At 36.8% G+C, this 243793-nt stretch overlaps 2 protein-coding genes and 1 non-coding gene across 5 annotated transcripts in view; 2 read left to right on the forward strand and 1 right to left on the reverse strand.

Annotated features, from left to right (window-relative positions):
* STRAP (serine/threonine kinase receptor associated protein) overlaps positions 1 to 11086 on the reverse strand; it is a 22018-nt gene extending 10932 nt beyond the window's left edge. Inside the window, exons 1-4 of the mRNA XM_054591393.1 lie at positions 10650 to 11086; positions 9642 to 9777; positions 2107 to 2188; positions 1522 to 1594 (exon numbers count right to left, since the gene is read on the reverse strand). Of these exons, the coding sequence (XP_054447368.1) occupies positions 1522 to 1594; positions 2107 to 2188; positions 9642 to 9777; positions 10650 to 10761 (403 nt within the window). The 5' untranslated portion in view covers positions 10762 to 11086. The remainder of the gene's footprint in view (positions 1 to 1521; positions 1595 to 2106; positions 2189 to 9641; positions 9778 to 10649) is intronic.
* Positions 11087 to 79871: 68785 nt separating this feature from the next.
* Positions 79872 to 234192, forward strand: EPS8 (EGFR pathway substrate 8, signaling adaptor). 3 transcript variants are annotated; one of them, XM_054591395.1, is made up of 22 exons: positions 79983 to 80091; positions 144093 to 144181; positions 171475 to 171554; positions 173431 to 173507; positions 182564 to 182631; positions 183624 to 183785; positions 187775 to 187924; positions 190548 to 190630; positions 191156 to 191292; positions 194103 to 194176; positions 195496 to 195622; positions 197433 to 197521; positions 197894 to 197968; positions 202964 to 203112; positions 205685 to 205868; positions 210003 to 210139; positions 211910 to 212018; positions 212918 to 213061; positions 221829 to 222051; positions 228543 to 228720; positions 230484 to 230613; positions 232923 to 234192. In XM_054591395.1, exons 3-22 carry the CDS (start codon positions 171496 to 171498, stop codon positions 233034 to 233036), a joined length of 2469 nt encoding a protein of 822 aa, XP_054447370.1. In that variant the 5' UTR covers positions 79983 to 80091; positions 144093 to 144181; positions 171475 to 171495; the 3' UTR covers positions 233037 to 234192. The 3 variants fall into 3 exon arrangements, with proteins under 3 accessions (XP_054447372.1, XP_054447370.1, XP_054447371.1); XM_054591396.1 differs by lacking the exons at positions 79983 to 80091; positions 144093 to 144181 and adding an exon at positions 138687 to 139161; XM_054591397.1 differs by lacking the exons at positions 144093 to 144181; positions 171475 to 171554 and having other exon boundaries at positions 79872 to 80091.
* Positions 223244 to 223412, forward strand: LOC129085135 (small Cajal body-specific RNA 1). Its single transcript, XR_008530642.1, has one exon. It is a non-coding gene; the product is annotated as a small Cajal body-specific RNA 1 (non-coding RNA).
* Positions 234193 to 243793: the final 9601 nt, after the last annotated feature.

The following is a 243793-nucleotide window of genomic DNA, read 5'->3' on the forward strand; positions in this document are numbered from 1 at the left end:
ACAATAAAAGCTCAGTTAACCTACTATTTCTATTGCCAGTAGAATGGAAGAACCCCTTTCAAAAAGCAGCTTTGAGAAAGGCAAAGAAGATTAAAAAAATGACCCCCCCATCCTGAATTAACTTGTTAAGTCAGACAGGTACCTTTTGCTACTTTTTGGCATAAAGTTGTCAAAGAGATTAAAGAGAAAAATTCTTCATAATGTAGAATCATCTAGTTTGTTTTCTCACCTTAGAAATGCTTTTAGAAAAGGTACCTTGAGAATAATTGTTTAATTTCCAGGGTAGCTTTGACTTTTTTACAAACTTCCAAATTTCATTTGTGAATAAACAATAAATGCCCATGATACAATATTTAAGATAACAACTAATAAATAACAAATACAACAAAATTCTGTTTATCGTATTTTGGTAGCTTATAAAATATGTTATTATGTGGCCAGGAACACATTAAAATACTACAAAACAGAGGTGAGTATCTGGGCTAGGGAAGAAAAGGTGTTTTATAACTTCTGTATGAGTAGAGAATTCATAAAGGAAATGAAAAGATTTCACTGCCCAAAATTTTTAAATGTGTTTATCATAAACCTTATTAACAAAATTTAAAAGCAAATGACAAATCAGACTACAATAAAGAGCCTTTAAAATCAGTAAGAAAAAGATGAACATCACAACGATAAATGGACAAAGGGCATGAACAGGTAGTAAGTTCACAAATGAAGAAATACATCACAATGGGATTCAACAGTATTTTAACCTCAAATTATTTTTAAAGGTTCACAATACAAAAGAATCATTTTTCTTCTATTAAATTGGCAAAGATAAAATTAGTTATCAGTGTTTGCTAGAATAAATCAGCTACAAATATGTTTTTTATTTTGCTGGAGGGAACTTTGGTAATATCTTTCAATGGCTTTCAAGTGTAGCTCCTTTTATCCCAGCAATTCTATTTCTGTATAGTTACCCTACAGAAACAACTGTGGAAATATATGTAACAATAAGGAGGTTAAGCATAATACTGCTTACATTTAAAATTTGTAAATAGCCCAAATAGGCTATGATAAGAGATTGGTTAATTCACTTATTCATAGGGAGACATTAAAGACTTCTCCTGAATAACTAATATATTCACATGGTTCAAAAAACTAAATATATGTACACACAGAATTCTCACCCTTCTCGCCTAATATAGATAACTATTCTCTCTTACCAGAAGGTAGTAACACTGTTATTTACCTTTAAAGATTAAACTTAACATAAGAAAATTTATCAGTATAAATTTTTGAGCTATAAGAAGGCTACACATGTATATTATAGTAAATAACTCAATATTCAGAAATATATCTGCACAGAAAAAGGGACTGAAAAAATATGAACCAAAAACTAAATACATAAATAACAATTAATACTGGGTAATAGATTACATTTTCATTTTTTCCCCCCCATATGAACATTAATTAATTAGGAAAAATCATTTAAATTAAAAGAAAATAAAACCATAAACACATATAAATTATGCTTACCTGCTTCTGGTTTGTTCAAGTCATATATGCGTAACAGTTTATCCTGTCCCCCAGTTAACAAGTAATTACTATCCTGAAAACACAAACAAGCAAAATGTTACTAGATTAACCATTTTAATGGCTGTATCTCTTTGAAACTTCAACACCAAATAAAATCCACATAAAGCTCACATGTCACATAGAGATACAGGCCAGTAACTTCTGAGAAGATACCATACAGCATTTATCTGTGTCATAGCACCAAAGCCCTTTACACTTAAATTCACTCCATCTTCTCTGACCCGGCTCCCCACCTCCCTTAGTAGCAGTTCTCCGGTGATCTCAAATTTACCCTCTCCCTTCTGAAAGTAGTTGGGAAACATTAACTTGGCATTTCAGATGTTTGTCGCTATTGACGGGGGAGCGATACAAGAGTTCCTGGGCGTTTTAAAAGCCTCCTATATCATTAATCAAGAAAAAGTATAATTTGTATAGCTTAACCTACAATCAAATCAAATATGCACCCAAAATCCCCCCCCAACCAAATATAAACCAAATATACAAATAACAATTTAACTCCTTAAAAAAAATTCCATTTTCTGATACCTGTGTAAAATCTACAGACTTGACGATGTGTTTATGAGCCAAGGTCATCAGTTCATCTCCTGAGACAGCATCCCACACTTTGCTAAAAATGGAAAGTAAAATTAAAAAATAAATATAACAGTAATTTTGATGATTAATTACCAAATAACTTAGGTGAAATGTTACATAAATACATTATAAGTCTCCATATTTCTAATAGCCCTCTACTGCTAAAAGTTCATTTGATAAAATACTTAAATAAGTTTAAAGGAAATTTCTGTGTAAAAGCAATATAACCAATCTAATTGTGACAGCAGAAAAGATCTATAAATTTGAGTAAATGCAATCCATGAACTAACACATCCTTACTTTTATTTTAGCCTATAGCCATAATATTTTAGAAACACTGCAAAGCATTTTAACCAATTTTTAATTTCACCTTTCCAATTTGTTCTCTGTACTCTCATGTATATGCAAAAAAAAAAAGAAATTCTTAAAAAGACTTACAGAATAAAAGGCCCTGATACAGGTTACGTAAAACTTTAAATCAACACAATAGAAAATATTCTCCCCATCTCTTCCTCAAGGTTGACTTTCAAATTCTCAAAGTCCTAGTCCCATTAACTTCCTCCCAAAGTACCAGCCTTTCTTTCATTATATAATGCTAATATTGAGGATTTTTAATCTCTACTGCACGCTTCTCTAATCCATCCCAACCAAAAATATATATGGTTGTGTCTATAAACATGTATTACGTCTGTATATGTCAGGGAATAAAGGTTAAATAATACTTTACAAAAATACTGTAAGGGGTTACTGCCAAATAAAAATGCTTAAAATATGCATACAAGGAAGAGAACTGTGAAAGAGTAAACAGCTACGCTCCATAAAGTCTTCCACTTTATTATAACTGACATTTATTTCCAGGAATAAAGAGAGAAATAAATAGTAGAGAAAAAAAGAAAAGTGAAGAGTATGTTTTCTTCATTTACTCAATAAACACACAATAAATATATCAAGTATGTATTTTATGTCATTCTAGACTTAGTGCTAGGGCACAAAAGGGATAAAAGAAATGATCTGAAGAAAGTTCCTGCCTTAGTAGAGCTTTAGCTGAGGAGAAAGACACCCATTAAATAACACAAATAAATATAATTAAAATTCAAACTTATGTGACTATAAACACAGGGAAAAAAAACACTATTAATTATACCGGAAATTCTGGAAAATCTAATCAACGGAAGCCAACAGTCTCAAAGAGCAAGTAGAAATACACCAGGAAAAAAAAAAAGGAATATTGTAGACAAGCATTAATAGCATGTACAAGGGTAAAACAGATGAATGACCATTCAACAGTAATAAATACTAATGATATAAAATAAATCTTACCTATTACATATTTGAGTCATGGGTGGTTAAATACATACATTCTGGGAGAAATAAAGTCAACTATGAGTAGTAAATTCTCAAGAATTCATTTCTCTCTGCAAAGGAAACCGCCAATCTCTCCCATTTCCAATTCAGTTCTGGCCCAGACCTACTTTCCTGACTCATTTTGTATTGCTTTTCTGATCTGGCCGTTCCAGATTATAAACTATCCCTGAAACAAGCCGTGTATTTTTTCCCTATTTTTTGTAGAAATTGCCCTCAGCTATCCAAAGTTCTACTCATTCTCGGGGCTCATTTCAAATGATGTACTTTTATGAAACTTTTCATTTATCTCGCCTCCAGTAACCATCCCTATCTTTTCTTCCACAAAGCTCAGCTAATACTGGTTATGCGACTAACTTTGCTTTTTTGCTTTTATTTTTAGCATATGTTTACTCTTGATCATAAGGAAATCAGTGACAAGATTTCACAAAGATTAGGATTCCAGACTGGTGGAATGACAGAAGGTGTCAAAAGTGAGGAAAATAACAAATATACCTGAAACTTAGTTATTCACATGAAGCCAAGTCTCAAAGAAACTCTGGGCAATGTCCTTTGAAATATTTTCAAATATATTCAATAATCTTCAAAATCGCCTTAAAATCTTAAGATCCTGCTTAAACCATGTCCATTCACTCATGAAGAAGGAACTGGCATGAGCAAAGCAGCAGCATCCAGGGGGGCAATGCATCTAGTCTTTTTCCTCCTATTTAGTAACACTACTAAACCCGAGGTCGACACTCTGAGAGTATGTTCTAATCACTTGTAATAACTTTGGCATATTTCCATTATCACAGTAAGAGTCTGAAAAAGGGCTTAGAGTCCTCAAAAGAAACTGGGATAACCTGCCTCCTAATGTATTTTTCAATCTTCAGGCAATAAAGTGGTACTAACTAGCTGGCTGCAGAATGCAAATCAAGACAATGAAGCCATCTTCACTAATATCCTTTCACCTGAGGTAGCATTTATTTTACGCACAACCCATGAAGTACTCATCATCTTCCTACACTACTGAATTGATACCTCTTATAGCCTCAGTTTCTTGCACACAGTGCTACCTGTTGGACATTTCGTATTCTGAGAATGGACTTACCACAAGTCTCAAAGGAGGGGCTCCTTAACTTCTTCAAAGCCTGAACAAAACAAACTATTTTGGCGGGGGGGTGGAGGGACGCCTATCTTAACATGCTGACCAAGTCATCAAAAAGGAGATATCACCTTGATTTATTGAGAACATTATTCAGAGAAAAATTAGATCTTTCCATTGACTTTTATTAAAAAAAAATGGTGATCATACACTTTGGTTATGTATAATATAATAGCTTCCCGGGCCCAACCCCAGGTCTACTTAAACGCTCTCTTGGAGACGAGCACAGGAATCTTCTCTGTTTGGCACTCTCTCCAGATGACTTTGATGAGAGGAAAATGGAGGCGCTGAGAGGATCATGGTAAGTAATGTTAACATTAGCTTTGTAAATTAAAAGATAATATATAAAGATGGTGTTTCAGGGATAACGTACTCATGCCCTGACTTGACTGCCCAAATTATCTCAAAATAGCCTTCTAAATTGACCCACAAATAGGCTCTGCTGAATATATTTTCTTCCACAAGAAACAGGCATAAATGTCACCTCTGAGGGGCATGACATTACTGAATTTTCTGAGAAACTAAGAATGAGAAGGGAAAAAAGAAGTTTCTAAGAATGATTTATACCAACTAAAATTAATCGGGGAAGTTGAGGAAGCAAGCTATTCTTTAGCTGGATCAAGCTCCGTAGCAGAAAGGCCCAGACAAGTCACTAGAAGAGGAGAATGCAGACAATGAATGCACACACTCCCACACCTCACAGGCACAGAAAAAATAAGGAGTCAGTCTCCACTACTGTTTATGTAGCACCTACGAGGTAACAGAAACTACGCTAGACTCCAGGGATATAAGTGAAGAAAGATCTCTGCAATTCTTCCCATAACAGCATTTGTCTTACAACCATTTTATAGGTACAAAAAACAAGCATAAGAAACATCCCATGATCAAACTGGAAATACAAAGTATGGCTAGCACGTGAACTCAGCCACACCTAATGCAAAGGCTCACATATTTCCCACTGCATCGTGGTACTTAAATGCCTTAACTGAGGGAGAAAAGTAGTATTCCTCCTTGATATTTGTATCTACTCTAAATTCTCTGAATGAAACCAAAAGGTTTCATGGTCTCAGTCATATAAATTACAAACCATACATATTTTGATCTAGTGGGGGGTGCTGGCAATTATTGTTTCCTTACACATGTAACACTTATACTGCTATTAGGTTTTAGGCAATATTCTAAATATTAGGGGCATATAAACTTACTTACTGTTTACATTCAATATATAAAGTAAGCACTATTACTATTCTCATTTCTACAGATGATGAAACTGAGAAAAAGAGAGGTTAAAGTAAGTTCCCAAGGTCATGTGGCTCTTCAATGATGGAGCCAGAATTTAAGTACAGAATTCAAGTCTAAACTAGCATCCATGCCTTTAATTCCATTTTTTAATATAGATGTAGACTTGCAATGTTAAGAAAGCACAAAAATAACACTGAATACCTATCCAAAGGCATATCTTCAAGTGTATGGTTTTGGCTTTTAACGCTCTGTAAGTGACCTAACCAAAGATAACTGTTCCTCTGGCAGCAAGACGAAATCCTGAATACTCTTCTCAAGATTTTGTTAAGTATCTGAAGTACCATTTTCAAACCTTTTTCTCTCTCCATTTCAGAGTAATTATCACATGAATAGTGCTTTCTATTTAATGTCCTTTATTTCTTTCCTGAGGACTGGCATTACAGTTTGGCCAAATGTACAAACTGAGAATCTTCACAGGTTTTAGAAACAGGCATCCTTCCTAACAATAGTGTGCACAGGTCCCTTAAAGATCAGAGCAAGTCCTGGCCTGGTAGGTCCCTGCATGCCAAGGTTGTAGGTTGGATCCCTGGTGAGGGCACATACAAGAATCAGACAACGAATGCATAAATATGTGAAACAACCAATGGATGTTTCTCCCCCTCCCTTCCCTTCTCTCTAAAAAAAAAAAATCAATTAAAAAATTTAAAAAATAAAAATGATCACAGCAAGACCATCAAGCAGGAGGCAATGAAGTGTTTTGTTCTTGTAATTAACATTGTTAGGGCCAGATAACACAGAATTGAAGTTAATAAAAATGGATCTTTCTGGAACTGCAATTCAAAGAGTTTGTCTCTTTTAGTGCGAATGCTGATAGTGTCTAAATCTTGTCATATTTATATCAATAACTTAATTATACTTCACTTAAAACACCATTTTACTAAATATTAACTTAGCACTACTTGACCAAGACCTAGTTTCTGTAATGGCATTTTTAAAATCCACTTACCAAGTATTTGAAATCTAGAGTTATTAATCCCAATCTTCTATTATAAAATCAATGACATTCATTCCCAATGACAATGTTATGTTCCAGAAGCAAAACCACGATCTGTAATTCATCCGTCGTTTATTCTTCTACTTTAGAAAATTTCCTCAAATTAGTTATTCAGCAAACATTAAGTACTGAATAAGATAGGGATACAAAAAACCCAAGACATGGCCCCTGACCTCAAGAAACAACAACACATAGACCACTTAAGTACTATAAAAATGTCAGAAGGTCTAACACCAGAGATGGTGTGAGCACAAAAGAGGAAACAAGACACCCTCACCTTCCAGCACTCCATCAGTCTTCCTGGTCTGAGCATCCTTTTTATTTCCTATTTTGACCTCCATAATTAACAATCAAAGGAATGTGTCACATTATAAGCATGCATACTAATATCTAAAGCAACATTTGACCTGAAGCTTCTGGCATTAAAAGACTTATATAAAACCAAGCAGTTCCTTATTTTATCAATATTGCATACACTCACAACAGGGCACAGCATGAAGCCTTATTGTGGTTATGAATAACCACATAATATTCACTGAAGACACAGTAAAAAAGTTCAGACAAAAAATGGTCACTTTTCTTATTAATCTCTCAGCATCTCAAATTTAACTCCATGTAAGCAGCTTGATCTCCCTCTCCCTATTTAAAAATTTTAACTTATTTTAAAATTTTATTGGGTTGGGGGAAAAGTCCGTTTAGTTTTTTCTGTAAAATAAAAGACATGTCTTTAATTTTCACCAATAACTTTATTGACTTGGATATTTTGAGTATATTGGCTATCTCCCACGTGGTGTAACACTGATTGTTCTCAATTAGTCTTTTTTTAAAATTTAATCTTTTCAATTAATGTCTTGATTTGATCGCTATCAACTTCAACTGGTCTACCAACTCTGGAGCATCCATGGAGCACTGTCCAGGGAGAAATCTCCAACATGAAACTTCGCAAATCGCTTTTGACACTTTCGATCAGTCACAGCACCTTCTCCATACACTACAAAAATCCTTTTTTGTGTGTGTGTGTTTCAATTTCATTTTTATCTTTCTTGAAATAATGAAGCAATTATTCCAAAAATATTGCATATTTCTTTCCATCTTCAATATTAAAATGACTACACAAAAAATTCTCCAATTTTGGTAATGCACGCAGATATGACAGCTGTCACAATACAAAGCTGATTCAAATGACATTAAAGACAACTAAGTGCTCAATACAGCCATCTTACAGAAAAAACCAAACAAACTTTTTGGCCAACCCAATAACAAGAGTAAAATTCCCTTTGTGGTACAGAAGTCTCTGAGTTTCGACAAATGCACAATCATGTACCCACCACCACAATCAATTTGTCTTTATTTTCCATAATAAACTTGGTATGTTAATTTGCTTAACACAAAGGAGCAACATATTTACATTTGCTCTTCAGTGTGAAATTGGCTTGGGGGGGGCGGGGCGGAAACAAACACAGAACCACTTTTATTCTCCAGACTCTTTTAAGTCTAATAAAGTCTGTTACATGTGCAACAGCTCTTAACATTGCCTTCACTAGTTTAAACATTTAGGTGCCTGCTAAGTCACAAACACAGTTAGGAACTAGAGATGACAAGATTATATAAAATATGATACATGCCGTAAAGAGGAAAGTGAGTTACTTCAAGTCACTCTAATAACATATACAAAAGTCAAAAAATCAAAATAGGTTAAGGTGTATTCTGGCAACAAGGAGTATTACTAGACTGTAGGGCACATGATGTGCAGTGCCTGATGATGCTGATGAACTAGGATGAGGCCAGATTTTAAAATGTCAGTAACTGAAGTCTAACTTCTAGGCCAGTGGTTCTAAGGCAGCACATCAGATTCACTAAGAACAATTTTCGGGAAGAAAAACAAACATGCTTGGCACTACACTGCAGACCAAATCAGAATTTCTTGGATACACACATCTGGATATTTTCAATCGTCCTCGGATTATTCTACTGTACACCCAAGGTCATGAACCACTGAAACAGCAGAGGAAAGACAGGAAGAGTACTAGCTAGAGAAATGACATGACGAAATTTGCTCTTAGGAAGAAAACTGGCAGCACTATGGAAGATGACTAGACCGAGGGAGACCAGTGGCAGGGACCTGAACTAAAGCAGTGGTAGAGGCATAAGAAACACTGCAGTCAAGAAACATTCTGCTGGTACAATCAACAAGATGAAGAAATCTGGATGCCAAGGAAAAATTAAGAACTTTAAAAACTTATAAAATGAAGAGTAATTCAGTCGGGGAGCTTCCAATATGTCTAGAGCCAGTTAACAAAAATTGACAGTGAGACTTCGCTAAAATATTTGGGGTCATCAACTCTCTAGAAAGTCACAGGAGTCTATCTGTCACTCAGGAAGCACATGTGGAGCAGCATTTCTAAACAAGACCACCAACATTCACTATCTGGAGCGCCTGTTAATAATGTGGATTCCTGGGTCCCCATCCAGAAATGCAGAGTAAGTCACTTCAGTTTGAAAATTTTGAGAACCACTGATGAGAAAACAGCAGACAGGACCAGGGTGGAATTTTGGTGAGAACAAACATCATTTGTTGTGTGTGGTACTGAATCAGAATTTTATGAATAACTGGGATTGAAGCTTGATTATTTCAGAACACAACCCACAAACACCTCCAAAGCTGGCCATTTTGGCTATACTTACGCTGTGAAATCTGCAGCTGCTGTAGCTGCTTTGGTGGCATCCTTATTCAATGTTGCACCCCAAACAGCACCCTTATGACCCAAAAAAGTTCCAATCCAGTCTCCTGTATCCCCCTGGCGTAGCATAGGTTTACCATCTAAAAAAATTTAAGAAGATATGTGATTTAGAAGTTCAGATTATTTGAAATCTTAGATTTAAATATAAAATAGTCATGTTCAATAACAAGTGGAAAATTGCATTTTCTATCTTACTATACTCACTGAGATTAAGGAACATCTAGAAATAAATTAACTTACACTTAACTACAGGGTGGGGCAACAGTAGGTTACAAGTTGTTAGTATGCAAAATACCACAGTAATTAGTAAGCAATAATACAAGAATAAACTATGTCTCATACTTTTTTCTTTCAAAAGTAAACCTCCTTTTGTCCTACCCTGTATATATAAGTTAACTAAATAAACTAACTTAATTAACTGAGGAACTGAGCTCTCTAGGAAGCATTGGTAATTCGCTGGGAAGAATACCGAGCTAAATCAAAATCCAGAACTGGGTCTTATTATGGACAAACCTGTTAACCTAAATCTCAATGTCCACTTGAAAAATGGGGCTAATACCACAAAGGAATATCCAATGAAGTAATGGGGGTGACAGGTCTTTGTAAAATAAGATAAGGTATTACTAAGTCTGGCCTAGCTTTTCCATTCCCCAAACCTTAAAAAGATATTTACAGTTTGCCGGGCCGGGCGTCTTGACAAGTGAGCAGTCCCGCTTTTCCAGAAATAGCAATAAAAGTAAAATGAGAAGCCTTAGTTGGAGACAATCCTTGGCCTTGTTAGAGGCGTCAGAGAAGCTTTTCTTGGCTCCAGCGGGGAATCCCAAACACTACTCCGGCCCTGATCTCCAAGGCTGGCATCCTCACAACCCCTTGGGCACGGGGGTGCGTTGGCCTCACTCCCTTTCGGCCCAGTCCTAGCCCCCTGGACACCCGGAGCAGTGGCCCTGCTTACCTTTGCACGCGCTGATTAAGAAATAGCCATAAGGCGTGATACCACTGAAGGCCAAATCAACCACAGGCCGCGTGTGGCCGGAGCAGGTGAGTGGAGTCTGCCTCATGGCCATGGCGGCAGCGAACCCAGCAAGTGGGATGGGGAACCGAGGGTCGTCTTGTTCTTCTCTCCTTAACTGCAGTGCCTCCGGCTCCTTAAGGCCCCCTCCCTGACACTGGGGCTGGGGCTGGGCCGGGAAAAGGAAAAGGAGGCCAATCCCGAGGTCAGGAAAGGTTTAGGGATGGGTCAGGGAGTCTGCGACCGGCGACAGACAGCCGCCGAGGGAGGGAGAGGGAGGGAAGAGGGAGGAAAGTAGGGGAAGGGGAGACGCAGAGAACCGGTGGCCAGGACCCCCACCGTCCACACAGCCACCGGCAGGAAATGACGACTCCAAAGACGCTAAGCGTCCGCTGGAAGTGACGACTAGGTAGGAAGGCGGGCTTGCCCTGTAGAAAAGGAGCGAGTAGGACAGCAGCGCGCAGGCGCGAGTTCAGCGCCCGTAGGGCACGTGACGCCGGCCCGGCGCCGGTTTGATTGGCGCTTGGGGGCGCTCCAGGCTATTCAGCGAAGTCCCTCTTGCTGAGCCCCAGATAGTGTTGCACTGCCTGAGCAGAGTTTGCCTCGTGCTGTTGTTCTGCTCTTCTCAGACCATGTACCTGGTGGATCTTGTGGATTACCTCTGAGTATCTGAACATACAGAGAGTAAAAATCAGAGTTGTTTTCAGTGGCGACCCAAACCAGCAAACAACATCTAAGAACTTTAAATTTTTATTAACAACTATATAGGTAACTCCTCTGGTATTGGTTAAAGTAAGGCCCTCAAGAAAGGAAATTTCCCCAGCCACTCCTTCTGTTATGTAGCATTCCTGTCTTGCTAGTGTTTCAGACATGAGTGTTATGTGGCTTTAAATACAGGTAAATTCAAATTATTTTTCTTATGGGGAGTTCAGAGAACTCTATAGAGGAGTGGTCTAGTTGTATTACTACTCGCATTAATAAAACCTGAGCCCACACTCCCAATATACAGATAATAACTTGTAAGTTACATACATGAACGTAGGAAAATATTAATGCTTGAAGACTCTAAAAACGGAATGATAAATAGAAACTCCAGTATGGTCTTCCTATAGGCAGCACACATCAGGTTTCGTTGCTCCCTGCGTCCACCAGAACTGTTGATTGCTCATACAAAAGCTTTCCTGAGCAGGAAAGATCCTTTCTTTGGGCAAGTTGTTTCTTTCTGTGAATGATAGAATTTCAACCGAAAACAGCAGAAATTTTTGTGATTTATTCACTACTTTATCTCCAAGGGCGTAATATCTTGGCACATACCAATAAATATTCAACCAGCACAAGTGTCTGTATTTCCATATCCACCATCATCTTTTTTGTAATACTGATGTATTGCCTTTCAAGATTCAAGTCTAAAGGCTCCAGTGGGGAGTGCTTCCTCATTTTATTTCCTTAGCATTTTGTTCATTCATTTATAGTACAGCATTTACTATATGTTTTCCGTGTTTTTTCCCTACTATCTCTTTGTGCCAACCTTATCCTGTGATCCAATACACACACCCATACATGTACTCTATACACAAACTTAAATTATGAGCTTCTTAATTGCAATGGTTATGGCTTTGCCATGTTTGTACTCTAGTACCAAAAGAATGGATGGCATTTATTCATGAATAATGAATGCTCAACAAATGCTTGTTTACTGATTACATAAATAACTGCATTACTGATGAAGGCAAAGAAATAAAAGACACAACTCACGTTAAAACAACTGCTTAGTAAAATATTAATAAATGTCCACATATTGCTTATTGTGTGTAGGTAAATCTGTTACTGATAATTACTTTGTCTCTAAAGAATGTATATTTCCTGCTCATTTGAATTCTGACTTCTAAAAATATTATTGTCACAATCAACAGGCTTCAAAGTTGGTTTAATATTAGAAGAAAGATTAATGCAATTAATATGGTTAACCATATTACAAGGTTAAAGGAGAAAAAAGCTGCCAATGTATGTGTAAAAAGTTTTAAATATTATTCAACATTCATTCGTGATAAAAAATTTCTAGAAGTAGAAGAGACTTGAGAGACTATGCTAAAAAAGCATCATACCTAATGATGAAACACTGAAAGCATAGCCTATCAGGTTGGGTATAAGCGAGCAGGCAGGGAGAGGCTTCAGGCAGAAATGCTGGTCTGATACGTCTGAAAGGAGAATGGGAAATAAAGAGATTTGCACAGAAACAGATTCAAAATACGATGCAAGTCTGAAAAAGTCTTGTCCAAACAAGTTCCTTGCATAATTCACATTTCATTGGTGAGAACTGGGACATGTGGCCACACATGGAGCTACAAGGGGATCTGGAAAATAGAGTCTAGCTGGGCATCCATGTGCTCATGAAGACAAGGAGAATAAATCTGAGTGCACCAGAAAGAGGCTCAGACAGCTACCTTTTTTCATTTGCTTTCTTCCCTTTGAGTTATATCCTTTCCACTGCACCCTGTGCCCTTTCTCCACTTTTTTTAAATTTTCTTTTGGGTCAATTCTCTCTCACTGCTTCACATGGAGATTTTTTTTTTTAATATCATTTGTTAATCCAAAAATAAAAGGTTAAAATTAGAGGCAGTGAACATTTGAGATAAAAAAAGAATTGCAATTCTTGGAAGCACTTATTCAGGCGGAAACCCAAATAGTGTTTCTTTTAGGAAGTAAAGACAAGGTTATTTACAACAAAGGGAGGGGAAATAATTATGTGAATAGAAGGAAGTCATTTCCATTCACATTAGTAAGCCAAGGAAGGAATTTCTATAGGTGCAAATAAGCTAAGTTATTCTTCAGGTACACATGGATGCCTTTAATTTTCAGTCTGATAGGATGCACACTTTCCTGTTAGCTTTGCAAACTGTTGTCTGGAATAAACTGTTGCTTTGGCCCAGTTCCAAAGTTGTTTTGCCCATTTCAGACATTCCACAGGTTGAGGAGTAGGAGGGAGATACAAGGCAGTTTCTCTGGGATAAATAAAAGCTCCACTTTTATTTTGAAGTGGCTCCATTTATATCATTTTTCATATATTCATTTTGTTTTTGACTTCAGTTTCTTTCCTTAGCTCTGCCTTTGTATCTTCATTCATTTTCACATTGTTTCTTGTTTTGTCTCTTGTAATAGAGAGTTCATATTTTTACTTTATTTTTACTTTTCTAGAGAAGCTTTCGCTAAACATTTCATTATTTTAGTAATTCTTGTACATTTATTTCTATTATTTAAAAACAATACATTTTTCAGTGCAGAGATCCCATGTCACTAATCTTTAAATGGTGGCATTTCTATTAATTTAGTCTCTTATTTGTGCAAGAACAATGTGTGTCTTTTTTAAAAAATGTTTTTAAAATGTGTTTATTGATTTTAGAGAGATAGGAAGGGGGAGAGAAAGATATGAGAGAGAACCATTGATTCTCTCTCCAAATGCGCCCCGACTGAGGATCAAACCCACAACTTAGGTATGGGCCCTGACTGGGAATTGAACCTTCAAACTTTTGGTGTACGGGATGATGCTCCGACCAACTGAGCCACACCATCCAGGGCTATTCTTTTTGATTCTCCTCCCTTTTTTATTGGAAAGTGTTGTGGTTATATTCTTAGAACTTTAGCTAGAAGAACCCATATTAGTTTATGATTTTGGAATGAGATCAGCTGCTTGTTGGCTGAGAAATCTCAAACTCTATGTTAATGAAGAAAAGGGAGACTTAATCTGAATACTCTTGGTACTGCTTCAAGTGCTTTGAACAAGAAGATCAGCTATCATGGTTTTGTGGGTAGAGGTAGAGATACAGAGACAGGTAGTCTGATTGGACAGAATGAGATTCCCTTCCGCTCACCATCACCTACAGTTTTCTGTGAGGACATACCACATTGTCAGAAAGAATCCACTTAGAGCTGGCACCGTTCTCCCTAAATGATTCATAAAGAACAATTCCAAACTAAAATGATAGTTCTAGTAATATGGAAATGATCAGGAAAAAAGCAAAAAAAGTGTATATCCAGGAATTCAAGAATTATTTTTTCCCAAAAGAATAGATTAAAAGTCACATCAATATGAAGATTATGTCTTCCTCACATGATGCTAGATGTTGTTTTGGCTAGAAAACTAATACTCATGGAAGTGAGTTGCCTTTGTTCTTACAGTAGAAAGCAGCAGTAGCACTCACTGATGAAGAAGTCATACAGAATCAGATCACTTATCATCTTTATCTCATTAAACAGAGCCCACAGAGCCCTGAGAAACTTCCTGCATTCCTCTGGCAAACCCCAGACCAAGGAAAGCTCCATCACCGTCTGGACAAAGTCTGTATAGTTTAACCACACGCAATGATGTGTCTCCTTTCTCGTAGGGGAAGAAGTTAAGATTCCCTAAAAACATAGGTAAGGACTCTAGAGGGTGAAGGTTTGATCAGAGTCTGCAGGAAGAAGGTTAAAGTTTGAGTAAATAAAGATCAGAAACAAGAGGGGACCATCTGAAGGCCCAAATGCTGAGGGCTTTCCCACCTTCTCTTGTGCAGTACACGAAAAAGAATGAACGTGACAGCTCCTAGGTTCTTCTACTTTGTAGTAATTGGAAGTGCTTACTTAACTCTTGTGTAAAAATAGCTGCTTACAAGATTGAACTCTTCTGTAAAAATAACTGTTTAGATGGCCACGATAGATCAAACAGATAGGAAGTCACCAAGAAGCAAACAGTAAAGGAAATCCCTTCTCTCTCTCTCCAGTGTTGCAGCTTTCTTTTGGCGCCTCCTGCTGGAAGAGTGTAATGTGGCCCATCCTGGGGAAGTGAAAAATGTGGCTTGCAGAGGCTGGGCCCCACAGCTGCACAGGAGAGAATGAAAGGGGAGGGGAGCAGAGCTGAATTACAACGCCTGGCCCAAAGATCTTCACTAGGGCAAAGACTGCTCTGTGATCCAAGCTCACGGACACTGTCTAGGGGTTGTTAGGGTCCCTCTCTTCTCCTGTGACCCCTGGGTGGCCTTACCCATTGATGCAGCATTGGCAGCTACTCCCGAGAAGTGGGTAGGAGGGCTGCTGGTTTGGGTGACAGCAGCGTGCGTGCACCCTGAGATGCCTCTGTTTGGTTTGTGCTTTTCACCTGCTTCTAACAGTGGGGCGCGGGTGCACAGAGCGGTGTTATCATCTGAATACACTTGACCTTATTCTGCTTTAGCGTATCTTTGGTTCTTGGCGTTGGACACTCTCCCAAGTTCAGCTACCTGAGGGGCCTCCCTTGCACGAGCCTGGGAAGGCTAACACGTCAGTTCTTTAAGTGTCTTACATGTCAGGCAGTACATTCTTATCCCGTTCTGTTTTCTACAGGAAAAGATGAGACGTGTTCCCTGTTCCCTGAACGTGATGATCTAAATGCTGTCTCTGTTCCCCTTGCCTGCATCCTCTTCCCTGAGAATGGTGTAAGCATTTAAAATGCCCCTAGAACTTACCTCTTACATACTAACACCTGCTGGGTCCCTACGAAGACTCCACCAATGGTCCCTCAAGTTCCAGGAGGACCTTGTGAGACTTCAGTGTGTCAGGAAAGGGACCTGCGCGCGCTGTTAACTGCTGTACCCCAGAGCTCAGCATAGAAAACGTGGGCCCCGGGGTAGTGGAGGAGGCTATCCAATCTGATTGAAAGCCTGGTGTCTACTTTGTGGTGTTTGGAGCCTTCCCTGACTTGTGTGCACTGCCCATCTTCCTGCAGGTAAGGAAATGAGCAAAGGCTATGAATGAGGATGTCCCAGAACAAGAGACCGTGAGCCTGAGGGCCTGGTGTGGGGACATGTCCAAGCCCATTAGCAGTTAAAGGAGAGGCCCTCTCACCATCAGAACACTGGTGTGTGTAGGTGACGGGACCCCGTGTGGACTGTGCCAATGTGGCCTGGCGAGGAATATGGACTGCCTGGGTGAGGGCATCCCTGCAGAGCTGGTGCTGCCGGTGCCGTCAGAGGTCCTGACCTTCAGCCTCGTCTAGCCAGGTCTGGCCTGTCTCCCCTTTTCTCACTGTGAGAGAGGGCCTATCCTGAGTGGCCCCGTGACTCCCATGTGTGTTCCCAAGGTTTAGTCTCAGCATGGGCCTGGATGACAGCCCCTCCCAAGCTTAGCCCCGCTGACACACATGGCCCCTTCATGGTGCTGAGCCTATGTAGGTAGTTTCAGAGTCAGGCATTTCAAGGAGGCTAGACAGACAGCCTCCCACCCATGTGGGAGGCCCCCGTGGACCCCAGAGGCACCACGTTCATACTCCAAACAACTCTTGTGCTGTTTACCGAATGTATGGAATAACACAATCAAATAACAGCTTCTTGGTGTTTTCGTTTTAGGTGCAGCCTACTGATTTCACCCTAAGGAAGCTGGCATTTATTTCTTCACTGCTCCCTATACACTTGGGTTTACAACAAAATTACATTACAGCTTTAGTTAGCTCTGAGTTGAGGACCTCACTCTGAATTTTGAACCTTGTCCCACCATCTCTAAGCTCCCAATGCTGTGGGCAAATGCAATGTCGCCTTAACTCTTGATTTGTGGCGTGAAACCGGATCGTTTCTCTTGCTGGAAGTTTTTAGGGCCTTCTTTTTGTCCCGAGTGTTACGTTTATGAAAATGACCTTTGTGTGGGTTTATTTTCATCCCCGTTGCTAGGTCCCCAGTGGCTCTTTCAATTTGGAAATTCCTGTTCTTTAGTTCCAGGAAATTTTCTTGATTTTAATTTTTACTTCCTCCCTCTGTTTTCTCTGTTCTCGCTGTCTGTGGTAAATATCACTAAGACCATTTGACTTGACTGGCCTCTAAAGACCTTACCTGTTACCTATTTCCTTTTCCTGATATTTCAATTTACTTTCAAGGAGATGCTTCAACTCTGGTTTCCAATTCTTTCACTGAGCTTTTCCTTTCTATTAATATATATTAATAAAATATATTAATTTCCAAGAGTCATTTTTGTTCTCTGAATATCTATTTCTATAGCACTCTAATATTTTTCCATGATCACACTATTTTCTATTTCTTTGAGGAAAACAGGGTCTGTCTGGAAAATCATGGTAAAAATACACACACACACATATCTGTATTTCCTTACAATCACCTTTATATATGAAAGCTGAAACTTGAACACAGAAAAATATTCTGCAAGCAAAGTCAGCAGAAAAATCGTTGATTTGAGAAAACATTTTAAGACATGAAAGTTTAAGTCAATTTGTACTAAGAAAACTCCTTTAAATTGTCAAGAAAAAGACACAAAACTCTACGGAAAAGTGGGTGAGGGCTGCGAGTAGGTGGCCCAATGAACAAATCCACAAGTGGTCAGACTGGAGAAAGGCAGACTCACAAGTTGTCTCGGAAGCAAGAACGGGCTCCCTGTGTCAGGTGCGCTGAGGTAGTGACCTCAAAGGAGACAGCGCAGAGCAGGGTGCGGCAGAAAAACTCTGAGGCTGGAGGCTTTGTGGTGGCTTTGCTCTGGGACACACTGGTCGGGGAGGATGGGGAGGGCGTGGTGGTTGGGGAGCCCAGTAGTACATAAGGAAACCCCCAGGCCCCTCCCACCCTGGGGTGCAGCAGGAGACGAAGGTGTTGGGGCAGCTCCGAGGGGCGGGGCCTGTGCCGTGCTCGGGATGGGGGGTGGGAGACTACTGGAGCTGAGCGAGCCACCTAGGGGCCCAGCTTCCGCCAGGCCGCCACCTCTGTCCACCCACGCACCACTCTGGAGAGGGTTTCCCTGAGCAGGGCAGCAGCTTTGAATGAAAGGAGTTCTGCTGGCTCTCCCTACCGCTCTCTTCTTCCCTGTTTTCTCCCCCACTCACAGAACCGGGGCCACAGGCCCGGGTTCCTGGGCCCTCTCCTGTATCCAGTGTTGTGTGTCTTTCTGGGGCCTCTGCCGCGTGCAGTGTCCCAGGTGCAAGGGGGGCGCCCTGTGCAGGAGCATGCCCTGGAGACGTGGGGATACTCAGAGCGAGGGTTTTCTTGCAGAGCGGACTCCTCCAACACCCACCTGGCCCACGTCAGGGGTGTGGCACAGTCTCTGAGCCTGGGTTCAAATCCCTGTGACCTTGGGGAAGGGTCCAGGTCTCCTTCTGTCACAGAAGCCTTTGGGACAGGCAGCCACGAGGGTAAGTGGGGTCTCCTGGGGTCCCTCCTGCCCTCTCAGGCACAACCCCCGCTGGAGGGGCTCAGGGGCCTGGGTCACTGCCACTCCCTGCTCTTCTGGGCCTCCTTCCAGTCCCTCCCTTGTCGTTCTGCCTGCCTTCCTCCTCTGGGCTCCTCAGCTCTGCAGGTAAACACACGCTCAGTCGAAAACCACAACCCCCGTGTCCCCCACGCACGGCCAAGTGGACACACTCAGAAGTGTGCCCCTAGAGCAGTGGCCAGGTGACAGCATTGCACCTGGGCTCTCCACTCCGAGTCCCATTTCCAGATGTGGGTGCCTCTGGCCTTCCTGCCTCCTGCGTGTCCTGTGGGCCCTGGGAAGGGTAAGGCAGCCCCACAGCAGCCTCATGGAGCAAAGACAACACGGCTCTGCCTCCATGGGCACATCAGGAACGGGGCTGTCTTGACCTGCCGTCAACCTGGGCTCCTCCTGGCTGGAGACCATCAGCTCCTAACTGCCTTCCACCTTCTCCAGGAACAGCCGTGGTTCTTCCTCTCCTCCTCCTTGGGTAGATTCCTTCAGGAAGTCCTCTCTGACTGCTTCCCTGACCTTTCATCACACTATGGATACTCAGCTTAGTAGGGATTGTGCACGGTTTATGTAATGATTTTTCAGCTAACAACATGATGATGTTTACATTTAGAAGACATTTCATCACACACTAAGAAAATTGTGGGGTTTAATTCTCTAAAATTTCAATCAATTTCCTTATAAACATCTTGCATTTATTGGCATCATCCCAACCAGTTCCATTCTAATTAGTCCTTAATCAGTACTTAAAAAGTGTCAGAAATTCCCTTCAGCCTGGAATTTTTTTTTTTTTTTTTTTTTTTTTGCTTTTATTCTGATTTAGAACTTTTACTTTTGTAGATGATACCTACAGGTATTACTTAGCCTAGGTAGTGTTGTTCAAGGCAAAGGAGATGACCACCCTCCTAAGTATACCAGTTCTGCATTGGCAGAGACCTAAGAATTGGGCCAAATTGAATCAAATTCCTCAAAGTCAGAGAGTCGGAGGAGAAGGGGTATTCCTGTGGGGGAAGGAATGCCCTGATGACGTCCCTGTGTGAGAACGAATTTAAATCTTACCCGAAATAATATATTCAGGGATATTAATGAACACTCCTAAGATTTTAGAGGGTAATAGGTCCTCAGGCAAGATTTCAAAAGTTTAGCCCATTTCTCACCACTTTTTGCATATATGGTATTACACACATCAAAGAAACCTGAAATCCTCTTTTAGTTTTCTCTTTGTTCCTTTCTTTCCAAAATCAGTTTGCTTGTCAAAAATTACTCCTCTCTGTGTTTCCCTTCAGTTAGATGATGACTTATTCTCCTGGCATTACACTTTCAATTTACAATAAACAGTACTCAGGGAATGAGTCAAATCTGGTAGACTCAGAGTTGTTTTGCTGCCAGATCAAATGGGCCTTTTGCTTTCAAACACGTGAGGTGCATTTCTAATGTTTAAATGTAAGGGCTCAACATTATAGTCAAGGAGGATTACTATATATCAAAAAAGCACATATTAGCACATTGTAATTTTTCTGATTAAAAAAAGTGTTCTTTATAAACAATTTTACCACACTAAAGCTCAAAGAAGAAAGATTAAAATCATGCATAATTTCCCCACTCAAGGCAAGTATTCCATAAGTGGCTATAAAATTATAAGGGTTTGTACTTAGAGAAGTCTAATATTTCTGCATTTTCATCATTTTCTCTGGTGAAATTTCATTATTTGGAGTTCTATTGCTACTGTTAATGATTTTAAAGACAGTAGCAAAATATATAGTATGTTTTTGTCTTAAACTAAATGTCAACCTATATTTAAAAACAAACCACTTTTGTAAATGAGCATTTTGCTTTCTTTACATTATGTTGGGTTAAATATTTTTCTCAATTTAGGTTAATACTTAGGGCTACAAATGAACCCTGAGGCATAAACTGTAGCCATTTGATTGAATCGATCTTTCTTAGGATAACAGAAACTCCAAATGCTGTTCTGGCGACTCCACAATTTTTCTGTGAGGCCTCAGCAAGTTAATTATCTTCTTTGTGTGCTTAATCCGCTTAGAGTGCAGTCCTCATCACTCCTGCCTGCTATGCCATTCTGTGAGGATGAATGTTTCTCTTTATGCTCTGTGTATAGAAATGGGGTAAAAGAGAGAGAGAATTAAAATAAGAGAACAGGGAACCTAAGTTTTGCATCAAACTAATAAACAGGGGTTCAATCAATGTCTACAGAATTCAAAATGTCTGCCTCAGTTCTTTAGTACATTTTAGAACATGATTTGAATTTTAAAATAAGATTAGAAGTCAATATTCAAATGAAATTGATTGCTTTGCAATTATTTTCCTCATCTATTCGAATGAAATTAAAAGTAACACCATCTGTGCCTATTAATTGCTATTTGGTGTGAGTATAAAGTGAAATTTAAAAATAAATGGAATTGTAGATTTTTTTTCAAAACAGTTCACATTAATTCGTTAAAGAACATTTGTAGAAGACTGACACAGCTTTTACTTAGAGAATAGTGACAAAGTCAGAAAAATGTAGAATTACAATGTATCAAAGAACTGCTTATTTAGTGCTACTGTGTCTCAGGCAGTGTCTTAAGGGTTAGGCATACGGCAATGAACAAACCTACAAACATTCTGCTTTCAGGGAGCTTACATTTTAGTGGGTGCAGACAGAGAGTAAATAAGTAATCAAATAACACATATGGTGTAGAACATGGTGATGAACTCTTGGGGGGAAAATGATGGAATATAGGGAGCGTTATTGATAAAGTCACATTTTAGCAAAGTCCTGTGGGAAATAAAGGAGTATGCCATGTGGATGCCTGAAGGAACATTTCAAAGGAAGCGAAGAGCAAGGAGGCCACCCGAGCTTCGGTGGAGTGATCGTGACTGACATTGTTAGGAAATGCAGTGAGGAAGGTAATGGCAGGGGGTTGGTGCTGGGGGAGGTCATATAGGGCTTGTGAACATGTTGCCAAGCAGGGACCAGGGCCCAGAGCAGGTCTGCCTTGGGCCGGCTGGTCTGTGTGGGTTCTTGACTTTGTTCAGGAAGGATTTCACAATGAGTCCAGGTGATTTTAATAGTATGTATATTAGAGCTGGGGACAGTAAATCAAGGAAGGACTTAGGGTAGAAGAAGCAACAAGGGAAACCCTCGAAAGGGCTGCTGTGGGTCTCTAGAAAGGTCCTAGGAAAGAAATGAGCTTAGGCAGGGCTGCTGTCAGCTCCCTGGCGAGTCGGAGAAAGGGGGGACCTTGGAGACCAGATCACGGGGCAGCCCGGGACCAACTGCTGCTGCCCACTGCTCCCCTGGTTGCATGTCTCATGGGGTCCCTTAAAGTCTAAGAAAAAGAGGTCAGAGAGCATATGTGGGTCCTTCGTTTTGAGGCTTTTTATCTTTCTTTGGCCTGCAGGAATCCTAAGGGAGGTCACAGGGGAGGGTCTTAATGGACTGTTCATTAGCTTTCCAGGTATGCCCTTCAACATGCTGATTCATCAACTCCTGTGTAGGGAGAGGGTCAAGGTTATTTCCTGGTTAGTTTTATTTTTAAAGAACATCAGTGAAGAAGGACCAGGACCGAGGCAGTTCTGCCCCAGGATGTTGTGGAATGTGTAAACCATTTGCCTTAAGTGTCCTTGGTTAGGGAAGATAAAACCTTGTGATTTATTAGTTGACTCTAAATTGTTCAAATTGTTTGGCCTTGTTTAATTATTTTGTTTCAGTTTCCCTTATCCTACTTGTCAAGGAATTCCCTACCTTCTTACTATCCTGCCTCAACTGTTGTAAGGGCTTTGACTATTAGAGTGAGATAAAAGCCAGCTGGAGAGTTTTGAACAAAAGAACGAGATGACCCAATGTTAACACAGGGACACATAAGTTCAGAGGATGTTGTGACGATCCCCAGGACAAAGAATAGAAATTTGTACTGGAGTGGTTAGCAGTGGAGGTGATCCGATTGTAGATATGTTTTGAAGGAAAAACTGACAAAATATGGTGACAGATTGGATGGAGTCTCTGAGAGAATTCAGTTTTGGTGGGTTTTTTTTTTTTTTCATGGAATTATTCACATTTATCACATGCCCATATTAGGTTGTGTAAAATACAACTCCTATTCAGCTTTGACTGGTGTTTGGTCCAGCAACTACCCTGAGGTTGGTTTTTAGCTTTCTAAAACCTACTTACTTAGAATTTTATGTGTTTCTTTGTCATCTGTTTTAACAATTATTTGTCCTGCTAATGTTACATCAAAACTCTGCCATTCCAAAAGAATGCAGCTGAGAACATGGGGATCTAGCTTTTGTCAGAAAAGACAATAGAATGTGAAATCCTTACTCATCAAACTATCTCTGGAAAGCAAATAAACCAATTGTCTTTTTGTGCTATATGCAGCATTATAATAAACATTGAAAGCCTTTCTTTACAAGCTTATTTCTACAATTTTCACTGAAGAGAACATGTTCTAATGCACTCTTCTTGAATCTTAGCAGACTAAGCAACCACAACTGAAAATGCATTCCATCTCTCTCCAACAAGAGACCACCCAGCTACTACAAAAAAAACCCCTCTGAGTACCAAACCATTTTTGTGTTTCTTTCCCTATGAAGTGAATCAGAGGAAAATTTTGTTACCATTTTACTGATCCATAAATAGGCATGGCAGCATGTGAAGGAACCTGTAGTAGTTAGCTAAGGCTGCCATAACAAGGTACCAAAAACTGAGCGCCTTAAAAACAACAGAAATTTATTCTCTCACAGTTCTGGAGGCTAAAACTCCAAAGTCAAGATGTTGGCAAGGGCCAAACTCTCTTTGAATTTTTTAGAGAAGAATCTGTTTCATGTCTTTTTCTTAGCTTCTGGTGTTGTCAGCAATCCTTGGCGTTCCTTGGCTATAAATGTGTCTCTCCAATCTCTGTCTGTGTCTTTATGTGATGTTCTGTCTGTGCATCTTGTGTTTTAGATTACGAGTTTATTATTTATAAAATGATGTAACTCCGAAACAGCCAGATGGAAAGATGCTTAGGGCAAGGTCTGTGGCAAGGGATGCAGAGTTTCCATGCCCCATCCAGGTATGCCACGCTCCCCAGCCCCCCCACGTGTTCACCAGCCTGGAAGCGCCAGGGTCAAGATTTTTGGTCCAAGTAATAATATTTTTAGTTAATGAAAAACTGAGCTGATAATTTTATACTGTGAATTTTATATTATGACATAGCCCCCCAAATTGCTTTAACACCAAGGTCATATATTTCTGCCAACAAAGATTTATTTCCTCTATAAACCCTAATTAATATATGTCACACCCCATGTAACTGGTCAGGACTCCTATAAACTTCAATCAGAAAAAGAACAAGACACCCTTGTTCTGTAATGACTATCAGGCTTCAACACTGTTTCTACCACAGATCCTACCAGATCTTTTGGATCAGTTTTCAAAGCACCGGATCATTCACCGGCCCCTGATACAAATTTGGAAATGAGCCAAGTGGAAGACCATCTCCATCTATTACATTTAATAAAGGTAATTCAAAACTTTGGTGGCCTAATTCAAAAAGTACCATGTCCTAGCTACTTTCTTGAAAGCCAGAGTGAGAGTCTTTCATTACCTATATCAAGAGACAATGCTTGCCAGGGGAGTATTATTTGGCAGACCCTTTCCTGTAAGCAAATCCTGTCTGACCCACCCAGGTATGGCTGGGTCTTGCTAATCCTGTCTCAGCCAGGCCTGCGGCAGCTGTCTAAGGCTTTCCTTCCTCATGGTTGGTTTGGGAGTTCATTTGGGCTTAAACCTGCAGGTGGAGCTGTGCGTGAGCAGAGGCCGCTGCGGGTGGCAAAGGCAAAGGAAGTAAGGCAGGGAATGACTCATCACTCATTCACAGTTGTTCCTGAATATCACAGTTTTAGTTTTTTTAATCCTTACCCAAGGGTGTGTTTATTCATTTTAGAGAGAGAGAAGGAGAAGGGGAGCGACAGACAGACAGACAGACAGACAGACATTGATATGAGAAACATCAACGGTCGCCTCCCGTATCTCTGACCAGAGATCAAACCTGCAACCTAGGTATGTGCTCTGATCAGGACTCGAACCTGCAGGCTTTTGGTGTATGGGAGAACATTCCAACCAACTGAACCACCCAGCCAGGGCCTGAATATCACCTTTTTAAATATTCAAAGGTCAGCACTAGTTTTTTTAAACAAGAGGCCTTGGGACACATTACTGCTACTGCCACTGTCATTTCTGGGCCCTAAGACATGTCATGATTCACTTAAGAAATACTTCCTGAGTCCTTAAATTAATACTGTCCTGGAGCTAAGGATTCAAGGGAAAACATGCGCTTCACTGTCATGATGCTTACATTCTGTTGGGAGAGACAAACAATAAACAAATATCTATGTTAAATAATTCCCCCCAAATGATATGGACTGTGAAGGACATAAACAGGGTGATGTAACTGAGTGTGTGTCGGGGGGGGGGGGGAGGAGTAAGATGTTTAGACTTCTTTAGAATGAGTTAGCAGAGAGGTGACATTTAACATGAGACCTGAAGGATGAGAAAGAAACTGCCACCTTAATAAACATTCATTTAAAGTCCAGTGTGTATTAACCTGGTATTAGGTATTGGGAAAGGTGTACCAAGAGAAAAATATAAAAATGAAGAAGACATGATCCTAGCTCTAGAACCTAATACCTAATAAGGAAGACAGACATATATGTATTAATAACAATAATTCACAACAGAAATATTATAAGAGAGAGGCAAAGAAAATGCCAAAGCAGTGCAGAAAGTGAGAGGCAATTCTCATTTAAGTATGTGAGAAGATTTGAACGATGAGCTTCATGAATGAGGTGACTGCTGAGCTTGGCGATGCTAGAACAATGGCTCATAGTCATCAAGTCCTGTCTATGTTGTAGCCCCTATGCTCATGCGATTTACAGGAATTTTTTTATTTTATTCTGCTAACCCTAAAAGGCAGCTACTGTTAATCATTCTCATTTCACAATAAATATATTAACTGGAACTTGAACTAAGTATGGAACTCATTCTTATACATATGCTAGGTACCTAAGTAAGGTAAGCAGTTGGTTAGTGATTTTTTTCTCTTTGTAATTTATTCTTCTGGTGTTGTCTATTATCTAAGCGACTCTCACTACATAATTCTGACTCAAAGTAACATTCCCAAAGTATAAGCACATAATAAAAACATTTAAAACTATGAAGGAAATGTTATAAACAATGCACAAGTTATTAAAACAAATTACATTACATGTATGTTGGTTTGCTGTTTCTTTTTTTTCCCCTCTCTCTTTTTTGGTGCTGTGCTTCATTTTTCTTTAATAAAAAAATGAAGCAGTAGGTGGTTTGCTGTTTTTTAAACAGAATTTTATTTGGTTCATTCCCCACTGAAATTGATATCATAAAGTAAATGCACATGTGTACACAAGCAGGGAAAGTGAATCACTTTTTAAATTCACTCCCCTGTAAACCCATATAACCACCAAAAGGTTCATGACTTAGGTACTCGGGTATGGCGCTAGTGGATAGAATTGGGACTCTTGCTGGAAACTTAATGCGTGAGCTTTAGGCTCCAGCAAATGCTGCCTTGGGAAAACAAGATGATAGTTTGTATGATTTGTATTTGGAATGAAATAAATTGGCAGATTATCTCCTTTTCTTTTGTCTTTTATGAAATAGTAATATAATTGTGATCCTGGAGATGTAAGAAGTCACAGGTTGATTTATTTGTTATTTTCTGCCTGTGATATATGAGAGCTGATCCTAAAAGTTACATTCTGCTATGTTTTAGGTAGTGATGCTGAGTCAAAGATAAGACTGTATCAAATTTTGAAAATAAGACATTGGGTATTAATACTAAGGGTCTCTGGGTTAAGTTTACTTCGGTGCTGATTGTGACTTTTCCAATCTTTTAAAATTTATGTTCTAGCAGAAATAAATTGAGAAGCATAAACTGAATAACATTGTCTATTTGACTTCTCACTTTTGTATGACTTATTCTTTAAAAACATGTTCCGGAGTTTTAGTTTGCTTGTTTTACTTTCTACCATCTTCAAAATCTGAGCAAAAAAGTTGACACAATATCAGGGGTCCTTACAAACTGCTAAGGGACCTAATTTGATATTGTAATGCATGAAATTATATATATATATGATAAATATTATTACATTATGTATATAGTCATCATATAATACATAGATAGTATACATGAGCATATGATATGCAATACATATATAACACAAATGAATGTATATTATATACTTTATACATAAAATACATTATTATCATAATATATAATTTTTTGATATTGTAATGTATAAAAGCAATATTCTCCTATCTTTAAACATCTGGGGAGAGAGAGATGAAAAGTTGTACTGATTAGAAATGGAGAGACAGATGGGTTGGCATTTGGATTATGAGGATGATCCAGAATTAACCTACAGATAGTTACTTGCTACTTTAGTCCCTGTAGCAGACTGATTTTTTAAAGACAATTTGCAATTGTATCTTTTATGTTCTTCAAGACACTTGCAAATACCCAAAATTTGGAGTATAAGTCCCTTCCCTTTGAACCTGGGCAGGACGTTGGGACTACTTCAAGTAAACTAAGGTCACAAAAATGTCATCCATATCTACTCGTTTTCTTGGAACACTTACTATTGGAGCAATAGCTATGCTCTGAAGGGGCCCAAGATGGCCAAAGAGGGACCCATGTGAAAGGGAACAGAGGCCCCTGGCCACAGCCACAGCTGAGCTCCCAGCTCCGCACCTACCTGTGCCAGGCACGTGAGTGAGCCATACTGAAACTGAACCCTCCAACCCCGAGTCAGGCCACCTCAGCAGACACCACATGAAGCAGAGAGGAGTCATCCAGCTTCTATCCTGCCCAGATTTCAGGTGTGTGAGCACAACAGTTGACTGATGTTGTTTGAAGCCACTATGTTTTGATATGGTTTGTTATGAAGCAATAAATAACTGAGGTAGTGACCTGAGAGTTCTGAAACAGCATAGGGGCAGCACTGGACTTAACCTTGACCAAAAGAACTCCCTCTTAGAGACCGGGCTATGACTCCTTACTTTCAATAAAATTCCATAGTTGAAATTAACCTAAATATATCCTTCAAGGAAGGAATGTAAGACAATGACATCCTCTCTTAACATCATGTTCTGCAAAACAGTTGTTTTGTCAATTGAATAACTAGACAATTTGTGCATGCATTAATTTACAGGTCCTTTGAGTGGGCCACTGACCATGGAGAACATCTTATGACTACCCGGGACCAACCACCGCCAGAAGAGGGTCATGAGACAAGTGACCTCATCCTGATTCCCAAGCCCTACCCCAGGCCCAAGGCCCCTACATACCTCATCCATGGGAACCCCTCCAGGAGCTTGACTTCTCTTTTTCTGGTTGACTCTATTGTGCCCAAACTTTTTTCAATAAACTTTACCTGCTTGATCTTGTACTGAGTTTAGCGATCATTTTTATGATGTTGAGACTCCAGAATCTGGCATTCAAGGTCTGGTAACAGTTACACTGGAACATGAATTTGCAAAAGCACTCTGTTTTTAGTTTCTGAAAGTGGTAGCTTTCAGGGACTTAAGTATTCCCTATGCAGGTAATATTACTGGAATCCCAATATTTTGACAGTATTGGAGTGTTAAAGTATTTGCAGCCATATTTTAGAAACTACACACCCATGGAAAAGATATTGGAAGCTACAGAAGAGGAGAAATAATCTAAATTGAGAGGAATATGTGAGAAAAGAAGAGCTAGATAAAGTCCCAAGGAACCCTGGCATCTGAGGGCTGGGGGAAGAGGAGTCAGTAAAGTTGGCAGAAAAGAAACTATCTGGGAAGGAGCAGAATGAGCTGAGTTTGTAGTAACTAAGATGCCAAGGGAAGAGAGCATTTTAAGGATGAGGCATCTGTCTGAGTTGATCATGTTTTATTTTTGTTAAAAGTTAGAATTAAAGCCCTGGCTGGTGTGGCTCAGTGGGTTGAGCGCTGGCCTGTGAACTGAAAGGTCACTGGTTCAATTCCCAAGGAGGAAATATGCCTGCGTTATGGGCCAGGTCCCCAGTTGGGAGCATACAAGAGGCAGCCAATTGATGTTTCTCTCACACATCAATGTTTCTTTCCCTCTCTTTCTCTCTCCTTTCCCCTCCTTCTAAAAATAAATAAATAAAATCTTTTTAAAAAAGAATTAAAAATAAAGATGTTGAAAGAATATGTTATATGTTATTAGGATCAAGGTAAAATAAAATTAATTTTACATATGGAAAAGATAAAAGACTAGCATATATGCCAGCCTTTTAAAAGTTTATAAGTATAGTTGAGAAATAAACTATATGTATAATAGCACAGCAGTAACACAGAGGAGAATATCAGTAGATTTGCAAATATATGAGAGTTCAAAGAAACTTAAGAATTATCTTAATAAGGTTGTTGGAGGTGGGCTTCAAGTAGTTAGAATGGCAGAGAGCAAGACAAGGATAGAAGGATGGATGTGTACATGAAATGCATATTGCAATTGGAAATAGCAATTGGAGCCAAGTGAGCTCACATCACTAAGTGTCAATAGAATAGGAATAAAGATTTTCAGGGAATTGAAGAGCCTGTGAGACATCGTTTCATGGAAGGTCTTTGAAGACACAGGAGCTTTCTGGTTGAGGAACGAAAGGATTAAGAAAAATCTGAAAAGAATTGAAACCTGAAATTTTACAAAGATATAATCTATAATACCCAAAGGTAATCAGCATTAGTGAAAAATGCATTATTTCTAGGAACTATGTTAAGCATGTTAATATCAAATGTTTATTAATAATTCTGTTGTTAATGAACCATGAGGTTTGAGCAGTACCAGACCAATTATTTGTTCTTTTTTTCATAGCAAAGTATTATATGATCCAAACTTTCTGTATAATCATTCAACCCTTTATTTTAATTTTGCATATGTACGTTTTACAACTTTTTTAGCTAGCACTAATTCTAACTTTCCATTCACATTAACTGTGAAAAAAAATCTGTGAATATCCATTTTTCTAAGTCTAACATTTTCCCATGTGTTCCATTCTTTTTCTAGATGTCGGAACTCATCATTGTCCTTCCTTTTAGCTCAGGACTGGGCTGTGATCCCATGACTTGTCTGGCCAAGGAAACTCCAAATTCATTGGCTGCCTTTCCAAAGACCAACAGATGTTCCTGCTAACATTGTTTGTTAATCTCCTGAGTCAAAAGGCCTCCAATAGTGACGGAATTAACAACATATTAGCTTTCTAAACCACAGCCTATTGCAGAAGAGAAAGTAAACAATTCCAATAATGTTAAGAAACACGTTTTTTGAGTAAAGGCTCATCCATTTACTTTTCTGTAGCTTCTGACATCTAAAGAGATATACTACCATATCAGTAGCAACCAAAGCAGCAGCAAATTCTCAATTTACATTGGTCTTTACAATATATCAATAAACCTGAAAACCACATTGATGGAATGACTCAGATACTAGCTTAATTATTATAGTGATTAATCCATCTCATTTTAATTGAATCTCAGGCGTAACTTTTCAGAGAGCATGCATTTTCCTTTGAAACAATGGTAAGAGAAGCCTTAGATATTTGCTGCCTATAATTAAAAGGACCTTCAGTGTTTGCTAAACTATAGTATTCTATAGTAGATGGTCAGTCAGTTTCTTATTTATGAAATACATATATTTATTTGAGTTTATTTTTAATATTAGAAGCAGTAATATTACTCAAAAGTTTAAAAAAGTAGCAGATAGATGCCAAAGAACAATATATATGGACCCACATCTTCCTGAATAGCTGGAAAATAAAACATATTAATTACCTTTGGCTTGGATTGCCTGAAAGGTCACTCTTACCTGTGATTCATAGCTTTAGGATCTTTATTGGAGATTAATATAGCCATTGACTACAATTTCTTAAAGTGATTCTGCCTTTCCCCTTTTAAAATATAAATGCAGAACCTCGTTGCTAAAGGATATAATCTACTAAACATAATTTTATACTTTATGAGTTTAATAATTTAATACTGCTTTAATGATTCACAATATTAAAAAATTTAAGATCTCTATTTTCAACATTAATTCTAATTGTACAAAATAGCATATGGAATATTTATCATCTCTTTCAAATGATTATTGTGTTACTCTAGGTGATCTGAGAAGCAGATGCCAAGACAGCATTAAACAGGGAAAGATTTTATGGTTGATGGAAATGTCTGCGCTAAAGAAAGTGGGGAGAGAGTCAGAGAAGGCTACCATGATGTAACCACGATGTAAGATCAGATTTGATGTAAATCTAATATCACATGAAGGAGGGAGAAAGAAAAGATTGGGAAGAAAGAAGTTTTGGGTGGGAACTTCATAGTCCACGGAAGGTTCAGCAAAGCTGTTGGTGCGTCCTTGAGCCAAAGTTGGCTGACAAAGGAATCCTTTGTCTTCCTATGCTGATCTGCTTTACTTTTAACCCTGCACTTACTCACTGGCTGGAGGCCACCTGTAAGACACATGTCCTCAGTTCAAACACTGAAGTGAGTGTAAAGTCCAGTGGCTGAGGACCTCGCACTGTCTTTGTCAGGTGTGTTCTCATGGCTGCCACCAAATCAGCATCTCCAGATCTGGCCTCTTTCCTGATTTCTGCTCCTAAATTGTGGCCTGCCTCCCAGAGAGCTCAGTCAAAATGATCTGCTGACACCTCAAATTCAGTGATTCAGTGATTCAGTGCCTTCCAAAATGAATATATTTGTTGTCTTTACCCATATTACCATTCTCCTAAGCACCAAGGGCAATCTTAACTTCTCTCCTTTGCCTTCCAGATCCAAACACCTAACGAATTCTGTTGATCTTGTCTCTGCCCCGTTGGTTCCCTCTGTCCCTTCTGCAGGTTCCCAGTGTTGCTGCTCCAGCTTTGAGCTCATCGCCTTCAGGGTCCGTGGCGCACAGTGGGCCTCCCTGCAGGGGTCCCCGGCCTCCCAGCTCTTCTCTCGGATCCACTCAAAGTGCTGCTGCCAGACTGATCTTGAAGGGAAGCCTTGCTTCTATTATTTCTGCTCTTAAATAAGTAAGTAGGTAAGTAAGTAAGTAATAAAACAAAATCCTCCAATGGCTCGCAATTTCTTATAAAACAAACTCGTATATCCATAACATGTCATTCAAGGGTCTCCAGGATTAAGCTCCAATCTAGCTTTTCAATTTTACCTTCTAAAATCCCTTTTATACACAGCAAAGTCTTCCTGAATTATAGTAGGACCACAATTATGCTCTGAACTTTCCTAACATCATGAAATTTCCTCATAGACTTGCTTTTATTTTCTCAGTCAGTCATGTCTGTGTTGCTTCCAAACTATTCATCACATCCCAGGTCAAATTTTACATCCTCCATGGATCTTTCCCCAAATTCCTTAACTGGAAGGGCTCTGTTTGCTGACATTTGCTCGAGTATAAAATATACCTCTAGTTTATAATGAAATTTGTGTTGTGGGAAATGAGGGTGGGTGCACATTATCAAAAATGTACTGAAACAATTTTTGTGAAGAAAAATGTATTATTTGGTTCATGCAAATACTAAATGCTCTAAGGAAGGCATAAATTCTGGGTATACAGAACTCTTAAACTGTCACCCTGAAAAATAGAAATTACAAACTTCAAAAGAAATGTTTTGGCTCCATGAAATACTGGCATACAACAATAGCTATACAGCAAATTTGCTGGTAATTGGAGATCACATAATACAGAATAGCAAATGCCACTACAGCATTTCAGGGAATACTCTAACTAAACACCAAGCCGCATTATAAAGTAAATGTGGCTGAATTATTGCACAGAAAACTGAAGCACATTTAGGAAAAATATTTTGTTAAGGACCAGAACAAAATATAAAGCACAATATCAAACCTGAACAAATTTCAGTATCATGTTTACATGAGGTGTTTGTTGCATACTAGTACCTAGCAAGAAACAGTAAAGAAAAAAAAAGTAAATACATTAGCTTATATATCATAATATAGCAATACCTTTATTGCATTTAGCTATGGTTTACATTAGTAATAAATTTAAGTATAAAATGTTTGTGGACTAAGTGAATCACTATGTTGGATCAGCCTCTGGACTATAGCTTTTAAATTTTTGCAAGAAAGATGCCAATAGGATGCAAATGCAAAACCTATAATTTTGTTTCTTTCTCGTGAACCCCCACCGTACCATCCCATGCACCTCTTGCTGCCTGCAGCCATTTTATCCTGCTGTTCACGTCTCCCCTGAACTGCACTAGACTCAGGGTCCTTGAGGGTAAGCTGTCTGTGGAGTCAGCTTTATATCTTCACAGTTATGAGCATGTGGATGAATGGAAGAGATGAGATAGACTGAAGAGGCAATCAGAAGAAATAGAAGGAAAAGTAGAAGTTGACCGGACAGACAAGGGAGACAAGGGAATTGTAGACAAAGAGAGGACCATGTGGGAAAGACATCAAAGTGTGAGACGTGTGTTTTGTATGTGGAGGAACTCTGAGAAAAGAAACTGAACTAGTAGAAACTAAACTGTGAGAATTTCACATGTCATGCTAAAGAGTCTGGACAATGGAAATCATTCCAGCAAATGAAAAGATAAGACTTGTGTTCTAGGAAGATCCTTCTGGCAGAGTAAATGTTGGCTGGGAGTGTGGAAGAGGGACAGCTATTGTGACAGTCCAGGCAGGGAGAGGCTGTTACAGCGTTTCTCAATGACTTGATTAGGATTGGTCCTAAAGCCAGAGCATTGGGAATAAAGCAAAGGTGAGGGATCTGGTAAATACCCAGAAGCTTTAAGCAACAGGACTGGGAGGAGATCACAGGCGGTGAAAGAGAGGGAGTCTAGAAAATTCCCAGATCGCTCAGTGGTGGTGCTACCTATGACAGCAGTGCTTTATGAAACATAATGAATTCTGTTTGGGGACCTGAGAAATGGGAAAATAATGGGGCTCATAGAGCCAACTGAAGAAATTTGATTCAAGAGATAGCAAGAGAACCAAGAAGCAGTTGTTCATAATATTGTATTTTGTGTTATATCTTTCCATAACTTGGACCATTACATTTCCCTTCTGATCCTTTTTTCAGGCTTTCAGAATCTCTTAATACTCATGCTGTATGTGGAAGCACCCTCCCAGAATCCTCTATTTTTTTCCCCATCTAGAAGGGCCCCTCGATCTATGTTCCAAGTGTTTTACTGATACTAGAGAGCCCATGCTGTTGCTTTGCCCCAAGTATAAAATTTCAAAGAAGACCTAGTAGTCCACTAGGTCCTTCTACTAGGTCCTTCTAACAGGACATTATTTCACAACCAAGTAATGAAAACATCTCAGATATTTCAGAACCCTCAAAGAGTAATGCTTTTCCTATGCTTTTTTTTGGTATCAAATTGTGAATTAGCCTTTCTGGTAAGTAACAGTATAAAATTTTATCTTATTAAATTTTTAAGTTTCTAGGTCCCAGATTTTTTCACAACCAAAAGATGTTATGCCCTGTAAGACAAACAATGAATTCTACCTTTCCAAAGCAGTATATTAGCTTTCAAAACAAACAGAGAATTATTTCTAAGGGCAGGACTAGACATTTGGATAACAAAAGTAGTTGGTATTAAAAAGTTTTTAAAAAAATCATGTTTAACTATCAAACTCATTCAAAAGCAAATATGCCTCCTTTAAAAAAATAAACTATGATAAACTCACAATCAATATAAAATAGTTCACCGTTGCAAAATTTTCACTTCATTAAAAAAGTATCAATTTATAGGGGGTCAAAAGTAAGTTTTTTACATAAGTAAAAATGTGGAACATCTCACTTCATCCTGTCCCTTACTAGTACAAACTTGAAGAAGGACCTTATGTTGGGAAAATTGGACAGATATATGCAAAAATATGAGAACTAGACCACCTTCTTACACCATACACAAAAATAAACTCAAAATGGATTAAAGGTTTAAATGATAGACTCAAATCCATCAAAATCCTGGAAAAAAACATAGGTAGTAAAATTTCAGACAATGCTCACAGCAACATTTTTTCTGATATATCTCCTCAGGCAATGGAAACAAAAGAAAAATAAACAAATGAGACTACATCAAACTAAAAAAGCTTTTGCACAACAAAGTAATCCATCCAAGAAATGAAAAGACAACCTACTGAATAGGAGAACATATTGTCCAATAATACATTTGATGAGGGGTTAATATCCAAAATTTATAAAGAACTTATAAAACTCAATACCAAAAAAACAAACAATCTAATTTAAAAAATGGGCAAAGGACCTGAATAGACACTTCTCCAAAGAGGACATTCAGATGGCTAATAGGCATATGAATGGATGCTCAATGTCAGAAATCATCAGAGAAATGCAAATTAAAACCACAATGAGATATTACCTCACATCTGTCAGAATGGCTATCATCAACAAATCATACTGTTGGTAAGGATATAGAGAAAAAAGGAACTCTCATACACTGTTGGTGGGAATGCAGATTTGGTGCAGCCTCTATGGAAAACAGTATGGAGTTACCTCAAAAAACTAAAAATGGAACTGCCTTATGACCCAGGGATTTCACTTCTGAGAATATATCTGAAGAAACCCAAAACATTGATTTAAAGAGTATATGCACACTTATGCTCATTGCAGCAGTATTTACAATAGCCAAGATTTGAAAGTAGCCCAAGTGTCCATCAATAGATGGGTAAATAAAAGAGCTGTGGTACATTTACACAATGAAATACTACTTGGCCATAAAAAAGAAGGAAATCTTACCCTTTGCGACAGCATGGATGACCCTGGAGGACATTATGTTAAGGGAAATAAACCAGTCAGAGAAAGATAAGTACCATATGATTTCACTTACATGTGAAATCTGATGAACAAAATAAACTAACAAACAAAATGGGAACAGACTCATAGGTAGAACGAACAGATTGACAGCTGTCAGAGAGGATGGGGGATTGCAGGGCTGGGTGAAAAAGCTGAAGGGATTAAGCAAAAGAAAAGAACAAAAACAAAAATTTATGGACACAGACAACTGCACGGTGATTACCAGAGGGAAACGGGGTGGTGGGAGATAGAAGATGGACTCGGGGGATAAATGGTGCCGAAAGGGACTTCACTTGGGGTGGTGAACGCACAATACAATATTCAGATGATGTGTTATAGAACTGTACACCTGAAACTTGTATAGTTTCATTAGCCAATTTTACCCTAATAAATTCAATACAAATACAAATAAAATAAAATAATTGGCAATTAAAAAAAGGAAAATAAGTATTTTAGTTCATTGTTCAAATGTGTTTCTAATGAAAAGGAACACTTTTCTTTACAAGGTGCCTTTCTGCAATGCTCAAATACCAATTGTAACCCTGCTGAAAACAGCATGTAATGTGCTGAATCCTTCTTCACTGTTAAGGAGTAAATGTTTTTAAATTTCTTTATTGTTTTTCAATTACAGTTGTCCCCATTTTCCCCCCGTTGCTCTCCCCTCCCCTGCCCACCCCCGCTTCCACATTCAATCCTTCCATCCCGTCCCCCGTGTGGTCCTTGTCAATGGGTCCTTTATGCATGTTGTTTGACTTTCCCCTTCCCGTCTATTTCCCCTTATCCCACCCCAACGCCCCCCCGTCACTGTCAGTTTGTTCCTTTTTTTCCTTGTCTCTGGTTTTATTTTTCTCGCTTGTTTGTTTTGATGATTAGGTTCCACTTAGAGGTGAGATCATATGGTAAATACAGATGTTTCAGTTATAATACTTGGGATCCTGAAATGGTCAAGATCATTTATGTATTTAAAAAACCAAAGGGCTAAAATGGTCCACAAACAGAATGTGAGAATCATTTATTTTTAATAGTGACATGAAACCACCTCTGGGCCATGCAAACAAATCTCAAATAAGTACCAACTTTTGATGCATAACTCTTCTTAAAACAGAAAGTGAAGCTTTAAACTATAGGAGAATTTCTAAATTTCAGACAACACATATTTACTTTGGAATGTATCCCAAAACCTTGGAACTGATACTCAAACTATTTATGTTACATAGGACAGAATTTAAGCATTTGAATTCTCAGCACAGAGATCATTTTATATGGACAACAAATAAATTCACAGCTGCCAAATTTTATGATTCAGTCAAGGGACAATTTATTGAAACCTTTTCCATGATCTCAGTATCCTTGGACTTTAGTAACAGCAAGGCTAGGAAGTTGAAGAAACAATAAGCTGAGGAATAATTTAAAATATGAAATTCTACTTTTTAAGAACCAGGATAGTAACTTGAATTCTTTGTGTTCCCATTCTGAGACATGGAGGTAAAGTTTACAGACTTTTATTCTCTTTGTTTTGGTTCCTGGATGATCGTAGGTGTCCACAGGTTAGTTTGGCTGTGCAGTGTTTCAACAGACTATTGCATAGTGCCTTTCTTTGTCCTAGAGGGAGAACATTTTTTTTTTTGCAAATGTTACTGATCACTTTAGCAATGATGGAAGAAATTCCGTATTTCAGAGGCTCATTAGAAAAAAGACTCACAAATATTTAGCACATCATATGTTACAAGCACTATCCTGGGTAATTTCACTTTTACTTAATTGAGATGACTCAATTTATGTCAACTGCAAATCTGAAAAGTGTATTAGTTTTCTACCACTGTATAATAAATTAAACAAATTATCACACATTTGGCAGCTTAAAACACCACCCATTTATTACCTCATTGTCCTCTAGGTCAAAAATCTGGACACCATGTGACGAGGATCTCTGCTCAGTCTCACATACCTAAAATCAAGGTGTCAGCCAGGCTGTGTTCTCATCTGGACTTCGGGGTCCTTTTGCAAGCAGAATCCAACTCCTGTGCCCATAGAAATGAGACTTACATTTCCTTCCTGGTTGTCGGCAGGAAGCTGCTCTCACCTCTTAGATACCGCCTGCATTTTTTGCCACATGGCTCCTCCATCTACTAAGCCAGCCACGGAGAATCTTCTTTGCATTGAATACTCTTCACACTTCAAAATTCTCAGGAAGATCCTAGTCCCCTTTATAAACTCACCTGATTAGGTTAAGACACCTACGGTAATCTCCCTATGAGGTCAACTGATTTGAGATCTCAATGGTATGTGCAAAATCCCTTCACAGCGGCACCTAGAGAAATGTTTGACTTACTAACTAGGAAACTATGTGTATACATTCAGGGATGGGGACAATCTTAGAATTCTGCTTATCAGTCTCACAAGTCAGGAACTAAAGTGTCAGCTAAGCTATGTCATCACCTGGAAGTCTGACTGGGAAAGTATGCCCTTCCAGGCTGATTCAGGTTGTTGTCAAAAGTTATTTCCTTGTATGACTGAGGACCTTCGGTTTTTGTTGGCTGTTGGGTAAGAGCCACTCACTGGTCCCAGAGGTTACCATGCAACCCTCTCCAAGGCACTTCATAACATGTTATAACATAATATAACATGGCTATTTGTTTCCTGAAGGCCAGCAAGGTAGTTTCTTTCTCTAGTCTGCTAAGATAGAATCTTACATTACATGAACTAATCATGGCTTGACATCCCATTACTTTTGTCGTACTTTGTTTAAAAGCAAGCTCCAGTTTCCACCATATACTCAAAGGGAGAAGATTATGAAAAGGTGTGACCGTAGGTGTGTCTGCCCAGAAAGTCTATGCTCAGAACAACTGTGGAAGAAGTTCAGTTCAGATCAGAGCAGTTTTCAGTTTTTCTGAGTTCAGTGAACAGAGTCGGGAGATACGTTGACATCAGAATGTCAATTCAAAAAATTAAGATGGTATCCTATGTTCAAACTTTAGATCTGATATCAAATTATGTTGATTTGAATCCCAAATTTGTCATGAATGAACTGTGCAACTTTACCTCCCCGTGCCTCTGTTTCCTCCCCTGCAAAATGAACATGGTAGTATCTGTCTCAAGGACGCATCCTGTAAAATGAGGCCTGACATGGGAGAGAAGGTGAAGGTATTAAGTACAACTGGTAGTTACAAAATAGCCACAGTGGTAATAAAGTACAGCATAAGGAATATGGTCAATAATATTGTAAAAACTATGTATGGTGCCAGGTGGACACTAGGCGTATTGGGGGAGGGACCATTTTTTAAGTTTTATTAATATCTCACCACTGTGCTATATAATATTGAATGCCAACTGTAATAAAACTTTTTTAAATTTAATAAAGTAAAATGGAACCTGACATAGTAAACATTCAGTAAGCATTAGACATTATTTTATGTTCTTTATTTCTCTCTTAAAGATCTGTATCGCATGTCAGTTATAAACATCAAAATCTATTCTTAAACTTGTGTATTTTTTTGATGTAAATATTTTGGTATATCTTATCTAGTCTTCTCAACTTTAAGGACACCTCTTTACTTCTTTTCAAGGATTTGGTGGAGATATTCCACATTTATTCTTCTGTTTACATATTATGATAATTTTACTTCTACAAACACTTTTTTCATATTTAAAGAAATATTTATAAAATTGAATAGAATGCAACTAGTCTCAGCAGTTTAAACCCGCATGGGGCAGGGTGCTCAGATGTGCTGTAACTGGACTAGTAGCAGCTCTTCGAGGAACTTGTATGACAGGGATCAGATACCCTGGTTGGAAAGCTCTGCCCATGTCACGTGGGGCCAGATGCTGCAAGGAATCCTCATTAAGTCTAAGCTCTCAAGAAGCCTCTGCACTCCAGGGTCAGAGGAGGAGGCATCCCCACTGTTGAAGGGGTCCCGGTGTTACTCCTCGAAGCTCTGCTCCCCAGGGAATTCTGAGTTCATTGTGGGCCCTTGGGAGATGCTGGAGGGCTCCTCCGAGTCTGCACCGAAGCAGGGGCTCCGGGACTAGAGGACGCAAGCCAGTGGCTTCACTGTGCACTCCTACTCCTCTATCTTTGGCCTCCCGAGGGCCCACAAATACTTTTAATTTCCGAACTATTAAAAAGTTTCTTCAGGGAAGTGATTCTTAATATAAAAAACGTTAATTTATTTTCATTATATGTGTCTCGTTCTTTATCTGAGGTTGAGCGGTAGGCTGTGGTTAAGGGATAATCTGGTGAGTGTTGGTGGTTTAAAATATATATATATTTATTAAAATAAATATATATTTATCTATATATTTAGTTTGGCACAGTGGATGAAGAGATGTGTGTGGGAGTGAACACTGATCACATAACCAAACACCCTGGAAATTTACAGTCCATATGTTGAAGGGAAGCTGGATCAGATTTAATGAATTAAATTGAGTAGGCCCAGTTCTGTACTCAGCTGTACACCAAGCTCTATACAGGAACAAAAATGAGATAAGCTTCATTTTCTATTCTGGGGCTTACAGTGTTGCTAAGGAAACAAAGCTCATACATATTAGACAGACATCATATAAGATGGCATAGGATTGCATTAAAATTAGATAAATGACTATACAGGTAGACATGATATAGCAACTCAAAGGAGGGAGATGGGCTTAAGGGAGGACTTGCTAGAGAGGCTTGAGAAAGGTTTGGATTATAAGTAGAATTTGGAGACAGAGAGAGTAATAAAGCACATTAGAGGGTAAGCAATATTTTGAACACCAGTTGGCTATTAAGAACTGATTCTAACCTTTTCCCAAGACAAGGAGAGTAGAGTGAAGGCTTTACATTAGGGAGAGCATGGTAAGGCATTTATGCTATCTAATCTATATGAGGTTATCATCACTCTCATTTTGTCACAGTAGACTGTAGGGTAGTGGGGAACATTTGAAACATGGAAAACAAAATGCCAATATGTGAAGTGACATGATCAATATCAATGTTATACTGCAAGGTGTTTACATAGAATCTAGTTGTCTAGTTTTTTTGGTTGTTTGTTTTAAACAGAAAACCCTACTATGAATTTTTTCAACATTATGCAACACTTTAAAAATTGTGACTAGCCTTACATGTAGTTGCAAATAAATATCAGAGATGACAAGACAGGGTATTAATATCTTATCTAATTAAAAAAATATAATGATCTGTAAAGTTCTTCATCTTGTTTTCCAATTATGTGAGTTGAAAAAGTGCTTTCACTTCTATATTTCCTTTAGATTCCCCCAACAAATCTTTGAATACAAAGCAAGATTTATAGTTGCTACATTCTCCTGTAATAATCTATCCACAAAGTTATAGTTCATTGTATATAATGGAGAATGCATTTTAAGGGGATATTTAAAAATGGCATTAAATCATACAGGCGGTATTATTAGTTGAGAAAGCTAGTAATTGAATGTTATTATCCAATTGTTTACAACCTCATCACTTTTCAGAGTCTCCCACAAACCAGTTTTTTACAATGAGCTATTGAAATAAGTAGAAAGATAGAAATTCTTAAAAGCTGAAGTCTACTTTTCCCAACTATAAATTTTTCATCTAGTAAATAAAAGCTCATCTTGTGCTGATAAAGTCGGGTACTACAGTTCTTTTCAGCTATTTTAGTACATCTTGAAAGTGTTTCCTTTCTAACTGAAATAAGAATTGTCCTCATAAATTCTCCCCGAACTCCTGAAAGCCATAGTGACAGAAAGCCTACAGAGAAGCTAGCTATTCCAGTAGATAGTCCTGGGCTCAGTATGACTGTGCTATTGAAAAAATGGGTTTGATATTCCCTTACTGAAGGTGACAAGTAATGCAGTCTCAAAGAAAAAGAGAAAAAAATAGGTGCAGGAGGTAAGGAATTCAGGCTTATATGTCTTACTGTACCAGAAAAATATACTAATTGTCATTTGAAACCTCTATGTATTTTCAGGTCAAACAAGAGACGGAAGTAGGCCTCCCCCATTGACTTTAAGTGTAGCTGGAGCCTGAAGGTTGCTTCATTTTTTAATATAGGCTGTGCACTACCCCAGGACAACTGGTTAGGAGGACAAGTGGGGTTAACTTCAGCCCTCACTTGGCTTGCCAAGCTGTGTGCCTGTGTGAGAATATATCTGCTTGGATTAGGGGGTGTTTTTTTCCTCATTGACACAAAAGCTATGTATGAACTGGCTTTGGCCCCACTAAGTACCACCCTGTTGGTTCCCAAAGCAAATGCATTAATTGTGCTTGGAGAATCTCAAACCACTGTCATAAATGTTTTCACTCTGTCTATCTTCATTAAAATTGTGCCTTTTTTCCTGTGTGTGAATATCATGTGAAAAAGCAGAAAATTCTCAACTCATATTTAAGACAATTCTCAACTCTCTTCAATAAGGAAGAAAAGAAAAATATTTCAGCTTCATAAAAAAGCTATTATTCATATCCATTGTCCCTTTCTGTGGTGAAATTTAAAAAACGTTCAGTTCTAAGACAAAAAATAATGTCATTAGTCCCTTACAGGGATCCTCATTACCTGGCAACCATTCTGGGTGTGACTTGCAAACTTTTAAATTCTATGGTCAACATTTTTATTCAAATTCAGAAAACTCTCCTTTGTCTTCCCTGCCTTTTAAAATCTCCCTTCCTCCATTTTTCAAAGCTCATAACAGATTCTACTTTATTCAAGAATCATTTCCTTTTTCTCTCTTCTACGGGAATAAAGTCCTCCACCCTACCTATTCATTTGCATAACACACAACTAACTGGGTTGATACAGCCCGAGGTCCAGACCTCAAACCTTGAAGCCAATTAGCTTGGGTGTCGTAGGGGCAGCAGCAGCAGCCAGAGTAGGGAGAGAGATTGGGAGAAGAGGCAAACTTGGTGGCAGCAGCAACATCAGGACAATCCCCTGCAGAGGAGGAGCGGAGGCATTTATCATCAGGAACAACAGTGCTTCAGTCCTTAGGCTCCCAGCAGAGACTACTGCCATCAGTGGTGCCCAAGGGCCAGCACCTAGAATAATCCCATTGCTATTGCCTGGAGAGGGAAGGGAGCTCAGGACAGTGAGGAAGACAACTTTCACCTGGTGAGTGCTCATCCAGAGACTCTTTAAAGTGTCTGCTGTTCTGTTATTCTGTTTCTCATAACTCCTTGATGATTTTGCCTCAGGCTGATGAATGGGGAATCATTGTATACAGCATCACCAACATGCCCAAATTGCCTTTGTCTAACTTTTGCTACTTCTTCAAACTATTTCCTGCTTTTTTTTACTCCATATTGACTTCTATCCCCGTCCTTTTACTCCCTTTTTTATAGCATGATATTATTTTTTTTTCCTAGTACTAGCAACCAAACAGGCCCAAGCATACAATATTGCTCTCTCCACTCTTTTTGGAATATGCCATGATGTTTTCTTTGGTGTTTTTGCTCATAGTCGTCATCCCTCTACCTTAATTAGTTTTCACACTTTCTTGTTATATTATAATCAGACCCCTCCTTTAATGCTTAAGTGAAATGCTAATTCCCTCTTAGAATATTTCCTGAAATGTGATTTTTTACTTCTTCATAGTGTAGGTCTTACTGATTTAGAAGCAATCTGAGGTATGATGAGAGCATTAAAAGCTAAATATATGTATGAGAGCCAGGGTGCCAAAATTCCTGGACAGCAAGTAGGGGGCTAAAGGTTGAAGAGAGACAAAGACTACCTCTATCCTGTTAAAGGTAAGAATATAGAGCAAGTTGGAAACCAGGGCAGAATCCAAGAATTGTAGACAAAATTTTGGATTTAATTAGCGCATTAAGGTCAATGTGAAGGATCAATGGTTGATCCAGGGGGTGAACATGGTGCATAACACATTGGAGAATTTGTTTTGAAGTTCCTGTCTAGGTCTAGCTGAAACTTTCTTGTTTCCCAAAGAATTAGTGCTTGAGAAGTCCTTCTAGAATTTTCAGTTCTTAGTCTGTACTTACAACACTCACCATGCTGTACGTTGAACGTGCTCATCCCCCTTACTACACACTGTGCTTTACTCTTGTTCATTAGATCTACATTGTCTATTGCAATGCTTTTTGGATAGGGATGTCTTTTGAATTACAGTTTTGAAGAGGAGGTTAACTTGTGGAAACTATTAAGAATTCAGTTTTACACATGTTGAGATTACAGACTTGCCTGACATTCAGAGGGAAATATCTGACAATCAGTTGGATGTGAAAGACTCAAGATCCAGAGGGAGTAGATGGATAGATATTATAGTCAGAAAATTTTCATCTAGAGGTGAAAGCCAAAGTAGTATGTGTAAGAGATGAAAAGGTTTGAGTTGAGGGGTGAATATAGGGGATAAACATTTATTTATTCAACCAACATTTATTAATCATTAAGAATGTTCCAAGCACTTAAATATACAAAATTATACAAGTACACTTAAAGGAGTAACAAATAGTATCTACAATCAAGGTTCATTTGTCCTACAGTGATGATTACAGACTAGTGAGGAGATGGTCGTAATATCTATTCAATGGAGAAGGAAATATATTTAAGAAAGCAGATGTGACTCGCTGCGGTCTAAAACGCTTAAAAAATGAAGTCTAAAGAAAGACTGTTTTACTTGCCTATAATGAGAACATTGATCATCTTTGAATATTCTGTTTTCAAGCAGAACTGAGGCAAATCTACATGTTTGTCATATTGATTAAGCGATGACATAGAAAATACACATGCATTCTAGTAAGTCTTGAATTATTATTAGGTACACTTGTTAGGTAAATTCACATACCTGTATGTTTCTTTTTCTTCAAAGGATATTATTTTTCAAATGTGATGATCTGAATAATCTACATGTTTTGACATTCATTGATAAAGATTGGAGTTTAGTGGTCATATTATTCCAAATCTTATTGCTCCAGAATCCAATGTGAGTGAATTGTTTGGAGAAAAGTGTAACAAGGTTATATCTACAGGGTCCCATTTTATTCTCTCTGTATAAAAATGTACTTTTCATCTTCAATGCGGTTTTAGACATCTAAAGAATATTATTAAGTGAGATCATTTCAAGGCAATCACTATTTTATAAGATTTGGATTAAACACTGATGATCAATTTTGTTCAGTGAAGCTTTGTTCCTGCGTTATTTTGTTATTTGTAAGCTACTGCTGACAGCTTACAGTTTCACATTATTTAACACGAGGAGGAAGTTCTTCATTTCAGCAAAAACAAATTCTACAACACTTCACCAGGAAAAAAAAAAGTTGCCTTTCCCATAAATTACTGAGTATTTACAAAGGTGTGGTGTCTACATGCAAAAAGGATTGCAGCGTATTGAGAAAAATACAATGAACCAGTTACAGAGAAGCAACACTGGCCATGTGTTGCTAAGAGATTATGCATCACTGTGGAAAGTACATAACACAGTATCGTACTGTATTGTTCTACAATACATACCTTGCAAACATTAGTTTAACTCTTAACTGTTTTATTCTTTAGCATATAAATTGATAAAGATTCCTTTGAAAGGTATGATTAATCAATGGTTATTTTATTGATATATTAATTATAGACACAAATGAGAAAACTACCCCTGAGGTCTTAATGGAAATAGTCTCAGAGGATCTGAGAGCAATGTTTTCCTTAGGTAAAGGAGAAAATTAAGCTGTTAATTTCTGAACAGCTTCCTCACCTGAATCCTGGTCTGGCGCACTGAAAAATTAATGATAAGTGTTTTTTTACTCCTTTATTGTTACTCATTCTCTTCATCAAATGTTTATTTATGTTAAACATGTGAGTTTAAATATATGATATGTAATATAATTTGTTTTTATGTCTTTTCTTAAATATTCAGTGACACTGATTAGCACATGATTTGACAAATACTCAGAAATTTTGGAAGCATTTCTTATTGGAAGTTCCATTAACTCCATTTTAAAAAAAATTTGAGTAGTAAATATTCAGCATTAACTTTTAATCTGGAATAAATAACACACCATGTGTTTTCACAATTGTACATTGACTAATTTAATGCTCATTGACTAATTGTGTTTTCACAATTGTACATTGACTAATTTAAATGAGGTTAATAGTAAGGTAAATCAAATTCAAATATTTATTAAGTAAGGGACTCATTTAATCAACTAAATGACCCCCTTTTTGCTAGATATTATTCTAGGTGTTGAGCATAGCCCTGTGAGGAACTGTGAAATGTTAGCTCTACTTTCAAGCTAATAAATTAGACTGCTGCTGCGTCATGGATGCTGGCAAAAGACATGAGATTCTTGAGTTAGAGATAAAGGACTTTATTGCTCATAGCACAGCACACAGCATGAGCTTCATGTTTGCTTGTGTCAGTTTCTCATGACCTCAAATTCCACAGGATGCACAGTGCAGCCTACATGGGTGCCTGCACAAGAACTTGGTCGTATTGCAGGAGAGGAACACTGTGCTTGAAGAACTGATCACTTTGTGAGTGAATGGTAACATGCTTCTTTTTTGTCTGGAGAAGGATGTTACCTCTTCCCTCCACAATTGCTTGCTACAAACATAGCCTTGGAAAATGGCTCAGGTAAAGACCAGTGAGGGCCTTGTAATCTTGGCATACCTAGCAAGACGGTGCAGGGAATTTTAGAACCCATTAGCAGATTGCTTCTCCCAATAAAAGATTTTAGATATTCATTCTTACAGAGCTTATATTTTGACATTAGGATTCCTACTGATTTAAGGGATTTCATCCTTGGCTGTTTTACTACTTCTGAACTGCTGTCAAAATTATCTTGCAGCTTATACTGTTCTCTTCCCCATTTTTAGTTTTTATACTCATTGATTCTTTATCTTCCATAGCTATTTATATCTTCTTGGTTAAGTCTCATGCATTAGTCAAATTTTGCCTATATCCCAGACGCCACACTTGTCATAGAAGCTGGACTGAGTCCCTCAAGACATTTTTAGACAATTTCCTCAAGGCTTCATTACTCATTCAGGGTATCTCTCATGCCTGAAGCAATTATCCCACATAGGCCTGAAAATTCAGGTCAGTCAGTATTTTCCAGGCCACTATTTAGCCTGGGTCACCCTGACCTGGCCCACAAAACCCTCAGCCTGTGTCTACCATGTCCAGCTAGCTGTTACACATTTGTGGTAGGAGAGGATTGTTCATTTTCTTTATTTCTTTATTTCTTCCTATCCTCAGCTCTGGTTCTCTATAACATGATTGTGCACTGAAATATTCCTTTGAATGGAGACCAGAATTAGTAAGAGAAAGGTTTACTATGATATAAAAATAAATACATACTTTGAATTATCCCCTGACAAAGCACTTCATCTAAATGCTATTCCGGAGAGTGTTGGGCACAATAGCCAGGTTACTCATAGTACACTATGGTCCTGGTGGTGAAGAAACTAGTTAAGAAGGAGAAAAGAGGGAGAAAGTGTAAGAAACTGTGGCTGTGTGGGTAGGCCTGTATTATATGTTTCAATCAGCAACAGTTAATTTTTGTGTGACTCCATATCTGCATCAGTCTGTACATGACTCATAGTTTAGAGGTGGTTATGTTTTGTAAGTACATCTGTGCATATACACTTATCTATGGCTGAAATAATTCATAGTGTATTAGATCTAAGATATTATCATGGTTTTAGAAAGCTGAATTGGTCACTTCCTTACCAGTTTAATTATGTCATACAGAAATATATGTTCTGTGTGGGAAAGAGAAAACGTTGTATTCACAAAGGATTTTGTATGAGAAAGATACAAATTATTTGAAAGGGACTTAAAATCTGTGACTAAATGAGAGAAGGAAATGACATTTTGAATTCAATGCCCTTGTCAGGATACATTAGAGAAAATTTATGTCACTGACAAGCCAAAGAAAGAGGTATTTGTATGCTACTAACAGTTGGTACAATATGTATGTGGAAATGAATTTAAGTGTGGTGGGGTCGGGGGGGATAGTAAAGAGAAAACTGAAAGAGAAGAAAACTATACAGAGGGAATAAACAACAGAAAAAATTAAATGTTTAGCCATATGTAATGACTTTTAATATTGCATTAGATTCTCAGTGATAGATCTGTGCTGATGCAGTGTCTAGAATTTTAGACCAAGTACTCACATGTACTTTGGATTAAAATCATTACTCCCGATTTGAGCCAAGAGCTTACCTGCATCAGGGCAAAACAGCTATTAGCATCACAGAGTATATAAGAGTGTAAGTTGGTCAGGGAGAAGTTCTACTAGTTTCAGAATAAAATGCCCAAGTTATGAAGGCCCCATGGAGACAATGCTGTGGTCAGAATTGCCAATATTGACTCAATAGATGGTTTTGACAGAGTTTCAAACAAAGAGCCTGACTAAGGGCTATTATGAGTTAACTGAATTAAAGAAAGCTACAAGTGTTTCATAAAGTTTCAGGGTGGGAATCAATTTTTTTAACTGCCTTCTGCAAACCCCAGTTTCTTAAGAAATTACTCTTCTTTTTGAAAAATAAGCCACCTATTGAATTCATTCAAGCCACTGTCTTGCCTATCTATCAGCTGAAGCTAGCTACTCTGGGGATCTGGCTGTGCAGTGTATAGCTTGCAATTAGGAACCTTTAGACCACTGGTAGGGGGAACTCCCTCCCAGAACCTAGAAAAAAAATCAAGAAGGATCAGAAAATTATGAGTCATGTTTGGCACATACCAAAAAGTGCTTTAGGAAGGTAGACTTTGGAGGCCAAGAAATGAGGAAGATTAAGTGAGAGTCAACATATTCCAGCATTGGGGATTATTTGGCTAACATATACTGAGCTCAAGTAGACTTTTAATAAATACTTGATTGATGAACTCATTTATCAAGTCCTCTGTAAGTATTTTATATTCCTCATGAATTTTTGAAGCTAAAACTGTATTTGGTATGTTAATGTCATTATCATTTATGTATTATAACAACGAGCAAACAAGTAAGTAATTTTTGCTGGTAAGACATAAAACCTTTTCCAAATAACAGGGATTTTAAAAAATATTGGAAATGGCCCTGTCATGAAGGGCTTATACCTTAGGAGAGAAGATACGCCCACGAAGCGAGAAGTAGTAAGGCAAGATAGTATCAGATTAGTTCTAAACACATTTGTTTCCCTACTCTCTCCAGATTATGGAAAGACAAAGTTATACCCTGAACTAGGTTCTTTTTTCTCTTTTATTGTCCCATTAGTATCATCAATCCTAAGTGTTGAGTGGGAAAATTTAGATCATTTATAAATTGTCATCACAATTTAACTTAAGAAACACACTGTAAACAATAATTGTGGAGGAGGAACAATTGTGGCAGTAACTGTTGGAGAGTTAGTGTCTGGGCTTCTTACAGAAGGGCAGGACTCATAACTACATGTGTGTGGGGTGGGTGTCACAGGAAGAAGAAAGAGTCTGAGCTGGCCATGTTTCAGGTATGGATGAGTAGCTCTGTCTTGCTGGGAAACACTGGAAAAGAAAAACATGTTGGAGAGATATTGGGAAGTGAGCAGAATGTAAAAGAACAGTAATAGGGATTTATCTAACGTGTAAGCAATGAAAAGCTGATGCAGGTTTCTACATAAGTGTGTAAGTTATACCAAGCAGGTTTTGAGGAGAATTCTGGATTTATGTAGAGGATGGATTGAAGATGTGGAGAGGTAAGAGTGAGCCAGACTACACAGTAGCCCTAACAAGAGCCAGAAATTAATTAACCATCTTATTTAACTAACTCTTTTCCGCTAATGTAATTGAGTGTGTGTGTTTGGGGTAGAGGGCAAGAAAATTTTGCAGAGAGATTTCCTCAGGTCACAAGCTAATCAATAGCAGAAACAGACTAAAACTCAAGTATCCTCACTCACACAGGGGTGTCCAACCTTTTGGCATCTCTGCACCACACTGGAAGAAGCATTGTCTTGGGTCATTCATTAAATACATTGCAACATGTAGTCACCAAAAAAAATAAAATAAAATAAAAAAAATCTCATAATGTTTCAAGTAAATTTATGATTTTGTTTTGGGCCACATTTACAGCCATCCTGAGCTGCATGTGGCCCGTGGGCTGCAGGTTGGAGACCGCTGATAGGACTATTTCTCCTATATCACTGTTGGGCATCTATTGCAATGTCCAGAGCTAACAAAGAAGGCCTCAACTAGATACTGCCATTTGAAGTTGAAATTAAAGACACTTGAGAGGTAATGATAAGTAAGAACTAATGAAGACATGATTGGTGATTGGATAGTGTATTTAATTCCTATTGCTGCTTTAACAAATTACCCAAACTTGATCATTTAGAACTATACAAAGTTATCATCTTTCGATTCTGAAATTCAAACGTCAGCAGTGGTCTCCCCTGGCTTAAAATCATGGAGTTGACAGGGCTGCATTTCTCTTGGAAGCTATAGGGGAAGATCCATTTTCTTGTCTTTTCCCAGTTCTAGAGGCTGTTCACTTTTCTTGGCATGTGGCTCCTTTCCATCTTCAAAGCCAGAATGGCCTGTCGCCTCTATCTGAAGACATAGCACTCCAACACTGACTCTTCTATTTCCCTCTTTAGCCTTTAAAGGTCCTTGTGAAAACAGTGGGCCCCCTGTATAAACCAAGATAATTTCCTGATTAGCAACCCTAATGCCAATTGCAACCCTAATTCCTTCTCGCCATGTAACCTAATGTAGTCACATTTTCTAGGATTAGGACATGCGTGTCTTTGGGGGTTGGAGCAAGGAGGTGTCATTGTTCTGCCTACCATGGATAGATTACACTAATGGAAAGAGAAATGAAGAACAGCTCTAAGGTTTTGAACTTGGGAAACTGCAAAGACAATGACACCAGTGACAAAAATAAGGAAGCTGAGAGGGAAAACTGGTATGTGGGTTACTTACCTTGAGAAATGTTGAGTTTTAATTAACGTGTTATATTTAGACGAAATTTCCCAACAGGCAATTATTGAGAACTCAGTGTTAGAAAAATTGCTATTTGACTAGTGCTAATTATTACTATGGTAAGATCTTTTTAATGTTCTTAATTTTTCTAACTTTAGTATATTCAATAATTTCTGTGGCACAAAGACAAAGTGCATATGGAAGTTTGCTATGACCATAGAAACAAACATTATGATTAATATGTCTTACTATTCCAGAATTTAGTTATTTTACCTTTAAAACAATTTTTCCATGGATACATAGCTTTAAAAACTAGACTCTAATGTATTACACCAGTTTCAGTGGAGTTCTATGCAACCTCAGATGAAAATCCTTCCATGTAGCAGATACAATACTCACAGAGGCAATTTCTTTTGTGAGCCAAAATCATAGCAAGTGGCCATGATTTGAAACATTTTTAGATAATTGCACATATCACTAACAGCACCAATGTGAATTATTCCAAATAACATTCTAGAACCAATACCAAATTTATTTCACCTAGTATTTTTGCTTCACAGGTTTATTCTGTGACCAGTCAAAGCAATGCTGATAGAGTACAAGAAAAACTAGCAAGATACCAAAATTTATATTGCATAGTAATTAAAATATTATTTTATTAACACATAAAAGACAAACAGATTGGGGGAAAGATCAGTAATCCATAAACAGACAAAAATCTATACAGAGAACTTGAAATATAATACGTATCATGAATAATAGTTATTAATCAGTAGGGAAAGTGTTCTGGCACAAGTGGTCATTTAAAGAAAGAGAAAAAAGTATTTCTCTGTGTCACACAAAACAAAAAATAGGCATCAGGTGGATGAAGATCTTTATATGACAGGTGAAACCTTCAAATGTTTAGGAAAAAAAACAGCATAATATGTTTATGTCACTAAAAGCAACTGCCATAAAAATAGATTGTTAAATTTAATGATACAAAAATTTAAAATCTACATCTGACAAAAATGTTATTTCAAAACTTAAAACCCAAAACAAAATTGGAAAATAATTTTGAAATACATATAACTAATAGAAATATAACTTTTCCTGTAATCCAGAATACATGAAAAGTCCCTGGAGTCAGTAGGAATAAGATAACTCAATAGGAAAACAAGCAATGGGTACGGAAAAAATGATAGGAACAACATCCAAAAGGCAAGAAACATGCAAAAAGATGTTCAATCACACCTGAATTCAAGAAAGTACCATGAGATATTATTTCACCACTATCACATTGGCAAAAATTTGAAATGATGATACCAGATAATAGGCTGAGAGGCCTGGCAAGGATGTAAACTGGTACAAATGCTCTGAAAATTAGCTTATACCTTAACCGATCATGACCACTAACCCAGTCTACCTCTAAACAAACATTTGTAAACATGACCATAGAGACATATTCAAGGATTTTTTTCTAGTATTTTTTTTTGTAATAGTAAAAGTGTGGAAACAGCTTGAATTTTCATTACTAGAATAATGGATAAATTAGCGTGCTATTTTAACACAGTGGAATATATACAGAATTTACATGGATAAACTAAGCTTACATGTGTTTACATCGACACATTTTTATATTTTATATACCATGTGTAAAAAGCAAGCTGTGAAAACTATTTTTTATTATACCATTTATATAAAATGTCAAAAACTTCCAAAACATTTGTATATATTTTTTGGATATACACATAAGTAGTAAATGAATCAAAAATATGCATTGGAATGATGGATATCAACTTCATGGTAGCTGTTATTTCTAAGGCAAGGTGGAATTGTGAAGAGCAGGGATTTTAACTTATTTTGTAGGCTTTTGTTTCTTAAAGAACCTGGTGCACAAATAGCAAAACAATGTAATTTTAAATATTGAAGTTATGTAAATGGGTGTCTATGTAATATTTTGATTTCTTCATTCTGTATATTTTCTAGTAGTTTTATTGACATATAATTCACATACCATATTATTTACCAATTTAAATTGTATAATTCAATGGTTTTTAGTATATTCACAGAGTGTGTATATTGCCACATGCATTACTCCAAAAAGAAACCATGTACTCATTAGCAGTCACTCCTCATTTCCTTCTAAACCTCCACAGTCCTAGGCAAGCACTAGTCTACTTTCTGTCTCGAAAGATTGACCTATTCTGGACATTTCATAGAAACTGAATTTTATGTGTGATAATATAAAATGTTCTTTTGTGATTGGCTTCTTACACTTAATGTTTTCAAGGTTCATTCATATTGTAGCACTTCACTTCTTTTTGTGACCAAATATATTCTATTGTTTGGGTATATCGCATTTTGCTTATTCATGCATTAGTTGATAGACATTTGGATTATTGTACACCTTTTTTGGCCATTATGAATGATTCTGCTACGAACATTTGTATACAAGTTCTATTTTTTTAAAGATTTTATTTATTTATTTTTAGAGAGAGAGGGAGGGAGAGGGAGATAGAGGGAGAGAAACATCGATGGGTTGCCTCTCACATGCCCTCAACATGCCCTCAACCCAGGCATGTGCCCTGGCTGGGAACAGAACCAGCAACTTTTTGGTTTGCACGCCAGTGCTCAATCCACTGAGCCACACTAGCCAGGCTGTATACAAGTTCTTATGTGGACATATGTTCATAAGAACATATTTTTTGGACACATATTTGGGACCAAACTGCACAGAACATGAAGCAGGAGCAATATTCATTCAGTGGTAGAGAGAAAAGCTGTTACTAGGTTGTTAATGGAATTACATAAAAATATAAAACTTTTTCACAATTAGAAGGAAGGGAGGTGTAAGAGTGTCAACATCACTGATGAATCATTATCTGTATCTATTTTTACGCAATGAAATACTAGCAAAATAGTAGAATTGGAACATAAGGAAACAGGAAGGCTAGCTGGTGCTTTCCCCTGATAATTAAAAATAAAGAGATAAAATAACTTAAAATAAAGATATTGGAACAGAAACTTCTAGCACAAACAGTCTGTTTAGTTAAACCATACTAAGTTAAAGAGCAAATTTTTGTATCTATTACAGACTGTTGTTATTCAAATTCCTTTAAAAGTCTGATGAAATTTGATTATTAGGTCAAGAATCAGATCAATACCTTCCTCTGCTTCGTGAGTAGAATAACAGCGCCAGAAAATAACATGACGGTGAAAGACGTTGCAGAGAGCCAGGAAGTCATAGTTGATATGAATTGGAAGAATGATCAAACCTTAGTTTCCTGAAATACTTTCATTTCAAGTACAATGCCTTGTTTAAAATGAGAGTGTATTGTTGTTGTTTTTTTTAAATGAGGAAGGTGTATTAGAAAAATGTTCATTATGAGGAAATTCACTAAGTAAGCACTTAAAAATATAGCTATACCTCCTTTAGCAGCCATGTTAAAAACAATAATTAATATATCTATAGTTTAAACGTTTGGACATGTTTTAAGTATCATCAATTTAATTCGTGTAGTACATGAAAAAATCAGTAATAACTGATGAATATAACTTAAGGAAGGAAAAGAAAATATTGTCAAATTTTCTTCTTATGTCCTTTTCTGCCTTCTTCACTGATTTGAATTTTGGTCAGACTTATTTGCAAATGAAAGGAAGAACTCCCCTTTCCCCCAGCTTCAGCCTACATAACATTCACAAAAGAAAGGGCACATGCAAATCCCCTAGGATTAGAGCAGTGCCTATGCATGACAAGAAGATTATTGGCCATTCATTGACTGAGCAAATATTATTGCAGTCTACCATGGGTCAGGCACTCCAGGAGCGCATGGTGTAAAAAAGGAAGTAGATAAGTAAACATCATAACAATACAGAGTGATAAAGTAGAAAGTATAAGTTTCTATAGACTTTTGAGAGAGAAGAGAGAAGTACGTAAGATGAATTCTAGTCATAAAATTCTTCTTAGAATTAATATCATCAAAATGTCCATACTACCCAAAGCAATTTATAGATTCAACGCAATCCCTATTAAGATACCAATGACATATTTCACAGAAATAGAACAGACATTTCAAAAATTCATATGGAACCATAAACGACCCCGAATAGCTGCAGCAATTTGGAGAAAGAAACACAAAGTAGGGATCACAATACCGGACATCAAACTCTACTACAAAGCCACTATACTCAAAACAGTCTGGTACTGGCACAAGAACAGACCCATAGACCAGTGGAACAGAACAGAAAGCCCAGAAATAAGTCCAGGTCTATATGGGCAACTAATATTTGACAAAAGGGGCAGAAGCATAAAATGGAGCATTAATAGCCTCTTCAACAAATCGTGTTGGGAGACCTAGACAGCTACATGAAAAAATTGAAATTGGATCATCAGCTGACACCATACACAAAAATAAACTCAAGATGGATAAAAGACTTAAATATAAGTCGCAACACGATAAAAGCCCTAATGGAGAACATTGGCAGAAAACTCTCAGATATCCCACGCAGCAATTTTTTCACTGATATATCTCCTAAAGCAAGGGACATAAAGGAAAGAATAAACAAGTGGGACCTCATCAAAATAAGAAGCTTCTGCACGGCTAAAGAAAACATCAGCAAAATGAAAAGGGAGCCAACCATATGGGAAAATGTATTCGCTAATGATACATCAGATAGAGGTTTGATCTCCAAAATATATAAAGGATTCACTCGACTCCACTCCAAGAAGACAAACAATCCAATCAAAAAATGGGCAAAGGACCTGGGCAGACGCTTTTCCAAGGAAGAGACACGGAGGGCCCAGAGACATTTGAAAGGATGCTTGGCATCACTAGCCATCAGAGAAATGCAGATCAGAACCACAACGAGGTACCACCTCACACCGGTCAGAATGGCCATCATAAACAGATCAACAAACAACAGGTGCTGGCGAAGCTGTGGAGAAAAGGGAACCCTAGTCCACTGTTGGTGGGAATACAGACTGGTGCAGCCATTGTGGAAAGCAGTGTGGAATTTCCTCAAAAAGCTGAAAATGGAACTGCCTTTTGATCCAGTGATTCCCCTGCTGGGACTATACCCTAAGAATCCCAAAACGCCAATTCCAAAGAACCTGTGCACCCCAATGTTCACAGTACACAATGGAATACTACACAGCAGAAAGAAAAAAAAGAACTACTGAACTTCGCGACAGCATGGACGGAACTGGAGAGCATTATGCTAAGCGAAATAAGCCAGGGGGTGAAAGACAAATACCATATGATCTCACCTATAAGCGGACCCTAACCAACAATACAAAGATGCAAGGAAAATAAGGCCAACAACACTGAAAGGAAAAGAAACAGACAGAGACAAGAGGGCTGGAGGGACGGGGCGGGGGGATGGGGGAAAAGGAAGGGAATGGAAGGGTCGGGGAATGCGTAGCAAGGTCTCATGGACAAAACCAAAGGGGAAGGATTGAGGGAGGGAGGGCGAGGGAGCAGGGGAAGGTGGTGGGGGGAAGGCAGAGACAAATGTATTTGAAAAAAATAAAGAAAATAAATTAAAAAAAAAATTCTTAGGAAGACAAGTCTTAAGCTGGGCCCCAAGAATGAGTTTCAGAAACAGAACCAAGTAAAGAGTTTGGAGAAGTAAATTATACCTAAAGACAAGATCATGTGTCCAGTGGCAAAACAGAGAAGAGTATATTTGAAGAAAAGCTCAAAATAAAGTCTATTTGAACTTGAGGGCCTGTGAGTGGTGGCAGAAGACACACTAGTACTAGGGCTGTATATCAATTGCCTTGTTAGTGCCATGCTAAGGAATTTGAGTTTCTGTTTGAAGACAGTAGGGAGGTACTAAAGATCTGAAAGAAGGGCATTGATATGATTAATGAAATTTAAGGGTCTAGGCCTCAACAGCTTATGACGAACATAAGACTCTTTTTGCTTTCAATGGTCAAATTATATAGACCATAATGACATAGGATGATGATTTTAATTTGGGGCTGATGAGTTTGAGATTCCTATAGGAGGAGCAGAGAGAAATGAGAGCTTACAGGTGTGAAACTCAGCAGGCAGTTTGGGCTAGAAGTAAGGCTATTAGGAGCTGTGATCAGGAAATGTAGAATTACAACAGAAGGCCGGGAGCAACACTGCAGACACCGGCACTACTCAGACAGAAAGAGAACATAAGACTGATGAAGACTGTGAAGAAGCTGTTGAATAAGTAAAATAAAGCCCATGGGGGAAACAAAGCAGTACCAGCAAAACTTTCAAGGAAAAATACAGTCCTCTGACCAATAGCAGTAGGGATTCTGAATAGCTTATCTTTGGAAGGAAAGACACTACCTTCCTTCGCAACGGCCTCCTAAATAGCTGCAAATGCTCATTTTTCTTCATTCTTGTACTTTATTGCTTTGACTGCTCATGCCTAACCTTGCACATTGTTTTTGAACAATAAATGACAAACAATTAATGATGCCTGTAAAACTAGAGAACATAGTTTTCTCACAAATCAAATGCATAACATGGCATTCTTCTCTACAGCAGCATAATTGAAAATAGAAGGAAAACCCATAAGATTGATCTTTTACTGTATCATGAAATCTTTCAATCTTTATAAAATTCAAGCATATCATCCTCATAAAAATAAAAAGTTAGTTGAAGTATACCTTAGGGTGCCTTATGTTGAATTAGCCCTATTTTTAAGTTTTAATTGTTTTTCATCATAATTTATCTGCCAAGTTCCATTGGACTCTATACAGAAAAATTTCCTGTTCTGGTTCACTTTCTTATAACTACACATCAAAACACAATTTAGGAATACTTAACAAATCATAGAATTTAAAAATTGCTTTTTAAAAGAAAATACCTTATTCAATTACAAGTATTTAATGAAAACAAAGGATAAGCAAGAAACATTCCTTACATAGCCATTGTTACTATATTAAATAACATATCAACATTGCTTCAAGGCAAGTATTAATTTGACCAATTCTTTAAGTAGTAAGGAGTTAGCTGGACACTAAACTTGAGTCCTGGTTCTGTTGCTAATATTTTTAGTAATCTTAGGAAAAAATTAGTTAACTTACCTAGGCTTTGTTGTTATTGTCTAAAAAAGTGTGGTAAAAATAACTTTCCCAGTGTATGCTATAAAGTGATACAATAACAACAACAAAAGACTCAGAAGAAAACGGGGTTTTATAATTAGAAATTGTTATTAATCTCAGATCCAAATTAACAGATATTTTCAAATAATTTTAAAGAGAAAAAAGTCAAGTTAGATCTTTCTGATACTTAAAACCCAAACAATAATTTCTAAACAATATATAATATTAGCATAATTTATAAAATATAAGTACCCATTTCAAATATTTTAGATATCAGAGGATGTCGATGTTTTCAGCTAAAGCTTTAATCTAGACTATTTTTAATGACAAAAATTATGGTAGTTTATATCCTCGCTGACACTTACTCACTCTGAGCTCTAGCACCAGGGCCGTAGCTTAAAAAGTGCCAGGAACATACGGGGAGGAACTGAGTTGTCTGGCTTCTAAATTCTCAAAATATTTTGTCCCTTTTAAAAAAAAATAATCACATATGTTTTAAATTTGAATCATTCGTGTACATGATTTATATTGTCTACTAGATTTCAATGTCCCTTTTGTACCACTAGTTACCTTATATCCAGTAGATACTAACTATTGTTGAATAAATTAATGATTAAGTCAGTGTATTTAAATTAAATAAAGATACAAAAAGTAAACATCATAATTTCCAAGGAAGATTGTACCCTTGGTGTTTGTGTGGGTAATTCAACAGAATGACACAATAATGACCATATTTCTGGTAGTTTTATTTCTGTTTTCACTTTTGGACCCCACTATTGAATACTATAATCTAATTTTGACTTCAAGATAGAAGTTACATAAGAAAATTTAAATCCGTTTGTGATCTCAACTAAGATTCCTCTTAGGAAATAGAATAGAGGTCAGCCTAGTTTTATTGGAAATGAACAACCAGATTCCTGCCAGAGTGCTGCCCTAAGCTTCTACTCAGCCCTATTGATTGATCGATTGATTGATTGGTAATCATGAGTAAAACTATTATTTTGTGGGTTATCAAACAATGGTTTCCACAATGACGATTGTGCTAGTGTTATAACAATACAATCCAAGTACAAATGCTTATCCAAGAAAATGAGGGGTGGTTTCCAGTGAGGGACAGAACAGCACATCAGGTATGACATCTCTCTTTAAATTTACTGGGTGATGTTAGTTAAAAACATTATATAACTTTTAAGTGTACAATTATTTAATACATCATCCATATGATGCATTATGTGCTCACTGCCCAATCTCTAGTCTCCTTGTGTCACCATATATTTGACCTCTTTTAGCCCAAGGCACATTTGCCCTGAATGAAGGAAGGAGTGTCCACAGCAGAAGCTTTTGGGGTTGGTTGGGGTGGAGAAAGTCAAAGGGTTTGGGCACCAAATGCTAGGTCTCAAAGGGAAAGAAAAGAACGAAAGATCAATTCTATTTTTAAAGTTTTTCTGAGCACAAGTCATAAGAGAGGGAAATGGGAAAGAAAGAAATTTGTATGGGTCATGTTTATCTTTCATGCTATTCAAAAAGCCTGTCTTTGGAGAAAATAATTTGCAACTTTCTACCTGTGTAAATTTGGATAAACTACTTTCTTATTTCCCTGAGTTTCCACTCCCTAAATTATAAAATGGGGCTAATAATACTTCAACAGAGTTCTTGAAGATTACATGAAATAGTGTGTGTGTGTGTGAGTGTGTGTGTGTAAGTTTCTTAGCATAGTGCCTGGGACATATACAAAAGTGAAGACTGAGGGCCTACCAACTGCTCTGCTTAGGCACTGATAATACAAAGGCAAATAAGATGAAGCTTACATTCTAGGGGAAGAATGAAAAAAAATTGGTTATTGGAAATGATTGGCCAACTTTAGCATAAAAGAATACTCAAAATATAGATTCTTAATATTTGGAAACTTATGTTTAACATGACATATAGACACATGTAAAAGTCTGGCAAATATTTATAAGGGGCAATGCACACTGAATTTTAATACATACTAGGTTTGTTCTGTTTTATTTAGAATTTCCTTTTAAAGCATTTGCATTTCTGGACTGAAGTGGACATAAGGATTTTTTTTAAAGGAGGAAGGGGGAAAATTAAATAGAACACATAAACAAAATGAAAACAGAGGGTTTAAATCCAACAGGGTTAGGAAAAATAGCATAGAATGAAGTCAGTAAGTCTAATGAGGCAGAAAAAAGAAATATTGTATTCTTTGGCAGCTGATCATAAAAGAATGAAACAAAAATAGTCTATTTAAATTATACAAATATTAAACAAACAAATAGCAAACAACCAGTAACAACAAAACAGTACCTGGAGGCTAACTAAGAAGAAATAACGAGGGTAGAAGCTAAAGAATGCTGAACAATAGATAACAGAAAGCATTTTTCATGTTATTTGGGTGAACTTAAAGAAAGATCAAATATATGTGGGATATGCTTGTATCTTACGATGATATCATGTGTTGAAAATCAATAAAAAGATGGGAGAATGACAAAAGAGCATAAATAGTCTCATTGTAGCAATTAGTTGCATTAAGAGAGTGGGAATGATTTTCTATTCACACTCTAATCCCTTCCAAGAGATTATATGTATACATGTCTTAGAAAGGAAAAAAAGCTATGAAATATCATCAATCCAAGGCCATGTCTAAAATACCTTGGTATTATGGATTGGTTAAGAGAAAAATTCTTGTTTTCATTTATGTCAAGACTTAATCATTGCTCATTCAACAAATAGTTATTGAACCAGAGCAGATCAGAAAGCCTGCAGTTGTTTAGAGCTTTCAAAACATCTGGAAAGTTATTCTGCAAGTAGAGTAAAATTCATTAACAAAACAGATGTTTTCCTCTGTGGCAGGAAAACACAACTTTCTTATATGTATTTCATATGGTCCAGATCCAGTTCAGAAATAAGATTCTACCTCTTAAAGGGTCTTGGGACCAGAGTGCTCTCGTAGACTCAGCCAATAAAAACTTGGCCAAGCCCATTAGGTGTTTGAAAGTCAAAATTTTGCAATAACCTTTTTATCTCATTTGTTGTAACACAAGAGAAGAAAGTTATAAGAATCTATGCTGTCTCTTCAGTGCCTCAGTTAAAAAGTTGTAGTTGGATTAAAACCAACTGGTAATCTTTGGCAAGACCTCTGGGATCTAAGAACAAGGAAGGGCAGAAGGTCAATAGAGAGAACAGTGGCCTAAGAGTTGTTCTGGCCTTTCTTCCCAGAAAAAGCAAAGGGAAGCTTCTTCCCTCTGACCATTAGGATGTATTAGAAGCACTAGCAAATTTTTTTAAAAATCTTTATTTTTTTATTTATTTTTAAAAAACTTCATTGACTTTATTGGGGTGACATTGGTTAATAAATTTAAATAGGTTTTAGGTGTACAATTCTGTAATACATCATCTGTCTATTGTATTGTGTGTTCATCACCTGAAGTGCGAGCAGATGAATTTTGTCAATAAGCCAGAAACTGTTGTGCCCCAGGAATATAGGAAATGGGTCCATTCAAAACCTCCTTTAGGGAAAATTTTTCCTTTTACAGGTGATTCTCAGGTACAGATGAATACAGATGAAGTCTCACCATTAGGAGGCATAAATCATGTCCTAGTTGTTTTTAGCCTTTCTAAAAATAGATAAAAAATTTTAATAGAAAGCATTTGCATCAATCATTTGCAAATCAATTGTTTTAAGCTAAAAAGTTCTGTATTATTAACCAATGGAACATTTTCCTGGTTTAAAAACTAGGTTTTCAGCTTTTTTTTTTTTAACCAAGAAAAAAAAAAACAGAAGCAGGGAAAACAAAAAGAAGAAATTACTTTTCTATTGTATCAAATAATGTAAAAATAATTGTTACCAGAGTAAAATGCAGAAACACTTGCTGGATTAAGCTGCTTACAATGGTTTAGAACTGTTAGGGTTGTCAGTATTTGAAAATGTTCCTCGACTATGTAGAGAAGTACTTGGTTAGTGCCCCAGATCAGTGCTGAGTGCTCTAAAATAATTTATAGTTTCAAAAACACAGCCTGTAAAAATAAAGGATGCAAATCATTACTTGGATTCAGTGGTATGGAAATTTCTGCTATTTCTAGAAAAGGATTGCCTGCTGTCACAAAATGTTTTAGGTCTCTTTATAATGAGGTGCTATCATGGTATAGGCTACAGCACAGACAGAGATTTTTTTATTTGTACTCTGTTCGTCTTTGCTTGGTGCACACGCCTGCCAAAATAACTGCTATTATGAACAATGGGATTTGGATTCACATGTGTCAGGGAAAATGAGAATAGAGTAAATTATTGACACTAAGCAGATGTCTTATTTTCAACTTCTGATCAACCTAACTTCTTCTAACCTAATTCACTTATGATATCATCGCCATCTCTGTTTACACTCATTCCTATCCAAAGCTAGCTCATTAGAAGTTTTAGAGCCAATGCCTTTGAACCAGAAACACTTTAATTATCACTTTGCTCCAGGGAATTGTGAGCTAGAAAGGCATCATGCTTTAGAGAGGAAAATAAAGATCTCTCTATGAAGATTATTTGAATTTTTCTAAGAGATAACGCTATTCTGCCATTGCGTGGTGAGGTGCCCAGTAAAGAAATGAGCAAGGAGCTAAGAGGATAGCTTTCTAATTCCTTTTGAGGCATGTTTTCTAAGTATAGCTTTACTTTGTTTGAAGTTGTGATTTTCCAAAGTTGGACATGTACCAATTTTTGTATGTGTGAAAAACCTATCCCAAAGCCAGAAAAGAAATGAGTTCTATATTTTCTGCAGTCAATCTCTCTCCCATTTTAGAGCCCTACAAGTGGATGATTAAAAAATGGCATTGTGTGGTTAGGAAAAGGAGCAACAGAGATAGGAAAGTTGTTCAAAGGTATATAAAAAAAATAGGAATATGTGTAATTGAAGAATGTGTGCCAAGAAAGGGATTTGTGGACTGAGTATGGGGGTAAAATGAGATTCTAGTGTAATTTCTGAGATTAATATGTGTTCATTGCAGCAACTCATAAGAAGAGGAGAAAAGAAATTCAGCATATGAGAAAAAGATACAAGTTTGGGAGAAAAGCTGAGGTGTTTTAAGGGATATTTAGTAGAGAGAGAATTGTAGGAAACAACACTAGTAATTACATTATTTAGGACGTATTGTGAAAGAAACATTACAGTGTTTCTATAACTGCCTGCACCTAAATTATTTTTTTCTGTGGAAAGAGAGGCAGAGTACAAAAGGGAAAAGGTAATGGAGAACAAGAATATGAACCCAGATGACCTTGACTCCTTCTTTCCTAACCCTAGAAAACAAAGCATAAAAATAATAATAGGAAAACTAGACAAATCTAAACAGACAGCAAAAACATTATGTCTCTCATAAGGATGAGAAATGTCACAGACCAAGATGGGAAAAAATAATAAGCTCATGAATTATAAGGAAGCTAGAATAAACAGGCCCTTAGGTTTCTATTTAAATGCCTCTTTAAAAGTGTATTAAATTGTTTTTCCAACTATTTTTATTGAAATCTTCCATCTGGCTGTACTAAGAAAGAATTCAAAGTTGTGGAATAGTAGAATCAGAGCTGAAGGTAACCTGCATGTCTTTTCGTACAACCCCCTCATTTTTCCGTTAGAAATTCAAGAGTGCGATGTAAACAGAATCTATCAAGTCCACATGCTCCAGATTTGTTCCTTAAAAACACAAAACAGCTTCTGTTGCTCTTATGTTTCCTTTTAGCTATGAGTCTATCCCTTTCCCTTCCTAGCTAAGCTCCAAGTGGCAGCAAACCACATTTGCTCTTTCCTCTTTCTCAACCTCTCTTTGCCTCCACAGGCCACAGAGCTGCCACTTGATTGAAATTGCCCTCACTCAAGTTCTCTCACAAAGCACGTTCTGTGTAAACGTGGGCTCCCAGAAGGAGGGCTGGACTTCAAATCTTGCCTTTGTCATTACTTCCTGTAAAATCCTGAGCATGTTCACTTCTTTGTCCCTCATTTTCTTTTTCATAAAGTGAAAATAATAATAATAATAAACCCTACCTCACAAGGTCGTTGTGAAAATTGAATGAGATAAGCCATGTAAACTGCTTAAAACAGTCTCTGGAATGTTATAATCCCTTAATAAAATAAATTTGAGTTCTTAGCTATCATTATCTTTCTTGATGCCTTTGTGGTATTGTTAACCAATTCCTTCCTTCCAAGTCTCCTTCCATAGCTCCCCATTTCTAGCTTTCCCTACTTCCTTTTTTTCACAAGTATCTTCAAGTGTCTCTACTCTGCCAAGACCCTGGGCCTACAATTGTCAGCAACACATCACATGCTTGTTCACGCGGGACTCTTACTCCTAGTTTTTCTCTTATCACTCTATTAGATGCTTTTCAGTTTTCTGTGGAGGCTCCCCTTCTACCCCCCTTCTCTCTCTGCCTCTTCTAGTGTAATCCTTAACTTGTGTTCTTATTCTAATATATTTCCCTGAAGATGAAGGCATCCTGTTATTTCAAACTTGTCTTCTGTCTTGACTTTACTCCTAGGTCTACACTTTCAACTATGTATTAATTGTCTCCACCTGTTACAAAAATACTTTAATCCCAAGATGTCTAACACAGATGATTCCTTCAAGCCAGCATCTACTCACCAAACCTGGTTTTACCTTGTAGTCAATGGTGTAACTACCCATCCTTCTATCCCTAGCAGAACCCTCTTCCTTCATTGACCTCTTCCACATTCAGTCATAAGATAACTCCACTCGCTCCTCAAATGTGGTCTCTCTTTATTCCCACTTTCCTACTTCAGGCCTTCTCTATTTTTCTCTTTGTAGAAGAGTAGACCTCTAAGCTGTCTTCACTTCCTCTCTTCTATTCCACTAGTTTATGCTCACACATTTTCTAAAAAAAAGCTGGTTATTAATTCAATCCTGCATTCACTAACACTCACACAATCGCTCACTCATTTGTTCACTTACTTATTTAATAACATTTAATGAAACCCCCAACGTGCCAAACACAGATCATTTTATTTCCCTCTACATTTCGTTAAAGGTGCCTTGACTCCATTTTATTATTCTTGTGCTTGTGTACATTCTGTGTGTTCCCCACTGCCCCCCCACCCCCGACTTCTCATTCTCCTGACAAACTGTTATATGGTCTTCATAACTCAGCTCAAATTTCTCTTCATTCATGCATTTCACTCAGTCCAGCCCTGGGGAGACAGCAATAAATATGACTGACAAATCCCTGCTCTCACGAAATTTAAATGAGCGAAACAGACACCAAATAATTGAACAAGATGATTTCAGATTGTGAGATAAGTGCTGTGGGGAGAACAAAAAGGAAATGTAAGGCAATACAGAGAGAGTTTGTGCGTGTGTGTTGGGAGGTGCGGTTTTAACCAGTGATTGGTCAGAGAATTCTTTTCTGATGAGGTAACATTTGAGCTGAGACCTGGATGAAGTGCGAGAGTGAGCTGTGGAGATATCTGGAAGAAGAGCATTTCTGGGCAAGGGAATAGCAAGTGCTAAGGCGCTGCGGCGGCAGCGTGCCAGTGTGCTCGAGGAACAGCGAGGGAGTTGGAAGGCAGTCAGTGAAAGGCAGTAGAGCGAGTCTCGGTCATGCCAGCCTGGCATTGCACAGCAGAGTTGGCCGTTCATTTCTCTGTGCTCAGATAGTGCCTAGTATTACCTTGTGCCATATTACAACATGCCATATGGTTGTCACCATTTGTTTCTGTCGAATTATTTATACTGCAAGTCCTCAAAGGTGGGGGCCATTTTATATTTGTCTTTGTATCCTCAGGGCCTATCATTGTTCTTGGCAGGTGCTTGAACCACGGCTGAATGGATGAGTCAGAGGCTCTCAAGATGCTTTCTTATGCTTGAGTCACCTGACTGAGTGTCTACCCTCTCACTACTCTCAATAATCTCCTTTCACCACCTCCTCCTGTAGCACCTGGCATTACTCCTTTACCAGCTTTGGCTACTTCCCTCCTGGACCCTTGATTCACAGCGCTCCTGTGTTGATTTCCAGTGGTGACATTCCATTCTTCCCCAGGTTTCTTACCTGTTGCAGCGCGAAGTGCAGCCTGTGTGGGCAATGACACCAAAGGGCCCTACATATTGGAGCTGAGGGAAGGCTTCTACCAGGAGCACTAATAAATTAAAATAAATGCACGGGGCCGGGGAAGACTATGGGAGGATGTGCAAATGAAGCAGAGAAGGAAAATACCGGCCACTGACTGTGATTATTTAGTAATCTCTCCTTCAGATTGTACTTTAATGTTTTATAAATACTTTAATATTTATTGTCATAACATTTTTTTATGCAAGGGTAGATAAACTTTAGACATTAGCTTATCTTCATGTGAACAAAAGGTCATATATGCATATATTAGAATAACATGGCTTCACAAGATGTAAGTTCCTGAAAGCAGGTGACAGCTATACAATGAGATGCTGTATCTCTTGTTTTCTTTTTAGAGCAAGAAGTTGGAGTTATTTTTTAAAGGGTAACAATCTCACAAGCTGTGAAAACAGGTGACAATCATTAGCAAACCGAAAAGCCTCTACTTGTTGAAGTAAGTGTTATCAAGAATATGAGCAAACTTTAGATATCTTATCATAAACTAACTTTTAGGGCCCTTATGTAAAAAACCCACTTACTCTAATTGTATACATGATTGTAATAATTTGGTTATCTACTTTTTTTTTAAGTCACACCAGAGTAAAAGTAATAAATTATAAGGGCGGGAAAGTGGTAGAGGAAGTCACAGCAACAACATGGATGGAAGTCTGCCTGACTGCGGAGAGGAGGCAGGGAGGCTGCCGAGGCCAACATGGAGTGTTCGAACACTGGTGGCTGCTTAGGACAAGTGATGCAGTTACCCCATGTGGCACTACGAGACAGTTGCATCATGCCTTATTTACAAAAAAATTCAAATTTTTCAAAAAGGTTATTTGTTTTTCAAGTTATACTTGGTGACAAAGCCAGGCTTGGTTTTCTCTTGTTTCACAGCAAATCTGATCTGAACTGATAAGAGGCTACCTATGAACTTCAGTCTAATTTATGTAAATATGTTTTACTGCAGAAATAATGTGCTAATTAATGATCCAGCTGATGGCCTTATGAATATATAGTATAAACATCACGTTCCTTCCAAAACCCTAACATCTAGTTGCATGGGTTTGGGATAAGGGGTGTGCACCTGTATAGTACAGTCATGAATGCACATAATGATAACTATAGTTACTAAGAAATGCTATGCTTAATAAAAAAAAAGTGTGGAAAATGCTTTGAAAGCTTTGCATTTTAAGAAAGTGTTCATTAAAGGAAAGTTGTAGTGTTATTTGGAAAGTGAACAAGCATTTATAATGTACTTTAGAGATTTTTCTGTGTCTGTATGTGTTTCTGTTCCTTAAAGTGAAATTAGACTTGAAACCTGGGGCATATTTTTGCTCTTGCCTTACCATAACTTGGAATTATGCATTGTTATCAGGAAAATTATCTTGAAGGTTGTTGGAGTTTTCTTGAGCACCGGGGATATTTGAGTAAGAAAGTTATTCAGAGATGTGAATTTGTTTTATATAGACTCCTAAATTTGTAATAGAAGGTTTTTTTTTAAACTTTGTTTTCCCTGAGGATTCTGCTGTCAATGAAGAAATAAATTTGGGTGCCAACTTAAGAAAACAAAGTCTGTGTTTGCAATGCCAATGAGCATCCCCCAAAGGAACTGTTAAATAGGCTGAAGGTTACTCTAGCTCAGTAAACTAAAAGACACAAAAGAGCAACTTTAGACATTAGAGATGAAAATTACAAAAATCTAGCTGAGTTCAAGCAGGAGTAAGGAACTTAGAAACACACAAATTTCACAATAGATAATAAAATATTACTGTTTTCGCTGCTACAAAACAATACAGGTTTATAGTTAAAAAGTAACTACTAACTATACTCCCTCTCCCCCTCCTAATAGAAATACTGTTAAAATTTTGGCTTATGTTTCTTGGGCTGTTACTCCTTTTTGCATAAGTAAGTCACACTATCATACATAGTGTTTTGCACTATCTCATTCTTTTCAATTATGAGAAGAAATTTCATTTTATAGTTATACTAAAAATTAAAATTGGTGATTTTTTGAAGGTTTACTTTTCCCACAGTTATTTTTCTCCTTTGATTCTCACCTGCTTTCTCGCTTAGACAATAGTAGAAATACAAAAGCCAAGATTTGATTTGAAAATCTGTAAATAGTGAAATAAGTGCTGTTTTCAAATGGCAAATTTCCAGTTCTGTTTTATGAGCAGTATAATTATTTCAAAAAGATAAAACATATAAATGTCTCTTTTGCATTTTAAAGAGTACTAAGGTGTTACTAGTAAATTAATCAGTAACTCTTATATTCAAAAATTAACTTTCCCTCAATTATACAGAAGCATTAGAATTTCTGGAGAAAATAAACCTTTTAAAAATAAACTTTCACATTTAAAATTAGGAACAGAATACCTGTGGTCCTGCGCGGAAGAACAAGCTTTATCTATGGTGCTCATGGATCACTCAAAGCTCAAGAATAGTTGGCAATGGGGCTTTCTGATCACCTGTGTTCAAGTAAATAAGAGTGTGTGACTAAATCACCTTCACCCAAAATTAGAGCCACAGTTGCCTTGTCCCTCTTCTGTCATTCTGTCTTAACTCTTTCAGCCTTTCCCTGTCAATGGTTAAGTCTCTGCTGTAGGTAATCCAACATTCTTTTCTTCCTGCAGAGGCAAGGGTAGTAGTTAAGATTAAACACCTATGACCCACCTTATGAAACTGCTGTCTGTTAGCCTCCTCATTCCATCCAGCTTCCTGCTCCTCAGATGTAATCACTGTCCTGAATTTTATGATACACATTCTTTTGTTTATATACTCGTTTTTAACAAATATCTATGTGTTACTAAATAATATGTCACTTAGTTTTGCTTACTTCTGGTCTTTGTAAAAGAGGGTGACTTACTGTACATAATCTTCTGTGACCTTCACTCAACTTTAAGTTTCTAAGAGTAAATTATGTAGCTGTTGTTTCCTTGTGCTCATTAATATGGACTATTTCATGATCTGGATATATTAAAATTTATTTTTCAGTTCTAAGTATTTTAAAATTTTCATTATGATTTCTTTTTTGATCCTTTGGTTATTTTGGTAGTCTATTTTTAATTCTCACTCTTTAATCTTTAGAAATTAAGTATAAATAAAGTATACTCTTATTTAAAACTTAAGCAAAATTTAAATCTTTAAAAATCAGTTTGCTATTGATTTTTAAATGTATTGCTTTGTAGGCAGATTGTGGTCTATATCAGGGGTCAGCAAAACCAGCCCGCTATATATTTTTCTATGGCCGGTGAAGAAAGAATGGTTGGCATATTGTCAGTGGTTGAAAAACACAAAAGAAAAATAATATTTTGAGGCATGTGAAAATTATATAATATTCAAATGCAGTGAGCCTAAATAGAGTTGTTTTGGAATACAGTCTCAGCTATTTGTCTGATTACTCTCTGTGCTCCTGCCTGAGGAAAAGACTGTGGAATTGCAAAAGCACATTGTTTATGGTTGTCTTCACAGTACAGTGGCAAAGTAGAGTAGTTGCAACAGAGAACATTGACCTGCAAACCTAATGGGTTTACTACCTGGCCCTTTATAGAAAAAAAGTTTTTCAACCCCTAGTCTAGATAATACAATTTTAAAAAAAGGCATTAAGGTATGCAGGGTAATTTATGAAAATATTTCTTATGGGTTTCATGAGAATATATATTCTCTAATTGTTGTACGCTGATGTTTTATCTCCTACATATTTTATATCTAAATGTCTATATATACCTGGAGTTATCAATAACTTCAATAGGTTGTAATATCCTCACTATCAATTTCTCCTTCTGGATTTATCATTATGTGATGACCCTCTCTATCCTTAAAAATACTTTTTAAAAAACTTTTTAAGACTATGTATTTATTTTTAGAGGGAAGGGAAGGGAAGGGAGAAAGAGGGAAACATCAATGTGTGAGAGAAATAAGGTTTGGCTACCTCTTATACACCCACAAAGCGGGACCAGGCCCGCAACCCAGGCATGTGCCCTGACCAGGAATCAACTGGCAAGGGACCCTTTGGTTCACAGGCTCGCGCTCAACCCACTGAGCCACAGCAGCCAGGGCCTCAATGGTGTTTTTTTATTTTAAAGTCCTTTGTGTGTGATGTCACTATAGTTACACCAATCTTCATTATTATATACCTAATAGATCTTATATTTTCCATGTATTTACATTTGTAAATAGCACATAGCTGATATTTTTTAAAACTACTTTGCCCCTGTCTTTTAACTGGAGAGTTTATTGTCCATTATGTTATGATTACTTACCTATCTGTCTTTACTTTCTATCTTGTACTTCACCCTTTTTTTTTATAGTTTTTTTCCATAAAATATTATTATTATTTTTGTAAGGGATAGAGAAATTGACTGTTATGTTTATTTCTTATTGTTGTTTCCTCCCTCTACTAGTTTAGAATTTCTATGATCCGTGTCTCTTCTTTTAGGACCTTTAAGACGTTGAAGGACAGAAATGTTAGAGCCATGTTCTCTTGAGGCAGGCTCTAACAAATTAATGTTTGAATTCAAGTCCCAACTTCATTCCAGATTAGTTGGATTACTTATGACTCCTGTTTTTGTGTTTATTTTCCTCATAAAATGGAGATTGTCAGAAGATTATTATGAGAATTTAAGTGAGTTAATACATATAAGGTATTTAGACATTGCAAATATCATATGCATAGTTTCTCTTCAAATTTTATGATAAACATTTTTCTAAGGATGTTTAAAATTATTATCTTAACCTCCTCAAAACAAGGACTTCAGAATAGTTTAACTGATCATCCTCCTCCTGATTTATATGTTATTGTCCAATATTTAAATTGTGTTTTTATCCCCAATTTGACATTACTATTTTATACAGGCCAAATTCCTTTAGATTAACCCAAATGTTTATCAGTTTATTTGCTTACCATTTTTTCTTGTATCTTAGTATTTCTTATTGGGTCATTTCCTTGATCTAAAAGTGTGTTTTAGTTATTAATCTTGTGAAAATGGTGAAAAGAAAGTTTTTATTTATTGAAAAATATCTTAATTCCAGTTTTGTTCCAGAAATATAATTGTTTTAGACACAAAATTATAAGTTGACAGTTTTTTTTCCCCCAGCATTTAGATGATATTCCATTGTCTTCCGGCTACCATTATTGCTGTTGAAAATTCTTTGATCTACTTTTTTTCCCTTTGTATTTCAACAAATTTCTTTTTTCCATGCTTTTTAAAAAATTTATAGAGCATGTTTATTCTAGTACAGTTGTCTCAGTTTTTACCCCTTTACCTCCCTCTACCCATCCCACCCCCACCCCCCCGCTCCCACAGTCAATTCCCACTCTGTTGTCCAAAGAACATGGGTCATTCATACATGTTCTTTGTCTAGTCCCTTCTCCTTCTTTCCTCCATTGTCCTCTTTCCCCATCCCCTCTGGTCACTGTCAGTCTGCTCCATGTTTCCGTGCCTGTGGTTTATTTTGTTGGTTAGTTTATTTTGTTGAATAGAGTCCACTTATAGGTGAAATCATATGGTATTTGTCTTTCATCAACTGGCTTATTTCATTTAGCTTAATATTCTCCAGTTCTATCCATGTTGTCACAAAAGGTAGGAGTTCCATCTCTCACTCTTTCTTTCTTTCTTAAATGCAGATTGATTTTATTTCTTTTTTTAAATGTCAAAATTAATTATAAAATATTTAAAAAATTTAAAACCATTATAAAGTATCAGCAATTAAACCAACATGACACCAGCACGGAAATCATCAATTAGATCAATGTAATGTAGTGAGCATTCTAGAGACAAACATATATATCTGTTTAGCAATGTAATATATGATTAAGTTGATATTACAAATCAATGGGTAAAATAGGGCTTATTCGACAAATAAGGTGCATTGACCACTATTACTTGAAATAAAACAAATGTAGAGCCCTATTTCACACATTATACAAGAAATAGTCAGGTGAGTTAAATATCATATGTAGAATCTAAAGAGTTTTAGAAGAAAACAGAACTAATATTTTTCATGACCTGAAGTAAAATATTCAAACCCAGAAGCTATAAAGTAAATATTTACAATATAACTATATTAAACATTTAACTATATAGTAATATAAATATAAAAAAAGTTAAAAGACAAGGAATAGAATAGAAAAGTATTTGCAACACATCTAAAACATGGTTAATAGGATGTTTTTGTTTGTTTGTTTGTTTTTAGGGAAAGAAGTTCTACAAACCTTTAATCAATAAATGGATAAAGAATACCAAAAAGTCATTTAAAGCTTTTAAAAAAAAGAAATAGGCAAGAAATATACTAAAACAGGTTTAGTTTCAACAAATAGTAAAGGAACAATTAAAATAACATCATTGTCACAGTCAGATTAATGAGTATTAAAAATATTGGTAATATCAAGTATTGGCTACTCAGAAAGGAACTGGATATTCATAGAAACTTTTTCTTCATCTTAAAGCAGTCCCTTTAGCATATTTTGCAGTGCTGGTTTGGTGGAGGTGTATTCTTTTAGCCTTCTTTTGTCTGGGAAACTACTTATTTTGCCTTCCATTTTAATTGAGAGCCTTGCTGGGTAGAGCAGTCTTGGTTGCAGGCCTTTGCTTTTCATGACTTGGTTTTTTTCCATGCTTTTAAGATGGACTTTTCCTCTGATGTTTCGCAGTTTCATTACAGTGTATCTTTGTTTGGTTTCCTTTTCATTTCCTTGGTACATGTATATACCAATACTTCCTCTCCTGGTGGATTCATGTGTTATAGTAATCTTGAAACATTGTTAGCTGTAACATAAGGACGTAATATAAACTCTTTATTTCTTGCTTTTACTCCTTTTTTTCTAGTCTCTCATTATGAAATTCAAATTAGATAAACATTAAATCTTTACATTCTATCTTCCATTTCTCTCATCTTCACCACTTTTTCCGCTCTGTCTTGAATTCTAGACATTTTCTTCATATGTAGTTTACATTTTTCTCTTCAGCTGTGTCTAACCCACTGAGTTTTAAGTTTTCAGAAATACATATACCCTTTCCAAAAGTTCTGGTGAATTCCTTTTCATTTTTGCCTAGTTATTTTAGATATCTTTTTTTTATGATTTTATTTTTTATTTCTTTAAACAAGCCATAGCTTTTTGCCTCATAAATCAAAATGTTTATTAAATTTTCTTTTTTTACTATTTATTTATTCTCACTCATATTGATTAATAATCTTATATGTCTTACATATAAGGTTTTTGATTATGAATTCCATTTTGGTTGATGTTAATTTGTGGGAATACAGGGATATTAATTTGAAGTTATTTGTCTCCAGATAGAATTTGCATACATGTACCTCTTTTAGGAGCTAGCGGGGCCCGGAATCTGAGACTTCTCTGATTTCCCTCAGGGGTGATTGGCTAACATATGGAAATTTAAAGATCAGCTTCCTCATCCAGGTGGTTTAAGACTTATTTAAAAAGTTACTGCTCACCACATCAGTTTCAGCGATTTTCTTTTGTTTGCATTTTGGACTCTTAGAGAGCTCTTTCACTTCCTGAGAGTCCAGAAGTGAACACCAAACTATGTTTTATGCAGGATCGAGCTGTTTTGTAGCTGGAGAACTCTTCAGATGATCTAATTCACCTTTCTGTAGATACGAATGCCAACTCTATACAACCATACAAGTCTAGTATAAGAGAAAGAGCTCCTTGCCTGAGGAGACTTTCGGTGGCCTCTTTTTCTATTTTGTTTCATCCTTTTTTAAAGATTTTTGTTAATTCTTCTGTGTGTCTCATGCAGTTTCTTTTATTCTTTTCCCGTCTTTCACTCAATTTACCCTCTTATCTCAGCTATAATCTTGGACTCAACTAAATTATTAACTTATAATTAGCTGCCTCCAACGTATTTGTTGGATGAATGACCACTTCGCACTTATCAAATTCTCTCAAAGATTTAAGGCCTTCTTTTTAAATGCTTTTATACTTAAATAACACTTGGATTTTCTTTCCTTTGTGGGAAACTAATTCTTGAATATTTTAAAAAAACAGAAAAGGAAGATTTTTTCCATGCATAAGCAATGCTGTATATTCATTCATTTATTTTTAATTAAGATTTTATTTTTTTTAGATCAAATATAGGTTCATAGCAAAATTCAGGGCAAGGTACAGAGATTTCCCATATACTCCTGCCCTCCACCCCACACATATAGCCTCTCCCATTATCAACATCCCCCACAAGGCTGGTCCATTGGTTACAATGGATAAACCTACATTGACACATCATAGTCACCCAAAGTCCATGGTTTAGGGTTTACTCTTAGCAGTGTGCATTCTATGGATCTGAACAAGTGTATAATGGTCTGTATCCATCTTTATGGTATCATAGGGAGTATTTTCACTGCCTTAAAAAAGTCCTCTGTGGTCTGCCTATTAATTCTCCTACCGCTATCCCTGGTAACCAATGATTTTTCCCCAAGATTCCAATCATTCTCTTTATTACTTGTTTGACCCAGAGGAGAAACTAATTGCAGGAGTAGGGGAACTGGGTGGGGAGGGGCCACCTTGCCGGGGAGTCCCCAGGCCACCCCCTGCCCCTTTGAAGACCAAGCCATGCCCTCCCAGCACCAGGGCTGACCCATAAGGCAGGAGGCAGGGAGGAGAGGAAGGAGGGGGAGCCCCTGGTCAGAGCTCAGCTCAAAGCTGGGTTTGGGAGCAGGCGGACTGAAGTTGGCAAGGCCCCCTCCTGGGTTCGAAGGGCTCAACTCGCCATAGAGCAAGGCTTGGGAGTAGGGGTGACAAGTAGGGGTAGAGTCATCATACAAAATCATAATAATAAAATAAAACCCATCGCAAAAAATTGCACGACTCAGGTGGAGGGAAGGGGCACCCTCTGCACAGGACACCCTCCCCCGATTTCTCAAGAACAGGAAGAGGAGAGAAATAAATTAAGGGATGCAGCAGCTGCCACCAGCCAAGAGCCTATAACCAGCCACTCCTACACTGGCCAAAAAGTTAGCAAGCTGGGAGTCACGTGGCCTGTCTGTCCACCAGCCAGCGGAGAGCAGGAGCTCCCAGCCCTGTTGCCCTACCCAACCTCTTTCTGGGTGGCCACAGAGGCTCTGGGCAGTGCCTCCTGAGAGGAGCAGCAACAGTCTCCAGAAGAAAAGGCAAGGCCGAGAGGTGGGACGTGAGGGAAACGACTGCTACCTAACTAGCTGGTGCCCAGTTTAATGTCAGTGACGAGAGCAGTTCTAGGTGCGGGGAGAGGGACAGCCAGGGGGCTGTGCTCTCAGACGAAGGCTCTCCCACAGTGACCCGAGCGCTCTGTCTGATATGTGTTTTGCAAATATTTTCTTCCAGTCTGGCTTGTTTGGTATAGATGCAACTACCCCAAATCTAACTACATAGTCCATGTTGGCAACAACTTAACCTTTTTTATTTTTCCCCTGGATATTTTTGTTCATCTTTTAGTTGAATCCATAGATGCAGAACCTGTGAACGATGAGTGGCAACTGCAATTCATTCCTCTTTCCCTCACTAACAGACATTCTTCTTTATGGAAAATGGAATTGTTAATATGAAAAAAAAAATTTGTCAGTTCTTTTAGATCATAAAATTTTCTTTTTTCACAAAGAGGATCCGAGATAAGGGATCTGTAGCGAGAATGCTGAGAAGCAGCAGGTGACGTGTGTACCATCTGGAAACTTGAGGCTTAACCATACAAGCATGGTCTTGAATCTCACCCATGCCACTACTCTTGCAACAACTGGCTTTCTTCAAGCACCTTTCTTTCAAGAAACCCTTTGTGTTATTGGGACCAGAAGTATTCATATTGTAATACTAACGTTACAACCAATAGCCTTCAAGAAGCACCTAGAGAGATCTGACATACGAAAACTAGCACCCAGTTTTATGACCGCTAAGTCTTATCCTCATTATCTCTTTTAATTCTTACAAGAGCTCTTTAAGGCAGGTCTCCTTAGTGCCAGATGACAGGTAAGAAATAGGCTCAGAAAGATAAAGGGACTTGTCCATGGCTCGCTTGGGAGAAACGGGCAGATTCAGGATGGGGACCCTGATCTCTCTGGCTCCACAAGCCATGGTCTTTCCACTTGGCTGTGCTGTGTCTCTTAAAATACAAAGTGCCAGGATAGTATTGGGGTGTCCTTGATATTACTCTTTTCTTTAACACTGTAAACTACTTCAGTGACTACTGGGCTAAATGAGAATGGATCAAAAGATTGTGTTTTTGAAATCCACGGAGTCTTTCATTTTTTTTTTTCTTTCAGTTGACTGATCCACATCCCCCTGAGGTATGAGGTGTTGGAACATGTTTATATAGAATGAGATTCCTTTAAAGAGAAGACATTGTGGGGATTAAGAGGAAGAAAAAAAAAAACAACAACCAGTGATAGTATTAGTTAATTGTGTTTCCCTTTCCTCCTGTAAAGTTCCTGAGGGCAGGGAACTAAGCCTCAGTTATCTTGAAGCATAGCATACCACAGGTGATACAACCTTACAAAATGTTTGTTGAATGAAATTAGCACCTACAATTACACTTGTAACAGATCTATGTTTAGAATGTTCAGAAGGGGATGAGTTTTTCCTCACAGGGGAATTTGAACATTATTACATTTTCTTCCCTCCCTCCCTTCCACATTTGTTGAGAATCTGTTCTATGCCAGACACTGGGAACAGAAAGTTGAGTTAGATGGGATCTCTATATTCTGTCATCAGGGAACTCAGAGAAGTATATCCAAGCACGTAGGTGAAAGGACAGGTTCGTCAGAAAAGTCTCATTGTACATTTGAGTTTCAGAGATGAATTTGAGGCCCAGAATGAGAGTATGAGTTTGAACTGTAGAGCATTCTAGGGAGAAAGATGAATATGTTTGATGTGTGCAGAATGGGCGGGCATGATGGGAGTGGTGGGAAATTCTGCGCTTCCTCACCTACAGAGCCTACAGGATTATTAGGAAGAACTAAATAACCAGTTGTTTTTCATTTTCATAAGTAACAGCACAATAGAGTATTCATTGTACTATATAGTAGGAGAGAATAAAGATACCAAACCTGTTTTAAGAATTGCATGAGCCTTTTCTTCTAATATTATGACTTTCTGAATATAGTCTTTATGTAGTAGAGGAATTCTTGTATTTGGAGAGGATGGATGTATTAGAAGTTCTCCCATAATGGTGAATGCCATGTCCCTATTCAGAGACTAGCAGCGCAGGAGGCCTTCTTCGGGCCAAGGAGCCCGCCGGCTCTGCAGTCCCCTCCTCCCACCCAGCCCCAGGATCCGTCCTACCTTCTCTCTGGGAGGGGCTGGGAGAAGATGGCAGAGCCTTTTGAGGAACCGTTGATCTTTTTACTGTCTCCATAGTGCTATCCTTTTAAGAATGTCATAGAGTTGGAATCATACAGTATATAGTCTTTCAGATTGTAATATGCATGTAAAGTTCTTCCACGTCTTTTCATGACTCTAGCTCATTTCTTTTTAGCTCTGAGTAATATTCCACTCGCTGTGTGTACTGCAGTTATTTACCCATCCACCTCCTGAAGGACAACCTAGTTGTTTCCAAGTTTTGGCAATGATGAATAAAGCTGCTATAAATATCCATGTGCAAGTTTTAGTGTGAACATAAGTATTCAAGTCTTTTGAGAGCACAGTTGTTGACATGTATGAAAAGAGTATGTTTAGTTTTATAACAAACTGCCAAACACTCTAGCAAACTGGCTGTAATATTTTAGTCCCACTAGGAATGTATGAGAATTTCTGTTGCTTGGGATCCTCTCTAGCATTTAGTGTTGTGGTAAGTGATCTGAATTTTGGCCATTTTAATAGGTGTGTAGTTGTTTCTCATTCCTGTTTTAATTTCAATTTCCCATATGACATAAGACATGGAACATTTTTTCTCATGCTTATTTGGCATCTGCATATTTTGTTGGTGAGGAGTCTGTTGGGGTCTTTGGCCCATTTTTAAATTGGGTAATTTTCTTAAAGTTGAGTTTTAAGTGTCTTTTGTACATTTTGGAGAACAGTCCTTTATCAGATGTGTCTTTTGCAAATATTTTCTCCCAGGCTGTGGCTTGTCTCTTTATTCTCTTCACATTGTCTTTCATGGAGTGAAGTTGTTAATTTTAATGAAGTCCAGTTGATCAATTATTTCTTTTATGTATCATGCCTTTGGTATTATATCTAAAAAGTCATCGCCATACCAAAAATATCATACAGAATAATTTCAACACATTAAACATCTCCTGTGCTGTACCTATCACTCAACCCTATACTCCTGGCAACTTTGAATTTTTTTTTTTTTTTTTACTGTCTGTATAGCTTTGTCTTCTCCAGATATCATATAATTATACAGTTTTGTCAGACTGACTTCTTTCACTTAGTGATATGCATTTAAGCTTAATTTATATTTTATTGTAGTTTGATAGTGTTCCTATTGCTCCTCATCCTTGTTAGCATTTGCTATTGTCAGTTTTTAAAAAAAATTTATGCATTCTAATAGGTGTGGAGTAATATCTTATTGTTGCTTTAATTTGTTATTCCTTAATGACATTTGATGTCAAGGATCTTTTTATATTTGATTTTCCACATATATTGAATATATTTTCTTTAGTGAGATATCCGTTTGGAACTTTTGCCCATTTTCTAATAGGGTTGCCTGTTTTCTTACTGTTGAGTCTTAAGAATTCTTTATATCAATGTTTTGCTTTAAACATTTTAGGGCTTGCGATGTCTATAAAGAATGAGATTAATTTTGTGTGGTTCCTGGGGGCAGAATCAGTACCAGCCGTGTAGGTTAAGGGAAGTTGATTTGATGATCACAAATCATATGACATAGGCTTTAGAGTTAAGCAGATCTGGATTTTAATTCTGGCATTAGCATTGGCTTTGGCAAAAGGAATAAAACTTCTGAGCTTCATTTTTCTAATGTACTAAATAGGAATAATAAAGCTTACCATTTTAAGGTTAGAAATAATAGATAAAAGTGCTTAGTTCCTGGCATAAATATTCAATAGTCATGATTATACATAAATTGATAATAATAGAGATTCCCACCATTAGAAAACTTCAAGTGGATGGTGGTGTGGTGGGAATATTGGAGAGAGGGTTCCTACTTAAGATACGGCACTTGACTTAACACCTATTACAACTTATAGCATAATGGCTTTAATTTCCACCTTGGTCTGAAATCTCCTTTCCCCTAACCACTTTTTCTTTGCTTCACAAAGCAATCAGGTTCAATCTATTTTAATCAAGTTTACTTGATAGTCTTTTGTTGACTTCTGGAAGTCAACTGACTTTGAAAAAGTCAACAGGTTGGGGCCGTAGCTATGACAAACGAGGTCTGAAGAGTAATACAGTGTTCACAGATGAACTTCTCATTTAGTGGCTCTATGAGCTACTCAAGGAGGAGGCGAAGGTTGCACGTTTGCCTATGTTACTAGAGGCGCTAACTGAAAGAAGCCTCCACTACAAACCACATCAAGCTCTTGGCAGGAGCCAAGTGAAAAATATTATTTTCAGGCCAGGCATGAGAAGCGGGTCTGGACTTGCTGGTTGGAACTAATAAGGACAGGCAGTTTAGAAACTCCCACGGACGTAACGGAGGTCTTTCGATGCCATGAGTGTACAGCGTTGAGTTGAGGAGACAAAAAATAAGAAAATGACAAAAGAGAGGAGATAGGCTGGAAGGCTCCAGAACGCCAACGAAGATTGGCAGGTGGTTGGGTACTTGAGTTGTGAACCAGAACATTGCCCGGGGCGAACCTCTACCCTACGTCTCCCAGTTGCTAGTCAGTCCAGCCAGGGCACTTCTGGAAACCTGTCTGCAGCCACCAACCTTGGTCCGGCTTTGATCGCAGCCTTGATAACTAGGTGCTTCGATAGTTTTCCTCCGTTCCCCTCCCGCCCACCGGCTCTCACCCGCCTATTTGCCGCTGGCATTCAGGGTCGACCAGATACTCCGCGGCTCGGCTGCAGGCAAGACCCGGAGAGCGGATTTAGCTCCCGGCCGCGCGCGCGCGCGCGCGGACACGCTACTCACAGGGCTACTGGGCATGCGCAGCGCGCGGCCGGCTTTAGCGGCGAGCGGGCGAGCGGGCGGGCAGATCCAGACTTCACTGGCAGCGGCTGGAGGGGCGGTGTCGGCGAGCGCGAGATCCGCGCTGTGCGAGTGCGGGAGATCGCTTCTCTGAAGCTGGGTGCAGGCAGCGGCTCGGCGGCTCGCGGGGGATTGGGAGGGCGCGGTCCAGGTCGGAGGCTTTCCCCTGGCCCCCTCCTGCTTCGCCTGGGCTCGAGGCACCTCCAGGGAAAGCCGCGGCCCCGAAGGCGGATCCGAGGTAAGAGCCCCTCCGCGAAAGGCGCCCGCCAGGATCGGACGGTTTGAACTCTCCTTCGATTTTAAAAATCCGCCTTTGTGTGCTTGGATGGAGCGGTGCCAGGCGCCGCGTCCGCCTTCATTCACTTTCACAGCTTTCAACTGGTGTTCGGAGCCAGGTGTGCGCGTCCGCGCAGCGGGTCCTGGTGCGCTGGGAGCCGGTACCCACCCTCGGGCGCCTGCCCCGAGCCGCCCGTCGCACCCGGGGCTCTGCGATGGGTGAGCAGAGAAGATTCACTGTGTCCCTGTATATTTCCTGGTAACCTGAGCTTCCTCAGATACACCTGCGCTTCTCTGGGCGGTGGGGCGACTGCAGAACGAGTGTTCTTTTCACAGTTGATCTTGGACTTGGGGTTTTCAGAGCTACCCTTCCCACCCCCAAATGCGGAGGGGGTCTTTTCAGATTGACATTTTGGGACAAGGTCTCACCAGCGCCTACCTCCTCAAATTAATACAGCTTATTATATTTGAGCAGTTGTCATTCCTAATTACTGTTGACTTTCCTTTCTTAGCTCTCTCCGCTTCACTCATCATTTTACTTTTGGGAAGATGGCCTTTCTGGTGTCTTCAGTTAATGCCTTTGGAGTGGATTTCCCCACGTCTGTAGACCCTGATCGCTCCTCCTAAGCTCACTCTCTTTTCTTTCCTTTCAAGGACTACCTGTAGGCAGAATCTTTGCACCGATTGTTCTCTTCCTTTGCATTGTATCTCAAATCCTTCTTTTCCCATAGTACTGCTGTAATCTCTTTGGGGGTAGGACACTGTGATATTAGGATTTCAAATGCACACAGATCTAGAGCGGTAGAGCATTAGGAATCAGAATGCTCCTTTATAAAACATGTTTAAAAAAAAGAAAAAGAAACGAAAAAATAAAATCCTTCAATGAAATGCATTATTGCTTTTCTTTTAAAGGTTTCAGTTCTCTCCTCAAATAAGAGGGACAGCTCATATCTTCAGAGTTGAGATAAAACTTGTTCCCAGATGTATGGGAATAGCTTGATTTTGGCTTTGTTATTCTGGGGAGATAGGAGAAAGGATTTCCAGAAGGCTTCTTTATATATGTATTAACAACAAACAACTGTGTTGTGTGTTGCTTCTAATTTATTTCTCTTGAAAGGATGCCATTCTTCTACAGTGACTTGGGTTTTGGAAAGTGTACACTAGTAATTTAGATCATGTGGCCGCTGAAATTAAAGTCAGTGTCATCCTCTCACCTAGGATAGATTTTCTGTTTGACTTGTAGTTTTCTAGACATATTGCTATAGTTTTTAAGTTGCTGGTCTGGAAAATTTTTGGCCATGGGTTCACACTTTTACTTACAATTTGAAAAATGATGCACTTTATAGGCTTGCCATGTAAAGGGTAGATTAGAATGTATCACAAATGTAATGACATTGTATAGAATGGCTTTAGTGCAGAATTCACAGATTAAGACTCTTTAAAATTCCACAAGTTACTCATTTCACAGCAGAACACAAGAAAACTTGCTTTTAATTCCATTATTCTGAGATACCACATTTTATAATATTTGGTACATTCCCTTTGAAATATTTTTTTCTTCCACTCTCCAGTGTCATTCAATATCATTTTATAGTGATTTTCAGTCTTTTGGCAGGGAGCACTTTAAATTAAGTAGTATTCAGGGTAATTTTTTTTTTTTTTTTGCAGAATGGTTTATCCTTGTTCCCAGTCAGAAATCTAATGTCTAATTGTGAACACTTCGCTTGTTTCTGACCAAATGTAAAAATTTCATTTTGTTTTTATTTCTAGCTTTTTTTGGCTTGAGTTTTTTATCTATGCTGATGCTTTTCAGATAGAAGCCCTTTTCTTTTATATAGTATGACATAGGTTTTATGTTCTTTGCTTTTGATGTTTTTATTTGCTAACACTTTAAATCCTAGTCCTACTTTTGCCTACACTCTACAACACACATGTGCACCACTACTTTTTTTCTTCCTCTGCCGACTCCCCTGTTTTCTTCATTTACCTATATTAATTCTGCAGCAGCTCGCTTGAACCATGGTTATATAGGAAAATACAGTATTCAGAATAAAAGATGGTAGTTTTTCTCATGTCTCTCTTCAGATGCTTGGAGTTTTGTTGGATGAGTATTTTAGCACTGATCTGATTTATATAAAGTTCAGGTTAGCTTTTCTGAGTTGTAAAGCATATTTGATAGCCATTTAGGTCATCAGAAAACAAAATAAGTTTATAATAGGTTACAAACTTTCAGGCATTTGTAATGGTATGTAAGGGGAAAAAGTGGAATTTTAGTTTAAAGTATTTCAGCTATAATACACCCCTGCTGGGAATTACTGCATGAAATTGTTTGCAGCTGTTAGTGACTGAAAAATATTTTCTTAAAAAAAAGTCTTGTAACAGAATAGTTGTAAATATTTTAAGTTTAATATATGCAGTGTGAAGTTCTTCAGTGCTTCACTACAATATCTTCAGTGCTTTCTAGATACTTTCTTAAATGAGACTATTAAAAAAATATATATTTAGATCAGTTTTATATTTACAGAAAAAAGTATAAAGTTAACACAGTGATTTCCAATCTATCCCCCTACCCAGTTACCCCTCTTATTAACATCTTATGTTACAGTTAATCAATCAGTATTGGTACATTATTACTAACTGAAATTTATTTTTTATTTAGATTTCCTTAGTTTTTATCTACTGTCCTTTTTCTGTTCTAGGATCCTACCATCTAGGATATTACACTTAGTAGGCAGGTCTCCCTAAGCTCCTCTTGGCTGTGACGGTTTGTTAGACTTTCCTTGTTTTCGATGACCTGCGCAGTTGTGAGGAGTACTGGTCGGGCATCTTTTAGAATGCCTCTTCATTGGAAGTAAAGTTTTTTACATAATCAGACTGAGGTTTTGGGTTTTGTGGAGGAAGATCGTGGAGGTAAAAATGTTATTTTTATTACATCATATAAAGGGTGCATGCTATCAACATGATTTATCACTGTTGATAGTGATCTTAATCATCTGGCCAAGGCAGTGTTTGTTAGGTTTCTGCAGTGAAAATTTACTCTTTTCTTTCTTTTCAGTCTGTATTCTTAAAAGAAAGTCACTGTGCACAGCCCATACTTGAGTGGAGAGTTATGCTTCTTGAGAGTGGAATATCTATATAAAATTATTTGGAATTCTTCTGCATGACAGATTTGTCTCTTCTCCCCATTTATTTATGAACTCAATCATTTACTTACATTTATCGGGATATAAATATATTACACTTTAGGTTATAATCCAATCCTACTTTATTTTATTGCTCTAAATGTTTTAGCTTTGACCATTGGGAGCTTTTTCAGTTGGCGCCATCATATTTTAAAAATCACTTCCACACTTTCTAGCATTGAAAGATGCTCCAGGCTCATTTTGTATATTTCCATTTCCTTCCCCAGTCCTAGATTCAGCCAGAAAGAATCTGGTTCATTTTCTTGGGAAATGGTATTAGAAATCAAGATGTGGTTGCTAAGTGTTCGTGTTGCTCCTTGGGGTGTCATTGCTTCTAGCCTCTCTCATCTGATTCAGCAGGAAATACATGTATGTATACAAATCCATGTGTATACACTTACCTGTACATATTTTTCTGTGTAACTGTGTGTATCATACTAAGCTAAATACGAGTTTATATGGATATCTATTAGTCTACCCAGTCCATTACCACCTATACCATTCGGGCCTTCTCCCCTTGCTTACCTGTAAACTCTGACAGTGAGAAGAAAGCTGGCTCCCACCATTTGCCATCCATTTACTTAATTGGTCAATTCCATTGTATGTGTATAAGAGTATTGAAATGGTTAGCCTGCACTCCCTTTACAGGGAGTAGAAACACTTTATCAATTAGCATGCAGTGCTTATGTGCGGTTCTCTTTGCTTTTAGTCTCACTCCTTTTCCTTCCACCCCCTTTAGTGAGGTTGCTGCAGAAATGTATGATATAGTTTGATCCTTTTGCCACAATCTGCATTCCATCCTGGGATCCTCTGATCTACATTATTTTTTTTAAAAAATTGAATATGTTAGGTTTCACTCAATGACAAGTTCTGTGGATTTTGACAAATGCATAATTTCGTCCATTGTTACAATATCAAAGTATCATACAGTATAATTTCCACATATTAAACATCTCCTGTACTTTACCTATCACTCCCTTAACCCTATATGCATGGCAACCACTGATTTTCTTTACTTTCTTTCTATTTTTGTCTTTTCCATATGTCATGTAATTGGAATCATACAGCCTTGTCAGACTGTCTTTTTTCACTTAGTGATATGCATTTATAGTTCATTTATGTCTTACGTAGTTTGATAAAGTTCCTTTTGTTCCTCACTGTTGTCTGTCAGTTTTTTTTATTTTATGCGTTCTAACAGCTGTGTAGTAATGTCTCATTTGTGCCTTCATTTGCCATTCCTTAATGGCATTTGATATCAGGCACCTTTTCATATTTGATTTTCCATATGTGTATTTTCTTTGGTGAGATGTCTGTTCTGAATTTTTGCCCATTTTCTAATAGGGTTGTCTGTTTTCTTATTGTTGAGTTTTAAAAATTCTTTATATCTTTTTGCTGTAAGCACTCTATTAGATATGTGTTTTGCAAATATTTTCTCCCAGTCTAAATGCAACCATTCTAAGTCTAACGACACAGTGCACATCAGCAACAGCTTAACCTTTTATTTCCTGAGCATTTTTGATCATCTGTTGTTTGAATCCATGGAGGCAGAGCCCATGACTATCGAGGGCCAACTGTAATTTATTTCTCCCTTCCTCGCTAACTTAAAGATTCTTCTTTGTGGAAAATGGAATTGTTAATGCAAAAAATATCTGTCAGTTCTATTAGATGTAGCCATTGGAAATCATAAAGATTTCTTTTTTCACAAAGAGGATCCGAGGTAAGGGATCTGTAGCGTGAACGCTGAGAAGCAGCAGGTGACGTGTGTACCATCTGGAAACTTGAGGCTTAACCATACAAGCATGGTCTTGAATCTCACCCATGCCACTACTCTTGCAACAACTGGCTTTCTTCAAGCACCTTTCTTTCAAGAAACCCTTTGTGTTATTGGGACCAGAAGTATTCATATTGTAATACTAACGTTACAACCAATAGCCTTCAAGAGGCACCTAGAGAGATCTGACATACGAAAACCAGCGTCCAGTTTTATGACCGCTAAGTCTTATCCTCATTATCTCTTTTAATTCTTACAAGAGCTCTTTAAGGCAGGTCTCCTTAGTGCCAGATGACAGGTAAGAAATAGGCTCAGAAAGATAAAGGGACTTGTCCATGGCTCGCCTGGGAGAAACGGGCAGATTCAGGATGGGGACCCTGATCTCTCTGGCTCCACAAGCCATGGTCTTTTCACTTGGCTGTGCTGTGTCTCTTAAAATACAAAGTGCCAGGATAGTATCGGGGTGTCCTTGATATTACTCTTTAACACTGTAAACTACGTCAGTGACTACTGAGCTAAATGAGAATGGATCAAAAGATTGTGTTTTTGAAATCCACGGAGTCTTTCATTTTTTTTTTCTTTCAGTTGACTGATCCACATCCCCCTGAGGTATGAGGTGTTGGAACATGTTTATTCAGAATGAGGTTACTTTAAAGAGAGGAAATTGTGGGGATTAAGAGAAATAAAAACAAGCAATGATAGTATTAGTTAATTGTTTTTCCCTTTCTTCTGGTGAATTATAAGTTTCCTGAGGGCAGGGAACTAAGTCTCCTATTATCTTGAGGCATTGCATACCACATGTGATGCAAACTCACAAAATGTATCCCTTCCTTCCTTCTGAATTTTTTGAGTATCTCTCCTGTTCAGACACTGGGAACAGAAAGCTGAGTTAGATTCTGTCATCAGGGAACCCAGAGAATGGAGGGAAGCAGGTGTTTCAGTAGAGTGTGGCACTAAAGGGAGTATATATTGAACAAACAAATAATGGACTTTGAAATCAGAGAGACCTTATCTAACTTAGTGTTCATATCTAAGAAGTGGAAACTAAAATAGTGCCTACTTGATACAGCTGTTGACGGGTAGGTTTAAAGAAAAAATATTTATAACCCAGCACATAGATGAAAGGAGAGGTTCTCAGTGGCTGAGGGAGTCAGAAAAGCCTTTACTGATTTCACTTATGTGAGGAAGGTAAAAAACAAACAAAAAAATGAATAAACAATAGAGAAACAAGATCAAGAGATATAGAGAACAAATTAATAGGTGCCAGAGGGGCAGGGGGAAAGTTGGGTGGGAAAGATGAGGGATAATTGGCAGTTAAAATATATTCACAGTGATGAAAGGTACAGTACAGTGCATATAGGCAATGATATTATAATTGTATATGAGGTCAAATGGGTCCTATACTTATCAAGGGGTTCACTTTGTAAGTTGTATAAATGCCTAATCACTATGTGGTACACCTTAACCTAACACAATATTGTATATCAACTGTAATTTAAATTTTTAAATTATTTATAAAAGAAAGCCTTTGCTGTAGGACGTGACACTTGTTTTACAGGCTGAATTTTTGAGGCCCAGGCTGACATGTGGATCTGTTTGACCTGTGCAGAATGGATGGACATGATGGGAGTGGTGGAAATCCTTCACTTTCTTACATACAGAGCCTGCAGGATTACGAGAAGGAACTGAATAACGCGTTGTTTTTCATTTTTTAGTAGGAAAGAATAAAGATACCAAACCTGTTTTAAGAATTACATCAGTCTCCTCTTCTATTATTGTATTATGACTTTCTGAATATGGTCCTTATATAGTTGATACATTCTTGTAGTTCTTTTTCAGTCCTGTGATTCTCAAGCGAGTTTCTTAAGGAAAAGGGCTTGTGTGTTTTGGAGTGAAATCAGAGGTCCTGTCTCAAACCATGCTTATATTTAGCAGCATAGCAACATTAGAATGTGACATTGCACAAAGGTATCATCTAGTCTTATATTAACCTGTTCAGAATTCTAAAAACTTTGAACAATTTCTGACCACAGCCCGAAACTTAATACTTGGAGATGTGCTAAAATAAGTTGTTAGTGAATCAATTATGTGCTTGATAAGAGGTCAGAGTTCTATAGTTGAAAAGTTGTGTTGTTGACATAAGGGAAAAAGAAAAAACAGGAAAAAAAAAGAAAAAAAGGAAAAATATTTTAAACTTAGAGGGAACACATTTTAAAAGCTTTTTATTGAAGGTTATTGATATATGAATTTTATTTTAGTTAAAAGATTTTTTAGCACCATTAGACCTGTTAGAATATTTATTATTCTATAAATATATATATTTTACAAAATATAGATATATTTTGATATATATTGATATACTATTGATTTAGTGCAACAACAGAATGTTTCCATTGTCTAAAATTTGTGGTAATTAAACTTTGTAACTTTTTCCTGTTGATTCTAATGTTTCTAATGTTTTGTCATATTGTTTCTATTTTTCTCTAGAAAATAAAATGTTTAAAATAAAGTACAAGTGACAAAACAGTTCTGTAAAGAGAAGTATGTGTGAAACTTGTCACTTTTGAAAAGACATTGAATACAGTGTATTTAGTATTCTACAATAATTTTTGGATTTGAAGTTAAATAGTAATTTTAGACATGAAGAGACAATAAGATGATTTTAATTTTAGACATGAGACAATAGGACAGTTTTAAGTGTGAAGAAAGATATAGTTGTGAAAGAGAGGGAAGATATATTTAAGTGTCACGAATGGAAGAAAATAGAACATTATTATATGTAGGTCCCCCACCCCCGCCAACCCAAACAGTATGCCCCGTTTGTGTTTGTGTGTGTAAATAATCTCCAGTTTCTCTTTCCAGTGTGTTTTCAAAACTTGAACTGTTTTATGACTGTCTTGAGATTTAACTGACTCTTCAATTTAGAAATAATTGATTTAGAAACCCTGTCTTAATGTTGAGTTGTCTTCTTGTTTTATTGTGTTTACCTACATTACCAGAACTTCTGATGTACAGCGTGTATTTTTAGTACTGTGTACTACAACTGGCGCTGAAATTTTTTTACACCTCAGGATCCTTTTAGTCTAGGGACAATATTAATTTTGTTGGTAGTTCTTTTATTTAGCTGTTTTGTGGGGCCTTGTTAGATTCTGAATAATTTAAAAGCAATGGAATTCTTTCTGTGATAAAAATCTAGTCATTGAGTCAAATCTTGTAGCATTATTCACATGATATTCGTGCATGTAAAGGTGTAGAATTAATATATTATGCCTGAAGGATGTATGTTAAAGATGGTGTTTTTAATTATTGAGGAAAATAACTTTAATAAAGATTCTAATGTGCATTAATTTGCAGATCTGCTTAAAGTCTCATCTTCCATTTTAACAGGAATCATCTGTGATAGCCAAATCTGAACGATATATAAAGAATAATATAAAAAATCATCAGTTTTATATTTTATGTTTATTGGTATTTTTTGTCTTTGTAGAATTATAAAATAAAGTATTTGAAGTATCATCTTTTCATGTTATTTTAATTTTCTTATGTTTTTATCAAAATTCTTGAAACAAAAAGTTTAAGCATGATTTCTACTTGGCTGTATTTCACATTTTTCCATAGTATCTTAAGTCTTGCTACTTCCATGGTCTTATGTAGAAAAGAATCTCATAAAAATCTTGAAGCCGATAAGTGATCATGTGGGTTTTCTCTTGATACCCCTTCTTCCTCCTGCTTCTCTGCTCCCTGCTTTACCCCATCCTCCGGCCCCAGAGTCTGACAGCTTTTTCAGTCCTCTGACAACTTTAGTTAAAAATGTATCTTTCCTAACTTTGCTATCTTTCCAGTTACTGTTCTCTTCCTCGCTGCCTGGAGAGACCTCAGTCATGGAGAGTGAAATCGGAATAAAAGAGACATTCATGGTGGTTAGGGACAGTGGAGGTTAAGTTGAGGCGGCCGGAGGGTGTGAAACAAAGGAATGATTGAAGCTTTCTCATCACCTTCGTTTTATTTGGGCACTAAGTAAATTATTTTGGAAGTAGGAAAGCCTCATTATGGAGATAATGAAATCTTGGTTTGTCCAGAGTAAATACATTAGCAGTGATTAATTTTAACAGGAATGCATCGCAACACCATTCAATTTCTGTGCTAATTAGAAAAGATCCACCATGGTTTTGTTTGTATGTTAGAATTTATGCTACTGATTTTCCATTAACATTTTTTTCTGTAGGAGCCCCTTAACAATGTAGGGAATTTTAGAACTCAAATTCAAAATATCTCAAGTGAAGTCATATAATATAAAAAGTAATTTTATGTGGAGTACTCCATGACCTTCTGAAGGGTCTTCAAACAAGACTAAAAGTTACATCTTACCACAAGGCCTCCTCCCCTCCGCCCATATCTGTGACCTATAGTTATTTTCATTTTCTCTCTCTGCCAGGTAGAATATTTGAAGAGTGAAGTCATGTGCTGTCACTGTACTGCAGAATAGAAGACCCAAGAATATAGGATAATTTAACTCAATGGCTACCAATTATATTTTGTGTTATATTTATAGTTTTTAAAGACATTTATGCAATGAAACTAAAAGATTCCGAACTAGTGGGTAAAGTGGTAAAACTAGTTGTGGTAGTATATGGTAGATAACAGAAATAGTTTGGTGGTAATCAAAGTAGAAACACAAATATTTCTCAGGAATCTTTTAAGCCATTTTAATCACTGCTGTGCCATTCATGAGCTATATATGGGGAACTTTGATTATAAATACTGTAAAGAGTAGTGTATTATTTGAGAGAAGTATATATTAAATATTAATAAATAGATACAAAAGAAAAAGTTTGGGCTCTAAACATGGAAATTCTTATTCTTGCAAGATTTAACAGCCAGGTCTTTCCAGCTAATGTTGATTTCTTTAGTGTAATGTGGACATCAGTTGAATTTTAGACATTTGGTGAAACGAGCGCTCGCTCTCCATGGAGGCTGATCTGGTTGCATGTTTGAGGAAGCAGATATGAATTTGAGGAGAAGCATTTTAAATTAGGTTGCTGATCCAAGCCTGCTGAGTTTTTCTCTCATCCAGAGGAGTATAGGAGTCTGTAGATTTTTGCAAGGGGTTGATCTGAGAACATGGCTAAATTTTAAAAAGACCAAAGAGATTAATTTAACTCAACAGTGGTTTGGTTTTTTTTTCCTTCCCTAAAGGAACTGTAAAAAACTTATAGCTGTGATAATTTCAGCTGCCTATTTCCCCCTCTATGTATTACTCTTACTAAATTTTTGCTATTGCTGTCAACCATACCAATGGCTGGAATGGGTAATACTTGGGTAAAATCTTTTTAAAAGAAAAAAATGTAGAAGAGGTATGTGTACACAAATGCATGTGAATACAATAAAATACATGTTGAACTGTCCTCTGTGTGTGAAGGTGTGTTTTATTTGTTATAGCGGTGACACCTTGTTTGATCCATTTTAACTTTATCCAGTGATCCTTCTCGTGATATGAGATAACTGTGTGAGATTAGGGCTTTGTTAAACTGATAGCAGCCCCTTCTGCTTTATGCAGCCCGATCTGATTTCTTGATCTAACAGTCATGGACATAAAAAGCTTTCTTTAATAGAAAATAATTTTTTTAAGTTAGTAAAATTTATCTCTCAATAAAGAAATATTAAATAAGTGCCTATGCAGTACTAGACATATTACTAAATAATGAAGATACTGTAATTAACAAGATAGACAAGATTCCTATCTTTACAAAGTGTACAATGGCAGAAACCTGAATTAAAAAAAGCATAGAAGAAGCATAAATTTTATGTAAACAATCCAAAATGTGTAAAATAAAAAATAACCTTTTGGCCTTTCCCTCCTTTCCTTCCTCCTCCTCTCCCTCCATTCTTTTTAATTCCTAAGGAGTGAAGATATTCACATTTTATATTATATTAATACTTTTTTTACATGTATTGATGGTGTGGATTTTTGTAAGTCAGTTTCCAAATTATGTGTATTTTACAATAATTCCACAAAGGAACATTTGTTATTTATGAACAGCTTTGGGAAAAATTATAGTTTACCAGTATATCCTTTGAAAGATTTTCAGCTGTTGCCCTGACCGATGTGGCTCAGTGGGTTGGGCGTCATCCTGCAAACCAAAGGTCGCCAGTTCGATTCCTGGTCAGGTCACATGCCTGGGTTGCGGGCCAGGTCCCTGGTTGGGGGTGTGCAAGAGGCAACTGATCGATGGTTTTCTCTAACATCAAGGTTTCTCTCCCCTCTCCCAGTCTCTCTAAAAATAAATAAAATCTTTAAAAAAAATGAAATACTTGACTATTAAGGTCAACTTAAGATCACATCAGACTGGAAACTTAGGAATGAAGACCATACTGAAAACCTCAGGCTGTTTGTAAAGTGTTACTGTAGAGATGGGGAAATATCTCTTATCTTGAGTTTGGAATGTGGATAGCTTTAAGACTGCCATATGAAGCAACATCGCGTGTACTTTACTTACAAGAAGGAAAAATGTGGACAACTCCTCCCTTAGTGGACCAAGTGCTTTCTAATGCACCTCTCAGATTACACGCCATTGAAATGATCCCCACAATGTATTTGGCTCGTGTGTTTCTAGTTAGCTACTATGAATGAAAGATTTATAACTATCTATTTCAAAAAACTTCATTTGCATTGCTAAGAACTTGATTGTTTGGAAGCATAATCAGGAATTGCTTTTAAATCATAAGCATGTATGGGTTGGACCATGATTAACACTGAACTAAAAAAAAATTACTCTGCACCAAGAAGGTTTTGAATTAATATTTATTAAATCATTGATTACTTGTTGACTATAGAAGGATAAGTGTGCCTAAGTTTTCCCACATTTTTAGTGATTTGGATCAAATATTTTTGTAGCTATTATGGAAAGCCCTGATAACCTTTCCCTTATCTTGCCTTTTGGGCAGTGTATAACAGAACCACAGGGAGGAAGAAGTCATACAAATTTGCCAGACAGATGATTTGAAGTCTTCGTGACAGCCTTGTGACCTAATTTTCCAAGCTCTGTCTACTTAACTAGAGAGTTAGAGCTGTTTGCTGTTAGCTTAAATAGCACTAGGCTTGTATACAAGTTGGGGAGAGGAGGAGGATGGGGTAGAATATAAATCCATTTCTGCAGTTTTGCCAAATTCATAACATAGAAGCACTTCTGTTTTAAAAGAAAACTTAATTACTTAGTTTATTATTTCCTCATTTTGGCAATTCTTTCTTGTATGTGTCTCAAACAAATAATTACCAGATAATCTGATTAAAAAAATTGATGGCATACTAAAAGTTATTTCTGAAGACTTTTTTTTAAAATACATGCATATATTGGTAAGTGATGGTAGAATCGTTTCTATGCTTTTATTCTGCAGTAAATTAGTTCGTGCATTTCTGGTGGCAGTTCTAGTTTCCAAAACAGATGAGGCTGTTTTTCTCTCATTAAGCAAATATTTATGAATACATGTAGTTGGTTATGTTTACTAAAGTCACATAAGATTTCAGCCTTTGTTATAAATTTGATAAATTGTTACTGCAAAAATGAGAATTTTTAGATACCAGTATAAATCAGTTTTGTTTGGTCATACATTGACTTCTAATTGCCATTTTGCCTCTATATGTGCTAGCTTGACATGGATAGGAACTTTTGCATATAATTCATATTATACGTTGCATTATGTTATACTGAGATTGTTTGCTGCAGTGATGAAACTGATACAGACTTATGTCAGCTAGACTTAAACCACACTCTTTTTTCTAATAAGGACTTGTAATTAGGACACATTATGTGTCTCTTCCTACCCCCAACACTTTCTTACCTCTCCAACATTTCTGGAGGGGGGTCATAAATCCAGTTCTAAAATATTTTATGCATCTCCCTTCAATAGGTAACTGGACCCATGCATATCTTTAATTCCAAACTGCATCAAGTATCTCATTCATTCTCCTTCTCCCTCTGAGAATGATGGAAGTTCTTTGGCCTCATGACTGCCTTCAACTTTTACTTAAATTGAAGTCAGAGAATCATCAATAACAAAAACCAATAACATTGGAAAGTAATTTTAATAAGTTAGGTTTCTGTCTCATACAGTGTATTTTGGAGTCACTTTAAAATGTTATTTTCTCTTACATGCACATGTCTTTGTCAAAGTGTTTATATAGTAAGCTCCTACAGTTCCTGTGTCCCTTCGTGTGGTATTATGCATATCTGGAAACTGTTCTCTCAGTGGCCTCTTGCTGTTGCCTTACTTCTGTCTTGTTCCCAGCTAAGATTCGTGACAAGAATCTTCTGCCTGTTTCTTCTTCCTCACTTGCCTTACATTAGTCAACCTTCTGTAGTCTGTTGCCCGAGGTCATGTCTCTAGGTCATCTGTAATCTTCTGAAAGCCAAACCAAAAGGAAAACATTTAGTTTTTATCTTTCTTGATCTTGCTGTAACATTTACTTGTCAGCTTTTAGAGGACATGGACTGTGTTTGGTTCACTGTTGGATTTTTATCACCTAGAGTTTCTAGTGCTTTGGAGATTGTTTGCTAAATGGATGCATGTTAGTAATGGCCACTTTTTTTTTTTTAAAGAATATTCTCTTCCTTTGGCTCTCATGGTGCTATTCTTTCTTGGTTTGCATCCTATGTTTGTTATCCAGCTGCACTTAGATGTTAATTCAGAAAATCTGCTCTTTAGAGTTGAATAGGTATCTAAAAGGTGTTCCAAAGTGATCTTCTCAAGTAAGTTTTAGCACCATCTGTTGATAAAGTCAATACCTTTGGTGTTTTGCCTCAATTCTTGGTTTTGTTCATAATCTGACCACTCTCAGGTTGAGAAGTTTCTGAATTTTCTACAACTCTCTTCTCAGCCTTCATCTCATTTTGTGTTTTATTATCTTCCACGGTGACTTCAAGCACCCACATTATTTTAAATAAAATATTGACTATCAATTTTTTATCTCCAGCCGATGCTGTTGTACTCCTGAGCTCTAACTCTTTATTTCTGACTGCACCTGAATGTTGCACTTTGTTCCAACATATATGATACTTAGAACGACCTGTACATTGAAAACTGTAAGACATTTATGAAGAAAATTGAAGAAACAGTAAGTGGGAAGAAATGCTGTGTTTTTGAATTAGAAGAATTAATATTGTTAAATGCCCTTATTACCTAAAACAATTTATAGATTCAATGCAGTCTCTATCAAAACTCGGTAACAGCATTTTTCACAGAAATATAAAAAACAATCTTAAAATTTGTATTAAACCACAAAGACCAGAAAAGCCAAAGCAATCCTCAGAAAGAAGAACAAGATAGAGACATTATATTTCCTGATTTCAAACTATTACAAAGCTACAGTAATCAAAAAGTATGATTCTGGCATAAAAACAGACATATTGACCAATGAAACAGAATTGAAAGCCCAGAAATAAGCTCATAAAAATACAGTTAACTAATATTTGACAAGGGAACCAAGAACACTCAATAGGGAACGGATAGTTTCTTCCATACATGGTTGGGAAAACTGCATGGCCTCATGCAAAACGATGAAATTGGACCCTTATCTTATATACCAGTCACAAAAATTAACTTGAAGTGGATTAAAGACTTAAATGAAGATCTGAAAACATAAAGCACCTACAAGAAAATATAAGGGAAAAGCTCCTTGGTAACATTTTTTTTTGGATACGACACCAAAAGTATAAACAACAAAAGTAGAGGTACACAAATGAGGCTCCATCAAACTAAAAAGCTTCCACACAGCAAGGGAAACAGCAAAATGCAAAGCCAACCTAAGTGGTAGTAGAATATATTTTCAAACCATATACCTGATAAGGGGTTAATATCCTATATATAAAGAACTTACACAACTCAATAGGAAAAACAAAACACATAATCTGATTTAAAAAACGGAAAGAGGACTTGAACAGACATTTTTCCAAAGAAGATGTATAAATGGCCAACAGGTACATGAAAAGGTGCTCAGTATCACTAATTATCAAGCAAATGCAAATCAAAGCCACAATGAGATATCACACCACATTTATGAGAATGGCTATCATCAAAAAGACAAGAAGTAGGTGTTGCTGAGGATGTGAAGAAAAGGGCACCCTTGTGCATTGTCAGTTGGAACACTAATTGGGATAGCCATTAGGGAAAACAGTGTGGAGATTCCTCAAAAACATAAACATAGAACTACCCTACAGCTCAGCAATCACACTACTGGATATACTATAAATGAAGAATATGAAATTAGGATCTCAAAGAGATATTTGCATCCCTGTGTTCACTGTAGCATTATTCACATTAGCTAAGACATAGAAATAACTTGAGTGTTTCTTGACAGGTGCATGGATACAGAAAATGTGAGATATATAAATATATAATGGAGTATTATTCAGCCGGTGGAAAGAAAGAAATCCTGCCATTTATGATACCATGGATGCATTGAGGGCATTATGCTGAGTGAAATAAGTCAGACCAAGAGGGACAAATACTGTATGACTTACATGTGGAATCTAAAAATGTCAAACTCCTAGAAACAGCAGAATGGTTGTTGTCAGAGGCTGGGGATCTTAGGGTAATGGGAAGATACTGGTCAAAGCGTACAAACTTCCAGTTATAAGATCAGTAAATTGTAGGGATCTAATATACAGCATTGCAACTAGAGTTAATATGGTATTATACAGGAGTGGACAAGTAGGTTTACAGTTGTGAGTACACAGAACAATTCTTGTATTATTATTTATTATTAAATTATTTATTTGTATTACAACTGTAGACCTACTTTTGCCCACCCCTCTATTATTGAAATTTGCTAAGAGAGTAGATCTTAAATGTTCTTACCACGTATACAAACAAACCAAAAAAAGGTAATTATGTGAGGTGGTGTAGTTAACTCAAGTTATTGTGGTAATCATTTCACAACGTATATGTGTATCAGATTATCACATTGCATACATTAACCAAACGTGATATTATATGTTAATTATATCTCAATAAAACTGGTTAAAAAAGAGAAATGGTATGTTAAAGTCAACATTCTCTGTGTAGAAAGGTTGGCAAATAAAGTTGTTAATAATATTGTTTAAGTGATTAAGTAATACATATCCTATAAAATAATATACAAATATAAATCATTACAATACCATATTTTAAATTTGTAGTAAAATGGAAATAAAAATAATTAGAAACTATTTCCCTTTTAAGAGGTACTCCATTATCTAGAAAATCATTTTTGTGGAAAAGCTGCATGTTCTAACTGAAATGGATTGAAGAATGGATCTATTATATGATTCCTGATTCTGAGAAGTTATTTTTTAACTTATATTTATACCTCACTAGAGGTATACATATAAAATTTTGAAGAGTAGTAACTTTAGAAAAACCCTTCTGTCCAATGCCAAAGTTTAGGTCTGTTTTAATGTGGAGACCCTATAACAGTGTTGACTGAATTGAAGAAAAGCCTTATGCTTGAAATCGTTTTCCCAAACATTGTAAAAAAAATGTTATATTCTCAGGTGAGTTTGCAGAAATTTATTTAACCCTCAATAGAGATGAATTATAGTGAATAACTTTTCTATTTTCAGAGTAGGAGCAAGATCATGAAATCCATCTGAGAACCTAAGAAACATATCCTACCCTTATTGTTGCCAAAATCTCTTGACTAGGATTCCCTCTAGCCTTCCTCATGTGCTTAAACAATCATTTTTTTCCCTCATGAGAAGGGTTTTCATCCCTCTTCCCCTTTACAGATTCAGGGGTAAAAGAACAACTCCTCTTGCCAGAAGAAGATACTTGTCTGTATGATAAAGTGCTTAAGTTGGTTTATGTCATGTCAGCTATCTTGATCTTAAATTATGTTTATGCTCTTTAAGTTTGTGTTTTGTCAATATTGTTTTTGGCATCCTAAACTATTCCCCAAAGTCTTAATGTGCTGATAAATTGATTCCTTTTTCATATCATCAACTAAAGAGATATGACTGAAATTAAACTGAATTAGGATCTGGTGGTAAAATGTTCTAAAATTAAAACAAGGCGGCAAAAAGCACGAGGGACAAAGTTCATTCAGCCATGGTTCATGGGATAGTTTTGCTCTTTCTGGTGACAGAGTGTTATTGTGGATTAGCTTGGGATAGGACTTGCACATTGGTCCCTGTCCAAAAGCTGAGCTCCCTTGTGTTGGTATGGAGTAGATTGAATCCACAGTCCTCTAGAGAGCAGAGCTTTTCCATCCAGAGTGCTAACCTTGTGCTTGTTCTAACCCTCACTTGGCGTTTATGCAAAGCTTGCTCTTCTTATATTCAGTGGCTTATTGCCTGGAATTCAAAAAGAAAGTTATAGATGATACGAGTTTTGTGTTTCCTTTGTCACTTGAATGACTTATATGTAACAGGTATGTTTACCTTATTTCCTATCTAGAGGTTCAAGGAAAAAGGAGGACAGAGTGAAGAGAATTTGGGATGACTTCTTTATGATATCTCATTTGAGTTCATGATTAAATTATATAAAATAGGTTTCCTTCCTTCTGTATTTTGAAATTAGCTCTCACTAATGGCACAAGTAATCTTTACAATGAGTTAGCTTCAGAAATAGTTCAATGCTAGGGAGAGTTTCTAGCCCATTAAAAGAACAGAGCTTTGACCCGCTCTCCTTTAACTACTATATCCAATTTGTGGCCAAATCTGCTAGTTTTATCCAATACACTAAAGTTAGCTCTTGCCTTTTCTCTATCTGTCCCATGTTCACTATGTTCGGGCCATATAACTATTTTCTTAAACTATTACTTCCTAAATGGTCTCTATATTTGCCTCAATATTACTTCAGTTTATTTTAATTACTACTTCCAGTTCAGTTTTGTTAAAGCCGAGCTTAGATCCTGTCAGTCTATTACTTAAAAAATGGCCAACAAAAGAAGATTGAGGCCCTCGATAACCTGGTTACTTCTTTTCACTTTAACTTTAGCCTCACTACTCTTTCCTATAAATTGTTGATTAGCCAAAGCGAAGTACTATACACTTCCCCCACAATACTCCAGTAGTTTCAATTTCTCTGCCTTTAATTTCTCTCCTTCCTTGCTGGCTTTACTTGGAAAGTTTTTAAACCATATCTGCATGTGCAAATCTAACCTATCATTTGGCAAATTTATTTTATGCCACCATGGAATAATCTTTACCTTCTCTGATACCCCCACCCCCTAATATGTTTTCTCAGGATCCTTTGGTACTTATTTCTTATATATATATCCATCCTGCCACCAGGTATTAAGCTTCTGCAAGGGTAAGCTCTATATCTGATTTTTCTTCATCGACAGGCCACAGGGCCTCGAGTGGTGACTTATGTGTGATAGAAGCTCAATATATGTTTGTTAAATAAAAAAATAACTGAGTCTCTGTCTTGTATATTTCATCATGAGTTTTATACCAATAACACCTCGATTCTCAATCTAAAAAGGAAAATTATAATACTACCCACAGTTTTTACTGAGTCTAAACTGAAGTACTCTGACAAAGTTTAATCATAGAGACAATTGGAATGTACTCTGTTATTTAGGATAAGACCTCTGGCAAACACGCCTGTTTTTCAAGTTCTTCTCAGTCTTTTAAATGTGGACTGTGATTACTCCCTTTACACTTCTCACAGGTCTAATAAGTGAGCCATTGTTTTAAAATGTTTTATAACTTACTGCACGGAGGAACTTAATTCTTGAAATAAAAGGCGGATAAAGGTGAGAGTATTTCTATTTCACACTTTCTTTTTCCATCCATCCTGTCAGTAGAGTAGAGTTCTCAGGGTTTGTATAAAACACCAACCTATGAGTAAGACAATGAGATTTTCCTGATATTTTAATTAACTAAACCCTCATGAAAAGGGCCTCAAAGGCATACTTCAGCGTGTTGTTTTTAGCAAGCTCCATGGTAGTTATTGATATTTTAATAGTGTGATTAATGCTATCCATTTTTTCAGGCTTTTTCAAAGTTATTTTGCACATTTAAAAAAATGACTTGGATTCACTGTTTTATTAGGGTGTTATTTTTTAAGTGATTCCTAATCCAGGTTTTTATAATGAATAAAATTCCATTAAAATATAAAAATTACAAATAATTATGGCATTGGAATTATTTTGTGTATTCAGCTGTTGAGGATAAAATAAGTGTAACTGCAAAAAACATTTGAAAAGTGACGAAACAGGGCTTTGGTTACAATACTTGGGATATATCTGTGATATACTCAGTTTATTTCGCTCTGTGCTGAGAGTCTGGTGTATGCTGGTGTTAGACAAAGGACTGAAAACATGGTTACTATTTAGAGATGCTCATTGTTTGAGAGAAATTTAAGAGAATCTTGAATATTTTCATTATTTTATAGACTATTGAAAATCATAAATGTGTTTTGTATGTTAATATCTGAAAATATGTTTTCTTTCCAGATATGATACTTAAGACTTACTGTGGAAATGTTTTATTGTAATTTCTGCCAAAAATAGTGTCTTATACCATATTTGTTTAAACATTTGAATGTTACGTGATATCCATATGCTAGTTTTCTTATTTTACTTAAAATTAAAAAAAATTTCTTAGATATTTCCACAAAAATTCATTTTTAATTTATTTCTTCCCTATTTTATGTATACATCAAGCATGACAATTATTTTAATGAGTCTGTCAATAAAATTCACAGAAGTAGAATTGCTATCTTGTATTAATGATGTAAGAATGGCTTGTAACATTTTCCTGATTATATCTCTTATTTTGTGTTCTTTTTGATAAGCACACATCAATTTATTTTACCAACATTTTTCTGTGGGAAGAAAACGCCTGTCTTTTTTTTTTGAGGTTATTTCATGCAGATTTGGTTAATGGAATATAAAGTGAGTTCTTCTGGGGTGACAAAGAGTTTGGTTTAACTTGGGGGGCATAGGTAAAAGGAAATTGGGAATTTCTTCACAAGGAATTTAAATATCTCATGGAGAGAACTGTTTGCCACTGCAGTGATGAACAACCGTAGTTGTACCTGATTTTTATTTTATTTTTTACGTGCCCAAGTGATTTCAATTTCATCTAGAAAGCGTTAGAAGTATAGTTGGATTAAAATAGCAAATGTCGAAGAAATGGTTTTGATCACTTTAGTGGTTTTTTTCCCTACTGAATCAAAAGATGTGTAAACCTAGAATCTGCAGAGTGCCAGACTTTCTTCTTTTGTCTTTTTTTATTTGTATCATATTTTCCCTGGTATCATCTTTAAGATGACTTCATGAGACATCTGTCAACATTTTTTAATGGCAGCCATCCACCTATAATGGTTAGGAAAAAAGTTTTTTTTCTGTATGGATGTAAGTAGATAGCCAGATCATTACTATGATGGAAAGAGATTATATTTGCTTGATATTAATATATAAAAACTATTTTCCTTCCCTTAAAAAAAACTGTCTCTGGTCATTCTGTGACTTAAAGGATCGAGGACTACACACTAACTCTGTATAACTTTCTGGGCAAATACTACACCCAAACTTCATGTAACTTTCTGGGGAACTGTTACTACCTCTGCTTTTAAAATTCTTTAATCTAGTTGTCTCCATTTTCCCAGGATTATTCAGTCATTAATTATATAATCCTAAACAGTCTTTAAAAAATTGGGTATCTCCAAGACTCCTTCCAACTCTAATATTCTATAAGTCCTTGATTTTAATTTAGGTCTGTCCTCAACTATAGTGGAAGAATAGCGTGATTCTAATTTTTAAGGTAATATTTACCATTTCTCTAAATTACCCAAATCTGAGTAAAAAACTTTATTTGTTAATTAACAGCCAAAAAAGTAGTTAGGTTTTATTCTCTGGGGAAAGATGATTCCACCTTTTTGCACTTGAAATGTTTTTACTTTGGGAAATCTTTTTAGGAAAATACATTTCCGGATAGCTTACAACTGACAAATGGGTATTCTGACAGGTATTCATGCAAGGAGAGCTATAGCCACCAGCCATTTAAATTTCTTTATTATATCAACTATGTTTAGCAGAGAACAAGACATATCCATTTGTAGCAAGTACGTAGAGTTGGGGGATGTAGGTGAGTATGAAACCTTTAAAAATGTGTTGAAAAAGGAGGGCATTTAGTTCACTGTTAGGAAGAAAAGGATCATTTTATAGTAAGCTATAGACATCAGGGTACTTCACACTGATTATGTACGTCCTAAGAACAGATATATTCTCCTACATAACCACAATACCATTTTTAAAAAAGATTTTATTTATGTATTTTCCGAGAGAGGGGACTGGAGGGAGAGAGAGGGAGAGAAACATTGATTGGTTGCCTCTCCCACGCCCCAAACCAGAGACCTGGCCCGCAACCCAGGCATGTGCCCTGACTAGGAATTGAACTGGCAACCTTTTGGTTTGCAGGCCGGTCTTCAATCCACTGAGCCACACCAGCCAGGGCCACTGTACCATGTTTTATACTTTGAAATGTTAGCACTGAGTCTATACTGCTATCAATTCTATAGTCTATTTTCAAATTTCTCAAGTTGAACTAACCTTGGCTTTCATTGCTTTTTTGTTTGTTTGAAATAGGATCTAATCAAGGCAAATGCATTGTGTTGGATTATTCTGTCTCTTCAGGACACGCTTCCTCTGATCTGTACCTGTGCTGTTTAGTATGGTAGTTTTAGCTACTATGCTATACTGTGACTACTTAAATTTAAATAGCTTAAAATTCATTAAACATTTAGTTCTTCAGTCTCATTAGCCACATTTCAAGTGCTCAGCAGTTACGTGGGGCTGGTGGCCATTCTGTTGGACAGCACCGGCATAGAATAGTTCCATCATCACAGAAAGGTCTATGGGACAGATTCAGGACATGTGCCACCTCTTTTTGTCTTTCATAAAAATTACTTTTTGAAGAGTTCAGGCCATTTATCCTGTTGAATGTTCCACACTATGAATTTGTCTTGGTTGTTTCAGAGTGGTTAGATTAAGGCTGTGACAGATTGGTCTTCAGAAGTATAGCTGCACTAATATATTGGCTACATCCCATATCCTTTTTTAAAAAAATATGACCTACAGTTCACTAATTGAGAGGTGGAGTATTTGTTCTCTCCCCTTGGATGTGGGCAAGGACTTGAGACAGGTGACAGTCAAAGTAAGGTAGACGTCATGCTCTGTGACTTATAACTAATTCTTTTTTGGGGGATGCTGACCTTTGGAACCCAGCTCCCACACCATGAGCAAACTCAGGCCCTATGAAGAGGTTACATAGTACCAGCTAAGGTCTCAGTTGACAGCTACCTGTACCAGTGAATGACCATCAGGTGAGTCAGTTCCACCTGAGGCTCTAGATGTAGTGGAGCAGAGATACGCAATCCCAGCTGGAGTCTGTTTGAATTCCTCATGCACAGAAACTGAGAGAGCTAATAAATTACTGTTATTCTTTCAAGCTGCTAAGTTTTGAGAAATTTATACACAACAATAGATAACTAATACACAGATTAAACAATGTTGGCAAGAGTACTATATAAGTGATGGTGTGCTGTCCTATGGTGTCACATTAGGAGGCATGGAATGTCAGTGTGATATTTGATAATATAGGGATTTTAAAGTTCTGCCAATAAGAACCCATAGTTTTCTTGTTTGTTTATTTTGACTGAGATACAAGAATATGGTAACTTTTTCTTTTGTTTTGGTTTGATAATGGTAAATTTACTGAGATTTCCCTGTCCCAAATTTTACTTAAATTTCTTAGTAGAACGTATAATTTAAGGCAAATAAGAAGGAACAAATCACACTTTGAAATTGTGGGGTTGCAAATGTGTTTCTAAAAACTAATGTAAAAAAAGTACTGGGCACCAAATTATTTATATGTTGTATAATCAAACAGTTATAAATATGGTTATTGAAATGGTATTACACTTTTCCCAAAAAATGACTTCATCTCTGTATATTCTGTGGAAACAAAGTAAACATTTTAAAACTTTTTAAGCAAAATCTTTGTGCAAATTCGACATTGGGATTTTCTGAGTATAAAATCACTTTGTGTAAGCCCCTCAATAAAGATTGATTTCTGCTCTTTATTGCTTTAATTGTATTAATGTACAATAGGCCTACCTAGAATATTTAATTGTTGTCTGTTTCTGGTGAAACCCTGTTGCTTAGACTAGGTTGCTAATGTCATCAAGTTGATATTTAAATCCTTTGTGGATGATACAGTTTTTTGTTTTTTTTTAATAGGGAAAATAATTCTGCAAACCTTTAATTGATAAATGGATAAAGAACACCAAGGAGTCATTTAAAGCTGTTTAAAAATAATAGAAATAGGCAAGAAATATACAAAAACAGAGTTAGTTTCAACAAATAGTAAAAGAACAATTAAAATAACATATCATTGTCACAATCAGATTAATAAGAATTAAAAATATTGGTAATATCAAGTATTAGTGACTGTGAAAGGCACTAGGTATTCATAGACTCTTTTTCTTCATCTTCTTCGAGCAGTCCCTTTAGCATATTTTGTAATGCTGGTTTGGTGGAGATGTATTCTTTTAGCTTTCTTTTGTCTGGGAAACTCCTTATTTCACCTGTTACTTGCTCTCAGGCAATATCTAACATTTTCCTCCATGTAACTTTGGATGCAGGAAAAATTGCACATGAGAGTGAAGGGATCAATCAACAATTTAGAAAAGAAAATCAGAATACAACTCTTGCTAAGTAAAATGGCATTGTATCTTTATACAGAGAAGAAATGTGATCACACCTGCTCCAGAATCCTATGAAAATATATGAGCAATGCTATCTAGCTGGGAAAAGAGCAGTCAAAATAAAAATAAGGTCTGGAAAGTTTAAAGTTCTAAGAGGCATGTGGCAATAGGAAGATCTATGTGTTTAACTCTGGGAGGGTGAGATAAACGTGAAAGAATATGGGGCTATTTAAGAAATGGTGCAAAACCGTGGAGTAAAGAGTCCTCGGAAGCACAGGGAGGGACTATTTGGGTAGGCTTGAATGCCGCCAGACAGGAAAGAGGGAGAGGGGAGAGCAAGCTTGTTGAATTTTGAAGTGGAAGTGTGGGTTTAGGTGCTTAGGAAAGGAACTAGTTTAAGGAATTACTGAGTGACAAACCCATAGAATGAGATACCAGTGCTTCAGATGGTTTCAAGATGAATACTTCTAAGTGTGAAAGAGGAAGTACTGGTCTTCCAAGATCCTGAGACAGAGAACATTGGCTGAAAGACTTTGAAAAGGCTTTGAAAGGGTGCTGCATGTGAATGATGTTATCTATGTATACCTTTGATAGGTGTTGTCTATATACAGTTGTTCCCCTGACATCTTTAATCAGCAGGATCAAGCAGACATGGCCTCTGGGCAGCTTTCCAGGTACGTGCACTTCAGGCCGGGTGGTATTTTGGTGGAGAGGTTATTCAGGGAGGGGAACTGCAGTCCCAAAGGCTTAGGCTTCAGAGGGGGGGGCAGCACTCCCTCCCTTCATACCTTGGAGAGGTGGAGTAGAAAGTGACTGAGTGGTAGGAATGCCCATGGAGCTTGATGATTGCCCTGGCCTCACATCACACATCGTATTACATGTTCCTCAGGCAGCCTACATCCCTGCCTCTAACACTTGGGGAAAAAATAAAGGCAATATTGTTGCTCATAGAGATTTTTGGGGGGGTTCTTTCACATATTTCATTCAAAATTTTTCTAAATTTGTTTATACAGTTTGTTAAAATACATGGGGTTGGGTGTTCAGGGAAAGGAGTGATAATTTCCAGTCATGGGAAGAGGGTCTGAGAATTATTTGGATGCCTTTATCCCTGTTAGCATAGACAGCCATTGCTCTCTGTGCCCAGGATCTGAACAACACCTATGCACTTATTTCCCATTTACCACCAAGCCACGCCAACTACTATATCTTCAGATAAACTACTAAATAAAACAAGAGTATGTTATGTGACTCATCCTTCTTGAGTGGTTTCCTCCCGTATTTTAGATTTCTAATGATGTGTGAAGAGATTCAGGATTTCCATTCCTGCTTTCTCCTTTCCTGCCAAGTGCATGACCCCTGCCAACTGCATCATTTCCTTCTTCTGCCTGCAATTTTGCTTTGGATTCTGGGCTCTTTGGGAGTTTATAGAGCAGAATTCATTTACACTCTTTCTCTCATTCTCCCTCCCTCCATTTTTCTTTTTCACAAATGGGACAAGTATCTGAAATGAGGTCAAGCCAACACCTACTGTGACAGAATCTTCCCCTCATCCTCCTGGCAGAGGGAGAGAATTCATACAGTAGAATAATGGCGTGGAACGCTGTATCCACGCAGTGTTCACTGGGATAAAGCTAATGCACAGGTGGAGGCACAACGCAGTGATTCCTTTGCCCAGCTCTGTTGTTCTGCTTGGTCCCAAGCCAGATGGCAACCTGGTGGGTGACCCATTGGCACTAGCCTTTCCCCAGCCCCCTCAGGTCTAGGATAAAATGCCCAGCTGTCCCTTCCCTCACAGGATTTACCATGTGGAAATGGTAAATGCCCTCACTGTTACTTGATATTTACATAATTTTGTTCTAACTTGTAACTCTAGTACCACCAATATGGTTTTATTGGTAGTGTGAAAGCTTCAAGTGCTTCCTAAAATTCAAGAATAGAATCCATTTAACATCAGACTGTTTAAGTATTAAAAGATCTTCTGGAGTGAGCCTGGGAGAGGAAGTGGGAAGCTTTGAACTCGGTCGAACTAATGCAGTTCATGAACTATATATGTAGCTATCTTGATCACTAGAAATACTTCTTCTGAGGTTTGCATTAATTAGTTTTAGTACCTTTTATCTTTTAGCCACATTCTGACATCTGGAAGACAGAAATGAACATCAAGTTCTCCCTCAAGTAGAAATATATCCACTGCATCTGATAGTACTTATGTTTTTGTGCCTAGATTATACTGTAATATTAAGTGTGCCTTATCTGAATAATGGTTATAGATTTTATAACCATTATTGATTTGTTCTCAAGTTTGAAATGTAGTTGGAGGTATATGATGAAATCAAGAAGGAATTCTGAAAAAAGGACACAAAGACCTGGTCATTTTATAGAGCTTCCTCTGTATAGATCCTTCATTTTAATACTAGTGTTGCTTTTCATGATTATGATCCATTGCTAGAAATATTCTTACAGTTGCATTTTATTTAATTTTTGCTTGTTTTTTAAAGACTTTTTTTTTTTAAGTAACAGAGGAAGACCAAGAACTTTATTGACGATGTTTCAGAGACATATAAATGTTTCTTAAACCTAAATAACTTTGGTAGGTTGGAAGGGAAACACTTTTTCCTGATATGCTAGTCTGGAGTCTCTTGTTCACCACTGGATTTGCAGCACAAGGGAATACCCTGATTTCTTAAGGATCCAGTTACAGCCTGAGTCATATTTCTTAAGACACAATCCTATAAATAAATGACAGTTATCCTACAAATGCCTCTTGCACCGTAATGTAAGTGAAACGATCAATTAATATTGTTGATATCATTAGAAAAGTAATGATTATCTTCCCTTCCTCAAAGGACTTTATGAAATGAAATGATATAGTAAATTGAAAAGTATTTTTTAAGATATTAGGTGATCAATAAAGAGACACTATAATTACGATTGTTACTATTATTAGAGTTAACTTATATACTATTACTTTTATCACGACTAACATCACCATTATTACTCTTTTGCTGTTGGAGTATAATTTCTTAGACCATCTTCTCTACTTTCTGACTAACTTACCAGGAAAAGGAAGGGAAATCATGCCAATTGGTAGATCGATAATTAGAGACTGTAAAAATTTTTTCCTTGGAGAATCAATATAACAATCCTGCCTTTGGGCCCCTAAACTTCTTTTCCCCCCCAAATTTCATTGAGGTATAATTGATAAATACAAATTGTACATATTTAATATGTAGACTGTGATGGTTTGATATACATACACTTTGTGAAATGGTCACCACAATTAATGAACACACCTATCACCTCACGTAGTTAGTTTTGTGTGTGTGCGCGCGTGTGAGTGTGGTGAGAACACTTATGATTTCTCCTAGTAAATTTCAAGTGTGCACTCCAGTATTAGTAACCCTAGTCACCATGCTGTACATTGGATCCCTAAAACTTATCTTACAGTTTGAAGTTTGTACCTTTGACCAACATCTCCCCATTTTCCCATTTCCCAGTCCCTGATAATCACCCTTTTACTTGCTGGTTCTCTGAGTTTGAACTTTTTAGATTCCACATAGAAGTCGGATCATACAGTATTTGTCTTGCTCTGTCTAGCTTATGTAACTTCGCATGCTGTCCTCCAAGTTTACTCATACTGCAAGTAGCGAGCTTTTCTTCTTTACGCTCGGTGAATAATATTCCATTGTGTGTGTGTATTTGTATCACATTTTCTTTATCCATTCATCCAATGATGGGTCCTTAGGTTCTTTCCGTATCTTGCTTTGTTAGTAATGTTACAAGGAAAATGAGAGTATGTGTTTATGAGATACTGGTTTTATTTCCTTTGTATATATTCTTAGAAGTGAGATTGCTGGATTATAGGGCAGTTCCATTTTAAATTTCATAAGGAACCTCCATACTGTTTTCCATAATGGCTGTACCAACTTACATTCCCACCAGCAGGGAATAAGGGTTTTCTTTTCCCTACCACCTAGCCAACACCTGTTATCTCTTATTTTTTGGTAATAGCTCTTCTAACAGGTGTAAAGTGGTATGTCATTGTGTATTTGATTCGCATTTCCCTGATGATTAGTGATGTTGAGCATGTTTTCACTTATTTGTTGGCTATTTGTATGTCTTCTTTGGAAAACTGTTTATTCAAGTCCTTTGCTAATTTTAAAAATCTGGTTATTTATCTTTGCTATTGAATTGTGTGTGTTTCTTATGTATTTTGGACATTCATCCCATTATCAAATATACAATTTGCAAAGGTAAATTTCTTTTAATTCCATTGCTGAAGAGTACTTGATCTCTCCTTAAAGGCTCAGTCTTGTTCAGAGGGGCCAGCTCTGCTCTTTGGAGAATTTCGAGAGCCCTGATTCATTAGTTTCTTACTTGATATCAAGCACCATTGCTGCTAGTTCTGTTTTAACTTTGAGCCTCAGTCTGGTAACTGGGTTTCTGTCTTGCTTGTTTGATAAAATCCTCAGTTGCATGCCAGGCCTAGTCACTGATTTCCTGTCCAGAATCCCTTAGTTCTCTTTGATTTCCTAGGTGCAGCTGACCCTCCTCCTCAATACTTCCCATCTCCCCACACTCCAGATGTAAGTCTTGGTTAAGTCTTCATTTTTTCACCAGCAATTTAGTTAACATCTAACATGTTATCTAAACTATGGCATAAGTGGAACTTGGTAGGACCGGTACTAGGGAAATGAGGAGGTATTGGGAGGAAAAGGGGAAAGAGGGGCAACTGACAAAAACATAGCATAAAAATACAAAGAGGCAGGTGCAGTTTTTCATTTTCAAGGTTGGGAATTTTGTAAAGGAAAGAAATCTTGTCCCTTTGTTTACTGCTGTATCTCCAGTGTCTGAAAATGTGCCCAGTATTTAACCCATCCAGTAAATATTTGTCAGATGAATGTTTGGGGGACACACTGAATTAACTAGCTTGCCTGAAGGGTACTTAAATGTGACCTTTTAAGGATTGGGATTATTGTAGCCTTGTTTATTGCTATAGCTCCGTATGTTTTTGCTGAATGAATGAATGAGTGAGTATTGGGATTAGTGGAGTTGAGGCCAGAATGCTGAATTTGATAATGCAGAATCTTGAATGCTAAGCTAAGGATTCGATTCTTACTGGGAGCAGGAAAGAAGCAGAGTTCTGGGTTTTATTGTTTACTTTTACTGTTTAATATAATTAAGAGTTTTGTTTTATAAGTGTACTCTTATTTGAGTGAAGGATTTAGAAAGAAAATCTCCTGATACTAAGGAAAAAAAGGCATTTTTTTTCGTAAGATGGTCCTTTTTGAGTTAATTTAAGTCCGATATCTAAATGGGTAGGTATGTTTTTCAAACATGCTTTTAAAAATGTGCCTGAGTGAATAGTCAACATGTTTATACACATCAACACCAGAAGTGTATTTCCATTCAATAGCATAACTCAATCAAGTGATGAAAGGCATACACTGTTTTCATTCCTTCTGTGTTTTGGCATCCTGTAGTGTTAAGCAATTATTCACTGGGAATCTTTGCACCTGGGCATCAGAGTGAGTATTTCTAGGTATCAGGTTCACCTCTTCATCTACTTTTATCTCTAGACTGTGGCTTGGACCATTTTAGGCCATTAAGGATGTATAGTTTTTAAACACTAATACTCGGGTAAGTGAAACCTATCCAGAGTACAAACCAATTGATCAAATTGAGGAGAAGAGCTTATCTTGATATCATCCACTGAGATGGATTTTGGCTTGAGGTTTTATCCTCACTGAATGCTTTGACTGCATATAGGATCAGATCACTCCCTTGTTTGTGATAAACATAGTTTCATGTAAAAACAGGAAATTTTTTTTGGGGGGGGGCGCTGGTGGTGCATGAATGTCTGCCATAGAGATAGATTGTAAAGTCAGGCTTGCTCACCAAGGACATTGCTTCTGCCAGCTATGGATTAAGACTGGAGTTGGAATTAGGGCAGGGCTGTGGCAGATGCACATTGAGCACCAGAGTGGCAGTTGTGTTGCTACAGGGCGGGAGATCTTTGTTACTCTTGGCTCCCTGCTTTCTCTTTATCATCATCCAAGCACCCAACAGGTTCAGAAAGATACAGTCCAATTCTTCAGGTAGCTGTTTTCAGCAGGAGGAAACGGGAAAGTTGTCATCTGAAATTATGGACATAGAAGGCAAAAAGCAGGAGACTTGAACCTTGAGGTTTCTGAAATGTACACATCCTATGGTAGGAGATTCTTTTCTTAGATGAATTACTAGAGTTGGTCTAGATTTTGTTTCCATTAGGAATTGATTCTTTTTAGGCTTTCTGGTGAATGCCTAAAATTTCCTAACCAATATTGGAAAACTTCATATTTCTGTATTTGATTTTAATGATGAGTAATATGCTATATGTTGTTTTGATGAGGATAATTTGTCTTTCTACCACTTCTACTATTATAATTGTTATTGTCATTATCGCCATTTTTAATCACTAAGTGTTTATTAATTTCTTCCTGTGAGCAAAGCAAGTTCCAGGAAGAGTGGAGAAGATAAATAAATGGAAGATGTGAGATAAGATGATAATTTTCTATTTAGGTCTCAATATATGTCCTGGAAAAATAAAATTAGTATGTATGATTTATTCATTTAACAAATGATTATTGAGCCTGGCACTGTGTCAGTTTTGATAAATAATGTTGAATAAGATGAAGTTTCTGCCTTGAACTAACTGTCCAGAGGAGGTGATAGGCAAGCAAATAAGAATTTCAGTAAATTATAACGTGAATTGTCAATGAAGTGCTGCAGACAGCAAGTGCTATAGGAAAATATTGTATTAAAAGATATATTAAATAACATTCAATAGTGTTAGGAAATAGAATAAAAATATTTTTAATTCTTATTTATTATGCTGGCCTTCAATGAGAAGGCATAACTTAAAGCAGTTAACTTATAAATACATTCTGGTAACAATGAAAAATAATATAGTTCAGGTGCACTACATTCAGCTCTTCCAGAGGAACACAGACTCTATCCTGTGAAATCTGGTTGCATGAAATTTGGTTAATTTCTCTGTAATATTAATTGCTTTAAGATTTGCTTTTGTCAGGAGTTTAACGTTAACATTTGACCAGTGTGTGCAATGCTGATATTCCATGGTATGGATTGTACGGAAGACCATGTGCTTTATGTTCTAGGTTGGCAGGTGTCAAGGTTAGTATTCCATTATGAAATCTGGGAAATCTGATCTGCATTTTTGTTTCTTTTGCTTGGACGATTGATGTATCCACCTCTGCAAGGAGAGAATGGGAATGAAAGAGAAAAAGCTTAAGTCCGTTCTACTGTGAATATTTGGTCCTTAACTGTCATAAAACTTGTTGCAGAATAGAATTTTAAACCAACTTGGGATATATATATTTTTTATATCAGATGAATGAAATGAGAACTTATTTGTTCATACTTCATTTGAGTTGTTCTGTTCCAGGTGAAAAATACCAAGAGAGCTGTGGAATTCCTGTCCCTGGAGATCTTTGAGAGTCGGTGTTCAGACACTTAACCACCTGAAATTGTGTAGGGTTTTGTGTGTGCTACTTTAAAAAGCCAAGATTTATAAAATCCCAGACTTAGAAAACTGGTATTGTTAAGGATGATTCTTCTTCTAATCCTAGCTTCCTTCTGCTAAGTGAATTTATTTGGCAATAAACAAATAATTAAAATTAGTGAGCATTTGCCTTAATAATATTACTTACATAATATCATAAATTTGTATTCGTGAAGCACTTGTCGGTTATCAAAAGGCTGTATTATTCGAGCCTAAGTAGTCTTACAGAGTGGTCAAGGCTGGTATAACGATTATCTTCATTTTGTTGATGAGGAATCTGAAGATGAGTGGTTCTGAGACTTGCCTGTGACTCTGCGATATTTAGTGGCACTGGCCTTTGGTAGCAAATTCTTCGATCTTTTTAGTATGTGTGAAGCCCTAATTATTTTCTTAAGTGAGTGTTTTAAGTAAAAATCAGGTCAGTACAGATTCCGGAGAATTGGATGGCGTCTCTGGGCCATTGATTTCTCCTTCTGCAAGCAGGATGACTGTTGAGGGAGGGAAATATATTTGGGGCTCCTCCCAAGTTATTACGTCATTAGTTGGCACTCTTTTACCGGTGCAACCCTATAGATGGTAATTGGGGGTTCTCAGGTCAGTTCATAAAATTAATTGTGGTTATAAAGTAATCAGACAGATATTATTGGAATTAACTTGCCGCTCATAAAATAATACAGTTTGATATTTTAAAATAGGTTGAGTTTTTAGGAAACAGGGAGCATGTTTTTTCCAGTACTAATCAAGTATTTTCATATAACTGTACTAGCTATATGTAACATCCCCTTCACTTGAGCATTGATCAGTTAGCTTGTGCACTTAAGAAAACCAAAATGAAATCAGTTCATTAACTCCTGAGTTGTTTCATTGGAGCCACAGTTTATATAGATTAAATTTTGAAGTTAATAGGATGAAATGTTTACAGCAAATAACGTCTCTAGAAAGAAAAAGAGGATGTATTATTGAGCATTACTAGGTTAGGCTTCATATGTTGAGATAATTTTACCTTGTAGTCCTGGTTTAGGAAATTTATTTATTTTTTCCTGAACATTTACTGATACCTACATAGTGGCTGTAGAGAATTTGCAGATGTCAGAAAAGGACAAAGAAGGAAATAATTGCTTGTAATCCTCCTGTTTGAAAATATTTTTGGTGAGAGAAGGGTGCAGTCATTTTAGAAGGAGGTATTAGCGCAGCACTAGAATGACTGACAAAACTCAGGAGCATGCAGACAAGCTGGAAGTAGGTGAACATGTGTCAGGGATAGTTGTAGGTGAGTTTACTTAGCTACATTATTTATGGTGGACCCTGAATTCCAGGATAAGAGATTTGTTTCTCTCGAGGTAGAGAATTGCAGAGCTCTTCTAGCCCAGGATTCATGTTTTCCAAGTAAGGAAACCAAACTGAGTTACTCAAATTAGTTAGTGGAGAAGGAATTGGGGCTGGAACCCAGGCTTCTTGATTATCATTCTAATATTGCTTCTATTATTTTATCTCATGTTGTCCTTGTTGTTCTGGGACAGAGGAAAGCAAAGTAAAAACTGTGCTTTTTTAAAAAATTAAATTTACTGGGGTGACATCACTTAATAAAATTATGTGTTTCAAGTGTACAGTTCTATTCCATGATACATCATCTGTATATTGCATTCTGTGTTCACCACCCAAAGTCAAATCTCCTTCTCTCACTATATAAACCCCCTTTTCCCTATACTACCCACCTCCTCCTTTTACTGCTGGTAACCACCATACTGTTCTCTGTGTCCATGAGTTTTAGTTTGTCATTTGTTTGTTTGTTGCTTTCAGTTTTATATTCCACATATGAGTGAAATCATATGGTTCTTGACTTCTTCTGTCTGACTTATTTTGCTTAGCATGAGAGTATCAAGATTCATCCATGTTTTTGCAAATGACGGTATTTTATCTTTTCTTATGGTTGAGCAGTATTCTTGTGTGTGTGTGTGTGTGTGTGTGTGTGTGTGTGTGTGTGTGTCCACATCTTCTTTGTCCAATCATCTATTGAGGGACACTTAGATTGTTTGGTTTCCATGTCTTGGCCACTGTAATGCTGTAATGAGCCCTGGCTGGGTGGCTCAGTTGGTTGGCATGTCATCGCATACACCAAAAGATGGCAGGTTCAATCCTCAGTTAGGGTGTGTACGGGAGGCAACAAATTGATGTTTTTCTCTCTCAAAAAAAAAAATCAATAAACATATCCTCAGGTGAGGATTAAAAATATTAATAATGCTGCAATGAATATGGGGGTACATATATCTTTGTGAATGAAAAGCAATGGTTTCCAAGAGTAAATTTTCAGTGTTAGGAAAAGGATTAGAAAGGGAAGTTATTTGAAAGAGGAAAACCAGTTAAACTAATTTTGATAATTTAGGCATGAAGTGATACAGAGTGAAAGAGATGAAAGACTCAATAACAACTGGAGTTTCAAGCAAGGTGATAAGGAGAAAGGAAGTGCCATTAAAATAAATGAGTGCATTTGGGAAGTAAACTTGTTTTCTGAGGAAGATCAGGTTCAGTTGTGAATAAATTAGGACATCAAGGAGAAATGTTTTATGAGGCAGACGAGGATATGGAACTGATGTTATATAGATGTTAAATTATACTTGGCAAATAATGAGGACTGACTAGTAGGATAGCATGTAATATAGGACCAGTCTCTTCACACACTGCAACTGAGGACAATTTAATTCCGGGAAAGTCTCCTTAAGACTGCTACTTCAAGAAAAAATACTTTATTACATGTCTCACTAAATGAAAGCACTGGTTAATTAACAAGTATGGGCAAATCACCTCAAAAGGTTCTTTATTGGCCTTAATGTGTGATTGTATGGCTGCTGCTTTTTCTTCAGTTAAAGTATTAGTTTGATATGCAACCACATGTAAAAACTATGTGTTACAGAAAGTGGTGTTACTCTTCAGCCGTCACTAGAGTGGCTTTGGGATATCTTATGATATGGTAACATGTGGTTGTAATTCACTTTCGTAATGTTAACTAATTTCATTTGGACAATGTATATGTATATGGGTGAAACCAAATATAACAACCATTGATGTTTCTAAGGGGTGGTGAACTTGAGCTATTACCTATATGGTCTATGAAAATTTTAAAGATAGACCAGTGTCTTTGTTTACCTCCTCTTTGTGGATTTCTAAGGATTTCTTTTAAACATACAGGGTGGGGCAGGGCAAAAATAGGTTTATAGTTCATATGTAAAATAATACAATACTTAATAAATAATAATTCAAGAATAAACTCTGTGTTTCACATACAACTGTAAATCTACTTTCGTCCTACCCTGTATTTATTAACTTTATCCATTATTAACCAGCTTACTTAAATTCTTGGTCCTAGGCGTTCCCATAACCTATGTTCTAGCATTTATTACATTTTGTTGTCATCTGCCTAGGTTTGAATCCAAGCTTTGCTGCTTAGTTACTGTTTGAATTTGCAAGTTATTCAAAATTCTTCATGTTTCAGCTTTCTCATCTCTAAGATAGGACAGTGTTTCTAACCTCTTGGGCTTGTTGTGAGAGTGAAATTATTAAGTATGTCAAGCACTTGAGAAAGAAGCTGGCACATAGCAAGCGCTCAAATATTATTGCTGTTGTCGCTGATCTGCCTTCACTCTCCTGCTCACGGTTTATTCCTTGTAAGCCCTGGACCTAGATTAGTGTCTGCATTTAATAAATTTTTAAGGATTAATTGAATAAGGAAGGTGGCAGAGCAAGATGTCCAGAGTCTCACAGGGTGAAACAGGAGAAGGCCAGCTCTTTTCTTTTACAGGTGCTATTTCCACTCTTACTCAGCTCTACTCTAGGTGGAAACTTCTTTTTCCTTCGTCACTAAGATTTAATTTTACTGATCCCAGTATGGTGTTATACAGAAAACAGTTTGATTTAATCTGAATTGGGAGTAGCTAATAGTTTCCCAGTGGCTTTTACACTTAAACAGTGTGCTAACCAAACATCTCCCTTGTTGACAGTATTCTTGTTGCCATCATAAAGTGAAGGACAGGGCAAGCTTGATAATTTGCAGGCCCAGAACAAAATGAAAAGGCAGATTGGGTGAGGAAGTCAATTTTCTTTCCCCATGGGCTGCCGCTCCAAACTGCAGGCGGTTCACTTCCAAGTGCCTGGATTTGCTTGGTACCCACGTTGAGGGTGGGCAAGAGAACCCCACTGAGTCTCCCACTTAGTGGACTGGGGTGCTGCCAGCTGCACATGGGGATGGCCAGCACCTCCCTGAACTCCTCTCCGTAATGCAGTTACTACAACTGATTTTCCACCCGGGTGGGAAGCCAATGGGAGACGGGACTGCGCGTGAACCAGGGCCCTAAGCCAAGATTCATAGTCCCATTGGACTTCGCATAGGAAGCACAAATTCAAAGATACAGTTATTTAGAATTTCAGGACTGTTACCTTTTCCCTATTATTATTGATACATATAGATATGCTCAACTTAATGGTTTTGGACAGCATCATGCTTCAGCTATTTTCTCCTACTTTTGCTACAAGGTAGCTATTATTTCTGTTTTACATGTCTGGAAACTGAGGCTCAGAGTGGTTGATAAGTACCCTTTCTAAAACCATGCAGCAATTGGCAAAGCTGAGATTTAAACTTAAGAAAGACTGTCTTATTCATTAGCCTGCACAGTTTCCACTGGCCCTAATGAAAATTTTAGTGTCAAACTTACATGACACATAGCTATCAGCTTTCTGGTGTCAGCTTCGTGCCTCAGGAACTTCTTATTTAGGGAAGTAGTGTGTATGTTTCTGAGTGCTCTGTATGTTTTAAGCACTATACAATTTATACTTATTAATAGGGATTAATAGTCTATGCAATAAGCATGTATATCCACAAGTTTGTCCCTCCCCCGCCCCGTGGCAAGTCATTTGTTCACAAGATTTCTATACAGCTCAGATCTCTTTCTTTGAGATGGTTTCCGGCCTCAGCTCTGCTGTCATTTCAGAGCAGTTTCTGTTGGTTATTGTTCTCTGTATTGATGGGTCCCTGTGTGTGAGAGAACATAAGCGGGAAAAATGCAGAACTCTCCAAAGGAAACGACCAACGCTTTTAAAAAGCTCATTAAAAAACACCTTAAGTGACCTTTGAAAAGCTTTGTTGACTAGCAGCCTTCTCTGTTAAGGAATTCAGTGGTTGAGGGTGTGGACTGCAGTCAGACAGAACTGCCTCAAATCCTTACTGTGCTCTATGACCTTGGGACTTAGGACATGTTTTGTAACCTCTTTAAGCCTCAGCATCTTCACCTGTAAAATGGGAGTAATATTAATACTTACTCCCACGTTATTTTAAGGTCACATGAGCTAAGGTACATGCTGTGTTTAGTGTAGTACTTGGCACATAGAATGCTGTCAGTAAGTGCTAGGAAGTATTATAGATTGAAGGCAAGGCTTGGAAGAGTGAACCAGGAGTAGTCTGTGCTGAATTAGGGTGACCTGCAGTATAGAAGGGCTTTCTACAGATGAAGCGGTCATGAAAAGACCACAGTGGAAGTCTCTTCAGGTTCTAGTCCCAGGTTTGGTAGACGCAGCTTCACCACAGGTGCTTAACTCTGGCCTGCTTAATGATTCGATCCAGAAGTCCTTGGAGTGAAGGTTTACATACCCATGTGTGAATTCAACAAACATTTGTTAAGTACCTGGTACTTCCAGGTACTACACAGCTGCTAGTGGTACAGAAAGAAAATGTCTGCCTCTGTCTTTTTGGAGCTCATATTCCAACTATGGACTTATAGGTAAACAAATGACTCATAAAACATGATGTGCTTTAAGTTACATGCAAAATGCTCTAGGGCACCAGATGAGTCGGATGGAAGCATTTTTGACACTTTATCTTCAAGGATAAGAGTTTTCTTACAATAAAAGCATTATCAGTAAGTCTAACCAAGTATTTTTTATTGATTTTTTTAAATTACAGTTTACACTGAGTATTATTTTGTATTCGTTTCAGGTGTACAGCATAGTGGATGGACAGTCATGTACTTTGCAAAGTGCTCTCCCTGATATTTCCAGTACCCACCATACATAGTTGTTACAATATTTTTAACTATATTTCCTATGCTGTGCTCTACATCCCCATGACTATTTTGTAACTAATAATCTGTGCTTTTCAATACCTTTACCTTTTTTTAAAATATTTTATTTTTAGAGAGAGGGGAAGGGAGGGAGTAAGGAAGGGAGAGAGACATTGTGAGAGAAAAACTTCAGTCGGTTGCCTCTTGAATGTGCATCCCAGGCACATGCCCTGACTGGGAATTGAAGCCATGGCCTTTTGGTCTGCGGGATGATGCCCAACTAACTGAGCCACACCAGTCCAGACGTCTTCATTTTTTCACGCAGTCTCCCAACACCCCTCCTCTCTGGCAACCATCAGTCTGTTCGCTGTGAGTTTATTTGTTTTGTTTGTTTATGTATTTTGTTCTTTAGATTCCACTATAAGTGAAATCATATGCTATTTGTTTTTCTCTGACTTGTTTCACTTAGCATAATACCCTTTAGGTCCATCTGTGCTGTCACAAATGATAAAATTTTGTTCTTTCTATTATGGCTGCATAATATTCCATCGTATATATGTATCACAGGTTTTGTTTTTTTTTAAATCCTCACCCGAGGATATGTTTATTAACTTTAGAGAGCAGGGGAGGGGGAGGGAGGGAGTGTAGGAGAGAGAGGGAGTGAGAGACGGAGAGACAGACATGGATATGAGAGAGAAATATTGATTGGTTGCCTGCCATAGGTGCCCTGACCAGGGATTGAATTCACAACCTGGATCTGTGCCTTGACCCAGAATCGATCCTGTAATCTTTTGGTCTATGGGATGACACTCCAACCCACTGAGCCACCCGGCCAGGACTAGCATGGATTCTTTAAACACCTAATGGATAGGTACATATTCAAAATGTATTTTATAAGTTACCCAAATACAGGTCATTTAATATCATGTACTTTTAATATGGGTCTACATTTTAATACCATGGTTACTATGATTATTTATAGGCCTTTGGCTGAATAGACAAGTCCATCTACGTAGAGGAAATAATTGAATATGCCTCTTCTATTACCAAATTGTAAAATGATAGAAACAATTTCCAAAATGCAAAATAAAGTACCTTTGAGGGATTGGAGGTTACATATGGATTCACATTCTAGTTTGTCTTAGAATCTTACTTAATTTGTTTACAACTGCAGTTTTTGCAATAATTAAATCAAATAACATGTTAACATGCCTGTCACAATATTTGATCCTTTATGATGTCTTTTTCCTTTATCTTTTCCAGCCACATAATTTTGAATCTAGACACAAATAGGACAAAAATATAAGTAAAAGGTAACAAGATATATTTATTAAGCTAAAGCAACTATTGCTTTCATACTGTGCTTCAAAATGAAGGCTATTTTACTTTTATTCACTTATTTTTATGCATAGGTTATCTTTCCTATGACTATCATTGGACTGAAGTAGAAATATAAGAATAGGAGCATATTTTCATTTTTGAAGTGAGTTCATTTGTAGAAAAGTTAGTGTATTTAAAGCAGTCTTCAGTTTCTTAGGGAATTTTGTCATATGCACGTGCTGCAAGAATGACAATTGTCTGTGATGTGCCGTGAGTGTGGAGTGGTGAGGAGCACCCCAGGCTGTCTGGAGCCGCCCCTCTCCCTGCCACTAGCGCCGGACTCTGCTGCAGGTGCCCTCCACGTTAACGGCCCTGAGGCCCTGGGGCCCTGATTGCTTGACTTCTCTGTGTCAGTTTGTCCATTTTAAAAAATGGGAATGATATGGCTCTTGACTCTGCTTACCTTTCAGATTACTTGTTCTGAGAAGAAACTTAGGTCATGGATGTGAGTGTTTTATTTAGAAAAATGTAGGGTAGAAGTAATATTGTGAACTGTCACAGTTCACATTAGAATTAACAGTTACATGTAGAAAATCCTTTTTAAGTATGAAAATTTTGAATGTAATTGTAGCTTAATACCACTGGAACAATAGTAAGACAGGGCCATCTTATATATTCTTTCTGAAAAAAACTGGCAAGCACAAAAGAAGTGAAAGAAAGGACAAAGAAGTAATGGAGGAAAGGAAATAAAATAAAACCATTTAGATGATCTTGAAAGCATTGGAGTTTCTAGTATTACAATTTTTTTTAACTTGGAAATTTTTGGAAGAACGATTACTAAGAAATGTAGTTTCCATTAAAAAACCATTTATAGTATTTTTAGTATTTTTCTATCCCTAATTTTATATTCTTACCGTGGAAAAAAACTCGAGTTCTGATTTTTCCTTCTCTAGAATTTTAGTCATACATCTGGGTGCCTTTATGTATGTGATACAAGGCTTAGTAAAACTGAATGAGTGTTTCTTCTAACTCCTTCAGTTTTTTATTTGTCTGGTTGGTTTTCTTTATAACTTTCCTTATTTCTCTTGTTTTTCAACCCATCACATACATATCATCATCTCATCTGTGTTTGGGCTGAGGCCTTTTATTCTTGGTTTCCCAAAATGTATACCTAGGCTTTTTAATAGTGCCAGGACATTATTTAGCAAATGTGGTTACAGTATTGTCTTTTAGTAACTCTGTTTTGAGAGTATTTACCTATATCTTGAAAGAGAAATCCTTGGTAAATTGTAGTAAAATTACTATTTTTATGTACAGATTCCTGTTTAGGTATTATCTGCTTCTAATATGGTGGTCGTTAGTCTGTATGGTGGTTGTTAGATGATTTGGTCATGTTTTGCCTAATGTTGCAGCTGCTGACTGTCTCTGTGTCTTAGTCTAGAGGAACATGTTATATTTTCCTTGCACAATTAACTTATTCATTATTCAGCTCCTGGCTATGTGAGGGGGCTGTGTTCGGGGCCTTTCACAATGATTAGTGACCTGTCCTTTAATCTTCAGAGCTAGCGCAACAGTTTTAATTCTCTGTCAGCCCTTTAACTTCTAATTTATTGCTTGTCTGAGTCATCTGGCAACTACTTCTGTGTTCTCTTTATACAATTACAAATTATATTCTTTTGCATCTTTAAGAAATATCACTTCTTACTTAGTAAACAATTTGCTTATTTAGTTTCACTTACAAGTTATTTCTTTGATTTTCCTTGAAGTAATTGACTCATCTGAAGAAACATAGCTGTAGGAGGTTTTACCAATATTTTTATTTTTTAAGATAGTACATGTAGGATGTAGAAGAAAGGCCTTGGTTTATAGTCTTCACAATCTAACTCTTACAAAATTTTGGGCATGCATCCTCTCTGTGCCTCAGATTTCATAGTTATAAAAAGGTTATAGAGTTACCTATATTATAGGATTGTTAGGATTAAATGAGATAGTGTATAGAAAGTGCCTACTACAGTAAGCAGCACAAATATAGCGGGTCCTTGAATAACGTTATTTTATTATAACTTTGGAAAGATGACTTAGAAACTTAGTTCTTGTTTATGTCAATTAGCCTGTAGTGAAATTGGTTTTGTTTTATGCTGTTTCACTTAAGGTCACAGAACCTATCAGCAATGTTAAGTGAGGACTTACTATATATGCTTACACAATTATTGTCATTACTGATTTCTCCTCCTTCATCTTGTTGTCCTTATTGTTGTCATTATGTGATAAAGGCCAGAGGGAGTTATTTATAGTAACAACAGGTCCCTTGTTGTTTCTGTAGATCACCTTAAGAAATCCTGTATAGTTTATATGTTTTTGATACACCATTCATCTTCATTTAGATGAAAAAAATTCAGGTTTAGAGATAGGTAATCTCTGAGATTACCACCGAGAGATGGAAATGGGTTAATTGGTCACTAATGAGCTGTTTCTGGGAGTAGTGTTACTGTTATGAAATACATGGTTTAACTTCAGACTTAACTGCTCTCAAATAGGCAGTTTTTAATACTATTTACCTTTGCAAAAGCAATGTAAAAAAACTACTTTTCAGTGTGTTTCCATTTTAATGTATATGATGAAAAAATTCTGCCATGAAATCAGGTTTTAAAGAGCAGATATACACAGTGATTCATCACGCACCTTCCTTTGCCTATACACAGGCATACTTTATTTTCCGTCTTTCATTTCAGAGTATTAGTGCAGTGCTGTAGAAGTGAGATAACAGTGTATCCAGTGGCTTCTTGCTGTCAGTTTGGGGATGATCAAAACTACTGATGATTACATAAAACTGAATGAAATCCTTTTATTCAAGAGTATTAGAAAAAATGTTTCTATTCAGAAACTACTCTAGCTCTTTAAATCTATAGCACAAAGTTCACATGAGATGAGAAAGTCCTGAGTGAAACATTGAAAACAGTGAAAAACTTATCTAAAAATTTTATATTCTGAATTTAACTCTTTAGAATAGAGAGTAAACTTTTCCAAGAATACAGAATCCTGTTTAGGAGATTTGATTAAATCAGTTAAAACCGTGGATAACAGTTTTTCCCAGGACATTTTGATTATTCTATCCAAAGAGGATTTTTTTCCACATCATATAAATATACTGTAAGATATATGGTTGACTGATCTTTTTGCCTGAAATGCATGTCTGAAATGAGTAAATGTAATATTTTAAATGTTATACAGAAGTTTGTCATTTGTGAATCCAGCTTTTAAGCAATATTTAACATCTAATAGATTGTTTTGTTTTTTAAGATTTTCTTTTTTTAAAAAAATATTTTCTATTTACATACAGATAATAAATAGAGATTGTTCTTTTCTTTTTAGTTAGTATATGGGAAGTACAATTTTTTTTTAAAATCCTCACCCAAGAATATGTTTATTGCATTTAGAGAGAGGAAGGGAGGAGGTGAGGGGTGAGAGAGAGAGAGAGAAACATTGATCGTTTGCCTCCCATATGTGCCTGGACTGGGGATTGAACCTGCAGCCTAGGTATGTGCCCTGCCCAGGTATTGAACCCACAGCCTTTTTGGTGTATGGGATGATGCTCCAACCGACTGAGCCACCTGGCCAAGGCAAGTACGACTATCATTTTGAGGAGGGATAAAGAAAAGGAGATTGTAGTATAACTTGAGTACATGGTGATTATGGGGAATATGTTATAGAGGCAACAAGAAATGAAGTATTGATGAGCAGTAGTAAGAAACCAACTCACATTGACATAAATTTATAGAGTGCCTAATTGTTAAGTTTGTTATTCTTAGTAAAACAGGAAGCAGACTTGAAGAAGGTTGACTAGAGTAGGCCAAAGTAGTGATAAGGTCCTTGCCCTCAAAAAGTTCTTAGTTTCATTTTCAAATTAGAATTATCTATCATAATGCCTGTTAGTTTCTAACCTCCTTGCAGACACAAGCAGTCAAGACTACTTCAGTGTGTCTCATTAAATATTTTTCAGATTGTCTTCAAGTACTTAGTGCAGTGCTTAGGATATCTATTGGTTAGATTAAGCTGGCAGTATGGAGTCAGGTGCTAAAGGAAAAGGCTGGGCATCTTTTCTTTAGTGCGTAATAGCATCTAACACACTTACCTATAGAGAAATTAGGTTGGTTTTCTCTTCAGAAGCCATATAAGCAAGAAAAGAGTATAGAGTGAAATATTTAAAATATGAGAAAACCCAAGCCAAAACCACCAACCTAGAATTCTGTATCCAGCATAATTATCCCTAAAAACTGAAGGAGAAATACTCTCAGATAAAACACCACCGCCACCACAACTGGGAATTTGTCAGCTGTACACTTGTGTTGAAAGAAATGTTAAAAGAAATATGATTTGTAAATATTCTAGTCTGTGGCTTATCTTTTTATTTTAACTGTGTCTTTTAGCACATTTTTATTGGCTTGAATATTTTGCTAACACAGCTTGATATCAAAATACATTGTGCTTCAGGTATTTCAGGGAAGAATATCTCTGAAATGATCGTTTTCATTTAAGCTTATTCCTAATCTTGGATATGTATTATTCTTTTGTATTCAAAATAGTCACAAAGCATAAACATGGGACTCATATTTTCAAGTAAAAGGTATGTTCTCTTCTCAAGTAGATGTAGTTGTGTTAGGAGTAATGCCTGACCTTTCAAACTGACTTCATGACTCAGCACCCATGACTCAGAAGAATGTTCCCGATTATTGTTGCTTTGTTGTAACATCCTCTAAGATTCTTTGTCCTGAGGAGCAGATTACCTTTCCATTGCATCACGAGTCCATATTATTAAAAGGGCCGCTGCTCTAGTTACTTAAGCTTCATCTCTTGGACTGTTATTAGTTTGGCACAGGACACTGTGTAAATTGTATACATACATACACTCCCAGATCTCTCCCTGGTTTAAAAATGGAATCTATGAATTGGCTTCTGTGTCTGTTTTAAGAGTTATTACCATGGTGATGAATAGCCTGCTTAGTTTTATGGTTGCCATGCTTCTTCCGCGTTAGGTCACCTGTGTTTTCTTACTACCATTTGCTTTCCCTTTGGGTTAATTTTTCCATTCAGTTGAATTTCCATCACTAAAGAGCAAGTAGTTAGAATGCAAAACTAGTAATTAAGTAGAATTAGCTACATCAGTGCTTTTAATCTGTTGATTTTTTTTCCCTTTTAGTGCTAACTAGCATGAGTTTACTCATTTCATGCAGCTTTAAACCTTTCCATTACAATCAGAACTGGTAGGGAATTATTATCATATACTGCAGTTGTAAGATTTTCATTATTTGTTGAAGCATTATGGGATAAGGAGAAGAAGACTAACAAAGGCATCTTGATAAAGGAAATGAGACTTATCCATTCTTGATTTTAATGAGTCACTATTCCAAATACTTTGCTTTACTCTATTTACACAAGCTGAAGCAGCAGTCTTAAAGTTAAACCTTTAAAGATTTAAAATATAACCCAAGGATGATGGGGGATGAACATAAGCAAAACAGTGAATTTAGGGTAATAAAATGAGTTGTTGATTTGGAGATACATACTATATGCCAGGTGGTCAAACTGAATAGAATAGTGGTTTTCTATTTGGGGTCAATGCTCCTGTAGCAAACCCAGCCGTATAAAGTCCTAGATGTTTAGAAATAAAATCAGCCAGGAAAGAAGTCAGAGCCCCAAATGCTAGAGGCCTTGTGAGAAATTCAGTGGTTACTAGTGCATAACCAAAAGCAGATGTAACCAAACAAAATACTAGTATTTCCTAAGTGGAATGATGGTTTAAAGAAGGTAGTGAATTTCAATGAAAAATTACCACTAACTGAATTAAAGCTATTGTTGTCTATTTAATAATTTAAATAGTCATATTAGTTTAAATTAGATTAGTGTCTTCTCTAATTCATAACTCATAATCAAAATGGTTTTACATTTAATTAGTCAGAATTAAGGAGATTTTCTTTCTTTTACTACTATATTATTAATAAAATTATAATTACTATTTCTGCTTCTAGAATGAATATGATTTCACTTTTACCTAAAACAGTACACACTATGTTGTAGACACTCAGTAAATCTTTATGTGGTCATTCTTTCAGGAGACAAAGGGAGAGCAGAATAACTTACATTAAATTAAAAAAAAAGATAAAGCTACAGAATGTTACTTTAGAACCTCTTATTGCCATCTCACTTTTGAGAAGTGCCCACTGTACCCCTCATAGCTCCAGGAAGAAAGCGTTGTGTGTGTATGTGTGTATGTTTGTATATATGTGTACCTGTTCACTCTTCCTGGTCACTCCAGGCTTTTGAAAACCTGGTACTTTTCTAAGACTGTTTTTCACAAACCTGCCTGGCGTGTATCGCTATGGAACTTGTGTTCTAGTTCTTTTACGTGGACTTTGTAACGTACAGTGTCTGCATTTTACTGAGCCAGTGCTGCCTTCTCCAGGTGACTTTTTTTCTTGGAGATTTTCTTCCCTGCCACCTGTGGGGACTGGATTTTATAATCTACAGATGAATACAAAATTCTTAGTCCCATTTCCAAATCCCATCACTCTGTCATCCTTGACAATAATCATTCCTCTTCTTTCTTGCTGTTTTTCCGCTTGTATTCTTTGTTCTTTAACGTGTCTTTTTATGAAAGAAATTCCTAATCCTCTTCCTTTCTCAGGCTCTAATTTCTGTTGTGAAATCTTCAGATAAATCTCCCACAAAACCTTTGTAACTGTACTGGAAGAGAAGTGGCAGTTTGCTTCCTGAAATCTTTCTATTAATTCAGTTTTATGACTGACTCCTCACTGGCTGTCCTATTTAGTGTTCTGATCTTTTGTTTATACTTAAGTATAGTTTTAATAGATGTATGCTGTGTTCAGTGTTTTTACACACACCTGTGTCACTTGTATGCTCTTGGTATGTGTATCTATAGCTGTAATACAGATGAACTTAGAGGGCAAATTCTGTGTCTTATTTTTGAACCAATTAGCATACTCACTTGAGACAAATTTCAACAAATGCTTTAGATACAATGAACTTATAATAATTACTAGTTTATTAACCAAACTTATGAATTTTTAAAATTCATATTTTTCTTATTCATATCTTTTTCTTCATTCATCTCTCTGTTTTTTAATGATGAATCAGAGTTGGGCTGGGTTGTTGTAATGTTGTAGAAATGAGATTTCTACAAGTCTGGTGTCCAAGGTCAGACTGTTGTAAAGAATGAGATTTCTATAAATCTGATGTCCAGTCTGATGTACAAGGTTGGTGCTGAGTAGTGAGTGAGTCACCATATGACTAAGAGTCATTGGTGTATAATTTTTTTGACAAAAATATTTGTGTATTGATTTGAGAAAGAGAGAGAGATGTCAGTTTGTTATTCGACTTATTTGTGCATTCATTGGTTGATTCTTATGTGTGTCCTGACCAGGAATTGAACCTACAACCTTGGTATATTGGGACAGTGCTCTAACTAACTGAACTACCTGGCTGGGGCAGTGTATAATTTTTGATAGGGTAACGAAAGTATGAGAATTAAGCACAATGCAAGTGAAAGTGCTGTGTAAACTATACAATATGTACATGAACACATACTCTCGGAGAGTGATTTCTGGCAATGCACACTTAGTGGTATGAGATAAAGTATGTTGTTGTTATAATTACTTGATGGACTTCATAAATGAGTAGAAACTGGTTTAGAGACCCAGTGGGTAAGTACAAGATATGCTGGCTTATCCTTATTCATTAGCATGGATTTGTGGGCTAGTGGTATCCTGATGGAATGCAGAATAGTGTCTGTCTTGAAGTAAACAAAGTAGATGTTTTAAATGTTCCCTAACAGGATATGTGGGATTGAGTGATTTTTTTTGATAGATGTTGAATTTTATTTCATTGTTAAATGAATGAAAATGACATAAAGTGTACTAAAGACTCACTATTTTCATGCATTGTATGCCATTTTAATTTGGGGGAGAACCTCGAAGATGGATAGGTTTTAAAAATAAAGCAATATCCACTACTTGGAAATACTGAGGTGTATTTCAGTAAACAGACCCCCTTAAAATGTGGAGCTATTTCAAGAGAATTTGTGGGAGTTGTGTACATAGATATGTGTCTTTGTAAAAGACCCATGTAAAAATTTACTTAAAATCCAAATAAGTGACTATTTAATATATACTTATTATACCATACCATCCAAATTTTAAGATAGAATTATAGCTGATTTGAGTTAATTTTTATGTTTAAAGATATAGACAACTTTTGATAAAATTTATTCACATTCAGAAAAACTGGCTTATTCTTTCTGAATCTTAGTCTTCTCTAATGTAGAAGTCAATTAATAGGGAATTTCTGGTAGTATTTGAAACACGTATGTCAAGTGCATAGTTTATCCTGGGGGTATGGGATGAAGATTAGATTTTGACATCAAGTTCTGAAAGTTAGTAGCTGTAGGGATTGACTAATACAGGTCATATTTTGATTTCATATTAAGAGGCCATAGAACTTTTCTGTTATAGCAATAAATACTATAATATTCAGAGTTAATAAGAAACAAAGAAAGAATGACAACAGATGTCCTTTAAATAAATGAAGTGATGCTTTAGTCACTGTATTGGTTATCTTAAAACCTAATTCTGTGTTTACAGTGAAAATTAAGGTGGACCCTGTTTGGGATGGAAGAAGTAGCATTAGATTATTGTGTAAACTTTATCTTCTGAAGTAAAAAATAACCTTAACTTGGGAATTAGTCGAAAAGACATGTTTGGGTTTGGATTAAAGATAATTAGAATAGTTTAGGCAGATATGAGAAGATTACCACATGCATCAGATTTATAAAAAGATCAACAGAAGTATTTTTAATTTAGGGATAATGTCTGATGTTATTATTGAGAGTAGGGAAAGACCTAATCTAGTGCCTTAAAAACAAGTATAGATATAGGTCTATAATGTATTTTCTAAGTTAGAACTTGACACTGAAAATATAAATCCAAGATATATGTTTATTTTGGTCTAGAGGAAAAATATTATGCATATTTATGCCTTATACATACATAATGAAAAATCCACATGAATCCTGTTGATATAAAAGAAAGAAAAGATAAAAATCAGCAATGACATTTTGAAAAAGGTATGGGGAAATGGTTATAAAAGCGAGATCAATATTACTGCTAAAAGATGTGTAAAAGCTTTTCTCTATCAAATTGGAATACGTATTTTAAAACAAATGATATGCAATGTTTTGGTGAGGATGTGGAAGAACAGAAAAGAATTTCACACACTGCTGGTGAGAGTGTAAGTACAATGTTTACGGAGCGTAGGGGAGGAAAAGCTTTCCTCAGACCTTCTTAGGTTCCCTGGTTGGATCTGCAAATTAAACTGCAAAGATAGATTAATAGGAGAAAAATACACATATTTATTTAATAAAAATTTCACATGACACCGTGCAAAAAGAGTTGGACCTGAGTGGGTTTACCTAGGTCTGGTGATGGGTGGACAGGCGAGGGATGTGGTAGGTCAGAGAGCCCGGGTGCAATCAACGGGGGAAACGTCGCAAGGCCTATTCGTTCGAATTCTTCTCAGTGTTCCATTGTCTTTGGAGACAAGGATGCTTCTTTCCTCTTGGCACAGGAAGGGCACCTCTCACATGAGGCTTTTATTTCCCTTAAAAGCTAAGGGAAAGTCATAGTGACCATTCTGCTTGTGCTGTTTTCTTAAACTACTTCACCTGGAAATATTCAAAATGCCAAGGTGCCATAGTTTGGGGGTAATGTGTCTTGAACCTTATTGTTTATTCCCCTGTCTGAAACTCCACCAAGAAGTTTTACAGTGTAGAAACTGAATCAGTAGATTGCCCCTTACATAGCCCATTGAACCAGTCCCTCAATCCTGAATATTTATATGGAAACAAAAGAAAAATGAAGGTTAATGGTTAAAACAAACTTTAAACTTAGTTTTTGAGTCCACAGGGCAGTCAGCTGACAGTATTTCTATATGTTGGACTCAAAGCATCTCAGGTGGCATGAGACAGGCAGTATGGTAGGTTTTTCTGGTTTGTTTTTTGAACGCGTCTGGTGGTGTCAGCAGGTGTGCTGGCCAACTTTCTGAGTGGCCCACATGACAGGCATGAAGGGTGACAACATGAGCTGTGGGGATTTCTCTGAAATTTACATCAAGGTATTCAGCGGCAGCCTGCAGGGATTTGGGAAAGAGGCAGTTGTACAATAATTTTAGTATTTCTGTGTCAGAAATGAGGGAGAAAAATTGGAAGTGTTAGTTTGGAGAATTATAGCTAGCTATTGGAGAAGACTAGATGAATTTAGGGCTTACTCCAGTTTATAGGTAGATAAAACCTTAAAGACAATGACCAAAACTAGAATTTAATATCCACAAGGCTCTGCTAGTTTTCCATTGAAACATAATTTTTGTTTTTATAGTCACTCCCATTTCTATCAAAGGTAATATAAACAAGACTAGTTTGTTTGCAAAATAAGACTAGTCTTACTAACTTGGCCTGATTATTTATATTAGTGTGGCAAAAATAATGATTGACCATATAGGCTCTTTTTTAAAAAATTGATGAGAGAGAGAGAGAGAGAGAGAGAGACAGTGAAACATCGATCTGTTGCTTCCTGTATGCATCCCAAACAGGGATCAAACTCACAATGTAGGCATGTGCTCTGACTGGGAATCAAACACCCAACCTTTTGGTGTATGGGATGACTCTCCACCCAGCTGAGCCACCCAGCCAAGGACTCTTTTTAAGTCAGCTTTACTGAACCTTCTAATTAGGAATCTCAGATTGGATTTGTAAAAGCCTCCTGAGACTAGGGAGCTATGCCAGTGACTTGCTGTCAGACCTTGCCTGTAATACTTGGGTGAATTCTTCTTGTCTTCTTGGTGTTCCCCAAATATCCTGAGGTTTCTGGCTCTTGCAGGAAGAGACTTTCCTTACTCATCTGTTAGGCAGGAGATCAATAAGCAAGATTCCAGGCAGTTTTTGAAGGGGAGCTTTAGATGCATTGGCTCAAAGTTACCTGTAGTTTCTTAAAGATGTCTGGTCCCAGGTATTCTGTGCACATAATTCTCAAATATGACATTCTAGTCAAAGCCTTGTTAACATAATTGGTGTTTAGAATTGTGTTCTATTTCAAGAAGAATAGATTCTTATTGAACTTATACAAATAACTATATTGTCATGAAAATAAGAATATTCACTATGAGTTTATGAATTTTTGGAGGGGTCAGGTAGGAAGAAAAGATAAGTGCTTTAAGTTCTGTTTCTAACAATATAATTTACCAAATTGCTGTCAGTTGTAAGTGGCTGAAGAGAAAAGGAAAAAAAAAGTTTTCTTAAATTTGGAAAACAAAACATTAAAGAACCAACAATGCTTCAAACAAAAGCCATAAAAATTATAATTATCCACATCAGTTCTTTCAGTTCTATGTAATTTATTCTAGTTCTGCTTGACCTTTGGTAGCAGTTTCATGAATCCATCAGCTTCTTCATTAGTTCTGGAAATTCTTAGTCCCGTGGCATGGTCTCCGTGCTGTACAGGTGATGCCATTAGGGAGCATTCTCGCAGTAGCTGACTGTAAACACCTTCAAAGGAGAATCATAGTAAAACTAGTAACTGTCTATGAATAATAATTGACTTAAATATGGCCACGGTTACCATTCTGATATTCATTTGGTGAATTTAGTTATTTCTGTGGCATGTAACAATTTGAGATAATGATTGGACAACGAGGGTATTGACAAATATCTATGAACTTCATACTATTTCTGGAATACCTATATTAATAAGATATATCCATATACATATACTCTATAAAGGTTTATAATTACTATTTATTTGATGGTGCTTCCCATGTAATTGAACATAACAAATAAACATAATTATTTTAACATCTCTCACTTACAAGGTGAGAGACAAATCCTTGGAGGTTTTCCAGGGTCCCTCTGGGACATCTCAGAATTAGTTTGAGGTAAAAATGATTTTATTTAGAATTTGATTTTGGGAATTTTGTCAAAAATATAAAAAAGTTTGGATACTTGACTAAATAGAATCACACATCATTATGAAATAAGGCTTAATTATTTAACCTAAGTAAAACAGATTTTCAAAGCAAATATTGAAGGTTACATAGTTGTGAACAGAACTTTGCTCTTTTAACATTGAGAAGGCTCGATTTTCTTAAGTTATCAAAGAGCTGATAAAGACAATGTGAAGCACAGGAAATTTTTCCAAGATATAATATGTTGGTTTCTGGGATAGATTTCTTAAAAGGTAAAGTCAGAGAAGTAGTGGTATTTTTAAGATACATTTATTACTTAATAAGGCATTGGGCATTGTGCTCTGCTCTTTACATACATTATTTTATTCAGTCTCTATGAAGAAAATACTATTATTTTTATTTCACAGCTAAGCAAACAGACTTAGTGAAGTTACTTGTCCAAAGTCATACATCTGTAAGTAACAGCTCCAGTATTTGAACCTGTTTTGCATTGTGCTGAAGTTCTTTACAACTATATTTTATACCCTATATCAATGATTTGTTTAAGGTCATGCAATTTTAAATTGTAGAACCAAGGAAAAAAAATTAAGGTTTTAGGTTTCAAATCCATGGCTCTTTGGACCGCAACTTGCCATCTCTTGACATAGGTTTATTTAATCTATTTTTCATAGCCACATGTCAGGAATACTAAGGAAATAGGTACCATAGTTAGAATTGTTATTAAAAGGTCTTGGAACTGCAAACCGAAAGATTAAGAATTGGTCTGGAGAATCAATATTTTATTGACTGAAAATACACTTGAAAGTGACCCTTAATGCTTTGCTTAACCCAGGGTAAACCTTCACTGTGTTAACACTTTTCTGTCAAATACCGTATCTAAATTCTGCTGCCTGGGCAAGCTCTAGTTCAGTTATATTCAAAGATGCTAAGTCACTTTTAGAACTGATGTATATTTTCCTGCAATTTAATATCAGTGTATCACTGTGGCATTCAGCTCAGATCATGTTGAAGTGTTGCTGTAACGGCTTTAGTTCTAAGACTGCAGGTCTTCTACATGTCACTGACACAACTTGTCTTACTTAAGTCCCCCCCACCCCCCACATATCTATGGGTAACATACAAGCTTCAAGGATCATTCAATGTGCAAGTTTAATTGCAGGTCTTATTTTCAAATGATGACATAAACTGTATCATTCTAACAACTATTTACACAGCTTTTTTTAAATGGCTACTCTGAAAACAGGCATTGCATTGTGTTTACTGTAAGGCCTCCTGATTTAATTCTTCAAGTCTGCTTGCTCAGTATTAGCTTGTTAAAGTATATAGATCATGATTCTTTTAGTGGATTCAGACTTTGGAATTAAACTTGGACATTTCTCTTGATTTTCTGATAAGATAGTACCTTATCAACATTCACAATTCATTTTCTCTATTTGTCTCCCTCCCTTCCTAGTGCTATAGCACGTGATTATGTTTAGGAGAGTGTTAAGTCTCATTATCTGTCTAATGTGATCATTTCCTGACTGTATTTAGAGTTAAGGTAAAAATGCCCTGGGAAGCGTTGGTACTCTCATATGAAATGCCTTTTTCTTTCCAAATGGCACTTGAGAATCCAGAAGTACTCATGATTTTAATAAGCTAAAATAGTCCAGTCATTTTTTTTTTTTTTTTAGAGTTTAACATTTTGTGGAAAGCATAGATTTTGGGGACAGTGTTGTGTTTAAAAAGTGCTGTTTTATGAGAAACATTTTGTCAGTTCTTTTGATATGCATTCACTGAACCAATTATGTGGAATGCTAACACTATCTTGAGTTAGGTGAAATGAAGAAGCTCTAAGTGAAATCTTAATAATGATGGGAAATATTGGTACTACATGCCAAAAGCTTTCATTTTCTCTGTCTCTCAGAAATCCTTTGTACCTATTGTGTTTCAGCAGAGTCTATATTTAAATAGGGAATTTTCAGCAGAAATTAGAGGCTCTGTCAAAGTGTTTTGTAATTTGTGAGGTGAATTTACAGATATCCTTTTAGCAACTAAGTTTCTCATCATTTATCGTTACGTTGTCTGACTATTTTGTAATTTAATTTTTCTGGAATTTTACCACTTTATGTCAAAAGAATAAAACTGCTAATTACTGTGTTTTAGCCAAAATCTAATTAAATCGGTTTTTTCTTTTTATATTCAAATTTCGAAAATCTTCTGGAATATTAGGTCTGAATGAGATCTTACAAATTTGTCTCATTGATCTCATTTTACAGGTGAGGAAATGGAGGCTGAGGGAGGTTAAGTTACCTGCTCAAGGTTACAGAGCTATTAAGTGGCAGACTTCGTGCGTAAAAACAAGCCTTCGGTTTCCTACTGCTGAGGTCTTTACACTTTACATGTCTTTGGTCATTAGAGTAGGAGTAGAAATGAGAAATCACTTTTTCCTCTTTTTCACCATTTTCTTCAAAATTGTGTTGGCTTTTTGATTGGCATTGCCAAATAAGATTGTGATATATTGGAACTATACAGTAATTCCTAGGTTGAAAATTATATTTAAAATCCATAATCAAGTGTACTTGTGTGGTGTTTCTGTTAGTATATGAGGCATGTCCAGAAAGTATCCAGCCATGCAGTATGAAAAATAGAGACATTTAGTGAAGAAGATACAAGATACAAGAAACATTGTACACAGGACAATGACAACTCAGTCCCCTTCAAAGCAGGCATCTTTGCCTCACACAGGTCTCCCAGCTTCTCTTCCACTGTTCAAAAAACTCTCCAAAATCCTTTGTTAGAAATCGCCATCAGCTTACCCCGTTGTACTTTTCAGAATCTCATCAATGGTCTGAAATCTCTTCCCTTTCAAAGCTGATTTTAGTTTTGGGAAAAGTGAGAAGTCACAGGGCGTCAAATCTGGGCTGTAGCAGGGCTAACTCATCTGGGTGACTTGATGTTGTGCCAAAAACTCTGAAGGAGACAGTGAGGCATGAGTGGGCACCCTGTCGTGATGAAGCTGCCCATCACCAGTTGCCCGTAGCTGCAGCCGTTTTTGTTGTATTGCATCTCTTAACCAACAAAGGACATTGAGGCAGTGCTCCTTATTAATTGTTTGGCCTGGAGGGGCGTACTCATGATGGATGACACCTTCCCAATCAAAAAACACAGTTAATATGGTCTTGTTTTTGCTGCAACTTTGGTGCACCTTCTTTGGATGTGGAGAACCAGGCAACTGCCATTGGGACAACTGGGTCTTCATTTCTGGGTTATAGACACACCCACGATTCATCTCTGCCTGTGGCCTTCTTGAGGAAATCTGGTTCATTGGTAGCAGTTTGAAAATTACTATTTTGTTCACTTATATACACTGTTACATCATTTGGCAGTTCATCAGCAACTATAGCATGATGTTCCTTCTGCTCGGATAGCAGAAGCTGTGGAATGAATTTTGCCATGACATGTTTCATGCCAAGATCCTGCGTCACAATCTTGGACACAGTAGGATTTTTAATCCCCAGATCAGCTTCTTTAAAGTTCTGGCACTGTCACTCACCGGTCTTTCTTGATTGCAGCCCATACACATTCAGCATTCTCAGGCATTTTGCTTGTTGCACATCTTCCAGAATGTGTATCACTTTCAACAGATTCTCTACCATCTTTGAAGCGTTTGTGCCACGCTTTTATTTGTGCTGCACTCATTGCATTGTCCCCGGAAGCCTTCCAAATCATCCGAATAGTTCAAGCTACAGGCAAAATTTGATGCAGATTTGTTGCTCTACTTGTTCAGTCATTTTGAATGTGACATCCACACAGTACACATGCTCACTTAATGGCATCTACTGCCCCCACTGACTAGTACAGTAAAGTCGTCATTGTTCACACACGCACATTCCAGTCCACTCTCCTTGGTTGCCAGGTTACATCAATGTCACATAAACCATTCTCGTTACATTAACAATGACTGGACTTTTTCCGGACAGACCTCATCACATTACCTAAACACTACCTATTTAAAGGAAAATTACTATTTTGTTCACTTATATACACTGTTACATCATTTGGCAGTTCATCTTTGTCAAATCAGTATTTCCCTAACTTACAAGAAACTCAGGCTGTCTGTAGACATGAAGATTTAATTATGATCTTACTCTCCCACTCTTGTGAGAAGAATGAATAACATTGGCTCTGTCATTTTTATTTATTCACCCCAAGAAATGCCCATTTGTATGTTTTTGTTTTCTGTATTTAATTTAGTTTCTGTGACCAAACAATTGTTCCAAACCCATAGTGATTCACTTAATCTTTTTTGTATGAACCAATTAGTTCTTTCTGTTATTTCTATACCATGCATGTTTGCCCTTTGGCATACCTATAATATATTAGTAGTTAGACATGATTCTACCGAAATAGGAACTATAGTTCATCTCCTATTCTTTCTCCATATAAGTTGTTAAAGCACTTGGTTGGTCATTCTACAACAAATTTAGCTAGTTTAGCTTGTATGTAATTGAGGTTTGGCAATATGTAGTTTAAAGTTTCTTCTAGAAACCAGTTTGGGATTCTGTTTTGTTAGTAGTACATTAATTTCTTACTCCTATTTTAAAAAGCTTTTAAAGTTAGAAGAAAAAAGAGTTATTTAGAGAAGAGAAAGCAGATAGTGAATCTTGGGAGAGGAAGGAATGATTCACAAATGAGGAACTGAGGTTGAAGTGTTCAGGGACTGAGAGCAAAGTTCTGCTTATATGTCCAAGATGAATGGATTGCGACATTGCTGATCCATTCTGCTTGGCTGTCAGAACAGTTTATATGAATAACTTAGTGTCAATTTGGATCCAGTAGTCTTAGGTGGTAGGTTTAGCTACAACTTGTCTTACCTGCCAGTATATTTGTGGTTATAAAAGTGTGGAATGTAGGGCAAGCTTACTCATGGAGAAGTGTGTGTGCGTATATGCAATTTCCAGTTTTCTTCAGTAATTACTGGAAAAATCAGTGGTAATCAAATCTACAATGTTCCAGACCTATGATATTTCTTATGGAGACTTCTGTTAACTGCCTTGTCATAGAAAGGTGAGGTAATTAAAAAATACCCATGAGCCTTGGTTAGATTTGTCCCATGTCATTGGTATCCTGAGTGTGCTTATGAAGGATTATGGTTTGAGTCCATGCAGTTTTTTAATGAGTATTCTGGATAATTATTTGTAGTATACCAGTGTGTACCAGATTAGCCTTTTGTGAAACTGTCATTAACATCTTTACCAATGGTTGGGAGCCAAAAGATATATCAGAATTCTGTTACTGTAACAGCAGTGTGTTAAATATACTTCTTAACTTATTAGGAAAATGATTGTCTTCGAAGAATAAAAGGGCCTGTTTCCAAACAGTAACATTTTTGGCATTTAGCAGACCCATGGGCCTAAGAGATACTATCTTCAAAATGAGGGGATTGGGACTGGGATAGCCTTTAACATCCTTTTCATTTCAATGATACATTGAAATGTGGGGTTGGAATTTTGTGATTGTATTTTTCCTTTTGAAAAAGGCTTTCCCTTATGCTACTGAGAATCTCATGAAAGAGATTATATTAGTACTTTCTGCTGCTCCCCCATTGCTTCCAAGGCCATTGGTTTTCTCTTCTCACTCCCTTGGTAATGCTGCCTTTTTCTTTTTTTCCCAATGCTCTTCTGTCTCAGGCAGCCTGGGTTCCCCAGCAAACCTATGCGGAGATGGAAGGAAGTGTGCAGGAAATATACTGGAAAGTTCTCTTGCGACCTGTCCCTGTGGAAGGAAGGGAAGGAAGAAACCCGTATGGGCAGAGGGGAAGTTAGGCTGTGGTGCAGTCTTGCGGAGGTCTGACCCCGTGTGGAGCTCTGAAGCTGAAATGGCTTTTCACCATTGTCCTAGTTGGGGAGAGGGCGCAAGTCTTTGTATTCCCCATGTCCACCCATCTTCGGATGTGGGCTGCTGTGGGAAGGGAGCATGAGCTTGTGTGAGCAGACTCTTCGGCCAAGACCATTCTCAAGAGAGTTAATAGCTGAAGGCTGGCTGCTAGCAGGACTATAGCAACTGGGGAATAAAATCCTTCAGTCCTGAAACGGGGATAGTGGTGGTACATTACCGCCTCCACTCCATATTTTTTGCCCGGGTGCAGGAGATGGTTCAGAATGGTCAGGAGGAAGGGTCCGAAATTCCAGGAATGGGGATTTGCAGGGCATGCTGGTGAGGAACTTGAGAGATGGTAGAGAAAAGTTGGTGTGCAATACGTTCTGAAAGATACTTGAGTTCTGACATTGCTGGTTGCTTTCCTTAAAAGTTTTAAAATTTCTGCCTAGAGTGATGCTGTTCCCTTATTCAGTTACACAAACCTGATGAAAATTCTCAGTGTTCTTTGTAGAGCAGTGTGCATGTGCTTATAGAAATTCTGTTTGTTTTTTGTAAAACCTACTTATTTTTTCAGTTTCCTATTCTTTTTTTAAAAACGATTTTATTTATTTTTAGAGAGGAGGGAGGGGAGGAAGAGAAAGAAAGGGAGAGAAACATCTATGTGAGAAACATCGATTGGTTGCCTCTCTCTTTCTTTTAAAGACTTTATTTATTTATTTTTAAAGAGAGGGAAAGAAACAACACATTGATCAGTTGCCCCTCCCACGCCCCCAACCTCGGATCTGGCCGCAACCCAGGCATGTGCCCTGACTGGGAATCAAACCATCAACCTTTTGGTCCACAGGCCTGAGCTTAGTCTCCTGAGCCACACCATCCTGGGCGATTGGTTGGCTCTTGCATATGCCCCAACCGGGGACTGAACTCACAACCCAGGCATGTGCCCTGACCAGGAATTTTACCAGTTACTTTTTGCTTTGTATGACGACGCCCAACCAACTGAGTCACACTGGTCAGAGCTCAGTTTCCTATTCTTTATAGGTTTCTTTTCCTTCCTCCATCTCCTTAATAGTTATGCTTTTTTTTTGTTTGTTTTTAATGCTTAATCACAGCAAATCATCTCCTCACATATTTTGTGATTCCTGAATTATAAACTCATCTTCAAGGGGGCTGTTCTTTGTTTTGGTTTTGGTTTGGTTAAGTTTTTCTAGCTTGTAGAAATCCCATGTGGCCTTGTTTATGGAGTGTTACTTTAAAATGGTTTTATGTTTGTTTATTCCAGATAGTCCAAGGATATCATTAGCCCAGGCCCTAATTTATTTTAATTTCCTAGCTTGGAGATTCTTGTACAAATAACATTCAAACCTCAAAACCCTTGTGACACAGGCTTAGGGTTTTAATTTCTGGATGTAGCATTTCCCCCTGCCCTCTCTCATCCAGATTCTCAGAGACAAGCTCCCTTGACGTCTTTCTAAGACAATGGTGGAGTTGTTCTGTCCCCCTCACCATTTTTAAACTGTGATTACAGCCCTTTGAAGCCAGCTCCGGTTTTGTGGAAGGATCTCAGCACCATGTTTATACCTTGTGCCCTTAAGGCCTCCTCTGGCCCTGCATGGGCATCAGCAGGGCTGCTGCATAGAGCTGTGCACGGTGTATCCTGTGTTGAAGAAGAGCGGGGCTGGAAATCTAGCTGTCCTGAGAGAGCTCTTTATTCTGCTCACTTCTCCTTGAGAGGGCATCTCCTTACCAATTTCAATTAGCAGTAAGCGCTAAAGAGCCTCCGGTGATCATTCCTGGCAGCCACAGTTGGCAGTATTTGGTTTTGTGCTTACCACTCTGGCCATTGGTTCTAGCTTTGGATTGGCACCAGGGGGTTTTCTTTATAGTAAGTAAAACTATTTAATTTTTACTTATTGATTTTATTGAGAGACAGTGTGTGATTTTGTTGTTCCACTTATATATGCATTCAGTGGTTGCTTCTTGTATGGGCCTGGACCGGAGATTGAATTTCCAACCTTGATGTATCAGGACGACGCTCTAACCAACTGAGCTACCCAGCCAGTTCTGTATTTAATTTTTAAATGTTGTTACACTCTTTTTCATCTTTTCTGTTTATAGGAGAAAGTCTTCATTAGCTTAGTTGACCATATTGCTATATCTGAAATTCCCACAAGTATTAACCTCTAATCCTCAGATTCTGCCTCTTTAAAATGGGAGTAATAATAGTGTCTATCTTTAAAGTGTTAGTTTAGAGCACATAGTAAGTTCTTAATCAGTGTTAGCCATCATTTTTGCACCATTTAAAGCTTTAATTTACCACTTTAGGGAAGAGTTGGAAATGTAGTAGAGGCTGTGTTTACTTACTTAACAAGAAGAGGAAGTCTTAGTTAACTCCCCAGAGAAACCAAAGGAGAAACTTTGTTCAGCCTAGTGTGTTGCTGAAACTGAAGCTTCCAGCCCCACCCTTTCTGTTGATACACCAAAGGTCACTTGGCACCAAGAGTGAACTGAGAGAATGTCCTCTCAGTATTGCCCTGGAGGATTGCTTAGAGGAGTTTTGCCTGGACTGTGGGTAGGTAAGTTTGAGTTTGTGGAATATTTTCTTTGCTAAGGAGGGCTCTCAGAGGCATAATTTTTATAGAGGATATTTGTAGACCTTGAAACACATAGTAGTAATAGTAAGCTCTTTAAAAATCTTTTAAATTCCCATTTGATATTCCAAGTGGATTCTGAGTTTGGGAAAATTGGTACCTCAGGTTACACAGGGTCCTGCCTCTTGCCTCCTGGCTTCTTGTGTATGGAGATGGGGATTTAAAGGATTTCCTTCCCTTAGGTCATAGTGTTTAAGAGAATAATTTTCCCCAAAAAATTATAGCTAAGAAGAAATCTGTTGACTGTTAATAGTTGGGAAAGTACAGACATACCATACTTTCATAACATTATTTTTAAATTAGTATGGTGTGCAAAATACTGTGATTATCCTATAAATATTAACTGCTTTGGATTGTTTATATAATGTTAGTTGTACTATGAAAATTTGCTTATTAACCAAGTTCAGCCTTCTTAGGTTGTTATTGGCTTTGAGTCCACAGACTTAACACTGCCAAATTTCTGTGTAAACATTTTCTTGGACCTAAAATGTAGTGAATATGTGTATTTAAAGTTTGTTTTCTTTTAAACCCATGTATATTAATGGAACTTGTAAACGTTAAATAGTCAATTAATGGGGGTTTTTAAAGAACAGCTCTTTCAAAAAATCCAATTCTATAATTATGATCTTTTAAATATAAAATTTGACCTTAGTGACAAATATATATGATTTTTAATATAGAGAGATCTATTTTTGTAGCTGTTATTGATTTATTTGTTATATTAAGTTTAATTCAGGAAGAGCCTTTTTGTTATTGTTCTGTTGTTAGGAATTGGGTACAAGACTAAGTTTTAGTACTTAGAAACAAACAAGGGCTAATAATATTGTATCACAGTATACTAGATAAAGAACAAAAGTAAATAACTGGTTATATCACTGTTTTGATGCTGGGAAGTATACTGCATTCTTGAGTTCAGGTGCCATGGTTATGACTGTATTGCTTCTTGAAATACATTCTTGAAAATGTTGATTTCTTTCTGGTATGTCTCCTTATTTCTACACAAGGAGAATTATCAGTGTACACAAATTATCACTACCCATGCTGACATCAAATGCAGCTTTCTGGAAGCATAAATGGGTGAGGTGGCTTGAGATGTTGTTGCAGCAAAGCTTTGCGCAACTTTACAGGCCAAATTTAAAGGCAAATGTTAGTATCTTGTTGAGTATAAATTTCATATATGCTCTGGAATGGCTTATCAAATATTTTGCTTTTGACCCACCTTATTGTCACCTAAAGGAGGCTATCCCTGCACCTACTTTACCTGGAGTGCTTTAAAAGAGGTTTATGTTTTTCAGCAGCTAGACTTGGAAACAGTTTATTCAGTTCAAGTAAATTGCATGTAAGAAGAAATGACTATGGAGAGGATAAGATGTTAGACTCATATTCTCTATAAATAATTCCTCAATAAAGTAGAGAAGTAGAGAAGTTTCCTTTTTAGTTTATTTTTCAATGAAATCATGTCATTGATTCATCAAGGTAGGTATGAAGTTTACTTAGGGGAGCTTCTGGGGTTTAAGGAGACAGAAATCAGCTCATTATACTTTGACTTTTATTGTTGTTTCTATGTATTAGGTAGAGCTGCTTTGACTCTGTATCTTGGTTGTGTGACCTAATGTAGTAGGTGTCCTGTAGGGCCTAGAGACACAGCCTCCCCTATCACCACACAAGCTGGGTACTTGAGGTGCGCCCTTTGTGTGGGCTGAGTACACCCTCCTCTTGTAGTTGGGCCTTGGTTGCTGCTGGCAGATCAATGGGAGGGATTTACCCAGGCCAGTCAACTGCAAAGACTGGCTGTGACCACTAACGACCAACCTCTGCCCTCTGTGGAGGATCAGCTGTCCAAGGGCAGGGCGGTGGTGCTCTGACGTGGTTTGTAGCTGTCTACCAGGTGAGTTGGCCCTGGGGTTTCTGGGTGGTACAGGCTAAGGTCAACCTCTACCTTTGTCTTGCCCAGGGCTGCCCTGCTTGAGCTGTAAAGCAATCTGAGATGGCTGCTACTTGTGCTGGCCTTGAAGATTCCCAGGGGAAGCCAAGTTGTGACTCTAATCTGGCTGCCACTAGGGCTGACCAAAGCCAGAGGCAGCTGTTTGAGAGGTTTTAGGAACTGAGGCCAGCCATTCTTATGGAAAAGCAGCTTGGGTAGGCCAGTAAGTTGGGTGGGGTAGTGTCTGGGGATCTCCAGGGCAGGTGACACAGTGTTAGCCAGGTTGATAGAATCTCAGATATGGCACCAGCCTACCAGCTCTGAGGGGAAGGGTTCTGCCAAGGGACAATGGCCTCTGCATGCCCCAATGCCAGACACTTCAGTCTCCCTGTACGCCATGGTGCCCTTCAAACTGCCACCCCAGTGCTGGAGCTCAGAGGGAGCGAGTCTGAGTAGGTGAGTCTATGTGTGTGTTCCCCAGGAGGAACTGCTTGGGGCGGTGGTAGCCTCCTACATCAACTCAATCCCTGCTGGTTTTTGCAGCCAGGAGTTGCAGGGACTTACCTTCCTGGAACTGGAATCCTGGGCTGGGGGGCCTGGCGTGGGTCTGGGACTCCACGCTCCTGAGCTATCCCTCCCGAATTTTTATCCACGTAGGTATGGGTCCAGCCTGTTCAGCATCCATGCCTCTCTGACCAGTCTGGATGGATGTGTTTTCTTCAATTCCATAGTTGTCAGACTTCCACTCAACTCAATTTCTAACTATCCTGAGTGATGGCTGTTCTATATTTTCTCTGTAATTTTGATGTGCTGGTGCGAAGAGGCAAGCCTTGTCTGCCTACATTGCCATTTTGACCGAAAGCCTCTAGTCTTTTAAATAATAGTTTGGCTGAATTGCATAAAAATTTTATGCTGATGATATAATAAAATGGATTATCATGTAGTCTTTTGATCATTTACCTTATAAGATAGTTCTAATATAATTTAAAAAGTATTTTAAATTTTATTATGATAGAGTTAGTTTTGTGTATGTGTTTTTAATTGTTTAATTTGCTATTTAAGCACATAAAATGGACTTTTCAGCTATAAGAAAAATTATACTTTTTATTTTAGTTAAAAGTTGTGGCATTTGTATGCAGAATCTTGTGTATAGAATATATTAACTATATTTAGGATTTGATTAGAAGAAACATGATAGTTTTAATCCTTAATATATTTTTTAAGAATTTTAAAGCAATTTATGAAATAATGTTCTCTGTACTTTGTAATGTAAAATCTGAGCTGAATTGTTATGTCTCTTTCTTAAGCTTGTTGTAGATCTCACATGAACATTTGTCCAAAAAGGCTTTGCTTTTAGGAACATTAGTATACAGTTTCTTGAGTATTAAAAATACATTCTGTTAGTTATTTATGCAATTCAGAACCATTATACTTAATTTTACTAATTATATTGTCTTAATGGTCAGAATTAAATATCTGACTTATTGTTACTACTAGGTTGCATTGCAGCCTTTGTTTTCCCTCACTATTTGTAAGAAAAACACTGTTTCCTCATTTGCAGGTAATTTTTCTTTATTCCACTGTTTTATACAATTTGCCAGACCAAATGACACAGTTAGTATCCATTCAGTAGAGCCCATGAATATCAATCTTGGACACAAAGCCTGGGATTGTAGTTGGAAAAAGGCCTCCTCCTTGCCTCTCCTTCCAAAGACTCTGAATGTAGTCTCTCAAATTTATTCAAAGCCTGGATTTGTGAATGCCGATGGGCTCCCTTCTGCCCATTCATAACTATGTTGCGCTCTTCTTGATAAAAATTGTCAGCAGCTTTCCCATTTCCTTTCATATAAAACTTGAAGTCTGGTATGTAACTTATCATTTGTGGACACGTAGCTTAATTTATGGCCTAAGCTGCTTGATCTTAGCGCTTTACACCTCCCGTTTCCTGCCTTTCTCTGTACTCATACCACAATTAGGAAGTCCCTGTCTAACATCCAGAATTTAACTCATCCTTAAGATCTGCCATTCACCCTCATTAAATTTCTTCTGGTCCTCTATTTCAACATTGAAAGTAATCTATTATGTACCTTTTTGCATTTTCTTAAGGTACTTCCTATTCTGTCTTGTCTTAGTGTTATTTTTTACATGTGTTATAATATTTTACACCTCCTATAAAACGTTGAGTTTAAATGATCCACTGAGTTAAGCCTGTGTCTCTTTTGATGGGTTGACTGTGGTTTCATCTTGTATCTCCCATGTTGCTTTGTATTCAGTAGGTGCTCATTGTAAATATTGGGTGACTGAATAAATGGAATGACGTGATTGTGAGTTCTTGACCTCCAGACATTTCACTGCTCTGTTGGAATGGACCTTTAGGGACACAGAAGCAACTGGAGATCTAATCAAGTACGGCATGGCTGTCTGAATCAGAGCTGTTCTCAGCAGTGAAAGCTGAAGAAACAGTCAAAATGTCCTTAACAAATCTTTTAGATTATGTTTAGTGGCTTAATACTGACAAGGAAAGAATGACTTTTTCTAGGTAAAGGCTTCAGGCTGAATAGGCAGAGTAACACAGGCTTTGTAAATAGTGACTATAGTTCTGAATCAGAACATTTTTCAAAAGTTTATAGTTAGGGAATAAATACTGCCCATTCTGCTATAATGCTTGTTTTGAAAATGAGGATTTATTCCTGCATTATTGATATTAGGGAATAATTTGAGTGTATTGTAAATCTTACATTTATATGTGATTTTATCTGAGTAATAGTAAGTGAACACAGAAAACTCCACCTAGCTGAACCAGGCCACATGGGAATACACAAAATGTACATGCACACACCTCAGGTATCTTCCTGCTACCTCCCTTCACTGCATATTATAAGTCGCAACCACCCATATCTTATTTTATAATTTTCCCTTCAATTTCAGATATTTCTTCTTCCACCATTTCACAATAACTCAAAAGCAGCAACCCTTTGGACAGCCAATCCCACAAGCAAAATTTAGGTCTTTTTCAAGTAAGTTGCCATATTTGTTTTTTAACCATTTAACATATATAAAAGTGTGCTATGGTTTTATTAGATTCTTTTTTTTTCATGTGTTACTTATGGCCATTTTTCCCATAATCTCAGGGGCTTTAATGACATGATTTTTGCATAGCATCGTGATTTTTAGGAATGCGTATGTTGCATTACAACACAACTGACTGTACTAATTGATAACATATAGAGTATAAACTGATCGTTCTTTCTCTCTCTTCATTTCAACCCTCCCTCCCCCCTGGTGAAAGACAGTAAACAGTCCCTGTAAGGAAGAACCCAGTACCACACAGCAAAATGTCAAAGAACCTGTTTAAACAGTGTTGTTAAAAAAGGGAGTGGGACATACATACATTTACCAGTGGAAATAAATAGGCTCAAAAGCAAGTAGAGACGACGTTAATGTAAAAGGCCTGTGGCCCCCTAGGGTAAAAATATATCTTACCTTTAAATAATAATTATGTTTAACATTTTTGGAGCCTTTGCTGTGTACTAGGCACTATGGTAAGTGCTTGACATGGATTATGTTATGTAATTTTTATGAACACTATAAAGTAGGCGTTATTACTGTCTTTATTTTACAGATGAGGAAAAAACAGCTCACAGAGATTAATTTACTTGCCCAAGGTCGATAACTCATAGACATCAATGGCAGGACCAGTTCTTAAATCAAGTCTAACTCCTTTGCTGTAGACCTTAGTGGTCTCTTCGAGTACTTTGTAGATTATGAATAAATAACTTCTAATGTGTTTTTTCCTCTGCACTTAACCGTGTCTGGTTGGCACCACAAGCTGTTTTGACCCCTATAACAGATGAAGACAGATACTCGGACTAAAAATACACAGATGATCAGAGAGAGAGCAATAATAGAAACAGATAACAGACACCTAATTCAGAGTTTTATCCCATATAAAAAGGGAGAAAAATTGTACAATTGGCAATAAAGGAGGTGAGCTGAACTAAAAAAGAGAAGAAGAAATGATTGTCTTGGAAGTTGGGGACAAAAGGTGAATTTATAAGACTGCCACAATTGAAAGGAAGGAGCCTAATGGAGAATGAGCAGGAAGGGCCTCTAACTCTGCGGTACATGGAGCCCAATCAGGGTCTCAGAAAGAAACTCAAATGAGCAGCAATTTCAGTACAGGAATATGGTAAGAGAAACTTGAGGCCATGAGCATAGTAAATTGATTATGCTATGAATCCTGATTTGTAGTAGGCTCAGAAAAAAGAAGAACCCACAGGAAAAAGAGAAGAAAGACACTAGTGAAAGCCTTCAAAAGGCTTTATTTGTATTTATAGTACTATCACTGTTTCTTTAGGTAGTCAGTTACCTCACACATAAACAAGTGTTTAATCAATATTTGTTAAACTGGAGCTTTGATAAATAGTAGAGGGAGTGGTTCTTCAGTTGAGTGTTAAAAGCCAAATATTATACAGATAACAGGATATGTAATGGTGGAATTAATGAGTGTTCGTGAACTTAAAGCAAGGGGTCAGCACACTATGGCTAGTGGGGCTAGTTTTCCTCTCTGAGCCAAGGATGGTTTTTACATTTTTAATAGGTTATTAAAAACAAAAATGAAAACAAAGAATAGCAACAGAGACCATACATGTCCCACAAACCCCAGAGTTTACTGTTTACAGAATGTTGTCAACCCCTGACCTGAAGTATAGCCCATGACACAAAAAAAAATTATACCCCATCTTTTTTTAGGAAATCAGATTCGGTAATAGAAACTGATATTATAGTAGAGTAAATAGAGGGCTACATTTTCTGACATGTACTTTTTCCCCCTCTTTCATGTAGGAAGGAATTGATATTTATTTAGTATGATATTTTGCTAGGGGCTTTGTGTACTTTATAGCCTTGAAAGATTATAACTACTTTACAAAGGAAGAAACTAGGCTCATAGATGCTAAGTAAGCTTACGGTTTCACATTTATTAAGTAGCAGAATTCATGTGTACCTGAGTCTCCCAGAAAGGAGATAAGAAAATAGTAGAGAAACTTTGTAAAAATTGAGTATGACTATTAACAATTGTGGCTTGAAAATATCTGATTAAGTATCAGATGTGGAAATTTGTAATAACTTTAGCTAGTACTTAAAATATAAACAAAACATTTAAATTTTACATGAAAAGAATATGATTAGGTGGAGAACTGTGTAATTTTATTACAGCATTTGCATATGAAGGATGATCTTTGTATAAACTGTATTTAGAGTTGTAAAGAAAATATAAAGAAAAGTTCAAGTCTCATATTAAAAACTTAAAATAATGGTCACCTTAAAGAAGGATAAGGCTTAAAATGTTGTTGGTATAAAGTGCAAAACGGAATAGTGTGTTCTATGTCAATAGAAGTGCACCAGGCAGCAGTGGATTTGTGAAAAGCAGATGTTAAGTAAGTATTGGCCCATACATTTAATTGTAAAATTTTATGGAGATTTCAGGGTACCATGAAAACATGTAATGAGGGATCTAATATAGATTGGTGAGTCAGGGCAGTATTTCTCCAGTTGAGTCATTTAAGCTGAGATCCAGGAGTTAGTCAGGCAAAGACAGAGAGGATGATTATTCCAGATGGAATATGATAGGCCTTGAGGATGGGAAGAGCTTAGCATGTTCAAGGAAATATCTAAAAAGGCCATTGTATCTCCTAGCAACTCTGAGGATAGGGTGTTCATCTGTTTCGCTCATCATTGTATATCCAGTCTCATACATGTAGTACCTGATAACACATAGTAAGCTCTCAGCAAGATCATTGAATTCATAAAGAATGAATGGATCTGACCTTTCGCTCTGCAGTTCATGGTAGAGCTATGAACACAGGGATTGCCTGGGTGAAGGCTACTGCCCTCCGTTCTGAAGCCTGCCTAATTACATTAAGTACTCGCATTGGTCACTATCCCGCCTACTCGAGTCTACCTGCAGCCCAGCTTTCCCAAACCTTAGCTGCTGCTGCCAGGGGGTCTTGAGTGCAGCTGGACCTAGAGACAGTCTGCGCAGAAAAGTCAGGAAAAAGAACTGTAGTCCGCTTTAACGGGATGTGATTCAGAGAAGGAAAGGTGAATTTGCATTATTGCAATGTCAGGAATAAATCTGACATAAAATGAATATAGCCATTTTTCTAAAAATAACCAGCTGAGGGCGGGGATGTTCTGTACTAAAGCGCATGATCCCAGGTTCTCTGGGTGATCACCAGTCACCAAGTACCACGTGAGAATTGGGCTAGAGGTATAATTAAGAAGTTAAATATTCAGATGCTTCCTATTTGTGGGGCTTATTTCTTCATAAGCAAATTTAAACTTCTAAATTAAGATAATTTTTCTTGTAGGTTTGGGTGCATTAAGGAATTCATAAAGTAGAAAGAGAATGGCGACAGGGTTTCATATTTGCCAAGGATATGAAATAAAGTTGTAGTAGAAAATTTTACAGGGTATTTACCATAAAATTGAGGTGAATTTGGGGTTTACAACAATTAAGGAAAGAGAGATGTTAAGTGTAGGTGGGAAACCCAATGGAAATTGGAGACAGAAGGAAAAAAAACCTTTCAGGGTTATTTGTGACTATGAATCTTTAAGTTAAAAATTAATAGCCAGTAAGTAGTAAAAACAACACATGTACAGCTGATTATGCAAGAATTAAGAATTTTGCTTAGTGAAAGTTTCCCTGAAATCTTGTATGTTTATTAGATTGTTTAACAGCTCAGTTAAGAAGTGAAAAATGGAAAGGAATTTTACAAAAATTATTTGAGCCATTTTATAAGTTCTTTCATATTGTCCTTATGTAAAGGAACTTAATCTATTCTAAATCATTTTATATTTTTAAAGTAATTTTCTATATACATAGTCTTATTTTACAGTATACTGTGAGATTGGTGTGTAAAGGTGGAACGAGGGGCCCTACCCCATTTGACTAATAGGGATCAGTGAGAAATGGCTTTTGCAAGAGGCATTTTCCAATAATATTAGAGCTGGGCTCCAAATCAAGAATTGGTAAACACCAGATCGGTGCTCTTTTTTTCCCAAAATGGTTTATTTGATTGCTTTTGTAAAGTAGGAATTGTGTCTCTTGATTTCTATTAAAGTGAAGTATATGACAATTTAGTTCATATTAAAAAGTATATATACACATGTGTATGTTCATATATGCATGTTTACATACACAAAGGATTATAAAGATGGTTTTAATTGATGAGTTTGTGTGTTTGCCCTGGAAATTTTTAGCCTCTGGTACATTATAGACACAGCGGCAATAAGATGTGGCCTTCGTCCTAACAGGTCAGGACTGTGCCTGATGGACTCGCAGATGTTCCTAGTTTTTTCATTCCTTAGTTATTGTTTTGGTAAAATATGCACGCATGACATTCACCATTTTATTCATCTTTAAGTGTATAGTTCAGTGGCATTGTTGTGCAACCATCTCTACCATCCATCTTCATAACTTTTACATTTTCATAACTATACCCAGTAAACAATAAATGCCCATTTCCCCCTTCCCAAGTCCCTGGAAATTACCATTTTACTTTCTGTCTCTGTAAATTTGATTACTCTAGGTAGGCATGCAGTGGAATCATACAGTATTTGCCCTTTTGTGACTGGCTTACTTTACTCAACCTGGCTTCAAGCTTCAACCATGTTGTAGTGTGTATCAGAGGATCCTTCCTTTAAAAGTCTGAATAATATTCCATTGTATGTACATAAAACTACATGTTATCCATTCACTCATCAGTGTACACTTGGGTTGCTTCTGCCTTTTGACTATTGTGAATAATGTTGCTTATAACATGGGTGTACACATACCTATTTGAGTCCCTATCTTCAATGCTTTTGGGTATATAGCTAGAAATGGAGTTGCTGAAACACATGGTAATTCTGTTTTTAATTTTTTTGAGAAACTGCCATACCATTTTCCTCAGTGGCCACACCATTAAAGGAGTGTTTTAAATGAAAAAGAAACAAAAACCAACCTTCAATTCTTTTAGTCTCTTGATTTTTTTAAATGAACTCTTCTAAAATAGGATGGATATAGCTGGATTTCTATATAGATTGGATTTCTTACCTAACTAACAACTAAGAAAATGTGGGAGGTGTCCTTATAGGTTATTGGTAGGCGCATTTTAAATTGATTGAATGATCATCCTGTTTTTCCCTGGAGAACTTAGGAGTTTGAAGAAATTAGGGGGTGCCATAGATGAGTCTTAGTTTTTCAAAAAAAATATGTGAAGTGGAATACAATTGGGAAGATTTCCACAGGAATGAAACAGATAAAATTATCTAAAAATTAATTAACTTTCTTTTCTAATGTAGTCTGCCCTCTAGAATGCCCCCATAATTACTTCATTAAAAATTAGTAATGACTGCGGGTTTACCATTTTTATAAAAGTTGAGTCCAAATTCCTTTACATACTCTCCCAGGCCCTTCACAGTCTGGTGTGAAGCTTTTCCTTGCCACATCATCTTTTTTATACCTCGTATTGCAGCCACACCAAATACCTCACTATTCCCTGAGGCTGGTGTCCTTCCACGTACCACGCTTCGCGCATGTCTGGAATGCCCTCTCAACTGCCCTTACATGTACTGATTGGCACCTCCTCTGCGACTTTCAGACCTGGTTCCATAGTTTCCTTTTATGTGAAACCTACCAACAGCTGCTCTAGTTTGATGCTTTCATAGTGCATTGTTCAGATCACAATAGCATTTACTAAATAGCATTGTAATCATCTCTGCATATCTGTCTGACTCAACTGAGTGCTCTTGGAGGAGAGGAACACTGTTTTTGTCATATGCCTTTGTGCAAAGCACAACACCTGGTGGATGCAGACAGAAAAATACTGAATGAGTTTCTTTCTGGTTTTGCTCACTATATAGGACATTGTATTTGCTTCTACTAAATAATCATTCCATAGATAAGCTGAAATTCCTTTCATAATTTCAGTAGTTTTTAACAACTGGATATTTCTTATGACGGGCAAAAGTGCCAAATAGGCTAATTTTATTGTCTTCAGTAGTTTGCCACTGCTCTATACTTCTTTCACTTCTGGCCACATTGACTTCCCGGTTGTCCTCACATTACCTTAAATTCCTCCTATCCTAGCAGAAAGTATCTGATAATTCATACCTAAATGTTAACGACATATTATTCTTCCTAGAAGTTTTTGTAGTGTGAAAGTAGTTCCTAAGGATAAAAATGCTTACATTCAAAAGAATGAATGAATTTCCAGTGGTAGAATTTCATTCATTATGTTGTTCAGGTAAATGATACACTTTTAGGAACCAGGATGACTCTGCCTTGGCCCTCAAATCACACTGGGCGGGCAGGCAGGCTTCCAAGGGCACCTCTGAATCTTCAGCACCTGCAGACTGGTGCTAACCCTGGAAGTATTGTATTTCCTTAGGCTGCTGCTTTAAGGATTTCGCGCTTCCCTTATACTGCTGCTCAGTAGCAGGCAGGTCAGGGTGACAGGGCCTCCTTCAGAGTACATAGTCTGCATCACTGGCTAACTAGCAACTTCTTTTTAAAATATTTAGAACTAGAAATGTGCAGTCATTTAATATTTAAACTAGTTTCTATGAATCAGTTATAGATATGAGTGAACACTTATTACTGACTCGACATGAAATCATGGCTTTTTCTACTGTAAGCAAAATACTGTGAGAGTCAGGTGTTTGAAATCTTTCCAGTCTAGATTACTCAAGAGGAAACAAACAGCAAGATTCAGTTTAATTGCTTGTTATTTTGAAGAAGGAAATGTTATGTGTTTTTTTTCTCTCCCAAGGCCTGTGTCCAGGACAGAATCATTTTGGTGTTTTTATAGTTCTTTGAGATGTTTTCTATGTTTTAAAACTAAAAAACAAGGGAGACTGACATAAATGTATCTGGACAGTGGAATGTTTCAACGTTCATCTAAGTAATTGTTTTTCCTAGATTAAAGGTTTGGTATTATTTGTACCCAAATCCTACTGATACAATAGTTACATTAGAATTAATAAACTAATGTATGAGAAGGATATACATAAATTTTGGCACAAATTTTGTAAATGTTTAGAAGCATACATGAGTACATATATGTAATTATACATGTGTATGTGTCTCTGTGTGCTTAAGTATGTTTAAGTTTTAACAAGCATTCTAATGGGAATGCTAGTGGATCACAAACAGTCATACTGTAGAAACAGAGTTTGGGTTCTTCCATTGGTCTGCTTAGGTTTGAGGCCTTACAGTGTGTGGTATTGGGTAAGGATGGTTCTGTGACTTGGTTTCCTTATCTGTAAAATTAAGATAATGATAGTACCTACATCTTAGAGGAATTGTGATTATCATTTGAATTAATGTATGCCAAGGATGTATAAGAATATTTGGCTCATATAAGTGCTTTGTAAGTGTTATTTACTGTTTTTGTAAATTATTATTAAATATTGGCCATACAGTTAATTCAGAGAGAAAAAAGTGAATTACCTTGAAAAAAAGTGACTGTTTTGAAGCCAAAAATGTTAGTTAATTTTGCAGATTAAAATCATGAAGTTGTTTCTTTATCATTAAGAGATTAAGGTATAAAGAGGGATATGTGTAAATTGTCAGTGATTTATTCACTATAAAATACCTTTGATTATCTATTTCTGATTGTATTTAAAGTTTTCCCTTTCATGACCAGATAATGTATGTTTATGAGATGGTCTCTACTTTGAAACCTGGTAGGCTCAGAGAGATACATGTCTTTTGTCCATTTTTCACTAGACTTCAGTTTTCTCTAATAATTGTTTGAGAGAAATGGCACTCGTTAGACTTCCTTCCAAGAAAACATTGGGTGTTTCAGGAAGTGGTCTTAGTGAGTCAGAGGATACCACTTTTCCTCTGAGTCAGTTCTGAACCTCCTTGATTATAAATAGGCGTACTTTTACCAAAAGCTCTGCTTTTCAGGTCAAATATTAAAATCATTATTGATACATGACTACACCAAGAACAATCCTTTCACTGGTATTTCAGCTTAGTTAACACTGACAGGGTCTTACCTAATTGTAACTGTAGAAATTCTGCTAAGTACATTTTAAAAAATTAATTCATTTCTATATTATTTTCATTTTTACATCAGTTTTGCTTCAGATAAGAGTCCTTTGTGTCAGGTGTCCATTTGTGTCAATTTTAGAGGAAATCTATATTGGTACTATCCACTTTGGTCACTAAAATTCTATGAACTTTCTTTAGCACACACACATAAAACTGTAGCACAACTTAAGCACAGGAATTATTTTGCAGAACACTGCTAGTTTGCCAAATCCTGGAGCTGTGTCAGAGATACAAAAGAATAAGTCAGAGTGATTCTCCATAGCCACATTAAAAAAATGCTAAACATGATAAGTCATTGCTGAATGACTAGATGTTGTTAATGTTGAGTCGGTCAGGGATGACTTTAAAAATGGGTAGGAATTGAGGAATTGATAGATGGAAGATACAAAATTGCAAATACGAAGGATATTTAGGGTAAGAACAGGTGCCTGTCATCAGTCATAAAGGAACTGATATATGTAGAATAATAGATCTTAACTAATCTATGTGTACTTTTGCATATAATCCACCTGACAGTCGTATTTTCATTTTTACAGATGAGTAAAGAGAAGCTTAGAGAGGATTTATCTAAAATCATAGGGAGATGGTAGAGTCAGGATTTATATTCAAAGTGGCCTATGTTCATACCATTTTTTTTCTTTACTATGACACAATACCACAATAAAAACATTGTAATATTGTTTCTAATAGCTCTGTAAAAGACATCCAGTAGGCATTTTCCTTCCTGGCAGAAAGATTATTAATTTTTTATTTTATTTTATTTTTTTTAGGGCTAGGGGAATGGTCTTCGGACGCTAGGAAATTGCCTTAAGGGTAAATTTGCTAAACCCCTCCCCCCCTTAGGGAGCAGCAAATAAGACTTTTTTTTAAAAAGATTTTATTAATTTGTTTTTCGAAAGAGGGGAAGAGAGGGAGAAATAGAAGGAGGGAAACGTCTGTGTGCGAGAGAAACATGGATTGGTTGCTCTTGCATGCACCCCAACCAGGGACCAAACCTGCAACCCCTACACATTCCCTGACTGGGAATCGAATTGGTGACCTCTCGGTTTGTGGGATGACGCCCAACCAACTGAGCCACACCAGTCAGGGTCGCCACTATCTTTTTTCTAGCAGTAGATTATTGTCATTGAGCCTCTGTAAGGCTCTCAAGGTCAGTTGAATATGTTTATGGATAATTTGTGGGTAGTGGTGATTCATGCTGTGAGTACTTTGCCCTGTCTGGAGTCTGTTTTTTCGTCCTGGCACCTACAGTCATTACAAGAGTATGCCACTGTGTTCCATCCTATTTTCTTCACAGCAGGGAAGCAGCCATGTGACTCTTGGCAAAATTGGCCTTTCTTGAAGCGACAACAGTGGCAGTTGAGATTGAGCATCACTCTTGTAAACACTGTCTCATGTCTCAAAAAATTCAAACACTTGTTTCTTTGGAAGTTGGTTGTTTTAGCATCCCTGAGTGAAATAGCTTCAGTTCTTGGGATAGCAGGGAGATTCCTCTTTTTCTTTCCAGCTAACTACTTGGGGTGTGCTACTGTGTGCTTCTATGTGCTATTCCTAGGGATTCTTACTAGCTAAATTGTAAAGAAAGAAAAGTATGAAATCCCTCATGTCACCACACCTTTATTCGTAGGCAGGCTCGGAGTTTATGAGGGTAACTTATACCCAGTCATCAAAGTACTTAAGTAACTTTCCCTCCCCACACATTTCTCCTATGTTTTGTTCTGTCAGGCGGTCTGTATAGGTAAACTTATATGACAGGAAGCAGGTCACTGAGCTAATATGTGGGTCTTTGTCACTGAGCTAATGCTTTAGAGCTGCTGAGAACTCTTGGAAGTACCCTCGTTTCCAGCCTAATAGTACTGATGAGGGACACACTAGTTTAAGTGACCTGTCCGAGGGCACAGAGTTAGGAACAGTACTGGCAAAGCAAGGAAGAGAATTGACTTTGGTGTTCAGGGTTGTTTCTAAACTCAGGACAAATCTAAATCAAGTTGACATCTAGGATATTCCAGGAATGCTTTTTTTCTTAACACTTACAGGAAGCGGGTGGGTTCTGGTAGGATAACAGGCGAGTAGAAGGAGATGTCAGTTTTATGGTGTGAATGGAAGTGACTTGGAAAGACTTTCTGGGGAGTTGAGTTGACACTGCTTCCTCTTTTCCCTAAGGGCTCTTGTTAGAAGCTAGTGATGCTAAATACTTTCTGTTTTTAACTCTTAAACTAGTTAAAATATTTCATACTATGTTTTTCTTGCTTTTAGAGCATAGTTTCATTATGTCTTATTTATTTATTTTTGAGAGAGAGAGAGAGAGAGAGATTGATTGATTTGTTGTTCCACTTATATATGCACTCATTCATTGTTTCTTGTATGTGCCTTGACTAGGGATTGAACCTGCACACTTGGCGTATTGGGACCATACTCTGACCAACTGAGCTACATGGCCAGGGCCTCATTCTGTCTTTTCTTTTTTAAAATATTATTTTTATTTTATTTTTTATATTATTTTTATTGTACCTTTTTCACTACCATTTATCCCCCCATACCCTCTTCCACCTCCCCCTACCCCCTCTCTCCGACAGTCACCACCCTGTTGTCCATGTCTATGATTATTCTGTCTTTTCTTAAGAAGATTTGAAATAAATATCTTAATTTGGTCAAGTAAAAAATAATTTAAGGTCATACTTTTTAATTTGTTAAATAAATATTTACTGAGAACTTAATTCATGTTAGAAGCTATGCTTGGCACTTGGTATTCATTAAAATTATTCAGCCCCTGGCCTCAAGAAACTTAAAATTCGATGTACACATAAAAAAATAGGAAGTTAACGACTGTGATAAATGCATCATAGTGTTAGACTCAAGTGTTATGGGAACATGTGAGAGAGGCATCTATTCTCCTATAGAGAAATCAGGGAGGGCCTCCCAAGACTGAAATCTAAAGTTTGATAGGAGTTGACCAGGGGAAGGTGGCAGAGGTTTTTAGGTGAAAGGATATTTCAGATAGATGATGTCCTTTGAAGGCAAGACTATGAAAAACAATTTAGTATGAGTGATGCATAGTTAGCCTAGGGAGGGGTTAAGGGGGGTGGTGCCTAGGAGGGAGCAGGGGAGGTGGCAAGAAGGCGGAGATGGTGAAAGCAGAAGCTTTGCAGGTATGAAGGGCCAGATCACAAAAGAGTACTTTGCTGTGCAATTGAATTAGGTGTTATCTATGGGTATTATCTTCATCAGGAAACTTTGATAGGATTTAAGTTAAAGAAGAGTAAAAATTAAGTATTAGAAGGGCATAGCATTAGATTGATTCAATTTTTTATCTACAAAAACTTCTGAAATGATTTCAGTTAAGATCATTAAGGGACCAAAAGATCATTTAAAATGATGATACTCTTCATTGATAGATTTTTTTACTGTTTACATAACAAAAGTGTATGGACTTTAAAAACTACTTTAAGAAATAAAACTAAATATAGGAAAACATATTATCAGAAACAATCATGATTCTTTCTTGAAACATAATATATTGGAACTATTAAAAGAAGTTGCTGGGTTTAAGCTATGCTGACAGTTTAGGTGCTTGAGGAAAACTGTCAACTCTTCCCCATCAAACTCAGTAAAATCAAACAAGATTTTGTTAAAAAAAGCAATGTATACTCTTAAGTTGACTCGTTGAAGTTTCTGAGAGAGTATATTTCCCATAGAAGTTGGAGGAAAAGTACCTACTATGTATTATTCTGTTTCATAGAGGTAAAATTGAAAATCTTTAGTTTCATAGTCCTTTTTCTGCTTTTTGATATATGTCTTTCATAATAATTCATACATCCACATCTTTGTAAAAACACGTGTTGCTTCACAGTTGGATATGAGTCAATTCTAGTTTTATTGACTGCCCTTACTCAATTGGAAATCTGTTCCCATAGATAACTATTCTGTAGAAGGCATGAACTTAGCTGAAAAAAGTCAAGGTGATGCCTGCCATTCCCTGTTAGAAATCCGTGATCCGTTTGAAACTCTAAGGTCCATTGTCTTTATTTTGGTACTACTTTTGACTTTTTATCTTGATACTATTTCTAAGAGTCCTGATTATTGTCTGTCTTCATAAAGTTTCAAAATCAAGTTTCTTTTCTTTCTTGTTCATACGTAAAGCTAGATTGTTAGTTCTCTTCTATATAAATGTATTCACGCTCATTTATAATAAATTCATAGCAAAAGAAAGAAATACTTTTAATTCAGTTTAGATGCTTTGTGACCATGTGATTTGGAGTGAAAAAACAACTTTTAATCATTATTTTCTTCTGTGTGGCAAAGTGGTTGGATTTCATTCCCTATCTCCAATTTATTAGCTCTTTGACATCGGGCGTTTTATTAAACTCTGTACCTACTTTAGCTCATCTGTAAAGTGAAGATAATAATGTTTCCTACCTCATGAGGTTGTTGTGACAATTAAAAGGAAATAATACATGTAAAGCACTTAGAATAGAGCCAAACACATAGTGTTATGTAAATGTTAGCTGCTGCTGCTTTGCTGTTTCCTCCTCTTCTCTCTCCTTTCACTACTGTTAGCAATCCTGGTAGTAGCTTGGTACTTAGTGTATTGATTTTAAAAAATCAGTTGGCTTAAAATGGGGACAGTGGTTATGTTAGCTAAATCAAAACCTAATTTATTTAATAAAGAGCTGTAAGTCACTTTGGAGGCTATATAGAAATATTAAAATAAACTTGTTCTTATGAGCAACACATTTATTTATTAAATCAGATCATGCTTCTCCCTCCACTTTTCTACCTCAGTTTAAAGACCATTTTCCTAGGTGCTCGGAGATGGGAACTGTGGGAATGGGAAGAAAGAAATGCAAATGTGGCATTACCAGCTCTTGTGATAATTCCCTCCTCAGATTTCTGCTTCCTTCTGACCTCAAATATCCTACTTACCCAAACAAATCCATCTTACCTTCCCAAACAAAAATCCCCACAATATGATCCAGGAACATGAAGGTTTTTGGTGCTTCTCCCATCCCCTGGCTGATGCAAACACTTTTTTCACTTATTAATTCACTGTAGAGAGTTGTGTTTGCTCTGTTTCAATTCCAGGTGCTCAAGTCCAGGAATATAATTCTTGGCAAAAAAAAATATATTTTTTTTCTTTTTTGGTTTATAAATTGATACTGGCCCAAAAGTAGACATGTTACTATAAAAAACATCCCATTGCTGCCCAAGTGGAATAAGTAGTTCAGTTGTTTTTCTCTCACTTTCCTATTTCTCATCAAATTCAGGTTCTTAAACTTGAACTGTCTAAAGTTACCATTTTATAGACTTTACTGCTTTACTTTTTGGAATTCTTTTATTCTCTTTTATTTTATTTAATTTCAGACTGTTACCTAAAATTGGACAAGAACTGTATTATTGTTCAGCTGTTTTTGCATAAATTTCTGTGGAAAACAGTTTTTGTGCATCCGTCTTGAAACATGAAAGCACTTTGAAAAAAATGTGTAAATTCTCTGTTTCAATGGTTTACTAGTTATGCTAGATTTTAAATGAGGAAATCCTGAAAAAATTTCAGAATGAATCGTTCACTCTCGTACCTTTTAGAAGTTCATTGCGTAGATTTACCTCAGTCTGACTTTATGCCCTTATAACTACCACCTTATCTTCTAGCAATTGACAGAAGTTGTAATATTATATTTATTATTTTACTTATTTCATGTTGGTTCACCCCCCAGATTGTAAGTACCACGAAAGTAAGAACCGTGTCTATTTTGTTAACTGTGTATTCTGCATCTAGAGCTACCCTGTCTAGTATTGTAGCCATTAACCATATGCGGTTTTATACACCTAAGTAGAAACTAACTTAAATTTAATAAAATTAAAATTTCAGTTTCTCAGTGGCATAGCCACACTTCAGGTGTTCAACACTCGTATTGAACAGTGATGATAAAGTAAATTTTCATCATCGAAGGAAGTTATTTACGACAGTGATCATCTAGAGCACTGATGATCACACATTGGTTACACAGTAAATTCTCGTAGAATGAGTGAATGAATGAGTGAGTACTGTTACTGACTGGTGCCAAGTAATACTGAATGAATTTTATTTGAATAATCATCTAAAAAGTTTATTTTGGCTTTTAATTTATCGGTGTTGACATATCCCCAGCCAATTTCAAAATACTCGATTTATCATTAAAGGGAAGTCTACAACACTGGATAAAAGCTTGACTTGTGGTCATGTCTTAGCTGTGTATGTAGGTGTCATGATTAAGTTATCCTCAGTGTCTATAAGTCCAGGATTTCTCATTAAAATGGGGTTAAATAAGTTCTAACAACCTTGTAAGGTAGTAAGAATTAAGATGATGCATGTAAAGCGCTCAGCATAGAGACTGACACATAAAATGTTTAATAAATGAGAAGTATTATTTTTCACAATAGTGAACAGAGATATATGTTGAAATTTACCCAGTTCATGGATAATTTCAGGGTTAAGAGGAACTTTACTACTATTTTTGAGACTGTCCATTGTTATAATTTGGCAGACCTTTTCAAAAGGCAGTACTATCTACAATCAAAGCTTTACATTTACTGTCTTTTAAATATGAAATTTAATAGCTTAAAAAATAGCTTAAGTCAATGCCTTAAACTTAATTTTTCTCTTATTTTTTATGACTGTAAATATCTAACATCCTAAAAAAAGAAGGTTTCACAGTTGCTTTATAGGCAACTTTTAAGACTAAAGCATGGATATCTCTGACTTTTGTTTTGGAGTAGCTCAAAAAGAATTTGTTCCCAACCATATTCATTTAAATAGGCTTCTCTTTGGAAAAATATTCTGAATAATTAAGAAAAAAATTAGTTATTTTTTAGTTATAAGGGTGAATTTCAGGTTTCATTAGGCACATAACTATTGAGATTTTAGAGCTATGATTTAATTTATAGAAAAACAATTAAAGCATTTTCATTAGCAATGATGCTTGATTTAGCTGGGGATATGGCCTCCATTCTAAGTACCTAACTCAATTGTGCATTTAAAGCTATGGTTTAATTTCTAGAAAAAAAATTAAAGCATTTTTCATTAATTATAGTGCCTGATATTGCTGGAGATATTGTCTCACTAATTTTTGTTTCCTTTTCTGGGGTTTGAAAACAGAATTTGTTATTATAATAACAATAGGTAATTAAACATTTACTACCAAAATATCAGCTGACTTTATGTAAGGTAAATTTCCTTCATTTTTTTGTGTTACTTTTACTTGGGCTGTTATGGTACTTTTATTTTTAGTATAAACTTGTACTCACATTTCATAGTCCAGCTTAACCTCTCAAGTTCACATTAAAGGTGACTTGGTTTTTTTCTCCTGAGTTTTTCATTAACAAATACTTGTCAGTGTTTAGACAATGAAAATGTATTACAGAAAAAAATGCAGATTAAACCCATATCTTTATTCTACTCCTTCCAAATAAAAGTTAGTAAAAGGATTTAAAAAGTGCAGTTTGACTCTGGATAGCCCATATGAAAGATTGTAATCTACCTAGAGTCCTGAGAAGCTGAAACCTAAGCTGCTAGAGAGACATATTAAGAGCACCCTGATTTTTACTTCAGAACCTCATGCAGCCTCAACACTGAGGGTGAGGCAGAAAACAGGAGAATTCGATGAGGAGAATATTTAAGTGAGCTTACATCCCAGTTGCCTCCCCACACTCTAGTGAGAATGGAAGTTTATTCTGTGGAGAAGATGAACTCTTGAGTGGGGGATACCACGGTGCAGACAGAGTGGGGAAGAGTAAATGAAGTAGTTACTAAACAGTGAGAAACTTCCAGCCCACTTCTACTCATCAAGATTTTGGTAGTCAGGTACGTTCTCCAGGTATGAATTGGAAGATGTTTCCTTGAAGAATCTGATAAATCTGTACAAAGATTCTCTGGATCCTTATAGTTGGAAGTCTCCTAAAGGGATAGCCCAGCCAGATTGCGTTGCCGTGAAGCCCACCCATCTACACAGACTTTCTGATCAGCCTTCTATTGCTCCATCTTCAGTGTGAGCAGTGACCAATGATCACCAGATATTTGAAGACATTCTGAGGCCAACACAGACCAGTAGAAAAAAGGAAATTGACAGAAATAGAGACAGTGAAGGGAAAAGAAAACTTTAAAATACTATTATTATATTCTCAAGTAGGTAAAAGAATATACAGCAATCAAGAAATAAGAACAGGTATTATAAGAAAAGGAAACAGAAATGCATTCCTAGAATTGAAAATTGAGAGACGACATAAAAATTAAAATGTTTTGAAAATACATTTTATTTTTTTTTAAATAAATATACATTTATTTTGAAAATAAAGTTGAGAAAGCCACTCACAAAATAGAACAAAAATACCAGGAAATGAAAAACAAAAGAGAAAAAATAAAAAATTAGACACTCAGTCCAAGAGGTCCTATTCTGAGCAATGAAATGATTTAGAAAAAGAAAATTTCAGAAAGAATTCAGAAATTATCAAAGAAATAATTCCAGAAAATTTCCTAGATTTTAAGGACAATGATTTTCAAATTTGAAAGGCTGTTGAGTTCCTACTACACTGAATTTTTAAAAAAGACATCTATACCAATATATCGATGAAATTTCAGAACACTAGGGAAAATGAAGATCCCTCAAGTACAGGACTGAAGAAAGTTAAAAAGAAATCTATACAAAAGATTGAGGGACAAAATACACTTCTCAGCAGCAACACCTCAGACAAGAACAATGGCTTCAAACTGGGGCAGATATTTCCAATATAGAATTGGAAATCAAGATGAACTTCTGTGATCATCTATGAAGTCATGTAAAATTATCTTTTTTATATTCTTTCTCAGAAAGTTCCTGAAATGTATGCTCTTCAAAGATAAAAAAGTAAAGTAAGTAAGAAAGAGGGAGACTTGGGATCCAGGAAACAAGGATCTAAGGAGAAAGATGAATGTAATGAGCAGGATAATGTTGAATTTGGATCCACGATGAAACTGTGTAGGAGGCCTAGAGAGCCTATAGTGTCGTCCAATCCCAACGAGACTATAATACAGGGATTGGGAAGAGGTCCCTGCGGAGGATAAAAATGATAGTGTCTAAATGTATTGAAGAGACTTCACTGTGGAGCAGACTAAAGGGATGAAATTAATAAAGGTATATAGGAGACCTAGGGGTTGAGAGTGAGATCATTTTAACTTTAAAAAATACAAAAGGTTGAATAAAAAAAGAAATGTAATCTCAGTATATGTGACTAGCAGTTACACAGATACAGATACAATAAGCCCAAGGCAGATACAATAAGTAAACACCGAATTTTGGTCTAACACAATTAGATATAAATGTAACTTTATGCATTCCTGTTTTATCTCCTTCATCCCTCCTCACTTTCTACCTCTTTAAGTTGTTCTTCAGTAACAGAACTCCTGGTGGTTTCCCAAAGGCACCAAGCTGTCTCCTGCCTTTGCTCTCCTCTCTTCTGGCTTTCTCAGCCCTTTCATCACAGCCTGAAGCCTGAGGGCGTGCACCTTGCATTCTGTCCGCTTCCCACCTTGTACTATAAATGATCCTTTTGATGCCTCTCTTCCCCTCTATAGCTTTCTAAAGAGCTTTCCCTTGACTACATTGGGTCAGTCCTTTGAGGGAGATTTTGTTCTCTACACCCAACCCTCATCTTGCTTCTCTTGAACTTTATACTACACTGCTGATCTTACATTGCCTGGAATATGCTCTTTTCCGAAATATGCTTTTTCTTTTTTTCTAAAAAATGGAAAGATGGGAAGGTTTTCAAGAAAATTTTTGTTTTAGATCTTCTGTGAGTTGGATGAAGTGCCAGGGATTTGTTTCTTTGTAGGAGTACCTACTGAAAATCAGTTGTTTTTTGTAGCCAGTCGTATGTTGATAGTTACTGGAACTGATTTTTTTGTCTTGTTTTGTTGTGAGTTCTTCATTACATTACTTTCTAACAGCACATTAGGATTGCCTCTATTTTTTGAAGGTAAATGAAAGATGGTATTGTGAAAGGAGTACATTTTTATTACTGTCAACAAAATGTTAAATGGCTTAGAATAACAGGAATAAGGAGCAGTTAAGAATGATTTGAGGGTTTCACCTTATTTGCCCAGTCATGAACTTTCCTTGGGCTTATAAAGTTATACATGTTGAACCTGATACATTCTGATACCTAACTCAGCATGCAAAGTATTCTATTAGAGCAAAACACCTGCCCCTATGTACCTTAGGCTGGATCTGTGAAACCATATCTTGCTAAAGTAGAACAAATGAATTGAAATAATGAATAATCCTTGACAAGATATGATACTTCTTGTCCTCATATTAAAATAACCAGTGCTTGAGTAGTATGGCAGACAGGAAGAGAGGATGTTGAGATGTGTAGTATTTTTATTTTAATAAAATATCTGAGAAGGGTAATACGAGAATATATATTATAGTAGGAAGCTTTATTTAGCCTTCGTTTAAACAAAACTGCATTGCCTAAAATAGTTCTGTATATTTTAACAGTTAAGCATTTTACTTGTAACAACCTTAGGGAGAAGTATTTATGATTTAGAAAAGTGGGGTGAAGTCAGTAGAGCAGCTGTTTAAAGGTGACATATCTCACTTTGTAGGCTGTAACCATTTATAAAAATATGTCATACAGTTTGGAAACCATAGATCCGCTTAAGGAACCATGCTGAAAATGCAGAGTGAATCACCCGCAGTATTTTGCTTACTGCTTAAAGTCCTTTGCTCAAGGTAATACAGAGGAAGATAGTTATGTGGCAACAGGGTAGTTAAATATTAAAATGTTAGAGCTCATCTGTGGGTTAGAGCTCTCATTGTACCTGCAAGGTTTTATGATTTACTATTTTTAGAGGCCATTTAATGTCATAATGAAATTCGAATTCAAGAGTTTTTATTTTATTACAGATAATTTTAGAACACGTTTTCCTGTCATTCCACCCAGCTGGGTTACATCAGGCCTGGATAGCTCTTTATCTGTTTACCTTTATGAAATATGTTCAACTGTACTAATTTAGCATTTGGTACTCCTATGGAAAAAGGATATCTGACAATAAAAAATATATCATACAAGATGCTGATTTCCTCAGTGGTTTTGTTTGCATCAGTTAGTGACACAAAGTTTAACTTTGGAAACTTTTCACTAAGGTGCATAGAATAGCAGCAAATAATAACCCTCAAGGCTGATTTTACAAAAGTAGAGATTTTTAAAAAATTTACTGGGCAGTAGGGAGGGGTTGGGGTAGGTGAGATGTTTTTCTCTACTTCTCATTCCTTGAAATGCATTCAACTGAGAACTGAATTGGCAGAAAAAAGTTGAACTTTTATGCTTATCCTGGGAGAAAATGCCAACAGTGATATTCTTCTACCACTTCTGAGAAGCTGTGCTCAACAACTTTTTGCTTCTGTGAGGATCTGAACGTTTTAGGTAATGTTTACTTTTTAAAATTCTCATCATTTTTTGGTGGTGTTAGCCAAGGTTTCTGTTAAGGGCTGGGATCTCTCTCATGCCCTGATCTCTCTCTCTCTCTCTCTCTCTCCCCCCCACCCCCTCTCCCCTAACTTCCTTTCCTCCTTCTTTCTTTCTTTCCTCCTCTGCCCAGCACACAATCGAAGCTTAACTCAGATCTTGTCTGAACCACCTGAAATAGGAGTTTTACAGGGTATGAATAATCAGGAGTTTCTATTTGATGAATCTGAACCCTATTTTTTGTTTTTTCATCTCTTCAGTTAAATTTAAAAAACAATAAATAAATAAGTAGTGGAGAATATGTAAATTTCCCATACAGAAGAATTCAAAATAATTTATGCAGACACTCTCTTCTCAAGGAGGTGGGGCAGAACTCTATATTCCTCAAGTGTGGGCTACATACAATGATTTCCTTTCAAAAAGGCCTGTCTAGTGATGATGATGAGGGAAAAACCTGACAAATGCTGCCTGAGTCAGTGCCCAGGATTAGCATAAACAAATCTGTGTTAGCATCACAGATGCCAGGAGAATGGCACACATTCTGTGGTCTTCCTCTCCAAAACCTGTATCTCCAGTCTAATCAAGAGAAAAACATCAACCAAACTGCTATTGAGAGACATCCTGTAGAACACCAAAATACAGTAGTTAGTACTCCTCCAGAAATTGTCAAGATCATTCTTGCAGGATGAATTGTGTCCCACAAGCAGATGTGTTCAAATCCTACCCGCCCCCGCCCCCCCATATCTGTGAATGTGACCTCATTTGGGTAGGGTCTTTGCAGATAAAGTAAATTTAAGATAAGGTCATGCTGGATTGGGATGGACCCTAATCAACTGACTAGTGTCATTATAAGAAGAAGGAAATTTGGACACATACAGACCCACAGAGGAGACCACTAGAAGACAGAGGCAGTGATTGGAATGATGACTCTACAGCCAAAGAAAGCCAGGGTTACTAGCAACCATCAGAGCTAGAGGAGGCCAGAAAGGGTTCTGTCCACAGTGCCTTCAGCGAGAGCTTAGTTATGACAACACCTTGATATCAGATTTCTAGCTTTCAGAAGTAGGAGAGAATAAATTTATGTTGTTTTAAACCACCTAGTTTGTGATAATTTGTCATAGCAACCCCAGGAAACTAATAGAGTCATCAAAAGGAAGAAGATTCAAGAAATGGTCCCAATTTAGAGGAGTCTAATGAGACAAGAGGACTAAATGTAATGTAGTATTGTGGATAGGATCCTCAGAAATACTAGGTTAAAAAAAAACCCCACAACTGAGCAGTTCTGAGTATTCATGTTAGTTAATAATAACATAGATGTTGGCTTATTAAGTGTGACAACTATATCATGCTAATGTAAGATGTTAAGAATAAGGAAATGGGGTATGGGGTAGAATTTTCTGTAAATCTAAAATGATTGAAAATAAAAAAGTTTATTGCAAAACATTTTCAAAACCCCGAATTTAGCTGCAGTTAAAAAATTCTTTTTTAAAATCATCACCCAAGGATATTTTTTATTATTGATTTAGAGAAAGGAAGGGAGGGAAGGAGGGCGGGAGAGAGACAGACACTTCAATGTGAGAGAGAAGCATAAATAGGTTGCATCCCATAAACACCCTGACGGGAAATCGAACCTGCAACCTTTTGGTGTATGAGGAGATGCTCCAGCCAACTGAATAAACTGGTCAGGGCTAGCTGCAGTTTTAATTAGACCTCAACTGCTTACAGAGGAGTGAATGACAATCTCTTTAAGGTGGTGACCTTAATGAGAAGGTATATGAACCTATTTTGGCTGATCAGTTACATCACAGGGTGCTTTTCAAGCAGAAACTTTCACTGATAAAGTATGTGCCTTTTACACATTATATGAGACTATCTGTAAGTCCACTGTTAATCATGGAAATAATGACATGTAAGAAGGAAAACTCATACATAAATAAATAAATACATAGAGGTTTTAATTAAAATGAAAATGCCTCATATCATGTGTGAAATTTAATGGAAATAGTGCTGAGAAATAGCTCAAGATCTGATTTCCCCACACCCAACCCCAGTGGGACAATTTCTCTTCTCTCTGAGTCATTCTCTTTCTTACCACACTTTTATTGTTGTTCCAGCTAAATTGGAGGCTTATTTGCTTTCCCCCTTTAATATGTATTCAGTGAAAAATGCAAATGATAGCAGCAAATTTAAGGGCATCGCAAGCTGTTTACATAGGGATGAAATGCTCAATTGATCCACTTTTATATTTAGGAACTGTCTCATCTATGATAAAAAATTAATTAAAGTAGTACAAATAAATAACTTATTTAACAAGTGAAAAGTTTTTACCCAAAGCTGGATTCAGCTTACCTGGTACATTTACAACATTCTAATTAAATGTAGTTTTTATTACATAGTATGTATAGACCAGATGATGTTTCTTTCACATTCTTCAGTGAACAGTATGTTAATGAAGCGATAAAGCTGTTTGGCAGAATAGTGGCATTGTTGTTTTTTTAATATCCCTTTCCATAAAGCAGATCCTCTTCTCTTCCATTTTTATACCACCATTTTTAATGCCTTATTTTAAGAAAAATTGTCGAGTGAAGTAAAGAATATTATTGAAACACTCAGAATGAAAAGAACTGAAAACTTCTGGTCAAACTAGCAGCGTAACTTGCTTGAAAGAAAATTTGATATAAGTCAGCCAGGTCAGAGATTAAATCCTGGTTCTAATTCTAGCTTCTTATGTTACCACTTAGGCAAATGACTTATTTGAGGGTATCATCTAGCTCTTTGAGGTAGCGTTAATAACTACCTCAAAATGTTGTTCTAAGCATGGACTGAGGTGAAGTTTCTAAATTACTATATGAAATGGGAACTCATTGAATATTGTTTTTTCCCCCCTCTTTGTTTTTTGCCTATTATTATATCTGATACAAAAAGCAGGTCATTACATGGCACTAGGTGATTTTTAAGTTTCAGAATCACATACAAATGGCACTTAGTCTCTTTAGCTCAATTTCTTCATTTATAAAATGAGAATGAAAAATAGTACTTCAAAACTTAATGGGAACATTGAGAAAGGGATAGAAAACACTTACCACAATAACTTGGTACAGGGTAAATGGTCAATAAATAGCAATTGTTCTTTGTAAAATTAGCACATTCTCTCAAATCAGTATAGTGTTAACAACGTTAGGAACCGATTAGTAGTCATTTCCACGTGGAACATCCGAGCAGAGTGTGCGTGCTGCCGATGTCATCTTAGCAACCAGAGGCAGAGGGAAATACTGCCACAGTGGTGGTAGGGTCTATGCCGCTGTTCTCTGTGATAGGTCTTTGTATGAAATCTGTCACGATACTGAACACGTGATTAGTGCCAAAGTATCTCCTGTTAGTTGGTTATTGAATTTTAGAAACAAGTTATTTTTCTTCAGCTAGTTTAACATTCTGATTTGAACATTTTTATTATTATTACTGTTATAACAGTTGAATGTTTATATTAGCTTTCCAAGTTTATTCATACACAAGAATTTTTTATTTCTAAATATTAAGGCAAATGACAGAAATAGATGGTGACATTTCTGTTGACAGTCCTGGTAAGAGTTATTGAAAAGTGATTATTCTAGAAGACCCTGCAGGAGACAATATGTAATGATTCAGAACATTTAAAGCAGATTCTTTGTCGTTTTATGTTTTAAGCACAATCGTTTGTACACAGTGTCACAATGTATTGCTTAAAAAATGAACCTCAGTTGTCCTTTAGTGAAAGCCTTAAATAATGATAATAATCACCCCCATCTTGGTTATAACTTAGACTGAGAGACATGAATTAAATTAAATTGAAATTGAAGTATACATACTTTAAGATACTTTGTTAAATCCAAACAGACAAACAAGTAAACAAAACCTTAAGTACACAAATATAGTCTGTGATGTTTTCTCAGAGTACAAGTTATTTTTAAGGACAGCTCAATACACAAAGAGCTACTAGTTGTGTTAGCCATATCGGGTAGGTGGTATTCTAACATTGAGTCATGAGTACACATTCATCACTTTGAAAGTGGAGAGCAGATACAAGCAAGAGTAAATAAAAAGTCTAAATTTTATCTGTCTATCTATCTGGATTTTAGGACTTTCTAATACAGATTAACTTGCTTATTTAGCTTATTATAGCCTCATTTATTTCTTCTTACAGTTGTTTTTATACATTCTGCTTACTGTCCTTTTAAAATTTGTGTTGAATATTTTTGATATACTTAGATCTTAATTTTTTTATTTTTATCTTCATAATTGCCAAAAAATATTATTTTCTGTAGAAGAGGAAAATTATAGTAACTCTAACTTATAAAAATTGTTTTCATAAGGAAATTGATGCTCTATTTCAAATCTTTTGGAAGCCTTTGTGACAGTTTTAATATATACTTTCAGCAGAATTAAGTAGATAATTTAGTATAGTTAACTGAACTTGTGAGTCCTTAAACTTTAATATCATAAAGAAAAACTTTGTCTCCTTGGCTTTTAAGTTGTTTTAACTGTTAGTAAAAATTAAAGAGCCTAATTTTTCAGTAAGAGGTGATGATTCTAAATTGTACGGTCCGTATAGGTATAAATTGGATGTATGTTTTAAAAGCCTAAAGGAAAAAAAACAGACATTTGTAATTGTTTCTTTTACAACGTGTATACAGTAATTGCTATATTAAAATATTTGAAAACCTATATATTGCTACATGAATATTGTGACAAGTGAAATTATGATTGCCAAGCAAAAAGTTTCTATATTTAAAATTCACTTTAGCAAATCAACATTTTCTATTCCCTTTTCTAATGCTCTCTTATTCTGGCAGATCACCATTTAAAGAACAAAACACGAACCATGCATTTATTTGACTGCCATGAAGAATTAAATATGAAAAAGATGAGATACTGTGGCTATCACTTTTTATTAAAACCAGCCGCTATGGTTTTAAAGTGCTAAACCAGATCAAAATGAGTACAAACCCTAGAGGCTTTAATCTGAGTGAACCAGCTTGTTTTGAAAGAGAACTTTTTTGTGTTTGTTTTTTAAATTTGTGAGAGACTTGCACATACATCTTTCTTATTTGATCTTTCACTAGCTCTGTGAGCTACGAAGACCAGGAATTATAATTATCTCCATTTTACTGATGAGAAAACTGAGACAGATTTAATTGATTTGCGTAGGCTAGGCTGTGCCAGAAATAGTGTTAGTGTTCCAGCCTTTCAGCTGTGAATACCTGTGTCTGAACCATTAGCTCTGCATTCATAATGTTATAGCAGGTCCTCTGTCCCGGTTAGACTTCTAGAATGTAATAGTCATGTGTCTGTCTGAATTCTGTGGCTTACGAGATCCAATATAAAACACTTAAGAGTTTCGAAAACTGTTATTAAACCATTTATAGCTTGAAATGGGCCATGATGGGAATATTAATACCATGGAAATTAGTAAGCACTACAAATCGGGGTTTCATTCTTTCTCCAAGAAATGATTTACCTGTATACCACTATGTCGAAGTATAAATTGAAGAAGGAAAACAAATGACAATAAAACAGAATAGTGTCATTTTAATACAGATGTAATATAATTTATAAATATAGTACTTATCTAGGGTAGAGGTCATTATTTCTTTGTGCATTAATGTAGAAATTTGTTTCTAAGCTGTATATTAGGAAAGCTTGAGTGTTTATAAATTGTAACATTTTTTTAGATCTAGGTCAAGTTCCAGCTCTTGCAAAAATTTGGGCAGTTGGCATGGCTTTTCCCTTTCCGGAACCTCTAGAAGGTTTCAAATAGAGCTGCATACATTGAGACTTATTTACTGTGTGTTTCACATGCACTAATTTGTCTCCTTAAGAGTACAGTAGATTCTTTGAAGAGTGAGACATGGACTTTCTTTTTTCTTTCTTTGAATATATTTTTAATGAACACCTATTATATGTGTGCTGCTATCCTTTTTTATTTTTTTATCCTCATCTGAGGATGTTTTTATTGATTTTAGAGAGAGAGGAAGGGGGAGGGAGGGAGGAAGAAAGAGACAGAGACAAATATCGATAGGCTGCCTCAAATCCACAACCCAGGCATGTGCCCTGACCAGGAATCAAACCTGTAACCTTTTTGTGTATGGGATGGTACTCTAACCAGTTTAGCTACCCCGTTAGGGCACTGCTGCTATTCTTCTTGCCTGAGAAACACTAGTTATCACACAAAAGTCTGTGCCCTTATGGAGCTTATAGTCTAGTGAAGAGTCAGGAATCAATTCAAACAAATGAAAAATATAACTGTGGAAAGTGCTTTGAAAAATTGTTTATAGTGTTGAGAGTGTCCTATCATGGATTTTTAATCTATTCATGGAGGTCAGTAAAAGCTTCCCTGAGAACATGGTGATTGAACAAATCTGAAGAATGAGAAAGAATTAATTTGAAGGTACTAGGTTTAGGCTATCATTTCTTAATATAGACTTTTTTATGCCTTCCCAATCTGAATTAAGTTACCTAATTATATAAACTCCATATCATTCTGAATTTGAGCTTTAAAGGTATTTTATTTACTGTGTCTGTTTTTTCCACTAGACTCTTGGCCCAAAGCTGTGACTATGTCTGTTTTGTTTACCTTGCTAGAATATGACACATAATAGTCGCTTTGCCAGTATCTTATAAGAAAGCTGGGATATGTCCTACCTACCTCTCATTTATTGAGAAGACATAGTAATATAATATACAGGGTAGGACAAAAGTAGATTTACAGTTGTTTGTATGGAAAATAGTACAAAAATTAATAATAATACAAGAATAAACTTTGTGTTTTGTGTACTTTTAACTGTAAACCTACTCTCCCCCATCTTAATATGAAATTCAGAAAAATAAGACAATACATAAATTATTTAATTTCGTGCCACAGAATGCAGGGAACACCAAGTATCCAGGAGTGAACTGAGATAAATCAGGTGTAGCAGTATGGTCTAGTGGGAAAAGAGGAAAGGCCATTAGATTTGGCAGTAAGGAAGTTTTACTTATTCATCTCATTTAAAGGAAATTTTTTCAGTTTGTGAAACATTAAAAATCATTTCTGAAATTAAATATCTGGTTAATTTTTAAAATTATTTTTCTTATGAAAGGCAAAAAGATATTTAAATAAACACATCTTGTAAATAAGATGTATACACGTGCATATGTATAAGATATTGTCCAGTGTACTTTGGAGGAAGGAAGGGAAGGAAGGAGGGAGGAATAAAAGAAGATTAAATGCAGGAAAAAAGACTGGAAGGAAATTGACAAGACTGTTAAATGATTATCTTTAAATGATAGGACTCAGGGTGATATTTTTTCCCCTTTTATGTATTTTATACTTTTCCATATTAAGTTTTTTAATTGAATTAATCTATATTAGTTTATAATGAAACAGTAAACAGAGTACAATTTCATGAAACCGACAATTGATTATTAGTTTAAGCCTATATACTTAGAGGATTCAGAACTATATTTCAGATTTTTTAACTTGCCTAAATGTTCTAACAATTTTAGTATATCAAAATGTTAAACATCAATTGGATCTTTGTTTATATATCCATTTGTACTTTTTGTGCCTGAGCTCTTTGAGGGTGGAGATACTTATCTTTGTATTTATAGCAACATCCTGGCAGTGACAGATATTTGTTGAATGAATAACTGTGAAACTGAGGTGTCTTGACCCTTTTATTGCCTTCAATCTTTGTACCTTTCATTTTTTAGAACATATGATTGAAAGCCACGATGAATGGTCATATTTCTAATCATCCCAGTGGTTTTGGAATGTATGCCTCTCAAATGAAGTAAGTTGGAAGGTTTATATTTAATTTGTTGGTTTTTAAAAGTTTGATTTGGTTATTTTGTTTATATTTTTAATGAAAATATTAATTTTATTCTTTATGTAGTTCATTCCTCATTAATATATAATGTCTTTATAATGCTAATATATCTTATCATCATGAGTTTGTTGTTTCTGGTAAGAAAAAAATGGTTAAGTAATATCAACTCCAGTGATAGTGATTTAATAGATGACGGTTCTGGTATTTGAAGTTTTATTGCTTTCTTATAGTTGAGTATATACTCTGCTTCAAAGTTTTCAGTTTTCTCTGGAGCATTCTATTAACGTTCTTCATAAAATTTTGGCATTTCAGGAGAGTCAAATGTCATCTAGTCCATTCTATAAAGATATTAGCCATTGTGTAAAACACAAAACGATCAGGCACACAAACAAAACAATCTCTGTGGCTCCAGGTGTAACTTGAAATCACCACCCTGACTGAAGTACCCATTGCCTTACATATTGTGGTTAACACTGTTATTTTATATTGGCCATTGTGATATATAGTTTGCTCTTGATTTTTCAGAACCAGGTTATTCACGTTGTAAAGTTACGCTTCTGTTTTTTTTTTTAACAGTGATTATTGCAGATCTCTTTAGTGTGTTGATCAGTAAAAAATGCCTCGTATGGGGCAGGGGAGGGGGGTATGTCAGGGGCCATCTTTCCTTGTCCATCAATTTTTCAAGCCAGAAAGTTTGGCCACACCCCTTAATTTTTTTCCTTTTTTCTTAGAACAAATACCCATTTAATCATGAATTTATAACAATTTATCCTATTAAAGAACTCTTGTTTCTATCCCTTTCTTCTGTTCCTTCTATTATAGCCCTGTTTATGGCCATTATCTCCTACCTGAATTTTTACAGCATCTTTCTATCTCGCCTTGCCATTAGTTTCAGGAAAGTCGTCTTTTAAAAAAAATTTCTGGATCACATCACTTCCTTGTATAAACATACTTGCTACACCTAGAGAATAAAAATTTAAATGATTACACCCTCTGTTTGCCTTCTGGACTTCCTGAGTCATTCATCTGACTAAGCAGATCACATTCCGCGCGTTTTCCCTCCGACGCCATGCTTGTTCCCGGGCCAGGGCCAGGTGCTTTTTCCGCACGGCGTTCTCCACTTGTCTGAAGAGCTTCTTTCCTTTCTTTTAGACTCTGCTTAAATGTCACCTTGGCTGTAAATCCTTGGGCATCCTGATAAAAAAATTAGCCCTTCTTTGATCCTGCAGGTTACAGCTATTTGTTTTATCCCCATACCACATATTCTTCTGGTTTAGGGCTTAGTAAATGTTCACTGAATAAATGAAAACTAATTAAAAATTTAGATAATATATTATGTTTACTGCATCTAATGTATTAGGAACAGGAGGCCAGAAATAAGGTAAAGTTGATTAAATGTAATGGGAAAGTGTTATTTTGGTTAACTGCCATTTAAATATTTGTGAAAATAGTGAATATTCCATTATAGCTTGAGTCATGGATAGCTTGGTGTAACCAGCTCACTGCTCTGAACTTGACTTGGTATGGCAAACTGAAACTCTTCTAAGATACTTTCAACCTTGGTGAATCTTCTTGGCTACAGTTCTCATTTGGCATCTGAGAGGAGGCTGTGATTTGCACCAGCCTGAGGCCTCGTTTGGGTCGCGTGGTTTATATTCTATTTCCTGACCACTTATCCGAACGTGATCTGTCTCGTCTTGGCAATTCTAGTTAGTGTAAACTCAGTATGTTTGTTTAAAGCACATGGTGATTGGGTATATTGGAATTTTTATTTGCAGTTTTGAATTATTTTTTACGTACTTTGGACTTTAACGCAGCACAATGACTATTTTTATTGCAGTGGCTACGGATCGTCATCCACCTTTTCCCAGATGGACAGAGAACAGAGTTCAAAAACAAGTGCAAAGGCCCTTTATGGTATGTTTATTTCTTTGATACAAGTATAATTCTATTTCTAACCATTTTTTATTTTCACAAATAGAATGTTCAGATTTGTAGTTTGAACCCATGCCTTCTTTTGTATTTTTGGAAGGAAGTAGTGATAGATAAGAATTATTTTTAAAACAGCTTTTACAGAAACTACCAAAGGTATGGGCTCTGCTTGCTGGTGTATTAGAACTACAGATGAAATGCATTCCGGTGCTTTCTAAGGAGCCTTTTGTACGGCACCAATGCTTCAGGTGGATTTTCCCACCTGATTACTTACATTAGTCTTGTCGATCTTCATGACTGATCCAGTTGACTGTGGGATGACAGTTGGCGCTCGTTCTTGAACTTGTCGGATAGTATTATAGCACGACCAATAGCATTTATGTAGCTTCATTCTGCACTGCAGCACAAGCAGGCTTTCTCCCCGATTCTTCTATAACCTCCATTGTTCTTTCTAGATGGTCTCACATTATAAATAATGTGTTTTAAACTTCAGTTATAAAAGTTATTACTAAAAAGAAGCTGAGGACCACATATGTTTAGGAAGGCATTTGATTTTACAGGATCTTTATGGCTTTTTAATATTGCATAACAATAAAGAATCATAATATGATTGTGGTTAAGAGCAAAGGCTCTGGACCCAGGCTTTCTGGGTTCAAATTTATTTATACCATTTATTAGCTGAGTGATCTTGGGCAAGTTATTTTGCCTGTCTCTACCTCATTTTTGCTTATCTGTGTAATGGAGCTACTCATTTTGTTAATAAGAGAATATAATGAGTTACTACATATAAAATGCTTAGAACATGCCTGGCTAGTAAGAAACATTAAATATGTGCTGCTGTTATTATTATTATTATTACTATTATCTGGGAACAAACAGCATTTTCTAAATTTGGAATTTTTTTTTAACATCTAGATCTACAATGCCTTGGCTATGGTAAGAATGAAAAATTCTAAGGTGTTTTTAAAATTCTTTTTCTGCCTATATATGCAGTTACTACACTTTAAGACTCAAATTATACATTGAGAAAATGGAGTTTATACCATACATGGATACATTTTCTTTTGGCTTTGTCAGTCTGGTTTGTGTTGGTTTCAGTTTTGTTGAATACTATATTGTGACATTCTTACTATGGTCTAGTAGTTGTGAATTGTAGATCTAGAAAATGTATTTACCAAATACTTTTTTGTGTGATAAACTGTGCTTAACACAGGGCCAGCGATATATGGTCCCTGACTTAATGGCACTTGTAGTCTAGAGAATGACTTTAAGAACATTGGAAAGGATTTTTTTTTGTAAGAATAAAATAATTAATTTCTTTAGTCTGTCATTTCTAGAGAAATACTTAAGTGAGTCTGTGTGCTAGGCCTTGATCATCATAGCATCTTCTTCCTTGTTCTTTCATTCATTTCAAAGATGACTAGGAGATGGCTGTTGCTTGTACATCATTTTGGTGAGGAGGTAAACTAGTAAATATATTGTCATAATAAAGAGCCAAATAAGCTTGGATGGTAGTGTGCATAAGGTGCACTGGGGAGGTTAGCTTCTTCTACATGGGTCAGGGAGGAGGTAGTCAGGTAGAAGAGTTGAGCCTTGCAGTGAACTGTGAAAGTTAAGTAGTGTTCTCCAGGCATGGCGGGGAGGCAGGGTGAGGGGGGGGCATGGGCAGGAGGGTGCTGTAAACAGCAGCTTGAGCTCTTTTAAAACTCGACTGTAAATTCTGTAATAGTAGATGATTGCTGCCATGTTTACTGCAGGATTCACTAAGCTTTAGCACAGTGACTACTGTGTAATTTCTGCTCAATAAATACTTGTAGAATGAAAATAATGAATTAGTGAGCTACAAATAGTTTGGTGTTAACTGGAGGGTGCAAGGTGTTCATTAGGAAATAAGATTGGAAAAATAAACATGGTCCACATTAGGAAGAATCATACTAATGAACTGGATGTTGATTACAGGGAATGATCAACCACTGACATATTTAATCAGAGGAGTAATAGGTCACATTAGCCTTGGGTTTTTTTAGTAACGGTATTACGGGAAATTAGGTGCATGTGGGTAGAAATAGGTGAATAAGACAACTGTGTAAGAGCCCTAAGACTTTTCTTAAGCAAAAAGAATATTAAACTCACAAATAACACAGGCTGAAAGGTTTGTTTTCAGGGAACTAGGAAAGGAATAAGGGATAAAAAAGTAGGACTCAGCTGTAAATTTTAATGTCATTCACAGCAACTTCATAAAATCATAGGTTCAAGGATTGAAAATCTTTAGCTTTCAGGCAGTAAATTTTTATTTTCCCCTTTTTACATATAAAGCAAACTGAGGCCCCTTATTAAGGTGAGGGGATTTTTCAAAGTCACGTAACTTTAAAAATCTTGGTTGTAAGAAATGACAGTTAATTTTATGTCACATGATAAAAATGAACAGTGGTAAAACAAAGAATAGAGAGAGAGAAAGAGAAAGAGGCAAAATCAAGAAGCATTTATAAGGAAGAAAGAGGACTCAGCAATGTATTGGGCTTACAAATAAGAGGGTTTTAAGTTCCTGGAAGTTGCTGATAATGTTTCTTCCTTCCCTTTGAATGTTCCTCCCAACACACTGTACAAAATGCACACATGCACACCTTTTCTCTAACAGACTCTCAGTGAATGACTGTGTAATGAATGGATAGAAAGATGATGGCAATAGTGAAATGTATGAATGTATTGAACAAACCTTTGCAATAAACAAATTCTAGGTGAAATTTTAACTACATTTAGTTAGCTTTGGGAGTGTTTACTTGAGCCTCCTCGCCTGCATAGTTTTAACTTCCTTTTTATAACGAGAAAGTTTGTGAAGGAGAGATTTGTAATGTAGTTTATTTTGTCACAATGTGTACATTTCTTTTAAAATTTCTCCTTTCACAAGTATTAAACTAGTTGAATAAATCTTTCAGAATTAACTGTCTTTATGGATGGTATATTAACTACATGAGTCTTACAATAATAGCCTCTTTTTTACACACTGACTGCAGGCTAGGTACTGTATCAAGGGTTTCATGCAGCTTGCGTTCTTATGAAAACCCTTTTCAAATCTGACACCATGGTGCCAGAGATGTGATCAGAGAAAGAGCATGGGAATCATGGGTATCGGAGGCCAAGTGATCTGCAGCTGACCCACGGCGCGCTACCGCAGGCTGCCATTTTGAGCAAATGATTTAACCCCTGGGCCCTGGTTTCCTCATCTGTAACATAGAAAACAATAATAATAATAATAATACTGTGATAAGATTATATGAGAAAATACAAGTAATGAGCCTATCATGGCAATGGGGATGGGTTTAGGAGAGTCACTTTTAGTCCTGGGTCCTCAGCTTAAAGAGGGTCCTCAAATTTAATATTTTAATACATCTAAATGATCACAGTGATACTTTGATAGGACCAAGAGTTAATCTTCATGGTATATTTCTAAGCTTATGTTCCACAAATTATTTTTATAAGCCTATAAATGTTTATTGAATGACACAATTATAACAATAAATCTGCTTTCTTTGGATGTGTATTAATGTAATTTATTCAAGGAAAACAGTTAAAATGTGCTAGAGTTTTAATAACCATATTTTGTCATTTCTTCATTATTATTCAAGAAATTTCAAAGCCAGCATGTGGGAGGCTCTGCATCACTAGAGTCTCTGACAACATAGGGACTTTTTGCTTAGGAAGATAAATGTTAATATTTTTCTTCTCCACTTATGATTGTAACATATCATTTAGCTACTGTTATCTGGGAATTAAAAAGTGTGTGTGTGTGTGTGTGTGTGTTTTCCAGCTAGCCTGTTTGTCAAAGTCTTTAAGTACTAAAACTTATAAAAAATTGTTTTAAAGGGAAATATTTATAAATTGTATTAAACATTCCTTCTCATCAGGGTGTAGACACTGTAATGGCTCGTTAATGACTCAGAGGGTCGTAGGTGTGGACACCACCTAGTGTTCTGTGACGTGCTCAAAGGACCACATTCCTTGCCTTTACACAAAATTCAGAATCTATTCACTTTTGAATATTTGGGTCTGCTTCTTCCAGGAGAATGGATTCCAAGTCTGTTGCTTTTCCCTGTTGTTAAGTTGCCTGCTTTTAGCTTTGCTTTTGATATGCATGGGCCGAGAAAATAGATAGAAACCCCTGTTAGTAAATAGATTCTGAGTGAGGAATTCAGTCTTTCTTGCTGGAGCCTATTCATTAATATGCGCAACTTTTAACATGTAGATATTGTGACATGTCTGTCTGTCATTCAGGGGACTTAAATTTAAGTATGGATTCGTGGCTGTGTTTTGAACAGCTGAACTTCCTGCAAAAGTAACTTCCCTTTAAATTAGATATTGCTGAATTTGGAATATAACCATTTACCATAAATAGTCAGCTGTTTAAAGTCATACTTATCCTATCTCCAGAAAAACTCAAGTTTCACAAAATTACCTATTAATAATACTTTGTTGTCATTACCAACATTTACAGTAACTTTGAGATTTGTGTTTTTGGGGAGGCCAAGTAATAATGGATAAATATGATATGTACACTTTAAAGTGTCACTTAGCCTTAAGTTTGAAATTTTTTGTGATGTCAGCAAGTAGGAAACTGTATTTTTGTTTCTCCTGCTTTTCTTTTTTCTTCTCAGGGAGCTACTTACTGATAAGAATGAAGTATAAGTAACCTATAAACTGCACAATTTCTATGATTGACTTGACTATAAATTTCCCTGTATTTTTACAGTGTTTCACTCGCTTTTTTCAGAATATACCACTTTTACTAACAGATATCTACTCCACATTTTTATTTTTGTACCAGTCTTCTTCTCACTCTCCTGATCTTGGTTTGGAGATAGTCTGTTTATCATCAAAACTGAAACCCAAGCAACCAACCTCTTACACATTTAAGTGGCACTGAAGAGTTAAAACTCATTTTTCTTTTCTCTGTCCTTATTATTTACAATATACATTTTACTTATTTTACATGAAAAAACACTTAGTTATATTTTTAAACAATTTTTTTTGTAATTCTTAAGAAGGTAATAGCCCAGACTTCTTCAGAGTCAGGAAGTTGGGCAGCGGTGGCGTCACAGTTCAGCTTCACGGAGTGTGCCAGAGCATGGGACTCAGAAGGATAGGTTAGCGATCTTCCCGACTTATCTGAAATTCTGAAGCTTGTTTTTCTCCTCATGGGAAAAGTTATTTTAACAATTTGAACTGGCAAGTAAAATTCTTATATAATATAATTTTGTAAAATCGACCTTGTTTGTTTTTAACAGTATCTTGGTTCAGATACTAGGTGTGTAAGTAATGAGAGCTTGTCATTACTACTCAGTACTTCTTACTTATTCCCATTAAGCACCTCTCCTTTATGGAAATGATACACGAAGATAATGGGGAAGGGATTTTCCTTCACTGGTGGTTCACAGTTTTTCTAATGTACAATAATAGGAGCTGTAGTCCCTTGTCTTATTTAAATAAATACTTGCTTTTATGTTCATTTTCCCCTTCCTAATTAACAAATCCTTACTTATTAAGCAATTCTTTCTTTTTTCAGAGGAAAATACGTAAAATAAAAATGGTCTGAATATTTGCTGTTTCAAATCTTGCTATAGCTATACAGGCAAAAAGGAATTAAGTTGAAATACTGAGACCTGCATATTGTTATAGTTATCATTGTACTAACTGAAACGTTAAATGCCTGATTTTTTATTAAGGCTTTATTTTTTAGAGCAGTTTTAGGTTCATGGAAATCTTGAGGGGAAGGTACAGAGATTTCCCACATACCCCCATGCATATATATAGCCTCCTCCACTTCTAACCTCCTCCATGAGAGTGGTACATTTGTTACAGTTGATGAACCTATGTTGATATGTATCATGGTCACCCGAAGTCCATCAAAAACTAAATTAATGTTTCTTATCTGGAAGTTCAATGTCAGTTTTTGTTGTAGTATGTCAACTCAGTAATGTTAAAATGATGTGTAAAGAATTTCATCCTTGGTTACTGAATTCACCTAATTTCATATCTTTAGGTTTGTATATTCTGTCTGGTCCATTGGATAGAATCTGTTAGGAAAAATAGCAAAATACAACCAGTTTTACTATACAACCAATTAAAGTTTGTTCCTGGTTCTAATTGATTCAGAGAAACACAGAGACTGAGACTTGCTCTTATTTTGGGAGTTGAGCAGCTTATAACACTAGAAACCCAAAACTCTACTGCTAGATTCATTCAGTTGTTTAATACACTATTTGATTATGATTTACACTATTAATTTGGAAAGAAAACATTTCAATTTAAAGAGATAAGATATCATAGATGAACTGGAATTTGCAGATTCTGAAGCAGTGATTTTCAGCCTTGGCTGCACATACAAATTGCCTGGGGGCTTTTATAAAAGCCAGTACCCAGACTGTGCCCTGACCAATTACATTAGAACCACTAGACAGTGGGACCTCAGCAATATTTTTCAAAGTTTATTCTAATATGAAGCCAGGGTTGAGAAACTTTGTTAGAGAAAGTGATCTATGTCATTAGAAGCCATAGAGACTTTATTCAGTATTTTCACACTGTTTTAAGGCTTTTGGTGAGGATATTCAGCTTAGGAGCATAATTGCAATTTACAACTGTACTTGAGAGGATATGTGATTCTCAAAAAAAAAAAAAAAGGAAAGAAATGTACTATAGTTGCCTTTTAAAAGCCTCTTTTCAAAATTTACTAGTAAAATGTTAACATTAACCTCATTTATTTATTAACTTAAAGCACTAGAGCTACATGTTTAGTTATAAATCCATTTTATGGTATTTCTACACTTTAGGATATTTTTCTCATAAGCCATAATTTTTTTGTTGTTGCTGTGTAACATCAGAAAGCAGATTTTGAATTCCTTAAATGGAACCTTAATTGGGAATATTGGAAATGGCACCATATTTTCTAGGCAATCAGAGTGTTCAGTTAACATCATACTATTTCCAGTAGATAGTCAGTGTCTTCTAGTTCTGTAGAGGATGTTTCTGTGGGGTTAACAAACTATGTGTTAGGAAATTTGGGGGAACAAATTTTTACTACTTCTTAAAGAGAATATTTAATTACAAAAAATAGTATTTTGACCTTCAACTGTTTGGCCATCACTTATCGAAAAGACTTAGTCACGCATTTAAATACCCTAGGGCTGCCATATCATAACGGGGTACACGTGGCAACTATTGCCATTTCTTCTGCTGTCCTGAGTCACAGCAAAGGAAATAGAACTACCTTCAGGTTCTGAGTCTGCCATTGAGGGTTGTCATAGAAGAGGATGAGCCAAGTGATTCTGAAATAGTGATTATTTCTAAAAGTACTTTTGTTAGATATCTCCTTGAGTTACATATTGTATTTCAAAAGTTACAGTGGTTTTCCCCAAAATAGTTACCTATTTGTTAATGTCTCACATTGATTAACCTTTAACTAATGATAATTTTAAAAATCATACTTGTTCGCTTTTTAACATATGTAGAATATAGTTATGTAAGTGAAGGTTTATGTTTTGTCATATTGGAACAGAACGTTTCAGGTGAAACCAGATCTTTCTTTTTGATCACATTATTTTGGTAGGAACAGATGGATCATACTTCTTCAGGTCATCATCCAAACAAAAAAAGAAAGGTAGCAAAAGCTGAATTTTATCGTGTGTGTGTTTTTATTAAGTAACTTTAATGCTGCAAAAACAAAAATAGAATATATTGGAATAATACTAGATGTAATATAAGGTATATGGATATTTTCATCTCAGTTTTAAGGTGAATGTAAATGAAAAGATAATTACTTTTGTATGCATTATTAAACAAAAATTTATTGAAGTTCTTAAGTAACTCTGTGAGTTACCATTCTGAGTCTGTATACATGCTTCATGTTTTGGTACTTGATTTGCTTTTATGCTTGGCAGAACTTTCAATTTCCATTGTAGGAAGGGCTTAAGGTTTTTATATTAACTGGAAGAAACGTATTTATATTTCAAAAAAAAATTGGATATTAGGAAAGCTAAGGAATGTGTGTGTATGTGTGGATGTGCGTGTAAAGGGGATTTCAGTGCTGGAGGGGTCTTGTGGTTTGATCTCGTTTAACCCTTTTATCTTACAATGAGGGTGCTGAGGCCCTGAAGTCTCCTCCTTTGTGAAACAGCCAAGGCTAAAATCACAAATCCTCTGGTTCCCACTTAGAGATTTTTTTTTAAATGTTTTTTATCATATCATTCTGCTTTAGAAGAAATAGGCAACTCTGAATTTACAAATAAGCAACTTGCTTGATTAAAAAGTAACAAGTGCAAAATATTGCCTCCACATACTTTATATTTTATTTTGGTTTTGCAGCATTTTACAGAAGAAAATTAAGGGATTGTTTTTGTTTTTAAAATACTTTGGTACAGTTACTTTCTACCTAACTTCCTTATTTTTTTCTAACAGCTTATATCTACAAGTCTGAGTATCACATTTGTTTGTTCTGTAGATGTGTGGAAATTGTTAAAATTTAATGACAATCAGTGTGATTGATTCATGTTTTGAATCTCCTCTAACACTCTCCATAGTTTGGATATTGTGAAAGGAGATGTTTCTTGCAGTGCCTATTATTTTAATAGTCTAACTCATATAATACAGTATCTATGACAGTATTTATAATTCTGTTTTGTTCTCAGTGTACTAAATGATGAAATTAACAAACCAGTTTGTATCCCTTTTTTCAAGTAGTAGAATCCCTGATTAATAAAACCATTAGACAAAATACCTTTTTTTTCTTACAATCTTAATAATCTTGTTAACCTCTGAGACTGTGAAAATTTATATTAGGTCAAATTGTTCATGCATTTCATTTAAGCTTTCTTGTAGCTTTTTCAATTAATGTGAATAATGAGTGTTTTAAGAGATATGACACAATGGTGACTTGTCAACTACTGTATTTATATGTGAGATAGACTAGTTTAGAGTTGGCCACAAGACCCTGACATATGAACTTCAGCCTGTTGATGGGTAAATAATGTCTTTGTAAACCTCTCTTTCAGAACAAAGGAAGAATTATGCACGTGACAGTATCAGCAGTGTATCAGATATATCCCAATACCGTGTTGAAGTAAGATGCTTTGATGTTTACTAAAACTTAGAATGAATCTTGAAGGGTTCATTTACTACCAATAAAAACTGTGTTTTATTTCATTTCTATGATGTATTCTATACTGTTTCTTTTTTGTTTTATATTGCATATAGGAGTGAAATCATGCTGTTTTTGTCCTTTTCTGGCTGATCTTTTTCACTGAGCATAATAACCTCAAGTGTCACAATGGCAGTATTTCATCATATTTTATGGCGGAGTAGTATTGGATTGTCTGTGTACACATATATATACGCACACGCACGTATAATCTCTCTCTCTAGATATGCAGATATATTACATCTTTATCCATTAATCTGTCTAGAAGAGCAGATTATTTCCATATTTTGGCTCATAAATAATGCTTCAGTAAACATAAGGGTGTGTGTATATATATATATTATTATTATTTTTGAATTAGTGTTTTCATATATTCAGATAAATTCCCAGAAGTGGAACAGCTAGATCATATGGTAGTTCTATTCTTAATTTTTTGAGGAACCTCTGTACTGTTTTACACAGTGGCTACACCAATTTATAATTCCAATGACAGTGTACTAGGGGGGAAGTACTTTTGAAATTGCTTATTTCGTCATCTGTGTATAGTTTTCAAGCTGCCATGTAGAATGCCTCCTATTGTACAACATTCAAATAATGACAATGGAATAAATTGGGATGATTTTAAGAGAATGTTATTTAAACTGTTTAGAATTTGTTTTTATAACATTTTTATATAGTTTAACATTACTCAGTATTAAAAAGATTTAGCTATTTCATGTTTCAAGGCAGCATTTCCTATGTTCAACAAACCTGCTTGACTTTATTATCTCAGTAAAATAAGCATGAAGTTCTAGAATAATCTTTTTGCTCCTCACCCCTTTGCTAGTTGACTTCAATTAGGTTAACTTTCTCTCTTTTGGAAAATGTGTAGTAAGAGACTGTGTATATATTTTTTCTTTTTTGCCAATCATAAGCATTTGACTACCTTTGTTCTGGATCGGAAAGATGCTATGATAACCATTGATGATGGAATAAGGAAGCTGAAATTGCTTGATGCCAAGGGCAAAGTGTGGACTCAAGATATGATTCTTCAAGTGGATGACAGAGCTGTAAGCCTGATTGATTTAGAATCAAAGGCAAGTTTGTAAAATTTATACTATTTTTTAGGAAGGTCCACAAATATTTATGTTTACGGATTGTTTGCAAATGGGTGAAAGTCTGATCAAATAAAATATTTTTGTCAATGATTTAAAAGACTAATTTGTACACCCTAATAAATTAAAAAATAAAACTGCATAGGAAGCACACACACTATGTCAACCACACCAAATGTATTTGCAGGCTGAATTTGCCATGCACGTTGCTTATTTGTGACTCCTGTTTGGAACAGAAAAAGACAAAACAGGAGTTCTTGCCATTAAATCTCCTTCACTTTAGTGAGAAAGATGATAAAACATACAGATAATTATAATAATTATAAAATAAGAGAGAATTCTGAAAGTAGAAAGCTCTGGTCATGTGATTGGAGGAAGGTGCCTGGAAAGTGACCTTGAAGGATTCGACTTTTCTTTTTTTTTTAAAGAGGGAATATAGGAGATTTACATATGCATAAAGCACCAAAAAGTCTTGCTGAACTATGTAGATCTGGTTTTACTGTGGTACCCTAAAATGCAATTTTTTTTTTTTGCCGAATTTTCAATGATGGGGGTGATAAAATCAATTGTTTTCCAAAGCCAACTCCAAATGGAAACATCACCATAATAGAATGAATTTATTAAATATAAGAAGAGACCTGAAATTTTATTGAAAATGTGTTAAATAATATGATTATTAAAATTGGGGGGAGTCAAATTTTAAAAGTTTGGCATTGTGGGCCCAGAATGGTAATTTCTCTTAATCTCTTAGCTATAGGATGGCTTATTTAGTTGCCTTAGCCACATTTGTGAAGTATTAAAAGAAACGCTTGCTTTCAGCTGGATCAGTTAGTAATATCATTCATCTTTTTGTATCCAGCAGAATATGATTCAGGAAAATGTTTTTTAGTTACATTTTATAAATGAATTTAAGGCGAATCTTTAAAAAGCCTCTGTCTTCAATATATGTATAGTAATCATTTAAATTAGTTTCTGTTTTAGTTTTTAAACAAATCTTAAAGCGTTTTACAAAATTACCTTAAAGTTTTATCAGTGAGGATAAAATATAATTTGGGAAACCTCTTTTTCTTTAACATTCTCTTTTGTTTATACCCATTTAAAAACATTTTTTAAAAAAATGTTTTTAATCCTCACCTGAGGACACATTTTATTGATTTATAGAGAGAGAGGGAGGGAAAGAGAGGGGAGAGAGAGAGAGAGAAACATCAATGTGAGAGAGAAACATCAATTGGCTGCCTCCCACACAATCTCTGACCAGGGATTGAACTCTCAAACCCTTGGTGCACAGGAGGATGTTCTAACCACCTGAGCCGCTCAGCCAGAACTATACCTATATTCTTTAATTTGGATTTTTTACTCTGAGAAATGTCCATGTGGCAAAATTTACATTCTTCCTTTAATGTATCCTCATAAATCATGAAAAATTTCCAAGAGAATCTTCTTCTTGAGATTCTCTAAATGGTTTAAGACTTTCTGGAATTAGGTAACCTGATAATTTTATACCGTTCCTCAAGATTAATTTCTTTCATGTTTTAACTGCTTATACAATAAGCAATCCCATGAAGATTAGGTAGGCGATGGTGCATTGTCTCCTCCTGGCACCCAGACTCTCCCACCCAAGGCTGAGAATCAAGCCTTTCAGAATCCCCTTCGCTGCATGGCCTTGGTTGTCGTTTCAACAAGTAATTTGCATGAGACATGGAGAAAGGAAGTGAAGTGGAAGCCACGATCTGCGGACAGTGCCGTGTTAAGACACAGTGGCTTTGCAGCCTGCTTTAGGAGCTCTCCCGTCAGGGTCGGGAAGTTCTCAAACCTCTCTTCGAGCTGCAGCTTCTCCGTACTGCAGTGCCTTGGGCTGACACCATTAGTAACTAACTTTTCCTGATCTCTTGGCCCCATCCTTCCAGGCCTTCACTCCCCAGCAACCACTACAGTCATGGAAGCCCTAATTCCTGTATTACACTCCTTATTTCCATAATTCTTACAGTGGCTCTCATTTCCTGCTCAAATGCAGACTGATCCAGCTTTATTCTAATCTCTATTAATAAACTTCGTATTATTATTTATCAGAAGACACTCCATACATTATATATGCCAAGTCAGAGATAGAGACATACATTATATATACAAAATTATATTATATATGCAAAACCAGAGAAAGAGGCATACATTTTTTTAACCATAAATTATTAGATGGAAGAAGTGAGGAAAAAATACACAGTGCTAAAATAAGGCCCCAATAGGGCATGATACTTCATGACATAGATTAATTACATGCTAGGCCAAGTCATATGCCAGTGAATGAGTGAATTGGGATGAAAGGATCTTGTGCATATTAACTTTTCATCAGCTCCACAGGAGACACCTTTTTTTTTCACACATGCACTGGCAGGTAAGATGTTGGAGCACTTAAAAGAGGACTTTTCTGAGCCCTGTCATCTAATAACATTTGAACTCCTAAGATAAAGAGAATATTATCATCACATTAGAGTGTTCTGATAGGAGTCGGGGTAAAATTTGCCCTTTCATGTCACCCACTGTGCACTGTAGGAGAACACCTGAGTGCTTCTGCAGTCATCGTAGTTCCAAAGAATTATGGAGAAAGGATATTACTATTTAATTTACTTTAGGAAAGAAAGAAAATTTATTATCTCTCTTGTATGGCTTCAAAGTTACACTTTATTTACTTTTATTGAATATATTGGGGTGACATTGGTTAATAAAGTTATATAGGTTTCAGGGGTACAATTCTATAATACATCATCTCTGTATTGTATCGCATGTTCACCACCCAAAGTCAAGTTTCCTTCCATAACCATTTATCCCCCCTTTACCCTTTCCTATCTTCCCCGACCTCTTTCTCTCCGGTAATTACCATACTGTTGTCTTTGAGGTTTTGTTTTGTTTTGCTTAATCCCTTTACCTTTTATACTCAGCCCCTCCCCTAACCCTCCCCCCTGACAGCTGTTTTCATGGAAACTGCACTTCTTGTTTCCCCTCGGCTGGATATCAGGGATTAGTATTTACAATAAGTTTTTGGTGTGATGTATATCTATGGGTGTCCATAATAGAAGCTGTTTTTTATATTCCAGTTATCAGAGATATCGTATTTTATGTACCTAAAATATATCACGATTTCTCCCATCAATTACATCGTGACACCGCGCACAAGTTGTGTAAAGCCATTACTATAAGGATGAGCACCTTAAATATCTCATTAAGTACAGAATTGTAATAGTGAGCAGAACATTCATTTAAGAAGTATTGTATTTAATCTGTTGGTATTCTATTTGCATGATTATTATAGGTTACAGAGTATTTACTTCTATACCACCAAATATTAATACCTTAATCATTTTGAAGAATATATTTCTCATAGAGATCCTTCTGACCCTATTGCTTTACATTTTTGGCTGGATTCTCTCTGTATAGTGAATTTTTGTATTTGATTCACTGAAATAGAGAATGTACAAATGACATATTATTCTTAGCCTACCATTTGTTTGTATGTATGTATGTATGTATGCAGATATGCATATTTGTATTTATGACTACTCTTCAAGTTAAAAAGAAAAATCTGATATTCCATAGCCAGATGGGAAAGAATATCATGTGAGATGGTGAATAATTTTGGAAAGAGCCCTCAGTTTACTATTTTTTTTTTGTTGAAGACATCATCTCTACCTTATAATCTGAGGAAACCAATAATGTTAAATTCAATATTCTGTTTATTAAGAACATAATTACATTTCTCTGCTAAATTTTCTCCATTTTTGTTGCTCTTTCTGCCACCTGCCAGGTAGCCCAGCCTTGTACCTACTCAACATCCATATCTACAAGTGTTTACTAATATTCATTGTCAATATGCTTTATGCACTTTAAAAATTATTTGTACAATGCCTAGAGCTCTTTGTGGAATAGATTTTATATATACAATAAAAAATAAGGCAAATTATATTTTTACTTTATAGAATGAACTGGAGAATTTTCCTTTAAATACAATCCAGCACTGCCAAGCTGTGATGCATTCCTGTAACTATGATTCAATTCTTGCCCTGGTGTGCAAAGAGCCAACTCAGAACAAGCCAGATCTGCATCTTTTTCAGTGTGATGAGATTAAGGTAAAAAGAATACTGAACTTCCTTTTCTTTTAAGCAAATGTTCTGGCAGCTTTGAATTATTTACTTCAGTCATATGGATAGTAGGTCCTAGATTTTTAGTTTCTTACAATTTAGTAAGGAAAACAAATCCTTTAGTATCTTCCTTAAGGGTTTCCAGGCCAAGTAAAGAAAGGGGCGATAGAATGGTATTAAAAAAATAAGATGCATTCTATTTATTTAAAACAATGTAGATAAAGTATTACATTATTCATTGAGTGACTTGGATTTATAATTAAAAATTGATTCTACAGAAATCATGTTTCATGGGCAATAAATAATCACAATATTGTTTTGTTTTACGATAATCACAAAACATATATTATTGCAATGAAGCACTTAGACATTTTCCAGGATATTGATTTAAAGTTCACCATTTTAATTAAGTGACTTGAATAATTGCTCAAGATTTGTAATGCCTAAGAGATAATGTGAAAATAGTTGAGCATAGTTACCAGTAATAACATGCTATATACTGAAGATTTGTATTTCAAAGTACACTATAAATATTCAAGCAATTATAATTTGTGATGCTTTATTGGACATTAAAAGTTATCTTCAACCTTGAATATCTTTATTTCGAAACTGATTTCTCTAAAGGGAAATCATTTTGGGTTGAGTTGATCGGTACCTTACCAAAGCAGTGATTTATCACTGTATATTTTAAAATAGACAGGTAATTTTTATCTTATGAAGAAATGTTGGGAGATTAGCAGAAAGTGTCACTCAATCTTTTCTGTATTTTTGACTCTAAAATATAATGTGATGAACTAAGATCGACTGTAAAAAGTGTATTTAATAATTTTATTCTTATTTCAATTTATGTCAATTTATTCTTATTTCAATTTAAAAATCTTGAAAAGAACTGTGACATTTAGGTAATTTATATATGAAATATTCCATCAGATTTTTGCTTAGTTCCTTTTGAAAGTTGTAAAGTATATTAAGAATTCTGCAAGGTTAGATTTAAATCAGTAAGTATTAAAATGAGTATTTTGTTATGAAAATACAGTGAGAGTTAAATCAGACATTTTAAAAGCAGAGGACTAAGCTAAAAGACATTTTTAAATGTCTTCATTTAAATTAAATCTGGTGTTTTGCCTCAATATTCCAAAAACCCCTCTGGAAACTGAGAGTTATTGTGCTAACTAAAGTTTCTGCATCTCAGTTTTGAGAATAAAGAGCTTGCTTTATTTGAACAGGGATGATGATATTGATGGATTCTAAACTGATTTACTGAATACTGTTTCATCCTCATTAAAAGTTTAAGTACTACTCTGTAGCTACATACATTTACTCATGGGTGCCATATTTCACATATGAGACTTAATTTTTTCTAGCCCCATTGAAAATATAAAGTGAAATATGATCTAGTTCCTTTTATATGGATCGCCTTGCAATGTCACTTTTGAGTTTTAAAGTTTCTTTATAACGGGACTTTCCCGATGTTCCTGCCCAAAGTTGTAATAAAATTTTCTTGAAATAGCCCCTGTAGGAAGCTCAGGGTCCCTAGGCATCTTCAGTTTTAATCTCCCACGTAACAGAAAGCCTTTGACACGATGTTTGGAGAGTCTTCCTGAAACTTCCTGAAACTTCCGACAGGAAGTTCTTACAGTGATAACACAAGTGAGTTGCATTAACACTCTCATTTAACTAGCAAGGTGACCTTGACCGCACCATCATATGAGTATTCCTTAGTTTACTTAATCATAAAAGAAGAACAGATTAGATAATCTTTAAGTGTCCTTCTGCTCTGAAATTTTATGATTACCTGTGCTTTGGTAGAAGAATATAAAATATATATAAATGAAAAATATACATAATTACAGAGAATAAGCAGTAACAAAAATAGGAGATGAATACATCCCAGCAAGAACCTAATATACAATAATAATCATTGGCTATAAATAAACTTCACAGACAGAATAAACCTCTTTGCTGCTAATCTCATCAATTCCCAACAAAACCAAATCAGATTTTCATTTTGGAAAAGTTGTTTGTTTGGAGAATGTTAATTTTTACCTGAAATGACAAAATAAAGTGGTTATCCATTAGGGCACAACCTAGTATTGGGGTTCATTCCATGATTATAGTGGCTTTGTCTTACGCTTAGAGTAATAACTCTGCTGGTACCGAGTGATTTGTTTCCATGGGTGAGTGGATGCCCAGTGGATCCTGAGGATGAGAGAGGGAAGGAATTCCACTCTCTACACACATGTGCTTCTAACTCCTTCATTTCTTCTCAGGAAGCGATATTTACCTAGTTACATTTTCAGCATATGATTATACTTTTACATTTGCAGATCCTTTTACATATTTGCCTTTATGCAGGAATAGCTGTAAACTAAAGAAAGGAATCTAGATTAAACAATATTTTAAAATTCCTTCAGTTTTTAAATCTTGTCATTATGAAGTTCAACATCAAAAAGAGGAAGGGAATGTTTTGAAAGCTGACTAAAAAGAACACTGTTCTTTTTCATCAAGACACTCATTGATTCAGAGGGAACATAATCCCTTTTTCTGTTTTAACCTACATATCAAGACAAGAAAATCTATAACCTCCGTGGTAACTTGTCTTTCATCACAGGCAAACCTGATTACTGAAGATATTGAAAGTGCAATCAGCGACAGTAAAGGAGGGAAGCAGAAGAGGCGGCCTGATGCCCTGAGGTAAAAACATAAAAGAAATTAAGGGGTAGAATTGATTGGCTTTTAAGCCTTTTTTCCTCTAAAGATTTATAAAAATTACTTTCAATGAAGATATAATTTACAGATTACAACCTGTAATCTCAAATCATTTGCCCTCCGAGGTGTGCCAGCGTGCGTGCAGCCGTTTCCCTCCATGTTCCTGGCCTTTCTCTGATGTGGCTTTTGCCACCTGTGTTGTCACAGTCATGAAAGATGAGTGGCGTTTCAAGGAAGGCGGCCTCCGGAATACAACTGGATATTAGGACTGTAGTTGGTTCACGGCCTTTCCAAATCACAGGAGACCCAGAAAAAGGTTGAACCTAGTTGAACCCAGAATTTAAAGTGTTTGTATTTCTTAAATATAATAGGGAATACTTAGGAAATCCCTTTTGTTCTACTCCTTGACATAGTTCTTCTTAACGTTGGAGAACTAAGACCATAAATTGAGAGAATTGATGTTATAGAACTAGAAATGGTAAAAATTGAACTTGTTTTCATTGTTTTTAGGATGATTTCCAAAGCAGATCCTGGTATTCCACCTCCACCCAGAGCTCCCGCCCCAGTGCCCCCTGGGACTGTGACCCAGGTGGATGTGAGAAGTCGGGTGGCAGCCTGGTCTGCATGGGCAGCTGACCAAGGGGACTGTGAGTATTTCTAGGAACTGATACTTAGCGTTTACTTACGATTGTGACATAGTTCTTGCTTTCAAATTCTGATGCTAATTTCTAAGCTGAAACTTGAGGTTAGTTTTATAAATTTAAATCTTAGGTAAAGGAAAGTTAAACTTGAACACTGCAAGATTGTTATATATGAGAGTTCAGACCAATCATGTAATAAATGTGGTGTTAGGATTAGAGTCTTTTTTTAAAAATGTGGTCAAAGGTGGAAAGTTTGACGCAGCTAACAATGAAAAGGATGGTAATAGAATAAATACCAAACAAGAGACTGTGAATGAAGTTTTTTAAACTTAAGATTATACTTCAAATTCTTTCTGTTGTTATTATCTTACTACTGTTTTCTTTTGGACAAATTGGTTGTGGTTACATGGAAAGAGTGGCGGGACAGCGGTAGGGCAGTGGAAAAGGCGTCCTCCATCTGGCTAACCGTGTCCAATAGGCCCTTTTTGTATAAACCGTCACTTTAACTTGACAGGTATTTGTAAAAACAAATAATTATGAGCATAGAACTTACTGTAACTTTTTATATGTCAGAATATTTTACCAAATTTGAAGTTTTTATGACTGGAAAAAGCCTTAAAATATGCACGGTTCAGTCTCTTCATTTTAAGGGTGAATAGATTGTGATTCAGCAAGTTTGAAGTTGATGAAGACTAGAGCTTCATTATTTTGCCTCCTAGTTCAATGAGACTTCCTTAGACACTTATCCTCTACAGAATGAAGCATCATTCACAGGGGATATCTATCAGTACAGACAGGTAGAACTTGATTGCCAAAATGAGTGACATTGGGACTGTATTTTGTGTCTAGTGAGTGAAAAGTTGGGCTCTGGATCAAGACTGGGATCTACCTGTGTGACCTTGGACAGTTTATCTGCCTGCGTTTCAGTGTCACTTATAAATAATACAACGGGGATAACAACTCATGGGTTGCTGTGAATCCGAAACAAATAATGTCTATAACACTAATGCAAAATAGTAAGCATAATTTGTGATTGTGCTCTTTTTCTTACCAAATTGAGATCATTTTATTTTCTGAAATGGTTTTCATTTTATTTAGATTTCTTCTATCCTTAAAGTTATTTTCAGAGGTTTACACATAAGCTAAGCTGCCAAACAGATGAAGGAAAGAAACCTTTGAAGCATTTATTTTTTTAAAATAAAGTTAACAGAATTATTACTTATTTTAACTTTATAACAGTTTCTGGTTTTAGGAATTATATAAATTTCTATTAATCCATTTTGTGTGTAAATTTTGTATGTAAAAAAAAAAAATTATGGGTTCCTGGGCTCATTAGATTTTCTCTAAATTTCTCTGCACAACCTCGCCTATGTGCGATAAGGTTTTCAGAACTAATTTACTCCTATGCCAAACAGAACACAATACTTACTCTGTGAGGTTCTATATGGGTGCAGGCCAGCTTTTAGTTGGAAAGATCCCCCAAAGAAGTACCTCTCTGGACCTTTTGAAGGCTTTGGCTGACTCAGGCTAAACATCTCCTTTGAATCCTTGCAGTTGCTCTTGCCCTGACTACCAAAATAATCTCTGCAGAACAGTGATAGTGGCAGTGGGAGTGGGGTGGCTAGTCAATGCCACTGAAAAACTCCAGGAAATACCCCGTCTCCCCTTTACCTCAGCCTCCCATCTTACCTCACCTCACCTCTCTGGACTTCCGAATAGCCGTATTTCAAGTTCAACTTGCTGCTTTCAGTAGTGTATACTATAGCCAAGATAGTAGCTGCCCATAGGTAAAATAGCAGTTAACTTGCAAGATTTTATACATATAAATTCTAATTATCTTAAAATACTTAATAGCTACTCATTAAGTTCCATTAAGACTTAGGGAGTTCTTTCTTTCTTTTATTTTTATTTTTGACAAGTATTCCTTTTATGGTGGGAGTTGGACCTAAAAGAGACATAGCAATGCAGAATTTTTATTATTTTTTGTAGTTCTGTATATTGAACGTCATGGGTTATGATGATATATCAAGAATTGTATTTCCATTAGTGATGATACATTTTTCCTGCTCCATCCATACATTGTATTTTCATTTAACCTACTGTGAAATGCATGTGCAAGTTTCTGTGTTTAGTGGTAGTTTTAACTTACTCATACCACCCAGGAAGGAGTTCATGATAATGACCTCATGGTTAACATCATTCTTTAGCCAAGTGAGCTAACTTAACATCTCGAATGCTTTTTAAGACATTTATTCTTTAATTTGCAAGTTTCTGTAGATATTTATCCTTTTAAAGCATATGGCTTAAAATTAATGAGCCCAACATTGAGGGTTCTGAGTTTAATGACAACTAGAATGTTAAGAAACACTATTATCAGAACCCCCAAAGCTTATTGTAATCACAGCATTGGAATACATAAAAAGTAGATGCTTTGTTGCATCAGAATTATTTGGCCACTATTTATGAAGTAGGTGCTTAAGCATGGATTTATATTTCTTGGTTTGGAATCGTAGGGTGCTAAGTTAGGGTTGGTTTCATAGGCAGCTGACGGAGGGAAGAGGGAGACTCGAGGGGAAATTACATGGTAGAAAAGCATAAAGGTGGAAAGCAAGGACTTCAGTTCTGCCTAACTACTTCTGTTAGTGGTGGCGAGGATGCACATCATAGGAGAGCAGAGTTTTGATTTTGTATCCAGTGAAGGTATTCCCTTTTGCAAATGGGCCCTTTTCTAATCAATTTTCTAGCCATTGTTTAATTACCTATATTGGTATTACTTAAGCAACAGTTTGAAAGAGTTACGATTCTTCTTATTCTAGTTGAGAAACTGAGGCAATATCATGGGCATGAAGAAACGCCTGAGATGATGGCAGCCCGAATTGACAGAGATGTGGTAAGCACGGCATTCGTATTGAGATCATTGGCTTCGTTTTCAAATAGGAAAAAATATTTACACAGAAAATGAGGTTGATTAAATAAAGATGTTTATGGAAACTATTTTCTCTTTCTAGTGGCAGTTACGCTCTTTGAATTATTTTTCTTCATAACTATTTGTGCCTTTATGGCAATATTAACTAGTAGACTTTATGCAGATCTTTAATGAGCAGTAAATAGAAGAATTAACATTCACTAGTTTACAAAGGAATTTAAATGGAATTATCAGATTTAAGGATTTTTCGGGGTTCTTTTGTAATTTTAAATTCATAATTGAAATATTTTTTAATGTGTCTTAATGGAATTTTTAAAAAATATTTTATAATGCCTGAAAGATAAAAGTTAGGTGGTACTTCTAAGGGTAGATATGTAAATTCTAATTTCTTATGAAGGATAAGGCTATATTTATTTTATTTTTCCATAGTAATTTACTTGCAAAATGGCGATCCCTTGTGATGTAATCATGAAGTATGATGTCAGTATAACTACTTTTTATGCTATACTCATGTTCAATTTGGAAACAAATAGGAATTTGAAGTTTGGAATTTAATTTTTATATCGCATGACTACTTACTATGCTTAAAAGTACATTTAATCCCACTTTCTAGTTTTTAAATTAGAAGAATGTCAAGTTTCACATGTACAAGAGAAAGTCAGCTAAGACTTATAGTATACAAGATAACAAAGATTGATCTGATGATTCCTGAAAGCTTAGTTCATCATTAATTGTATTTTACCACGTAGAACTGTAAGAACACAGTTACTATATATGCCTGTTACTGTACATTATCTAGGTCTTGAATAGGTTATCACAACATTTTGTATACCTTTAATCCCATGACATAATATTGTTGGTGCTTTATTGGTACATTTATTAGAAAAACAGAAATGCTCAGTGCTTTACTAACAAAATGTTTCTTAGAATTATTTTTCCTTAACTTTATGTGGAGAACATTATGAAAGAATTAGAGTAATTGAATATAATTAATGATCTGAAGAGATATTGTTGAATGTTTTCTTTGTGATATTGAAAATAGAGCAAAATTAAGCTAAAGAAAAATGTAGCTTAAAAATGTAAGTAAAGAAAAATGTCAGACTTAGGCCACAGGTGTATTTAGTTCAATTCTTAGAATTGGTGACAAACCTGAAATTTGCATATGGGAAGTGGTTTTTTTTCTTTATTTTTTTAACTTTCTGATTTTTCTTTACTAACTGTGTATAGCCAAGGCAAAAAAAATAGTTGTGTTTTATATTTAATTATTTAATTTCTAATTTCAGCAAATCTTAAACCACATTTTGGATGACATTGAATTTTTTATCACAAAACTCCAAAAAGCAGCGGAAGCATTTGCTGAGCTTTCTAAAAGGAAGAAAATTAAGAAAGGTAAAAGAAAAGGACCAGGAGGTAAGTTGGATGTTTTTTATCTTCTAAAGACCAATCAGAACATCAGTCATAGGCCATTTCTGCCTTTCTGAACTGCTCAGCAAAACTCCATTGACAGTGAACCGAGGATCCTTTTGTTTTTTATTGTATTTTTTTCCATTATCATTTAGTTCCTTTATACCCCCTCCACCTTAGCCCCGGCATAGTCACCACACTGTTGTCCAAGTTTCCTTCTATAGTTTTGGGATAGCACCAGAGATTTAGGCAGAGACTAAGATTCACCCAGAGAATAGTCCATTCTGGTTTGGAGTTGGCTACAGTTAAGAAAGACTCAAGGATTCTTGACCTAAATTACAGAAACTCTGTATTTTACTCTGAGATTCAGGTAATGGCTATGTGTTGGTAGCAATTATAAAATTAATGTCTGATAAAGAATGTCATACCTCTATTCTTGTCATATTCGGATGTATTTTATTGTAAATATTGAACCTCATTGTTTTGTTAAATAAAAGGACTGACTTTTCTCATTAAAATAGATACAGATGTCAATGGATTTGAATTTTTTTTTATCATAACACTCCAAAAGTATATACAAACAATCTTTTAGAGCACTATAGTTCGGCTATTTAAAAATGTCACCAAAATGTATAAAATTATGATTATGGAACAAAATTCTATAGACTGAAATATATTAAAAAGTAGCAAATAAACATCCCTTTCATTTCCCATGACTTCCAGATCTTTCTCTAGCTTATATCTACATTGTAAGCATGTGAGCTGTATACTTGTCCTGCAGATGTGGATATACCTCACCTCTGTTATTCTGAAATTAAGTATTACTGCCTCCTGATGTCTCACACCACTTAGTGCTCCTGTATTCTTTATGAAAGGTATACTGTCCCCTCAGTCACTGGGATTCAACACCGCAGATTCTTCTATGACAATTCTCTACTGCGTAGTCAACATTGACTTTATTTTTTCAGTGTCTCTTTTACCCAGTTTTTCCCTTTTCATTTTCATAACCAGAATATGCTTCAAACTAGCATCAGTTTTTTACTCAGCTTTCTAACCAGTTGTTAAGCCTCCAGTCTTATTCTGTGAAGAGATTTGTCTTAAAGCTCTAGGACAGTCACTTTATTCTACTGCTGAAAAGTACGTTAATTCCATGTTCTCTTCCTTAAGTCCTCACTCACACAGACAGTCAAGGTCATCCACAGTCTAACCTTGATTTGCTTTAGCATTCTTATGCTTCTTTGTTTTAATGTTGTTATTTCATCTACATGCAATTTCCTTTTTCCATATTTTTGCTTATGCTGTTTTTATCCAAGTATGATGTTTTTCTTACCAAATTGCTCTGGAATAAAACTTTTAAATCTCACCTTAAAAGCTACTTTCCCTTTGAAACATCTTTTAGATATATATTTCTCTATCTAAAAGAACCAGGTGCAGTGTCTTTCTAATAGCACTTAGTTGGTACATCCATGTCTGCTATTAGATTTTAAGGGCCTTAATAGTAGGGCTTGTAACTTATACATTTTTATAGTGTTCATAATAATAAGCACAATGACTGACATTTAGAAGGGCTACAATATAAACGTGTGGAATCAAACGAGGAATTGGTGGTACCTAAAGGCAGAGGAATCCATTTCAAATGTCAGCTCATCCTAATTTGTTATAGTCAGACTGAGACATGGTGGAGTAAGTAGATAGCATGATACCTGGTATGATCATCAAACTTTACAGACATAAATGTGTTTTTATTTTGTATTTTTTCATTTTATGTACTTTTTGGCAATTTGCTCTCATCTACCCCTCCTTCTTATTTCTTTAGAGGGTGTTTTAACTCTGCGGGCAAAACCTCCACCTCCTGATGAATTTATTGACTGTTTTCAGAAGTTTAAACATGGATTTAACCTTCTGGTAAGTGAAATTTATACATAATTAATAGAAACAAATGAAAGAGATCAAAGTTTAGCCAAAATGGTCCTGATTAAAGTAAGAGATAAAATTGTTCTCATAGATTTTCTTTTGTATATATGTTTTTATTTGCCTTTAATTAGAACAACAGATTATAAAACATGTACATCTGAGAGACCTGATCAAGAAAGAATGACTCCTTTTTTTAAAAAACTAAATTTTCCTAGTCTGAGTCACCCGTGTTAATTAATATACTAAAAAATGAATCTAGTCGTAAGAACTCATCATCTGAGTCTATGTTGGACATCCTTGAATGTCTGCCTTTCACTCAATTACATCATAGTAATATGTTTGTTTATTTTCTTAATGTTACAGGCCAAACTGAAGTCTCATATTCAGAATCCTAGCGCTGCAGATTTGGTTCATTTTTTATTTACTCCATTAAATATGGTAAGGTGTTATTAATTTAAGAAATTAATGTTTTTCCACCCCAAGTGTCTATTTAGATTAGATAGTTTTTCTATATTACCTTGCTACCTGTGAAATTTGAGAGTTTAAAAGAGCCTTGGAAATCATGTATTTTAAACACCTTACTTTATAGCTGAGCACACTGATGTCTCTGACAGAGCTAGGGAAATGAAAAGAAGTAAAGATTTATTGGATACTAGTGTTTCAGCAGATTCTAGTATAGTATAAATGGCATGAGTAATAGAGACGTTTTTCTCTTTCTCACAAAACAGGCTAGGCACTAGGAGCCTAGTGCTGGATGGATGGCTTTCCTTCACAGTGTTGTTCCAAGACCCAAAGTCTCTCCTTTGAGGTGTTCTTTTATCCCCTGAGCTGTCTCTGATTCATTGGTTCGTTTATCGATTTTATTTAACAAACACTAATTGGCAGCCTGCTGTGTGCTTGGCATTATTAGTAGCTCATCAGGACCAGAACCGATATAAATTCTTACCCTTTTAGAACTGTGTATCAGTATGAAGGGACAAACAGTAAACTAAATAAATTTATAACTAACACAGTTCACAAAAAATAAATGGTGTGTGAAAAAATACAGCAGGGAAGGTGAACAGGGAGTTTCAGGTGTGCATGTGTATGTGTGTTAACAATTTTTGAATAGAGTTGGTTAAGGGAACAACTCACTGAAAAGGTGTCATTTGAGCCAACAAAGTGAGGCATGAGTCATGTGGATTTCTGAAGAAAGAATTCCAGGCAGAGAACAGCTAATGCAAATGCTTTTAGATGTTAACATGTAAGTCTTGTTCTTGGAATAAATAGGTGACTTGAACAGAGTAGGGGAGCATATCTCAATTAGAAGGAGATGAGGTCAGCAAATAGGCAGGCATACCTTGTTTGTCCTTATATGTGATTGTGAAGCCTTTGACACTTTCGGAGGGTCTTCAACAAAAACAGATTGCCCTGGCTGCAATGTTTAGAAATTTGGGGAAAGAAGGGACTGGGGTAGATATTAAAACAACCCAAATGAGAGATTACATTTTTGGACCAAGTAGTATTGGAGATGATGAGAAAAAGTCAGATTCCAGTTATAAATCATAGAAAAAACAAGATCTGATGGTAGATTGGATGTGGTATACAAGAGCCAAGGATGTTGCCAAAGTTTTTGGCCTGAGACTGGAAGGACAGACGGATTAATTGAGATACCTGGGTAAAACGGATTTTTTGAGGAAAATAAGAAACTCAGTTTTAGTCATGTGAAAATTGAGATATATCCAAATGGAAAAACTTGAATTGGTAGTTGAATATTTGAATTTGGAGTTCATGGAGAAATCAGGCCTTCAGATATAAATTTGAGGATCACCTATGTATAGAAAGCATTTAAAGCCATGAAATCAGATGTTGTCACCAAGGGAATGATTATAGATAAAGAATAAGGACTGATGGAACTTACGGCATTTTCAGTGTGAGGGGATTGGGAAGGACCAGCAAAGAAGATTGAGAAGTAACAGTCAGTCAGGAGAAGAAACACAAGTTTATTGTGGTGTTCTGGAAGCCAAATGAAGAAAAATGTTGCCAAGAGGAAGAGTTAAGCCGCTACGTTGGCTATCCATGGCGGAAGCTTATCTCCTTGTCCTGGCGAGAGCTGAGCAGAGTCAAAGAAAGACAGCTTTGTCTTTAAAGGGGTAACTCTGGACTTCAAAAGATAATTTCTGCCATTATCCAGTTGGCCTGAACTTCCTCACAGGGCCACACCTAACACCAAAGGAATACAGTTTCCATCTGTGTGGCTATGTGTGCATCTAAATGCAGAGCCTTCTCCTTCTAGAAGGAAGAAGAGAGTGGATGCTAGGGGACAAATAGCAGTCTCTGGCCTGCACACTGTGTTTTTGGTACAGTGATATGCACATAACACAATATTACCCTCAGAAAACTTCCTTCTCATATATGTACATTTTTGTACAAGGTATAATTCTTGAAGCTAACAAAATGGTGTCCTGGGAACAATTCCCTTTGTGAAGGGCTGGAATGATATCCAAGAAAAGGGAATACTACTTGTGTCTTAGGCCAGGGTCCAAGATACATATCTTCATTTTCTAGAATTTTAACATCCGGGTATGCTCTCTCCTTATACATTGAATGAAGTGGGCACAGTCATGGCCCTCCTTTCCCATTTTACATTTCTTATATTTAGAAATAGTATAGTAGTGGTTTTTCTAAACTGGCCCTGTGTGAACAGCCTCATCCTGCTGGAGAGCTGGGAGAATGAGCTGGAATAATGTCTAAGGGTACATGACGGAAAGTGCTGAAGCCTGGGGAGAGCCTGGCAACAGAGAGCAGACGCGCAGTTGTTGACCTTGCCCGCAGTCGGATCCAGAGGAGGCTGGGCTACAAATCACCTTGTCTGTAATTCTACAAATTTGATTTAGGTCATTTCCCTTTTTGTAAGGAGGACAGGTGAGAGAGAAGAGGAAAAAAGGTAGAACTTTCTTTTAAGAACTTCCAAGAGGACAGAGTTTCCTATTTTGCGGGCTAAGGCAGGGATGTGTGGAGTGACTGGGAGTGGGTCACCCCGTGGAAAGAGCAAACGATTACTTTGTAGAGTGATAAGAGCAGTAGAGTGACAATGGTTAGTATTGCTCTGTGTATTATTTCTATGATTTTTTTAAAAGAGTAGGAATAGTAACTATATGAAGCAGATAAATTTCACTATTTTTTAGTTTAGAGTGCTAGATTGTGGTCATTGAGTTCTTTAATCTTTATCAAAAATGGAGCAAATTCAGCATTTCTCATAGGTTTTACTTGAATAGCAGAGAAAATGGGGAAAAAAGAGAATCCAAGTAATAAAAAGGAATAAATCTCATTCTTCTTTCACCAAGGGTAACCTGAAGGACAGTATGAAATTAATATTGCTTAACAGCCATAGGAAAGTAAGTAACATTATTAGCCTGAATATCAGAACTGGGCAATAAGAAATTAGAAGGTGAAAATCCAAAATGACATCAGTAATTTATGAGTGCTTCCATATGTTGCTGCTGTACATAGAGCATCAGATTTCTACTTCTCTAGTTATTGTTGAATAATTCTTTCTGTATAAACCTTTTTAAAAATTAAGGCCATTCATATGCGAAGAAACTGATGTGAAGAAGCTCATTAACAAAATTTATATATTTTTATTCTATAACACATTGGAGTACAAGGAAGTATTATTTATAAAGCAGTTTTTGCCACCTCCTCTCATTCATTTCACACCTTCACAGATGATAAGTAGATACCTAGTCATTACATAAAGTAGAAGTATAAAATAATGGGTCTGTTTTCCTTAACATAGAAAATTTAGTCATTCTGATTAGGCTCTGTATCTGAAAACATTGATTTATTTATTTTTCCTCAAAAATGACTCCTTATTAATAGATAATACTTCTTATTATTAGAATAATAATATTCTAGAAGTATTATGCCCCCCCCCCCCCCCACCAAGCATAATACTTCTATTGCTTCATTTAATGTTCTGCCTATAGAGCCCCAGGCATTTTACTTGGGGATGGGAAGGAACATTTATTCAGACCTGACCACCAGCCAGACAAAGTGTAGTGACTTTACACCTTGTGAGTCCCTCCCTAGTCTACCCTCAGCATCGGTATGCAAGTGTAGGCACAGCGCACATGCACGCACACGTGCCTGCTCACATTCCTGACAGGGAAGGACGGCCCATAGCCTTTTATTTACCTCCTTTCATTTTATTCCCCCTTCCCTCTGTTAAAACAAAGATTCTCACTTTTTCCTCCTAGTCATCCCTGCGTATTTACTGGAAGTGCTAATAGGGCTTGGAAGTAAGAAATGACTCTGTCAGGCTGTCAAGGTAGATTTTGTTCTTAAATAAGAGCCTACCTCCCTTATCCTTCGGTTTTTCTTTTGTTTGTTTTCATTCATTCCCTTAACACTGTGTCTTCTGCAGTTCAAAGTGAGATAAGTCTTGGTCCAAGTCCTCAAGGGAGGAGAAACTGAATACTAAGCCATAAGTTACAATGTAATTTGTTACTAATAAGCATAAATGATTTTGGGGACACCAAGGTGCATCAGAGTTACACTGTGGAGTTAAGAAGGGCTTCCCAGAAGAGGTGGTAGCTAAGTAGAATTCTTAATGATGGAGGAGGGCCTTCTGGGAAGCACCAGCATGTGCAGACCCTCAGAGGGATCCTCCTGCAAAGCGGTCTCAGAACACCTGGCTGGCTGGAGAGAAAGTGACTTTTGGTCTGGTACCATTCAAAAAAATTCCATTTTTCTTGTGCCATATCTCTGGGAAGGTGAGATTTTTATAAAAGGGCTCTGGTTTCTGCTCTAGGAGATAATTACCGTTCTTTAGTCAGGAAATAGCCCCTGAGAAGTAAATTTGAAGCTGTTTTTGGAGATCCACTTATCATCACTTGGTTTATCAGAGAGTTACACCTGTTTCTGTTAGTCATTAAATTATCCATTTCAAATCAGAACAATTTCCTGGAAGTAAATTCTGTGAAAAAAATACATTCTTTCACCTTTCTCTCTGGATCCTTTTATTTTTGTACATCTTTATAGGCACAGTTACAGACTGTTAACCAGAGCATGTTTCTCTCTGTAGTCTTCTTTTCTGGAACCACATTTTTCAAGTTTGGCATAATAGATTTGCAGTAGAGATACATTTTTTTTTTTTAAATCAGAGTTTATTAAACTATATGACTTCGAATTTTCTGCATAGACATTAGTATTTTCCAAGTAAGGTTCAGTCATAGACAAATTCTGTGAAAGCTGTTAAATTATTAACTCTTTGTTTTAGATTATTAGGCACCAGTGGGCTGGACAAAATGATTTGGCAAGCTGTTTTTTGATTCAGTAGTGCATTGCACAACATCAAAATTTAATTTGAGTACATAAAACCAGTGCATGGCTTTTGAAAACATACAAATAATTATCATCTTCTTGCTAAAAAATAATTTATTGTCATTTTAGGTGGTGCAGGCAACAGGAGGTCCTGAACTAGCCAGTTCAGTACTCAGCCCCCTATTGACTAAGGACACAATTGACTTCTTAAATTATACTGTCAATACCGATGAAAGGCAGCTGTGGATGTCATTGGGAGAAACGTGGATGAAAGCCAGGTAAACATATATGAGTTTAGTATTTAATACCTATCATATTTATTGTTCTTTGTTTATTACATAGATCTAACAACACATTTATTTAACCTTCTATAACCTTCTATGTATGAAGGAATAGGTGTTATAGATGAAAAAGCCTAAACTCATAAAAGGCCAAACGTCTGGTAGAGAAGATAGAAGTGTATGAAATATAATCAATCCTTGATAAATACCAAGGTGACCCATAAGCAAGCTGCTGTTTGTTGGCAAGGTGGAGCAGTCAGGAAGGGGATTTAGAGACGAGGGTAGTTGGCTTTCAAAGAAGAACTGGCATTTAAAATCAACAGATAAAAACATTAGGTAGATATATATGTGTTTCTATGTATACCTGTGTGTGTACATATACTGTCTGCTAGTCACTCTTTCATCCTCTTTGTGCACAGGTACGGTATTATTGCTATTTTACAGATGAGGAAATTGAGACGTAGAAAGGTTAAATAATTTTCCCAAAGCTACACACCTCATAAGTGGCAGAGCTGGGATTTGAACCTAGGCAATCTGGCCCTGTAGTCAGTGTTCATAGTTTTTCTCCTACACTGCCTGTCGGCAGGATGAGTAGGATTTCCACGAATACACAGAGAAAGGGCCTTCACATAGGAGAAGCTCTAGGGAAGGCATGAAGCAGAAGTTCAGGAGACGAGTATGACACTGGGTTTAACTGGAATATAGCCTTTGGGTAATGAGTGAGTGTGGAGAATGGGGAGGAGCAACGGTGCTATATGCGGCTCACAGAAATGGGCCGGGCTGGGGCAGGAAGGCTCTGGACACCACACCGTGGGGTTGGGGCGAGGCTCTGCAGGCTGTGGAGAGCCCATGACTTTGTGAAGCAGAGTGTGACATAAACCCAAATGTTTTAGAAAGGTCACTGTGTTAGTCGAGTCTAGTAAGGACAAGGACAGAAGTGACTAGAGGCAAAGGAGCCCCCTGGGATGGTAATGCCATAGTAGAGGTTAATTGTTTTTATTTTTAAAAAAATTTTATTGTTTATTGGATAATATTGATTAATAAAATTATGTAGGTTTCAAGCGTATGTTCCTGTAATACATCATCTGTATATTGCATAGTGTGTTCACCACCCCAAATCAGATCTGGAACTAGAATTGTTGCAGTGGGAATGGAAAGGAGGAGGGGGCAATTTTAAGAATTGTATCTTATCAATAAAATGATCGTGGAAGACAAATCATTAACAATTGCAGTTAATGTTAAAGTTTGCTGAGCAAAGCAAGTTGTAAGAGTTTTTCTCTTTTCCTTATATGTGAATAAATACTTTTTGCTTTCCTTACTTTTCCAAATCCTTTTATTTCTCGCAATACTTAAGGTGAATCATTCACTATGGTCACTTACAAGCTTGGCTTCCTAGTGCTTTTGTCTGCCTACAAGTAATGACCTCGTTCACATTTTTTCCTTCATTCTTCTGTTGAAACAAACCTACATTTTAAACTTTGGCAACTGCTTTTGTTAGATATAGTTTACACATTGAATGGTTTACCAAGCAGAATACTATATAAAAACAATAACTGAAGTTATTGAGAGTATCAAATTTATTTAAATTACTTATATTAATATATCATACTATTTATATATCATACCATATAAAAACTGATTAAATAGGTTTCTTAAATCTGTTAGATTCATGTGGATTGTGATTTTTATGATAAGCCTAGGTAAGATATTTTAATTTTTATAGTATTAGGAAGTGAATACACTGACTTGAAAACTCCTGAAGATAAAAATAATCATGAAGGTACATAATAATCTAAATACAATGGCTAATTTCATCATAGTAAAAATATAATCTAAAGAATTAAACCATGTAGGAGAGAGAAAACAACATATTTTAGCAGAAATGAAGCTATAACTTCTGCCCTCCTTATGTTCATAGTTCATAAGTGATTAAGAGCCTGTAGAAATACACGTCACTCATAGTCATTAATTAGTGAATGAGTAATGATGATGATTACGGATTAGTCCTAACTTGATTTTACTGATTAAAATGTAGCTGATGCATTTAATTTATGAATTCCGTAATGTTTTATTTTAGGTGATTTCATAAATTAAAAAACCATAAACCTTAAGAACATTCTCTGCTATTTTCTCTTTTGAAAAATATATCTAATATCAGGAGATTTCATAATGATAGGAGGGGAATAAAGTGAAAGATGACAATCTGAAACTACTTTAGGTGGTAGAGAAGTTTATGCTCTAAATACAAAGCATGTTTCCTTCCCAAATTTTTGAAAACCCATATCCATGTTTAAAAGGTGAATTAATGGGGAACTGAGACATTGTGGTGAAAACAGGTAATGAAGCAGAATTCAATTTTCCTTTCATTTTACATGTATTACATATGAGTACAAACATGTTCACTGGATTCCTTTTTTTGGTGGAGGGAGAACAGATTAAGTATGCGTTGTTTCTGTTATTTTATCCATTTGTTTTTGTGTTTCATGGCTAGCCTTACTAAAAATAATCTCGAGCATGAATGCATTTCTTAATTTTATTTTATTTTATTTGTCTCAATATCCTTCTACAGAGCAGAGTGGCCAAAAGAACAGTTTATTCCACCATACGTCCCACGGTTCCGCAACGGGTGGGAGCCCCCAATGCTGAACTTCATGGGAGCTCCAGTGGAACAAGACCTTTATCAGCTGGCTGGGACTGTGGCCAACGTAGCAGAACATCAACACAGACATGAAACAAAAAGATATTCCACAGAGGTAACGTGTTTTTTTTAACATATCCTTTGCAGAAAATGCAAGGATCTGTGCCTTTTCTTGTAATTCTGATTGTGAGTTCTCATTTCATCTGAAGGTTGTTCTAGAATCAGTGATTAAACATTCTGCTGTCCTTCGTTACCTCTCTTTCTCTCGCCTCTTTGTCATTGTTGTGACAGTTGCTGTTTCCCTGTGAAGCCCCCACGTGAGCCCACATTCTGTCCAGCGGCCACCCCCCGCCGCCCCCTGCCCTGTCTGGGCTCCGAGCCCCAGTGATCCTGCCTTCCTGAAGTGTGTACTTTCCCTCCTTGTCAGGGAATTGCCCTGCTGCCACTTGGCTTATTCTTTCTCCCTCTCCCATCATCAGAGCCTCAAGACATTTCTCAGAACCCAGGTTCCTTAAGCCTGCCCCAAGCAGCTCTTTCCTGAGTGGCCCATTTCCTCCCTCCCTCCTTCCTTGCTCCCCCACCCACACACAACTCTTGCGTGCCCCCCCCCCCCGGCCTGGTTTTAAACCTCTAAAGGCAGTCCTATCAGCCTGGTTAGAAAGAAGTCCCAGCTTCAGATGAACATTTACAACACTATTATACTTGATGAGATAAAATTTATTGTATCTTTTGTATAGTTAATAAGCTTCACAGTAAACCTATTTGGGGAGCAAATTAAGAGATTCCTTAAAAATGATTTTTCTATAACTCTTGTTCTGTCAGAAAAGTAAACATTGGTTAATGTTGAACCAAACTGAATAGGATGATCAGAATTGAAGAAGTAAATAAAAGAGATCTAGTTTGGAGAAGAAACAGTAGTTGATGACTAGATCTTTGAAATCCTGGTCATTTTATTTAATCTTTTAGATTAATTTTCTTGGACTCCTTTCAGTATTTATAATGTAGCGAATATGATATCAATGAATGAATTAACAAATCACAGTAAATCTTTACTTTTAAAGAGAAAAAAATTATATAAATTAAATTTCTTAAAATTGTTCCCTTGAACAACAGCTATAATATTATAGAAGATCGGTTAAATTTTGAAACTTTAAAAATAAAGCAAACATACCGCTTTAAATAATTTTTTTCTAATAAAACTTTTTTTTTTTTAAAATAAGAGTATACGTGGATTCCTTAACCAACCTTCCCTCTAATTGAGTAATTCAGAAGATTACATCATAGCTCTGGGCATTGGTTGGCAGGCATATGTCCCTATCTGTAATTTCATAGTTTAGACCTCATCGCTATGAAATTTTTTTCCTCATAGAGGGAAACATTTCTAGAGGAAAAAAAATGTAATCAAACATGAAATTATGATACACTTGCCGTTGCTATAGTTACAGCTGACTATTTTCAAATGATAGAAATTTCCAGCTAACAATCTTCATATCTTAAATAAGAAAATATATCTACTTTATAATTAAGCCTTTGAAATTCACATTTGTGAGTTCTTTTTCAATTTGTTTATTTAAAGAGAGAGTAATATATTTGGGGCTTCCTGTGTAAAAGTTTGTCTACTCTTCACTGAGTAAGTAATTTTAAAAGAAGACTTATTGAGAATCCTTTCTTATAATGAACTACCATTTTCCTGTTGTAAGTTATTTTCCATTTTATGGCTTAAGTACTTTTTCAGAGGTTTAAAAAAAATAAAATTAAAGGTGCTTGCTAAAAGTTCTAGGGAATTTTATACCCTAAGACTTTGTTGGAAAAGAAGCCAAGTAATGGTGATTTAAAATGCATAAAAAATGCAGTCATCCCCAGAAGAGAGATTTTATTGTACTTTATTGCTACTATTATAAATACAATCAGGACAAGACTTGGATGATTCAGGCTTTGTTTGCAATCAAAAGGCACAGCTGAAGTGGAGTGACAGATACGGTGGCAATACTCAGCTTCTTTACTTCCTCTGAACCAGCAGCAATTCTAACCAAGGTTGTGTAGTCATCACAGGTAGTCACCTGGCCTCATTTCTCTCCTCCCTTCTGATGCTCCGAGTCACTTTCAGGACCGGTGATTTCATCCTGGCTGACCTCGCCTTGTGGTGTGAGCTCAGCAAAAGGTGTGGGTGATCCTCACAGTTTCCTGAACTCCTCCCTTTATAACAGCCTTCAATAAAAAATTGTCTAACCATCTAATTCCTCTACCCTCTTCTAGGAAAATGATAAACTGAATTAATTAAGCCATTTGTAATTTTAGTTTAGTATAGTTTTCCATTTTATTGAGGTATAATTGACAAAACATTTTAAGGTAAAATAAAATATCTTTTCATGAAGTATCACTACAAGGTATTGTAGTGACTTGATGTATAGTGAAAGGAGTCCCTGATCTAGTTAATTAACACACTAACATACCCATCACCTCACATAACTATCTTTGTTGCTGCTGAGAACATTTAAGATTTACCCATTTAGCAAATTTTAATTCCACATTACAGTGTTAGAAATTATAGCCACCATGCTTTATATTAGATCCTCAGACCTATACACATAGCTCTCCCTATTTTCCCCAGACCCTGGAAACCACTTTTCTACTTTTTCTATGAGTTTGACTTTTTTTTTTAAAGATTCCACATGTAAGTGATACCATGCAATATTTGTCTTTTTCTTTCTGGCTTATTTTCACTTAACATAATGTCATTAAGGTCCATCCATTCATATTGTTGCAAATGGTAAGATTTCCATATTTCTTATAGCTGAGTAATATTTCCATTGTAGTATTTACAGGGTGGGGCAAAAGTAAGTTTACAGTTGTTTGTATGGAAAATAATATAACAATTAATAAATAATAATACAAGAATAAACTTTATATTTCGTGTACTCACAATCGTAAACCTACTTTTGCCCCATGCTGCATATACTATATGGTACACCAACCACGTCTTCCTTACCTACTCATCTGCTGATGGATACCTAGGCTGTTTCCATATCTTAGCCATTATGAATAATGCGGAAATGAACTCTCCAAGATTCTAATTTTATTTTCTTCAGTAATATATCCAGCAGTGGGACTGCTGAATCGTAGTTTTATTTTTAATTTTATTTGTTTTTCTTCTTGAATAAATTTTTATTGTATTTTTTCCATTACTATTTATCTCCCTTATACCGTCTCCCACCTCCACCCACCCCACACCCCATTGCAATATCCACACTGTGTCCATGTTGGTGAGTCCTTTTTCCTTTTTGCATCCCCCTGTACTTCATTTTATGTAAGGTAATGATACAAAATCTTTAGATGAATGTGTTTTTGTTTCTTTGTTTTCCCCCCATGGCTTTAGAACCATGCTGCTCACTGAGATCCGTAGACATCCGTGTTCCTCATGGTTAGTGCAGTAAGCGAAGTCTGAGTTATATTAGCTGCAGAAGGAAGTGACTGCAGCATTGTCTTCTTCCGGCTTATTGGCTGTTAGGATCAGTGTGTTTCTGCTTTTTTGTGTTTTCCTTAACAGTAAATCTGATAATAGTGCTGCCATTTTAAAAAAAATAGTGTTTCTACAAATTTTTAAAAATAAGAAAAAACTAGAGAGTGGTATAATTTTAATGCACAGAGTTGAAATGATTTTCATGTGATATTTACCTTGCTAGAGTGGTAAAGGACTGTTTCTTAAACATAGAAAGCAAGGGTTAAGGGTTTTATTGGTGTTTTTAAACTGATTTTATTTTATACAAGCTGTTAAAGCCTGCCTAATACTAAAATCACCTATTACTAAAATTCCTAAGGAGTTTATAGGCATACCTCATTTTATTGTGCCTCGCTTTATTGCTCTTCACAGATGTTGCGTTTTTTACAAATTGAAGGCCAGACCAGACACTTCAACAGCAAAAATATTGCTGCTTTCTTTATTGTGATACTGGCCTTCTTGTGGTGGTCTGGGACCAAACCCCTAATATCTCCAAGTTATGCCTATATTGTTTTTATACCTGGATATTCCAGAATTAATATTTAGCCTTTGCTCTAATTAATTTTCTTACTATAAGTTAGTCTTGGACAAAATGTATCCACCTCATTTCATAACTTACTAAGTTAATGGTCAATCACTTGAAAATGAAACTGATCACAGTGTAGTGGAGTGTCCTTATTGATTGATATCAGTGCTGATTCAATTAATTAATGCTGGTGGTTCTTTAATCTCTCCTTCTCTGTCTTTCAGCAATCCAGTGTATCCGAGTATCTTCCACCTCCACCTGATGGGTATGCATTCAATAACATTTACACAAGAGGGTCCCATCAGGACCAAGGAGAAGCCGCTGTTCCTTTTAAGCCAACTCCTAATCGCCATGTGGATAGGTAATATTTCATGGGCATCATTTGGAGCATTGGGGCAGTCTCTGAGTTAGTGCAAATAGAGGTGCTGGTGTCTGCACTGTACACTACTTCTTTAAACTTTCCATCTGTCAGTTGTTTGATAAAGTTTCAGTTGTTGCTTCATAGTACTGGCTTTGATGAACAAAGCCTCCAGTCTGTAATTCTAACTGGAGGACCTCCAGGCTCTAATTCTGAGTGCAACTGCTTTTGGATGACTTTTTCTTTTTAAAAGGATGCTTCTGACAAAATCTGTGAATTAAGAAGAAAGAATTGTTTTGAAATTCTCAAGTAGTTTGTACCAGATGGTCTCTAAGGATTTTTTCCAGCTCTGTAACTCTTTCCATCTTTCCTCTCTCCCAACAAAAACAAACAAGCCTTCCTTTAGATAAGAAATATTTAAACTAAAGATAAACTAAATATTTAAATGGAGTCAATACCTTATATGCCATTTTTACCATTTCATCTTACTGTATTTTGTTCTCAGTTTCCGGTTTTATATTTCCTCAACTTTCCCATATATTCTTCCTCAGAAAATTTGATATAGGCAGACATGGGAAATTGGAATGGGGAAGAAGTAAAGGAATTGGAATAGGGTCACTTTCTTAGCCTTGCTTTCCAGCTGCTACCAGTGAGGTTGACATAGAGGCCACCCCATATACATAAGACAAAGAAAAGATGAAATATCGGTAACAAGGATATGGGAGAATGAGCATTCAGATGAAGTGAGGTAGACCGCTTGCTTTGATACTCTCCTACCTCAGGCCTCTCTCACCACAAGTGTTGCATGCCCTTTACTATTATTTTCTGCCTCATATTAAAGTGGCCACTTTAATAGGGGAAGGGTGACCGAACATCCTTAGTCCCTTTTGCTTTTTATCTTGTGTACGGAAATGTGAGGAAATGTGGGAATATAAATGGAGGAGAATGCTAGGGAGTAAAAATAATAAAAAAACAGTTAAATTTATTTTATTAAAATGAAAAAATATTCTCCATTGATACATATCAGGTTTTATTGTAGTATATGTAAAAGTACTTATATTGTTAAATATATCAATGGTAATATAATGATTAAAGGAAGTATTTGGTTTTTTTAAGAAAGTGTATTTTTGAAATATAGGACCCTTAGACATGTTCTTCCTATTAAAATAAGTTTATAGTGAATTAATGAATGAATGAATTAGGAAGTATTATTGGTTTGTAATTAATCCATACCTCCCCTTGTAGTTTAGATAACTGGATAAAGCTTTCCTAAAAATTAACAGTCACAATTTTTAAGTATATATTTGGTTAATAAATTGAACACACTGCTTGAATTAGTGAAATTAACATATAATTTAAATTACCACTATGGAAACTGTCTTCAGTTTCCTTTAATTTTATGTAAAATGCTAACATTGATCTTTATACTAATTCTTTGATGGTAAGGAAGCTAATTAACAAAGCAATATCTAAAATGTATATTTAGAGGTTAAAGAATTCATAGACTTGCATTCTAGATTTGGCTTAGTACCAACTATCCTTGTGATTTCGCATTATTTATTTTTGCCCTAGCTGTAGTTTGTTCATTTTAATAGTAAGAACTCCAGAGTTGTTTTAGTTTTTACATTCTGTAAAATATAATAAAATTAAACTTCTGTGAAAGTTACTTGTCAGAATGTTTCCTGATAGGAATTGACTTGCCTTAGTGTTTTAGTTCTGTTTTCAGCCTTTCAGAAGAGCTAATAGAAAAATCTTTTTTCTTCCTTTTTATAGAAATTACGATCCACTTGTAACACAACCCAAGAAATACGCCAAATCCAAGTATGACTTTGTGGCAAGGAACAACAGTGAGCTCTCAGTTCTAAAGGATGATATTTTAGAGGTAATAGAATTTTACCTTTATGTACTCTTAATAAAGTGGATTTATTATATTCCTCTTTTGGTTTATACCTAAATCTTTTTCAAAGAAATGTTGAGGTCAAGAAATTATTCTTCAGTGTTACTTTATTTTACCAAGGGTAGAGCATGCTATAGATACCTTCATCTACTTAGGAGGGGAAGCTGCTGTCTCTGTTTGTTGTTGGTCGTTTGTTTCTTGGGCGGAGGCGAGGGGCAGGGAGTGGAAAGAGGCGGGGAGAGGTTGGGTTTGTTGGCTTACTTTGTGCTCTTCCTCCTTCCAGACTTTATTCATTTTGGAATCAAGGTTGCTTATCAGTTCACATGTAGATGTACCATAATATTTTAGTAAGAGAAAACAGTGTCCTTCTGTCTATCCTAGTACCTGGCACAGATATACCCAGCACTGAGTGAACTAATGATTGTGGGAATAATCTACCATGACACCTAAGTATCTTATCTTAGTTTATAACTCAATGTTCATATTCTTAAATTATAATGTGGGATAATCACAGCAGGTTTGGGGGGAGGAAGAAGAAGTTTTTATACTTTTGCTTCTATTCCAAGAATAGAGACAACCTGTAGACCTTTCCAAGTGAGTCACCTTAGTCACCTGTAAGTACTTTAGATATATTGCAAATATATACTTTTGTTAGGTAGCATAGGCCTTGGGTAGATTCATGATAGTGGTCCCATACCTGTGCTATACTAATAATTGCAATACTTAGTGTCATTCCTAGGACTCATTCATCCCACAACATGTTTATGCTAAGTCAACTTAATAGAAGTTAAAAAAGTTTTTTGGTCTAGGAATAAAAATTGAACTTCCTTTATAGATTGGTTTTGGTACAGAAATGACATCTTTATTTTCTTGCTTAATGACAGATCCTTGATGATAGGAAGCAATGGTGGAAAGTTCGAAATGCAAGTGGAGACTCTGGATTTGTGCCAAATAACATTTTGGATATTGTGAGACCTACAGAATCTGGATTAGGGCGTGCTGATCCACCATACACACATACAATACAGGTAATTATGATTTTTGAGCAAAATTTAACAAATTTCAAAATCCATCACTCAACTAGGATTTAAATGCATTTTATGCATTAATCATTTTGAGAGTTAATTGGTTGTACAATTTATACAGTTTTTTTCTAGGATATTTCAGGGGCAAGGTGAGAGGCATAGGGATGAAGTATACATATGTTTTATGGTTTAAATCTTTAGGATATTGCTCAAAATGTTTGCCAGCAAATGACTGTTTTCTCTGAATGCTGTTTTTTTCATTCTACAATGTTTCTGACATTTGAAGAAACAGCGCTTCCGCCTCTGCACTCTTACCCATAGCCCTCCTGTTCATTGGCTGCTTCTTGTTAGATGATAACGCTGAGACGGTGGCCGAAGCATCCAGCAGTTCATCTTCACCAGTCTTTGCCCTCATTCTCGTCAGTGTCCTGCCCCTGACCAGCCTTGAACTTGCACTTACCTCACCTTACACCTGAGTACTTATTTATTTTCCCCTTCCTGATTTTAAGATTAAAATGTGCTTATGATATAGGTTGCATGAATCAGGCTTTCCCTTCTCGATCATTGATTAATTCTTAAGTCCTCTGCACCATTTCCAGAATTTAAGTGGGCCTGGTTCTCTCATTCACCCTAACATCAGAATTCACTTGCTGTTAAAATATGGAGATTTTTGTCTGACAGGATCTCTGTTGAGTCAGATCTGCCAACAGAGACAGACTGGATGGATTATCCACGTGTAGCTTCCAAGCCTGTTCTGGCTTCTCTCTCACATTCCCAGGAAGAATTCTTTTAACCTTCAGAATCTTGAGCAAAAGATTATATCTGACCACATGAACTTGAGTAGAAGCAACAGAGAATGTGCCGTGAAAGAGTTAACGTTCATGCCTAGGCTTAGTAAAATGCAGAAAGTCCAAACCTAGGATTGTGGTCTTGTGCTGTCACGACCATTCATGGAAGCCCTTCTGGCCCCTCATGGCATGCGCTCCCGGTAGGGCCCTGCCTGTATCCACGCTGACTCTGCCTTATGAGAATCCAAGAATCAAACAAATGTTTAAAATAAAGAATTAGTGTGCAATTTATATAGCCTTATAACTTAACGGGACGGCAGTGGAAATTCTGTTTGCTGTGCTTATGTTTTGGCTGGCCTGATGTGCATCTATATTTTGTACTTATTTTATGTTCATTATTTGTCATTAGCTGTTGATGCCAAAGAAGGAGTTTGAGTTATTCAAGGTATGGTGTACTCCATTTCCCATGGATTTTTGAAGTGAATTTTCTAACCTGATATTAGTACCTTTTTCTTTCCTAAGTTCTTACTTTTCTGATTTTGCGATGTGGTTTCCTGATATAATAGAGGCTTCTGTTTGGCTTATAAATGCTAATTCTTCATGTTCTTTCCTATAGAGGTTTTGACTGAATTCCTTAAACAGCATTAAAGAGTGTATGCTTGAAATGAATGCCAAAAACAGTAATAGAGTATAATCCCCTTTGAGCTCTATAGACTGTTTTAATATTTAACTCATGGTGGGCTATAAAAGACACTATTCACAAAGGATATCCCCAGTTGTTGTATGTGAGCACAAGCCAAGAGTTTATATTTTAGGCGTTAAAAACAACTATTTATTTCTACTTGTGCACATAGTTGCTATAAGCAGGCAAACTTTGATAAAATATCTAAAACTTGCAAATAATGTAATCTTTAAGTGTTCTTCCCCATCCCAAGTTTTCCTAAGGAGTTTAACCTCTCTTACTTTCTCATATTTACTATTTAGGCTTGTCTTTTTCTTCAGTTTTGATTTCTGGCTTGAACCGTAGTTCACTGTTCTGTTTAAAGGCTGCTCCTGTTTAAAGTTGAACCATAACTATTAATACATATCCTAGATAGAGTGAATACTTTTTGAGAACATAAAATCTGTCCCTCTTTTTTTGAACAGAGCCTCATCTTATATTTTTGTCAACTTTGGCACAACCAATAAAAGTGCTCACAAACTCCAGGAGTTTGTTTTGCTACTTTATGTAAATAAAAACTGTGGGGATTGCCTGTTTGGGCTGCTCCCTTTAAAACTTTTTAACACTATCTGACTGTCTTCTGAAAATTTCTGGATGCAACTCAGAAGGTACTGATATATGTGGAAATGTGTATAGAAGCTCGGGGGGGGGGGGGGGGCGGGTGTGATGTAGGTTGAGGGCCCGGGTCTTAAAAACAATCTAGTTTTTTAATCACCTCCTGAAAATGTTGGGGCTGAGCCCAACAAAACCACCAGAATCTTGTAAAATTTTAATAAGCAAGCTTGACAATCTGCTCTCTGCTATCTGGCATAAATATTATTGTAAAATGATTTCTGTTCTGGATGCCTGCATAACACCCACATGCACACACACAAAACGATTAGACTACAATGGAGAAGAAAAAAGCATCTTTGGAAATATATGTCAGTCATTTTATATCTCTAAACAGTGTTGCTAGATACCTTTATCCACGACATCTTAACAAAAAGTACTGTCGCTAACTTCAGATTGACAATGAAGATTTATGTAGATTCCAGTGATCCTAATACCCTGGCCTTATAGAACTCCACAGGATTACAAACAAATCAGAGGCAATTCTGTCATATTCATGTTCTCCTCATTTGTGCCGCAGACCTTTATGGGATGCTGGCACCTTACACTCGAGGAAAAGGAAAAGACAGAAAGCCTGGCCCCAAACATTTCCTCCCCGAAACCCTGCTGTCCTTTCTGCTCGTGTATCAGGAACAGTGACCCTCACTCTCCTCAGAATTGGCTGATGTACGTTTTCCCCATTTCTTCCTTTCAGTAATATCGAAATTTAGACAAAATTTAAAGAAGCTTCCTGCAAAACCAGTTTATAACCCTATACCCCTGTGCTGTACTGTACAACGATCCCTTACGATTCATTGCCTAAGCCTCCTTCATGTTCACAGAGAGCAGTGATACCATACTCCACGGTGGGCAGGGCCAGAGGTCGCTGCTCATGCTGGGCGCCTGGCATGGTTTAGGCACTTCACAAATACTAGTTCATTCATTTCCCACCACGACCTTAAGGAGGAGGCACGTTTAGCACCTGAGGAAACTAAGGCACAGAGCAGTGGCTTGCCCACAGCTGTGTGCAGCCGGGACTGGGACTCAGGCCTGTCGGATGCTCCTACAGCCCAGGCTCTGAGGTGCTCAGCGGGTAGGGGAAACGGTTCTCGGGAGAGACTGTCATCTCATTTTGTACAGACATACGTGTTTTCGCTGTGTGAGTGCTTGAAGGGATATTTTCCTAGAATAATTTCACCATGCCTTGTTCAGTGATAAAGGTTGGTCTGATTACTCACCATTCATGAAATTGGATTTTTTGCCTTATGCATCTACTTTTTGGATTTCAGTTACTTAATTTTTTTATAGTTTAGGAAAATAATTCAAATCATGTAATTCACTCAGAGTGTAGACATTTGGTGAATGTTGGGAATAAGGGAATCAGGTGTAAACTATTTCCACAGATGGGGCATCTGTGTCACCCAGTGACTCTGTTTTCTTACCCTTACATTGCCTTCCTGTAAAGAAGTGTACGCAGACAGTGGCAGCTCCTGGGGGAAGGGCCAGGAGCAGCCCTTGCCTGTTGTTCGCACTTTCCCGTTAGAGATTGTCTTTTCATGGCAGGGATGCTAGTACCTGGACCAGTAGTGAATAGGTGTTGAATTGCCACCTGATGTCCCTGAGAATCAGCCTATTTAATATCCTCACCTTTGGAGTGATTTTTAACAGCTTGGTAAAGACAGGCATCCCCACCTAAGGTGTTTCCCCTGTGGCTTTATCAAAGTTATAAAAATAAATGGAGGGAGCTAATACAGAATTTATGAAAGATATGGAACATAAAAAATACTGAATGAAACCACAGGGAAAGGAGGTAAATGCTTAATGAGATTAGGGAGAAGTAAAGGTAAATGACATGTCTTTTTGATAAAAATAGTGTTGTAGAGCATAGCAGGGCTTTGTGGCATTTTAGCTGTGACAGATGGACATCCAGGGTGCTTTGTCCCCACCTGAAATCCACTTGCTACATCAAGTTTCCCATCTTTCTTTTGACTCGATGCCCAGATCTCTAGCTCTGTGACTGTTCATCTGTGAGAATTACCATTGTGCCCATAAAGATTCTCATGCTGTATGCCAAGAGCAGAAACCAGTCCCCCATTATTTCTAATATACTCAAAGGTTTTATTAAAGAAGTCTTACACTTACTATTAATTATTTCGTCTATGTGCTTATTATAGATATTCTGACTCTCTCAAGATGCAAATTCATTATGAATGTCTAGACATTACAGTCCTGTGAAAGCAATAGAAATTTTCCTGTCTTCTCTGTTCCTTAGCAAAAGATACTATGCTACTCTGGGAAAAGCCCCAATCTAGGTATTGGTAGACAAGGCTTCTAGCCCCGGTTCTGCCACTAACTAGTTGTGTGACCTCAAAGAACGTGTTTTATTTCTCTGTTCTCCAGTTTGCTCTGCTGTGAAACGGAAGGGGTCAAGTTTTTGATCCCTACAATTCTGTCTAGATGTAAAACTTTGTTATTTTCTATATACATATATAAAGAGTCCTAAATTAAAAGCGGAACTGTTTTCTACAGGTAACTCCTAAACCACTAGCTCTACTAATGTCGTGTTACGAATATTTTGAATGTTCTTTTTCCAGCTCAATCCAGACATTCAGATACTGCTGGGCAGACAGTGCCCACTGCAGTGAAATGCCTTCATGGTCATTCGGGCAGGCTCACTGATAGTCTTCAGTTATTTAAAAACGTTTCAAAACAAGCTCAGAGTCCTCTATTCATCTATTAATTAGAGGCCTGGTTTTTAGACAAGGGTGGTTAATCGGGTATTGCCTCACACATTAATAGGTAAATTCTATTTATATGTACAGGGATGGGCAAAAGTTGTGAGTACACGAAACAGAGTTTATTCATTTATTTATTAATTATTATTTATTTGTATTATAACTGTAAACCTACTGTTGCCCACACCTGTATATAAATATGTATATAAATTATTGCCTAGCATGCACATGTACAGAATTATAAAATTTCCTGTTTAGACTGCTTACAAATTCAAAACTAAAGCTCCCTACAACCTAGATATATATTTCCTTTTGTGAAATCAGCTTTATAGAAAAACTAGTCCTACATTTACTGTACTCTGTATGTTTTCTTTATCAGCTGTAAGAATAAAATGAACCTATATCTTAATATTTTAAAAACACAATACTCTAATACACAAATAGTTACTGAAATACTCTATACTGTTGACACTGTCCTGTGAGTCTATATAATTAGTTTTCCATGGCTAGATAAGAGTGATGGAAATTAATTATATATTTACAATCTCCTTCACTGGTTGATTTGTGGGCATGTAATTTTACTGTCAAAAGCTAATTTGCTAACATTTTCTGATGTTTGATATGAATTATAATTGATATTATTTTAGTTCCATCTCCCGTGCTAATTTTTTCGTTTGATGTGGTTTGCTCCATTTTCTGAATAGCAATTACTTGGTGAGCTGTCAGAGGTAACCCCTGTTTGTTCCCTCATGGCACTTCTTTTTAATACAATTTTTTGTGTTCAGTCTCTGGACTTAACACCCTCCAAATGTTCCAGCTGTGCCTACTTTTCATTGCAGAGTTCCAAAGAAACCAAATTTAGAAGAAGAATGTGTAGGTTAAATTTTTAAGAACAGTTCGATTTTAATGGCTTTGTTGGGCTTGCTTGCATAATTTCCCCCATGAAGCAGTGTCTTGCATGAATCAGGAGCTTATCTCTAAATAACTTTATTTAATCCTGGAGAATTTTTACTGAGCTTTAGTGGTTGAAGAAAAGTGACTCATTCAGACTTAATTATCAATAGGAATGTAAATTTTCCTTAGAGGTTAGTAATTCTGACTTATTTCAGAGAAACAAAAGACAGATTTTGTTTTAACAGAATTTTATAATATATTTGTGGGAGATAAAAGGCAAGAGTTGGGAAGTGACAGTTGCGGTGAAAACATAGGTCAACACCAAGGTGACCAGTCATCCTGGTTTGCTCTTAACTGAAGGGTTTGTAGGGACATGGGCCTTTGAGTGCTAATACTGAGAGATTGCTGGGCAAACTGGGGAGAATTGGTTAAGATTTCTTTTTTGGCTTTGAAGTTTCCGAGTCCTGGGTGCAGCAGAAGAAAGTACAAGGTGTAGTTCTGCTCCTCAAAACTTACCATAAGGTGAGGGTACATTGGAGTCATCAGTTCTTTACCTTCGATCAAAAGCAGCCAAGAGACAGAAATGCTGAAGGGAAGGGAAGTACGCGGATGACAGACAGGGAACGGGGAGAGGAGGCGGTCGGTGGGGGGGACAGAGAAACGTGAGCTCAGGCGTCAGTACTGATTCTGTTTCCTCACACTGAGAATGACAAACCAGTTTCCAAAGAAGAGCTGACTCGGTTGTCATTTCAGAAGAGGGTGTAATGATTTGAGGAAGGCATCCCCCCGCACCCCGCCTTTGCATTTCAGGGGTTGGAAGCTTGAGGCAGGAAGAGAGGGTCAAAAAAAGGGGAAAATATGCAAGTAAATAAGATGTATGCAAGTAAACATGCAAGTAAAAAAAATTTTCATATGGTTCTTCTATACCTTAATCAAATATACATACGTATGTAATATTTAAGCCTAGGATTCTGTCAGGTCACACTGATAAAGTTGCGCTGTATGACAGTGACAGGCATACGAAAGGAGGCCCAGATGGCCTGGGGAGCCTGTCTGCAGGCCCGATTGTGACAATGAGACACAGCGTATTCAGCTTTTCACAGTATTATTTGATGGATAGCAAAACACTAACTGCTCTTGTTTTTATGAAAGCAGAAAATATGCATTTTATCATGCAGTACAGAGCTAATAGCATTTTTTTTGTTAGTTTAAGCTTTAAAAACAGCAATTTAAACTCTGACATTTTTGAAATCCTGTTGTGAGAATTCACTAGCCCTTCATGTAATTATGTGCAAAGGACTTTCCTGTCAAGGGAACATTGCATATATTTTAATCAGATGACTTTGGTGTGTGCTAAGTATTACATTTTGATGATGTTTGCTGTATTTTGATTGCTTTAAATATTTTATTGGCCCAAATATAGGAACATTGTTTTGTGGGGAATAATCATAATAATAAAATAAACACTTTTATTTAAACTATTAGAAATCTTTCTAGGCCTTGAATGGTGAGGGGTCAGTAATTTCTGCTTCTCTCCCATCCAGCTCCGTTGCTCGCTCCATGAATCTTAACCCTCTGTTCCTTCCCTTCCTGCCTTTCTCTCTCCTTCCCCTTTCCAATACCTAGCAACATTATAAAAGCTTCTCTCCGTTCTTTCATCCTTGCTTTATACCCTTCCCACCTTCTCCACCCACTGGCTGGTGAGTGGTAGCTTTTAAAGAGACAGCAGAAAAGAACCCGGCTCCTTCGCACGCTGGTTTCCACAGGTGTTACTCATTTGCTGTGAGAGCAACTCTGATGATGGTTGGTGTGTTGTTTTTTGAGCACTGATTTACTTAAAAGTGGTATTTGTGTGTGGTGTTTTTTATGTTTTTGATCTCTGTGGAAATTGGGGAGGCCTCATTTAAAATCACCATTGCCTTATATTTGGGCCAATTTAGAAATTAAAAGTAAACAGTACTGTTTTAACCAAAGGACCAGATTAACAAAAGGCCAGCATTTTGCATTTTATCTGCTAATTCTGGATTTAGAACAAATTGTGCGAGTGCAGTGTCTATACTTTACCCAAATTATAAGTCCATCTCTCTGTATCTCTGACTCTACCAAAAAAGAGTGCCTTTTGAGAATTTGGAACTTGTTATAATGCAGTTTTCTATTAGTTAAAATTATTTTGGTTAAAGTTTTAACTTTTGTGTGTAGTTTAAGAGGGAATATGCATAAATACTGTTTTATAATGATTTGCAAGTTATGAAAATTATTGCATATTCTATCATATCCACCTTTTTTAATACAAATCCCCATATGGTCTTTTTTCTAATACATGTTTTTGAGTTTTAGACATCGTTATATAATTAGACCATACCATTACCCTCACCACTGTCCATCCACAAACATTCCCATTTTAACAAGAAAAACATCTCATGTTAATAAATTAGCATTAGGATAATAGCACAAAGGATTATAATGTGAATAAATGAACAACATTTTAAAACTACTTGTTAACTGTAAAGCAAAGTCTTTTTATCAACTAAAATATTGCCCCTCTTTTTAACAAATTACTTAGAAACAAAATTAAACATTTTTCAATATACCATACATTTCAAGTAAGGAATAAATAATATTTAGTGATACTGATATTTAGACTTCAGTGCAATTAGAAGTTTTTATTCATGGAAATTATAAAATAATCAAAAACTTTTTGACCTACCTTAGTTGTGTGTGATTCCACGTTCAAATTTAGTTTTGACATTTGCTACTATTACTAATATTACTATTTCCTATTGGTAATATATCTTTTTTACTCCTTAATTTACATTTCGATTTTGAACAAGTACATAGAGTATTTAAAACATTATTTTTAATGATTCTTATACCATATAGGATCAGAGTTGTGTGTGTGTACACATACATACTTAAATTTGCTATGGATTGCAAGTAAGTGTCAAATAAATAGCCAAAAATGTACTGTCAAAGCATAATTTGTTTTCCTGGGCAAGGTTTATATTTTTACAAATTTAAATGAATTGTTTGTCTTTTTGTAGAAACAAAGGATGGAGTATGGTCCAAGAACCACTGACCCTCCCTCTGCTCCATCTCCTCCTCCAACACCAATTCCTGTTCCTGTCCCCCTTCCACCAACTACTCCAGCACCTGTTCCTGTGTCAAAGGTCCCGGCAAATGTTACCCGCCAGAACAGCAGCTCCAGTGACAGCGGCGGCAGCATTGTGCGAGATAGCCAGAGACACAAACAACTTCCTGTGGACCGTAAGTTTCCCAGGGAGGCAAACCCCCCACCGTCCCCACAAAGGACATTTAGTATTGTCTGCAGACGTGTTTTGGTCACAGTTGGGTAGATGCTACTGGCATCTAATACAATAGGTAGAATTCAGAGAGGCTTAGCAATATCTCACAATGAATAGGACATCCCCCATCCCTCAACAGGATTATATGACCCATAATGTCAGTGGTACTGAAGTTGAAAGGCACTGATTTTGACCAATATGATACATTATAAGCAGTCAGTAAATATTTGCTGATAATATCATCATAGTTTTCTTGCTCCTCTTCTTCATATTTGCCATTCTCACATGTACATACACACAAGCATTCTAACATAATGTGATCACTCTGCCAGTGGGAGGTTCAGACTTGCTCTCCAAATTCATATTTTTTTGTACTGGATTGGCCAAGAAGTCTATTTAGTTTTTCTCATAAAATAAAAAGACAATTTTTTTTTATTTTCACCAATAGCTTCATTGATTTGGATATTTTGACTATATTGGCTATCTCTCATGTAGTATAACATTGATTGTTCTCAGTTAATGTCTTGATTTGATCACTGTCAACTTCAACTGGTCTACCTGACTGTGGAGCATCGTCCAGCAAGAAATCTCCAGCACGAAACTTCACAGACCACTTTTGACACATTTGATCAGTCACAGCACCTTCTCCATACACTGCACAAATTTTTTGCTTTTTTGCCTTTCTTGAAATAATAAGCCATGCTATACTGAAAATGTTGCTTATTTTTTCCATTTTCATTATTAAAATGACTACACAAAAATTCACCAATTTTGATAATTTTTTTTAAATGCAGACTGATATGACAGCTGTCACAATACAATCTAATGAAATTGTTTTGAATGAAGTTAAAGACAACTAAGTGCTACTAGAGCCATCTTACGGAAAAAACCAAACGAACTTTTTGGCCAACCCAATAGTTGAGATTTCAACTTTATTCTTTCATACATCTAAATTAGATTTTTTGTATGAATCGTTTCTATGAAGACCAGATTTAAATAAACAAAAAGAGAAGACACTGTGGCCAACTTTGGATTATCCTTGCTAGTACTGGGAACAACAGTGTAGATAATTTGAAAACTGAAGGTAATTCTAGGATAATATTTATTTTGTTTTACCTTATTGTATACAACTGGTCTATTTAATTTTTAAATTATAGCACTTGATACTAACTGAGCTATCTATGTCCTAGCCTTGTGTCAAAGGCTTGTCATGTGTTGTGATAAGTGTGTTTAGGAAGTGCAACATTAAAACAAAACCCATGAGTCTTTGAAGCCTAGTATGTAAAAGATACACTCCAAGTTATATAACTCATTGACCCAATTTTTAAAAAATCTCTAAATTACATTTTTTGATATTATAAAATTACTTTGCTTTACCTGTACTTAATAGGAAGATATTTCCTCAATATGATAAAAGTATATAAAAAGTGTGTGTGTGTGTGTGTGTGTGTGTGTGTGTGTGTGTGTGTGTGTAAAGGATGTCATTTGTTCAATATGGTCCCTCCTAGGGCTCCGTTCTGGGTTCTTTTCTCCATAAACACACTTTTACTGTAGATCTATTTCCCTTTGCCTCCATACCGTCTGTACTGATGGAAAAGAAACGACTCCCAAATTTGTCTTCATATCAAATCTCATCTGACATATAGGTACATGTATTGAACTATTAACTTTATAGCTGAGATGAATGCTTAAGATTCAAGTTGAAAACCAAATTATTGAATCTTTCACTCTCGTGTTATTCTACTGTTTTTCTCACTTCAGTAAATCCTAGCCACATCTATTCATTTGTGGTCATTTTAAATTAAAATAGAACAAAAGAGAACACTGAAACTATTACTATTTAATTATTCTAGAAATTCTGGTTAAATGCATGAAGCGTAAGCCTGCTTTATGCATCACTCTCTCTCTCACTGGGTAGCCAATTTAAAATCACTTTCTTATCTATGTCTTGACCTTTCAAAAAAAAAAAACTAATGGAAAAATGAAGTTTTGAAAAAACAATTAACTCTGTGCAGCAAAAAGTACTGTGTATGTATCTCTGTGTGTGTGAGAATGTGTATGTTCAGGGTATGCTATTAAATGTAAAAATATATATTTGTGTATTTTTAAAAGATGTTTATATTTTTTCAGACACTAAGGACATACTTTTGTGATGGGAAAGTTCTATAAATGTTTTTATTGATTTCCCTACGGAAGAAAAAAGTTTCCTGTTAGAAATTAGTGTTCTTTCTTCCTTCTTACTGCGAGCTGGTAACATTTCCCTCTTTCACTACGTCAGCACAGTAATCTCCGCCACTGGCACTGTTTCCGGCGTGGGATCGGAGTTCAGAGGCACCCAGCCCCCACATGCACAGTCTGTGGATTGGGACAGTTTGTTCTTTGTCCTTGTCTAAAAAACTAAGAATAACCTAATGGGAAAGAGGCATAGTTAGAATACTTTAAAGATAGAGAACTCTCCTGAGAATTGTGACTCATAATCTTCAAGTGTGTTTTTCATAAGTAAATGAGTGACATTGGTATATAAAATACAGTATCTCTCCCCAAATTAACACATGTACTTGTTTCTTTAAAGTAATAAAATTTTACATTTATTTCTATAAAGATTTTTTTAAAGATACCTCAAAAGTATAGTTTGACATTATATTTTTTATAAAACAAGTTATTCATTGATAGATTTTTACTGAGCACTTTTGGAGAACATTTTATTTTCTGAATGAATGTTGGCACTTCTCAGCTGCCTTTAGAACCAAATACACATGTTATTGATAGCCAGATTTCTCTCCAAATATGCCTATATATCTAGATTTTCTGTTTATTGCCTAGACTTGTGATAAAAATAACATGGGAAGAACTGTACAGTGAATACTCAGTCATAAAAATGTTACCAAATAGCCATGAACAAGGAAAAAAGTCAACATGGCTGTTTTTAAATGTAACAAGTAGCAAGAGCCAGGCTCCTTTCGCTGAAGTGTAACTGTGGTTGCCTATTCAAACGATCTGCTTGGAGCTGAGTCATATAAGCTTTTCAGATTGATTTATTGCAGGATTCAAAAAAGTTTCCCTTCACTTTTGAAGAATATCAGTGCTTTAGTTGTTTTGTATTTCTTCCATTTCCTTTGAAATGTTAGACCTTATTATTTGAGTTTAATCTTTTGTAATCAGAAGTGTCATTTTAGAAAGAGGTGTAAAGTTAGTCTGGTTTGTTGCTCTGTCCTGGAACATTGCAAATGGAAACCAAAAGCCAGGAGCACCTTGCAAGAGGTGTTTGTCCTCCCTGGAAGGTGATTATGCTGTGGATGGCGGATGATCATGCAGTGGCTAAGTCAGTTGATAAGAAAATAAATCTTTTAGTGAAGTGATAATTTTTCTCTTATTCTTTTGAGATGTACTCATATGCTCTATGGCAGTATGATGTAGTGATTTAAGAGTTAACAAATGAAATGCATGTCATATGTTACTTAACTGTGACAATCAGTAATTCCTCTCCCTTTTTCTAGCCTCCTCATTCTTCCCTCCTCTCCCTCTCCCCCTTCTCCCTCCCTCCCTTCCTTTCTCCTATTTTCTTTTGATGACTTCTTCAAAAAGTTTCCTGAATACTTGAAGCATTAAAAAATTAGACTGAAATAACACTATATGATTTTTTTTCACACTTTTGCTTATTTCCTAGGGACACCAAACTCCTTCTAAAATATTCTCCCTGAAGGGGGTGGGGGTGGGAGAGAGCATAGTACAGTTGTCACCAGGATTCCTGTAGTTACCAGTGACTTGGTCATTGTCAAATACCAAGTTAATTAGTTAAGTGGGTTACCGTATCAGGTCTTTGTACTTAATCCTTGAAGGCGATATACAAATAATGTATTGAAGTGTGCATTTTAAATACACAAACACGTTAGTCCCTTTCCTATACTTTTATTCCTTCCTCATTTTTCTCATATAGATATGTTCATATACACATGTTTTTCTTAAGCATAAAATAAGTAGAGGAGAGATATGGTTGGTAAGTCAAACAAAGGTAGTTTCGATGACTTTGGCCATAAAACGACTGAGTCAAAGTCAGAAAAACCAGTTCTACTATATTCTGCTAGTAATTAACCATGATGTTTTGACCCATCTTTTCTCCTCTTTTGGCCTCCATTTTCTTACCTAGTTATTTTAGTTAACAATGTGTTTCAATATCTCTTAGTGAAAAAGTCAGCAGAGTGCCTCATACATTCATTCATTGACTCATTGGTTATTTATTGAATCCCTACCTTGTTCCAGATAAAGGAAATGAAACAGGCAAAACTTTCTTTTCACCCAGGGTGTTTATTTTAATGAAAGGAGATAGATAAGTTAGTAGCAAATATTAGAAGTCACTAAGTGGCCTGTGGAGAATAATAAAGCCTGTGGGAATAGGGAGCACTACTGGGGAGGAGGCTGCAGTTTTAAATCGGGGAAATCTAAAGGGGGGTGGGGCATGAACCACGGGGCTGTGTCGCAGGGGGGTGGGGGCGACATTCCAGACAAAGGCTCTTAAATGTGAAGAGCACCAAAGAAGCCATTGTGAGTGCGAGTGAGGGCCTCAGGGAGAGCGCTGGGGTTGGAGGTCATGGGGGGCCTTTTCCAGGGAGTAATTTGGATCTCCTGGGAGGGTTTGGAGAAGGGTTGCAGTAGCTGACTTATATTTTAAAAGGGTCGTTTCAGCTGTTGTATTGAGAAAGGAATGAAGAGAAGGAAGGGCGCGCACAGCTCCATGAATATTTTGCCACAGAAACTGGAAAACTGAAATTGTCATTAGCGAAGTTGGGAGATGGAGCATAAAAGCCAGCTTCGGGAAGAAGATGAGCAGCACGGATATGGACACGTTATATCTGAGATCTCTAGTAGACACCTAAGGGATAAATACATCGAGTAGACAGTTGGTACATGTGGATCTGAAGTTCTGAGGAACAGCCTGGACTGGAGAAATAATCGTGGTAGTCATTAGCTTTTAACTGCCTTTAAAGCCGTGAGACTGGTCACAGCGGTCATTGGTGGAGTAAGTGCAGGCCGAGGAGAGGTCCCGGGGTGTGCCCTGAAGCACTTTAACCGTACGTGGTTGGAGAGATGAGAATATTAAGGAAAGGATACTGAGAAGGAGAGGCCAGGGAGACAGGAGGAAAATCGGGAGAGAATGGCATCCTGGAGGCCACAAGAAGTGTTTCACGGCAGGATCACCTTCAAATGTTGCCAATAGGTTAAATGAGGCAAGGACTGGGAATTGACCTTTGGAGTTTAGCAAAGTGTAGTGGAGGGAGGGGGCCAAAAGCCTAATTACAACGAATTTAAGAGAAACTTGGAGAACGGGAATTGGTATAGACTGCTTTTCACAGAGTTTTGCTGAAAGGGGAGCAGAGAAATGGGCAGTAGGTGGGACGGGGTATGGGGTCAAGAAAGGGCTTATTTAAAGGTGAGAGAAATAATAACAAAATAATCGCATGTTTGTATGCCGATGAAATGATTCAGTAAAAGAGGAAAATTGATAACATAGGATAAGTAGGGGAGACATTACAGTCAAAGTATTTAAACAGAAAACAGGGTCTAGTGCACCTGCAGAGCCTGCCTGAGGAGCTTGGAAACAATACTAGGAAGGAAGGGAGGGTGTGTGTGTGGGGAAAGTACTGGGAGCTGAGGAGAGCGGTTACGGGAACTTCTGGAGATTCTCTTCTAACTTTACTTCTTTCAGAAATTAGGAAAGTGACATCATCACCATAGGGGAAAGATTGGGGAATAGGTCTTGGAGGTTTGCAGAGAAAGAAGGTATTAAATACTTGTGTAACAGTGGGCAACTGTATGGTCTAGGAGAGGATTTCTCAACCTGAGCCCAAATGGACATTTGGGGCTGGGTAATTTTGTTGCAGGAGATTGACCTGTGCCTTGGAGAGTGGTTTGTGCCTCCCAGGCCTCTAACCACTACAAAATAGTAGTATCCTTCCCCCTCCTACCCTAATTGTGACATCCAAAAGTGTCTCCAGCCATTGCCAGATGTCCCCTGGGGTCAAAACCTCCCCCAGTGGAGACCATGGGCCTAAAAACATGTAGTATGATTGTCAGAGGGCAAAAACAACCCAGCTGAGCTTCATATTCATGAATTTAACATGAGATCATTCAGCATTGTTGTGTTATACTCAGTGTGCAGGTACAGGCACAGAATAAGCAGAGAGTTACATTGAATAAGGACTGGGGTTTTGCCAAGTGAATACAATGAAGAGAAAGAAGAAAAGGTAGGGAGTGGTTTTAATAATTGATCACAGAATGTATACTGAGTGAGGATGAAAGCAAAGAAAGAAGGTTGGAACACTAGTTCCAGTAACCCTTCCATGCCTTCCGCCCCATAAGTCCTCTGGTGTGGAAGGGTTGTTGGCATTGGGGTTCTGGAAAGAGTGACATATGTTAGGAGTTTTCAGAAATAACCTACTCCGTGTTGGTGTGTAGGAAGGAAATCCCAGATGGAGGAGGTGCAGGATGAGCTCATCCACAGGCTGACCATTGGCCGGAGTGCCCAGAAGAAGTTCCACGTGCCACGGCAGAATGTGCCAGTTGTCAACATCACTTACGACTCCACATCAGAGGATGTGAAGACATGGCTACAGTCAAAGGGGTTCAACCCTGTGTAAGTCTCTCTGGGAATACTTTACAGCTTTGTGTATAAACACGCATTGTTTTCAATTTGGTCACTAAGATGTCACAAATGACTCTTAAGAAATGTGGGAGCCCAAGCTGCCTTTGTTTCATGCTCAGGAAATGAATGCAGCTATAAAAAAGAATTGGAAGAAGCAGAAATAACTGTTTTTTGATGGCACCCCATTTTCTAAATGGTGGTGCCCATTCATCATCAGTCCCTTTAGTAAACTGTCAGCAGCTTTGAGGCTGGTAGCTTTCCAATTCCCTTCCCTGGTCACACAGGGTAGGGCTGGTCTTAGCTAGACTCCCCACACCATACATCTAGCAGAATCTTTCCTTCTGCTGCAGGATATAGATTCCAGGCAAATAAAATAGATAATAATACCTATTGTAGAACATAATCTAAAAGGGCTTTTCTTTAGTAAACCTGTGGTAAAATTTCTAATTTACCTATAGTTTTGTTAATAGATTATTTTTTTTAAAGGCTCTTTTCACTTGATTTTATTTGAGTCTTTATACACCTTAATTTTTAATTGATCTAAACTTCACACAAAGGACATTTTTTTCATTGCTTTTAGAGAGAGAGAAGGAGGGGAAGAGAAAAAATGAGAGAAACAGTGATGTGAGAAAGAAACATCAATTGGTTGCCTCTTGTAGGCCCTGCCCCACAACGGGGTACTAAACCCACAACCCAGGCATGTGCCCTGACTGGGAATCGAACCCAAGACCTTTTGGTTCATGGAGCATTGCCTAACCAACTGAGTCACACTGGCCAAGGCAACTTTTAAAACTTTTCTCAATTACAGTTTACATTCAATATTATTTTAATTAGTTTCAGGTATACAGGATGGTGGTTAGACAATCATGTACTTTATGAAGTGTTCCTCGATATTCCCAATTCCCCATTGGCACCACACATAGTTATTACAATATTATTGACTGTATTCACTGTGCTGTACTTTATATCCCCATGACTATGTTGTAACTGCTAATCTGTACTTTTCAATCCCTTAACCTCTTTCACCCAGTCCCCCAACCCCGCTTCCCTCTGCCAACCACCAGTCTGTCTTCTGTGTCTACGAGTCTTTTTGAATTGTTGGTTCGTTTATACTGTTCTTCAGATCTACGTATAAGTGAACTCATTTGTCTTTCCCTGGCTGACTTATTTCACTTAATGTAACACCCCCTAAGTCCATCCACGCAGTAGCAAATGGTGAGATTTCATTCTTTTTTTTTATTGCCATTTATTATTCATACTTTTGATATTTCTTCTTCTTCTTGAAAAAGACCCTTAACATTTCCAGTAACCCTGGTTTGGTGATGGTGATGATGAACTCCTTTCAGCTTACATGTTTTGGTACAATGAACTATTTACTGCATATTCAAGAGAACTTGAATATTACAAACTTGCCCAGCATGACTGAAAAGCGAGATACACTGGTTAGTCAATTACCTGGTTACTAGAAAGTTATCTCTTCTTCCTATAAAACACCACGTTTCAAGGAATTGATCCTAAACAGTAATGATACTAAACCAGATTGGCTCCTTTCTGATACTTCATAATCATCTTATCTGGCCTCAGGGTCATCGTCATCAATGTCCCTTGTCATTGTCCTAACCAAGCACTGTATACATTTTATAAGTTGCAGGGTATGAGACACTTAGGAAACAGGTTAGAGCAGGACCAGAAAATTTTTTTGTAGACAATATTTCAAATGCCTTATTTCTTTTTCCTTCCTGTTTTTGTTCCAGGACTGTCAATAGTCTTGGAGTATTAAATGGTGCACAACTTTTCTCGCTCAATAAAGAAGAACTGAAGACAGTCTGCCCTGAAGGGGCCAGAGTCTTTAACCAAATCACCGTGCAGAAAGCTGCATTAGAGGTAGGACTTGTCAAGCTAAAGTGCTGTTCTGTATTTGTCCAGAGCACAGACTGCAAATTGAAAGCTGTAGAGTCATCTGTTTATGTCCACATTGGTCAATTTCTCTTTCATAGAAAGCTGAATTAAATTTGATTCAGCTTTTGTAATTTGTCACTGGAGACCATCAGTGAGCATTTGGAGGGGGATTTGTTTTAAATGCTCGTGTAACATGAAACTTGGACATATACTTCTGGACATTTAATGAAAACCTAATGTTCTCATTTTATATGCATTAGCTATTTCTGTAGGAATTTTCATTTTGACACAGTAATGGACATTCACCTCTGTGAATAAATGCCTTAAGAGGTTGAACTCTTTTGCCTGTTCTTAATATTTAGTTTGGAGGTTCCAGTAAGTTAAAGGTTATAAGGTCTTAAAACTCTCGTGATGTGTCTTAGACCTGGTTATATAACTAAATACGAGGAGGGACCAAAAAACCCCAGAATTTATTTATAAAAAATTGTGCATTTATTCTTACATGTTTAAATTTCAGTCACTTTCAAAGTATTCTCCATTTGAGGCAATACACCTGTTTGAGACATTTTTTCCACTACTCAAAACAGTTTGTGAACTGGTGGATTTTGATGCCTTTTAGTGCTTCTGCCATGTTTGTTTGTTTGTTTATTTGTTTTGCCTCTTCCACATCAGCAAAATATTTCCCTTTGAGGACTATTTTCATCCAGTGAAACAAACAAACAAAGTTGCCTGGGCGAGATCGGGTGAATAAGGAGAGTGGGATGTGGGGGGTCATGCTGTTTCTGGTCAAAAACTGCTGAACACGCAGTGCAGCGTGGGCAGGTGCGCTCGTAAATCTCCCATCATGAAATGGGCCAATGCATTGAAAGAGTCTCCAAAAAAAAATTCACCGAAGCCAAATGCAGCCTCTCACAATGACACCAGCTGGAACACCGATAAAGATTGGTTCTCAGAACACTTACCTAGCAGGGCAGGCCTGTACTACAGGGACCTGCCTTCCAGAAGATAATTGTGTTTTGGGGAGGTCCCCCCTCTTAATCAGAGGGATAATGTTAGATAGGGATCATAAATATAGAAAGCCCTAAAGAATAATTCTTTAGTCATAGTTGTCTGTAGGAGTGCAGAAGAGTAAATGTTTTCTAGATTGGACATAAGCTTCCAATATCCTACTCTACTTAAAATGGGCTTTTTGCACGGGTAGTAGTTCCCAACCGTTTCATCTTACCGCTGTTAATAGCTTTCATGAACATTATACTTGGACTCAAATGAAAGGATATAGGCTTTGGGGTGAAACTGATACATAATTATCTCTAGCAGGTATATTATATAAACTCAATAGTCAACTCAGAGTAGAATAGCTTCATGCATACAACTCTATAACTATTCTCAGTCAGGAGAAATTTTATTTCCCTTGGAAATTTTCCCTGCGGCTTTCTGCATATTGAATATGAATAAGGGATTATATCTTTTCTGAGACAGTTTTGTTACCATTAAAATACATTCTAATTTTATTGAGTGTATATAAATTACTTCCTAAGGGTATGACGAAAAGTTCTGTATCCCTCACATCTCTGGGCTCCTTTAGTCCAGGTCCCTCACCATTGTCATTGGCCTCACTGCCAGCTGCTCCTGGTCTCTTGCTCCTGTTCCTTTCGCTGTGAATGGAGGCAGAGACTGACAACCTGAGGCTCTTCGTCTTCCTCAGCGCCCTTCCCACCATACCCTTCTCTTGCATCTAGTTCACTTTTTAGATTACTTACCTGTGTTGTACTTCCATTGATGGGAGCAGGACGAGGAGGGTGCACAGGCAGTGTAGGACAGCTTGGGGAGGAGAAAAGGACATGATGTCAGAGGGTCAGGCGTGTGTAGAGGGAAACCTGGTGTGTTCAGAGCCCAGTCTTCCGGCCTGAGTGAGAATCCCCTAAAGAGGGATGAGTATCTTCCCTGAGCTAACGAGCGTTCTTTGATAATTTTCTGTTATTATATTATTGTGCACATATCCTCGTTATCCCAGGGAATCTAGAGCTGCACATGCATTATTGACTTATCTTTATCATGTTCAAATGAAAGGCATGGTGAAAGAATGCCTTAAAACACTATATAAATGGGAAGAAAAATTAATGTGGTATGTTAGTGACACCCAGAAGCATCACAGAAGGGCAACCTTGAGTTTCCCCTCAAGACATATTAGAAGAAAAACGCAAAGGACTTTCAACCTGAGCTTGTCTGATTACGTGACCTACAGTCTTGCACAAACCAGTAACCGCCTTGTCCGAATGGTGTTTATTTTTCAGGATAGCAGTGGCAGCTCCGAATTGCAAGAAATCATGCGGAGACGACAGGAGAAAATCAGTGCTGCTGCTAGTGATTCAGGAGTGGAATCTTTTGATGAGGGAAGCAGTCACTAATTTCTTTCTTTCTTTGTTTTGAAACTCCATTTAAATTTCCGGCATTATTCCAACGTGCTTTGTTTTAAGAAGCCTTGAAGGGAATGTCAGGTTTTTTTTTAATCTCTTGGTATACTTTATTTATCGCCATAAAATAACAGTGCAAACATAAGTAAGTAGAGGACTTGCTTCTGGACCCATTTTTATTAAAACTGAAAAATTTTAAATAGAATTTTTTGACCTTGGGAAACATTTTGTTTACCACAGGTGAGGTTTTCTTTATTGGATTATTTCATCTTCATCTCAGTGTATAAGCCGGCATTTTTTGACAGTGATGAACTTATGTATCTCAGCAGAACAAAAATATTGCCCGTGACTCAAACTCTAAACAGTTCCAGATTTGCCTGTGACTATGGTGTCTGTCATTCAGGGTGTAGTGATGTCAGGCTAGCCTCTGCTTACTTAGGTCTCTTGTTTGACATACTCAATGATAGAATATTTCAATTTATGTAAAGTTCTTAATGCCAACACTTTTTAAAAAATTAAAACATTTAATGAACCGTAAAATACAACGAGGCCTTGGACATGCAAAAGCTAAACCTATGGAGCATTCCCAAGACATTTTGTCATGGCTCTGTTGACTACAATTCCATGTATAGCTTGTATTTTGATTTAGCTTATATTCTGCTTATTACCTATTCTCTGTTCTTATATATGAGAAAGCACAAGTGGAAAAGAGGTCATATATATTCAAAATATGTCACAGGGAATAGCCTGCATTGGTGTGAGTTACAGTATTTTGCTTAATGAAGGTCTCAGTTCTGAATATTGATATTAGCAGTTAAAAGGAAATTGGGGCCATTTTATGTGTTTATCTGTGTCAAGTTTTTCTGGTAATAAGAAACAATTTACACATATGTTAATCCTGTGAAAGATTCTAGATATAGAAAAGAAAGATACTTAACCTTCAACAAATGTTATTTTTGAAAACACGATTTTTGTCATTAAATGTTATATTATTTCTCATATATAAAACAGATGTTATGTAAGAATGTTGTATATTTTAACATAAACCCATTTAGAGAGATTATCTAGATTCATTAATTTTCATAGTGCCTTTTTCACATGAGTCAGCTGGAAAGTCTGCAATAAACAGTACTTGCTGTATGTTAATAAATGGCTTCTGTATCATTGGCAAAGGGGCTCTTTGGTATGTGGACTGGGGCTCAAGGTTGAATGGAATGGGAAAACAGAGGCTCACTCTTTTATTTTCTTAAAACTGATTTTCAGTGTATTTTTGAGTGGGTAGAAACCACTCTAGACTGCTTTCTTCAGTTTCCTTTTTTTTTACCTCTATTTATCTCATCATCTCTTCCTTCTACTGTCTAGTCATAGTTAGTCATAGTAGTAAAAACAAATTCACACAGCACTTACAATCACTAAAGGCTTCACAGAAATGCTTTATTCGATATGTACAATAACTCTGTGAGTTATATTTTATAGACAAGAAAATTCTCCCCAAATCGTGAGGTATATGAGAGTCTCCCATTTTCTATTTCTCAATCTCTCCATAACACCGCCCCTCAGATAAAATGAAACAAACAAGAGAATGATGAATTATTGTAGATCTTTTCCATTTCATAAGTACTGATACACATTTATCACTTAGCCCTTATTGAAAATATCTGAAGATGTAAGGATAAGACAAAAGAAAATAAGAAAAATTAAAATGGGATGCCTGACATTGTGAATTTTCCCTTGTTGCTGTCGGATTCTTTTGTATTCCCATAAATATAATGGTTCTTCGTTTTTTCAGAATACTGCTAAGTTAGTTGGGACGAGTTTGAGTTTTTCTGATTCTGCCTTTAAACTCTGTTAGGTGGCCCAGAGCAGCATTTACATTAGAGCTAATTTTCTCCCGCTGTCAAGGCAAAACCCCTCTGGATACTCAACCTATTGCTTCCTGAATTATGATGTTTTCCACTCTTGCAGGTGATAAGAACTATTCTTGGTCCTGTGTGAGCTCTGAGAATTATTCCTCTAATCCTTTCTGGTGGTTCTTTCCTCAGCCTTGAGCAATTTTCTCCTGCATAAGCATTGACTTACGCGCAGTGTAAGGTCCTGTGGGGCCCTGTGCAGATCTCCAGAGCGCTCTCTTCCTGCAGCTTCCTCCTCTCAACTACTCTGACTACTCTGTGCAAGATCTCTCACTCCCTTCCTGTTCCACTCTCCGAGCTTAGACTCCTCACCTCGAGTCTGCCGATTCCATGTGAGTTCTCCCTGCCTGCCCTGCAGCTTGGAAACCATCTCCAGGCAAAAAGCTGGAGCAGTGATCGCTGTCATTTATTGCCCAGTGTCCACTCTCCTGGAAGCTGTTCTTTCATATATTGTGTGTTTTTCAATTGTTTCACGCTAGGGGTTAAATCCAGTCGCTCTGACTTCATCTGAGCCCAAAGTTGAAGTCACCTTCCTTTTGAATGTCTATTTTTCACTGAATATGGAAATCTAGGTTGTCCCTTTTGATTAGAAAACTTCAAAAGTGTCACTCCATTGATTTTCTTTTTTAGCTTCTCTTGTTGTTGATGGTAAGTTAGTCATCGTTCATGTTTTTTTCCCTCTTGCTTTTCAAGGTTCTTTCCAATAGCTTTTATTTTTAGCAGCTTCTTTATATATTTGGTAAATGTATTTTCTTGGTATTTATTCTCTGTGGGCTTCAGTGGATTTCTGGATTTGTAAGTCATTGTTTTGCCATTATTGGAAGCTCTTATTCCTTCTGGTATTTTTCTCTGCTCCTTTCTCTTTTACTCTCCTTCCACCTCCAATTACATGTATGTTAGGCCACTTGATATCATTTTAAAGATCCTTGAGTCTCTGTTATTTTTTTAACCTTTTTTTCCCCATCTTCAGATTGGAAAAATTTTTATAATATATATTCAGATTCGTCAGCTCTTTTTTCCTTTCCTGTGGTCTGTTTTCTAATATGCTGTTGTTTCAGTCTAGATAAATTTTCCTTACAGTTATTTTTATTTTATCAGTTCTACAATTTACATATTCTTTTATTTAGCTTCCATTTTTTTCTGCTGAGACTTTCTGTCTGTTCACTCATTAAAATAATATTTCTCTTTTATTCTTTGAACAACTCTTAAAAATTTCTGTAACACATAAAGGCTACTGTATAATCTTTACCTGCTAAATCCTGCACTTGGGCCACCTCAGGCTCAGTTTTTATGGATCACTTTTCTTCCTCACTGTGGGCCCTAGTTTTCTCTTTCTTTGCATGTATAATAATTTGTATTACATATTTGATATTGTATATGTGTTTTAGATACTCTAGAATATGTTATCTTCCTTTGAAAGATATTTATTCTTGTTCTAGCAAGCAATTCTATTCTGGTCGGTCACTTTGAATTTGTATACCTTTGGTTTTATGCTTCGTTAGGGTGCGTCATGGTAAACTCAATATGTTTTAAAAGGTCTTACCATCTTGATGGAACTCTGTCTACAAACTCTTCTACACATCTGGTGAGGCTTGATTTTAGGCTTCATCTATACATGTCAAAAACAGTGTATACCGTGGAGTTTTTACCTGTAAGAAATACCTTTTTTTTGGATGAATTCCCAGAATACTTTGTATCTCTGCTGGATGCTTAAGTTGTTTAAAAGTGTTAAACAGATCTCTTCACTTATGGTGGGCTGGATCTCTAATGTCCCCAGCACAGCTACCTCTGGTAGCACTCATCTACTCTCAGCCTTATAGCAGCCACTCTCTGATCAGCACTGGGTAATGTTGCTCCATGTGTGAACTGGGTGGATTCACTTATAAATTTCTGCAGCCACTCCCTGCACAACTGCTTCCACTCTGGTGCCCTTCTTTGGAAAATCCAGCCATTCCCTGTGCCCTGAACTCTGATCTTTACCCTCTCAGTTCAGCAGGGCTAACTTGCTGTGTTTGGATCCAGTTACTGCACTGCATTTGCGAAATTGTCCCCATGCAATGAGCTGTTGACTTTCCTTATCCCAAGGATTATAGTCTTGTGTATATAAAAGGTGAGCAGTGAATTTTATTTCCCCCTCCCCTATTCCTAAAGAAGCACTGGGTCGTGGGAAGCTAAGGTGAGAGACACTCTAATCACTTAAAACTTTTCCTTTTGTACTTTTCTCTAGGAAAATTTGAGATTCACTTGTTTTCTAAAATTTGCAGAGGCTGCATTAGGGGTTGGGCAGGGATCTCACCAGGACGGGCTCTGCTCACTTTCCCTGCGTGCTTGCCGAAGGAGGCTTGCATGAGCATCATTACCAGAAAGTTGGACAGACTTCGCAAAGGGGCGTATGTAAAGCCCGGTGGTTTCTAAGTAGGAGAAGGAGAAGACAACTTTCAATCAGTAAACATTTAGTAAGTGTCTACTTTTAAGAACTGGATATTAAAGAGAATTCTAGATAAAACCTCTGCCCTCAGAGAACATGCAATCGAAAGAATTGTGTAGCTGACCTTATTTTTTCCTAGAGCTGATCTCATCGATCTCCTGAGGCAGAATTACACCCCGAAACCAACACTGCTGATTTCCTAGAGGCTGTGATTTTATCCTTGTGACACTTAGTTTTTCCCAAAGGGCAGGAAACAGTTCTGGGTCAAAGACAGGAATTTCCGTCTGTATTCACATCTCTTTTCCCCACCCATTATCTTGCCATCATCCTGGTGGCGTCCCAATCCGCTGTGGCTGCCGGTCTCTCTGAGACCTGCTCCCTCGCGCACCACGGCACAGCCGCCCGCCTGGGCTCTGCTCCTGTGCATTGGCGGCGTGGAGCACAGGAAAAGCGGAAGCAGCCAGTTGGCTTCAGCTTGGGTTTTCTGAGAAGTGCTCAGTTGCTTTGGTGGAGAAGGTCATAGTTATCAATCTCCTAATACCCAAATGTTCAGGTTTATCTCGTCACATTTGTGAAAGAAAGGTTATAAGATGAAAAGCTAGTAACATTCTGACAAGATAAAAGGGATTAGTAAGAACCACACTAATCAGACTCTATGCTCGGTTGCAGTATGACATGGCTGTGAGGTGCTCTGAGGGAACTGAGGGGCTCACTGAACCTGAATTTCTCTATCAGTTGGGATATTTTAAGAGCTGAGAAGCTGCCTAGAGAGCCTTAGGCATATCACCTTTATTTGGTGCTGGGATGAGGTGGGCAATGAACCAGGGCCCCTGCCAGGCCCAGATGGTCCTGGTCCCAGTGAGTCCCAGGGCCCTTTCCTTCCTGACTGTGGTCCCAGGCACGTGGCCCGATTTCCGCTGCTTCTCAGGGCTGCCCCCGGGAGCCCTCAGGCAGGCAGTCTTGTGCCCCAAACCCGGCTGTGGAGTGGGATGTAATTTCTCCAACTTCAGTCATTTCTATCCCTATAAATGAATGCAGTCTAAAATAATGGAAAAATAAGGAATCACACACACACACACACAGTGAGAAATCAATATCTATAGTCTTTCATAGCTTATCCTATTTTAACATTTCTTACTTGTAATGGTTGCATATGCTGAGACCTTCTGCCATTTCATTTATTTTAAAGAAAGGGAAGCAAGAGCTGAACTCATATGTGCTGACAAGTTTCAAAGATATTCCCACTTTTACTGACAAATTGAAACTCAGACACAAGGCAGTAGCTTAAATAAAGTCACAGAGTTAAGTGAAACAAGTAAAGTTAGACTCACTTCTCTTAAACGCCTATATATTCTACAAATTTTTTCTCTTAGCTATCATAGGTCAGTGTATTAAAAAATTTTTAAGCAGAAAGCATTTTTTAAGCATGAAACTTAATGCAGTACCCTGCCGTATAAATTAGGTAAAATCAGATCTTGTCTCCCTGACGCTGTGAAGAGGAAGCATGGAGCCTCGTTTGAACTCACTGGCCCGGGTCTCACAGGCTGGCTCCTCCAAGGACACCCTTGCCGGTGAATGCGAAGGTAGATCGGGAGCTGATCATTCCTTGGCAACAATTAGACCACGAACTATAGTTCTTGGTCTCAACAGTCGTCTTCATCTTTAGGGAATCTCATCAGATGGCTGACCACCTCTTCAAAGCACCATTTGTTTAGATAAGAAAATTACCTCTGCACATCCTCAGAGTCCCGCATCAATGCTTTGGAGTAAAAATTATATAAAATACTGATAAATTGGGGCAAAAATTAGCTGATCCTGCTCCCAGTTTTCTGTGTGATGGGCCTGAACCAAGAATGGACACACATTTACTGTGAGTTAGCCCGTGGTAAGGCTTATTCAATAAACCAGAATGGCGGGGTCTTCAGCTCCTAGAATTCATGTGGCAAAAGGATCAGTTTGACTTGTGCTAGTGAACGAATGCAAGCAGCAGAGCTACTGGACCACAGGCTAAGACAATGGCCACGGTCTGCTGTCTAGCTTAAAAAACACAGCCCTTTGCAAGGGGAGAAGTTCTAGAGTATTAACAACTTGTAGCAACCCCCTGTCCTGCAGCCAGTAAGTAAAAACACATTTTACGTTAGGGAAATGGCACAGGGAAATTAGTTTATTGCCTCTTCTCTACAACCAGTCTTAGGTGAAGAATTTAGACATTTGGATAATTCATTTCATTTGTCTTGCAGCAATAGAAAAAAAATGAAGTGACTATTCTTATTTCATGCCTCAGTGACGGTGCAATGGATTTACAAAATGCAAATTAAAATAGCGATCTGAAATTACTTGGATGCTTCCCACTTCTTTCAGCATTTGCCAAACTGAGTTTCCCATACCCCCGTCAGATATGTGTGTGGATGAGGCCTCTCTGACCGAGCTGCTGCCTCCAAGTTTGGCTGCACTCAGCATGGCTCGTTGTTACTATTCTGGGGAGCAGGCCTTGGGCATGGCGGGCACTCATGGGGGATCCCGGACCGAGTGGGCACGCTCACTCTGGAGGCGTCTCAGTGCTGCAACGAGGGGAAGGGTCAGGTGGTCTCACCAGGCTGAGAGACAGAGTCAGAGAATTGTACATCATTTCTTTGTGCTGACTCCGTCTGACCCTCAGCTGGAGGTTTACACAACCGGTTCTGCGTTTTACCACAACTGCACAAGGTAGATGTTCCTTTATTTTATTCTTTTGTGGGAACACTTAGGCTAAAAAATAGTAAGTGACTTCTCTAAGGACAACTGCTACCAAGAGCCAGAGCACAGCTGCTGTGAATCAAAAGCCTATACTCTTCAAGGGGGTCACCCTACATCCCCAAACCACCAGGCGCCATGCCAGGGGCTCTACATTTCATCCCTGGCGCAACCCTGTGGAGGAAGCGCTGCTTATTCGCACTTATGCAAAAGGAAACTGGTTCAGAGGGGATTACATGGTGTCCACAAGTGGGGCCTCCCCACGCCAAGCCTCTGCTCTTAACCCTACGCAGTCATTTGTACAAATTAGCTCTTTGTCTTAGAACAAGTAGCCAGCTTGTCAGACAGTTTCAGGGCGACGAGTTTGCACAGACTGCCTGCACAGTTGCAGGTATTTTACTGAATGTGGATCAGGCCCTGGCATTGCTTGCCTGCGAAACCCTGTAACCTGGGTTATGCGTAAGGGACACAGAATGCACACACTGCTGGTGCACTTGACAGTAGAGAGTCAAGGCAGAAAGCCAGGTCTGGGCAACCTAGGGCTCTGATTTAAAAGGTCAGTTCCTGCTTTGGCACCACTTGCTGGGACACCAGAGTCCATACTGGGTCACAGGCTGCACTTCCTTTCTATTCCGAGCTCTGAGACTGTGTGTGTGAGGGGGTGGCGTTTCAGGTGTCACCCTGGAGAAACTGAGCCGCTGCAGCTCAGGGACCAGCTGCAGGGGCTCTTAGGAAATTTCTTCAAGAATTCCAAGATGACGCTTGGAGACTGTGGGAGGTTTGCTTGTACCAGGGAGCCATGCAATAGACTATACTAAGTTATTCCATGTATTGTTTTCAGTCCCTGACACGTTATCTCTTTTACCTCCTTGAAGGCCTATGAGGAGGCTACCATCACTGAGTCCATTTCACAGATGAGACGACTGAGGCACAGTCACGTGCAATCTTGGCTCAAGTCTTCCTCCACCCAGTCCCTCATCTAAATGGCTGTGCTCCGCTCACTGCTGGCCCGGGGCTCTACTGCTGCCCAGGGTCACTGGTTAAGGGAGGATGTGATCTGGTTCAGTTTTGAACATGAAGGAACCGTTCCAAGACCATTCTGTTTTGTACTTGTAGAGGTAGTAATGGCTGCAGTTAACTGTTCCTAGTTGAAACAGCCCTTTGGACTTTGTGGTGTTCTTAAACCTGCACAAAACTATTTTGTGTCAGCTGGCTTTGAACTCCTCTCCCTGCCCTGGAACTCACCATGACACACAAGCCAAAGGCCTGGCTTGCTCAGCATCATCCACATGCCAAGCCTCTTGGCCTCCTGTACATTTGGGTTTTTATTGATGTGAAACCTCTGTGGGGCCTATTGTTCATAGGAATCCAGGACCCTGAGTCAGAGCCAATAACCTTGCATAAGGCTGAAAAATTCTGGTGAGTGGCTTAAGTAATGGCCTTGTTATGGGGTTTGGAAAGGGACAAGAGAGAAGGAGGAGGAGAGCTCTGGCTTGGAGGAAATCCACTTCTGGAGAAGAATGCATGTATTTTAGTAGGAAAGTTTATATATTAAAAGAACCATCTTTGTCCTGGGGCCTTCTCCTGAGTCCTCGTTCGCACTGCGGGTTAACCTTGCTCTGGTCTGTTTCATCTTTAACCTGTCGTCTGGGAATTTTATTGGATAGTCCCGCACCACTGCCCTGACAAACTTCCTCTGTAACTGAGACGGGACAGTTGTAAAGGCGTCCTTTCGCTGCCATGTGAGTTAAGGGCAGGTTGACTGCCATAGCTGACAATGCTAAACTCTCATTGTCAACACGATAGAAATTTGTCACTTGATGGTATCGTGGGCCCAAGCAGGCTGGCATTCCTCCTCTAGGCGGTGGTTCAGGGACCCAGGCCCGTCTTTTTGGCACCACCGTCTCCATCGGGGTTGGAGGGGAGATGACAAAAGGTTGCTCCTGGGTGATTAGCAGGGGCCAGGGCATGGAGTCCCTTCTGCCCACCCTCTTTTTCCCAGAAGTAACTGCAAATGGCTGGGAAATGTAGCCCCAGTAAGCACTGTAACATTTGCAGTAACAGTAAATCCCACAGCTTCTGCTGAGTAACACATGAGTGTCTGTGGAGGCGGGGAAAGAAGTTTTCACTTTGGAGTCAGGCAGGGAAAAAAGCTTCAGAGGGCAGGGCGGAAAGTTTGGTCTTCCACATGGGCCCCCGGGACTAAGGCAGTGGGTGTTTTATGAATGTTTGCCGAAGGCAGGCATGAGTGCACATCGTCAGGATTATTTAATGTGGCTCCGCAGTCTTTCATACTTTAATGTGGCAGAATAGTCTTTCTTGGGCCTTTCAGAAAAAATTCCCCTGCACTTCTCTTGGGCCTGCATTGGATGCTTTCTGTATTTCCATCGCAGCATCTGTAACACTTTGTTGCCCTTTGCTTCACTTCTGGTTTCCCCCCAGGGGTGGTACGTCCTGGAAAGAGAACCCTGCCTCATCCGTCTGCATGCCCAGCCCCTCCTACAGTCCCTGGCACTGGATGTTAAGGAAAGTGAGTTTCTTAAAGGGTTGGAAATTTACTATTTCCCACATTGGAAAGCTACCCTCTATATTAAACATGTTACCTAAAATGAAGCTCTTGATTCTATAGTACTTTTTCAATGATAAATATGAATGAGAAGCAGCATGAAGTGGTGGGGAAAAAGGGTTTTTTTGTTTGTATGTTTTTGGCTGGACAGAGCTGGGTTAGACTCCCCAGCAGTTGTTAGAATTTACTTAACCTAACTGCTTCTCCATTTCTTCGCCTGTTATGTGGGTATTCCTAAGAGATTAAGAGAATATGCATATTAAGAACTTACCACATTAGAAAAACAAAACAAAACACCATGACTCCCCTGGGAGTCCCATGTAATGGCTAAAAGAAAAACCAGGCTCTGTTTAAAGCCCTGGGCAGCTTTAATTTAATGGTGAAGTTTCATGCCCTGGGCAGTGGTGTGCTCACAGCAGCTGCCTTTTTACCTGAACAGGGACGAAATGTGAGCCTGTATCCATGAGGAGCACAGACATGTGCATCCTTGATGGCCGTGAGGTCCTTTGCCGGGTCAACAGAAGGAAATGCATTCTGACAAATGAAGGGCCAGGCTACCTTGTGAGGTGACAAAACCACATACAGGAACTCTTCAGAAGAAAAGAATTAGCCTCTGCCGGGGTGTGGTGGAGGAGGGTCCTGTTTTGAGTAGGAGGGTAGGCTAGCTTGGACTATCTCATCTAGGAAGAGGTACCAGGTTTTGGAAAAGACTAAGGTTTTTTTTGGTCCTTTCAAAAACAGCAATGAAACTCTGATCCCATAACATAGTTTTAAAAAGCAGGACATAGCACCATTTGTACTTATATAGTGCCTAGCGTATTGTATGTAGTGAAGAACTCTTTCTTTGGTTGGGTGGTTGATTGACAGATTCAGCATGGTCCGATACATACTTGTACAATGAGTGACTGAATGAATGAATGAATTCCTTTACTCCAGGCTTAACACCCCCCCTTTTCCCAGGTGGTGTCACTAGGACCTGTTGTTTTCGACATCCCCTGATGGTTCTAGTGGCTCTGTCCTGGACAACCTTTGGTTTGTAATGTCCCACTTATAATGCAACTCTCGGAGCTAAGATTATACCCCATCTTTAATCGACTGGCTCACCAGGCCCAGG

This window comes from Pteronotus mesoamericanus, unplaced genomic scaffold (assembly GCF_021234165.1).
Source record: "Pteronotus mesoamericanus isolate MK-2021 breed Mesoamerican mustached bat unplaced genomic scaffold, CSHL_Meso_final scaffold_21, whole genome shotgun sequence".
Taxonomy (NCBI): Eukaryota; Metazoa; Chordata; class Mammalia; order Chiroptera; family Mormoopidae; genus Pteronotus; species Pteronotus mesoamericanus.

Coding starts and splice junctions, on each gene's coding strand:
- EPS8 (XM_054591395.1), top strand. CDS start 171,496: ATGAATGGTCATATTTCTAATCATCCCAGTGGTTTTGGAATGTATGCC. Junction 194,177..195,495: donor CCCGAATTGACAGAGATGTG/GTAAGCACGGCA, acceptor TTCTAATTTCAG/CAAATCTTAAACCACATTTT. Junction 222,052..228,542: donor CAAACAACTTCCTGTGGACC/GTAAGTTTCCCA, acceptor GTTGGTGTGTAG/GAAGGAAATCCCAGATGGAG.